The sequence below is a fragment of the Marmota monax genome, unplaced genomic scaffold (genome assembly GCF_021218885.2).
Source record: "Marmota monax isolate L192 unplaced genomic scaffold, Marmota_monax_Labrador192_F-V1.1 WCK01_AAM20220418_F8-fsc00078, whole genome shotgun sequence".
Lineage (NCBI taxonomy): Eukaryota > Metazoa > Chordata > Mammalia > Rodentia > Sciuridae > Marmota > Marmota monax.
Genome location: NW_026694865.1, coordinates 2492270 through 2777589, shown reverse-complemented (window position 1 = coordinate 2777589; position 285320 = coordinate 2492270). Strand labels below are relative to the sequence as shown.

At 41.3% G+C, this 285320-nt stretch overlaps 3 protein-coding genes and 1 pseudogene across 8 annotated transcripts; all 4 read left to right on the top strand.

The window, feature by feature from the left end:
* Positions 1-15506: 15506 nt before the first annotated feature.
* Positions 15507-70210, top strand: Nox5 (NADPH oxidase 5). The gene is given in 18 exon segments (XM_046426672.2): positions 15507-15690; positions 18806-18926; positions 20187-20337; positions 24925-25135; positions 26044-26097; positions 26099-26252; positions 27469-27622; positions 27859-28037; positions 29183-29365; positions 30954-31086; positions 41904-42046; positions 44200-44394; positions 46207-46251; positions 46796-46920; positions 47205-47289; positions 47919-48018; positions 65343-65509; positions 66710-70210. Coding segments are annotated over 18 exon segments (2382 nt in total). The 5' UTR covers positions 15507-15640; the 3' UTR covers positions 66842-70210.
* Positions 61693-62324, top strand: LOC124080570 (histone H1.0-like; annotated as a pseudogene).
* A 73589-nt stretch (positions 70211-143799) lies between the features above and the next one.
* Positions 143800-156418, top strand: LOC124080575 (uncharacterized). The gene is made up of 5 exons (XM_058573302.1): positions 143800-143899; positions 144871-145051; positions 153813-154018; positions 154308-154381; positions 154687-156418. The coding sequence occupies exons 3-5, from the start codon at positions 153849-153851 to the stop codon at positions 154767-154769; spliced, it is 327 nt and encodes a 108-aa protein (XP_058429285.1). The 5' UTR covers positions 143800-143899; positions 144871-145051; positions 153813-153848; the 3' UTR covers positions 154770-156418.
* A 4594-nt stretch (positions 156419-161012) lies between these two features.
* Glce (glucuronic acid epimerase) lies at positions 161013-284759 on the top strand. 6 transcript variants are annotated; one of them, XM_046426607.2, is made up of 6 exons: positions 172387-172587; positions 210469-210561; positions 229420-229508; positions 269130-269728; positions 273640-273885; positions 280730-284759. In XM_046426607.2, exons 4-6 carry the CDS (start codon positions 269143-269145, stop codon positions 281752-281754), a joined length of 1857 nt encoding a protein of 618 aa, XP_046282563.1. In that variant the 5' UTR covers positions 172387-172587; positions 210469-210561; positions 229420-229508; positions 269130-269142; the 3' UTR covers positions 281755-284759. The 6 variants fall into 6 exon arrangements, with proteins under 6 accessions (XP_058429341.1, XP_046282563.1, XP_046282562.1 ...); XM_058573358.1 differs by lacking the exons at positions 172387-172587; positions 210469-210561 and adding an exon at positions 161013-161222; XM_046426606.2 differs by lacking the exon at positions 210469-210561.
* Positions 284760-285320: the final 561 nt, after the last annotated feature.

Here is a 285320-nt window from a genome sequence, read left to right as displayed (position 1 = left end):
CCCCCGTTAGCCCTCCTTTCTAAATAATCTAGCTTACCTGCCCCCACAGTTTCTCAAGGGCCCCCAGCCCACTCAACTTCCTTGGAAATTGTGCTTTAGTGAGGTACTGGGAAAAGAACACCGTGCTGGGAGTCCAGTTCGAGCCCAGCCACAAACCTCTGTGTACCTCAGTTCCCCATCTGTGCTACCAACATTCTTTTGGTGAGCATTAAGGCCACTCGAGGACTTAAGGACTTGTGACCCTTTCATGTGTGGGGCTCCCAATGGGTCCTAGGAGCAGGCCCAGTGGAATTCCTTTCTGGGTTTGCCATTCAGAATCCACCTCACACAGAAGTCTCTGCGGTCTTTCTTGCTTTTCTTTTTTTTTATATATTTATTTTTTAGTTGTAGATGGACACAATACCTTTATTTATTTATTTTTATGTGGTGCTGGGGATCCAACCCAGGGCCTCGCCCATGCTAGGCGAGCGCGCTCTACCGTTGAGCCACAACCTCAGCCCTTTTTCTTGCTTTTCTATGTAAAAAAGTCCCTGCTGGACTTTGCCCAGATCAAAGAGACAGGCTAGAACTTGCTGGCCAGAGACTGTCACTATTAGGTCTTGTCCGCTGGGTTCAGGGAGGTTATACCTGCTGCTGTGGGGATATAAAGAATAAGCAAGGATTAGAAGCTCTGTGAGGGCAGGAAGCCCGTTCCTCATGATTGTTGATGTAGCTCTGGGATGGCATGAAGTAATTCTTCAATGAATGCTCAAGTGAAGTAGTGAATGAGTGGAGGTGGACCTTCCTCCCTGGAGCTGACAGGCTAGTTGAGAAGACAAGAGATATACACAAAGTTAAGTGACAGCCCATGGCCCAATTACCTTAAAAAGCAACAGTACGAGATACTGCAAGACGGCACGTCAGGCCAAATTTGTGAGCCAGTTAGTAAAGGCTGCAGGAACACAGGGTAACTCTGGGGCGGAGGCAATGCCAAAGATGTCCAGGAGGCGGACTTTGAGGGTTGACAGCTCCCAGAAGCATCCCAGTAGAAGAAGCAGCCCCTGCGAGGGTTCAGTGTGGGAAATGAGTGGGCACCTTATACAGAGGAGGTGTCTCTGCGGCAGACAGAGGGGAGGGGCTGGGTGCTGAGCATTCTGGCTCAGGCTCTGAGCTAACTCACACACAGCATCTCTGCCCCGCAGCTTGTCTGACAACCTTCCTGACCTGCAGAAGTCCATCCCCTGCAGGTCTGGTTGGGATTTCATGAGATGACGTTTGCACAAGGATTTTGCAACTGAGAGACATCCCACACTTGCCTGTGCTCACCATGAGCCCAAGGCTGCTTGTGGGACAGGTCTACTAAGTTTGCCTTTAAGTTGAAGGACAGCACCCCTGGCCCAGGAAACCAACAAGCGTCAAAGCAACAACTCCTGGTGGAGCTGCCACTGCTGGCCACACCCTCGAGGGATGCGAGAGGAGGAAGATGCGTCCAGGCCTGCTAGGGCTCAAGTAGAAAGTAAGAAAAAAATGGGTGGATGTGGGAGACCATCCTCGCTCGTGACTGAGTTTCCTCCCCGGTTGGGTGATGAGGCGTCCAGTCGCAGAGATGTGGCAGGACTTTCCTCACCCTTCTTGGGTTCGAGAACATGTCTGTGTGGATGTGTGTCTCACCACTATCCTAAAGATCCAGTCACCTCACCTGACCTTGCAACACTGCCCCCTTGACCTTCATTGGACAGGATTTTCCCCAGAATGCTTAGTTCCCCAATAAAAGCCCTCTCCCTTGCTTGCTCTCTCTTGCTAGCCTCTTCTGTAAAACCTCGCTGCCCCCTGGGGAGCTTGAGGCAGAGAGCATGAGGAGCCGTCCAGGAGCTTGGTTTAAAGGTAAAACTGTGTGTCTGTGTCTTTATTTCAAACTCCCTGAGAATTTTCCTGCGTGACTGAACCGTTTACTGTCTGCGCTAGCTGCAGACTAAAAGGTGGAAATGCAGTATTCTCTGAAAGTTTTTTGTATCAGTTCAAAATAATAATAAAACTCACCTAGAATGATGTTGGAGGAACTTACCTGCCCTATTTTCCATAAGAAGTTCATTTCAACCCCAGCGGGGTGGGGTTGGGGAGGGGATAGGCCACATTTCATCTCATTAGAATAAACCTTACTTATATCTGCAGAAAACCAGAAAATAGAACCTCTGCATTTTTTTTTAACCCCAGGAGGGCCAAACTGAATGTCAGAAGCCCATGGGGTGGGGGTGGGGTGTATCTTCAGAGCTCACGAGTACACAGCTCCTACTGCACCTCTGTCTCAGACATGGATTGCATAATGTGCAGGAAAACAACCCTTTGGGCTTTACACACACACACACACACACCCCGTGTCTGTTCTCACACTGTGTCCTTAGGCAGAGAGCACAGGAAAGCTATCTCCATGGAGCAAATGGGCCCTGTAGAGGGGAGGGGGCGACTGGCCTAAGTCTCACAGCAAGGCTGCAGGCCAGGAGCAGAACTGACCTCTGCTGATTTGTGCCTGTCCTTCAGGCAGCTGGCCTGGGGTGTGGGGCCATTGACTGGAGACAAGAGATGCCCCGTAGGACACTGCTGCAGCCAGCTCACTTGGTTCACATAATATTGTGTGACTCCAACAACTGTCCAGCAACTGTTCTTGTCTCTCCAGATTCATTTGAGAATAAAACAGATTCAGGACCATATCTTCATGGAGCTTCATAGAATGAACTAGTGGTGGGAGGCAGGCAAACCCAATATACCCACTAAATAAGCACCTTCTAGAGCATGTTAGAAGATGATATGTGCTGTGGGAAAAACAGTGGAGCAGGGGGACAGGGACAGTAGTTTGGGGTGAGTGAGATCTAATTTTAAGCCAGGGTCTCAGGGTAGAATTCATTGAGAAGGTGTGATATAAACAAAGCTTGAAGGCAGTGAGGGAGTGAGCCTTGTGGATCTCTGGGATAAGACTGTTCTAAGCAAAGGAATAATCAGTGCAAAGGCCCTGGGGTAGAAATGTGACCTGTGTGTTGGAGAAATACTGACAGCACTATAGCTGGGACCATGTGACCAAGGGAATAAGCAAGAGATGAGAGCAGACAGGCTATGAGGCTATGTCATGGAGGGGCTTTGGGAGTTCTGGGGATAATTCTAAGTGAGAAGCTGCCTGAAGGTTTGAAGAAGGGAAGTGACCTCATCCGACTTAATATTTAAACAGGATCTCCACAGCAGTTGAAGAAAGAAGAGACTTTCAGCAGTGAGGTTGGAATGAGGAGGCAGGTTAGGAGGCTTAGAGTAGTCTGGGTGTGGGTGGTGGTAGCTTTGTCAGAAAGGGTGAGAAGTGGGGAATGCTGGATGCATTTCCAATGTAGAAGCAACAGTATTTGCCTGTGAGCAGGTGCCAGGTCCATAAGAAAGAGGGAAATACAAGTGTTCTAGACAAATCAGGAGGGTGTCATCTGCTGAGAACCCTGGGATGATTGAGAGTTAGGGACACCACAGGTCCAGTTCAAGACATGTGAAGATGCACATGGAGGGGGCTGGGGCTGGGGCTCAGTGCTGGAGCGCTTCCCAGCACGTGTGAGGCACTGGGTGCTCTCCTCAGCACCGCGTGTAAATAAATAAATAAAGGTATCATGTCCATCTACAACAACAAAATAATTTTTAAAAAGATGCATATTGACACCCAAATGGGAATGTTAGGTAAGCAGCGGGACCACGAGCCCAAGCTCTGGGCCAAGACTGGGGCTGGAGCTGGAATGGCAGGCCTTCTCCTGCGGATGATCTTGAAAACCACGAAGTTAGATGAGCTCTACAGGGAAGTCAGGTAACACGGAAAAGAGGTGCGAAGGCTGGGCCCAGCTTTTGAAGGTCAGGTGAGAACACAGCTTCCATCAGTAATGAGGACTCTGAGAAGGAGATGGGGGCTTGGGGAGGGGACCTGTAGAGGATGGGTCCCAGGAGTCAAGGGAAGGAGCTGGTTCAAGAAGGAAAGAACACACACCTCTGTGGAAGGCTGTGAGGGCCGAGAGCACCTCCGACTGGGTTTGGCCAGGAGAGGTTATGTTGAACCCGCGACACAGAGAAAAGACCTCCGACTCCAATTTTAAACCAAATTAAAGCAAGCTTATATGGTATACACAAGAGGGCTGACCAGCGGCCACCCCACCCAGAGGACAGCAGCTGACACAAAAAGTTACAAAGCGGGGTGTCTTGGGAACTTAGAGCTGACAGGGCTCAGGCAAGCGTAGTACAAGGGCAGATGGCAGGTTAATGATCTACGTGGCTCGACCTCTCCAGGTAGGGAGCAGACTCCGATTCCAACATCAGAGTTAATGAGGAGCAGCTGGGATTTCAGGGAGGGTGGTTTTCTGGTCAAGGAGAGCCGGGCATGGGTGAGTTCAGAGCTCGGGCAGGAATCCCAGGCAAGTTTTTAAAACATCAAAGTATGATCAGGCCAAATAGAAATATTAGTATTTTCCAGTAAAACAGAAATGAACTCTTCATGACTTTGTGACGAGATGGTTCCTAGTCTTAAGATGGAATTAGGCTGGGTTCAACAGTTACTGGTGATCTCATTAAGAGAGATTTCTTTGGGGGACAGAAGTCTTACTGGAGTGGATTCAAGACAACAGGAAAGAAAGAAAGAATAAGAAGTGGAGAATGAGTATAGGCAACTTTTCAAGAAGTTTTTCTCCTTCCTTCCTTCCTTTCCCAGTACTCGAGACTGAACCCAGGGCTCTGGGCTTGCTAAGCACTCTGAGCTATACTGAGCTCTCCAGCTCCAACCCTGAAGCCTTGCTATTAAGAAGAGAGAGAAATCTGGCAATGTCTAGAGAGAGAATGACCCAGCAGAGAAAGGAAAAGAGAGACGGAGGGCCAGGAGGGGTAACGGAGATCCTGGAGAGCTGAGGGTAGGCAGGCCCCAGGCGGGTCACTCCTGTGGCATCCTGGCAGATGGAAGTGGCCGAAGCTGTACCTCGCCCCCATACCAAGCAAGGAAACCCCTCAGGCTGCAGGCTCAGGACTGAAATTAGGCCTAAGATGACGATCTACTGTAGGGGTAGGGGGAAAACATAACTTTTGGGGAAAATGTAGGGGGAAAAAAAAGTACCTTATTACAGAAACCAAAACAAAGACCACAAACAAATTGTGAGCGTGGCAGGATTTTTAAGTCATTTTCCCTTACAGTGGAAGATGACTCACTTTACCTAAGAAATAAGGAAATGAGGACTTCGCTATTTTTCCTCCTACAAAGATGTTTTACTTCCTTAATACTGACTAAAAGCAATAAAGTAGTTTTTTGATTCGTTTATTTGTTGTCTAACAGGACAAATATTTTAAAAAGTCATCCCTAATATTACCAAGTATTGGCAAAACAGACTTGGGTGGGAATAAAAATTCGTTCAAGGTTTTTGGGAAGCTATTTTAGCTATATCAAGACTTTGGCCAGTTTAGCAATTCCCCTTTGGGAAATCCATTCTGGAGAAATCTTTGGGAACTCGGACAAAGAATTCATCTCAAGATTTCTCACAAACATGTTCATGGTTGTGGTGTGGCATAAGAAAATCAATGCACCAACGTAGAGTACTAGTGTATCACATTTTGACACATTCATATTTAATAGTATGGACAAATATTTAACATATGTTGGTGAGTGGAAAAAGTTACAAAATTATTCCTGGTAAATTCCTCAGTGCTGCCTCAGGAGTCCTACTTCCTCTCTTCCACTGTACTTCACCTAAAAATAAACTACTTACTAAATTCCTTTAAAATATTGAATGATGTTGGGCACACTGGCACATGCCTATAATTCCAGCAGCTCAGGAAGCTGAGGCAGGAGGATCATGAGTTCAAAGCCAGCCTCAGCAAAAGTGAGGTGCTAAGCAACTCAGTGAGACCCTGTCTCTAAATAAAATACAAAATAGGGCTGGGGATGTGGTTCAGTGGTCCAGTGCCCCTGAGTTCAATCCCCGGTACCAAATAAATAAATATATAAATATTGAATTATTATATTTATCAAAGTCTTTTTAAATTTTTTCCCCATATTTTTAGTTGTAAGAAGACACAATACCTTTATTTTATGTATTTATTTACTTTTGGTACCAGAAATTGAATCCAGGGGTGCTCAACCACTGAGCCACATCCTCAGCCCTTTTTTATATATTATGTTGAGACAGGGTCTCTCTGGGTTGCTTAGGGCCTCGCCTTTGCTGAGGCTGGCTTTGAACTCATGATCCTCCTCCTGCCTCAGCTCCTGAACTGCTGGGATCACAGGTACCCAGTGCGAAATTCTACTATTTTCATTTATTAAAATATAAATTCTTCTCCCTATGGTTGTTTTGATTGGCTATCTTTCTTAGCATTCTCCCCTCCCCCAACTTTGGTCTTTCTGGAATCCCAGTTTGCTGGGTGGTTTGGAATGGTAATGGGGTGTGTGTGTGTGTGTGCGCGCACGTGTGTATGTGTGCACATGCTCAGTCTTCATTTAGAGGTCCAGTGGTGGCTTCCACCCTGCTTCCTGAGCCCACAGTTATGTTGCCCTTTCCTTGGTGGCTTGAGGCTTCTGTCCAGGGAGATCCTGAGGGTATCATGGTCTCGTTCATCAGGCGAGGGCATCTCTCCTTTCTTCCTGAGTACAAAATAGAAACCATCATCCCAGGCAACGGCCAGTCCAGATTTTGTGAGCTCTTTGCCCTGATCCCTTCCCAGCGGTGGCTCCCAGCAGCCTTCACCTGCTCTGCCCCCAGAGCTGAGGAGGACCGAGGAAAGCTTCTGTCTCCCTTGTCATTGCCTCTTTCTTCCAATCTCGGGACAACAGAAACATTTATCTTATTTTGGAGAGCAGCTGGTCTTCTAAATTTTTGAAAACAGCTTTCTCTGCTGTGGCCTTGTGCAAAGCACCGCTGAGGAGGCCTCAGTGCGCTCAGTGCGTCTTGACCACGAGTCCCCAGTTGCTGCTCCTTACTTTTCTGACTCCAGCTTGAGGGTGTGAAGGAAGTGACATCAGCATTTGTGCCCACCTTTTACTGACTGTAGGATCCCGATCTCCCTCAGTTCACTCCCAATTTACCCTAGTTGTTTATGGGGTGGCCAACGGGGTGTCCTACGTGTGCTCAGAAGCCAGCCTGCTCACATCCTGCCCTCGTGTTCCTGGGCTATCTACTTCCTGGCAGCTGTTTGAGGTCATCTCTTTCTTCTTGTCCTGTAGCTGATCTCCTTTTGGAAAGCACCTCCCAGTGCAACGGTGACCTCCTGGGCCTTCAAAAGTCCAGACCCTTAAGGGTCCAAACAGAACCAGTGACCATCCTGAGTTCCCTGAGTATCAGGGAGAGCATCCCCTTCTTTCTTCAGAGAGCAGAGCTGGGGAACAGACCCATGCTCTCCTCCCCTCTTCCCAGGTGAACCCCAAGCCCTCCATGCCAGCTCTCCTCAAATGGCCCCTTTCCCATAAGACAGCCCAGCTCATGCAGATGAGCTCATCAGCCACAGCACCACCCTAAACTCCAGGCTGAGCTGCCTCTGCACGTGTCTGGGAAGAAACACTCAACTTCAGGAATGAGTTTATCTGGGTGAGTGGATTACAGTGCTTAAAACTCTCTCTCTCTCTCTCTCTCTCTCTCTTTGTACTTCTAGGTATTTTTCTGATTTTCTGTAATTACTATTTTTAACTTTTGTTATCATATAAAAAAAAGTTATGGGAAGGGTGTCTGCCCTTCCAATAGGATTTTTAGAAAGAAGATATTTGACCCAGCTATCCCACTCCTCAGCATATACCCAAAGGACTTAAAATCAGCTTTCTACAGTGACAGAGACACATCAATGTTTAAAGCAGCACAATTCACAGTAGCTAAACTGTGGAACCAAACTAGGTTCCCTTCAACAGATGAATGGGTAAAGAAAATGTGGTTTATATACACAGTAGAATATTACTCAACCTTAAAGAAGAATGAAATTATGGCATTTGCTGGCAAATGGATGGAACTGGAAAATATCATGCTAAGTGAAATAACCAATCCCCCAAACCAAAGGCCCAATGTTCTCTCTGATCTGTGGATGCTAACCCACAACAAGGGAGGGTAGGGAGGGGAAGAATAGAAGTTCATTTGATTAGACAAAGGGGAATGAAGGGAAGGGAATAGGAAGGACAGTAGAATTAATCGGGCACAACTGTCCTACACTCATTTATGAACACACGAACAGGGTAACTTCACATCACATACAACCATAAGACTAGGGTCCTAATTATAATTAGTTATGCTCCATGTATGTATAACATTCCAGAATACATTCTACTGCCGTGTATAACTAAAAAGAACAAATAAAAAAGGAAGATATGAGAAATACATTTGCCCAGTGTTCATTGTTTTCCTTTTAAAAGCTTTTACCCAGATGTAGGGTATGAATTGGACTTCTGTTAGAACTGTGGCAAGCATCTGCTTGACCTTTTTCCCTGGCTTCCTGGCTCTCAGGGCAGCCCTAACTTTTAGCTTTCCTCATAACAGAGCCTATCTGCTCTGACTCCTGTCCCTGCTCCAGCTCTGCTTTCAAACTTGTCCCTCGCCTTGTCATCGAGTAGCTACATGGGAGCTGTGTCTGGCTGTATGAACTCATCTTCCACCTTTGCTTATGATCTTCCTGCTGTCAGGACTGTTTCCTTTCCTACCTGGCAAACTTATTCATGCGCCTCCACCCACCTCAAATCGAGTCCCCCTGATGTTCCCTTCTTGATGCTCCCTGTTGACCCATTCCTATACCTGCATGTATACTGCGGGTTTATTTTACTCACCCCTGGATACCCAGATAGCGCCTGGCACATAGTATTTTGTTACTATTTGTTGAATGGAGTCATGTGTCTTCATTCCACAGAGGTGCACAATGACAGTGGGGACCCAGGCAGCTGTTTCTCACCTTTTCTCCTTCTTGATTCCTCCCCCTTAACTGATGATAGCTTCAAAACGTACTTCAGATTTACCGCTTGCCTTACTTCCTCAAAAGAATCATTTCCTACCCACTGTTTCTGAAATAATTTAATGGAATGATTTTCTACTTCTCTCTCCATCCCAGTATGAGAAAGACTATTTGAATAGTCCAAGTAGCCCCATAAACTGCTGTTTCCCAAGCAAGTGTGCATCCCATGACCAGAAGTGTATAAGTCACAGCTGGTGACCACCAGGTGCTCTGGGAACAGCCGAGAAGGGACTGAAGCTAGAGAAGGCTGGCTGAACTGGATGACCTTGAAGGTTTTTTCTACTCTGACTCTAAGAAAAATAAATCAAGCCTCAAAATCACAAAACTGGGACTTCTGAGATGCTGTCATCACAGCCCAAAGCCTGGAACAGTGCCCCGTTAAAGGGGGAATTTTCTGGAAACCCTGCTGATATTCTGTCTTAAACCATTTGGGCCCAGTGGATTTGCTCTCTGGCAAAGTCCAGAGAGCATTTCCAGAAGCATGTCCCTGATTTGCAGACCTTGTCTTGTACTGGGACTGATGCAAATGAAAACCTGCTGAGCCTGTGCACACAGAAATATGAGAGGCAAATAGGGGATTTGAGTGAGCACTCATGGCTCAGAGGTCCTGGTGTGGCAACTACCCCAGGAGCTCTTTAATATGGAGGTGTTAGAGTCTGTAAACAAGTCTGGATGGTGCCTGGCATTTTGCCAGAGGGAGTGGTTTGTGAAGTAAAGCCAGCGAGCCATTAAGTGTGGAGATTCCTTATTGGTTGACTGCTGTATCTAGTTTATGCTAATTAAGATAAGCTGTGTAAAATGTATAAATACCTCTGTTGTCCTACAATAAAGGGCTCCTACTCCTGCTGTATCAATCTACACAAGTTGTTCATCACCCCCGGTTATTTTGCTGCAGCCGGACTGTGGCAGATGGTAGCCCGTACGGGGAGCCCCAGGACACTCGGGGGTAAGTGACGAAAAAAAAAGCTGCCTGTCCATAGATAGGACGGGAGCAATCTGCTCGTCCCTAGGCAGATAGGGCGAGAGGAAAAATGGCCACTTCAAGAAAATGGAGAAGATTGATACAGTATGTTTGTGTCTTGTTTTGTCTTGAAATGTTGTATTGTCTTTGTGATGAAAATATGGAAGGGGTGAGAAGTAAATCACTAAGGGAAGAAGGCACCCCAGTGGAACCAAGAGCAGTTAGGGCATGTGTTGATGGAAGCCCAGGAACTCTAGTCAGAAAGAAAAAGAAAGTTCAGAGGAGGAAGGATTATCAGGAAAAAAGTTGCAGCAAAAGGCTATTACTGAATACTTTCCGTTACCAGAGGGTTCGTGAATTGGCATGGCGGCTGCCACGTGCTCGAGCCAGTTATGGCACAGCAAGGACTTTTCAAGTGGCGGCAACCGGCTCTTCCCTGCCCCCCACCCAGGGAGCAGGATGCCACTGCGAGAGCCCAAATCCAAATCTGTGCCCGGAAGCAGTTTGAGTCCGAACACTCCCCTGACTCTCCCCGGGGCCATCTGGGGCTGCCTGGGACGCTGCAGGCGGGCCAGCGTCCCTGAAGTTTGATCATTTCCAAGGCCAGTAACTACAATGGTTCTCCCACACCAGGAAGCTAATCAGTAATGAGCACTATATTAAGGCCTATTTCAAATGTAAAAAACCTTGAGATACACTCCAGTAAGATTGGCAGCCATTATGAAGTCAAACAACAACAAGTGCTGGCGAGGATGTGGGGAAAAGGGTACTCTTGTACATTGCTGGTGGGACTGCAAACTGGTGCGGCCAATTTGGAAAGCAGTATGGAGATTCCTGGGAAAGCTGGGAATGGAACCACCATTTGACCCAGCTATTGCCCTTCTCGGACTATTCCCTGAAGACCTTAAAAGAGCGTACTACAGGGATACTGCTACATCGATGTTCATAGCAGCACAACTCACAATCGCTAGACTGTGGAACCAACCCAGATGCCCTTCAATAGATGAATGGATAAAAAAAATGTGGCATTTATACACAAGGGAGTATTATACAGCACTAAAAAATGACAAAATCATGGAATTTGCAGGGAAATGGATGGCACTAGAGCAGATTATGCTTAGTGAAGCTAGCCAATCCCTAAAAAACAAATACCAAATGTCTTCTTTGATATAATGAGAGCAACTAAGAACAAAGCAGGGAGGAAGAGCAGGAAGAAAAGATTAACATTAAACAGATACATGAGGTGGGAGGGAAAGGGAGAGAAAAGGGAAATTGCATGGTAATGGAGGGAGATCCTCATTGTTATACAAAATTACATATAAGAGGTTGTGAGGGGAATGGAAAAATAAACAAGGAGAGAAATGAATTACAGTAGATGGGGTAGAGAGAGAAGATGGGAGGGGAGGGGAGGGGAGATAGTAGAGGATAAGAAAGGTAGCAGAATACAACAGTTACTAATAGGGCATTATGTAAAAATGTAGATGTGTAACCAACGTGATTCTGCAATCTGTATTTGGGGTAAAATTGGGAGTTCAAAACCCACATGAATCAAATGTATGAAATATGATATGTCAAGAGCTTTGTAATGTTTTGAACAACCAATTAAAAAAAAATAAAAACAGCATACTACAGAGACACAGCCACATCAATGTTTATAGCAACACAATTCACAATAGCTAAACTGTGGAACCAACCTAGATGCCCTTCAGTAGATGAGTGGATAAAAAAAATGTGGCATATATACACAATGGAATATTACTCAACAACAATAAAAGAGAATTAAATCATGGCATTTGTAGGTAAATGGATGGCATTGGGGAAGATAATGCTGAGTGAAGTTAGCCAATCCCAAAAAAACAAATGCCAAATGTTTTCTCTGATGTAGGAGACTAGTGGGGTAGGGAGAGGGAGCATGGGAGGAATAGACAAACTCTAGAGAGGAAAGAGGGGAGAGAGAGGAAGGGAGGGGGCAGAGAGTTAGCAATGATGGTGGAATGTCATGGACATCATTATCCAAAGCACATATATGAAGACATGAATTGGTGTAAACATACTTTATATACAAACAGATATGAAAAATTGTGTTCTATATGTATAATAAGAATTGTAATGCATTCTGCTGTCATGTATTTAAAAAATAAAATCAATTAAATTAAAAAAAAAACCTTGAGATAATGTACTAAATTTTCCAGAAGGTTGTTTTCTTAGTGCCTGCTGGAATACTACAGGATTTTCTTTAACATCATTGCTGGAGTTCCTACCTTCGTCCCAGTGCCAGTGAGGACGAGGGTGGAAGAATTTCCAGTGTTGCTGAGAACCGGACGAGACTTCGGATCAAGCTAGCTGCCTGCAGAACTTACCTGGACTGTGAACTTAAGCTAGCTGCCTGCAGAACTTACCTGGACTGTGATTTACCTGGACTGTGAGTTAATCTATTGAGACACTGCTTTACCTGGACTGAGACAAACTGTAATCTACAACAAATTGTAACTCGGTATCTTTGCTAACGGTGTCATTGCTGGTATAATTTTTCCAAGGGTATCTTGCATGGAGCCATCAATTGGCTTGGTATTGTGACATGTTGTATCCTCCCCTTCTGCTTGTAGCAGATTATTTATGGTGTTTGTGTAAAAACCACTATGGTCGTTATTTAAATTAAACAAAAGGGGGAAATGTTAGAGTCTGTAAACAAGTCTGGATGGCGCCTGGCATTTTGCCAGAGGGAGTGGTTTGTGAAGTAACACCAGCGAGCCATTAAGTGTGGAGATTCCTTATTGGTTGACTACTGTATCGAGTTTATGCTAATTAAGATAAGCTGTGTAAAATGTATAAATACCTCTGTTGTCCTACAATAAAGGGCTCCTACTCTTGCTGTATCAATCTACACAAGTTGTTCGTCACCCCCCGGTTATTTTGCTGCAGCCGGACTGTGGCATGGAGGAATTTGTGTTTACCACTCTTTAAAATGAAACAAAGCAGGGTACTGTGGTGCACACCTGTAAACCCAGTGGCTCCGGAGGCTGAAGCGGGAGAATCACGAGTTCAAAGCCAGCCTCAGCAAAAAAGCAAGGCACTAAACAACTCAGTGAGGCCCTGTCTCTAAATAAAATACAAAATAGGGCTGGGGATGTGGCTCAGTGGTTGAGCACCCCTGAGTTCAATCCCTGGCAACCTCCCAAAATAAGAAACAAAGAAAAGCAGTAATTATTCCCTAATTTTAGAAGTTAACCATTGAGTAGAAAAAGCAAACTTCAGCTTAGTTTCTCCTACGCTACACTCACAATTCAGATCACTTCTGCAATCCCAAAATGTGTGGCGACTTCTCCCCAGTAGTAATCAACAAGTAATTCTTCAGTGTCTTCTAATTTAATTCTGCTCTGACACCGTCTACCTGGAGACAGGATCAGATCTCACAGATCTAGGGCCCAGCTCCCAAGACTGGCTCCCAACTTCTGATGCCAGTCTCAAGTTCCAGGGTGTTTTGCCTGTGCTTCTGTCAGGCTGGCTGTAAATTAGGGTTCCCACAACACCCTCCTTGGGTTCAATTAATTTTCTAAAGTTGCTCACAGAACTCAGGGGGAACCCATTGTTAAGGTTTGGGTATGAGATGTCCCTCAAAAGCTCCCGCGTTAATGCAGGAGGTGGATTGATCAGATCATGAGAGCTTGTAACCGAATTCATGGATTAATTAATTTGATGGATCAGTAGTTGGAAAAGACTTCTGTATGGGAGATCAGCAGGTGGGCCATGGCTGGAGGAGCTGGGTCACTGGGGGTGTGCCTTTGGGGTTTATATTTACCTGGCACCTTGCTTGCTCTCTCTCTCTGATTCCTGGCTGCCATGATGCAAGAGCGCTCCTCCACCATGCCCCTCTGCCACGGTGCTCTGGCTCACTCAGGCAAAGAGTAACGGAGCTGGCTGATCATGGACTGAACCTCTGAAACCATGAGCCCCAAATAAACTTTCCCTCCTCTAAGTTGTTCTTGTTAGGTTATTTTGGTCATAGTGATGAAAAGGTGGCTGACACACACGTGTACTGGTTTATTATAAAGGACATTACAAAATTACAGATGAAGAGATGCACAGGGAAAGGCATAAGCAAAGGGCAGGATGGCTTCAAGTAACTACCACGTGTCCAGATAGCTGGAAGCTCTCTGAACACTGGCCTTCGGGGATTTCATGGAAGTTTTGTTGTGTAGGCACCATTGAAGCTTGAACAGTCATGTAAAAGTGTGCTGGGCATGATCTGGTTATGGTCTGGTTTGGGAGTATAGTTCAGTGGTTAGAGCATGTGTTTAGAATGTGTGAAGCTCTAGGTTCAACCCCCAGCACAGAAAAAGAGAAAGAAAGAGAGAGAGTGAGAGAGAGAGAGAGAGAGAGAGAGAGAGAGTAAGTTATGATTTACACGTACTAGACTGGGAAACCCTGTGAGGCCCGTCTGTCCAGATTCGACTCAGCCTCCCTATGTAGCACTCTTTCTTGCTGGGTATGGAGCAGGACTCCTTCTGAGATATGGGGGTCTGATGATCTGACAAAGTAGGTCAGAGAATTTCTTTATGATCTGCTCCATGACAGAAAGTTGAGGGAATAATAGTTTCTACAGCTTCCCTTGGGGAAGAGAAATTTTAGTTTCTCTGGTCCACTTTGAAAATAGAGTTATGAGCCAGGAATTGTGGGTGAAAATATGAAAATATGTATCATCATAATATCACAATCAGAGACATCTAAAATCTCCACTAGGTGGTCCTAATCTGCACCAGATGGTCAGAGTTATCATTTGGAGCTCATCTCTTGCAAGGCAAGAGGAAAAGTAAAAAGCACTTTGAATTCTAGTTGCACGGTGACCATATCTGGGGAAGTAGACAATTTCTCTGGCTGCTTTTTTTAAAAGAGCTTTTAGCACACAGGCTGCTATCTGGACAGCAGCCTTTCTGGGACCTGTGGTCTGGAAGACAGAGAAAGGATGAGGCTGTCTAGAGAACCAGCTGTGCCAGACCCTGAAGACTGCAGAGGGTGGGTGGCTCATTTTTCCAGCTTTCCATGACAGGGACAGGGGAAAGGTGGGGTTCTTTTCCTGTGGGAGATCTTTACTCCAGGCTCTTTGAGCTGGGAACCTCTGCACCTGATTATTCCAATATATCTTTATACATACGCTGGGGCAGAATTTAGCTCCATGCATAGGCATAGCAGTCTCCAGAATAAGCCCAGCACAGATTGAACTCATGCTGAGCCACCTGGACATGCTGCTTTGCCTCTCCGCGCTTCCCTTTAGAATGATGCTAGAGATGCCCTCCAAGCCAGGCTGTGTGATGTATTACAGTGATCAATACGTGGAAAGTTCTTAGCACAGTACACAGCTCAGACTAAGTGCCCAAACATTTTTGTTGAGAATTGATACTATGGTTACAAAGTGGCACTAAGTAGAGCCGGACATAGGGTGTTGGTAAGTTTTCCATGACCCCCGACCCCTTCACTGCACAGCAGTCTCTTTGAGGAAGGAAAAGTGAAAGACCCTGGATTGGATGGAAGACAGCCAACATCCTTCCCTATAAAACCCTTGCTCCACCCCTGCTCCAGGCCTTCTGGTTGAAATTTCTCTGGACCAAGCAAGGCATCAGCCAGCACGTGGCTTGCTGAGGGGCTGTGGCTGTGAGCAGGTCTTCAGGAAAGTCAGGGAGGAGGAGCTGGAGTGTGGCTGCAGCCTGTGGTCTGGAAGACAGGGAAAGAATGAGGCTGACTGAAGAACCAGCTGGGCCAGACCCTGAAGGCCGCAGAGGGTGAGTGGCTCATTTGTCCAGCTTTCCATGACAGGGGTAGGGAAAAGGTGGGGTTCTTTTCCTTGTGGGAAACCTAGAAAGGATGGCTGGTCTGCTTTGGGCAAAAGTTAGGAGATCTGAGTTCTGCTCTTACCTTGTCACTCCCTGTCCCAGTCTCCTCTCACCTCTTCCCAGAGTTATCTGTTCATTCACATTCTGCTGGCTGGACACACTGATCTCATCTCTGAGAAGTGAGAGGTGCAATCCAGTCCCTGCCTCCCTGGGCCAGCATTTACGCCCAGGCTGTGTTCCAGAGTTCTCGCAGCTCTGTGGAGTGACTCACTGAGGGGTCCTGAGAGGCGAAGTTCTGCTCGACTCTCAAGGCAGTACTTTTCCAATTATGGGCCTCGACTACCCTGAATTGGTCACAAGCATCCAGAGTGCTGGTTAAATGTGCAGGTGCCCAGTTCACACTGGAGTTGGTGCGTCACACTGTTTATTTTCACAAGCTCCCCTGCTTCCAGCAGGCAGGTTGTGCAATGTGGGAGCCACTGCTCTTCAGGAGGATGGTGTTTGGGGCTGTGGAGGGCTGTCTTGAAACTGCTGGAAGGTGACTGGATGTCAGAGGGAGATGTGATGGTCGTGGGACACATCACATGTGGGAAGTCATCACTTGTGAAACTCAAGGGCACAGGGGCACCTATGCTGACCTGGTGGCTACAGAAGTAGTGAGCTCCTATCAGGGAAAGTTTAGGCTGATTTTTTGCTCAGGAGGGGGAGCCGGTGGAGCTGGGGCTGACATAGTGGTTCTCTGCGGCTGGCGTGGAACTATCTAGGAAGCTCAGAGAAGCCAAATCTTAAAATAGACTTATGTTGAGGCCCTGGGAGATGAGAAGCTCTGATTGGAAGTTCCCTTCTATTTTTACAAATTTGTTTCTGTGATGGCCCAACAGATTTAATAATAACAATACCTACTGCATTTGGGTACCCCAAAGCTTAAAGGGACAACGGGCTAGGGACCGATATGTGGAGGAATGAAGTGCCTGGCAATCTGGAGACCTGTGTTCCTGCCTTGGAGGATGCAGAAGCTTCCCTGTCTTTGTGGGAGGCTGGTGTGGGCATTGACACAGCCCCTGCCACTTCTAGCTGCACTTTTCTGAAGTCCCCACCTCTCTTCCTGCTCCAGAGTGAGGTGGGCCCTAGGGGTTTTGAACTGGCCTTTGGAAGAGGCTGCCTGGAGAACCCTCTTCTTGGTGCACAGTCCCAGTGGCTCACTAGAACCATGTGTTTACAGATGAGGAGGCAGCAAGCACCTGGTTAGGTGGTCTGTACAGAGAACTTGAGGGGCCCAGAGCTTGGGACCTAGTCGCAGCTCCACCCTGAATCACTTCAGGGTCCCTGGGAGGAAATCTCTCTGTGTCCATTCTGGGAAATAGGAATCTATACTAGACTTGCTGATTTGGAAGGTGGAGTTAGGCATACATTATTTATATACACCCACATACATGCATACACACACACACAATAAAATATACATTTATTGTATATACACACAAATATACACATGCATATATAAACACACACATATATACACACACATAAACATACACAATAGACTAAAGCATATGTATGTGTGCACATATATATGCTTTAGTGTACTGTGTATGTATATGTGTGTATATACATGTGTTTATATATAAACATATACTCATATACATACCACACATATATAACATATAATGCATTGTTTCAAATTTTTTTTGGTTGTCAATGGACATTTATTTTATTTATTTATAAGTGGTGCTGAGAATCAAACCCATTGCCTTACACATTCTAGGCAAGTGCTCTAACACTGAGCCACAATCCCAGCCCTCCAACACATGTTTACAAAGAGATCAAATCGAGAGAAACAGAAAAGTCAGATAACTTGCACAGTTGCCGAGCAAGCAAGGGTAGCTCACAAGCCCTCTCTGAAGGTTTGGGAGTTCTCTCTGAGGGTTAAACCAGCAGCTCTGGTGTTATCATTGGAATGCACCCTTCTAAGCCCCAGCGCTCAGCACCTCTCAGGGTCTGCTGCTCAGGGGCTTGCCCTTCAGCTCCTGGGGGTTGGGCCTGACCTGGACACCTACTCTTGGAGGTGCCTGAGTGCTCAGGAGTAGGAATGTCAGGGAAAGAGTGGTAAACAGAAGATAGGGGCAGAGGAAGCCAAGAAGGAGTGAAGCCCCAGGATGCTGAGGGTCACACGGAATGGGTAGGCAGCAGGGCTCGAAGGCAGGCTGGGGACCCTGGCACCACTTGGCAGGCAGCAGAGGAAGCTGGTAAGGGTGGAGTGAGCTGGAGAGTGTCGCTCCATTGGGGATTACAATTATGCTGGGACACAAGCTAGGCAGAGGCTATTACTCTTCCCCTCCCCCTCCTAGCAATCCCCCCACCAGAACCCCACGGGACCTCTTGTATTGCCAAGAGCCCTGTGACTGTGTCACGGAAAGGGGTGCCCTAATTTCCTCACTAAACTCTGATCAGAGGGCATGAGGGGAGATGGTCAATGCTGTGTGGCTGCATAGACTGCACCCTGGGCCTGCAGTCCTGGCTGAGCCAGGCTCATTCTAGAAGTGTTGGAGCAGGACCAGAGGCTCTGGGGCATACCAGGATGAAAGAACAGACTTGAATTTGAGCTCTGTCTCTGTGTCTAACCTGCTGAATACATTTAACTAAGAAACTTAATTGCTCTGAGTCCATTTCCTCTCTGCAAAGTGCCATGGCCCACCAGAGATCCAATGAAGCAGGAGTGGTAGGAAGGATGGGAAAGCAGAGAAGAGCTGTGTGAAGGTGAGGTGGAAAAGCCATCATCATCTGGAGTGATCCCTATCATGGGGTCCGTCCCACGGGGGCCCTGTCTTTTCACAGCCTATAGAGATGCAAGCCTTGGCCAGCCCCCATAGTGGGGAGGCAGGGCTGGAGGCTTGGAGAGGAAAAGGCCTGGCTGCGGAGGTTCCGACCCGCAGTCAAAGCTGAACGTACTGCAGGTGAGGCCCAGAGCCTGAGTTAGAGCGCAGCAGAGGTCCTGGCACCACCATGAGGCCTCTGGAGCCCAGGGCCACCCCAAACCCATAAGTTTGTCTCCTTTGTCTCCCAGCACAAGTGCAGAGGAGGATGCCAAGTGGCTTCAGTGGGTGACACAGCAGTTCAAGAACATTGCCGGAAAAGACAGGGAGATCAACCTACAAGAATTCAAAAGAGCACTGAATGTGAAAGAGGCAAGTGACCACCCGAAGCAGGGGCCCTGCATTTATATTTTATAGAGGAAGAGCAGCTGGTTCTCAAGACAGAGGCCTTACAGGAGAGCCAGGGAGTTCCCCAGGGTTCCTTTGGACTTGAGGCCCCACAGCTAAGAAGGGCTGGCAAGGGGTTGCTGGTGCCCTCCCATCCCTCTGAGTAGCCATGGCCTTCTGGGGTTTTCCAACAACACAGGAGCTGGGTGCGGTGGTTCATGCCAATAATCTCAGTGACTCAGGACGCTGAGGCAGGAGGATCAGCAATTTAGTGAGACCCTGTCTCAAAATAAAAACAAAAAAGAATTGGGGATGTGCCCCAGGATTCAATCCCCAGTACAAAAAACAAAGAAATCAAAGGAGGAAGAAGAAAAGAAATCCCACAAAGTAGGAAGTCAGCAGAAATATTGAGAGATAGTACAGCCTCTCAGTTCCCTCTAGCCTTGAGGGTAAAGCTGATGCTCTGACTTTAGCCTCTTTCCAGGGAAAAGTTTTTGAACCGCAGCAGGCCTCCCTGCCAAGAAAACAGTGCACTTATCAGCGGAAAAGAGAGCCAACTATCCTCTGAGCTGACATGGGATGGTGGCCGTGTCCTTGGCAGGGGTTGGCCAGTGAGCATTTGAGTGCCCCGGGTGGATCAGAAAGCACTGCTTGGAAAACTAAAGTCGCAAGTCCTAACACAGAAAACACAGGGAAGGAACAATTGGCCCACTCAGTCTAATGATTCAGTTCCTTCAAAACAGGAGGCTGTGAACACCTCAAGGTAAAGGTCACTCGTGGTGGTAGAAAGATAAAGGCACTACCCTAGGAACCCAGGAGAAAAGGAAGGAAGCCCAGGCAGACAAGCTCCTCCCTCCCCCAGGGAGGCCTCTCAGGACTCCAAGCCCCACCCACCTTAATTCCTGTGTGTGTCTCCAGCATCTTCTGCCAGGCCTGGAAAGCAGGGGCTGCACAGTACGCGACTGTTGATAACTGAGTCAGCTCTTAAGAACAAGCCATAAGTGTAGGCTGCAGAGAGCCTTAAGAACCAGAAAAGCACAATGTCGATTGGGTCTACTGTATAAGTCCCTGTCATGTTCATTTACCCCTTGGACACCCAAAAGGGGAGGAGACAAATTCTGGAAGGAACCCGCCCTTTTCCCAGGTTGGGCAAGGGGCCACCCAGAGATCTAGACTGCAAGGCCGACAGGGGCTCTGGCATGCAGGTCTGCAGCCACACGGGTCTCCCACCCTTCCCCCCCACAGTCCTTCTTTGCAGAGCGGTTCTTTACCCTGTTTGACTCGGACGGAAATGGCACCATCACCCTGGAGGAGCTGCAGGAGGCGCTCACCCTGCTCACCCGCGGCAACCCCATGGACAAACTCAAATTCCTCTTCCAGGTGTACGACGTGGATGGTGAGGGCTCTTCCTGGGCACGGGCTGGGTGGGGAGGAGGGGGCCCTTGGAAGAAGCCAGCCGTCTCAATGCTAAGTTCCATGAGGCTCTACAGACCCAGCCTGGGCCCGAGCCTGGGTCCTCAGAAGAGGCTGGCTTCCTTGTCCCTCCTGAAGTCCCCCATCTCTGCCCCTCTGGGGCAGGAAACACATGCCTTTGATTCAACTTACCCAGAAGCTGGTGGTTTCCTTCTGTTCTTTTCTTTGGTTGAAAAAAGAAATCACTTTGTTGCTTTTTTCTTATCATCACAGTGATAGAAGCTCACCATGAACATATCTGATAACTCAAAATGGTGTAAAGAAAGCTCACACTTCCCATAACATTTTACCAAACTTCTTTCTATGATCACACACACCCCACACACCTTTTTAAAAAATGGGACCATGCTAGTTTATTTTTCATTAAACAATATCAATATTTTTCATGTAAGAATACATTGCTTTACAACATTATTTTTATCATAGTGAAATATACATAACATAAAATTTACCATTATAACCATTTTAAGGGTGAAGTTCACTGGCATTAAGTGCATTCAGAACTTTCCATCTTCCCAAATTGAAACTCTGTACTGTTAAACACTAATTCCCCATTCCCCTGCCCGCCTCCTTCTACTTTCTGTCTCTGAGAATTTGATCGATCTAGATATCTCATATAAGTGGGATTATACAATATTTGTCCTTTTGTGTCTTGCTTGTTTCATTTAATATGATGTCTTCAAGTTTCACCAATGTTGTATTATGTGACAGGATTTCATTCCTTTTTAAGTCTGAATAATATTACACACACATACACACACACTAACACACAAACACAGATGTATGTTTATTCATACATCTGTCAACAGACCCTTATATTGTTTCTGTCATTTGGTAACTGTGAATAATGCTGCTATGGACATTAATATACAAATACGTTTGTGTCCCTCTTTTCAATTCTTTTGGGTACATACTCAGAAGTGGAATTGATAGATCACATCATAATCCTGTGTCTAATTTTTCAAGGAACTGCCTTGTTTTCTACAAAGGGTGCAGAGTTTTATGTTCCTTCAGCAATGGACAATTATTCTCCAAGTTCTCTACTTCCTTTCCAATACTGTTACTTGTTACTTGTGGGAACTCACAGGGGTTCTTGCACTGTTTTTGAGTGCGGCTTCATGGTTCCCACATATGCTGTGTAGCCTAGCTTAGTGGTTAAGGGCTCAGACTCTGAAGCTGGGCTACCTAGGTTCCAATATCAGTTTCATCTCTGAATTTTAGCATGTTACTTATTGAGGTATTTTGTTTATCTCATTTTTTTAAACTATTAAATGGGGATAATGATAATGATAATAGTATATACCCAGGTTGAGAGGAGGAATAAATTAGTTAATTTATGTAAACTCAGAACAGTGTTTAAACACAGGATAATTAAAGGGATCAGCTATTAAACTGTTACTATCAGTTTAAGTTCTGTTTACTTAAACCCCTTTACCTAAATGGAGAATTACAGCCTACCGCCCTTCCTCTTTGGCATTATAAACAAAATTTCAACGAACATCCTGATTTGTACATCTTTGGCGATTTATTCGATTATTTCCTTAGTATAAATTCCTAGGAAGGCTTATATTACGTGTTCAGGCAGGAGATTTCAAAATTATTTTTAAATATTAAGAACAACGAAAGATAAATACAGCGACCTAGGAAGCCCAGCCCAGCCCTTCCTGGTAGGGGCATGGCCTCAGCTCACCCCGCCCAGGCTCGACTGCTAGGGAGGGAGACCAATCTTCTCAGCACAGGGGACAGCCAAAGCCCCTTCTTCGGTCGCTGGCACCCCTGTAAATAAATAAGCTCCCTGCTCTGCAACATGAACCTTCCCCAGCTTACACATCTAAACTTTCGGGGCCAGAGCCAGCCACTTGGAGTGCTAGCTTTTTCTGCAGAAGAGTGTGGACGCTGATTTATTCTGCTTTGATTTCTATGGCGGGTGGGCTGGGGGAGCAGTACTACCATTTGCTAATGTGAAGAATGAAAGGAGGAGCTGGAAGACAGGAGGGGCTCTGGTAGAGGCTGAGAGAAGAGTGTTCTATTAAGTGCCTCTTCCCATTTTTGCCTTTAATAAGTGCAAAGGCCATGGTTTGGAGTCTCAAGTCTCAGTTCAATGAGCAATGGGGAGCCATCAAAAAGTGTTGAGCAGGGGAATGACAGGACTGGATTTGCATTCCAAAAATTTAAATGTCAATTCCGACACACTCAGGAAGCAGGCATGGTCAACAGCCCATACAACTGGGGAGCAGGTTCCAGGAATGAGGTCTAGCTAGATGGGGTCAGGTGGGAATGGGACTAGAGAAACCCCCAGAGTTGCTGACCATGCCTACTTCCTGAGCATCTTCCCCAGCCCCCTTCCCAGTCTCCCAGGGCCCCTCATCACTAGCTGTTCCTAAATACCAAATTTTGCTCACACCTGGGGGGTCATCAATGACCTGATAAGGAGGGGTTGGTCTGTAACTGGAGGAAGAAGAAATGTATACCTTGCCTTGGGGGACTGTTTCAGGGACAAAGGAGGCAAGGCAACGAAGATAGCAGGAAACAGTTTTATTTGGCTGCAGCCAGGTTCAGAGGGCACAGCTTTTGCTGTAATCAATTAATCCCCTGAACCCCGAGTTCAGGGAGTTTCAGAGTTTTATACCCAGCATGTAAGAGGAGGGGCTCAGAAGTTCACAGTATACAGAAGTTCACATAAAAGCAGCTTTTTCTTTCACTGTTTTGGTCAAATTAACCCTTCAAGGACAAAACCTGAGAAGGGGAGAGCTTCTTCTCCCCTTTCTATTCTCTCCCTGCCAGCTGTTACCATGGAGCCCAGTTGGTAACTTCTCTTAAAAATGTAGACATCTCTGTGAATCCCAGATCAAGGCCCGAGCCTTGTTTGCACATTTCTTCAAAGTACTATACTGGATATGTTTGTGAAAAACTAGTAAGGGGGTATCCAGCACCTGGAGGGATGGTATCTTCTTGGCTAGTGGCCAAGAAAACAGGGTTATACAAAAATAGGAAGTTTATCTACATTGAACTCTTCTGCAGAAACTCTTTTGCTGACAGTCCTAAAATCAGTCTGGGTGAAAATTTCTTTTCAGTGGAGAAAGGGGGTGCCACTTCAGGACAAAGGTGGGAGAAAGAAAGCTGGTGGTTTTGTGGTCAGAAAGTGGTATGTTAGACTCTACATTGTAATGTGATTGTGGGCTTTGACTTGGGCCCAAATAATGATCACAATACCAATAAGAATTTCCATGTAAACTGAGCGACCAAGCATGGTGGCACACTCCTATAATCCCAGCAGATTGGGAGGCTGAGTTCAAAGCCGGTCTCAGCAAAAGTGAGGTGAGACCATGTCTCTAAATTACAAAATAGGGTTTGAAATGTGGCTCAGGGGTCAAATGCCCCTGGGTTCAATCCCCGGTAACCCCTCCCCTCTGCAAAAAAAAAAAAAATTCCCATGTATATGCAATTTCTTTCAGACACTGTATTAGATGTTTCACAATTGTCCATTATCCTTGAACCAACTCTGGAGGGAGAAATTATTATCCCCATTTGATAGATGGGCAAAGAGAGAGTCTATACTCTAAAGACTTAGAGCCACCATAACACAGCAAGGGGCAGAAGCAGGATGCTACCGTGGCTGTGTCTACATCTAAAGCAGTGCAAGCAAACATTCATCCCAGTCCTGTCCTGCTGCTTAGGAAGAATGAACATTTTTAAAAAATGGAACATAATTAGAGAAAAAATGTTCCAAATCTTATTTTAGGTGTTTTGACTTCTTTTACCCATTACTATTTATTTATTTAAAGTATTGGGGATTGAACCCAGGGCACTCTACCACTGAGCCATATCCCCAGCCCTTTTACTTTTTATTTGGAGACAGTATCTCACTAAATTGATCAGGCTTTGATCTTTCAAACTTCCTACCTCAGTTTCTAAAGTAACTGGAATTACAGGTGTGTGCCAGTGCACTGGGCTGTCCATCACACTTTTAGCCACCCATGTCTACATAAGGCCACATGGCTGGGCTGGAGTGCCCAGCTGTGGCCTCTCCACAACATGATAAACATTCTGCTGTAAGTTGGCGAGCAACAGGGCCCTTCTCCTCAACACCACCCCATATTCGGTTGGCCTCATGGATAATGAAGTCTGAGTGCACAGCTACTTATAGATTAAGCAAGTACTTTTTCTAGGCAGATCATCATGGAAGTTGAAGGATACTTAGCGAGGATACCACTGATTCTGGAGAAAGCCATCCACTGAGGTCAAAGATTCTCCAGACTTGAGGAGGCCCTCATTTCTGTTGAGCTAGGCAGTAGGGAGCCATGGAAGGTTTCTGAGCAGCACGGAGGTGACATTTGGTCCTTTGCTTTGTCTTTGCGCCTAAAGGGAAATGGTTGGCAGAAAACTGAAGGTGGGTGACGAGAAAACATCCCTTACCCAATACAATGTGAGTGCAGGGCATCTGCAGGGCTTCTGCAGGGCTGCCACAGCTCCGCCCTCTCCCCCCTCTCTCCGTCCTCACCCGGGACAGGCAGCGGCTCCATCGACCCCGACGAGCTGCGCACTGTGCTACGGTCGTGCCTGCGCGAGAGCGCCATCTCGCTGCCGGAGGAGAAGCTGGACCAGCTGACGCTGGCGCTCTTCCAATCGGCGGACAAGGACGGCAGCGGTGCCATCACCTTCGACGAACTCCGTGACGAGCTGCAGCAGTTCCCCGGCGTCATGGAGAACCTGACCATCAGGTACGCTGCGGGGCTCGGGCGCTGCCCGAGTCGGGGCTAGACCCAGGTCCCGAGCGGGGCGGGCGCCTTCCCAGCGTAGTCCCCATGTGTCCTTTTTCCAGGGAATAAAGATCTGGCCCGAGAGCAGCTATTGTTTTGTCTCCATTTTTTCTGCACGGTCTGTTCAGAATCAATTCACAGTATTAAGCACCTACTACGTGCAGGGGGCACTTTCACATGCAATAATGCATTTTATAACAATGCCTATTTTTTCAAAGGAATTGAAATTACTTCTGAATAACTTGCCTAGGATCACACAAATAATTAGCAACAAATATTGGCTGAACAGCCACCACACATCAAGCTCCATTCAAAATAAGGGCAGTGCTTGGCAGGGACTGAGTTCTCAACTCTGCTGGGAGACATTTTGGAGACATGCAATTCATATCAATATACAAACAAAGTAGAAAAGTACACAATTAGTAAATCCTGTGGAGAAAATAAGAGTGGAGTCTGACCGCAGACCCAAGTTTGTCTGAAAAGTGCCAATCTTGCAATCCATTCTTTTTGTGTCTTAACTTTCTTCTGGGTTACTTACCAAAGTGTATCTCAGATTCTTCTCTCCTTTTTGGTTGCCATTTTTTTAAATGGGAGAAGTAAATAGAGATAATAATAATAATAAAAAATAGCTGTGGTTGTGACATCCAACACACCAGAGTTCCATTCCATTTCCACCTAACTGTGTGACAGTGACCAAGTCTCGACCTCTCTGTTTCCTAGCGTGGAAGGAAGCTGGCTTACTTGCACAGCTCCAAAGAGTTGGTGGGCCACAGCAGGTGGGGGTCTCTAGGTGACCCTCACAGCCCACACAGATTCTTCCCCTCTCCTGCCCCACTGCATCCCTCTGAGCAGAGTCCCCTGTCTTGCAGTGCTGCCTGCTGGCTCACACCACCTGCCAACCGCCGTCCTCTGCACAGGCCACGCCCACCGCAACCAGCTGCTCTGCCTGGCCACCTACACTGGCCTCCAAGTGCTGCTCTTTGTGCTGGCGGCCAATGCACACCGGGCCCTTGGTGCCAGCATCATGGTGGCCAAAGGCTGTGGCCAGTGCCTCAACTTCAACTGCAGCTTCATTGCGGTAGGGCTACACTGGCATGTTGCAGGGAAGCAGGTCGGGGGAGAATGTGGGTTCTCACATACAGACACCTAGAAATAGCAGGGCAGGATGGCATCTTAGAAATCACCTGGGCCAGCACCCAGAGATGGAAGCTGAGGCCCAGAGAGGGACAGTGACTTGTCCACAGTTGCACAGCCAGTAAGGAATAACATAACTGGCAATTTAGTGCACTTCCTATGTATCAGGCATGGTGATGAATACATTTCATTTGGTCCTCACAACAACCCTGTGGTAAAGCCTCTGCTGGGCTCCATTCAGAGAGAAAAAAACTTCAGGTCACCTCTAATTTAAGTCCCAATGTGATCCTCTGCACCATGGAATTGGTCTCCAAGAATTTTGTATCTCACATGCCTGCAATTAAAACAAAACTAACAAAAACCCCTCATATGCTTTACTATATGCATGAACTAGTCTCTTAGCTAATACAGCTTTGGCACAATATCATTGTAAGGCCAGACTTTCCCTTCACCATCAGGGATGCACATCTCTATTCTAAACATACTTCCTGGAATTATCAGCTTCTTGCCAGAGTGGGCTTTGTTTCAACCCCATAACCAGTTGACAGACTTCATGCCAGGAATGTGCGGCACATGGCTCATTCTCTTGATCTCTCACTCTTGCTTTGTTAATGCTACTTCCACTCTGCAGCTTCCCAGCAGTGAATCCTCTTAAGCTGCCTGCCCTTGGTAGGGGGCGTAGTTAGCTTCATTTAGTTAAAGCAGACACTGTAGTCTGTGGGTCCACATATCTAGGCACACATAAATCCACCAATCGCAATGATCAAGTGAGGAGCCTGCGCCAACTGCCCTGCATTTTGGAAAGTGGGATCTTCCCCCAGGACACCTTGAGAACTGCACGTGCCAAGTGTCCATCTGACATCTGCACTAAAGAGGCACCTTGTCAATGCAGATGTTCAACGTTAATGAAAGTTTCTACGTTTCTCATTTTGTTTCGATAGAAAACAACACAGTCAGACACTCTAGCGTTTTCTTCTCACCCTAATTCTGAAGACTCTCCTTTAGAGACCCCAGCTGTGGACCTCAGAGAGCACCAAAGGCTGGGGAGCAGCGGGGGTCTGTTCAGGAAGTCCAGGCAGCTCAGGGGGACGTAGGCACACCCTGCTGAGGAAAGGACAAGTGGGAGCTGCTGGGCAGGGCTCTTGCCACTCTACCCGCAGGTGCTGATGCTCAGGCGCTGCCTCACGTGGCTACGGGCCACATGGCTGGCTCAGGTCCTGCCCCTGGACTACGTTATCCAGTTCCACCAGCTCATGGGTTACATGGTGGTGGGACTGTCCCTTGTGCACACTGTGGCCCACGTTGTAAACTTTGGTAAGTGGTCTAGGGGAGGGCTGGGGGGAACCTGGGCCTCACAAACCCCTGGATTACACAGCTCCAGCTCTGAACATGGGTGCAGCCCCTGGGTGTCCTGCCTGCCTGCAGAGGGGAAGCAGAGGGGCCCAGGGTGGGCCAGCACTCTGAGCCAAAGTCCCTGCCTGGGCCAGTATTTGATGCAGAGGGTCCCAGAGGCAAGGCAGGTGCAAGAGTGGTCTTGTGCTTGTCTGCAGCACTCCTGGCTCAGTCCGGGGCCAGCCCCTTCCAGTTCTGGGAACTGCTGCTCACCACGCGGCCTGGCATCGGCTGGGTGCATGGCTCAGCCTCCCCGACGGGCGTTGCACTGCTGCTGCTGCTGCTGCTCATGGTCATCTGCTCCAGCCCCTGCGTCCGCAGGAGCGGCCATTTCCAGGTGCCCCAGCCCTGACCCCTTTGCCTCTCCCCAAGCTGGGTTCCCACTTTCCTTTTATTTTTTAAATACACGACAGCGGAATGCATTACACTTCTTATTACACATATAGAGCACAATTTTTCATATCTTTGTATATAACCCACTTTCCTTTTTTGCTGTGTCCCCTCTGACTTGCTGCAGAGCTCAGGAAGCCCCAGGCTGGTCTGCGTGCTATTTGTGTGCCATCTGGGCTCTGCCGTCGGGCCCAGTTCACATGTGCCAGCTGAAGACGGCAGATTCTGCCTTTCTGTGACCTTACCCCTTTGCCCCAGTTGGTATAAGTCAGGCTCAGAGGGCACAGGGGGAAAGAAACTCAGGCTTGCCAGGGTCCAAATCCCCACTCCACCACTTTCTGCTCACTCAGCCTCTCTGAGCCTCAGTTTCCTCATCAATAAAATGAAGGTCTAATCCTTCACCTTTGACATTATTTTAGGAAGTTCGTGAGGTAGTATATGCGAAGCTTCTGGTCCTATACCTGGCACACAGTGCTCTGAAAATGTCCGTTCCTTCTTCACTTCCTGCCTCCAGTCTGCTCAGGATTTAGAAGGTCGTGGCCAGCTTGGTTTGGAGACCGTAACTGTGTCCTGGATTGAACTGGCCACATCAGGAACAGAAGCCATGGATCCCCACTGTGGCAGCAACAGGCTTTGAAGCAGGAGCCCACATCCTTATTTGACAGATGAGGACTCTGATTCTCAGAAAAGTCAGGAACTCTCCCAAGGTCCCCTAGCTGGTGGTAGAGCAGGCACTAAACTGTCTTCCTTCTTTTCCCCTCCCAGGAAACCACTGCTGTCTTTCCCCTCTCCCTGAGTAGGGGCCAGTGGACAGGGACATTGGTGTCCATGATCCCTTTGTGGGCACTCTGCTTTGCCCAGAACATTGCCAGGCACATTCAGATGTTTGCCTCTGTATCAGAATCTTCCCTTCCAGACTCCCTCCGTCAAGCCCCAGAACAAAGAACCAATGCGCCTCGGTTACCTCAGCCTCTTACCTATCCCTGTCCCGAGAGAAAGTCAAGGCTCTGGGCTTTGAAGATGGCCCTGAGCCCTGGCTCTGTGCTACCCTCAGGCTTCAAGCTTGGCAGTGACCACCTCATATCCCCACAGGTGTTCTACTGGACCCACCAGTCCTACCTGCCCCTGTGGATCCTTCTCATCCTGCATGGGCCTAACTTCTGGAAGTGGCTTCTGGTCCCCGGCATCTTGTTCCTCCTAGAGAAGGCCATGGGGCTGATCAAGTCCCGCATGGCACCCCTGAGTATTGTGGAAGTCAACCTCCTCCCCTCCAAGGTGCAAGGGGGGGCGCTTTCCTCTAACCCTGAGTGGCGGGTGATAGGGCAGAGCGCTGGGCACCTTGTTAGACCCCAAAGAAATACACATTGGTACAACTGCAGCCCGGGGTAATGGAGGAAACCCACACCATGCGAGACCCGGCCCAGCCTTTCAGGTATGACCCTTTAGGAAGAGGAGTGATGGGACAGACAGCAAAAGGCCAGGACAAGGGAGAAAATCCCAATTCAGCTCCGTAAGAATATATTAAGTGACTGCAAGGTTGCAGGCCTGTGATAAGTCACACAGGCACCGCCTGCTCTCTAAGAGTCAACCCTTGACATAGAGCAGAGCTGTATTGGAGAGAGAAGCAGAGTGTAAGAAAGTACTAAATCCCTGTCTTTGGGAGGTCAGAGAAGCCTTCAATCAATCAATCAATCAATAAAGGAGGTGATGCCACCTCAGTGTTTTGAGGGTTGGATAAGAATTTTCTAGCTATGAAAGTTGGGAAAGGGTATTGGTAAGAGAAAGAATAGCTCAGAAAAGGCCCCGGGGCAGTGAAGGGGCACTCTGTACTTGAGGGACCTCTAGGAATTTGACATGGCTGGAACCAAGGGAGAAGCTGGAGAGGTGGGCAGGGTGTGGCCATGAAAGACCTCTGAGGCTTGGATCCTGCCCTGCAGGCCGCTAGAACCCCTGCACTTGTAGGAGGAGATGGTGGTGAAGTGGGGCAAACATGGACAATTCATACTCTAGCTAGATTTCTTTATTTGCTCTGAGGAAAGTGTCTCGGAGAAGAGCCATTGGGAAGCGCTAGCAAATATGAAGCCCATAGCTTGTGAGGCCTTGACCCTGAGGCAGTAGCCATGGGATGGCGGGGCACCTACCACAGAAAACTCAAGAGGTAGCGCTGCATTTTGGGGTGAGTGAGGAAGGAGCCAAGGCCGCCTCCCAGGTGTCAGAGTGGCACCATTGACAGAGAAAAAAGAGGCAGTGCTGGGCGGGTCAGCTCTGGACAGCTGCAGTTTGAGGACTCAGGATGCGGAATGATGAAGCGCCCTGTGTGACCAGGCACTGGAGACAGACAGCCTCTGGTGGAGTTATATCCCACTGCCCCCTGCCTGGTGGCCTTGGGCAAGTTATTTAAACTCTCGGAGCCTCAGCTTCTTGTCCCTAAAGTGGGAAAGACCAGTATTTATATCAGAAGATTGCTGTGGGGCCTCGCACTCTTGCTCACTGTGCTCCTCACAGCTCTGGTACATAGTAAGTGCCCAATAAACTAGAGCTAGTGTCCAGGAGGATGCTGTCGCTCAAGGAGAGAAGCCCATTGCAGTGGGATGCCAGCCAGGTGCTAACAGGAAGTGCTATGGAAGTCTCAAGCCCAGGAGGGAGAAGTGGGGTTAAAAACCCTTTAGCGCAGCGCCACTGTCCTTCCCCTAAGTCTCACCCATCCCTAGGCTAGCAGGCTGGCTTCAAGGTGAGTCCCACTTAAAGGCAGAGACAGTGTCACCATTGGAGGAAGGGGTGGCCCAGGCTCTGCCCTCTCGCTCTGATGCCCCTGGCAGCTCCAGTATAGAGAGGATGACCTGGCCTCCTTCTTCTTTCTCAGGTCACTCATCTCATCATCCAGCGGCCCCCTCTCTTCCACTATAGGCCTGGGGACTACTTGTACTTGAACATCCCCACCATCGCTCGCTATGAGTGGCACCCCTTCACCATCAGCAGTGCTCCTGAGCAGAAAGGTACGGCAGCGCCCACCACTCACCACACATGCCCAGTGCCTGCCGTGGGCCTGCTGCAGCCTGGGGGCTCGGAACATGGTGCTGACCCACGTTGAGACAGAAAGTTGTCCTGAAAATTGTCCTCAGCTCCCTCGGAAATGGGGAAGACATGAAAACTGCCCGAGTGGGGTGGCAAGGGCTATAGCAGCTGCCCCAGAAGGTTCTGCAGGGGCCAGCTTGGTGGGATAAGTGGGGAGGCTTCTCAGACTTAAAAGATTAATAGGAGTTTAGTAGATAGGAGAGGAGGTGTGGGAAGAGGCAGAGGGGCCAGCACAAGCAAAAAGAGAAAGACCAGGGAACATGGGCCCTGTGATGGGCAGGGAGTAGGGAGGTGATAACCCGGTTATCGGTGAGTCCTGCTCCCCACACGTTGAAGTTTGAACATTAGAGAAGCACACCAAGGCAAGACATAAAGCAGGGCTTATTTTTAAAGGGGTAACATAGACTTCTCCCGGGAGGGAGAAGGGGGCCATGGCTGGTATCCTGGTATCCCAAGAAGTGAGGTGTTCTGCCCTGTTTCTGTCCCAGGCTTCCTTTGCTCTCCTGCCCTCTTCCCCTTATCTTTCTCCTTCCTGCCTACTGTGGCCAGGCCCTGGAATGCTGGTGGGTTGGCCAAAAGGTGGGAAACAGGTGGGCTGAGCGGGGAAGGCAGGACGGAGCAGCCCAGGACACATTAATTAACCACCTTAAGCTCCCTGTAGGAGGGGCAATTCCTGGGACAGGTTACCCTGGCAACAGGCTGGAGCAGGGGCAGGTTTTGATAAGGGTGGAGGAAGGGCTCTGAAGGAATTAACATTTCAATCCCTCAGGAGACAGTCTCCAACTTGCCAGACTCACTCAAAATTGGCCTCCTTGATCAGACCTGACTCGATTTATCTATCTATACTGACTGCCTGTTTAATTCTGGCTTCAGAAGGAGGGATGGGTGGGGAGAGAAAGAGAGGCAATGTGGCCCGCAAAGCAAATTAGAGCCAAGATGGGACCAAGGAAAACGTTGAATGCAGAGTTGGAATTGGGATAGATGATTCAGGCAGTTGAGAGCCGTAGATGGTTCTTAAGCATGGGAATAGCTGGCTCAGAGGAGAACGAGGCATTTTCAAGGGGGGTGGGTTTCCACACTCCCGCCTGGACATGAGCATTGTAGAGACCTAAGGCAGCTGAAGCCCTTGCATTCTTCTTCCCTAACCCTGAACTTCCATTTCTTTCTGGGTCCCCAGCACCCATAGGACTGCTCAGTTGTCCTCCTTTTACCCAGCTGTCCTCTGTCTCGCACCCATGCACATGCTTCCTTCAGGTCCTAGGCTGTTCTTGGGGCCAGCCCCTGACCCCTTCTCTCCTGGCCAGCCAGCAATTAGCCTTCCCACCACAGGTGGTTCCTCCAGCAGGCAAGGGTAGCTTGCACGGCTCCTCCTGCCAGGGAAGATCTTGGGTGACTCGTCACAGCAGAGCCTTGCTTGGCTAAATGAGGGGTAAAGGGCACCAGGGCTTCTCTCACTCACACCACTAGAAGCTTGAGCTCCTAATGCCTCCCAGGATGCCTCCCACCCCCGCCAGCAGAGCCTCTGGCCCAGTTGCTACAGCTCAGGTGCAGACCCAAGGCCAGGGTTCCCCACGTAGAGCTGCACAGTCTCCACCCTGGAATCACCTGGGTTGTGACCACAGAACAAAGGCAGGCTCGGGGTTGGAGAGGACATGCCATTTCTTCCCATATTTCTCTTTTTCTGCTTTGTTAAAAATAAATGTGTATACTCTCAGAAAATTCAGACAATAGAGAAACATGTAGAGAGGAAAATTAAAATCCCTCAACTAATTTTTTCCAAAGAAAAATTAGTGCCAGTCCTTTGGTGAACAGACTTCCAGATCTCTCTATTCCAACACAGATAATCAGATTCAAGACTGTTTTGCGTACCTAGGGTCACACACCCATGGCTTTGCAGCCCATTTTCACTCAGTGGGCAGGATGTCCTGAAGGTCTTTGCATGTTGGGGAATGTAGAGCTTTTCCCTCTTGTGGCCACATGGTATTCTGGGGTTGGATACCAAGATGTTTATCTTATGAACATGTCAAGTATTTGACCAGTTCTTTTTTAAAAATTTTTTAGGTGTTAATGAACCTTTATTTTATTCATTTATTTATATGTTTTGCTGAGAATTGAACCCAGTGCCTCACACATACCAGGCAAGTGCTCTACCACCGAGCCACAACCCAGTCCTTTGACCAGTTTTTTTTTATTGCTTTTTTAAAAAAAAAAATACATGACAGCAGAATGCATCACAATTCTTATTACACATATAGAACACAATTTTTCATATCTCTGTATATAAGGTATGTTCACACCAATTCGTGTCTTCATACATGTACTTTGGATAATGATGTCCATCACATTCCACCATCATTGCTAACCTCCTCCCACTTCCCTTCCCCTCCCACCCCTCTGCCCTATCTAGAGTTTGTCTATTCCTCTCATGCTCCCTCTCCCTACCCCACTATGAGTCAGTCACCTTATATCAGAGAAAACATTCACCATTTTTTTTAATTGGCTAACTTCACTTAGCATTATCTTCTCCAACTGCATTCAAATGCCATGATTTTATTCTCTTTTATTGCTGAATAATATTCCATTGTGTACTTATGCCACATTTTTAATCCATTTTTTAAAGAGAGAGAGAGAGAATTTTTTAATATTTATTTTTTACTTTTTGGTGGACACAACATCTTTATTTTATTTTTTATGTGGTGCTGAGGATCGAACCCAGCGTGCGCGCATGTCAGGTGAGCGCGCTACTGCTTGAGCCACATCCCCAGCCCCAAATCCATTTTTTAAATCCCACATGATGAGGATTAGAGCTTACTTTTTCTTCTATTAGACAGAGTCTCTGATTTAATTCCTAGATCCTTGATCCTCTTTGAGTTGAGTTTTATGCATGCTGAGAGATAGGGGTTTAATTTCATCTACTGAAGGGCATCTAGGTTGGTTCCACAGTTTAGCTATTGTGAATTGTGCTGCTATAAACATTGATGTGGCCGTGTCCCTGTAGTATGCTGTTTTTAAATCCTTTGGGTATAGACTGAGGAGAGGATAGCTGGGTCAAATGGTGGTTCTATTCCAAGTTTTCCAAGGAATCTCCATACGGCTTTCCATATTGGCTGCACCAATTTGCAGTCCTGCCAGCAATGTATGAGTGTGCCTTTTTCCCCACATCCTTGTCAACACTTATGGTTGTTTGTCTTCATAATAGCTGCTGTTCTGACTGGAGTGAGATGGTATCTTAGAGTAGTTTTGATTTGCATTTCTCTAATTGCTAGAGATGATGAACATTTTTTTTCTTATATTTGTTGATTGATTGAATATCCTCTTCTGAGAAGTGTCTGTTCAGGTCCTTGGCCCATTTACTGATTGGGTTATTTGGTTTTTTTGGTGTTTAGCTTTTTGAGCTCTTTATATACCCTAGAGATTAGAGCTCTATCTGATGTGTGAGGGGTAAAGATTTACTCCCAAGATGTAGGCTCTCTATTCATCTCATAGATTGTTTCTTTTGCTGAGAAGAAACTTTTTAGTTTGAGTCCATCCCATTCATTGATTCTTGGTTTTAATTCTTGTGCTATAGGAGTCTTATCAAGGAGGTTGGAGCCTAATCCCACATGATGAAGATTAGAACCTACTTTTTCTTCTATTAGACGCAGAGTCTCTGGTTTAATTCCTAGGTCCTTGATCCACTTTGAGTTGAGTTTTGTGCATGGTGAGAGATAGGGGTTTAATTTCATTTTGTTGCATATGGATTTCCAGTTTTCCCAGCACCATTTGTTGAAGAGGCTATCTTTTCTCCAATTCATGTTTTTGGTGCCTTTGTATGATATAAGATAATTGTGATTTTTTGGGTTAATCTCTGTTCTGTACTATTGGTCTACCAGTCTGTTTTGGTGCCAATACCATGCTGTTTTTGGTACTATTGCTCTGTAGTATAGTTTAAAGTCTGGTATAGTGATGCCACCTGCTTCACTCTTCGCTAAGGATTGTTTTAGCTATTCTGGTTCTCTTATTTTCCCAGATGAATATCATGACTGCTTTTTCTATTTATATGAGGAATGCCATTGGGATTTTGAATGGAATTGCATTAAATATGTTTAGTGCTTTTGGTAATATGGTCATTTTAATAATATTAATTCTGCATATCCAAGAGCAAGGTAGATCTTTCCATCTTCTAAGGTCTTCTTTGATTTCTTTCTTTAGGGTCCTGTAGTTTTCATTATATAGATCTGTCACCTCATTTATTAAGTTGATTCCCAACTATTTTTTTTGAGGCTATTGTAAATGGTGTAGTTTTCCTCATTTTCCTCTCAGAGGATTTGTCACTGATATTCAGAAATGCCTTTGATTTATGGGTGTTGATTTTATAACCTACTACTTTGCTGAATTCATTTACTAGTTCTAGAAGTTTTCTGGTGGAGCTTTTTGGGTCTTCTAGTTTTAGAATCATATCATCAGCAAATAATGCTAATTTAAGTTCTTTTCCTATACATATCCCTTTAATTTCTTTCGTCTAATTACTCTGGCCAGTGTTTCAAGAACTATGTTAAATAGAAGTGGTGAAAGAGGGCATCCCTGTCTTGTTCCAGTTTTTAGAGGGAATGTCTTCAATTTTTCTCCATTTAGAATGATGTTGGCCCCGGGGCTTAGTGTAGATAGCCTTTACGATGTTGAGCTATGTTTCTGTTATCCTTAGTTTTTCTAGTGTTTTGAACATGAAGGGGTGCTGTATTTTGTCAAATGCTTTTTCTGCATTTATTAAGATGATAATATTATTCTTATCTTTGAGTCTATTGATGTGATGAATTATGTTTATTGATTTCCTTATGTTGAACAAACCTTGCGTCCCTGGGATGAATCTCACTTAATCATGGCGCACAATCTTTTTTATATGTTTTTGTATTCAATTTGCCAGAATTTTATTGATAATTTTTGCATCTATGTTCATTACAGATATTGGTCTAAAGTTTTCTTTCTTTGATGTCTTTGCCTGGTTTTGGAATCAGGGTAATATTGTCCTCATAGAATGAGTTTGGAAGTGCTGCCTCTTTTTTCTATTTCCTGAAATAAATTGAAGAGTATTGGTATTAGTTCTTCTTTAAAGGTCTTATAGAACTCAGCTGTGTATCCATCTGGTCCTGGGTTTTTCTTGGTTGGTAGGCTTCTGATGGCGTCTTCTATTTCATCACTTGATATTGGTCTGTTTAAATTGTATATCTCTTCCTGATTCATCTGGGCAAGTTGTATGACTTAAGAAATTTGTTGATGCCTTCAATATCTTCTATTTTATTGGAGTATAAGTTTTCATAATAATATCTAATTATCCTCTGTATTTGTGTAGTGTCTGCTGTGATATTACCTTTTTCATCACATATGCTGGTAATTTGATTTTCTCTCTCTCCTTCTCTTCATTAGTGTAGCTAAGGGTCTGTCAATTTTATTTATTTTTTCAAAGAACCAACTTTTTGTTTTGTCAATTTTTTCAGTTGTTTCTTTTGTTTTGATTTCATTGATTTCAGCTCTAATTTTAATTATTTCTTGCCTTCTACTGCTTTTGCTGTTGATTTGTTCTTCTTTTTCTAGGGCTTTGAGATGTAAAGTGAGGTCATTTATTTATTGACTTTTTCTTCTTTTAAGGAATGAACACCATGCAATGAACTTTCCTCTTAGAACTGCTTTTGTAGTGTCCCAGAGATTTTTGATATGTTGTGTCTATGTTCTCATTTCCTCTAAGAATTTTTTAATCTCCTCTTTGATGTCTTTTGTAACCCATTGTTCATTCAGTAGCATATTGTTTAGTCTCCAGGAGTTGGAGTAATTTTAATTTTTTTTGTCGTTATTTCCAATTTCATTCCATTATGATCTGATAAAATACATGGTGGTATCTCTACTTTTTTTGTATTTGCTAAGAGTTGCTTTGTGGAATAGTGTATGGTCTATTTTAGAGAAGGATCCATGTGCTGCTGAGAAGAAAGTGTATCTGCTTGATGCAGGTTGAAATATTCTATATATGTCAGTTAAGTCTAAGTTATTGATTGTATCATTGAGTTTTATAGTTTCTTTATTCAACTTTTGTTTCAAAGATTTATCCAGTGGTGAGAGAGGTGTGTTAAAGTCACCCAAGATTATTGTGTTGTGATCAATTTGACTCTTGAACTTGAGAAGAATTTGTTTGATGAACATAGTTGAACCATTGTTTGGGGCATATATATTTATGATTGTTATGTCTTATTGGTGTATAGTTCCCTTGAGCAGTATGTAATGTCTGTCTTTATCCCTTTTGATTAACTTTGTCTTGAAGTCTACTTTATTTGATACAAGGATAGAAACCCCTGCTTGCTTCTGCAGTCCATGTGGGTGGTATGATTTTTCCCAATCTTTCACCTTCAGTCTGTGTATGTCTTTTCTTATCAGATGAATCTCCTGGATGCAAAATATTGTTGGGTCTTTTTTTTTTTTTTTAATTCAATCTGCTAACCTATGTCTTTTGATTGGTGAGTTTAAGCCATTAACATTCAGGGTTACTATTGAGACATGGTTTGTATTCCCAGCCATATTTGTTTATTTTTGTTATTTAACTTGACTTGATTTTCTTCTTTGATTAGTTTTTCCTTTAGGGTACTACCTTCCTCTGCTGATTTTCATTGTTGTTTTTTGTTTCCTCTTCATGGAATATTTTTTCCAAGGATGTTTTGTAGTGTCAATTTTCTAGCTATAAATTCTTCTAACTTTTGTTTATCATGGAAGGTTTTTATTTCATCTTCAAATCTAAAGCTTAATTTTGCTGGATACAAGATTTCTTTCAGAACTTGATTTATGTTGTTCCAGGGTCTTCTAGCTTTCAGGGTCTGTGATGAAAAATCTGCCATTATCCTAATTGGTTTTCCCCTATATGTAATCTTATTCCTTTCTCTAGTGGCTTTTAAAATTTTCTCCTTATTCTGTATGTTGGGCATTTTCATTATAATGTGCCTTGGTGTGGATCTGTTGTGATTTTGTACATTTGGCATACAATAGGCTTCTTGAATTTGGATTTCCAATTCATTCTTCATGTTTGGAAAGTTTTCTGATATTATGTCCTTGAATAGATTGTTCATTCCTTTGGTTTGGACCTCTATGCCTTCCTCTATCCCAATAACTCTTAAATTTGGTCTTTTTATGCTCTCCAATATTTCTTGAATGTTCTGTTCATGTGGTCTATGTTCTTTTCCAGATTATATATTTTGTCTTCATTGTCTGATGTCCTGTCTTCCAAGTGGTCTACTCTGTTGGTGATGTTTTCATTTGAGCTTTTAATTTGGTTTATTATTTCTTTCACTTCAAGAATTTCTGTTTTTTTAAAATACATATTTAGTTGTAGTTAGACACAATACCTTTATTTTAGTTATTTATTTTCTTTATGTGGTGCTGAGGATTGAACCCAGTGCCTTGCACATGCTAGGCAAGTGCTCTACCACTGAGCCACAACCCCAACCCTCTGTTTTTTTTGTTTTGTTTTGTTTTTTGTTGTTGTTGTTGTTGTTGTTGTTTTAAGAACCTCTATCTCCCTGTTGAGGTGATCTTTTGCTTCTTGAATTTATTTATGTAGCTCCTTGTTGAAATGATTCTTTCACTGCTTGTATTTGCTCTCTTATATCTTCCTTGAGTTTACAGAACATTTTAACCATGTACATCCTAAACTCCTTCTCTGTCCTTTCTCCTGCTGTGGCTACCAATGATTCTAATGATGTGGTGTCTTCATTTGTTTGAGGGTACTTTCTTCCCTTGTCTTTTCATGTTGCTCATTGTCTTCCTTTCCAGCTCTGTGGGTCTTGATTGTTATTGTGTTTTACCCTATAGGTTTGAAGTGCTCTTGTAGGGTTCCAAGACCTCACTTTTATGGGGAAGGACAATGTTAACAGATCCCAATATCAACAATATACCACCTTTGAACAATTTGTTGTTATTAAGACATTTACAGTTTAGTCTCAATGTACAGAAATGTTGGATTCAATTATTATCTAAAATACAATCAGTAGTTTTGTAAAAAGGTTTACAGTTTCTTACAGTGGACAATAAACTGGGGGTGGGGCGTAGGACGTTATGCTGAGGAGGTAGGATGTGAGGATTTAGAGTTAATATATCTTAGGAAGTGTGAAGGAGAAATCTAGTGAAGAGGGTTAGTAGCAAGAGAATAGACAGGAAGTAATTTAGGGTAGGAAAGTACGTGGGATGACAGTAGAGTACATAAAACAAACACACATGTATTTAGAAATACAGATGTCAAAACAGTAAAATTTGGAGGGGGAAAGAAAAATGAAAGAATAAAAAGGAAAAGAAAAAAAGGGCATATACAACAGCTGTATATTATATTATTCAAATGACTCAGACCTCAAAGACCTAGTTCATGCAAACTTCTTGGTTTCACATATGTTAAGGATGTAAGGGCCAGAGGATGGAGGGATAGAAGAGAAAAAACAAACAAACAAACAAAAAACTCAAAGGAAGAAACCAGGGTTGTAGCTAGCTTTAGAGATCCGTATCTTTCCCTGCTTCTCTCCCCATTCAATAGGTGGGGTCCTCTGTTGTAAGCTGGTGTCTCTGCCATCCAGATGGTGGAGGTAACCAGGGTGGGAAAACTGGTCCTGGCGCAGGGTACCTGGATGTGGGGAGTGGCATCCGCCAGTCCCTGCAGGGAGACTGCACCTCACGGGTCTCTTTTTGGGACCACTCATATGACTTGAGCCCCGGTACTATCTCCTTCTCTTGCCTGGAGATTTCCCAGTTCCTGGTCTGTTAGGCTCCAGACTTTAGCCCTCTCTCCCTCTCCCCTAGCCATTCCCAATTGAGGAAACTCTCACCCCGGGGATCCCATGGGCAGCTCCCTGGTTGCACCGCACACCTGTGTTGGGCAGCTACTGTGTTAGGTTACCGCCGCTAGAGACCGGGAATGTTGGAAACCTGGTACCTGGCCCCTGGAGATCCGATCTGGAAACTGCCCCCAGCTAATATGGCTGGAATGTTGAGCCAAGGTGGCGGAGGTCTGTTTTCAGTGCCTGGGTGTTGGGAGTCCGGCGATGGTGTTGTGCTGTGGTAGGCAGCAGCTGAGTGACCTGTGTGGGAGCCGAGCGAAGTCTTGGCGATCTGCAGATGTGTTGATAGGTGATTCTGCTAAGGTGCTCGAGGAGCCTTGTGTGGGCTAGAACTTCCAACTTTGGGTCCTGCTCCAACCAGGCGTCCTACTGGAACTCTGAGGCCCAGAGCCCTGCAGGGTCACAGCGCTGGTGATTTCTGCGGAGAGCAGCTGGATAGGGGTCCTCTAACACTCTCAGAGACGGAGTATTCCGACTAGGTGAGATCTGCAGGTGCAGAGGCGAGGGGCACAGGGCGGCTCACTCCCTTCCCTCCGCCATGTTCCTACCGACCCTGTCCCTTGACCAGTTCTTGCAAGGTTTTTATCAGGGGCTCAGCCTGGAATCTGCCCATCTCTTGAGTCCTGAGATGGGACTTCCTGTCTATTCTCATCCTCCTGCCAGGAGCCCAGTGAGTCTGCTGGAACTGGTACACAGGGCAGCTTTGATGCAGAGCTGGCTGACCTGCCTCAGGGGTGGGACAGTCAGGGAGGAAACGGCAGAGAGGCAAGGGAGCAGGGCTACAGGACCTGGGCTGCAGGCCCAAAGTTCAGGGACTCCTCACCTCTCTCCGCTTCTATAAAATACAGTCAAACCAGGTTATATTGCTATTCATGAACTCGGACTGGGAACAAAGGAGATGTTTTTATTTTCACTAACCTTGAACTGAAATGGAGCATCTTCTGCAATTACATATGCAGTCACACTAACAATACTTGTATTTTATTTTTTCAAGATAAAAGCCAGATTTTTTTTTCTATCATATACAGTTGCTGCTACCTCAGGATGTCATTTATCTCCTCATTACTTCAGTGATCAGTAGTTCCTGGTGGATTACCTGTCATGTTTGATCTAAGAGAACATACATTCTTAAATCACAATTGTTTTAATTTTGATGTCTCGTTATAATTGTTTTCATCTGTAATTTCTTTTTTTTTATTTCAAAGTTATCACAAGTGGTACACTTATTTTAAAATTTTTTATTTATGTATTTAAAAGCCTTATTCTGAGAGGGAGGCTATCCATTACCTTCACAGGACTGTTAAAAGAGTCTATAGTTTAAAAAAGTAAAAAATAAAAAGCAACAGGGCAAGATCAGAGTAGATCTCTCAGATGGCCGTTGCTCTGAAATGGTAGGTTCATTTTGGCACCCCCAGCAGAGGGTTATGCCACCCTATAACACCTTAGCACCAGTCATTCATAGTCATTCACTAAACAGAGTAGCTTAATAAGCACCTGCTACCCCTCAGGCCTGGTTGCAGTGAAAGCAGTTGCTCCTACTGTGAACTGAGCACCTACCTGTACAGTAACGGTGTGGGGAGATCCCCATATTGGCGAGACCCTGACCGGATGAATGAGGCGGAAGCCCTACCCTTAGGGGGTTGCTGGGGGCACCCTCACCCCTCCCCTGTTAGAGGAGACAGAGCCCCAATTGAGCTTGGTTAATTGCATCAAGAAGGATCAAAGGCTGCACTAGAGAGGTCAAAGATCCAAGTCCAGTGCTGTGGCTGCTAGTTTGGTCCTGAGGAAGGACATTCAAACCGGGACTCAGACCACTGAGGCCCAGTGGCAATGCTTCCAGTGAGACAAGCCCTGCTCCCTTCTGGAGGCCAGCACAGACACCTCCCTCTCTCCCTCAGACACCATCGAGCTCCACATCCGGTCCCAAGGCCAGTGGACAAACAGACTGTATGAGTCTTTCAAGGTGTCAGACCCCGTGGGCTGTGATTCCAAGAGGCTGTCAAGGAGCTTGAGGATGAGAAGGAGTCAGAGGAAACCCCAGGTAGGTGGCTGCAAGGGCCCTCTATGGAGGCAGACCCTGGGGACCAAGTCACTTTCTTCCTGGTCAGCGGGAGCAGCTGTTGTGCACACAGTCTGGACGGCAGCATTAGTGGGCTAGGCAATGGCTGACTGTGTGGTCCAAGAGCCTCTTCGAAGCCTGACCACCTCAGATCCTTCCATCCTGATTTCCTGCATTAGAAAAGGTGGGGAGCAGTGGAAGGAGTGGGGTAACTGAGACCAGAAACATTCTGACCTCCAAGTCTCTTGGACAGTACTCTCTAACTGCATGGTCTTTGTCTTGTCTGTCAACCTAACTGAGCCTGTTATTTTTCTTTGAAATGGAGATAGTTTTCCTCCATGGCTCACCCTTCTCATCTTATCCCATTAAGCACTGACCCAAAGAATGCAGATGGAGTATTGAGGGAAATGGCAGCATGGTCCAGGTGGGCCCCTGGGTCATCATTACCATCAGCAGTAACAGCACTGTTACCTCTGGAGCCTTGATGAAGCCCATAAAGCTGCCAGGTGGCTAGTGCCAGGGAGGGTTTGGAGAAACAGAGCCTGTGCACAGTGGCCCACATGCCTGTCATCCCAGGGACTTGGGAGCCTGAGGCGGGAGGATGGCAAGTTCAAGGCCAGCCTGGGCAACATAGTCAGACCCTGTCTCAAAATAAAAAATGAAATGACCTGGGGGATGTTGCTCAACAATTGAGTCTCCTGGATTCAATCCCTAGTACTGGGGGTGGGGGGAGAGAGGAATGGGGACGGATCAGAGCAGCTCCCCAAGAAATAAGGTTAGACCAGGAAGCTGAGGGTAGCTGAACACGAGACTCCGCCTCTTGGTCTGGAGACTAGTTAATATGTGAGAACCCTGCTGAAGGTCAAAGGAGGAGGACTCACTGACCCCCGCAGGTCCCAGCGCTGCCTTCAACATGGGTGCTGGGGGAGTGGGGGCACCAGGTAGAATCCTATCTGGCCAGAGGAGAGGATCATTCCAGAATGGTGCCAAAAGCAAAACTGTGGGATGTGGAGGAAAATGTAGGAAAAAGAAAAGTTTTCTTCCAGTAATCAGAGGAAACTTCCTGAAGGAAGAAGCTGACTTGCAAACCGGATGAGCCATGGCACACTGGGAACCAGCAGGAAGACACACTGCGGGTTGTTTCCGTGGGACCTCAGACCCTGCTGCCACAGAATAAATTGGCACAGTCTTTCTGGCAGGCAGTCTGGCCATATGTGTCAGCATTTTAAATATGCACACCCACTGGCCCAGCAATTCCATTTTTAGAGATTTATGCTAAAAAGCTAATTGGACAGGTGCACAAAAAGCCCTATTCATTTCTTTAGCAAATATTTACTGAGCGCAGCACCTACTGTTCTCCAGGTTCTGTTCTAGATGCTAGAGATATGTCGGTAGGCAAAAGAGACAGCACTGCTGAACTTCTGGTGCAGAGGCATTCGTTGAACAGATGAAATGCACATGTAACACGTCAGGCGACAACAAATGCTATGCAGAGAAGTAAACTAGGGTCTAGGGATAATGACAGGAAATGTGCTATTCCACATCGCATGGTCGCTCATGATAATGAGAAAATGAAGACAGTCAGAAGGCCCAGCAACAGAAGGCAGCCAGAGAAATTACTGATCACCCTCATAATGGAATAGTAAGTTGTCTAAGAAAGATTATGGAAATTTCAACTTGTTAGTATGGAAAGCTAGAAGTGGGAAAAACAGATTGCAAAGCAGGATGCTCCATTGGTATAAAATAAGTGTGTGTGTGCGTGTGTGTGCAGGTGTGTGTCTGTGTGTGTGTGGATATGTGTGCCCATACACATGTGTATGTTAGAAAAAAGTGTCCAGGGGCTAGGGTTGTGGCTCAGCGATAGAGCACTTGCCTAGCACATGCAAGGTCCTGGGTTCGATCCTCAGCACCACATAAAAATAATAAATAAAATAAAGGTATTGTGTCCAACTACAACTAAAAAATATTTTTTTTTAAGAAAAGAGTGTCTAAAGAGCAGAGAAAATGTTTATGGTAGCTGTCATCCTGTACTTTTTCATTTTATTGTTTAATTATTTCTATAATATGTGATGTTTTTACAACTAACAGGAATTGACTCTGAATATTAAAGCAATTTCTGTTTTGAAACAAAACAGGATTTGCAACCACAGCCCAGCCACTCCTGTACCTCAGCACAGGATGCTGAGTCCTCCAGCAAGAATGTTGCTATGGAACTGATGTCCTACAGGACCGAGGAACCACAGTGCCAGGGGGACAAAGACCAGGACCCCATAAAGGCTGAGGAAGGGACCCCAGCATGGTGGGGAGCCTCTTCTCAGGGCGGGGACCTGGTAAGGCCGGGGAAGTGGAGGATGACATGTCTGCCCAGGGGTGCTGGGTCTTGGCCTGGCATCCTTGGCTTCAGGGCAAGCCCACTCTCAGGCAGGACCCACATGGAGTGGGGTTTCTGCAGCCAACCATCTGCCTCCACCCTTGTAACTGTTGCCATATTCACAGCTCATTAGCAATATTTTCTACTTAATATTCTCTTACATCACCACAGTACTCTAAACTGTATTTAAAAAGACTCCTTAGATTGCTATCTTTAATGGAAAATCAGTATTGTGTGCCAGAAACATGCTAACTCTAAAGTAAAAACAATGAAAACATGGTATTAAATTCCTCTAGATGTTTCTGCCTGTTGAGGCTCCGCCCACAGGCCTACTCCCTGCAGGTACACACTCCCTTTCTCACTTTCACTCTCCCTCTCCCCTTCTCACTTTGTTAAAAGAAAACAGAGAGGGGTCGGGGAGAGGTCTATCAGCACTCTCTAAGAAGTTAGTCTTAAGGAGCTGTTAAAGATGTGTTAGCCAGAATTGAAGTCTTTCTCTTTGCTATCAGAAGGATTAGAGAAAATTGAAAGGGGAGCAGCCCTCTCCCAGGTACCTCCTAAACCCCCACAAGCAGTTTATGTTCAACACTAAGCAGTCCCCACCCCAAGATGAAGAAGCAGCATGGTGTAATGTGACATAGGATGGGTCACAGGAGACCCAGTCTCTATGTGGAACTCTGGGGAACTGGGCAGTCCTTTCCACACCCTCAGCCTCAACTCCTCTGAGGGAGGTATCACAGGCTCCTGCAGCCTGTTCTGCATTCTGCTTCCTCCCCTTCTAGAAGCAAGGGTGTTGACCTGCATGTGTGTCTGGCCGTCTACCTGTGCTCAGGTCTGGAGTAGTCAGGCACTGCAGGCAGAGCCGGACCCCGCCCCCCCCCCCAGAGGGCCGGCACCAGCCCCAGGGCAGAGCCCCAGGCCCTCGGTACCTTTCTTTCTTGAAGCACCTGGGCAAAGCCTCAAAGAGGAAATGTGACTTCAAATGAGCTGGACATGGACCAAGGCACAGGGATTTGACAGCCGGGGAAGAGCAAAGGGGCTCTAGGCAGAGGGAAAAGAACATTCCATCCCAGACATGAGAACATGCAGCTAAAGGTGTGATTGAGTCTTCCCCAGCCTTGCTCTGGAGCTGACTCACACTGAATCCTACAAGTTGATTGTTAAATTTCCCATTTCGTGAGCTAGTTATTAAACACGGTCATATGTTGGGAGCTATGATGGCAGTGCAGTTGTCCCTCAGTGTCCAAGGGGGATTGGTTCCAGGACCCTCCTGGGTACTAAAATCTGCTGAAGCCCATAAATAAAATCATGTGGACTTTGCAACCTATGTATATCTTCCCATACACTTTAAATGGACATTTACATATGTTAATAGTTGTTATACTATATTGTTTAGGGAATAATAACAAGAAAAAATTCTATACATGCTTACTACAGGCACAATTTCCCCCTAAATATTATCAATCTACACTGGGCTGAATCTGTGTCTGTAGAACCTGTGGATACGGAGGGCCAGTGGTATTTAGGCCACAGAAATGGACATATGCTAATCTCTTGGTGATTGAGACCCCCCTGCCCCCCACCAGGAGCCAGTTTACCAGCACACTGCTGATATTCCTCCTTAAAAAGGATCCAGGATCCTGAAATGGTTTGGACAGTAAAAGCAATTCCCTTTCAATACAGTTGCTCAGACTGGCAAGGGCTTGCAAGCTTCTAAGAAATGCCCAGCGCTGTCCTTCCCAGACTCAGCTTTCTGCTCTATTCCCTGCAGGCTTCTGAGATGTCCTCTGAGAACCATCGATTCTGCAACATCAAGGTAAGAGGCTCCAGGAAATGGCTGTGGTGGAGACCTCCTTCCCCCTCTGAGGAAATGCCTCTTTGCCTTTGTGAGGAGGTTACTTTGGCTCTTGATCCTTCTATTCCTCTATTCCCCGGGGCTGACTTCCAGGTATCCAGACTATTTAACCAAACCCTCCTCCTGTCCTTAAACCCATGGGTGCCCTGCCTTGCCTGTTTCTTCTCCAGGATCAGGGATGGTGTGTGGGGGGGAGGGCTCTGTGCTCTCTCTCCCTGCCTCCCTGGCACCCACAACACACACCCTGGAAGTGATGGAGGCTCAGCAGGGATGCTGGTTGGTCACCAGCTCTGCATCCTAACATTCTAGGGCTTTCTCCAGAAGTGTGCTGAGAGCTCAGCCTGTGGAAAGAGGGCTGGAGTAGGAGCCGCTTAGACCTGGCCTCGAGCCTAGGAGATGATTGACTGCCTGTGTATAAAAGGGTGCTGAGGCCCTGGGGACCTTCCTCCACTCGGGGGAGTGCAGCTCTCCCCACAGTCCTCATTCCTCTCACCCCCTGTGACAGTGCTACATCGATGGCCCTTATGGAACCTCCACCCGCAGGATCTTTGCCTCGGAGCACGCCGTGCTCATTGGGGCAGGTATCGGCATCACCCCCTTTGCCTCCATCCTGCAGAGCATCATGCACAGGTGAGTGCACAGAGCATGGCCCCACCCACATCCTGGGCCTGTCCTGACAGCGGCCCCCCTCGATGCTCCCACTTTCTAACCCCTCCTTTCACCTCTCCCCCTCCCCTCTTCTCTTCCCTCTCCTCCTTGTCCTCCGCCTTATTTTGTGTCTCATCTCCTCTTCCTCATAGGGTGGGCTCTGCCACCCCATCCTTACTTCCTACCTTCTACACTATTCTCTGGGGTCCTGAAAAGTCTCAATTACCCCCCAAATTAAAAAAAACCCTCCTCCTGCTTCCCCTCAGGCACCAAAAGAGAAAGCACGTTTGCCCCAGCTGCCAGCACTCCTGGATGGAGGGCCTCCAGGACCACGACATGAAGCTGCACAAGGTGGGTGCCGCCTCCCGCAGGCAGACATCCGGACCTTCTCCCCAACACCTCCCGGAGCAGGAGCCAGTGCTCCCGTGCAGAGGCAGGAAGGGATACCCTACCTCTCCTCTGCTGGGACCCCCTTGTTCCTTCCAAGTTGTTCTTTCTCTTTCTTTTCCTCCAAAATGCCAGCTCTCCTGGTCCCTCCTAAATGTCCAGGCCTCTGCTATCAACATTCCCGTCACTTCTGAGAGCCCGCTGGGCCCTGAAAAGAAGCACCTTCAGGGACCCAGCTCCAAGCCTCATGCTTACCATCCATGACCCAATGGTGGTTTCAGAGATGAAAACATGTTTGCCTTTTGGAAAGTCATTATTGTGCACAGGGAACTAAACAGTAATTTTGCATAGCTGTCTTTCCCAAGCTGATATCTCAGAACACTGCTTACAAAGACAAATTCTAGCTTTGGAGTCAGGAACCTGGGTCCTGGTCATGCTGTTCTGGAAACTGGGCGAGTCTTTTTACTTCTGTGTGTCTGTCTTCCCCTCTGACCATGTGTAGACACTGGGGGTCCTCAGGGCCCAGGGACCACAAATGTGAGCACGCTGTGAATGAGGGAGACCCTCCTCTGAGCTGAAGCCCCTCTCTCTAGGTGGATTTCATCTGGATCAACCGAGACCAGAGGTCTTTTGAGTGGTTTGTGAGCCTGCTGACCAAACTGGAGATGGACCAGGCCCAGGAGGCACAAGACGGTAGGAGAGGGACAGGTCCTGCAGCCTGTGGGGAGGGACTGGGGAGTCAAGGTCTCTTTTTAAAAAATGATTTATTGAGGTGAAGTTCACATACCATAAAATGAACCGTTTTAATATGAACTCAGTGTCTTTTAAAAAAGTGTTTGTTCCATTTCTATGAAAGATGGGGAAGGTCCACTATAATTTAATATTTTGTAAAGTTTTTTTTTAAAGCAAAAAAAAAAAAAAGGAAAATGAGCCAGTCACAGTGGTGCACACCTGTAATCCCAATGGCTCAGGAGGCTGAAGCAGGAGAATCACAAGTTCAAAGCCAGCCTCAGCGACTTAGCTAAGCCCTAAACAACTCAGTGAGACCCTGTCTCTAAATAAAATACAAAAAAGGGCTAGGGATGTGGCCCAGTGGTTAAGCACCCCTGAGTTCAATCCCTGAACCAAAAAAAAAAAAAAAAAAAGGGAGGGGAATCACTCATAATTCCATCCATGGTCCAGATTACTCTAAACATATTAAAGAATTTTTTCCAAGTTTTTCTTTTCTTTTTCACATTTTATAAAAATGTATATTCTTTATTTTCATAACTGCTCTTTTTTATGATATCTTTTAGATCTCCAGGCCCCACCTTGACCTTCTAGTTCAGCTCTCCTGAAGGCAGAGCTCAGGGATACACATTCCATCATGCTTCTAAGCAGAAGCATGGTGGAATTGTTTTTGGATTGTTTTTTGAGGCATCATTTACATACAATAAAATTAGAAAAATCTTTTGTACAATAAATACAATGACATTTTAACATATGCATACAGTGTGTTACCACCACTACAACCAAATTATGGAACATTTTCATTACCCAAAAGGTTTCCCCATCTCCATACCATGTTGGCAGTCAACATCTTCCCCTGACCGTTAGCCCTGGCAATAACCGATTTGCTTTCTATCACGACAATCTGGCCTTTTTTAGATTTCATATGCATGGAATCATATGAATGTCCACTTCTTCTACTTATCATAGCACCTTGGGAATTGTCCTCATTGTTGCAGGTATCCATAAACAGTTGAATTCATTTTTATTGCTGAGTAGTATTCCATTTTACAAATATGCTACAATTTGTCTTTCCTTTCACTAGTTGATGGACAGTAGAGTTATTTCCATTTTTTGATTATTTTGACACAAGTTTTTGTATGGACGTTTATTCATATGTCTGTCAGATAAATATTTAGGAGCGGGTTTGTTGAGTATTGTGGTAAGTATTAAGTTCAATAGTGTAAATATCGCTGAACTACTTTTCCAAAGCAATTATTCCATTCTACATTTTCGTCAGAAGTGAACGAGAGTTCCTGGTGCTCCATACCTTCATCAGCCTTTTTTGTTTCAGCCATTCTAGTGGATGTGAGTGATCTCCTAATGTGCTCTGAACTGCATTTTCCTAGTGACTAGTGATGCTGAATATCTTCTTGTGGGCTTGTTATTACATGTTCTTTGTGTTGTTTTTTATTGGTGTGTAATAATTGCACATAAAAGAGGGATTCTTTGTGACATATTTGTACACATACAGAAGTTTTGGCTTATTTCATTTCCCAGTACTCTCCTTTTTCTTTCCCTTCTTCCTCCCCTCAATTCCCTTCTATTTGACTGGTCTCCTTTCTATTTTTGTGAAATCCCTTTTTTTTTTAATCCCTCTTTTTTCTCTAGCTGTTACATGTTCTTTGCGAGGTGTCTGTTCAAGTATTTTGCCCAGTTTTAAATCCAGATGTTTGTCTTCTTTTTACTTAGTTGTCAGCACTCTTTATATATTCTGGAAACAAATCCATTATTAGCTGGATATTTTACAAAACATTGTCTTTTCATTGTCTTAAACTGTCTTTTGAAGAACAAAGGTTTTACTTTTTTTTAATATCTTTATTTTATTTATTTATTTTTAATGTGGTGCTGAGGATCGAACCCAGGGCCTCACACATGCTAGGCGAGCTCTCTACCTCTGAACCACAACCCCAGCCCCTTGTTTTACTTTTTAATGATGTCCAATTTATCAGTCTTTTCTTTTATTTCTCTTCTTTTTGTGTTATATTTAAAATCTTTATGTCACTCAAAGTCATGAGAATTTTCTCCAGTGTTTTCTGCTATATATTTTGTAGTTCAGCTCTTCATTTAAATTAGAATTTCTTAGTTTTGTCACTATTGACATTTTGGGCCAAATCATTTCTTATTATATGCATAATTCCTATACATCTTAGGATTTTAGCTACTTTTCAACCTCTGTTCACTAGAAAATAGTAGTACCCTATCCCTGTCATGAAAATATAAAATACCTCCAGATATTGTCAAATGTCTGTGGGAACAAAATTGCCTTCTTTTTAGAAGCACTTATTTAAATAACTATCCATTCAAAATCAATTTTGTATAGATGAGAGTTAAAGGTAGAAGTTAATTTTTACATATGAATACCCAGTTAATTTTTTTCCAAGGATTTCTAGTCTCACTCCAAGAACCAGAGACAGAGGCCAAAGTCTTCATTGCACAACAGAGGTGGATACATATTAAGGATCTTTATGACTTCTTGATGAATCGACCACCTTCTCATTATATAATATCCTTCATCTCTGATAATATACCTTGTTCTGAAGTCTGTTTTTTTTCTGAAATCAATGGAGCCATTCTAGTTTTTTTTTTAAAAAAATTAGTTATGCTATAATATTTCTTTTTCCATTCTTTTTACCAGTCTCATTGTTACATTAAAAGTGAGTTCCTTCTATACAACCTATAACTCTTTCTTTTTAAAAATGCAATTTGATAATATTTGCCTTTTAATTGGAGTTTCTATCCCATTTATATTTTACATAATTATTGATATAATTGTGTTCAAATCTACTATCCTGGTTTTGTTTTCTGTTTGTCCCTCTCTTTTTTTTCCTTTCCCCCTCTTTTTCTGTGTAGTTTAGGATTAATTGTATGTTTTTATAATATCATTTATCTCTGTTATTTAATTACTAACCATATTGCTTGATTTTATTATTCCTGTGGTTGCTATTGGGCTTAAAATATACATCTTTAACATTACAGTCTATCTTTAAATACTATTACACTACTTATTGCACAGCATTATCCTTACCATAATTTCTCCTTTATTGTCATTTTACTACTACATGTTATAAGTCCTACAGTACCTTGTTATTTATTTTGCTTTAAATAGTCAATTATCTTTCAAAAAGAAATTTAAGGGGCTGGGGTTGTGGCTCAGTGGTAGAGCACTCACCTAGCATGTGCAAGGTGCTGGGTTCGATCCTCAGCACCACATAAAAATAAATAAATAAAATAAAGGTATTATCTAAGGTCATCTTTAAAAAATTTTTTTTAAATTAAAATAAACCTCTTTTACATTTATACACATACTTACCATTTCTGGTTCATTTCATTTTTGTGCGTATTTCCAGATTTCCATCTGGGATAATTTTCCTTCTGCTTGAAAAACTCCCTATATCATTTCCTGTATTGCGTATCTAAAATAATGCAGATGATAATTCCTTTAGCTTTTGATTTTCCACCAGAAGTCTTTTTCCCACCTTAGCTTTTTTTTAGTTGTTGTTTGTTTGGGTACTGGAGGATTGCACCCAGGGGTGCTTTACCACTGAGCCACATTCCTAGCCCTTTTTATGTTTTATTTTGTGATAGAGTCTCACTATGCTGCTGAGGGTCTTGCTAAATTTCTGAGGGTGGCTTCGAACTCTGGATATTCTTGCCTCAGCCTCCCAAGCTGCTGGGATAACAGGTATACACCACTATACTCGACCTCACCTTGATTTTTTAACAATATTGTTATCAGTTAATTTTTTTCCTTTGCTTCTTTAAAGATTCCCTCCATTGTCTTCTGGCTTGCATAGTTTCTGACAAGATAACTCTTGTACTTATCTTTATTCCTCTTTAGTAATTTTTCCTCTTTTTACCACTTAAGATTTCCCCCCCTTATTATGATGACTCTTTGTGTGTTTTTGTTTATATTTCTTGTTCTCAGAGGTCATTGAACTTGTAGAGCCTAGAGTTTTTATCAAATTTGGAAGTTTGTCAGCCATTTTTTCTTTACATTTTTTTTCTTTTTTCCATTCTTGTCATTTTGATTACTCATATGTTAGACCATTTGATATTATCCTACAGGTCACTGAGAGAGTGTATTTCTTTCCCTGACCCCCACCCCACTTTCTTTTCATTTTGGATAGTTTTTATTGCTATGTCTTTATTTGCTAAGCCTCTAAGTTCATAGGTCTTTTCTTCTTTAGAGACTTTTCTGTTATTTCCATCCTAATCAAAATTTGAGCAGGTTTTAAAAAATTAGATGTTGACAAGCTGCTTCTAAAATTTATGTGGTAAATCAGAGGATTTAGAATAGCTGTTAATTCTATTCAATGTATTTTTCATTTCTGTTCTTGTATTTTTCTTCAGTAGAAGTTCCATTTTATGTCTCCCATTTCTCTCCTTGTCGTATTTGTTTTGTTTATTTTGCTTTGATGTTATTAAGCACATTTATAATATGGTTTCAACATCTTTGTGTACTAATTCCATCATCTCTGTTATCTCTGGATGTTTCTAATTATTAATTTTCTCCCAGATAAATCTTTTTTTTCCTTCTTCTTCTTTGTATGTATGATTATTTTTTTTGTTGGATACCAAGCAATTTGAATTTTAAATTGTTTTGGTTTTTAGATTTTGTGACATTTTATTTTAATAGTACTGTACTTTGTTCTGGTGCACAGCTGAGTAATGTAGGACTCTGTGGATCCTTTTAAGACTCTCTTTTAGCTTTTGCTAGAGGGTGTCCAGAGCACAATTTCACATATTTAGCCCTAGAACTAAGATGACACACTTCTGAGGAGTCTGCCTAGTGTCCTGTATATCCCACCATCTCTCCACTCTTTCTTGGTAGGAATACAAATTCCCAGCTCTGCTGGAACGCTAGGTATTATTCTTCTTAGTGTTTTCTGGTAATTTTCTTTCACATGTGTACAGACTATCACTCAGCCAAAGACTCAGAGGAAACTTTATGCAGAATTTCCCGAGCTAGTGAGTGTGCTGCTTCCTGCCTTCCTTTCTTCCAGAGTCCCTTCTCCTTTCCTTGTCTCCTCCTCCCCCATCTCATCCTCCCTTCCAAAGTCTCTCCTTTCTTCCCTTCCCCTCTTCCTCTCTACCGTTCCCTTTTGCAATATGGTCTCTAGCAAATTCTAGCTGACTTGGCCTCCCTGCACTCCAGCTGTCTCCTCGCTTCCGTGAGACTGGTGCCAGGCAATGTAGGGCCTGTTTCATTTGTTTCCTTGGCAGTGACAGACCTCTGTCACCTGCTGGGAACCATTGCCTCATATATTTGTACACATCTCCAGCCATTTAAGTTTATAGGGTAAATACGGATCTTTTTACTCCAACACAAATTTTCATTATACATGATTCATTAGTTGAGGTCAACTTTAAAGAAACATGTATGTTTCTCGGGGATGAGGGCTTAGCATCTTTCCTGGTGAGGTGGCAGTCAGAGTGTAGAGAGTGTCTAAGGAAATGGTTGCACCCTTTATCACACAGGGAATCTCTAACAGTTTGGTCCCTTCTTTTATATTTTTATCAGAAATGAATGTTGGAATGTCCTCCCCTGTCCTAACCTTCCCCAGCCCCCAAGTGTTGTAGCCTACATTTTTTTTTTACCTAGTGTTTACTATCATCATTTCTAGCTATGAAAAAATGTTTCTCTGGGTCACATCCCTGTCTCCATGGTGTTTCTTTGAGAAACACTGAGGTTTTGCACTGCATTCTAAAATGAATCTTTTAAGATTCATTATTTGCTGTTTTGTTTTACTTGTGCAATAACATACAAAGAGGAATGTCTTTAGATATGTTTCTAACTTCAAGAGAATTGGTATAGGCTTTTAGACTGTTTGAGTTCCTGGGAACTAGATCTTATGTGGCTTTTTAATTATCACAAGTTGTCATGAGTGAATGCATATTCCTTTGATAAACACAATTTAAAAGTTCATGTAAACAAACACAGTTTTCTACAAGGAACAGTCAAACAGATGTAGTTTATTATGACAAACAGTCAAACCCTTGATGTTCACGTCAGCAGTCTCTGGGAGATAACTGTTAAACCGTGGAATATTTCAGGAAAGCTCTTTGCCCTTTTTGTAAATAACAATTATAGCAAATATTTATAGAGCATTGACTTCATCCTCAATGTTTTTACATACATTAATTCATTAGAAACTCAATTTTGTGATGACAAGCTAGAAGAAAGGTTTGGATTTAATATAAATCTTCTAGTTACTGGTACATAAATATTTTGCTATTTCCTTCTTCCTGATCTGTGTAAACAAAGGATAACAGCTAAACTGGAGTTTTGCATCCTCAGAACCACTTGAGTCAGTGATTTTATTACATCAAATTTCTTTCAAGATTTCTCATTAATTGCAGCTGAAACTTATGGCTTCTAATTTTTAGTTATATGTCAAAGTTTAAATGAATGAAATCATAGTTTATAATTTTGAACTTCTATAGCTTAAGCTTTATTCACTCAGTTTGAATGTTTTTCCTTAATGGTTTTAGAACCTTGGGTATATACCTAACTGCTTTGCCTCAGTTTCCTCATCTGGAAATTAAGGATACTACTAGTACCCAACTCATAGGATTGTTATGAGGATCAAATGACATGTTCCATATAGAGTCCTTAGAACAGTAACTGGAGCTTAACAGATACTCAGTAAATTTAGTAATAGTAGAAGCATTAATAATGTCTCTGAACAGGGATCTGAGGAGGTCTCTCCAAGGTAGCAGTGGGATCCCAGCTTGGCCTGAGTAGGTTCTTGACTTAAAATATTGAAAAGAATTTCAGAATACATCCAAAGCAAGGGACAGCAATGATTTATTAAAAGACACACAAATAAGCAAAGTATGCGTATCCCAGAGGCAGAGGGTGAACACCTCTCGCCTCTCAGAAAAGACAGCGCTGCACCCAGGGCCGAGTTTCTCTCTATAGGACTTTCCCATAGCACAGCAGAAAAGAGCAGATTCACAGGCAAGCTTCTGTGAAAATCAAACCCCATGCTCATCATTTGCTATTGTGGTTCAGGATGTTTCTTCTTGGCTCAGCAGTCTGGCCATCGATCATTATAGGTCTTTGAATCTGATGGAATTTAAATTGATTATGTTTTCATTCTAGTTGATCGGGTCTAAGCATATGCTTGAGGTTTTCTTCATCTAGCTAAAAAGACAAGCATGGCTGGTTATGCTCATTGATCCGGGGCTCCTTCTAGTAAGGGTTTCTTTCTTCCCCTGAGAATTTTTCTATCATATTCCCCATCTCCAACTTGGATCCCTTGATCCCTTGGGTCCCTTCCAGAAGGGGGAAGATCCATCTTCTATAGCTTCTATAAGCTGGAGGAGGCCTTTGTTTTCTACCTAATCGGGGATCAAAGGTCTCTGCCTGTCTGATGTAGTGGGGACAAGGAGAGAGACCATAGTTTAGCAGAGGAGACAGACTGGAATCCACCAGAGTGTGCATCGTCTTTAAGTGAAGTTGAGCCATCCTATAAGAAGTGAAATTTACAAGTAGGTTAAAAACACAAGGACCAAATAGAATATAATACGATGCCTTTCACTAACAAGAGAGCTGTGAGGCTAGGAAGCTAGACATGTTATATACAAGAGACTTATCTTGAGCAGCTCTTTTTCCACTTGAATAAGATTCAGAGATCTTCTAGTGGCTCACAAGTTAAGGAGACATCTTCTGAACGGGTCTGAAGGGCTATTTTCAGATAAAGGCAAATCCTGTGGAGTCTCAAGAGGACCGGGTTTAATTCTGAAAAGTAAATCCATTAAGTGTGTCCTTGTAATTTAACTGCTATAAGGGTGCTTAAAAGAACCCAAAAAGGGTCCTTTCATTTAGGAAGGAGATGATCCAGTGAGGAATCTGTTTTAGAATCAGAAAATCTTGAATGAAAATTAAGCTTTTAAATTTTTAAGTTAAGCATTTTGTAAAATCATTTGACCTTTGGGGTTTCATCAACATCAGCCACAACACAAGTTTGATGAGAAAGAAGTCCAGAAGGTTTGAGAAAAGCAGATAATTGAGCCCTTATATCCAAAAGGGAGTTAAAATCTTTATCTGCCACATCAAGAGTCATCCAAGGCTCTTCTGAAATGATTACCAGCTAATCAAAGGCGGCTTTGAGAGACCTGAGGCATCCTCAGTCCCCCACAGCAGCCATAATGGGAGCAGATGGCCTCCCCTCCCTTCAGTGGTGAGGGCAATTTCCCTCTTTATAGAGGGGACATAACTCAGGTATGGTGGGCCTCACTTGGGGAAGTTCTGGCTAAAACGCCTAGGCTCTTTTGCAGCTGCTAGGTCTTGAGCTATTTCTCTTTCTTTTACATGGAGTTTTTGGGCATGTAGGGGGCAGCCTGTTGCCCAGTGCTAAGGCCAGTAATTGGGTTTGTTCTCTTTCCTGTCCCTTTCAAGACTTCATGGTCTCTTTTATTCTTTCCCCTGTTATTGAAAACCCCAAAGGCCAAATTTAGAAGTTGGTTGATAGGGTTCTGAGGGTCCTTAGTGTGCATTTGAAAATTTTTCCCATCATCTGGAGCAGATTGACTAATAAAGTAAGTCCTCAGGAGAACCTGTTCCTTGTGAGAATTTGGGTCAATATTGGTGTACTTCTTGAAAGTCTTAGCAAGCCTATTTAAGAGCAAGGCAGGATTCTTACCCTTTTCCAGGGTAACTTCCTGGATTTTATCATAATTTATTGGTTTACTCATAAGCTTTCTCGTGCCTTCTATTAAACAAGGGATCATATGGTGGTGTCTTTTAAGATCTGTGCTTTGGATCTGATAATGTTGATTATTAATATGTAACCCAAAGGTAAATTTACAGGGACAGATGTTGAATTGCCCATATCTTAACAAGATGGAGTATTTTTTTAATACTTAAAATCTGCTGGTATAAATATAAAGGAAAAGAGAAACAAATAAAGAAAAGGCTCCAGTATACTTAAAACACTTTGGAGTCCCTGCCCCGAGATTAGGCCATGTTAGTGTGTCTGCTGTTGCCACCTGCTTGGGTAGAGGGCACCCTGCTCCTGGAGGGAATCCTAAAGATCCATGAGCACACAGGAAATGCTGTTTCCTTATCAAGAGCACACAGGGAGAGCTGCCTTGCTTTATAATAACTGTGAAAGGCAAAGGCAAAGATAGATAACACAGCAATTGAGTCTTTAGAGTTTTAATAAAGGTAACTAATTTCCCTAAAAATAGAAATGAGTGGGCTGGGGATGTGGCTCTGTGGTGGAGCACTTGCCTAGCATGAGTGGAGCTCTGGGTTCAACCCCCGCCCCCAACAGTACCACCAAAAAAAAAAAAAGGAATAGGAATGAAACAAAATCCTTGTAAATAATTTTTTCAGAGAATGTGGGTGTGATGAACAAAACAAAATATATCTTAGAAGAGCCATTGCTGATTTAAGAGGAAGAACAGTGACTCAGTCAATTAAATGATGCTACTAAGAATACTTTTTCCCAGAAATAATCCGACACTAGGTCAAGGGGCCTTTCCCCTTTAGGGCTTTATCTGTAAGGACTGGAAGTCTTCACAGCTTCATATCCCAGGTGCTGTTCTAAGAGAAAAGTGCAGAGACGGATCTGGGTGTGTGAGGAAAGTGAAAAGCTGAGGAGGAGTCTCTGTGAAGAAAGTAAGATTCATTGCAGAGACGTAGAAGGAGGGGTCAATATGAGTTCACCCTGCAAACAGAAGGAAGGGGAGGAAGGAAAAGGCAACAGGTCAGAAACAACTCTTCCATGTTACAGGGGAAAGAATGTCAAAGAAAATGAGCCGGAGGAGAAGCCATTGTGTGCTTGGAATGCAAAATGTGCAGCTTTATAGAGTCAGCTTTTCTGGCAAGTTGGGCCAGAATCTGCTCTGACAGGGCCTCGGGGATATTATTCTGTCTATGGAGACAAGGAAAATGGCTTAGAACAAGGCTTAGGCCTTGTATTGCTGTCCTTCCTGTCCCCCACAGCTTCCTTAGTCCCCTCTGACCCCGGGGATGGGACATGTTGTCCTGAATAGTTCCCTGTATGGCTGATGCATACCCTTGGGGCATTCCCCTGACACCTTTGTCCAATTTGGTTTTGTCCCATGTTTTTATTGGTGCATCACAGCTGTTCTTAATGGTGGGAATCCTTGCTACACACTCCTGTGTGCACACAATATAACAATATGATTTGGCCAACATCACTCCCCAGTATTTCCCTGAGGCCTCCCCTCCTCCTCCTCTTGGTCCCTTTCCTCTACTGATCTCCCTTTGATTTTCATGCAATTCTACCCCATCTCTGTTTCCCTTTTTCTTCTTAGATCCCTTGTGAGAGGAAACATACAACCCTTGACTTTCTAAATTTGGCTTATTTTGCTTAACTAAATGTTTTCGAATTTCATTCATTTTTCTGTAAGTAACATAACTTGATTCTTTATTTCTGAATAAAACTCCATTGTGTATATATCTCACACTTTCTTTATCCATTTATCCATTGATGGACACCTAGACTGCTTCCACAGTTTGGCTATTGTAAATTGTGCTGCTATAAACATGAATTGCAGATGTCATTATAGTATATTGACTTCAAAGTTGTAGAATAATTACCAAGGAGTGATAGAGCTGAGTCATATGGTGGTTCTAGGCCTAATCTTTTGAGGAATCTCTGTATTGAATTTCATAGTGGGGTTGCACTAATTTAAAATCCAACATCAGTGTATAGGTGTTCCTTTCTCCCCATATCCTCTCCAGCATTTATTATTGTTTTTATTCTCCATTGCTGCCATTCTGGAGTGAGATGAAATCTCAGTGTAGTTGTGATTTGCATTTCCCTAATTACTAAAGATGTTGATTTTTCTTCACATATTTGTTAGCTGTTTGTGTTTCTTCTTTTGAGAAGTGTCTTGTTTGTTCATTTGTACATTATTAACTGGGGCATTTCTCTTTTTCTGGGTTATAAGTTTTTTGAGTTCTTTATATATGCTGGATATTGATCCTGTGTCAGAAGAGTGGCTAGAAAAGATTTTCTCCAGTATTCAGGTTCTCTCTTCATATTCTTGTTTCTTTTACTGTGCAGAAGTTTTTAATTTGATACCATCTCATATATTAACTCTTGGCATATTTACTGAACTGCAAAGGGCCTTTTGAGACAATCACTTTCTGAATCTATATGGTGGAATATTAACCTTATATTTTCTTCTAAGAGTTGAATAGTTTCTGGTCTAATTCTAGGTCTTCTTTGATCCGTGTTGCGTTTACTTTGTGCAGGGTGAGATATAAGGATCTAGTCTTATTCTTCTGCATATGGATAACCAATTTTCTCAGCACCATTTGTCAAAAAACTGTAGAATAAATTTATATGTTTCTGGAAACATATGCTCTGCAAAAACTGAATCAAGAGACATAGAAAATCTAAACAGACCAATAACTATCCCTGAGATAAAATCAGTAATAAAAAGCCTTCCAACAAAGAAAAGCCTAAGACCAGACAGATTCTCAGCTGAATTCTACCAGACCTTTAAATAAGAACTAATGCCAATGCTCCTCAGATTATTCCATGAAATAGAAAGGAACACTTCCACATTCGTTTTATGAAGCTATATCACCCTCATACCAAAACCAGGCTAGAGCAAGGAAAATAACTACAGACCAATATCCCTGATGAACTTTGATTTAAAAATCCTTAATACACATTAGAAAATCATGTTCAACCACATAGTAGAAGATCCAGTGTGTTTTTTGGCACCTTTGTCAAATAAGGCCATTTTAACAATATTAATTCTGCCTATCCTTGAACATGGGAAAATTTTTTTCCATCATCTTGTGCCTTCTTCAATTTCTTTTTTAAATGTTCTATTGTTTTCATTGTAGAGGATTTTCACCTCCTTGATTAGATTTATTCCTAGGGTTTTTTGTTTTGTTTTGTTTTAAGGCTACAGTGAATGGAATTTGTTTTCCTGATTTCTTTCTCAATAGATTTGTTGTTGATACATAGGAAGGCTATTGATTTTTATATATTGATTCTGTAACCTGCTACTTTGCTGAATTTGCTTATTAGCTCCATCAGTCCTTTGGTGGAATTTTTTGTGTCTTTTAAGTATGAAATTATATCATTTGCAAATGTTGATAATTTGATTTTTTTCCTATTTTTATCCTTTTTATTTCCTTCTCTTGACTAATGGATCTGGTTAGAAATTCTAGTACTACATTGAATAGGAGGGGTGAATTTTAAAGGTAATGTTTTCAGTTTTTCTCCATTCACTGTAGTGTTGGCTCTGGGTCTGTTTTATATAGCTTTTATTATGTTGAAGTAGGTTCCTTCTATTTCTAGTTTCTTTAGTACTTTTATAATGAATTTGTGCTGAATTTTGTCAAAGACCTTCTCTACATCTATTGAGATGACTATGTGATTTTTATCCTTAATTATATTTATGTGATGAATTTAATTTATTGATTTGTATATGATAAACCATCCTTGCACCCCTGAGATAAAACCAATTTGGCTATGATGTGTGATCTACTATATGGTTGAGGTTTTCAGAGAATGCCATGCAATCAAAAGGCAAAAGCTAAAAGGAAAGGAAAGCCAGTCTCTTCATGTCACTAAAGGAATGACACCAGACAGGGATCCAAAGAAGTCCCTTCTAGGGAGCAGTGGAATCTCAGCTTGGGCTGAGTGGGTTATTGACCTCCACCATTGTCAAAAACAAGGCACAAGCAAATATTTATTAAAAGACAGCGAAACAAAGGTATACATGCCCCCAAGATAGGTTGCAGATACCCCTTGCTTCTCAGAAAAGAGAAGACAGTGATGCGTTTTCTTCCTTTATATAGGACTTTCCCTATATAAAGGAAGAAAAGTGCAGGTTCACAGGCAAACTTTTGTTGTGAAAGTCAAATCCCATGTTCATCATTTGATATTTGCGGTTCAGAATGTTTCTTCCTGGTTAAGTAGAGTAGCCATAAATCAGTATCAGTCTTTGAAGCTGGTCACATTTAAATCGATGATGTTGTCTTTCTGATTGATCTGGTACAAGCATATGCTGGAGGCTTTCTTCATCTAAAGAGACAAGCAGGGCTGATCATGCTCATAGATTGGGTCTTCTTCTACTAAGGACCACTTTCTCTCTCTCCCTGTGAGTCCACCTATCTTAGTAATTATAAATGCTCAATAATAGTAGTGGAATTAGCCAACCATGGTGGCATGCATTTGTAATCCCAGCAACTTGGACTGAGGCAAGAGGAATGCAAATTTGAGGCCGGCTTCAGCAACCTACAAGACCCTGTCTCAAAATAAAGAATAAAAGAAGGGCTGGGGAGATACAGAGCTGGGAAAAAGAAGGCAGAAAAGAGTGTGAGCAGAGCCAGAGCTAGAGCCAGAGCCAGGCGAAAAGGCTGAGCACAGAGCCACCGGGATGGGCCATGCAGGGTGGGCCCAGCAAGCCCTCTCATGACCCATGCCAGTGGGGACAGGCAGTGAGTAACTCCTCCCCTGTAGCCCTGGCAAACTCTAATCTGGCCTGCTAGTCAGGGGCCTGAGAGCAGATCCCAAATCAGGCTTTGCTCAGCCTCTGACAAGGACTGGACCTTTGGAAGGTGCCTTCAACAGCAGGACCAGGTGGGCCATAATGCCTGAAAACTCCACAACCATCCTGCAGCCAAACCCAAGTGGGCCAAGGCCTCCGAGAAGTGCACAGACCACCCCAAGTGTTCAGATATAACTGTGGCTGCTGTTCAGGCCAAGAAGACCCACTCTGGCTCCTGGCACCAATCTACTCATACAGAGGTATATCAAGAGCCACTACCAGGTGGGTGAGAATGCCAACTCCCAGATCAAGTTGTGCATCAAGCACCTGGTGCCTCCAGTGTCCTTAAGCAAACCAAAGGGATGGGTGCCTCAAGGTCCTTCCATCTGGCCAAGAGCAAAGACCCTGGGATGTCAATAGCCTTCAGAAAGACCAAGAAAGTGGCCACATCAAAGAAGGCATTCAGGCCCAAGAAAGCTGTGTCCTAAACTCCAAGGAAGAAGCCCAAAGCCACCTCAGACATGAAGGCCAAGAGGAAGCAGCTGCCACACCAAGAAACTCAAAACCCCAAGATTGTCAAAGCCATGCCAGTCAGGGCATCCAAGCCCAAGAAGGCCAAACCAATGAAGCCCAAAGCCAAGTCTGGTGCCACAAGGGCCAGCCAAGACAAGAGTGCCAAGAGGAGGCAATGTGGCCTTTTATTGTGGACACCCCTTCCTCCTCATTTTCTATAAACACTTTGCTCCTTTCTTTTCTCTCCATCCACCTGCGGCCCTTTGCCCCATTCTATCCTAACGTTTCATGAGACAGAATTTGGACTCCTCAGGGATTGTGGAATAATTCCTTTTTCCTTAACCAGCTGTGCAAGGACAGCAACAACAAATCTCATCTGTGTGATAATGAGGATGTGATTATATTTCGTTTTGTTGATTTACTGGTAATCTTCCCACGGGGCTAGGGATTTGGGGGCTTTGTGTGTGTTGTTGGGTGATTTGTTTGCTATGACCGTAGACACGGGGGAGGAGAGAACAGGCGAGGCAGTTTGTTCTGGCTAGAGGAGAGGCAGCCCAGGAACTATAAGGGTTGTAGGAGTGTCCTTAAGTCAGGGGCCCCTTTTAGAGTTTCAGGACCTTTGCTGGTGGGGAAGGGGAGGCAGCTGCTAGCAGCAAAAGAAGGAGGTAGGAAAACCCTTCCTGGGCTGACCTCCCAAAGGGAGTAGTGGTGGCAGCCAGCAGGTGAAGGCCCAGTTTCCTTCTCACTTCCGTCAGTCTTCCCTGTGGCCTCTGTATTGTCTTACGGAAGGCGAGGAGGGCTTCCACATGACAGCCGGATGGGAGAAATTAAGGCTTCTCCTAGTTAGCTAGGAACTAGCTGTTGGGGTGTCTTTGTGACAGAGTCTCCTGTTACATGCAGGAAGGATGAGGAGTTGGTCAGCCAGGTGCCTCGGTGTGCCCTGTGGAAACTTGAGTTTTTCTACATTAATTGTATCCTATAAGGACTTTTTTTTTTAATATTTATTTATTTTTTTTTAGTTTTCGGCGGACACAACATCTTTGTTTGTATGTGGTGCTGAGGACCTTCGCTCTGTACAAGATGTGGCTTTGCTTGGTCTGTGGGGCTCTATCCCCACCACGAGCCACATAAAACCCCCTGACCTCTCTTTACTTCTTTTTATGAGTAGTGGTAGATGGGGAGGGGGAAGGGCAGGGAGAAGACAGTAAGACATACTGCAGCAAATTTTGAATTTGCTAAGTAGTTGGGAGCGCTAGGTCTGTGTGCTTCTCTGTATACAGACATATGCCTGTCTAGGGCCAGTGCTTAATGTTTCACACTGAGAGCTGGGAGAAAAACACAGTACAGATTTTCTCTTATTTTTAATGAAATAGGAACATCACACATTTGCACATCCCTCTGCTTTTTAAAAAACAAGCATTATTTGTGCCAGGAAAATATTCACTGTTGTTATAATTTTAAAACTTTAAAATAAAATTGGAGAAGGGGGCAGGGGAGGCTGGGGATGCAGCTCCGTGGTAAATGCCCTAAGTTTAATCACTACCTCAAAAAAATTGGAAGTCTTTCATGGTTACATAATGAAAGACAGAGTGAGTGGTGCCATAAATAATGGGACCAAGCTCCTGCTACTGAACATTTTATTTATTCCTAATTCTCCCCTATCTCAGATATATCTAAAATTAATATATTAGTGTACATGTTTTTTTTTCTTCCTTCTTTTAGATGATTTCTTAGGAAATGGGAAGCCAGTCTTAAACATAGCTGCTTGGAGGGGGTAAGGCACACTCCCCCCCCCGCACTAGGGACGCTCCCTTATGCTTCCCCCCACAGAAGCTCTCTTTTCCCTTATGCCACCATGTCTCCTCTCTCCTCTCCCCCTCTGACTCTGAGGCGGGCGTAAGAAGGGTCAGGGTCCTCTCAGCAGGCCACCCCTGAGAATGCATCTCCCCCCTTGCAGGCCGCCTAGCACTACTAAGAGTTAAGTGACATGTGAAACAAATGTGCTGTGCCTCCTAGGCCCGTTTCCATCTGGACAGTGGCAGAGACCTTAAGCAGATGGAAACCAGGCTAATGGTGGCACAGGAAACAACAGAGAGCAAGCTGGGATGGCACGAATTCTTTCATGGAGGCATGGGGTGGGTGAGGGGAAGGACAGGGTGACTATCAGCTCATGAATGCTTCTTCCAGTATCCTCTTAGGGCCCTGTCATCTCTGGCTTGAATGAGCCCTAGAGCTGTGCTCACCATCTTTTTCTCACGGTGGCACACACAGAAAACGGTAACATTTGTGTCACAACCCAGGAAAAAGGAAGCAGCTTGAACACAGGTGCCCACCTGGGAGCTCCAATTGCCCTGAGGCCTGAATGAACAATATCTCAGTGCCCTGGACTCTTTCAGCTCCAAAGTGTGGCTTTGCTGGTCTAATGGGTCTCCCCGATGCTGGTCAACTTCCCGTCCATTCAGCCGTCTGATACCACTTCCCAAAGAGCTGTTTTCACCATTTGGCACTCCGCCCAGATACCCTTGACCTTCCCACGTTTCCCAGCTGAACATTCAAGACCTTCAGATTCTGGCATCTGCGTTTCTAGTCCCATCTCCTCTGCTCCATCCAGCCACTCACATGTGTCCCCCAGTTTCACGTTCGCTCCAGCCCCTTGTCCTTGCTCATGCTGTTCCCCCTTTTGAATATGCCTTCCTTTGACCTTCCTTCTGAACCTTGCCCCTCTCCCAAGACCTGACCCAGTCTGTGCCCCTTCCTGGAAGCAGCTCTCTCAGCCACAGTCCTTCCCTGTACATCAATAGTACTTTCCATGTGAGCCATCACTCAAGCCAAGTCACCTTTTCATGTGTGCGTGACTTGTGTCCCCAGGCAGACTGAGGGTAGACAGTGAGAAATGCACTGGAGCTCTGGAGCCCAAAGACTGTTCTGGGATTTATTTCCCCTTCTGTCAAAGTAGGGTCTAGTTCCTGGAGTGGTTGTGAGGCTCACATGAGGCCAAGGGTGTACATTAACTTGTGTTCACCATGCACATGGAGGCCCAGCTCAAGCCATGGGCCATTTTTTCTCTCTACAGCATCAATCACGAGGTAGGTCCTGGGCAAACATGGTTGACTGAAGGTGTGAGTTCCTATACCTCTTGGTGTCCCGCCAAGCCCCAGGGTGCAGTAGTGCCCAGCATCCTGCCCTGTCCCCAACACAGGTGCTAGCCATTTGGTACCACTCTCTTCTGTCATCTGCAGACCACTTCCTGGAGCTGCACATGTACATGACTTCTGCACTAGGCAAGAATGACATGAAGGCCATTGGCCTGCAGATGGCCCTCGACCTCCTGGCCAAGAAGGAGAAGAAGGACTCTATTACAGGTCTCCAGACACGTACCCAGCCTGGGCGGCCCGACTGGAGCAAGGTAAAGGCTAGCTGGAACCCCACAGTGGGCAGGGGCCAATGAGGCTGAGAGTCTGAGGCAGCAGCAGGGAGATCAGGGTCAAGCAGCCAGGGGTGAAGTATGAAGTTCACATCCAAAGTTCAGAGGAGGTGTCCAGGCAGGAGTAGTAGTCAGGGAACCCTGTTCTGCTCAGTCACTCGCTCACTTTGTGCCTCCCTGTTTCCCCATCTGGTTAAGAGGAAGTTGGTCTACCTGCCCTCAATGGCCTCTCCAGCCTTGAGTCCCTATGAACCAAAGCCAGAAAGCCCAGGTGGTCAGGGTCCTGGGGAAACATTAAGTCTTATTTTATCTCCTATTGCAAATGGGGAAACTGAGGCCCATGGGCAAGAAGTAGTTTGTGATCTTTCCATTTTACTTCTCAGATTGGTTTTATTATTATTACTATTATGTTATGTATTATTATGTTTATTAATTATTATTATTTTCTTCTCTGAAAAATTGGGACACAGTCTTTGTAGATGCTCTGAGCCAGGGTCATGAGGGCTAAGGGACAGTACGTGGGAGTGGTACATGGATGTCAAAGGGACCCTTCTTCAAAAGGCAATTTATAAACACAATTTGGGGTAAAAAAAAAAGGGCCCTTACCAGGGGGAAAATAAAAGATGGTGGAATGAGAGGGACATCATCACCCTAGGTACATGTATGACTGCTCATAGGGTGTGACACTACATCGTGTACAACCAGAGAAATGAAGAATTCTACTGCAATTGTGTACAATCAACTAAAATGCATTCTGCTGTCATATATACCTAATTAAAATAAATAAATTAGCTCATTAATAATAATAATAAAGAAAGAGACATCTAGATCATAGTACATGGCCCAGGGGCTCCCGAGCAGCTGCACACAGCCTCTTGTTGCCAAAGCTGCATCAATTTGAGTGTGTTTTTCCCACAGAAGGGGGTTCTCAAGTGGAAGGCCTTGGTTTTACTTATTTCTAGCCCTAACTCCCTTCTGGGCCATGTTACAAGTTGAGCAAGTGGCTCCTGATTGAGTGGCCGGGTGGTGGACTCCACTGTGAGCCCAGCAGCAGTGCCACCCATGTTCCTCAAGCTCCTGGGTCAAATGGGGCTGCTCCTTGATGCCTCCAGGTGGTGGCAGCAGTGGCCTCTGATCCCAGCCCCACCTCTCCTTCTGCTCTCTCCAACCCTCTGACTCCAGGTGTTCCAGAAAGTGGCTGCTGCAAAGAAGGGCAAGGTGCAGGTCTTCTTCTGTGGCTCCCCAGCTCTGGCCAAGGTGCTGAAGGGCCACTGTGAGCAGTTTGGCTTCAGGTTCTTCCAAGAGAACTTCTAGTTCCCGCTTTTTGTGCTGTGCCCCAAATCCACTCCATCACTGGCTTTGTCATAGGGGTATAAGTGCCCCTGTGTGGACCAGCCTCAGACCACCCACCCAGCAGGACAAAGCCCTGGGACCACTGAATCCCAATTAACACAAAACAAGGGGGGCCCAAGGGGCAGACCCCAGAACCCATCTGCTGTGCATTCTAGGATTGCATGAGGCTGAGGAGATGAGGCTGGAGGCTGGGGCCATGGGGAGGCAGGAGGAGACTTCAGGACAGCTGCTCCTCCAAAAGTCCTCTGAGGGAGACTTCTGCCTCCCATAGTGATCCCCAGCCTACCTACTCAGCCACAACATCTCGTTATGCAATTTTCAAACATACAGAAAGTTGAAAGGATTGTGCAGTGCACTGTGCGACCCACCTTCTGACTCCTTGGTTACCATTTTGCTGTGTTTGCTTTATCAAGTATGACCTGTCAGTCCCTCCCTCTACCCATCCACCAATTTATCTCCTTCTTTTGATGTATTTCACAGTAAGGTACAGATATTGACACACTTTGCCACTCAGAGAAACTTAAAATGCAGATTCCTTGGTCCCACACCCAGAAGTTCTAATCTCAAAGGTCTGGGAATGAAACCTGGAACATGTATCTTCCTAGAATCCAGTCCCATGGGGAGAGTGGGACGGCATATTTCCCTACCTCTCTGAATCTTTGCCTTCCCCCCTCAATCCCTCCCCCTTCCTCTCTCTCCTGGCATGTGGCTCAGTGTCCCTCCTTGCTGCACACTCTGGCCCCTCTCTTCTCTCTGACCACTGACCATTAGAGAGGGAAGATGGAGATACCCTCCTGTGTGCCTCTGTGGGATCATGAAGCAGATGGGGACACAGAGCGCTCAGCTCAGCCACCCCAGCTGGGTGGCCCTGGCAACCTCTCCATGTCTGTTTCTTCCTCCATGAAATAAGCTGATGACATGGGCAGGTCACAGCTGTGACGGTGAAGGTGGGCTGGGAGTGAGCCTGGCTGGAGACCTTTTCTGGGGCCTTTCCATCAGGTCATGCTGAGTTACCTGCAAGCCTGGGCGGGCACCTGACTGATGGATCAATCTCAGATCTCGGCTTTGCCATCCTGAGGCCACACACGGTTTGAACCCATTTCCTTCTGTGAAGTCTGCTCCAGCCCTCTGCATCAGGCCTGGGAAGGCTGGAAGGAAACTCTGTCACTATCTGGGACTCAGAAGTATTTGAAAGAGAGTGGCCCAACTTGAGACTGGAGAGTGTAGAGGATGTACCAAAGTCATTTGAAGTCTTGGCAGCAACACTTTAACACAGAATCACACACACACACACACACACACACACGCACACTCACACACCTCTGTTTTATATTTTGTCCTGTCTCAGAACACACTTGAGCTGCAGAACTCAGTCATTTTCTCTCTTAGAGCAGATTTCCACTTGGCACAAACACACATATGCACACAGCCAGCTGTTTGAGTACCTTTTTTTTTTGGCAGTGGTGGGAGCAGGTGGAAGAACCTTAAACAAGATTGTAAATTCCCTTGGCCGAGTGACGATGTGCCTGTGTTCTGTATTCTTTCCAGCCAGACTCCAGTTGCCCACGAGGGGGCGCTGCAGAATCAGAGATCTCAGGAGGGTCTGTTGAGCAGGAAAGGGAGACTGGTTCCTGTGAGGAAATCAAAGGAAAGAGCAGGAAGGACCCCACCCCACTGCAAAGCTCCCCTGTCAGGACAACGCCTCTAGGCTCAGTCTCAGGCAGCACCGTGAAGTCAGTAGAGAGAGTTCATTTTCAAGATCAGTTTCTGCCGCTGCTGGCACCTCACTCTGCCCCTGCCTCCCCCACCACCCCCACCACCCTGCTCCGCCTGCTCCTGCTGTTCAGTTCTGTGCTTTCCTCTTGTCTCCTCCCAACAAAGTGTCCACCTGCAAGGTTGAGTGGAGTTGAACAGGTCTGGCTTGGGGACAACTCATACATAGGTCCAGGCTCTGCCCTCGGTGAACATATGAACTTAGGTGGCAAGTTCAAATATACCAGTGGCCAGCATGCTGAGCGTGTCCACCTGGATGTTTCCCAGGTGACCAGATGGGTGCCATCCCGGTGTCAACCAGAAACAAATGCATCCTTAGAGCCGACTGACTTTTCTTCTTTCAGCCAGATGTCGGCAATGCTGAGACACATCTGGGCCCAAGATAGATAAGGCTGACACAAGAGAGGAGGGAGGGAGCACCAGCTAACTGCAGGTAAAGGGAGGCGTATGGAAGGGCACACCTGACCTCCTCCATCAGGCTGGGTGCTCCCGGAGGTCAGGCCTGTGGCCCCCAAATCAAGCACAAGGGAGAATGAATGGTCCTGAAGTGGGTGTCAGTTCCCACCAGGGCAAGGGAGGGCTGAGATGGAATTGTCTTCTGCATCTAATTGTCATTTGTAATTTGGGGAACAAAAGTGCACACACAAGCTGCCTGAATGTCTTTGCCAGCTGTTCTGCTGTGACCACACTCTGACAGCCACGAAGGTTTTAGAGAAACAAATGATTAGCTGGACCTGCCCCGCCCGCCCAGCACAAGTGCAGTCTATTAATACACTGAGAGCCTGGGGCATTTGTGGGAGGGGTGAGGGACATGGGCCATATTGCAAAGTGTCACCAGCTTTGTAGACAAGGTCCAGAGCAGGGAGATATTAGAGGCACCAGCTGAGGCTGGCTCTGGGCAAAACCTTACATGTGCGCAGTGGAAAAGCCACTGCTTTTGGGAAGTCGGAGCATGGCTTCTACTTTTGCTAGTGCCGCAGGCTGCTGCGCAACCTTGGATATATCATTTGGCCTCTCTGAGCTCTCGCTTTTTTGTCTATGAAGTAAACACATTAAGGACACATGTGTTTAAATGCTTGTACATGCATAGGCATCTCTAAAAGAACACAAATATACTTCTCTTTGCTCTGTGGGGTGGGAGTGGATAGACAGGAAGGAAAGGATTTTGACTTTTGATTTTTGTTTTGTTTTACTTTTTACCCTTCTATGAAGTTTGACGTTTTTATGATAAGGGTATGTTGTTTTAATTTTGAAAAGAAACCCCAAATAGAATGTCATGTAAAAGCAAAACAAAGTACCAAGAATTTGATCTGATCCTATACATATAATGAAAAATAAATAATGTATATGTATCATGTGGGAATAAAAGAAATGCATGGAAAGAGGGGTGGAAGGATGGAGTAGTCACTGTGGGAACTTTGGGGGAGTTTGTGAAGTCCCCCTTACCTTGCTCATGTACTGGTGTATTACCTGTATAATGTTCCCAATGTATAAATTTTACACCAGGCACTTCATGTACCACTCATGTGTTATTATACTTTTTTACTTATGTACTTATGAATGGGTTATGTCATTTTTTAGAAGAATCAAACAAAAGGCAGAGCTTGCCTGCAATGTCATCTATGACCCTTAGCATTAAATCTCAAGTGGAAGCATTTCAGGTATTTGCCAAGGGGAGGCCCCTCTGGTGGAGGGTCAGTCCCTTGTACACAGTGCCCCTATTCAATATGCAAAGCTGCCTGCTTTAAATGGTCTAAATATTAAAACAAAAGACCCCATGAAGGCCTGAGGCTGCTTCAGAAGGACAGAAGAGGCCAGGGGCATTGAGGGGTAACTGTGCCAACCAGCCTCCCCGGGTCCAGACTCCTGGCGCTCTTGCCTGCACTAAACAAGTACCAACGCCGAACAGCGTCCCTGACCCATGGATTCTGCTTTTTATGATCTGTCTTCACAATATGATGACTCTCTCCTTTTAAAAATAAGATTGATTCAGACAATACACTTATTTTATGAGGAAATCCATCCAAGGGGGACAAATACTTGAGATGAAGAGCAGAGATGACAGGAAGGAAACGTGATCTCAGGAAGTTCCCAGCCTCCCAACCTCCAGCCAGCAGGGACCCATCTGGGCTGCCCCATCCTACCCAGGGACAAAGAGCACCATCCTTGAACATCCTAGTTGGTGAGCATAGCCTGCTAGCCAAAGGAGAAGGAAGGAAGAAAGGAAGGAAAGAAGGAGGGAAGGAATGAAGGAAGAAATGATAAATATACCAGGGATAAATGGTACACTTCTGGGGGGAAAAAATCTCAGAATCACCCAACTGTGGCTGGATAATACAGATTAAACTTGTCTGTAAATATAACCCTGAAGAACATTCAAGAGAAGTGAATGGCTTGTCTTTGTCCCAGTGATTGGAACTGCAGCACCATCCACCAGGTGGTGGGTGTCATGAATATCTCCACTGGGAGGATCCCCTGTTCAGATGGTGGCCCCAGGTGGTGCCCTTGACTCCTGTCTTCTCCTGTATCCTCCTTCTCCATCCAGTCATCAAGCCCCGTCAACATGACATGCTAAGTGCTTCTCAGACCTAGTCACTTCCCCATTGGTCCTACCTTGGCTTGCTCCTACCGTGGTTTGGTCCTTAACTGGTTTTGGCTTGGAATGTGGCTACAGCCTACTAGCTGGGCCCCCTGTCTCCAGCCCCTTGCAACTCTAATCTGTCCTACACTGTTGTGGGTCTGATCATACATCTTCCTGTTGGTGGCTCACCTCCTGTAATTATCCAATTCCTGTGTCTGCCACACAAACCCTCTCCACTAAGCATTTGATTAATATCTACTATTTTAATAACCTGTGTTATTACCTGGCCTTTGCCTGCCTCTCATGTCTTGCCAAAGCCCATCTTGCTCTTCCTGTTCTAAGAACCATCCCCAAGGGTCTCCCTCATTTCACACCTTCAAGCCTCTGTCTCTGCAGAACCTGACATCTGGAGCATCCTTACCCACAACCAGATGGAGATTTCACAACATCATTATCTGTAATGACTTGCTTGCAGCCAGGTGCAGTGACTCACGCCTGTAATCCCAACAGCCCAGGTTGGGGTGTGGTACTGAGACAGGAGGATCACTAGTTCAAAGTCAGCCTCAGCAACGGTGAGGTGCAAAGAATTTAGTGAGACCCTGTCTCTAAATAAAATACAAAATAGGGCTGTGGATGTAGCTCAGTGGCCGAGTTCCCCTGAGTTCAATCCCAATACCCTCCCTCAAAAAAAAAAAAAAAGACTGCTTGCCATCTCTCCCATTGTCCAATAACCCACCTGCTCCCACAGTCCTGTGGTGGGAGTGGTACCATGCTGACCTCTTAACTCCCTGGGGCAGGCGTCTTATTCATCTTTGTCTCCCCAGTGCCTGGTGATCAACAAAAGTGTTGATGAGCTGATGTGATTGCCTTGAACCTCCATCCCTTTCTGCCCCCACCTTCTCTGTGGCTCCACTTTTAGGGTGAGAGAGATTCCACCATCCCTGCGCCAGGCAGGTCCAGTGTTACAGGGTAGAGGAGGCAGCTGCCTTACCTACCCCCCACCTCCCCGATGGCCCACACTTGCTTTCTTTACCCGAGATGAGGTTTCATTTGCAAATCTGACTAGCACTCCACCTTAAAGTCCCCAGACAAGGAAGGCTGGTGATAGCTCTCTCCAGCTCCCACCCTGAAAAACAAGGGAGTGAGGCTGACCAGCTCCCACCCTGAAAAACAAGGGAGTGAGGCTGATGGTCCCCCACTTCCTCTGTGTCACCTCCTCCTCCTCTTCCTTGTTCTGCTTTTTCTTCTTCTAACTCAAAGGAGCCGGATGACTTAGAAAGAGCAAATGAATAGGGAATAGGGAAAGCAAAAAGAGAGAGAAAAAAGACAGAGAGAGTAATTGTGCCAAGTTATTATTCAAAGGAGCTCTCTGGGACCAGGAGCAAGAGCAGTCCCATCAATCACCCAGCAGAGCTCTGAGGCAGGTGAGGGCTGTGGCGTGTGGGATCTGTGGATAGCCATGCATGTGAGCAACCTGTCCAGGAGCCTGGGGCCCTCTGCCAACCACCACAGAGGAGGGAGGCCAGAGAGACTCCATAAGAGGACAAGTAGCCCAAAGGCTGGAGATAAGGCTCACTGACCTGCCTTTTTCACCAGCTGGAGCCAAATGTAAGAAAGAGAGAGATGTGGTCTGAAGGGACTCGACCTAGGGTTTGTTTGTCCCAAGGCTTTGTTGCCTGGACTACCTCATCTGACCAGATGGTGGCCCAAGATGCACTCAGGCCTGCATCCCAGAAAGTGCTTTTTAAACAATGAATGACAAAATTATTACAGCACATTGCTTTCTTTCTGTTTTTGTTTTTATTATGTACTTTAAACCTTAGTTTATTGTAATTTTATGTGTAGACATGTCCCTGCTCATTAAATTGTAATTACAATCATCTTGGGGTGAGAACTAGATCTAATTTCTTTTGACTCACAAGTCCTTTGCAGAAGAGGCCCTTGCAAAATAAGCATGGAGCCAAGCAGGCCAGACAGAGGGGCAGAGTTTCTTCAGTGGCTTTGAGTGCCACATTTCATTTCCCCATGTGGGGGACTGTGAACTGGGGTGTGTGTTCCTCTGTGTGAGTGCCAGTGTTTGGGGTACAGGTGGGGACCTGGATGAGTGCAAACTACCTAGAATTGGGCACAGGGAAGGGTCAATAAATCCTGATCATCCTCTTGGCACTGGGATGGGGGTAGGGGAGGTGGGGTCAAAGCCATGCCTATCACAATCCTTGATCAATATTAATTCAAGGATAATGGTGATTAAAGAATTTCCCAGGTGTTAGGACTTTTCTACCTCACCCCTTTTCAGCAGGGAGCTCACAGTGGATCCCCCACATTGCATGCCTGCCTCCACAGCCCCATGGTGACCAAAGCATATTTTGGGGTTTCATCAATTGCCCTCCCCTCCAGGAGGACCACCTCACTCTGCAAAGGCAGCCTCCAGGAGCAGGGAGGGCCCCAGGGCACAGCGACAGCCCCCTCCCCGTGTCTAAGCACTGCTGATCCTGGCTGCCAGAGGCAGGAGGGGATCAGAGCAGCCCTCCAGCTGGTCAGCGTGGCACTGTGAATTGGGGGGATAATGTGTATTCTTCTCTCCTGACTGCTGCTGAAACCTCCTGCCTGTTTATCAAATCTGAGCCATGTTTCCAGGCCCTCTGCTCACTGGCTCTCCTCCTCTTCTTCAGAAGAGAACAAGGAAAAGTACCTGAGGGATTTCAGCTCTGCTGATGAGGACAAGATAGTGATATGAGCAGGAAATGACTTGGCTTTCGGGGCAGAAAGGAGAAGGCCTCAAAATCACCGGCTCCCCAGAGCCCACTGAGGCTGTAGAGGAAAACCCCCTCTCCATGCTGCCCTCCCCTTCCCCCCACAAACCTCTCTCAAATCAGGTGGGTTCGCCATGAGAGAGCCACTCACTCAGGCTCCCCACAAACATTGGTGATGGGCCAAGCAGCAAGGATGCCCCACGAGGCATAGAGCAAGAGAGAAACACAGGGGCCTGTTATGGTTTAGATGTGAGCGTCCTTCAAAAGCTCACCTGTGAGACAATGCAAAGTTTGGAGGAACAATGATTGGGTCACCCTAATCAGTTAATTAATCCCTGGTGGGATTAATTGAGTGGTGAGTGGGGCATGTGGGGTGTGGCTGGAGGAAGTGGCTCATTGGGGCCATGGCTCTGGGATATATATTTTGTCTGGAAAGTGGAGTGTCTCTCTCTCTCTAGGCATTCTGATCACCATGTGAATGGCTTCCTTCCACCACACTCCCCCATGATGTTCTGCCTCACCTTGAGCCCCAAGGAATGGAGCTGGCCTTCTATGGACTAAGACCCTGAAGCTGTGAGCCCCTGAATAAACTGTTCCTCCTCTACAGTTGTTCTGGTCGGGTCTTTCAATCACAGCATGGGAGAAGCTGACTAAAACAGGCCCATGGTGCCAATACCTGATGCAGATGCCAGCACAGTGCCTCATGGGAAGGAAGCAGGAGTCAAGGGCGGGGCGGGGTCAGAGAATTGGGACTTTCCAACAGGGAAGCAGAGTGGGGGAGGCCAGGTTGTGCACACAGGCCCTGGCTTGTTCAAGGCACTGAGGCACATTGGGGCAGGGGCTGAAGCCAGGGGAGGAGACAGCTGGGAAGGGAATATGGCGTGGGCAGTTCTGACTCTAACCTGAAGCAATGGAGAAGCCACTTAGACCTTTTCAAACATGGGCATGTCTGGTCCCATCAGCTGTGGCAGGGAGGGAGATGCGCCTGGAGCTGGCCCCCACAGGGCTGTGCAAGTTCCCCAGGAGGCCTGTGGGCAGGAAAGGCAGGGAATGTGCCTGTTAGCACTGTCTGGATGGTGCCTTTATTTGATACCTGTTCCCGCCAAATCCCTCTCCGCAGTCTCCTGGGCACAGATTGTCTCAGGTCTACATGTCGCCTCTTGTCAGTCTTCATTCACTTCCAGATATCTATCCCCTGAGGCTGGATCCTGTCTATGTCCTTCACAGGTCCTTACAGAGCACTGGAAGAGACCTTAGCAAACAGGAGGCACTTGCTAGAGAATTGTTTTTGATACTGGGGCATCTTACCACTGAGCCACATCCCCAGCCATTTTCTTCTCATTTTTTTTTAACTTATTATTTTGAGACCGGGTGTAAGTTGCTTAGTGCCTCACTAAGTTGCCAGGGCTGGCTTTCCACTTGAGATCTTCCTGCCTCAGCCTCCTGAGTCACTGGGATCACAGGCGTGCGTCACTGTACCCTGCTTCACTAAGCACTTTTTGTCTCATCTGGGACTGTATCTAATGCTTTTTTTTTTTTAACAATTGATTTAATATTCCCAATGGAATATTTTCCATGGAACATTTCCTCTTGCCAGTGTCTCACCCCATAATCAGAGGCAGCCAGTCCACCTGACCACCTGCCCAATCTCCACCCCCTTCTCCCTTGCAAACTGACCTCTGATTGGTCTGGGTAGCCCCAGGTGATAATAGTGACCAGACAAACTAATCACAAACATGCTAATACAGCCATGTGCCCAGTTCTCCCTAGCAATGACAAATAAGGGAGTATGTGCTGGGGATGTGGGAAGGCTTTGACTTTCTTTGGAACAGGTGAGGCTGGGGGCCGCCTCCTTCTGCTTCCTGCCTTGATGAGACCTCTAGCCATCCTGAGACATCTTATCACCAGGACACAGAAGCCCTGGGCATTCAGGGACCTGCCCTAACCGGTGCAGTCTTCTTGCTCTCTGAGGGCAGGAAGTTTGCTTTTCTCCCTGTTGTGTCCATAGCTCCTAAAATAGTCCCTAGCATGAGGTCACTGTTGGGAAAACATATAACGGCAGCAGCACCCCAGAGAAAAACCCCAGCATGGCGTCTAACGACCCTCTTTCTCCTCTTTGTTTCTTTCACTGGCACCAATGTTCAAACCCTGCTGGTGGGAAGCCTTAGCCCCAATTAGAATTAACTTCTTGCTCTCCAGAACTGACATATGGAAGAGCTTGCGACCTGTTTTCTACCTCAGCCCTGCGACCTCTCCTTAGACCTATATAAACACACAGCCTTTTGTAATAAAGCGGAAACCTCTTTGGCGATCTGTGTCGTGTGGTGCGGCGTCTTCCAGTCTTCCAGTCACCACCCAATAGTTCTTTAGGGACTAAGGGAATGTCAATCTACATTGCTTAGGTCCCTGTTACAATAAAACATGTTCCTAACTCACCAACTCTAAAAAACTCAACAGTGTTTGCTGAGATGATAGATGCAATGAGCTGAGTGGAACCATGAATTAAGGCACTGCTCTAAAATGTGACAGCCATGCTGTCTTGAGCCACCTGGCTCTCTGCTTAGACTTTCTCTGCCTAGAGCTGGGACCCTTGTCCCATGCCCTTTACCCTGCTCCTCAGGGGATGCCCAGCTGCTCCTTTTCTTCCAAGTTCATGTTCCTTAGTTCTGGCCTCACCTTCTGGCCTTGCCTTGACTCCTAGGGTCAAGGAGCTCAGCAGAACCCAGGTCTTCTCAGACAGCAGAGCTTCAAAGCCCCACCAAACACCAGGAGGGGAGAGAAGCACAGAGGAGGAAACTTGAAAGTCACTCCCTGCCATATGGCTGCCATATCCCTGATGTGAGCCATTAACCTGCTAATTGCCAACCAATTAGCTCTGATTTCAGCTGCTGCTTCCACAGCCTTTTATGTCTCTGCTCCTCATCAGCCACAAGGAGGGGCCCTGACACCCTCCTCATCCCCCAGCTGTCCTTGGAGGAGGCAAACAAGGGCGTTCTATAAACAGGTTGTGTACATCTTCCTGAGCTCACCAGTGGGTGCCAAAGAGGAGTCCTCAAAGACTCTACAATCCTGGGCATCTAGAACTGGGCTGTGAAGGGACTGTCTGCCATTAGCAAGTTATATTTCCACCAGATGGGATCATGAACTAACTGACTTTCCTAAAGTCCCCACTGCAGACCTTGAACCTAGCATGGCAAGCTCCCCTTTGAGCCCCACTATTTTTATATCCAACTAATATCCCACTTGAAATGTCTCATCTCCTCTCCACATGCTCCTCATTTTCTTGCTATGATGCTATAATACTTCCCCATTCTCTGAAATGTCACGTGCCCTTTGCTTCAAAATCTTCCCTCCCTCCTTCCTCCCTCCCTCCCTCCCTCCCTTCCTTCCTTCCTTCCTTCCTTCCCTTCTTTCTACCAGGGATTAAACCCAAGGGTACTTAACCACTGAGCCACATCCCTAGCCCTTTTTATATGTTCTTTAGAGACAGGGTCTCACTGATTTGCTTAGGGTCTCACTAAGTGGCTGAAGCCGGCTTTGAACTCGTGATCCTCTCTGCCTCAGCTTCTGGAGTTATGGGATTATAGGCATGCACCACCATACCAGCCTCGGTGTCCCTCTTAATGAGAGTCCATGATCTGATGCATAATGAAAGCTCAAACAGATGCTATCCAATGATCTACTGCTATGTGATACACAACTCCAAATGAGAATGGCTTTAGGCAACCTTTCTTTTTGGTACCAGGGATGGAACTCAGGAGCACTCAACCACTGAGCCACATCCCCAGCCCTATTTTGTATTTTATTTAGAGACAGGGTCTCACTGAGTTGTTTAGGCTTGCCTTTGCTGAGGCTGGCTTTGAACTCATGATCTTTCTGTCTCAGCCTCCCAAGCAGCTGGGATTACAGGCATGTGCCACCATACCTGGCTCTAGGCAACCTTTTTGTTTTGTTTTGTTTGGAGATGGGGTCTCCCTCTGTTGCCCAGACTGGCCTCCAACTCAGGAGATTCAAGTCATCCTCTGGCCTCAGCCTCCCAGGTAGCTGGGATTCTAGGCACACACCATGACTCTGGGCTGACACAATCATTGCATCATCTCACACAAGTGCATAGATTGATTGGGATCTGCTGGAAAGTTCTTCTGTTACAGGAGTGTTAGGCTGGGACTGAGGTCACCTGGGGGCAGGAGTGGGCAAGAGCATCCAGGATGGTGCCTCACCTGGCTGGTGCCTTAGAGGGGGGCTGAAAGGCTGTCTGTCAGGAGGCTGGGAGCGTCCCTCTCCCTCTTTCTGTATGATCTCAAGGTCTTTCTTTCCACAGGTCCTTTCTATATGGTCTGTCCAGCACAGAGAGACTGAGCTTCTCACATATTGGCCCAAACACACAAGGCTTCTTAAGGCTTAAGCTCAGAACTGTCCCTTTGTCACTCCACCACATTTTACTGGTTAAAGCAGAGTTCTGGTTTACCACCGGACATCTTGGGACCTTTGTAACCTCTTGACTGAATCCTAGGAGAAGTGTGCGGAGGTTGGAGTCTGGTTTTTTATAATGCTAAGATGTCTCCAAAGTCTAAACTGTCTCTCCCTCAGACTATTTTCATCAAGAACAGGAAGAAAATAGACACACACACACACACACACACACACACACACACATCCCTCCTAGAACAGTGATACCACACCTGAAAAAATTTAAAAAAACCTAAGAGGATGGAGGTGTTTGTATATTATGAAAGAGGCTTAAACACCATCCTATCTAACTGCCATATTATTAATAGTGATATTATTATTATTATTAATTTATTTTTTAAATTTTTTTGCAGTCTAAGTTGCCCAGACTGGCCTTGAATTTGGATTCTCCCTCCTTAGCCTCCCAAGTGGCTGGGATTAAAGGTGTACACCTCCATGACCAGATCTTGGCTGCCTATTTTAAAAAGGTCTCTTAAATATATAATCTCATTTGATCTTGATTTCTACCCCCATTTTAAGGATAAAGAAACTGAGGCTCAGCAATGTTAAGTAATTGGCCTAAAGTAGTAAAGCTAGATTTTTCTAACTCCAAGACTTTTCTTTCATACCCAAAGAATGATTAGGAACTGATTTAATGTTATTTAGTCTAAACAAACTGAGGTCCTGAAAGATGATATTGCCCAGAGTTTCTCAGCTAGGATCCCAAGTTCTCCTTAGAAGAAAGATGCAAAAGGAAGCACAGGGCCCAGCATGTAGTAAGTGTTAACTGAACCCAAGTCCCGGCTCCCCTCCAAACCAGCTTCCTCTCAGCTCACCGTCCTTGGTCCAAAGCATGCAGCCAGGACTCTGCTACTGGCATGGTTGTGTGCATGACTGGCTCCCTCCTTGAGTGCATAAGCCTGCAGGGTGGGCTTGGAAGGGTTTCCCTCCATCTCACTCCTCTCCTTGCTCGCATTTCACCCAACAGTCTTTTGGGTTTTGAGCAATCTGTTCCTGGAAAGCAGAGGGAAGTAACAGATTGATGTATCGACTGTGTGCGGCCAAGTGATTTATTTTTAATGTGACTAAACAAGACACACACCTGCCCATGGTAACATAATCAAATTGAATCATCAGGGACTCAGATGGCCGTTTGGGCAAGGAAAAGACAGAGGAAAGAGAGGAGAGGGGAGAGGAGAGGGAAAGGGGAACAAAGAGAGAAGAGCAAATGGAAGGGGGAGAAGTGAAGGAGACTCGGGCAGCTCCCTCAAAATTATGACTTCAATAGCATCCGTGAAGCACCCCCAACTGGCCTGCATGCTTTCCATTTGGCTTTGCTGATGCCTGGAATTTCAAAATTAGATTTTTGTTCCTCTCGTTTAATCCAACACAGCGCGGCCCCACTCAGGTACCAGTGCACCAGGAAAACGAGGGCATCCAACTGCCCTCCCACCTCAGTAAGAAGGAGTTTATACGATCTTTTACCAAAGCAGGATGCTTTCTGGACGTGGGGTGGGCATTAAAACAAGTTTGTGAGAGTTACCAATGAGGGGACAGAGGGCCCAGGAAGGAAGTGGGGTTGGGAGATGGTCTCCTGTCTACAGCTTTCTTGAATAAGACAGCTGCCTTTACAGAGGATCAGGTGACCCAGGCACCAGGCACCAGGCAGGCTTGACTTCCTCTGTCCTCACAATGGCCTGCACTCCTGCCCCTGGAGTCACTCTCCAGGTGAGGGGACCGAAGCCAGCATCGTCATGTACCATACAGTTCTTCAGGATCCCAGCCCCACAGACAGTGCCTGGGCTCACACAGGACATTCCGTGCAAAAGTCAACACAGAAGGTGGCAGGAAGGGGATCAATGGAGCAATCCCATTCTCAGCCATTTGCCATCCCTTCTGGATATTTCCATCCCTTCTCCCTGCTTCTCACCAGAGCAGCTTAAGGAATCTGTGAACCCCTGACTTTGAGAGGCTAACTGTCCCCCCCATCCTACTCCCTCCTCCAGGTCCCTGAGTCAGCACCACCCACTGGGCAGCCAGACCACTTCACCTGAGTGGCTGTGTCCTTCCACATCCTGGGCAGGCTGGGAGGCCTTTGCACGCAAGCCCGCATCTCTGTGGAGCCTTTCAGCGGTGCTGTGCACCATCTTAGCTAGAGGAGTCTCTTTCCCCAAAGCAACAGTCTAAATAGACTGCTGTGCTTTCTACTAACACAGATTATGGTTGGTTTCTTTTTAAAAAATTTCATCAGACTGTCCTTCAGCCTGCCCCTAGCATTGGGTAGAACAGCACATGAAGGAGATTATAAAGTCATAAGTGGCCAGGTACAGTGGCACAGGCCTGTAATCCCAGTGGCTCAGGAGGCTGGGGCAGGAGGGTCACAAGTTCCAAGCCAGCCTCAGCAACTTAGCAAGACCCAGTCTCACAATAAGAAAGAAAAAAAGTGCATGTTTGTTGGGGGAGACTGGAGATGTGGCTTAGTGGTTAAGTGCCCCTGGATTCAATCTTGGTCTCCCACCCCCACCGAAAAAAATCATAAGTGAAGAGGGAGCCCAGCAGATTAGTAAATTTATAAAAACTGGTGAGATACAGCTTGGGCAAGGAGGGAAAATGGATACTCATACATTGTTGGTAAGGCCTTTCTAGAGGGAAAGTCATCTGTAAATAACACTGGCTTAAACAAAATAGATTGGGGAGGTGTTTGTTTTTAACACTAAATTCTAAGCCTGTAGAAAGTTCTGGGAAGAAGGATGGTTCTGTCCCACAAGGTTATCCAGGAATAAAAGTATTTTTGTAAGTGCTGCAACACTATCATCAAGGGTGTTTCTAGCACCCCCTGGAATTAGCTGGCTCCCACCACCACATCTGTTCACAACTGCTTACCCCATGGGGACAGGGGAAGGATAGCAAAAGCTTCAGGGCTGCTTCACACTAGCTAGGCAAGCACCTGCAGAGGACTGTTCTGGATCTTGAAGATCCAAATCAGAGGATACCAGGGATGTTATATACTCCCTCATATAAAATGGTATAATATTTGCATATAATCTATATCCTTTGAATCTTCTCTAGATTGTCTATAACACCTAATACAATATAAATGCTAAGTAAATGGTTGTAATGCTGTATTGTTTAGGAAATAATGTCAAGGAATACAATCCACACTTTACTCAGAACAGATACAGTTTTCCCCCTGAATATTTTCTGTCTGCTCTTGGTTGAGTTCATGGATGCAGGACTCCAGGGGTACTGAGCACCCATTGTACTTCCCATTGGCCAGAACTTAGTTTCATTCCCCCACCTAGCAGCTAGAGAGGCTGGAAAACACATTTTTTACCTTGCCCAGCTAAAACTCAGGAGATTCATTATTTTAAAAAAAGAGTGAATGGATAGGGGATAGGAGGAATGAATAATTTCTGACATAGACACTTTTAATTTTCATAATTTTTGTCTATGTCACCTAACTCAGCAATTCCACTTCTAGAAACCTATCCTGAGGAAATAGTCACACAAGCACACAAAGATTCTGTAGAAGGATTAAACTGGACATGTTCAAAAATTCTTTGACCTTCTTCCCTCAAAAGGACTGGACTTAGTGACTCGTTTCTAATGATTAGAGGAGTTGGAGGTGACAAGGTAGAGTTCTGTGGCTGGGTCAGAGAGACACTACCATTTCTACTTTGCTCTCTCTTGAATGGCCCTGAGGGAAGCCAGCCACCATGTTGTGGAGATACTCCATCAGCTTTATGGAAAGACCCGGGGGTGGGGGGATGAGGCCTCCCACCAACAGCAAACACCCAACACCCACTGGCCAGCCCTGTGAGGAAGTGGATCCTCTGCCCTAGGCAAACTCAGTGACTGCAGACCCACCTGCATCAGCTGCAACCTCATAAAAATGCTGAGCCACAACCCACCCAGCCAAGCAGATCTCAAATTCCTGGCTGGCAAAATTTGTGATCCAGGACTGGGGATGTGGCTCACCGGCAGAGTGCTTGCCTAGCATGCATAGGCCCCGGGTTCAATCCCCACTACTGAAAAAAATAATCGCGAGCAATAATGAATATTTATTATAGTGTCAAACCTCTAAGTTTGAGGGTAATGAGTTGGGCAACAAGATATAACTACAATAGTCACCACTTCCTTGTAATAGCAAAAAAAAAAATTAGAAACACCAAAAATGTCAATAACAGGACATTATAAACCACAATAAATCCACAGTTATGGATGTGCTATAGTGCAAAGAACATTTATGTTGTGTTATAGGCAGTACATGTTAGTACATGAAAATAGAGACACTTGTGGTACCATCCCAACTAAATAAAAACACAAACAAGTTATATGTACTTGTGCATATATACATATATGTGGTACGCCCATATTGTATATCCCCAGATGTATATATTCATATGAGTGCGAATGTGAGGAACATGTATACCAAACTGCTAGGTGGTTTTGCCCCTGAGGAGGGAAGTGGAATTGTGAGTGAGGAGTGGCAATATGATTTTCAGTTTGCTTTGCAATCTCATGTATTGTTTCAGTGTCTTACAATGAAAAGGGATTTGTGCATTCTCTGTGATAAACCAGGGAAAATCATAAAAAGAGAAAGAGGGGCAGGCAGGCCAACGAGGTGGAAGGAAGAAGGATGGTAGACAGGATTGTACAACTTACCGAGTCATGGTGACTGCAGGCACCTTACTTTAAGGAGAAGGAGAAGGAGCCATCTCTTTGGGGCATAGGTGCCAGGGGTGGTCTATTGAGGAGGATGGGAAAAGACTGATTTGACATGGGGGTGTGAGAGCCAGCAGGGGTGGGGGAGTGTCTACAACCTAAGAGCTGGGGTGCTGTGCAGAGCGGTGGTGGGCTGGGGGTCACCAGGCAAGTGAAGGGAAAATAATGGTGAGCCTGGAGTAGGGTGGGTGTCACGGCACAGGCAATGCCCGCTCAGCCAGGACAGCAGCACCCCACCAGGAATCTCCAGGCTCCGTAGGGCCAGGCAGGTTTTACATAAAAAGCCTACGGAAGAATCAAGCCCTGGGCACAGATGAGACTGGAGGGGACAGCACCAAGAGGATCAGGCTAGCTTGCACCCCTAAAACGTCCTAGCAGTGGGGAAGTGGCTGCCAGCAGTGGGGAAGAGGGACCCCTACCCTGAGATCCAGCTTCAGGGCCACAACCCTGCCTGAACCTCCCTGGAGAAGGAGAGTGGGGTGAGGGGAGAAGCCTGGACTCAGGCCAGACATGACAGACCCTAGATCTCTGGCTCTCAGGCACAAGCTCCCAGACAGAACCAAGTACCCAACTCTTTCCCGGTCCTCCCAGGAGACTGGTGGAAAAGTGGAAAGAGGTCGAACCACAGGTCCATCTCCGCAGCCATCGGCATTAGCGAACCAGCTTCCCCTTGAACCAGATGAGACAGAGACAGCGAAAGCCATGCTGGATATTTTGTTTGTTTTATTTGTTTGCCACCTACTTGCTTCAGTAGCTCTGGTTGCTTTTAAGGAGCTACTGGTGGAGACTGATGGAGAACTTCACCAGCCCTGAACACATAGACCCATCATCTCTGTGGGTGTAGTTTAAAATTAAAGCCATACTCTTTACTAAAGAGCTGATTTTCTCACTAAGTATTTTAAAAGCAATAGCAGAACATTTTTGCTTGTGCCTTGGGGTGCACTAGCCTGCCTGTCTACCACCAGGCAAGGCTGGCAAAGCTGGTGGGGGTCTCTCCCCTCTCTCTTGCCCCCCACCTTTCCCAGCACCAGCTCTACTAGCCTGTTTCCAGTTCCTTTGAGGGCTGGCAGCTCTCCCATCCTCCTTCCTGCTAACTTCTAGAGCAACCTGCCTTCCCACTGCCGACGCATCTTCCTGCTTCTCAGTTCCAGTGGCCCGCCAGGCTGGTGAGGCCTTCAGGGCTTTCATTGTCATGGGACTTGTCACACTATATCCCTGTTTCCACCCTGTCCCCCTCTCTGCACTGAGGTCTCAGAAGGCTTCTGAGAACAGACCTTGTCTGTTTTGCTTAGTTATGTCCCCAGAACTAGCATGGGACCTGACATACCACTGTGCTCAAATAAAGACACTGATATTTGAAATTAACCAATTAGCCACAGCAAACAATTAGTATGGAAGAACAATGCAGTCCACTCTGGCCTATGCAGTAAATTCATTCTTTCACAGTATTCAGTTTGTCAGCACTTATTGAGCACCTCCTATGTACAAGTGACAGGTAACGCTCAATACACGTTTGTTTCCTCCATGCTCAAAGGGATTTGGTGTCCACCTGATTTTGCTGGAACCCTAAAGGAAACCAATTATCCTGCCCTTTCCCTGAGGGTCTGATTGAACTGGTGTGTCCATTAAAGCCATAGAAATATCACTAACAGGCGATGCCAGCAGGATTAGATCTGCAGTGTTTAAAGTTTAGCTAGAAAGCTTTCTGCAAATGTCAACACCACTACTCTGTTTCCTGCAAACCAGCATTCTAATCAGCAGGGCTGCCTTTTCTAGCTCATTGAGCAATGACATTAAAAAAAAATCCAGTATAAGCATTTCTCTGGAAGAGAAATACCAAAAGGCAGAGGGGAGGTAATAGCAATCATAGGCACCTACTACGTGCACCGTGCCCTACTTATTGCTTTAGTTAGATCACCTCCAGTCCTCACCCCAATACTGACAGAGAGACAAAGGCTCACAGAAGTCACACAGTTCCAACTGGGGTGTGGAGCTTGGATACTTTCCACGGCACTCCATGACCTTGGGAAGAAGCTCCTATTGTGTCCCGTTAAGGTACGATGTCTCAGAGTACCAGGGACTTCAGGGACTGGTCATAGGAAAAAAATGATGGCACTGTTCATGCCAGGTGTTCTACAGCTCCAGTCTTCTCATCTCCTTCAATGTTCCTCAGAGACCAAGTGAAGTGATTTTAGAAAAATTTGAGCTGGAGGAGGAGGAAAACACTTGCTTTCTTTAAGGTGTGTGCATACAGAGGCGTGCATATAGCACCTGGTAGGCTTGATGGAATTTCAAAATGAAGTCACTAATGGAAATGATACCCTGGGGACTTTAAAAGTATTTGGTAATGGAGAATGGCTTGTGGTAGGTGATGGGAAGTATTGCTCCAGGTTGTCACAGCTGCACATAGGCAGTTTTGAGACCAGATCTAGCTGGAATGTTACAGTGGGGGTTGCCTCTCAGACTTGATTCTGCACTGGAAGCCCATCCTAGGAGGAGCCAAGGTGAATGCATAAACCAGATGCAGAAGGCACCATAACTAGGTGAGTTACTGGATTTGAAGACATTTCATCTTGAACATGAGTAGGCAGCTGTACATAGGAGCCTGATGCCTGATTCCTGGATATAAGAGGCAGCAAGTTCCAAATTCTGATCTCCAACCATCCCAGAGATTGTGGGGCCCTGGGTTCTCAGCCTGACTGCCCACTACCATTATCCAGTGAACTTTAAATGAAGACAAATGCTTAGGACGCATGTGGATGTATGCAATCAGAATTTATAGGGGAGGAGGCTGGGTAATAAATGTTTTCAAAACTCTCTATGTGGTTCTACCATGCAGCCAAAATTCCAAACCTCTGCTATAGCCTAGGCATCCAAGATCATGGGAATCAACTAGAGCACTCCTTAAAATAACTTTTACCTAGGCCTCTCCCCTAAAGCAGATATACATACATATATAAAATACTTGTATTTTATTTCCCTGTATACATCTAAAGTCCTAGTGTTAGAAACCTAAATATTCATTCTATATGGAACTTGATTTCTTTCAGTCATCAAGTTTGGACATTTGGAGATCTGAAGGCCCTTAGAAAACTAGACCTGCTTAGGAGAAAACAATGTTCAGAAATATCCAGGAGAAGTTCCCCTACCCCTAGATGACATTTTTTACCCCTAACATTTTATGCTTCATTTAAGTCTTGTAGAGTTAGTTAAGCTCTAGGACTTTGAAAGAAAACTGCAATGTTTTCAGTGAAGTTAGTAAAGCTATATGCTTTATTTATACACATTCAGAAAACATTCATTGTGTAACTACTGGTTTCCAGCAAGTGCCACTGGGAATTTTGTAAAAAAAAAAAAATAACACAGTCTTGTCCTTGGAGATACCCCAGCAGGTGAAAAGTCATGGAACTGGCTTTAGGGTACAGTGTGATAACACAGGTCATTGAATCTGCCTTCTGTTGGACGATGTCCCATTCATTTATGAATCATTAAGACAACTGCTGCTGATTGAATGGTGACACACCATGGAGCGTAAGACCTATTCCAATATCAGAGTTGTAAAAAAATACAGGGGGAGGTGCATTTTAGAGTTCATGAACTATGTAAACATTGGGAGAGAAATTGGGACCCAAAGGATATGAAGAATAAGCCAAAGTTTAGGTGTCAGAGGGACTTGGGGGCAGAAGAGTGCTGTCCTGAAGAAGCAGCTTGGGGGGAGAGTCTGGAAGGATCAGGGCAGCTGCCTGGAGTCAGGATGGCTAGGTGGGAACTGAGGGCTGGAAGGTGGGGTGAGGCTGGTGAGAGAAGCCAGGGCCAAATCACAGTGGGCCTTATCATAGGTCACCTTAGTCCTGGTTTCCTTCTGTAGCTCCTTCTTTCAACCTCAGGTGTCCTGTTGGGCAATAAATTCTATGATCACCCTACTGATGAGCCATTTTGAGATATGCACTGTCTATCCAAAGAGCAATGAGAGCAATGAAAGTGTTTTGAACAAAGTGCAATGGAGGGGAGTGGGAGTGCTTCATTTGATTTTTTTTTTTTTTTGATGAGCTAATATATTCATACAGGTCACAATTGAAAAAAAAAAAGTGGAAGTGAAACATTTTCCTTCCACCCCTGCCCTCCTCCCACCCTTCCACCCTACCCTGAAAGCAATTTTCCTCCCAAGAACAGCCAACATTCCCAATTTCTTGTGTGCCCTTTCAGAGACACTTAATGCTCACACAAACAAATCTTTTTGCCTTTCATACACACCTGTCACTTTCTCTAATCTGTCCTTCATTTCATTTAATGTGCTTGCTTTCCTTATTGCTCTTGCTAGCTCTCTCTGTGGTTTTGACAGTGTTTATTCTCCATTTTACTCTTTTCGAGATGGTAGGCTTCATTGTCAAAATGCAAGTGGGATGGTTTTCTTTTTCTTCCACCACTTCCCCGACCTCTGCCAGCTCAGGATTCACTTCCTCCTGTTGCTTTATTACCTCTTCTCAGATCTCTAAAGTGTGTGTTTTCTTTGGGGGTGGGGATTATTTTGCTAAATTCTCTTAATTTTCTGGTTAGAAATTTCTTCTCCAGGAAATATGTGTTACTGGATCTTTTTCTACCTGCAGTTTTGTTTTTTTTCTTATTTTGCCACCCCACCCCACCCCCTTTATTTTCCTTGCCAAAATCTTCATATAAATTACTCATCACTGAAGCAAGGGATTTTTATTTTTTATTTTTGGTACTGGGGATTAAACCCAGGGGTACTCAACCACTGAGCCACATCCACAAACCTTTATATATATATATATATATCTCGAGACAGGGTCTTGCTAAGTTGCTGAGGCTGGCTATGAACTCACAGTCCTCCTGCCTCAGCCTTCCCAGCCACAGGGATTACAGTGCGCCAAGGTGCCCCTCACAAGGGATTTTTTAAAATTTTATTTTCCCCATGGACCTCATGTGTGAGAGAGGCCAACGTTGTCTTCTAGAATGACTCTTGTTTTCTTTTGACCCAGGGTTGATGAAAGTTCACTTATCTCTGAATTCTCTCCTGCCAGTGGTAAGGCTTTGCCCAATGCCACAGCTCAGCTCTCCTCCCGTTGCCATGGAGACGACTACTTCCTGCAAAAACAGCTTGTCTGGGTGATGCCCTCTTTAGTCCCAATCCAGCAGAGCTCATGCCATCAGTAACTGACCCCCTCCAAATGAGGAGGTCTGCGTTCCACGTCCATGCATGCCCCTCCCTTTCCGGGTGAGTGTTTTGCAGCCACCAGACACTTGACCACAGGCGTCCATGCTCCACTTCCTCCTGGGATATCTCTGCTGAGGCTCTGTTGATTTGGGCGACTCTTTCACCCCTTTTGTGCTTTGGGTATCTGATATTTTCACTAAAAATGGAACTTGTGATTTTATTTCTCAACTGCTTTTTACTTTTGGATTATTTCCAGAAAAGGAAGGAGGTGTTGCTATCTTTATACCATCTCCATATCAGTTCCCAGATTAGACAGATTGGGTTGGCCATGGTGTGGAAATGAGGAGGCAGAAAGACCAGGGGCTGGTAAACCGGTGAAGAGGTTGCTCTTGCACTGAAGAGTTGGTGCTGGGGAGGGACAGGACAAAGGTAGAGGTGGTACCTATGTACCTTGGGTCTAGGGCTGATCAGAGGTATGCTGGGGTGGGGATACATCACGAGGAAGACATATCTTTCCAGGCTGGCTGAGGCTGCTGCTTGTGCTGTCACAAGGGAGTTGTTTCATTCTTTCTTTCTGCCAATTTCCAAGTCACATCTGTTTGGCTGCACCCTCTAGGAGAGTCATAGGGAGTCCTAGTGAGGCAATAAGCTGCTTACCCCTCCTTTGAAGGTCCCCTGCAGATAACTGACAACTTTTAAGAAGATCTGTGACAGGCAGAAATTGAGTTCCTTGTCCTTTCAAAATTTCTGTCCTATTAACCAACTCCCCTTGATGAAACCTGAAGATAAGATTTGTTCAACAAAACAAAATGAAACAAAACCAAAGAAACTGGTGATATAAAATGCTCTGTAGAATTGTCAATATGCCAGTGTTTCCTGCAAAGTCCTGACCAAGGAACATAGATTCCTAACTTCCGGGGGCAGGGGCTGGGGAACCTAAGACAGTCCACCTCCTGCCTCCAGAAAGGTTTTTTGGGGGTCCCTAAGCTACAGAAGTTGAGTAGAGGGCTTTTTCTCTCTGAGGCTATCCTGAGTGAAGAAAAACAGAAAAAGTAAAATCTTATTCTTTAATCAGTTGCAATAAATCTTTGCCATTTGCTTTTTTTTCCCTTTTTTTAATGTGTAGTCAGGGCTATACAACTACACAATCTCACTGACTGTCAAGAGTTCAACATTAGAAATCTGCTACTTCAATCCTGGCTGCTTATGTCTAGTAAAACAGCTGCCTGTGAGTGTCCCAGATAAAATGTCTCCGGTTCCACTCCATTGAGTAGTCTGACAGCTGCAGGCACAATAACCCAGATACTGTAACCTTTCCCTCTGCTGGTACTGGAGATCACACCCAGGGCCTCACACTAAGCAAATACTATGCCACTGAGCTATATCCCCCAGCCAGATAGATGCTGTATCTTTTGTATCTGGCTTTAGACTTTACCTTAACTCCTTCTACGATGTCATTTGACTCTATGTGGTTACAGGCAGGGCTGGCCTCAATGCCTTCTTTTTTTTTAAAATTTTTTTATTCTTGGTTGTTCAAAACATTACATAGTTCTTGATATATCATATTTCACACTTTGATTCAAGTGGGTTATGAACTCCCATTTTTACCCCATATACAAATTGCAGAATCACATCAGTTACACATCCATTGATTTACATATTGCCATACTAGTGTCTGTTGTATTCTGCTGCCTTTCCTATCCTCTACTATCCCCCCTCCCCTCCCCTCCCCTCTTCTCTCTCTACCCCCTCTACTGTCATTCATTTCTCCCCCTTGTATTATTTTCCCCTTTCCCCTCACTTCCTCTTGTATGAAATTTTGTATAACCCTGAGGGTCTCCTTCCATTTCCATGCAATTTCCCTTCTCTCTCCCTTTCCCTCCCACCTCTCATCCCAGTTTAATGTTAATCTTATTCTCATGCTCTTCGTCCCTACTCTGTTCTTAGTTACTCTCCTTATATCAAAGAAGACATTTGGCATTTGTTTTTTAGGGACTGGCTAGCTTCACTTAGCATAATCTGCTCTAATGCCATCCATTTCCCTGCAAATTCTATGATTTTGTCATTTTTTAATGCAGAGTAATACTCCATTGTGTATAAATGCCACATTTTTTTTATCCATTCGTCTATTGAAGGGCATCTAGGTTGGTTCCACAGTCTTGCTATTGTGAATTGTGCTGCTATGAACATCCATGTAGCAGTGTCCCTGTAGCATGCTCTTTTTAGGTCTTTAGGGAATAGACCTAGAAGGGGAATAGCTGGGTCAAATGGTGGCTCCATTCCCAGCTTTCCAAGAAATCTCCATACTGCTTTCCAAATTGGCTGCACCAATTTGCAGTCCCACCAGCAATGTACAAGTGTACCCTTTTCCCCACATCCTCGCCAGCACTTGTTGTTGTTTGACTTCATAATGGCTGCCAATCTTACTGGAGTGAGATGGTATCTTAGGGTGGTTTTGATTTGCATTTCTCTGACTGCTAGAGATGGTGAGCATTTTTTCATGTACTTGTTGATTGATTGTATGTCCTCCTCTGAGAAGTGTCTGTTTAGGTCCTTGGCCCATTTGTTGATTGGGTTATTTGTTATCTTATTGTCTAATTTTTTGAGTTCTTTTTATACTCTAGATATTAGGGCTCTATCTGAAGTGTGAGGAGTAAAGATCTGTTCCCAGGATGTAGGCTCCCTATTTACCTCTCTTATTGTTTCTTTTGCTGAGAAAAAAAATTTGAGTTTGAGTAAGTCCCATTTGTTGATTCTAGTTATTAACTTTTGTGCTATGGGTGTCCTATTGAGGAATTTGGAGCCCGACCCCACAGTATGTAGATCGTAGCCAACTTTTTCTTCTATCAGACGCTGTGTCTCTGATTTGATATCAAGCTCCTTGATCCATTTTGAATTAACATTTGTGCATGGCGAGAGAAAGGGATTCAGTTTCATTTTGTTGCATATGGATTTCCAGTTTTCCCAGCACCATTTGTTGAAGATGCTATCCTTCCTCCATTGCATGCTTTTAGCCCCTTTATCAAATATAAGATAGTTGTAGTTTTGTGGATTGGTTTCTGTGTCCTCTATTCTGTACCATTGGTCCACCCGCCTGTTTTGGTACCAGTACCATGCTGTTTTTGTTACTATTGCTCTGTAGTATAGTTTGAAGTCTGGTATTGCTATACCTCCTGATTCACACTTCCTGCTTAGCATTGTTTTTGCTATTCTGGGTCTTTTATTTTTCCATATGAATTTCATGATTGCTTTCTCTATTTCTACAAGAAATGCCATTGGGATTTTGATTGGGATTGCATTAAACCTATAGAGAACTTTTGGTAATATCACCATTTTGATGATGTTAGTTCTGCCTATCCATGAACAGGGTATATTTTTCCATCTTCTAAGATCTTCTTCTATTTCTCTCTTTAGGGTTCTGTAGTTTTCATTGTATAAGTCTTTCACCTCTTTTGTTAGGTTGATTCCCAAGTGTTTTATTTTTTTTGAGGATATTGTGAATGGAGTGGTTGTCCTCATTTCCATTTCAGAGGATTTGTTGCTGATATACAGGAATGCCTTTGATTTATGCGTGTTGATTTTATAGCCTGCCACTTTGCTGAATTCATTTATTAGCTCTAATAGTTTCTTTGTAGACCGTTTTGGGTCTGCTAGGTATAGAATCATGTCATCAGCAAATAGTGATAATTTAATTTCTTCTTTTCCTGTTTTTGTGCCTTTAATTTCTTTCGTCTGTCTAATTGCTCTGGCCAGTGTTTCGAGAACTATGTTGAACAGAAGTGGTGAGAGAGGGCATCCCTGTCTTGTTCCAGATTTTAGAGGGAATGCCTTCAGTTTTTCTCCATTCAGAATGATGCTAACCTGAGGCTTAGCATAGATTGCTTTTACAATATTGAGGTATGTTCCTGTTATCCCTAGTTTTTCTAGAGTTTTGAACATAAAGGGATGCTGTACTTTGTCGAATGCTTTTTCCACATCTATCGAGATGATCATATGGTTCTTATTTTTAAGTCTATTGATGTGGTGAATAACATTTATTGATTTCTGTATATTGAACCAGCCTTGCATCCCAGGGATGACTCCTACTTGATCATGGTGCACAATTTTTTTGATATGTTTTTGTATCCGATTCGCCAGAATTTTATTGAGAATTTTTGCATCTAGGTTCATTAGAGATATTGGTCTGTAGTTTTCTTTCTTTGAAGTGTCTTTGTCTGGTTTAGGAATCAGGGTGATGTTGGCCTCGTAGAATGAATTTGGAAGTTCTCCCTCTTTTTCTATTTCCTGAAGTAGCTTGAAAAGTATTGGTATTAGTTCCTCTTTAAAGGTTTTGTAAAACTCTGCTGTATACCCATCCGGTCCTGGGCTTTTCTTAGTTGGTAGTCTTTTGATGGTTTCTTCTATTTCCTCAATTGATATTGGTCTGTTTAGGTTGTCTATATCCTCCTGACTCAATCTGGGCAGATCATATGACTTAAGAAATTTATCGATGCCTTCACTATCTTCTAATTTATTGGAGTATAAGGATTCAAAATAATTTCTAATTATCTTCTGTATTTCTGAAGTGTCTGTTGTGATATTGCCTTTTTCATCCTGTATGCTAGTAATTTGAGTTCTCTCTCTTCTTCTCTTCATTAGCATGGCTAAGGGTCTGTCGATTTTATTTATTTTTTCAAAGAACCAACTTTTAGTTTTGTCAATTTTTTCAATTGTTTCTTTTGTTTTGATTTCATTAATTTCAGCTCTGATTTTAATTATTTCTTGCCTTCTACTTCTTTTGCTGTTGTTTTGCTCTTCTTTTTCTAGGATTTTGAGATGAAGTATGAGATCATTTATTTGTTGGTTTTTTTCTTTTTTAAGGAATGAACTCCAAGCAATGAATTTTCTTCTTAGAACTGCTTTCAATGTGTCCCATAGATTCCGATATGTTGTGTCTGTGTTTTCATTTATCTCTAAGAATTTTTTAATTTCCTCCTTGATGTCTTCTATAACCCATTGATCATTCAGTAACCTATTGTTCATTCTCCAAGTGATGCATGATTTTTCCTTCCTTCTTTTATCATTGATTTTCAGTTTCATTCCATTATGATCAGATAAGATGCATGGTATTATCTCTACTCCTTTATATTGTCTAAGAGTTGCCCTGAGACATAATATATGATCTATTTTTGAGAAGGATCCATGTGCTGCTGAGAAAAAAGTCTAACTGCTTGATGTTGGGTGGTATATTCTATATATGTCAATTAAGTCTAGGTTATTCGTTGTGTTATTGAGTTCTATAGTTTTCTTATTCAACTTTTGTTTGGAAGATCTGTCCAGTGGCGAGAGAGGTGTGTTGAAGTCTCCCATGATTATTGTATGGTGGTCTATTAGACTCTTGAACTTGAGAAGAGTTTGTTTGATGAACATAGCTGCACCATTGTTTGGGGCATATATATTTATGATTGTTATGTCTTGTTGGTGTTTGGTTCCCTTGAGCAGTATGTAGTGTCCCTCTTTATCCCTTTTGATTAACTTTGGCTTGAAATCTATTTTATTTGATATGAGTATGGACACTCCTGCTTGTTTCCGAAGTCCATATGAGTGATATGATTTTTCCCAACCTTTCACCTTCAGCCTATGTATGTCTTTTCCTATCAAATGCGTCTCCTGTAGGCAGCATATTGTTGGGTCTTGTTTTGTGATCCATTCTACTAGCCTGTGTCTCTTAATTGGTGAGTTTAAGCCGTTAACATTTAGGGTTATTATTGAGATATGGGTTGTTCTTCCAGCCATATTTGTTTATTTATGTTACTAAACATGGTTTGTTTTCCTCTTTGATTATTTCCCCCCCCTTTACTGTCCTACGTCCCACTGTTGGTTTTCATTGTTATTTTCCATTTCCTCTTCCTGTAATGTTTTGGCGAGGATGTTTTGAAGGGATGGTTTTCTAGCTGCAAATTCTTTAAACTTTTGTTTATCTTGGAAGGTTTTAATTTCATCTTCCATCCTGAAGCTTAATTTCGCTGGATACACAATTCTTGGTTGGAACCCACTTTCTTTCAGTGTTTGAAATATGTTATTCCAGAATCTTCTAGCTTTCAGAGTCTGTGTTGAAAGATCAGCTGTTATCCTGATTGGCTTACCCCTAAATGTAATCTGCTTCCTTTCTCTTGTAGCTTTTAAAATTCTCTCCTTATTCTGTATGTTGGGCATCTTCATTATAATGTGTCTAGGTGTGGATCTCTTATGATTTTGCACATTCGGCATCCTGTAGGCTTCTAGGATTTGGGATTCTGTCTCATTCTTCAAGTCTGGGAAGTTTTCTCATATTATTTCATTGAATAGATTGCTCATTCCTTTGGTTTGAACCTCTATCCCTTCCTGTATCCCAATGACTCTTAAGTTTGGTCTCTTTATGTTATCCCATATTTCTTGGATGTTCTGCTCATGGTTTCTTAACAGTCTTACTGAGCTGTCTATGTTCTTTTCAAGTTGAAATACATTGTCTGATGTTCTATCTTCTAAGTGTTCTACTCTGCTGGTAGTATTCTCCATTGAGTTTTTAAGTTGGTTTATTGCTTCCTGCATTTCTAGGATTTCTGTTTGTTTGTTTTTTATAACCTCTATCTCCCTGTATAGTTGATCTTTTGCTTCTTGGATTTGTTTATGTAATTCATTGTTGAAGTGATCTTTCATTGTCTGATTTTGCTGTCTGATGTCTTCCTTGAGACTCCAGGTCATCTGAAGCATGTATATCCTGAATTCTTTATCTGACATTCCATCTGCTGCAGATATTACCTCTTCTAACGTTGAGTTGACCTGCATTGCTTGTGGTCCTTTCTTTCCTTGTCTCGTCATACTGTTCGCGTTTCTTTCTGCTTGGTGAAACTGTTGTGCTATTGAATTTTCCCCCTATATATTTATATTGCTCTTGCATAGTTGCAAAGTCTCCCTCGCAGGCGCGGGCGGCGGCTCTGCCCCTCCTCCAATTGGGGCAATGTGCCTACCATGCCGGCAGGCCGCTGGGCCTGTTCTCCCGGTCGGTAGCAGGTCCGCCTACCTTGCAGGCGCGGGGGGGGGGGGGGCTGGCTCTACCCTTCTGCAGGCCGCTGGGCATGTTCTGTCTGTCGGTTACAGGTCTGGCCTGTTCTGTTAGTGGTCGCAGGTCCACCTACCTTGCAGGTGTGGGGGCGGCTCTGCCCCTCCGCAGGCCGCTGGGCCTGTTCTGTCGGTGGTCACAGTTCCGCCTACCTTGCAGGCACTGGGGGAGGGGGCGGCTCTGCCCCTCAGCAGGCCGCTGGGCCTGTTCTGCCGGGGGGGGGGGTGAGGGGTCGGAGGTCCGCCTACCTTGCAGGCGTGGTTGGCAGCTCTGCCCCTCCATGGGCCACTGGGCCTGTTCTGTCGGTGGTCACAGTTCCGCCTACCTTGCAGGCGCGGGGGGAGGGGGCCTCAATGCCTTCTGCACACAGCTTTGACAATCTACAGTGATATTTCCAATCATCTGACGTAAGTGGTTTCCTATTAGCGATTTATTTGGAAAGTCCCCAGCCCTTACTAAGTTGGCTCTTGGGGCTCTTCAGGTTTTTGCTTTGCAGAAATATATTGGATCTTCCGGCCTTTAGGACTGTCTCTTCCTAAAAATGACTGTAGAACCATGGCTGTGCTTTCCAGTGGAATGTTTTACATTCATTTAAAATAGTGCTTATATAAGACAGGGTGTGGAGTCTTCAAAAACTTCAGGAAATGCTGATGATATTATGGAAAAAAAACAGGATACAAAATTGTGAAATTTCAAGCATGTTAAAAATAAGTGTGATTGAGTGAAATGAGACTTCTCACCCTGCCCTCTCTGCTATCCCTCACCCGCTCCTATTTCGATTAAAAGGTTTGGCAACTTGAGTGCAATATGCTTTTTTGTCAAGTTAATGAAGGATGTCTTGTCATCCAGCCTTGGACAGAGAGAGGAAGTAAATGTTCTCTTGGGCTAATAAGGTCAGAGTATTTGCTCATAGGAAATAGAATTATGCATATAGTTAATAGGAGGAATATTAATGTCTTATGTGGGTCACACAGTTTTGTTTTTTTCCTGGGAGACATTAGTCTTTGGATAGTGAGCTATATCTTATTTTAGATGCACTCTTTAGAGTTTAAGGGGAAGACTTTCCAGCCCTGCTCCCAAGAACCCCCTCTTCCCCTTGCCCCTCTTCTGTAGCAACTGGCAGTGATGGAGGAAAGATGAGACCATTGAAACCCGTAGACTAGTAGATGTGGGAGACCCACGGGGGATTCAAGAGTCTCTCCATAGTTTCAGGAACAGAGGTGGTTCCCAGAAGGGGGAAGGCTGGACATCTGGGGAAGAAAAAGGTAAAAATCCAGAGGTGGCACAGGAAGAGGGAAGAGAAGGCAAAGAGACCAATACAGGAGACCTGTGAAGATCCACGACACCTTAGGAGCCACCTCCTCTGCCTGCCGCCCACCAGATGGGACTCCAATTCTAAAACACCTGGAGAATGTCTGACACCTTCCTTCAGGTCCAAGTAACTGCAGGCTGTCCCTGGTTGCAGGGAGAGGCGGTACTGAAGCAGCCCCTCTCACAAAGAGCCACTCTCGGAGGGTGGGAAGCAGTCATGCCCCAGGGGACAAAGCACCTGGAGGTAGTGGGAGAGCCCAGGAAGAACCCTGTCCCAGAATTTACAAATACATGCATAGAAAAAAGACTAGAAGAGCCAACCAGATGGCAAACAGCTAAAACCCTAGCTGTTCAGAAGGCCAAGACAGGTAGATGGCAAGCTAGAAGCCAGCTGGGCAGCTTAGCAAGAGCCTATCTTAAAATTAAAAATAAATAAAAATAAATAAAAAGGGCTAGGGCTGTATCTCAGTAATAAGTACTTGCCTAGCAAGGCCCTGGTTCTAGCCCCAGTACTGCAAGATAAATAAACAAATAGATAAATAAAATGACTAGAAGGAAATAGGCTAATATATTAACCATGGTTCTCTCTAGGCATCTGGATCGTGGGCTTTAAATACATATATGTATTTTGGTACCAGGGATTAAACCCAGGGGTACTTAATCATTGAGCCACATCCAGAGTCCTTTTTATTTTTTATTTAGAGACAAGGTCTCACTAAGTTGCTTAGGGCCTTGCTAAATTGCTGAGGCTGGCCTTGACTATAATCCTCCTACCTCAGTTTCCTGAGCCAATGGAATTACAGGTGTGTGCTGCCACACCGCTGGGTATCATATCTTCCTGCTGATTTATGCTTTTCTGAATGTTTTTGTTTGTTTGTTTGTTTGTTTGTTTAGTAATAAGAAGTATGTGCTGTTTTTATAATCAAAATCCATGGCCAACTACTCTGGGAGGCTTTAAGGCTGAAGGATTCAAAGAAACTGGAGATTTACAAGGTTGGGGACAGCGTGGTAATGAACAGAGATGGTAGGGATCTTGAGAGTCATCCAGGCCATCCCCCTGCCTTCTGAATAAGACCCAGTAGCTGAGCCCCTCACCACTCTATATGAGCTGCCCTCACCTCCCTCACTTTCCCCTCCCAGCAGAATTCCAAGAGGCTGGACTTTACCCCTCTCCTGGTTCCAGGTTCTACTAAATAGAAAATAGGGCACTGGTGGCTCAGTGGCAACCAGGGCATGATTGTCCCACAGACTTTGCTTGAACACCTGCCTGTGGGCAGTGTCTCATCACCCAGGGGAAGGAGGTCACCTGAGCTGGGGGAGGGGCAGGGCTGGGGCCTGAGGGGGAAGGGGGATCTCCTACAGGCCTGTGCCAGGGCTGGGGCTGGGGGAGCAGCGCCTCCCTCCTCTTTGCCTCCTCCCTTTTCTCTCTTATAAAATGCTGTGCCAGGCATGTTGTGTGATGTAACAACCACAACCACAACCAAGCTTGGCCACTGGCTTGCAGGAGCTCTATCCTAGCCAGCGGGTGAGACCCAGCTGGGAGTGGGAATCTCTTGGCACAGGTCCTGGATTCCCATAAATTGCCCCAAGCTGTGGGGGTGGGGGGAGGTGAATAAGAACTGAATCTGGTGGTGAGATAGCCCTGGCAGAGCAAGGATGTCAGGTTTAGGAAGATTAGGTCACACTGAGTATAGAAAGTTCCAGAACTACAGAGGTGAGGGGGCAGCTCCACTTGGGAGCAAATTATTGCCCTCCCCTGGCCCTCCTCCTCTTCTTCCCTGAATCATGGCTTCCCAAAGATGTCCCTGTCCTAATCCATGGAATCGGTGACTGTGTTACTTTACAGAAGGGTCTTTGCTGCTGTGATTAAATTAAGGATGATGGGATGGGGAGATGGTCCTGGGTTACCTGAGTGGGCCAGTGTCATCACAGGTCCTCGCAAGAGGAGGTCAGGAGCCTCAGACAACGCGTAAGAACAGACATTGAGGTCAGAGACATATTGAAGATGGTTGGCATTAGAGGCTGAGAAAGGGTTCTCCAGAGCCCGGAGAAGGCTCTCAGCCCTGACCCATTTGAGATTTCAGACCTCCTGAGTTGTAAGACAATCAATCTGAGCTGTTTAAAGCTCTGAGGTTTGTGGTGATTGATACGGCAGCAGTAGGAAGCTAATACAGCCCCCTTTCCCTTCTCTGTGGTCCTTGTGAGGTCACCTGCTGTGGTTTGAGGGAGTCCCCAAAGGTGAGCTGGAAGCTTGGCCTCAGTGTGACAGTGTTGAGGTGGTGGGACTTTGAAAGGTAGGACCCGGATGAAGGTGGTTAGGACAAGGGGCACCACCTCAGCAGGGACTGATGCTGTCTTGTAGGAGTTCTAATTTTCTTGAGACTAGATTAGAACCACAAGAACAGGGTGTTATAAAGCAAGGCCACCCCATGTGTTTGCCCCTTTCTGCATGGTCATTGCCCTTCCTGCTTATACGCCATACTGTGGTACATTAAGGGAAGCCCTTGCTATAGGCTAAGCAGATCGATCCACCCAGTCCTGGTCTTTTAGCCTCCAAAATTGTAAGCTAAATAAACCTCTTTTCTTGATAAAGTATCATGCATCAGGTATTCTGTTATAGTAACATAAAACAGACTAATATACTAGAAAGAAGAAATGCTGTCACTTGAAGTTATGGAAGTGAAAAACAAGGTAAATAGATTTACAACACACAAAGTTGAAGAAAAAACTGATTGATTTATAAAGAGTTTAATAAGAAAAAGACCCCAGGGCACATTTTTCTTTTTTTAATGAGCAAAAAATTTGAACACATAGCAATTAGGAAAAGAAAGGTGGGTTTCTCTCTAGTGTGTCTGAGTGAAGAAGAATAAGCTGCAGAACACCGAAGGGGCTATGACTGCATTTGTGTGAAAAATAAAAGAGAGTCATACATACAGGATCATACCTGTTCCTTTTTACTGAAAGGAATTGTAAGAAAATATTAGCAAAGAAGCCTTTGAGAGAAATGGTATTTAATTTTTAAAACTTCTCTGTTTTTTGAATTTTTAATTATGCTTTTAGATTTTTAATTGTTGACACGTTTATCTGACCAGTGATATTATGGTTCACTTTTGGTTTTCTTCTTGGTAACTTTCTTTAAAAAAAAAAATAGTTCCATTGGGCATAACGTAAAGCGGAGCACGTAGAGAGACATCTGACAAAGTTTACCATGATATATGCAGTTCAAATTCCTGCCATTTGGAAGACAGAGGGGTTCTGTGAGGTTTACTACTCAGGCTTCTCCTTGGGAACCAGAGTCAAAAGTAGTGTGATAGGCTCCAGGCCCCTGGGCACTGAGATCTCTCCCAAGAGTTGCTAAGGTCTTGGATGTGACCATGATTGTGTCCTCAGTCTTGTGTCCTCCAGGGATTTGGGAAACAGATTTGCATTCAGGTCCCAATTTTGCCACTCACCAACCATTCAACCTCAGGCAAAGTCAGGGGACTTCTCTGAGCTTTTGTCTTTTCATCTGTAAAAATGGGGGTGGTAAGAATGCTTGTTGTCAGGGTTTCCATGAGACTTAAATAAGACAATGCTTATGAGGTGTCCTGCACAAGTGAGCCAAGCAGGAACACCACAAAACCAAGTTCTCATCTTCCTTCTCCTTATTTCTAAGCCTATCAAAGACTGAAGGAGGCTCTTATTTAACAGGAGAGTGGCAAGACCGAGCCAACAAAACTACAAAAACCTCTTGGAGGAAACCAGAGCACACAACCATATTCCTATATTTGCCACCAATTTGCTGTCTCCACCAAATTGTAGAAGGTGGATGAAGCTTGTGAGCTTTTAAGACTCCTTTCACAGGGGCACATTTTCCTCTCCCTGATGCACATTTTAGCATCTTTGCTGCAGATAAAATCCTAGGTGCCATTAACCCACATGCCTACCGCCCGTGACGGGGTGGGCAAGAACAAGCACACTCTGTTCCCAGAGCCCCTGTGGCAATGTACTAGTTGACAAAAAGTGGAGCGATTCAACATTTAGCTGCTCTTGTGGAAGGTGGGCCGCATGCTCGGGCTTAAAGGAAAGCGGATCGCAGGGAACCCAGGATCCAGGGCTTCATGGGGTGGGAGAATTCTTTCCTCTCCCTGCGGTCTCACACCAGCAGCCTCCCTACACCCCTGCCAGGGAGTTTGAATGAGGCAGGGGACACTCCCGGAGGCCAGCACGGGTTGCCAGAGGCCCCTCTGGTCTCCCCAGGCTCTCAGAGATGATCAGTTCCCAGCAAGAATTCATTCCTTCGTTTGTTATGCTCCAGGTTTCTGAGGAAGCCCTGAAGCACCCTGGTCCTGGGCTCTCCTCAGCGCTGCAGTGATGAGAATATGAAGTCTGCCCACAGGGCAAGGCCACTGTGGCAGCCAGAGGGGCAGCGAGATGGCTCTGCAGAGCATGGAATAGGGCCACAGAAAAATGGAAACCACCCACACTTGCTGAGGACCTTATAGGGGCTGGATAGTGAGGAAAGGAAGAAGTGGATGGGAATGAGACTCATGGCCTAGGGATTGATTAGATTTGGGGACAAGGGGGAGAGGAAGGAGTCAAGGGTGGCCAGGTCCCTAATCAGTGGTAATGCTGACACTGCATAAAGAGAAGCAGCTGTGGAGCTGGGTGGTTGCTGGGCGTGAGAATGAACCGAGGTTTAGAGTGTTGGGTTTCACACCCCAGTGGGACCTCTGAGTGGAAGGTCCCGCAGGCGTTGGATCTGACTTTGTGGCCCAGGAGCACCACTGGACTGAGACGTGGATTCAGGAGTCACCAATAAATGGGTGGTCAAGGAAGATGGGAGAGGGCGAGATAGGAGAGAAAAGCCCAGGATGGCACAGAGAGGAGCCTGCACACAGAGGAGCCCCACAGGATGGGGGTGAGGGAGATATGAAGTCTAAGGGGAGGGAAAGGAATGCAAGGAGAAGGGGATGCTGGGGTTACCCCAGAGCACATCCCACACTGCAGGGCTCCTGGTCATCCAGGTGGCTGAGACAGGGTGACAGGGCTAAGACAGGCTAAGCCATGCCTGGTCACATAGAGATGGCTATGTGACCCTCAGAGCTAATGGGAAATGAAAAGATGTGGGTGGGAGTGAGGGGAGAAAAGGGGGGGGGGCTGTTCTGGGAAAAAGGGAATCCTCCACCAGAAGAGAAACCCCCCCTTATCTTAGAAAGAGGAAAGTCAAGATGTGAAGTCAGGCCCCCATGCAGCCTCTGTCATTTTGAGAATAGCCTGGAGTTGCCAGAGGTTCTTTCCACAAAGGGAGGCCTAAGGATGAAGCCTGAATTGTATACAACAGGGCAGAGAGAAAAGAGCCCAAGGTGACATGGAGTCACCAGATCAAACTTCGCCTGAAACCAGCCCTAACTCTAGGCTTTTCAGTTTTGCAAATTAATCATTTTCCATCTCTGTTTAAGCTGGCTGGAGCTGAGGTTTTATTTGTTTCTTTTGCTACTTGCAGCATGAAGAGCCCTAATTAATGCACAAGCTGAAGAAGGAGCCTCCAGGGGTCAATGGGAGAAGATGTGTCAGGATCTCAGAAAATAAGACACTTTGTTTCCTGTGCTGGAATCACTCCCACCTACAGAGCTCCATTGGTAGATTTTCTACTGTGCAATCTCTTTGCAGTTTTTTTTTTTTCTCCCTGACAGTAGAATTAATGTGTGTTAAAGTTGTTTACTCACTAAAAATAGTGAAAATAGGGTTAGGAAATAGGAAAATAGGTTAGACTCCCCTTCTCCTTTATTTGTTTTTTTAATATATTTTATTTATTAGAAGATGGGGGTCTCACTCTGTTGCCCAGTCTGGGCTCAAGTGCTCCTCCTGCCTCAGTCTCCTGAGTTGTTGGGACTATGGGCATCTGCCACTGAGCCCAGCTCCCCTGCTCCATAACTTGCCTGCCCAGATGCTGAAGTGCCATCTGCATAATCCAGGGACAGACCTGGCCCCGTGGACAGTTCCTCTCCCTGCTTCAGATCTGTCTTGTACACAGTGGCCACAGAGCCTTTCAAAAATGCACATTCCTGCCTAGAGACAGCGCAGCTTCCCGCGGCCTACGCGGGGATCTCAGGCCCCTCAGCCTGGCGGGTGTGGTCACATACATGTCCTAGATTCCAGGTCACTTTTTTGTTCAGGGACCCGCCCAGGAGCCCACTGCTGCACCTGTCTGTGGTCAAGCCATGAATGTGCCATGTCCCTCCACACCTGCTGCCCTGTGCTAGGGAAAGAAGTCAGCCCAGGGCTAATGATGGTCAGCCCCTTTCCAGTGCCAGGCACTGCACTCAACGGTGGACATGGATGACCTCATTTCACCTCACAGCCTCCAGGTGAAGGAGTCCTTTTATCATCCCCCCACAGCCTCCGTCTAAAGGACTCATGGTTGGGTGTGTGGGCTGGAAAAGCAGATATGGATTCTGGGTTGAGGCCTACCCCAGGGTCAGGGAGTGGAGGATCAAACAGGAAACTTAGAGAGAAATATGACAGTTCAGAGACGGAAAGTTTCAGTGGTGAAAGGATAAATAAAGATGGTAATTTGCACAATGGAAATGTGTACAGCAATGAATGAAATGACAGCCTCAGCTGAGGCCTGGAGGTCCAGGAGCTGGATCAGCCCCAGAGCTGCCCTGACTTGGGCTGCAATGGTTACGCTTTGATACTCCGCATCGATCTGTCCTTGGACGTGTGCTATGCCAGGAAGGGTCTTTCAGCCTAGAGAGATTTCCTTCAGCCTCTCAGTCCAGCACCCTTCGTCTGGTGCCCATTACCCCGTGAGCTGCCTGGATCACAACCTGTGGGCAGACTTCCCACACAGGACCCGAGGCCAGGCTCACCTGGTGAGATCTAGCTGTCCTTAAGACTCGAGAGTCACCTCTTCCAGAAAGCTCTTCCTGATCCCCCTGCCCTCTGTCTTCCAGGAAGGCTGGGCCTCTGCTCTTATGAGCCCCCCAAAGTACCCTAGCACTTTCCTTTTTTTATACAAATTTTACTGTATTCTTTGTTTACTTTGGGGGGAAGCAAATTGAGATTGACAGCTGCTTTATGATCACCATACAATAATAATGGCAATTCTAATGGTGCCAGAGTTTGCATCTTGAGTGTCCCCTACAGGCCCATAATTGAAGGCTTGGTCCCACCTTGTGGCACAACTGAGAGGCAGTGGAACCTTTAGGGGGTGGGGCCTAGTGGAAGGAAGTTAAATCATTGGGGGTGTCCCCTGGAAGGGGATATTGGGATCAGGGCCTTCCTCTCTCTCTCTCTTTGTTGCCTAGCCACCATGGGGTGAACAGGCCTCCTGCCTCATTTGCTCCACTGGTGATGTCCTATGTCACCATAAGCCCAAAGCACTAGGGCCAAATGACTATGGACTGAAACCCCCAAAACTGTGAGCCAAAATAAACCTTTCCTCTTCATAAGTTGATTATCTCGGTTATTTTGTCACAGTGGTATAAAGCTAGCTACCATCAGCTGGGCTCCTCCAGCATATCTGGTGCTGTGATGGGCACTTGTATACCTGGATTTTCTTAATCCCGACAAACAACCCTGTGAAATGCGAGTAGCTATATTTTAAAACAGGCACCCTTACCCCAGATCACAGACCCCCTGAATGTCAGAGTTAGCGCACAGAGGTGAGTCAGTTTAAAGCCCTGGGTGTCCTCTAGAAATGGTGGTTAGAGGAGGAGGAAAGGAGAAAAGAAGAGGGAAGAGAAGAAAGTTGAAGGGAAGGGGAGGAGGAACAAAGGGAAGGCACTGAAGGGAAGGGAAGGAAAAGAGGGAGGGATGGAGGAAAGGAAGAAGGGAAGGGAGGGCTCCTCTGTCCTTGCTGCTGAGGGCAGGACATCCATCGGCAGCCTGTTCCACAGTGGAAAGGGGACTCCCAGTCTGTGGGAACCTGCTGGGTGGCAGACAGCAGCTCCTAGAAACCCCTTAGCCCCGGGTTCCTGGCCCGAGGAAAATGCAGTTGTCAAATCAAAGCCTGCGTGCGTGTTGCGGGGAGGTCCCCGGCCAGGAGCAGGGTTCCTTCACAGTTTAATCCTGATGTTTACTTTCTTTCTTTCCACCCCCAGTAGCTCCCTTTGAAGAACTGCCTCGGGGTTCCTGTGGCAGCATCACACAGGGATGGAAGATGCATCCTGCTTTAGCATCAGGAGTCTCTAAAGCAGCAGCTTAAGTCCCTGGGGGTGCCTGGCACACAGAATCCTACAATGAGCCGGAGCACAACAGGAGGGGCTGAGGCTCGCTGCTGCACTGGGAGCAGCAGGTGGACACCCAGGCCATAGGCACAGACTTGCAAATGCAGACATGCTGAGAGCACAGACTCCCATACACAGAGGTACCTAGAGGACCACCAGAGTGTGTCCAGAGAGCGGCCCCAGGTGCGTGCATGCTCTCCTGCATGCACTCATGTGACATGCGGGTAGACAGACACATCCCTATGCCCACAAGCACCGCAGAGAGCCACTCTGTTTCTGAAAGGAGCAGTTTCATCCTCAGTTTCCTGCCAACAAGAGTCTACTAATTCCACACCTGAAGTGTCCCTCCTAATCATCCCTCTTTCTCTCTGCCACAGCCTTAGTCCCTTTAGCCCCTGCCTAGACTACAGGACAGCCGTCTCCAGAGAGGATTCCTGCCCCACTTCTGGCTCACATTTCAGTCCATCCTAACACACCAGGGCAGAAGGCATCTGGATATCAGCAAATCTGAACAAATTACTACGGTGCTTACAACTCTTCAGAGGTCTTCCTTTTTCCTACAGAATGCAATTCAGATACTTAGCATTCCATATACAGCTAGGCTTCAGCTCATGAACAGTCTCCCCTGCACAGCTGGGGGGCCCCCAGGATAAAGATGCCCTGCAGGAAGCTTAACACCCTTGCTGGGCTCCCTGTGGAATTCTCTCCACCCCTCCCACCTTCTCCTTTGCTGACCTGCCACTCATCCAGCCTGGAAGTCCCAGTGCTGCCAGTATCTCCCCATTCCACCCTGACATTCAAGGATTTGCCATTGGTTTGTCCCATCTCTCTCACATCCCTTCCTGGCCCTTTGCCAGTATCCCACCCAAATCCAAGCGTGGCGTGTACAGAGCCCAAAATATGCAGCGTGCTCAACACGTTTCTGATAGAAGTGAATAGATGAACTAGACTAAAGATAGGATTACTCAAGCAATCTTTCCTGGCTAGGTCACACTTAGGCCTGCCCAGCAACTTCTCTGAGCTCTTTGTCCACATGGGTAAAAAGGGCACACAGACACCTCCCAGCAGAGTGCATGGCGTGGGGTGTAGAGGTGAATATAAATAAAGAACTTTGGGATGGGGTGGTGGCTCAGTGGTAGAGCACTTCCTAGCATGTGTGAGGCACTGGGTTCAATTCTCAGCACCACATGTAAATAAAATAAAGGTCCATTGACAACTAAATATATATATATATATATATATATATATATATATATATATATATATATATATATATAAAGAAAGAAGGAAGAACTTAACAGCCTGGTGAACACAGGGTGGGTACCCCACAAATAATAGCTGTGGTTGCCATTTTTAATTTCTATTTTTGTCTTCACTGAAATCCTTCCATTAATGTTTCCTGGTTCTCTGCTTCCCTCACTGCCTCCAGTTCAGTGCTGGGCTCCCAGAACTGAATCATTGAAGGTCTGTTGTTGGATTGATTGGCTAAATGGCTTCCTCAGGCTTGTCTCTAGTCTGAGGATTCTGAGCCCAGTAATGCTCTTCCTCAGTCCCAGCCTCCCCTGAGATTGGAAGCGGAGAGCGCGCAGAGTAGTTCTTCCTCCGGTTTCTGAAGCTGAACAGCTGCTCTGTTTGGAGTTCTGTGAACCGAGCTGAGTAGGGGACCTGGGAGCACTGGAACAGCTGAGGCTTTCTGCTCCAAAAGGCAGAGTCATTGCAGCCGGCCCCCAGCAGCTGCCTAGCCCCTCCCGGCACCCCAGGGATGCCGCACATGTGGCTGGGTTCCCATAGCAACCTCTGTGGGACCTGCTGTCCCTGCTGTACCACATCTCCTCCCGCACTTGCACTTGCGTGAGAGGCTGGAAAGAGGAGGGGATGAGGGGACTGCCAGGCAGTTGTAAATGCACACTTCAAGTCTTTAAATCCTCATGATAATTATGAGGAACGTGACAGCATTGTCTTCGTTTTACTGACAAAGAAATTGAGGCCCCAAAACATATAATCAATTTCACCCAACTAGGCCAAGTTTACTAGCTAGCAAACAAGAGGATGGGTTTGTCCCCATCAGTCTCTTCCAAGGCAGTCAGGATCTCTGGTTGCAAGCAACAGAAACCAGCTCCCATGATCAGAAACAAGAAGGATTTATTGGAAAGCTCACTGCAACAGGAACAACAACAACAACAAAATGGATGCATTGAAGAATGGCTGTGCAGCTTCCGAAGGAAAAGAAAAGTTGGAAACACATGATGGGAAAGGCCAGGAAGCAGGACGGCTTGGAGGGCGTAGGTGCCAGCAATGGATGATTATTTCATCAGAATGAATTAGCTTCCAGTTTGAAATCTTTATGTCTCTCCATTTTGGATTCAGTTTTTGAGAGGAGCTTGGGCCTGGCAGCCTACTGACTGGCAGTCCTACCAAATGTACATCCACTGGGGGGTAGGAATTGGTCCCCAAAGATAAATTGGAAGGCAATTTTCAGAAGAAAGGGGAGTGAATGCTGGACAGGCCAAACTCCAAGCTCAGCTGACTGCACCAGCCTTCCATGGTCAGAAGCTGGGAATGAGGAAAATGTGAGGAGCATGAAGAGTGGGTGTCACCGAGAAGAGCTAGATCCACTCAGAAGGTGGCAGTGGTTGGAAAAGGGACTCCAGAAGAAGGAAGCTAGAAGCCAACAGTCTTCATTTTCATGGGAACAAAACATACCATGCCTCAGTGTTAATCGACCTTGATAACTGACCTCCCACATCCCAATATCCTCTCTCTCTCCTTTTCTTGGTACCTGGATCTAATTTCCCTGATCACAGCCAGCCTTGGTTGGTAGAAAGAGCTTTATTACCTTCTAACATTCTATGTGACTGACTTCTTATGCTAATGGTCTATTCCTATCTTTCCTGTCCCCTCTAGGGCATGAGATCCAGGAATGTGGGACTTCTTTTTTTTTCCCTTTTGTCCATCACTGGTGCCTAAAAGAGTGTCTGACACACAGTATACCAATAAATATTTGCTGGATTAATAAGAAAGTGTCAAGCACTCCAATAGGCATTTGAGATACAGTGATGAACCAAGAGAAGGATCCTGACCTCAGGGAGCTTATAGTCTAGTAAAATAGAAACAGCAAAAGAACAAAACTTAAATAAGAAAGAAAAAAAAAACTGTCTTTTTTTTTTGTGTGTGTGTGTGTGTGTGGTGCTGGGATGGAACTCCCAAGGTCGATTAACACTGAGGCCTTGTGCATGCTAGGCGAGTGCTCTACCACTGAGCTACCTCCTCAGCCCTGTGACATCTACTTTGAAGGAAACAAACAAGGATTTTTGTTGTTGTTGTTCTTGTGTTTTTAAATAAGAAGGGGGAAAACTACTTTTTTTTTTTTTAAATTTTTTTTTATTGGTTGTTCAAAACATTATAAAGCTCTTCACATATCATATTTCATACATTAGATTCAAGTTGGTTATGAACTCCCAATTTTACCCCAAATACAGATTGCAGAATCACATCGGTTACACATCCACATTTTTACATAATGCCCTATTAGTAACTGTTGTATTCTGCTACCTTTCCTATCCTCTACCATCCCCCCTCCCTCCCCTCCCATCTTCTCTCTCTACCCCATCCACTGTAATTCATATCTCTCCTTGTTTATTTTCCCATTCCCCTCACAACCTCTTATATGTAATTTTGTATAACAATGAGGGTCTCCCTCCATTACCATGCAATTTCCCTTTTCTCTCCCTTTCCATCCCACCTCATGTATCTGTTTAATGTTAATCTTTTCTTCCTGCTCTTCCTCCCTGCTCTGTTCTTAGTTGCTCTCCTTATATCAAAGAAGACATTTGGTATTTGTTTTTTAGGGATTGGCTAGCTTCACTAAGCATAATCTGCTCTAGTGCCATCCATTTCCCTGCAAATTCTATGATTTTGTCATTTTTTAGTGCTGCGTAATACTCCATGGTGTATAAATGCCACATTTTTTTTATCCATTCATCTATTGAAGGGCATCTGGGTTGGTTCCACAGTCTAGCAATTGTGAATTGTGCTGCTATGAACATCGATGTAGCAGTATCCCTGTAGTACGCTCTTTTAAGGTCTTCAGGGAAGAGTCCAAGAAGGGCAATAGCTGGGTCAAATGGTGGTTCCATTCCCAGCTTTCCCAGGAGTCTCCATACTGTTTTCCAGATTGGCCGCACCAGTTTGCAGTCCCACCAGCAATGTACAAGAGTACCCTTTTCCCCACATCCTCTCCAGCACTTGTTGTTGTTTGACTTCATAATGGCTGCCAATCTTACTGGAGTGAGATGGTATCTTAGGGTGGTTTTGATTTGCATTTCTCTGACTGCTAGAGATGGTGAGCATTTTTTCATGTACTTGTTGATTGATTGTATGTCCTCCTCTGAGAAGTGTCTGTTCAGGTCCTTGGCCCATTTGTTGATTGGGTTATTTGTTTTCTTATTGTTTAATTTTTTGAGTTCTTTGTATACTCTGGATATTAGGGCTCTATCTGAAGTGTGAGGAGTAAAAATTTGTTCCCATGATGTAGGCTCCCTATTTACCTCTTTTATTGTTTCTCTTGCTGAGAGAAAACTTTTCAGTTTAAGTAAGTCCCATTTGTTGATTTTTGTTATCAACTTTTGTGCTATGGGTGTCCTATTAAGGAATTTGGAGCCCGACCCTACAATATGTAGATCGGAGCCAACTTTTTCTTCTATCAGACGCAGAGTCTCTGATTTGATATCTAGCTCCTTGATCCACTTTGAGTTAACTTTTGTGCATGGCGAGAGGAGGGGATTCAGTTTCATTTTGTTGCATATGGATTTCCAGTTTTCCCAGCACCATTTGTTGAAGATGCTATCCTCCCTCCATTGCATGCTTTTAGCTCCTTTATCAAATATAAGATAGTTGTAGCTTTGTGGGTTAGTCTCTGTGTCCTCTATTCTGTACCATTGGTCCACCCTCCTGTTTTGGTACCAGTACCATGCTGTTTTTGTTACTATTGCTCTGTAATATAGTTTTAAGTCTGGTATCGCTATACCGCCTGATTCACACTTCCTGCTTAGAATTGCTTTTGCTATTCTGGGTCTTTTATTTTTCCATATGAATTTCATGATTGCTTTATCCATTTCTACAAGAAATGCCGTTGGGATTTTGATTGGCATTGCATTAAACCTATAGAGAACTTTTGGTAATATCGCCATTTTGATGATGTTAGTTCTGCCTATCCATGAACAGGGTATATTTTTCCATCTTCTAAGATCTTCTTCTACTTCTCTTTTTAGGGTTTTGTAGTTTTCATTATATAAATCTTTCACCTCTCTTGTTAGGTTGATTCCCAAGTATTTTATTTTTTTTGAGGATATTGTGAATGGAGTGTTTTTCCTCATTTCCGTTTCAGAAGTTTTGTCGCTGATATACAGAAATGCCTTTGATTTATGCGTGTTGATTTTATATCCTGCCACTTTGCTGAATTCATTTATTAGTTCTAGTAGTTTTTTTGTAGACCCTTTTGGGTCTTCTAGGTATAGAATCATGTCATCTGCAAATAGTGATAATTTAAGTTCTTCCTTTCCTATTTTTATGCCTTTAATTTCTTTCGTCTGTCTAATTGCTCTGGCCAGTGTTTCGAGAACTATATTGAATAGAAGTGGTGATAGAGGGCATCCCTGTCTTGTTCCAGATTTTAGGGGGAATGCCTTCAATTTTTCTCCATTGAGAATGATGCTAGCCTGAGGCTTAGCATAGATAGCTTTTACAATGTCGAGGTAAGTTCCTGTTATCCCTAGTTTTTCTAATGTTTTGAACATAAAGGGATGCTGTACTTTGTCGAATGCTTTTTCTGCGTCTATTGAGATGATCATATGGTTCTTATTTTTAAGTCTATTGATGTGGTGAATAACATTTATTGATTTCCGTATATTGAACCATCCTTGCATCCCAGGGATGAATCCAACTTGATCGTGGTGCACAATTTTTTTGATGTGCCTTTGTATCCGGTTCGCCAGAATTTTATTGAGGATTTTTGCATCTATGTTCATCAGAGATATTGGTCTGTAGTTTTCTTTCTTTGAGGTGTCTTTGTCTGGTTTCGGAATCAGGGTGATGTTGGCCTCATAGAATGAATTTGGCAGAGCTCCTTCTTTTTCTATTTCCTGAAATAACTTGAAAAGTATTGGTATTAATTCTTCCTTAAAGGTTTTGTAAAACTCCGCTGTATACCCATCCGGTCCTGGGCTTTTCTTGGTTGGAAGTCTTTTGATTGCTTCTTCTATTTCATCTATTGTTATTGGTCTGTTTAAGTTGTGAGTATCCTCCTGACTCAGTCTGGGCAAATCATATGACTTAAGGAATTTATCAATGTCTTCACTATCTTCTATTTTATTGGAATATAGGTTTTCAAAATAATTTCTAATTGTCTTCTGTATTTCTGTAGTGTCTGTTGTGATATTGCCTTTTTCATCCCGTATGTTAGTGATTTGAGTTCTCTCTCTTCTTCTCTTCGTTAGCATGGCTAAGGGTCTGTCGATCTTATTTATTTTTTCAAAGAACCAACTTTTAGTTTTGTTAATTTTTTCAATAGTTTCTTTTGTTTCAATTTCATTGATTTCCGCTCTGATTTTAATTATTTCTTGCCTTCTGCTACATTTGCTGTTGTTTTGCTCTTCCTTTTCTAGGGCTTTGAGATGAAGTGTGAGCTCATTTATTTGTTGGTTTTTCCTTTTTTTGAGGAATGACCTCCAAGCGATGAATTTCCCTCTTAAAACTGCTTTCATTGTGTCCCATAGATTCCGATATGTTGTGTCTGTATTTTCATTTATCTCTAAGAATTTTTTGATTTCTTCCTTTATGTCTTCTGTAACCCATTGATCATTCAGTAACATATTGTTCATTTTCCATGTGATGTAGGATTTTTCCTTCCGTCTTTTATCATTGATTTCCAGTTTCATTCCATTATGATCAGATAAAATGCATGGTATTATCTCCACCCCTGTATATTTACTGAGGGTTGCCCTATGGCATAATATATGGTCTATTTTTGAGGAGGATCCATGTGCTGCTGAGGAAAAAGTATATCCACTTGATGATGGTTGATATATTCTATATATGTCAGTTAAGGGGAAAACTACTTAAAGCAAGGCAGTCACAGAAGGACAGCAGGCCTCTCAAGCAATGGGTGATGGAAGAAGAGGCCAATTATGAGAAGGATGAAGACCACCTCTTCCAAGCATAAGAAAGAGCAGGACAAACGCCCTGAGGCTGGAAGAGCTTGGTATGACTGGAAGGGTGGAATTAGGAGAGCAATGTAGAAGTTAGTGAGCAAGGGCTAGAGGGAGACAGGCTGAGGATGGAGAGGTATCAGGCCACCAGTGCCTTACAAGCAATGGCATGGAACTTGAATTGCATTCTGAATAAACTGGGAAATTATTGGCGGGTTTCTAACATTAGTGCTCATCCCATTTGTATTTCTAGCTGATCACTTTGGCTGCCTAGTAGAGAACACACTGAATTCGGAAGCAGGGGACCAGTCAGGAGCTAATTGCCATGACCCAGAACGGGGCTGAGCATAGGTGCCTAAGGCTAAGAAGGACAGTGAAACCCCTTCAGGCCACCTCTTGGTTAAGTCAGGTGCTACAGTCAGGCTGGATGATATCATCCTCTGGGGGCCATGAAGGCACCTCTCCTCCCCCAGCCCACTCCCAGCCTGTGGGTGATGGATAGACCTACTGATGATCTGGCTGGGCCCCATGCCTAAGTGACAGGTGATGGATGAGTTTGGAACTGAATGCTCTGAGCCATGTGGCCAATGCACTGCTCCAAGGAGGACTTTGGAGCCAGGAGTTAATTTAAAAAAAAGGAGCGATGGAGCTCAATATCGCTTCCTCCATTGCTCAATTAGTGGAGAGGGCTGCAGGGAGCTAGAGTTTTAAAGATCCCCTTAATCATCTTTGTCTGCCTGGCAGTGTGCAGGAGTGTGGCAGCAATAATTGCACCTACCCATTAACAAATGCAATTAAGGCACTGGGGCCTCCAGCACCCCCCGTCTCCAATTAGAGAGCAGATGAGGGGCTCATGGAGGTGGACTTTGAGATGAATCACTTGAAGCTGAAAACTTGGGAGGCTAGAAGTCTGGACTGAGAGGCAATTAGAGTGGATAAAATCATCATGGGGAAGGGGAGACTCTTACCCAATCCCAGCCTGCTCCAACTTGAGGCCTGACCTGCAGTTGGATGGATATTCTTTGAGACAAATTAGAAGAGTCAATATTTGGAACCCTTGGACCACTACCGTCAGCCAAGTGCTTCCTCTTTGCCAAGGACACAATCATAGAGTGTTTAGACACAGGTAAATTCCTGGATCATTAATTTTGATGAGAATGAGGCTGTCTGAGTGTGTTGGCAGGAAGCATCTGAAAGGGCATGTTCTTGTCCTAAGAAGAGGAAAGCAAGGGAGGAAGAAATTTCCATTCTGGGGCATCACCAATATGCTAGGCCATGTGCTGGCTCCCTTCCCAGATGCTATCTCTTTTCACTTAATCCAAATCCCACCAGCTTCACACAACAGCCACCATTCTTTGTTATAGATGAGGTAAGAGCAGCATGGGAAGTCCTAGTGTCTTGACTGAGATCATTGAAGTGGTCAGTGGCAGAGCCAGGATTGGAACTCTGGCCTAAGTGACTGCCAATAGGCCACTTTGCAATGCTGGAGGCCTCTCTGAAGTCACTACTGCTGAGATCTTGCTCCTAGTGCCCCTCAGTGCCCCATGGGGGCAGACTAAGAGGGACATTACAGATGTTATTCTAACCCTCCTCCTCCTACCCCCTGGCTGAATCTCTGAACCTCTGAAATAAGGCCTCCCTGTGGTTCCTGAGGTGACCTAGAGGGAGGACCTTCCAGGCTGGGAGTTCCCAGGTTGCTTGGCCAACACAGTCATCTCAAGCTGAGAAAAGAAACTGTTCCCTCCTTCATCACCTCTCCCTGTTCTCTTTGTCTCACCAATTACAGACAGTTGGAATCATCGGCATCGCCATGCCTGTGCTGGTCCTCACTGTCATTTAGCATCTCCATCGGAGCTGAAGCTGAAGCCTAGTGGCAAAGCTCCATGATCTGAGTGCAAAGAGGAGACAGCTGCACTTCAGGTCTCTCTTGCAGAGGCCCCGACAGTAGCCAGGAAGATGACAGCCTGCATCTGCCCAGGGACCCAGCAGCACCACAGGAGTGCCAAAGTCTCTCTGCTTCTGCCCAAGGGACGCAGCGGGTGTGTAATATGTTTCCGAATCCCCAATTCCCCCATCTTATTTCCTGGGAACTCTGCTTTGTTTTTCCTCTGTGGCTTCAGTAAAGGACTGGTTTCAGTCAATGGGTTAAAATTGTGTTAACAAGAAAGCCGCCTGCCAGACATCCCTTCCTCTGAGGACTTTCTACCCCCAGGACACCTGCTGCTTTCTGTGGCCCACATTTTTTCTGACTTTATGACTCCCCCAGGTCTGTCTCATTCATGCCTGTCTGCATAAAAGCTCCTATAAGATGGGAAGAGAAAGGTCAGGGATGACCAGCTGTGACTTGGCCCAAATGTGAATCAGTGGACTGTCTTTCATAGCAACCAGGCAGGCGCTTAGCTGCCAGGGGTCTTCTCCAACCCCTGGAGTCTCCAGGACATTGCTGAGCATTTAGACATAGAAGGGGTTCTCTCTCTCCTCTTCTTTTCCCCTTCTCAAGCATTTACCGAATGATTTCTCTGAGTCTGGCAAATTTCCAGGGGCTGTGGACCAGGCGATAAATAAGCCTGCTCCCTATCTTGTAGGAGAGACACTCAGGTAAGGAACACATAACAATAAATACAGCATGAGAGGTTCTTCTGTAGGAGCAGGAGCGCGGAGGAGGGGTGGCTTATTGGGCTGGGGGAGAGTCTGTCAGGAAGGTTGCATAGGGCAGAGTAGGCATGGGCATTCCAGGAACAGGAAAACCTAAGACAAATCGAGAAAGGCACAAAAGACATGGCATGCTTGATGCCACCTGTCCCCTGCTGCTTCCAAGACCCTTGGTCACCAGAGTTTCATGAAGCCAGTCTCAAAGTGGGAGAACACACAGGCCTCTTGAGTTGGGTGGGAACAAGAAAGGGTCCCAACACATGACACTCCTCCTCTGGATGAGTTGAAGTGTGGGCAGAGAAGCAGCAGAACATTTGTACTGTGAAGGGGACACCAGTTCATCCAGTATAGGTGTCCTGCAGCCAGGGCTCCAGATTCAGGGAAACCTCACGCCACACACTCTGTGGGTGACTACCTTCCTCATCATGGTCTGGACAAGACTTCTCTCAGAGCGCACTTATGCAGGTATGTTCACACACACACACACACACACACACACACACACACGCTGCAGGCCTGGGTTCCCCTAGATCCTCTCACTACCCACCCCTCCTCCCTTTCAATGAGCAGCTTCTCCTTCACACCAAGCTGAACACCACCAATCGCCTGATGCCAAACAGATGGTGGGAAAGAGTCTTTGCTCCAAGGCGGGTGGCAGTGGCAAGGTCACTGCTGATGTGTGAGGGCTGGGCTGCACGGCAGTGAAAAATTAACAAATGGCTTCCCCTCATCTCTTTCCAGCCCTGCCACCCAGGCAGCAGAGAGGCACTTCCATTTGGAGCTTTAAAGCAGAATCCATGAGGTTTGCCCTCCACTTTTTCCTTCTCTACCCTCTTCTTGCTTTATTTTAAATCTTTACCCTTCCATTGTCCCCTCTGGGGAGTGTCAGTATGGATGGTAACAAAGAAAAAAACAGCTGCTGACCTTCAGAAGCTGGAGGGACCTTCCTGGCAAAGCCAGGCTATCCTCCTATGACATGAACAAGTTCACAGAACATCAGCCTCAGACAATTTCAAATGTTACGCAGAAAGGCCACTTCATGAATTTATCTGAACACAGACACGGTTGCTATGCCACCCACAAAACACTAAATCCCCCCCTACATTACTTCTTTATCAATTTCAATCTTCATACTGGTCTCTCCCACCAACAGATGAGATTTACTGAGATAATTGTAGAAATGTCCCTGCTTTCTGACAGCATCCAGTCTAGAGCAACCCTGCTTCCTTCGACCCTCCCTCCCCCAAGGCATCCCACCAGAGCCCTGTTCCATAATCAGTTCCCTGCTAACACCTTCTCCTGGAGAGAACACATCCCAAAACTCCCCATGTGCTTTCTCCCCCTCTGCAGTGAGTAATGACCCTAATTGGTGAATGACAGATGTGATCCTGGTGGTTTTCGGTTAGAGGGCATTGATGAAATTGGAGGTAACCACTGAGCTTCAGCTGAGAGCCTCATAGCTTTGACCAGGACCCTGATTCAACTCAGTACACACATCGCCTGAGGGGTGGGCCCCGGGCACTTGCGTTGTTAAAGCTCTGTAGGTAATCTTCATGGGCAGCTTGGGTGGGAGCCCCTGGGTGACAAGTCACCTCAGGAGGCTGTATTAAGGGTTGGAGGGCAAAGCCTGTAGACCACTGACCTTGGGGCCTGCCTATGGTGCCCCATCAGGATTAGCTGTCCTTGTGGTTGACTTCTGTGCCTTATTCATTTTGCTGTCCCTCTTCTCGACATTGGTTGAATAAGCACCGATGCTGATACAGGCTGTGGAGTACATCAAATGCAACACCTCACAAACCATGCCTCCGTCCTCTCCCCAAGCCTTCTCTCCCTCTGACATCTCCTTTGGGTCCTGTCCCCCTTCTCCATGCAGGATCTCATGGCCTATTTCTTTCTGGTCCCACTGGCCACATGGTAGCTTGGTGTTTCTGAGTCTCCTCTGATCTTCTCTATTGAGCTCATCACAATCAAGGGCAGATCCTTCTAAAGCTTGGCCTGACCATGCCATGCCCCTGGCTCCTATATCCTCTTTGGATCCTCATCACCTCCTAGTAGTGTCCAAACCCTTCTCCTGACATTCAGGCCTCCCATAATCCAGCCCCACCTCACACATGGATTCCACTTGAGTGTGGTCCTCTTAGCCCCACAGACCTCTTTCATGCCTCCAAGTCATTAAGCCTCTCACCGGGATCCTGCTGCCTAGAATGCCCTCCCACCCTCACATCTGGATCAATCCTACTTATTATGCAAATGCCAGCTCAAATGTTACTTCCTCCATCCCTAATCTCCTCTGCCACTTTATGATCTCCTAAAACTATTCTCTTAAATTAAAAAAAAAAAATCACTTGTGGTCCTTTATCATATATCGTCCTTGTCCTTAATTGTGGCTCTCTTTAACTACCTCTCCTCAATGTGTGATGGGAGTCATTGTGAACCAGTAGTTAAGAACCTAGGCTTTGGGGCTAGGGATATAGCTCAATTGGTAGAGTGCCTGCCTCACATGCATAAGGCCCTGGGTTTAATCGCCAGCACCACACACACACACACACACACACACACACACAGAGAGAGAGAGAAAAGAATCTAGGTTGCTGAGGCTGGCTTTGGACTTGCAATCCTCTTGCCTCAGTCTCCAAAGCCACTGGAATAAAGTTTCTTAAATCTCTGAACCTCAAGTTTTTCTGGTCCACAATAGGGGTAAACCATGGGATTATGGTGAGGATTAAATAAGATGTTGAATACCATCGTATTCAACATGTGTTGACTATCTTGTTCAGAATCTGACAGAAATAATAATTCTACCAACAACAGTGATCATTACTAAATTGCTATTTTCCAGAGCAGGTCACCTTAACTTCAGTGTGCACACAAATCACCTGGTGATTTTGTTAAAAATCCAGTGTGATTAAGTAGGTATAAGGTGGACCTGAGATTCTTTATTTCTAACCCACTCCCAGAGGACACTCATAATCCAAGGACCAAACCTAGAATAGCAAAGTATTAAAGGGCAGGATTTGCGTTCCCTATAGCAATCTCTCTGCTGGAATCTGGTTTCCTGGCCAGGGCTGGGGCATCATCATTTTTTAATGGATTCATCCTTATGGTGATGGTAGGAATGAATTTCACATAGCCTTCCTGGCTCAGGAGATCTCTCTGTTTCTCTCTCTCTCTCTCCCTCACAAACACACACACACACATACACACACATACACTATATACACACCAGCTAATCTAACCTTGCACAGGCCTGAGATTTCCCATGGGCCCAACTGCTGTGTTTCAGAAATCAGTGCTCTGAGATGGAACCGGCTGTGCGCTAACCTTATAGCCCTGATTAATTCCCTCCCTTTGTTTGCCTCATTATCGTGATTAGGTTTTGCCCGTAGCATAGCAACGGCTAATTGTAGGCTGGTTGCAGAGTGCATAATTCCCGCTATTAAAATTTTATCGAGGCTTAATTGTGTTCCTCTTTGCAGCAGTGAAGCTTCAAAGTTTCAGAAAAGAGGGGATGTGGTTAGTGGGAGCTGATGATTTTTTAATCTTAGCAAGCCCTGTAAAGCCCTGCTCTGCAATATCATTGACCTTGAGGTGGTTTCCCGTGGCCAGAAAGAAGCCCATCATTTATTTATCAACCCTCCTGAATGTCTGCAAACAATCCCCTGTGGCCAGGAGAAAAGCATATTATGGGTCAAGTGCCATTACAGAAAGCCCCAAAGGGCGGGCACACCAAATAGCTTGGCTTGGCCATGTGGGCATTTAGGTAGGGGAAGCTGGGGAAGGGAGGTGTTGCACTCCGTCTTTGGAAGTGGGGCAGTATGTAAAGAGGTGTGTCACTCCATACGTGTCCCTTGCCTGTCTGTGGCCCTCCAAAACCAGTGGCAGAATCAGGAGGCTTTCAAGGCAGTTGACTAGGAACATATGCGTCAATTACACACCTGTACTTAATAGGAGGCAGGAAGAAGCCCATAGCAGGTACTTTCAACAAATGGTTCTGAACCTGTCTGATCACTGGCATCATCTGGGAATGCATTAGAGCTGCACGGTTCCAGACTCCACCCAGACCAGAGAAAGGGAGGCTGGGAGTCAGGCCTCAGGTGCTGCTGGTGTGAAACCACTTTGGGAATCATTAACTTGCAGAATCATTAACTGAAGAGACAACAGAACCAGCTGCCCCTTGGGAAGCGTCCACCTAACTCTGCTTAGCTTGAGTTGGAACCACAGGGTTCCTGGTGTGGGCCAGCTCTGTGCCAGTGGTTCTCGATCGGAAGTGAGCATCTGAGTGCCCAGGAGAGCCAGTAAAAGCACAGGCTGCTGGGCCCACTCCCCAGAGTTCCTGATCCTTAGTTCAGGAGTGGGGCCTACCACTTTGTCTTTTGAACAAGTGTCTGCAGGACATGTTGCCCTAAGGGCCACACTTTGAGAACCACTGTCATGAATACTGTCCAAATTTAGACCAGCGGTCCTCACATGCCACAACATTGCTTTACGTGGAGACTCTGTCCTTGTGTCTTGAGCTGCTTCCTGTAATCCAGCTTTGAGCTGAGGCATTAGAAAGGAGCAAAGTCCAGGTCCTGGATGGAAACCTAGAGAAATGCGGAAGAATCGGTTACCACTTTACCATTAGTAGGTCAAGCCAGGGTTTTAAAAGAGGTGGGATTTTTAGGTACTTTTTAAACAAAGAGCAGGACATTATTTGATGAGTTGGCCTCAAGCCAGGGAAGGCTTTAGATAAGCTACGATGACAGAATCATGATCAGTGGAAAATAAGCATGTTCTATGGAGAGGAGATAAATGGTAAATGAAAGGAAATGGTGAAAGGGAGAAAATTCAGATAAAATATAAAGATGGAGTTGCAACCCACAAATCTTGAGAGACTAGCAGATAACAGAAATGAGTGAGGCAGAGAAGTTGGCTCACCATCAGAACCTGTGATTCCTATTAGAACTAGGCAGTATGGGGGGTGGTGACCAGGGAACTGGACAGCCCAGGGCCCTCTGAAAGGGAGGGCTTTCCTCCTCTCTTGCCAGTTGTAGCAATGGAAAATTGTAGACCCAGGGTTGCTTGCTCTTCAAAAGAAGCTTAGAATGTGGATTCTAAAATGGAATTTCTTAAAAAAACACCACACTGCTCCAATCATAACATGCCTATAGGCTATCCATTTATAATATTAGTGTCCAAGGTTCAGATTCTAACTCCTAGATCCCAAGTCATTGAGATACTTTCGGAGGAACTTGACACAGACCAGTGTGTTTTGCCCTTTTTCAGAAGGGGGTGGTATTCCAAGAAAAATAAATAAGACAGAGGAGGATGAAATCATGAAAAATACGTTTTTCTCTACTTTTTTTTTTTAACCCATTCCACTATTTATAAGGGACTCGGGGACGTACATAGTTCTGCCCTGTACATAAAGAATATGTCACTCTATAGCATCCCTGGTGTGGTAGACCATTAGCTTAGGCCTTTGTGGAGTCTCCTCCCACAGTGACGGACTTGGCCAGAAGTCGTGGTCATTAGCTGACTGCATGCAAGCCAAGACTTGAGAAGTACACCCACACTGGAACATGTTCTCATGGAAATCTCTCTCTCTCTCTCTCTCTCTCTCTCGGGATCCAGTACCATGTAAAAAGGTGAGAGAAGGTCAGGAGGGAAAGAGAGGCCCAGCCTTTCAGTTGTCCCTACCAAGGTGCCAGGTGTGTGAGTGAAGTCATCTGGGACTTTTTAACCGCAACCACGTGAGACCCCAAGAAAGACCAGCAGAAGAATGATCTAGATGAGCTTCATTCAGTCAACCCATAGGCTCAGAGAAATAATAAAATTCCTTTTTTCAGCTACTAAGTTTTTGTTTTGTTTTGTTTTGGTTTTCTGGGGGTGGGGGTGGGTACTGGGGGACACTTAACTGAGGGACACTTAACCACTGACTCACATCCCCAGCCCTATTTTGTGTTTTGAGACAGGGTCTCACTGAATTGCTTAGGACCTTGCTGCTGCTAAGGCTGGCTTTGAATCTGTGACCTACCTATCTCAGCTTCTTGAGCCGCTGGGATTACAAGCATGTGTCACCATACCCGGCAGCTACTAAGTATTTTTTTTTTTAAGAGAGAGAGAGAGAGAATTTTTTAATATTTATTTTTTAGTTTTCGGCGGACACAACATCTTTATTTGTATGTGGTGCTGAGGATCGAACCTAGCGCCGCACACATGCCAGGCGAGCGCGTTACCACTTAAGCCACATCCCCAGCCCCATACTAAGTTTTATAGTAGTTTGTTAGGTAGTGACAATAAACAGAAACACCTAGTAACTATGAATCCAATAGGATTCTGTTTGACTAGAAGTAATAGAACATCTGGTAATCAAAGGCTTAAGCAAGGTAACGGTGTATCATTCTCATGTAGCAAGAAGCCTGCCTTTGTTTCATTGTCTAGAACCAGCTACACCAGGGGGGTACTAAGAAAGTGCATTAGCTGTGCAGCTGGGCAGTTGGGCACATCTGTATCCTGAACAACAAGAAAATTATTTGACTAGAAAGGAAAAGTAGGAATATATTTTGCAGTATCCACCATATCCAGATTCTGCTAGAAAAAGGACAAACTTGTGTTCCTCTCATGGTTTTTCCCTTATCAGATTTAGCCATAAAGCCATAAGCCCAGAACCCATACAGCCAGAAAGATCCATGCCATCTTTGAAGGAAGAGGTCTCTTCTCCATTTAATGACTCAGCATTTTGTAGTTGTCCACTTCCTCCATTTCAAAAGGAGCTGATTGATCTTGAACTAGATTCAGCCCATTAATGTAATCACTTCTGATAAAATGTCTCAGGGCAATCAATTTAAATCTGAGGAATGAAGGTAAGCAAACATTTGCAAATGAGCATATTGAAACTTGAGTTCCTTCGCTTCTGCTGGCAGGTAGGGTTTGTGTAAAAACTGCAGGCCTCTGTAGCCGAGAAAGCCTGTTGCAGTGTTAACAGCCAATCAAGGCAGGGGATGCCTGCTGCCATCGGCTCTGAGGGTTCCACTACCACTGAGTGACATGTTGCCCCTCTTAATGGCAGGCTATGCCCGTCAGTGTGGCAGCAGTGCCTGGAAGTTCACCACCAATTTCTTCTTTCTGGGTTCTTGTCTCACAAATTCAAAGAACGAAATCTGCAGATGAGAAAGAGTGAGTGCCAAAGAGTAGGATTTATTCAAGTGGGAAGAAAAGAAACAGTTCTCACAGGATGAGAGGGGACCCAATGGGGGTTGCTGCTTGAGTGTGCAAGTCTATATAGCTCTTGGGTCAATGCTATTGGTCCAGATTTATGCTAATCAGGGTTTGGAAAAGTACCAGTTCTATTGTTTAGCTCTGTGATCCCATTTAGGTCTACCCCACTCTTTCCACCCTGCTTAGGAAGTAAGAGTTTGAGTTGGGTGGATGGTAGATGCTGGGGGTACCGGGCAGCAGCACTGAATGAAGCCAGCATCTGTAGGAGCCGTGCCCTGGCTCTCAGAGCCTCAGGTCTTTGCTGGCTTGGCAGATTCTGCATAGCTACCACCTATGCTCGCCACTGTGCTCCAGTCCACCCAGCTGCCACTCTGCCATTCTGGGATGAGGGCATAGCTTCAATGTCTTCTGCAAATCTTAGTGGACTTCCGTGATGTTTGGTACAAGAAGATATAGAAAAAGCTAAAAAGTCTGTAGCCAGGAATGGCTCAGGGTGCACACCTACAATCCCAGCAATTCAAGAGGCTGAGGCAGGAGGATCTTAAGTTCAAGACCAGCATCAGCAACTTAGCAAGGCCCTAAACAATGTAGTGAGACCCTGTCTCAAAATAAAAAAGGCTGGGGATATAGCTCAGTGGTAAAGTGCCTCTGGGTTTAATCCCCAGTGTCAAATAAATAAAATTAAGTCTGTAAATTTGCATAGTTAGCCAGTGGCTCTTTCATAAATTAGAAATGTCTTGGTGGGAGTAGAAGAAAAGCAATAAAATAAAATGAAACTGACATTCATTCATGTTCTTTCTTTTTAGTAACTTCTTGTAGAGAGGAAGTAGAGATGAATAAGATTCAAAATCACAGAACATAGATTTAGCAGTGCCCTTGGAGATAAATTATCCAACCTTTCACCCAATTGCAAATAGCAATAGTTAAGGTTTGTTGAATGTTTACCATATGCCAAAGCTTATGCAAAATAACTTGCTTGCACTCTTTAATTTTACCCTCACCACATCTCCAAAAGGCAGCATGATTTTAATGTCCACTTTATGACATCAAGTTAAGTAACTTGTTCAAGATCACAATGAATAAATGGGGGCACCAGAATTTCTGGCAAAGTGTATTCTTCTTTCTTAGTTCTTGTAACTCCATCCTTGAATAACCTCTGCCTCACCAGCTGTAGCTCTCTGTTCCTCTGGACGACTTGTTCCCATTTGGAAAGCTTGATTGCTTAAAAACTCATTCATATCTTATGCTGAAATCTACTTTTCTGGACTCATCATCTGGTCTGCCCACCAAAGTAACACATATGCCAATCTTTGTGCCCTAGGATGGCCTTTCCCATCAGCTTCCTGCATAGTTGATTCAGCCCTTCCCCATTATTCTTTCCTGTGCAATCCGCTTCTTCTTTTATGTGTATCATTCTCAGGAACTGCCAATTCAAACTTTTACAGAATCAGGCTAGTAATGCAAGTAAAGAGCAGGCCAGGTACAGTAAAACCACCTGATCTCACTCCATTTTCCCACTTTTTCCTAGAGACATGGATACAGAGAGGGTTTTTCTCTGCAGATCCAATGATAAAAAGTAGCACTAAGCCTTGCTGTGGCTGGACACCGGAAGTGGGTGTGACAACCTGTCCTGCAACTGCTTGATCTAAAGAGGCAGATGCATTCAGATCCTGCCAGGTGTTGTTACAAAAGGACTGTGTTAGAAACTTCTGAACTTTCAAAAGCTGCTGGACATCAGATTTTTTAAAAACTTTTAATTTTCATCAGATTTTTTTTCTTTTTCAATTTTTGAATTTCTACAGTATTTTGTGGGCCAAATAAAATGAGTCTGCAGGGAGCTATTGACAACTGTTATTGCCAATCGTCATTTGGACCTGACACCCTGATGAAGCTAGGGCACTGGAACCCTCACCTCACTAGGCTTCTGCATCATGCTGCTAGGAATGAGACAAAATTTGTAATAACTTTTCCAGCAGCTGTATCATATTATGTTTTCAGTTGACATGAAACTTATGGCCAAGTGAGAAATTCCAAGTGTTCATGTGAAGTGTGATCCAGCCTGACCTCCCAAGTCATCTTGTGCAATGATATTTGGAACCTAACAGCATGACTTTGCATTCAACTCTGTTAGTCCCCATTCTGTCTTGGAGAGGTTTTAGGCTATTTCTCTCCAACCTGCTTTTATGCACAGCTTTGAACATCACCCCTTCCATGAAATCACCAGCTGGACTCAAAATCCCAATGAAGTCTGACAGTCCTAGAGGCATTTATAAAAATGTTGGTTTAGAAATGTGGAGCTCTAAGGCATCCTGAATGTCACCAGTGCGCTAACAACACTCCAAACCTTAAGAATAAAAAGAAACTAGCTTGTGTTCAGCATTTTCAGGGGTGCAAGCCTGCCCAGCCCCTTCATTCTCACTTCCCACCTTCCATAGTGACCCTTCCTTCAGCTCAGCCCCAGTGACCAAGAAGGAACCCCCAGTCTTCACCTAAGGGAAATATGAATATCTCTGTCTGACATGGAATTCTTGCACTGAATCCTGGTTGAAATGTATACACTTGGCTCTGTATCTCAGTTTCACCTCTGGGGGTAGGCCTAGACCCTGCAGCCCAAGGATCAGTATGGCTTCTGTCACAGGAAGCTGGCCTGTGGCCTGAGACTAAATTCCTACTTGTCCAGAAGGACACACACTGTTCCAGGTGCTGTTGCTGGCCCTGAAACCTGCATTACCCCCACTTAATAATGAATCTGCTTCCACTACCATCTGACCCACACTCTTTTAAAAGAGCCATTCTTATTGTCAAATAATTTGTATTATTTACCGGGTATGGTGGCACATGCCTATAATCCTAGCTCCCTCAGGAGGCTGAGGCAGGAAAGCTAGAAATATAGCTCAGTGGTAAAGCGACCCTGGGTTCAATCTCCAGTATGCCCCCCCCAAAAAAAAACAGTTTTTATTATTTATGCCCATTTTGCCTTTGATTATCATAATTGAGATTAAGGCACCAAGCTCTCCAGCAACTTGCACAAATCCAACAGTACTTGCTTCCTCAGCTTCCCTTACTGTTTGTGAATTCTTTGTGCCTCTGTATTTTCATCAATAAAAGGGGTTGTTGTGAGGGGTCTATTAACAAATAGTGTTTATGACAAAGCCGGGGACATAGTGGGCACTCTCAAATGTTAGCTTGAAGCAGTTTCAGCTGTAGAGCTTGCTATGATCATTTTTTGGTCCCCATTGGCCAAAGAAGGGAATACTACTTTTGTAAAAAAGTGTCAATAATTCCTACCATCAACCAGCTCGGTGGTGATATTGGAGCTATTTTTCTGACAAAGGGAAAAGTTTAGTTCAAGCCATCCACATGGCCCAGTGGGTGCTTCTGCAAGACCCAGGCCTGCCAGTTCCCTGCTGTCTGTCTGCATTTGAGACAATAATTTAGCTGCTCTGAGCCCAAGTCCTCCATCTCTAAAATGGGGGTACCAATATGTAGTTTACAGAATTATGGTGGAGGTCAAATGAGTTGATAGTAAAATACCTGGCACATGGTGGCAATGCTGTACACTATCAGTGAGCTTCCCAGGGATTAAGAGCAGCCTTTCTTTTTTCCTGTCCTCTCTGCAAAAATTAAATTACAAACTTATTGAATAGTTGTTTTTAAAATGCAAACAAATAACAAAGGGATTCATGAAATAAAAATAAGTCCTCCACATCCTGTCCTATTCTTCAGAGAAAGCAACTGGCCTCTGCCCTTGTTAAAGTCTTTCTACACACACACACACACACACACACACACACACACTATTAAGCAACAATAGGATTTATGCATATTTTTTGCAACCTGTTTATTTCTCTTAGCACAGTGTGATGACAATTTTCCCCAGAGTTTAGAGAATTGGCCTAGTGTTCTGGGCTGAATTGTGTCCTTCCAAAATTCATGTTGAAACCCTAACTCCCAGGACTTCAGAATGTGACTGTATCTGGAGACACCCTTAAAGAGGTAATTAAGTTAAATGGGATTTTTAGGATGGACCCTAATCCAAAATGACTGGCATTCTTATAAGAATGGAAGATTAGGTCACAGAAGAGACATCAGCTATGCATGCACAGACAGACAACCATGGGAACACAAGGCAAGAGGACAGTAGTCTGCACTGCACATTTTAGATAACGTGTGACTTAGTTGTACTAACAGAAACTCCAATAGTGTAGTTAAATTTCCCTGTACCCCCAAAAGTCTAATCCCAAGGACTTATATTCTGTGGCTATGCACCCATAATCAACACTCCTGAACTTGCTTCATTTGTTCTGAGCGCTCCTGCCTGTGTTGGCACCTAGGCCCCATCAGCCACCTGCAAAAGCCTCTGAGCTTCCTGAATGGAGGAGGATTCACCAGTTTCCTTGGTATGAGAGCAAACTCGATAAGAACAAATGGCCTTGCTACAAATAGAAGCATTGATTTTAATTTTTGTAAGAGTAGAACTAGATTTGACTCACACACAGAATATTGGATGTGGGGAGAAAATATTTCTTGACAACCTGCCAATATGTTTGTTTTCTCATCTTTCAACAAATAGAAATGGAAATTGAAGGCTGCTGAAATGGATGGAAATCAGCAATGCCACTCAGCTGGGCAGAGTTATTCTCATAAGTACATGTTTCTGACCCACCTTTCATTTGGAAAGAAAAGTCAGAAATGGGAACCCTGTGCCAGGTGGTGATGAACTTGGGAGGTGCCATAGCCCAGGTGCTTCCTGGAGAGTGTGAAGAATTTTTCTAAATTTCAAAGGGCTTTGCCTTCTGTCTTCTTGCTCTTCGTCTCTGCATGCATGCAAGTCCCAAAGAACCAGCTGTTGAAGAACACCTATAAAAACAGAAGCCTTGACCTGTCAGCCAGTTGGAGGATGTGTGGAGGAAGAACAATCATCCCCTGCAGTGGACTGGGCGTTGGTTTGGGGAGAAGGGTAGCTTTCAGTTGGGATACTTATGAGCATTGATCTATGCACCAGTCTCTCTCCTACCCTAGATTATGGGTCACTTGGAAGCAGCGGCATTATATTCATCTCTGCATACAGCCCAGTACACATCCCAGGCAGAGATCCTCTTCTCTTCTCCTGACACACTCACTGCCCAGACAAGTTCATCCAGCTTTATGGCTTTAAATGCCATCTATATGCTGCAGAGTCCCAGGTGCATGCTATAGCCCAGCAGTTTCCTCTTGACTCCAGCATTTCTATCCATCTGCCTACCTGACATCTACAATTGGATGCCCACTACTCATCTCAAACATAGGATGTTCAGAACCAAACATAGGATGTTCCTCCCTGCATGCAATCTGATCCATCTACAACCTTCCTCATCACGATGGGTGGCAACCCCATTCTTAGAGGTGCTCAGCCAAAAACTTTAAGTCATTGTTGACTCCTCTCCTTACTCCTTGAATCCTGCTGCCTCTACCTTCAAAATATATCAAGTATCTAAGTCTTTTTCAATATCTCCACCACTATTATCCTGGTACTTGTCCCCAGTAGAAGGTTGAATTGTATCCCCCACGCGAAGGATATGCCTAAATCCTAACTCCAGGATTCTGACCTTATTTGGAAACGCATCTTCAAAGGTACAATTATGGACTTCAGGATGAGATCATCCTGGATTCAAGGTGGGTCCTAAATCCTGTAACAGGTCCTTGTAAGAGAAAGATAGAGGAGACACAGGCGCACAGGGAGGAAGCCATGTAGAGATGGAGACCGAGATTGAAGATGTTCAGTTCCAGGTCCAGGGATACCTGGAACCACCAGAATCTGGAGAGGTAAGTAAGTGGTTTCCCCTAGAGCCTTGGTGGGGAGCACAGACCTGGTGCCTCCCTGATTTAGGACTTATGGCCTCCAGAATGGGAGAGAATACATTTCCACTGTGTGGAGCCACCAGTTTGTGGTGATTTGTTATGGCAACCCTAGGGAATGAATACAGCCCTCTAATCCCTCCTGGGTTGTTATAACAGCCTCCTAACTGATGTGTTCCCATTCCTGCTGTGGGTGTCCTTTCTCAGAACACAAACTAGAGCAAGCCTTTAAGACACTAGCAAGCCCGGTCCTTGTGCCATGCTGGAAAACTTCCAGTGGCTCCCAATTTAACTCAAAGTAAAAACTAAATTCTTAACTGTGACCTGAAAAGCCCTACCTGGCCCGCCCTCTCCCTTCCTTCTCTCTCTTTTTCTCATCTCCTTTCCTCCTTTCCACCCAGCCTGCCCCAGCCTAGCCACACTGGCCTCCCCTATGTCAACTATGGCCCCCTTGGAACCTTGCACTAGTTTTTTCTTAGACTGGCAGGAAGATCCTTGCCCCAGACATCTGCAGGGATCACTCCTTGAATTTCCTCATCACAGAGAAGTATGCCCTGACCCTACTTTTAGAATGCCAGCCCCCCACAAGTCAGGTGTGGTGGTGCATGCCTGTAATCCCAGCTCAGGAGGCTGAGGCAGAAGGATTGCAAGTTCAAAGCCAGCCTCAGAAACTTGGCAAGACCCTGAGCAACTCAGTGAGAGCCTGTTTCTAAATAAAGTACCAAAAAGGACTGGGGATTGGGGATGTGGCTTAGTGGTTGAGCATCTCTGGTCCCTGAGTTCAATCCCCAGTACCCAAACAAAAGAACACCACCCCCCTGCATTCCCTACTCTGCTCACCCTACTTACTCCCACCCCATAGCATCTGTCAGAAGGCTGCACACTGCATTTATTATGCTTTTTGTTTCCCTCCCACCAGCACGCAAACCCACCAGGGCAGATTCTGGCCTGTTTTGTTAGTTGGGTCCTCAGCAATTAGAAGAGGGCCTACCATGTAGCAGCAGCCTCCAAAATATTTGTTGTATAAACGAACAAGTAACTGTTAACACACTTTTTCTATTTCATTTAATTATTTCTTTTCTGGTTTTTAAGCATGTTCATCATTTAAAATTCAAAGGGTATGAAAAAAATGTCATGCAAAAATCTTCCTCCCGTCCCATCTGTCCAACCCCACTTCAATTCCTGACCCAATGGCAGCTGATAATGTGTTTCTTTTCTATCCTTACTTTTTACATTTGTCTATTGATCTGTCAATCTATTGATCTCTCTCTCTCCCTTTTGTTATTATTAACACTGAAACTTGAGGAAATATCGCATCTGCACAGGAGGACTTCCTCTTCCTTTTTATGGTAGTTCAGCATTTAATGGTATGTATAAACCTTAAAATGACTTAACCAGCCCTTGATGAATGGACACTTGGGTTGTTTTCAATTTCTTTATATTTCAAACAGTGCAGGAAATATGTATGTAGATTAGTTTCACACTTGTGAATATGTCACTATAAAAAGTACATTTTTAGAATAAGTGAACTTTTAATATGAAAAATTTAATAAGCAAAACTTGGTCCTGACTATTTGTTTATGAGGTTCAAGTCTTCCATATGTCCCTAGCTGTGGCTGGCTGCCCGGTTCTCTATGCTCTCTGCTCCTCCTGGCCTCATTCTGGTGGCACTCATACAGTCAGCTAAGAGGAATAGCTGCAGTGTAGTTGATGTTTGCTGGGCACTTGGTGTTATGGAAAGTACTTTATCTAAGCCCACTCAATCCTTTATCAAGAATGGATTAATTTCCCCATTTGCATTTTAGAAACTGAGGCTCCAATGGGTTAAGAAACCTACTTGTTCAAGGTCACAGAGTTAGAAGCAAGAATGTTTCCCAAGTCTATTACCAAATTCTGGACTTCCAATCTCTACATATTTAACCTCTCCCTGCTTCAGTTTCCTCAGTCAGAACATGGGGATAATAGCTGTTATTTCATGCAGTGGTTTTGAGGGTGGGTGAGGAGGTAGCAGGGAGTGGAATGGATCAGAAACAGCTGGGGAAAGAATTTGAGGCGGGTCTCAGAGAACATTCAGGAATGGATGATGTTTCTCAAAGTGTTGATCGCCACTCACATTAGCACCACGTTAGGGACTTTTGGTTTGTTGTTGTGTTATGTTTGATTTGCATGTTAAGCACATGCTTTGTCATGGAGTTATACCCCCAGCTGGGGTGCCTGCTTGCTTGACATGCAGATTCCAGGGCCTCTTTCTAGATTTCCTAGGGGGTGAAGCATGGAAATCTACATTTTTAAATGGCATCCAGGTGGTTCCAATAAACAACGAAATTTGAGAGTGTTAGGATACACACACATTTACACACACACACACACACACACACACACACACTTTTTTCCTTTAAGTTACAGCTCTCCACAGACAGCAACACTCCTCTGTCTTCAGCCTTTTTGCTCTTGTTCCTCTCTTCTCATCAGCAAGTCATGTTTTTCTCAATACTAGACTAACCAACAATCTATACAAAAAGATTTAGAACCTTAAACCCAGATATATCAGAAGAGGGAAAGAATATTGTGTTTGTTTTCTTTTTGCTTGAAAAAAAATTACATAACAGATGACCCATAAATGATGTGCATATGTGTCCTGCTATCATAAAGACACAGAGATCCATTCAGCCCCCTCTGTGAAGGACCCCAACAGCCTTGGGTCCCCACAGTCATCCTGAGCCCCTGAATCTTGGGGCTTACTCTGTTGACCTAATGTCTCCCACAAACTAAATTGGCAGTGAAAATGTAAGTAAACAGTGTTCATTAACATTATGATCGTATGTGGCATTTTCTATTACTAAATGATCTTGGTACACAGATATTATTCACTTAAATAATCAATCACTGTCAACAAATTACAGGATGCAGAGAATGAAATTAGCAAAATGAACTATGGATGTAAAATTCATTTGAAATTCAATTTAGTGACAACATTAGCTTTCAATTAGTCTGCCCAACTGTTTGAACATCTTCTTTGCGCACTGATCTTTTTTAATAAAAAAATAAATGTAATTAACCTTTTTACTGTTCAATTGCTGTTGACAGCAACAGTATCATGGTGACATGGCTCCTGTTGTTTGGGAGTGAAATAATTAAATGACGAGTCAGATGAGGGCAGTAGGGCAGTTGTGGGGTTGTTCCTGGGCTTCTCATGACTGAAGGATGGGGCAATGAAGGGGGTCCAGGAGATGGGGATGGAGGTGTGTTTGAGCTGAGGCTTCCCCAGGGGGCAACTGGACTTGAGATCGTGGTCTCAGGATTGGAAGAGAAGCCTCAAGACCATCTCACTCCAGATTCCTTGCTCCCTGTTATCCACACAACGGTTTGCATTCTAAGTGTTTCAGCCCCTCCCCCATGATGTTATTTCCTTTCATGATCCCAAGATCTTCTGACCCCTTTTACCCCATTCTCTGTGGCTCTGCTGGAAGGCTAGAGTTCCCTCAGATTCTTCCCTCTCTCTCCCCATTCCTTGGGCTTATCACCTCTTGGAGACTTCTTCCAGTTGAATCCTGCCACTCTTCTGCCTGTTCTGGTTGGTTGCACAGGGATTTGGATCCTCTTTCCACTCATACCTTTGCACTGTGACAGCCTTCCCTCTCTCTGTAATCCACCCTGTACACTTCCGTTAACCTTTAACAAGCCACTCCCACACTCAAGACCCTGAGTCTTCTGTGGGACCATGGTCCCCCTACCTAAGCCTCACATGGCCTGCTGTCAGAGTCATAGCCACATCCGCCTCTGCTCCCTGCATGACCAGGCTGCCTGTTTCAAACTGGCTGCCACCTCCCTGCCTCCAACATGCCCTGCACTCTCCTGCCCTCATACCTTTGCTCATGCCAACCTCTCACTTGGAAAGAAAACCCGTTCCAATTCTCTCTTAGGAAAATGTTTCTTACCCAAAGCCCAACTCAAAGCTCACATCTGCCGCTAAGCCTTCCTCACTGCACCCCAGGCTCCAGTGATCCGTCAACTTCAAATGGTTCAAGAGCTTATTGTCTGGGACATTCCTTTTGATCCTTAATAACATGCTTTGTGATTTTCCTCTGTGTGCTCAGCTGACTAGCACATTCTTTGAAAGTAGGGACATGCCTTGTGGTCCCTGTTTCTTACAGACAGTCTTGCTTAAAGTGAGAAGCGATTTCTAAGCCTACTCCGAGAAAGGGAGACACCCATTTCTCTTGTCTCCTGTGTTCTGGGTGGTCTTGGGATGAACAGCTCAGATGTGATAAGAGCCAGGAAGCCAGAAGGAGTGGGTTGTGGAGGGCAGGCTGGTGTTCATCTCAGGAGATAGGTAGCTTGGCAGAGTCACTGCCACATGTAGACATGGTGCTTGCCCTATGAATCGTCTTTGGTTGACTGCAGCTTTAAAGCACATCCTTGGCTATTACAGACCCTTGTCCCCTCTTGTCTCTACCACCATTGTCAGGAGACACAGGGAGCAGGCAGATGGATTTCTTCTCCTCTTTCCATGGGGAGCCACAGGGGAGTCAGTCACATTCAGACATTAGGAAGCCTTGATCCTACAGCATCTTGGCAGCAGAATTCTCCATGAATCCAAGGAGAATCTCTATGAATTCTCAGGATTCTTTTCTAAGAGTCCTGCAGAGGTGGCCCAGATGGTGAGCCATCTCCCTTCTCAGGGCTGAGGATGGGAAGGAAAAACATCACTAGGGGGTGAGGAGGAGGGAAGAATACAAACTCACTGGATTAGACAAAGAGGAATGGGGAAGGAGAGGGGATGGAAATAGGAAAGACAAGAATGAATGGAGCAGTAATTGAAGGGGGAATTGGAGATATAACTTTCTTATCTATATTCATACATGAATACATCACCAGTAAACTCACATCATATAAACAAACAAGAACAGCAAGTTATATTCCACATATATACGATATGTCAAAATACACCCCATTGTCATTTTTATATATATATATATATATATATATATATATATATATATATATATATATATATATATATATATACATTTTTTTTGGTACCTGTGTTTGAACTCAGGGGTGCTTAACAACTGAGCCACATCCCCAGTCCTGTTGTATTTTATTTAGAGTCAGAAACTCGATAAGTTTCTGAGGCTTTGAACTCGTGCCTCAGCCTCCGAGCTGCTGGGATTACAGGAATGCGCCACTGCGCCCAGCTTGTCATGTATACCTAAGAAGAACAAATAAAAAAGAAAAGAAACAGTATCACTAGGGCTGGGGCTGTAGCTCACTCAGTAGCAGAGTGCTTGCCTAGCATGCAGGAGGCACTGGGTTCAATCCTCAGCACCACATAAAAATGAAAAAATAAAATAAAAGCATTCTGTACATCTACAACTAAAAAAAAAATTAAAAAGAAACAGCATCACTAGTCTGAGCTGTAGCTCCCCTCCCTGAAGTCAACCCATTTCTTCTCCTACTTAACAAGCTAGCCTTTGTTCATTTAGAGGCACCATTGATGTGACAGGAGCTGTACCAAGTGCTTCACTTATTTTATCTCATTTCACTCTCCCAGCAACCTGCAAAGGAAGGTTACTATAATTTTAGAGAGAAGAGGACTGAGGCTTGGGGAAGTTAGAAGACACAGCTGGTAAACGGAGCCAGGTTAGACAACAAGCTGAGCCCCAGTCTCCTCCTTCAACAACCATTCGGACATGGCTCGAGGTCAGTTAGCTCTGAAACTCCATCTCTTCAGGCAAGCCCCTGCCCTGGGTTGCTGGGATCATGGGATCGCCCCAGCTGCCCCTCCCTCAGTTCTGTCCAGCCTGGTAGGAAATGACAGCCTCAGGGGTTCCTCTTGACATGGATGGCTCTGCAATGTGGGGATTGTGTGACCACCATGGCATGGTCCTCTCCAACTGACCTAGCATTTGGACCAAAGCCAAGCTGCCTACCCTCCAAGGCTGGTTGATCAATCTGTCTTTAGTACATCAAGGCATAAAATGGGGGTGGGTTTCAAGTCACTGTAGACACTAAGCTGTCTTCTCATCCCACATGCACTGTGGAATGGAGCCAGCTGGGCAAGCCCCCCCAACTATCTCTTAGATTTGAGTCCTGGCTTAATGAATGCTGGGTGCCTTGATGAAGGACCTTACCTCTCTGTGCCTCTGTTTCCCCTGTGTGAAATAAAGACAGAATTCCCTACTAGATCACTCTAGGAGCAAATGAGATTAAGTATATTACTAGCTCACAGCTGGAGTATTGTGGGGGTTCTACAAATGATGGTTTCTTCTAGGGCCCATAAAGCAACCCAGAGCATAACTGTGAGCAGGACCTAGGCTGCCTCGCCTCCACCCTCAGCCTCGTTTCCCTAATGTCCTATTTTTGCCTGGCCACATGCAATCCCTTCTCTGCCCAGAAGAGACAGAGCCCTTCCTAGGGTGGCCAAGAGAGAAATGGGAGAAGAGGCAAGAGCACCCCACCCTCTGCCTTGCCACATTTAACGGCATAGGACCCTCCAAATCCAGGGTATGTCCCTCGCCAAGGTGAGATGTGGGCTCGCCTTATACACATCTTCTTGTACCAGTACAGACAGCTGTGGGGCTTCGAAGAGAAATGGAGCAGTAAGCAGTAATTGAAGGGGGAATTGGAGTCGAAGGAGAGCTTTTTAAAAGACCGGAAGGGCTAATTTACATGTTTACTGACAAAAATGATCAAATAAAAAATCAGTGGAAGAGAGATTTCCACTGAGTGTAGCTTGGTCCTTTCATCCCCTTGAATGTCAGCTCAAAATTTCCTTCCTCATTTCAGAGACTCCTTTGTACTGGATGGAGGCTCCATGCCCTGATGGGAAGAGCTTTGGAATCTGGGTTCAAATCCTGATTCTGCCCATAATTGGCTGGTAGGCCCCTCTGGGCCTTTATTTCCTCATCTTTAAAACTGGAATAATAATACCTTTTGAATTTGGCCTGAGGATTAAAGAAATTGTGTTTGGCCTGGCACACACTTAGTAAGAGCTCAAAAATAACTGTTACTGTTGCTATTCTTTTACCAAAAAAAAAAAAAAGGTTTTTCCAAGCCTTTCTGAGATGTGAGTTCTTATTGGGAACAAACCATAGCCACAGCCTGGAGCAACAGTAAATGTTCACTCTTCCTAGCTTGGGCCGCCTGTGTCCAGGCCATTCTGACACTGCGCTAATTACCCAGCTCCTCTCCTGCCTGCCTCGGGGCATGGATTTCCCGTTCTTTTCAGGAGCATATTCCTAGGTGAAATGGAAGTTGCTTCCCTGAGCCCTGCGTGTGCCAGAAAGGGTGGCAGCTTTCCCTTGAGTGCCCTGAGGTGAGCAGTCACTCTGCCCTTTAGCTCCCTGCTTTGTGTCTGCTACTGGGCAGGTGGGGGCAGCTGCCTCGGGGGCTGCATCTGCTGTGGCCTGTCAGCCGGGTGTCAGACTCGACCCCGAGGGCAAATAGGGCTCCAGCTAATGAAAAGCTCAGCGGAGACTTCTGGAGCAGCTCCGCAGCTGCTGCCTCGACCTTCCTCTTTTCCCACACTCCTGGCTTTGGCAGTCCTCAGCAGGCAGGACCAGGGCTCTGTGGTTCCCTCTCCCAAGATCAAATTACAGAACAGATTCCCTGGCTCACCTTGAAGAATACCAGAGACCTGAGCCAACACAGCTGCCCATGTGGTGTGATTTCATGGTCTCTGGAAAAATCCCTTGAGCCCCAAATGTGTTCCTGCTATAAACCTGAAACCCCGGCCCTTCCTTACACCCACGACTCTAACAAGCATCACCTGGCTTGTTAGAAATACAAATTCTTGGGCCCCACCAAGAATTTGTGGGACTGGCCCTGTGGATTGGGTGCTCAGCACCATCCTCCCACGTGGTGGGTGGATTCTTTGCTTACATTTTCCCTGTTTTACTCTAATCTCTTGGGCTCATGGGTACAGGTAAGGCTTCCTGTGGGTGACTGGTGAAAGTATTCAGATCCTTCTGGATCTGAATATAAGGGAAGGCATGTCTGTGATTTTGGCAGTTTACCCAGGAGGGGAAACCCATCAGTGTTACAGCTCTGACTTACTGGTCAGCTTCATGGCTGGGAGGAGATGCAGGATTGGGACACGGAGAGGAGAAAGAAAATCTTGTGGTACAGAGCAGATTTGGGCTAGACTTTCTAACTCCTCCTTCTTGCTGTGTGGTTCTTGGTGAATTACTTCATCAGTTTTTCCTTGCTTCATTGTAAAATGAAGAGGGTGCAACCAACACATGGGGCTGAAGATGATATAAGATATATTCAGTACTCAGCACATAACTGGTGCTTAACAAGTGAGCAGGTGCTGTCCCCAACCCACCAGCACCTCTGTCCTCACAGAGAAGAGGTCTAAGCTAATAGCCATGGTAGGAGGGCAGGTACCAGTGGTGGGGATTTATGTATCCCAAAGGTGTGGACCAAGAGAGAGGTGTAGAAGCAGATGAGATGCTGAGACCAGGAAAGGAGCAAAAGCAAGAATGAGGCATCGCCCTCGAGCCCTGGCTTCCTGTTTTTCGCAGGGACTGGCCCTGTGGATTGGGGGCTCAGCACCATCCTCTCATGTAGTGGGTAGATTCTTTGCTTACATTTTTCCCTGTTTTATTCTAATCTCTTTGGGGGCTGGTGGGTACAGGTAAGGCTTCCTGTGGGTGACTGGTGAAAATAAAGTAAGTTGTGCGCTTTCCCGAAACTCTGGATTCTTAGGGTTGAGAAGAAAGGCAGCAGTTGAGGCAGAGGCCACTCTAGAGACCCAATATTTGTGCCAGACACCATCAGGATCTTGCAGCCAACCAATAGGCTGGCAGCTGAGTGCATCCCTGGAGAGGAGAATGAGCTCCTGGAGAAACAGACGTGTGCCCTCCACAACAGCACCTTTCCTTTCCCTTAAAGCCTCACACAGCATTGTGAGCCTTTGATGGGAGAACAAGATCTCAGTCCCACTAGGCAGACTCATACCACGGGGTTGCAGAATAATGCTACCCTGATTCCCTAGCTTCCCTTTGCCAGGAATTTCAGTCAATGCTTCATCACTAATTTAAGGACTTAATCCCCACTAGAATTCACATCTCCACTGAGCTGTGCTCTGGTTTGGGGTTAGTCAGTCTGGATTCAAATCCCAGTTCTACCATTTGCTAGCTGTTATGTCCTGAGTTAAATATTTAAACTCTTTGAATTTCACGTTCTGCCTTTGTAAAATAGAGAAAGTGTTTTATGCCCACACTTGCTCATGCACACACACACACTTGTATATAGTCATTGTTATGTCAATGCGTGGTGCCTTTTGTATTTCTTATGATTATATTACTTTAAAGTTACAAAAAGAGTGGGGGGAGTAAAACCTGAAGTGAGTGGGTGAGATCAGGGAAGACTAATAGTTCTCAACTGCTAGCTTGTGTGGAATCCCATGTGCCACTTGGAACGCAGCACTGTGAGGGTCATGAAGAATTCAATGGCTGACTGCCAATGCAATCAGAAACTACAATTTTTAATATTTTGTTATGGCAGAAGGGGCCCATGAACACAAAAGGACTCCTTGGCAGACAGAGTGCCTGACAGAGTGAAAATGTCAGTTGCACTGTGGGCAGGGGACCTAGTCACATGTGCAACCCACATTTGCCTCAACTGCTCTAGTTGCTCCCTCCCTGAAGGGAAAAAGACAGCCCGTGACTCACGCAATTACCTGCAGTAGAATTTTAAAAGCCATTACCTGGGCTCTTCAAAGACTCACACAAAGAGTTATTTAGTCTCTTAATTGAATGCAGTCTCCCAGTATCATTTTGGAACATTGGAGCTATCCCCAGTCACATCGCAAGTCCTCTTGATCTTCAGGAGAAAAGTCTTTTATGTGTCCTCAAGAGGAAAGAGAAGAGGAGTCTCTATAGTGGCACCAGATATGTTTGTGAACCAGAAGGATCTTGAAGCTGGTTTCATCAGGGTGGGGTGGGAGCTGGAGACCAGGCGGGCATGAGACTTGGAGGAATGGGCACCCCAGGAGACCATGAACTCTAGTAACTTCCTGATGACTCCTAGATCAATGGTAGCTGTTGTGTTTCCCAGCTGGAAGGCTGTGCGACTTGCAGGTGTTTTTCATTATTAATCAGTGAGGTTTTTTTCTTCTTAATAATCTAGTCTCTCTCCACATCTATAGAGGCACTTTGAAAAGCAAGTGGTGGTGTATGTGTGTTTCATGTGGGCAGCTGGGCAAGGCCCCTTGACTTTTAATGCAGGCTCTTTGCCTGGGGCCCCTGGGACTTTGAGGGCCTGGGAAGATGTTTTAATTTTGGTATCATTTAAAATCAGAAGAAAAAAATATTAATGAATATAGACTAATAAATCTAACCCAGATTGTCTGTCTTTATACCAGGACAATCATAAAATAATATTTTAAATATTTTATTGTGGTGGTGAAGAGGCCCAAGAAGGCTAAAGTGCTTAGGGCCCAGAAAGGTCACAGTGTGGTCCTCAGCACAGGTTTGGAAGAAATTTGAACGGAATCTGAAGACAAACCCTGGTGACCCTGTAACCTCAATCACATCATTCATCTGGGGGTGCAGCTTTCTCTGTGGTCCAGTGTCCTACAAGTGCAAGAGAGGACTGAGAGTCCCCTTCCCCTCTTGCTCCTGGTTTCAGGCTCTAAAGAAATGATCACTATAAATTGTTTGAAAATGTGTAAATTTGCAACAGGAATGTTGGAGGTCAGAATTCTTATTACTTGGAGAGAAGACAGAGAGACCCATGCTCCAGGAATGGATAGCTCCAGAGGAGCCGTTAATGTTTCCATGACACCCTAACATCCACCAGGCAGACACCATCTGTTTGATTCCTAAGAAAACAGCAAGTTCAGGAGAGGCTGGTTAGTGAGCTGGGCCTTTGAGGGTTTGTGGGGCTCCAGGAAACAGAAATCTTAGGGAACAGCACTGCAGGTTTCCAGACCCACCAGGGAGGGTGGACTTGGCAAGAGGGCTTTCCAGATGTGAGAGGTGTGGCCACCCTGCAGATCAGGTGGTTTTCCTGCTCAGCAGATACCTTAGCTGAGATGAAGAACGGGATGATCTGGAAATTGCAAAATGGCTTAGTCTTATTATAAAGCTAACTGTGTTATTGTATAAACACTGTTCATTTATTTTATTCCGCTCTGTGGTAGGATGAATTTGGGGCTGGGAAACGGAGGCAATGCTTTTCCTTTAATTTGTGAGAACAGGTGTCCAGGTGGCCCTCCCCAGACAGCTGTAGAGAGGTCAGATGGATGGACCTTGCCCTGCCAACCCACCAGGCCAGCAGGTCAGGAGCTAGCAACACCAGCGTCTTCATCCACAGGGGCAAAGCAAGGCCTCGACATGGCCTGGAGAAGGAAATCCCTGACTTCTACTTTGCTCACTGTGAAGAGAAAGAAAGCAGGGGACAGCCGAGAAACAGGTGGGGAGTGTGGCATTCCCAAGAATGCAGGAGGTGGGGTGTTGGGCTGTCTGAAAGAACTGCTGGCAGAACCTTCTCTATTCTGATACTTCCCTGCCCAGGGCCTCAAAGCTGCTGTAATTAAGAATCAAAGAAATGTACATTCAAATAATCAAAGAGTATTTCTTAAACTTATCAGATGGGCAAAATAGTAAATGTTTTTGAAATTTGCCTGTTAAACAGGTGCTCTCAAATCCTAAGGGAAAGAGTCCTGTAAGCTTTCTGGAGACATAATTTGAAAATATGTAGCCCCAAATATATCCTCTGACCCAGAGATTCCACTTTTAGGAATTTATCCTAAGAAAATTATGCATGTCATAAAGAATCACCCACAAAAAAAGGTAACTGTAATATTTTTATAATGGTGAAAAAATTGAGACTTTGAGTAGTGGATAAATTGTGCTATTTTTATTCATTATAGTTCTGAGTGATTATAAATATAGATTAGTTTCTTTCTTTCTTTTTTTCTGAGATGGGGTTTTGCTATGCTGTCCAGGCTGGGCTGTCAAACTTGGAATCCTACAGTCTCAACTTGCCAAGGTATGGATTCATTAACATGGAAAATGTTCACAGTATACTGATGGAGTGAAAAAAGTTGATTTCTGAACAGTATTATGATCCCATCTTTTTAAAGAAAAATGTATTTATATTTATTACCTATGGCCAGCTAACAAATTAGCCTACAACTTTGTATCTTAAAATAGCAATTATTTGTTCACAGGTTCTGTGAGTCAGGAATTCAGGGTGGATTCAGCTCCTCACAAGGCTCCTGAAGCTTGACTGGGCCACAGGAGCTGCCTGCAGATGGCTCTCCCACTGGCAGCTGGCAGCAGGAGGTCCATACCCCACACATGGACCTTCTGCAGGAGCTCCCTCCTGACATGGAAGCTGCTTTCCCCCAGGGCAAGTGAGCCCAAGAGCAAGACAAAGATGGTCACACCTATCAGGACCCGGCCTCAGAAGTCACAATTTGTATCTTCTGTGATAGTCTATACTACTGATAACACAAATCCATCCTATTTGGTGTAGGAGGGGACGACATAGCAGCCTGAGAACTAGGAGGCAGGGGTCCTTGGGCCATCTTGGAGGCTGTCTATCTCAGTGTTTGTGCTTGTTCATTCCATAAACATCTTTTGAGTGCCTACCAAACATCACTCTGGGGACATGCCTTCTAAAAAGAGAGGCAAGCTTGCTGCTCTCCAGGAAATCACCTTCCAGGGAAGCGGAAGTAAGAAAAATCCTTATAAACAGTGATCAGTGAGTGAAGGGAAGAATGGGGGAGGTGATGTTGGGGTGGGGCAGGGGCAGATAAAGAACCTTGCAGGCCATATAGGGAATTTAGATTTCATTCTAAGTGTGATAGAAAGCCACTAGAGGGTCTCAAGCAGACACGTGACATGGCCTGAGTTATATTTTTTCAAGGATCCCTCTGGCCCAGGGTGGAAAATGAATTCAGAGGCAAACACAGAAGCAAAGAGATAGGTTAGAAGTTCTTAAAGTGATGGCTTGAAGAAAGACAGGAGCAATCCTAGTGAATGTGAGTAAGTGTGTGTGTGTGTGTGTGTGTGTGTGTGTCCTGTTTTTCTCTCCCCCCACCCCGCTACCCCACTTGGCCCTTGGCCCAGCACAGTGCTGGCACGGGAAAGGAGGCAATAGTCCAAGTGGATGACACTCCACTTGGACTGACCATCAAGAAATGGTGCTCACTGTGTGACATCCAGTCACTCCTGTTCTGTGCCTCAGTTTCCTCATAAGTAAGAAGAGAGATGCAAATGAAGTCAATGGTTTGCTGATTTTTTAGGCAGTGAAATCATATCCCCCCCTCAATCAGAAACAGCATTATGACATACAAACCAACTGAGAGAGAGTGCTGGCAGGAGTGGGGCTGGGCTGCAGCCTCCCCACCAACCCCAGCTGACCCTCACGCCCACTACCGCTCCACAGGCTGAGTGTTCCCTGAATGCTCATCGTCAGCCAGTTGGCTTGATTTCTGCCAGGCCCTTCCTGCTGCCACGTTGAAATGCTCTGTTCCACGTCCCTCCACCTGGCAGCGTCTGGACATTCCATTCCATTCCATTCGTACACAGGGCTGTGGGGCTGGGAACGCTGCACTGTCCCTACTGGGAAGGGAGGCCTCAATATCTGGGCAAGGAGGGCGAGTTTTCACTCATATTTACCATCAGACTCTCCAGGCTCTCCAGGGAGGAAGAAGCTGCTCTGAGATCCCCCTGGTAAGCTGTCCGATGAGTGGCTGCTTTTCTCTAAGCTCCTTGGATAAAAACTGTCAGGGAGATTTTCTGGTTGAAATCTTTTACTCCCTCCAAGGCTGCGGCCCTGACAGCTTTCTTTCCCAACCAAGTTTCTCACTTCAGGGAAATATCCTCTCCCCTCTGAGCCTCCAAGCCTCCTCTACAAAGTGGGATTATCAACATCCACTATCCAGCCAGTGCATCAGGGCAGACATCCTCATTGTGAGAATATTCAAATATGCAAATACTGGTTGCTGAAAAGCTGGCCCAGTACTGAAGCTCTCTTGATCCCAACATTCCAGCCACCCCACTCTGAGGACCCAGATGTCCACAAGTCAGCAGTCTAAGTTTAAGGGTCACACAGCAGGAGCCTGCAGATCGAGCTCCAGCACTATGGACAGGCTCAGTTCTGACAGGCCAGGACCTGAGCCTTAGAGGCTATTAATATCATAATATTACCCTTGGCTACAGTGGTGTGAGATCATGTACATGAGGCAATCAGCATGTAAGTTCCTGTGGAACAGAGGGATAATAATTCTTTTAATCTTCGTAATTCACAGAGTTGGACTTCCCAAGTTTTATTTTCCTTAATTTTTTTTTTTTTACTGGTAGATGGACACAATATCTTTATTTTATTTATTTATTTTTAGGTAGTGCTGAGGATCAAACCCAGTGCCTCGCGTGTGCTAAGCAAGCGCTCTACTACTGAGCTACAATGACAGTCAAGTTTGTTTTTCTCAAAGCCCAGACCATTCCCCTTCCCGTCTACAACACATGGTGTCCTCTATCCAGAGCTCAGACTTTGAGGTTGCCACTTTGTTTATGTGTTGCCTTTCAAATATTCTTGAGTCTCTGTGTGGTTATGCTTGTTTCCTTTGTGGGTTGATTCTAGATAGGATGAGGTAAAAAGGGGTGAACCCATCTTACAATCAGTGGTACAGGAAGAGCTGTTCTCAGCCTTTAGTCTCCGCTGGTACATGCATAGCCCTGGAGCTCATCTCAGTGTACATTCAGCAGTCAGAGCTGCTGGACCTGCCTCACAGAAACCCACCTATGGACCAAGAGAAGCAGCTGTCTGCAGCTGACTCACAGAGCACCTTGGCCACGCACACTGAAGCAATAGAGTGTATGCGTCTTGCTTCTTGAAGTTGGTTAAATGGTAATCTGCCCCCCCCAAGATATGTCTAGATCCGAACCCTAAGAATTTATAAATGTGACCTTATTTGAAAGAACAGTGTTTGTAGATGTTATTAATTTGGGATCTGAAGATAAGATTGTCCTGGATTATTCTGGTGGGCCCTAAATCCTAGAACCTAGAAACTATTGTCTTTCTCACTGCCTCCACCTTGTAGGAAAAGTTTCTCACCAGAATGTGTTCTACACTGTACTTTTTGTCTTTTCCCCTTCCTACCAGTAAAAAAAGTTGTGAATCATTCATTCAAGAACATGAACTTTTCAGACCTGGCTGAGCTGGAGGCACCACCGTGGGAGATGAAAGTTTCAGCACAAAGAACCCATGAACCAGAACATCTACCAAGACTGTAGGACAAGTTGTACAGGTTTCTGCCTAGAGGAACCAACTCCACCTTCAACCAAGTAGTACTGAAGAGGGGACAGGAACCCTGGTCAGGTGGAGGGGGCGGGGATAAAATTTCACATGTCTAAGGCAAAATTCAAAGAGAGAATATTCAAATGAGACCCTTCATATCACAGGTGAGAAACCTGAGATCTAGAAAGGGGAATGGACTTGCCCAACGACACCCACCAAGAGACAGACCTAACATACCCAATTCCAGGTCAAGTCCATCTCACTACTCCAACTTCTCCTGAAGGGTAGATCTAGGGAGAAGGTCAAAAGTTGTAGCCAGGGATTCTCATTGTGAGGACTTGCAGCTTCAGCATTATCTGTGAACTTGTAAGAAATGCAAATTGTAGGCCCCATCTCAGACCCGAAAGCCTGGCAGCAGTCCCTGTTTAACAGGCCTCCAGGTGATTCTGATGCTAAAGTTTGCTTTAGGCAAAGGAATGATCTCTAATCAGGGAATTTTCAGAATGCAGGGCAGTTTTGGAGATGTTTTTTTCTGGGACTTTTCAAATGACTTGTCCTGCATTGAGATATTATTCAGGGCCAGCAAACAGGGCTACTAAGAGGAGCAGAACTGAGGAAATGCATAGGAGCCTTCTACTGGTTGGGGTGGCTTCTGAGTAGCCAGGGAGGCCCAGGCCCAGGCTGTGAGCTGGAGATGACATAAACAAATATTCTGGCCAGGGACCAGCCAGCACCTGGTTTCATCTCAACAACCCACAGGCAGACCTTTTCTGGCTGCAACGGGGACCTTGGTTGCCCAAAGAGGTCAGTTTCCTTTTCTTCCAGTTTTGACAGATCAGCTCCTCTTCCCTTTTGCCTTAAAAAACCACATCTCTGTCCTTTACTATAGATGTTAGCAAACTTGAAATTGGAGATTAGGGGCTCTAAATCTGGGGTTCCTTACAGATTCCAATCTTCAGGATTTCTTCTTCCCTTCCAGTTAAAGACAGCCCTCAACAGACTTGATCCCAAATAGCTCTGATTCAGGATCTTAGAAATACATGCTGTCTCCACTGGCCTGATCTCTGATGCCAACCCATTTCATGACCCTGGCCCAGTTACCAAATCCCACAAACACTTTTTTTCCCCATCTGCTAAAGAAGGGAGTTGGATAGAGTGAAATGGCCTTGTTTTTCTTTACATTTTGACGATGGAAACCCCAGGTATTTGGATAGCAGGCCACAAATGCCTTGCCTCCCAATGATGGCATACCTAGATTACAGATAAATTCCCCAGGAAGAACACAGTAGTCTGACAAGCCAAACCCACAAATGATTGTGGAAACCCTGAGTTTAAAGATAATGGTATTGTTAAGAAGGTTTGGCTGGCATTTAATTTGTCCTTATCCTAATGACTTTAGGAAACCAGATGTAAAAGAGTCCATCTGAAAGATAGGCAAACTCAAGTGTCATGTGCTTAGTTTGTTAGGACCCCATCCATTCATACATTTTATATTGCATCTTCTGACAAAAATCGAGGCAAATGTAACTAGGCTAAAAGCTCTTGATTGCTACTACATGATATAGAATCAGTTTTACTGTGTTGAGAGAAACAGGGACCAGAGGAGAAAGAAAAGAGAAGGAAAGCTGGAATAACTGAAAAGTAGCTAAGAAGAAAATGAAGAGAGGAAGGAAAGAAGGAAGGAGGGGAGGGAGAGAGAAATATCGTCCCTATTCAGCAAATGTCTATTATTAAGCAAAAAACTTTCTGTTTTTCTCTGGCTCTGTGCTCAAAAGGCCTCTGCTGAGCAGCATCGATAGAAGAACTGGGCCATGGTCCCCCTGCCAGGCAGAATCCATCAAGGCAGTGACAGCTCTCCAGAGAGGGTTTTCTGGCCCTGACGGAGCAGTATCCCAGAAGCTTCCTTTCAGGAACCAGTGTGGACCCAAACATACCTCAAGGCCAGGGGCAACTAAAGTAAGATCAAAGAAACTGGGCGGCGGGCTTAGAGAAATTGAGATTTGCTTCCCACAATGCTACACCCCTGGCACCAGGCTCATTGCATTGAGAGCTGGCCCTGGAGTCCTGGAAGAGTTATTGATAAGATAGTCAATCAGTTGACTTCAAGCTCCGTCTTTCTTTCTTTCTTTCTTTCTTTCTTTCTTTCTTTGGTACTAGGGATTGAACCCAGGGCACTTAACCACTAAGGCACATCCCCAATCCTTTCTTATATATTACTTAGAGACAGGGTCTCACTGAGTTGCTAAGTACCTCACTAATCTGCTGAGGCTGGCTTTGAACTCTCAATCTTCCTGCCTCAGCCTCCAGAGTTGCTGGGATTACAAGTGTACACCACCACGTCCAGCTAAAAGGTTCATCTTTATTGAGCACTTCCTACAGTGTCCTGGGGAGGTGCTTGACCACTACCTTCACGGCATTTGCAAGGGAAAAAATGTCATTGTGCAATTTAAAAAGAGCCACTGTTGGTAGCTAATCATGTTGGTAGCTAATTTTTATACAAAAGGAAGGAAAGAGGAACAAGGGAGGAGTCTACAGCAGCGAGTGACCCAATTTTAGGAAGCTAAAATCAATTCAACTGGCCCAAGGTCACCTGGCAAGTATTTGATAGAAATGGAATGTAAGCCCAGCAGCCTGGATCACAGACTCTGAATCCTGAGCCACTTTGACACCTGATCTCCATCAGTATAGTCAGGACATGGAGCCAGGGTATAAAGAAGATGACACTTCCAGCTGGAACTTGTTGCTTTGAGCTAGAAGCATCTACCAGGCAATTGACGATGCTTCCTGGCACTCTGGAAGACAGGCCTGCTGCAGAGGGTGGGGGTGCTTGAAAGGCTTTCTGTGCTGTCTGCCTACTCTCTCCCTGCTTGGAGGAGAGAGCATTGGAATTGGCTGTTTTGTTTCTGAGCTCGTCTCTAGCAAGGTTATATGTATATATATAGTCAGCAGCATATCATCTATTCTCTCTTGGCTCTTACAAAGGCACAAAGTCTTTATGGTGAGCCGATCAATGACCATTCAGAGCATTCTTTTCATCCACACACAAAAAAATCAATTAGTCAGACTGAACCAAAAAGAGGAGCAGCAGGATGGTCTAACTGATGAATCCTGCTTCTGAGAAAGCTTATACTGTGTAGTTATTCATTTAATCTTCAAAACAACTCCACGAGGTAGGTACTGTGATTGTAGCCATTTTTACACATTGACACATTCCCTATGGATGAAAGTCTTTTAAGTAAGATATGTATTTGTTGATGGAAAGAGGCCTGGGCTTAGAATAAGGACACATGGCTGGCAGCTCAGAAGTGTGTGATGGGTCTAAGTCTTCTCATCTGTAAAGTGGGAGCAAGGGGTTAAGGAATTCCTAAAGTTCCTTCCTGCTAAGGCTTATGGATTTTGTCACTGTCCCCAGGGCCTTGTCTTTTCATTGGCTTCCTGGGCCCAAGCTTAGCTCCTGCTGCCCCATGTCTTAGCAGGCACAGGCTTGTGGCTTCCACTCAAAGCTGTGCCTTCCTAACCCATGCCAGGGCTTTCATTGAGCGTCTGTCATCACTTCCTGTTTTTGGCATTAACTTGGGGGGTTGGGAGATGGCACCCTGTGGTGCCTGGCCAAAAGGCTGGCCCTTCCCTGATCTGGTTGGGAAGATGGGAGGACTATGACAGATGGTGAACAGAGCTACCCCTACCCCTGGGCCCCTGGGTGGCTATCACCTGCCACCTCTCTCCGGCTATGGTCTTGCTCTGCTGGCAGTACCCTCTGTGGCCTAGCCAGTCAGCCAAATGGCCTCTACAGTGGAAGACCACTGAGACTTAGTTTTCTGCTTCTTGCTGCTTTGATTTTTAAGTCAGCATTTTCATTCTGTTGGATGAGGACGTTCAGATCCTCTTCTGCTTCAAATGCTCTCTGGCACAGAATCAGGGAAAAAAAGAGGCTCATTGGCCCTCTGTTCTCCCACTGGTTAGAAGGCCTGCAGGCAGGTGGAGGCCACGTCCAGAAGGAGGAGATACTCGCCAGGAAGTGAGTGTGGAGGGAGTCGAGGCCTGGACTTTGGGCCCAGTTTTGCCTTTTCCTGTTCCTCTCAGAGACATGATTGTGACCTAGAGGTAGGAGGGAGTAGGAAAGACCTCTGGGGGTCTACCTCTGGGGGTCTTTCCTGGTCTCAAACCATATCTCTACATCAGAGTTGGCACATCACAGCCCAGCTGGATGAATTTTTTTTCTTTTTTATAAATAAAGTTTTATTGGAAGCCCATTGATCATAGGTGCTTTTGTGTGCCAGAGTTGAATAGTTACAACAGAAGCCATATGTGGTCCACAAAGCCTAAAATATTTACTATCTGACCCTTTATAGAAAAGCCTGCCAACTTCTGCTAAACATAGCTCTTCTCCCAGTTGTAGGGTTCTAGAAATGACTGTTTCTCTCCTAAGCCGAAGCTGTGTAATAATACAGGCCTCTTGTAGCCAGGTGTGTTTTCAGTTTATGTGCACCACATGAATGGTCTATTATATATCACCCCTGGTGGGATCTGAGACAACAGGTCCTAATCAAACACACTAATTTTTCTGTAGTGAAATATATAACTATTCCTACTTTATGGGATAAATATAACCATAAATAGATTCCCATCATTTCAGGCCTGTCTCCACCCACTGAATGTGTTCACATGTGGCTGCCAAATGAGATACAAAAATCACTTTCAGTGTCACAGTCCTCTTTGGTAGATTAGGAGGCTGAGATTGAGAAAGGAGGTACAGTGCTGAGGTCGGCCACCTTGTGAAGATCAGGGCCCAGACTACACCAGATGTCTCTCCAAATTCCTATCCCAGCCTCATTGCAGTCTGGAGTTCATCCCTCTGACCCCTCCCTCCTTCACAAACCCTCCTCTGAAAGTGAAAGTCTATATTTACTTCTGACTTTTCCAATTTTTTAAAATCTTTTTTTTTTCTTGCCTTGAAATCCATCACTTAATTACCTGCCACATGGTGTCGTTATGCCTCAGTGGTCTTCTCATCTCTTTGAGGACAGGGTCTGTGAATTCCATTTGTTCTCGTCTTCCCTACAGGATTGAAGGGCCAGTATATCAGTGATGATCCATGATAATCCATTGTTGATTGAAGAAAGTATCTAACTGATCTGAGTGCTGAAACTCACTTCTCATACCCAGCAGGGTGTGCAATAGGGAAGGGGGAGTTCCCCGCACCTCTGAACTAGCATGTGGAACATACCCATTTGCCTCCAGTGAAAACCCTGACACTCCACAATCAGGATGGCTGGGAGCAGGGAGCTTGGAGATACAAACGTGGAAATGAAGCTGTGTGTGTGATTTGTTAGGCTGGTAAATGCTGCAGGCAATTCATAGGTAATGCATACAGATATCTCAATGATCAAGGACAACCAGCAGTCAAAGGTGACCTGTGCTCTGTGGTTGGTGTCAGCAAGGAGGACAAAGACAAAGTCTGCATTTAGGGAAAGCATTTAGGTGAATCTCTTAGCTGAGTGCTCCTGTGGGGCTTGGATAATGCTGATGAATATGTGCATTTTGAAGTGGTCAGGAGTTGATCTGATCATCTATCACATATAAAGATGCCTTTGGGAGCAACTAACCCTTTCTCTGCTGATGAGAAGTCCAACCCCTTATGAGGAGGTGCCTGGGCAGCATCACAACAGCATTCATCATCATTATCAGACGACATCACTGCTGGGTGGGTTACTAAAGAGCCTGCTTCTGGGGTGATTGGGTGAAGCTGTCACTGCCCTCACTGGTCTTCCGATCCAACCATTTGCAGAAAACACTAAGAGACCATGTGGGTGGCTGGTGGGTGAAGCATGGTGAACTACATGTGAATCTGACTCTGCCATGTAGTAGCGGCTAGCTGACCTTAAACAAATTCCTTACTTTTTCTGAGTTCAGATTTTTATCTGGGAAAGGGGTTATTAGTAACCCCTCTTTCTCAGATTTGTTGTAAGACATAATGAGATTGTCACTATTAAATATTCATAGAAGTAAACCATAAATCCCTCCCCTTCCTGCCCACTTTTTGGTCTCTGAAGGCAAATGGTAACCAGGGAGGGCATAGGTGTGGCACACATACTACCCTTCTCCCTCTCAAGGCATAGGCAGGCATTAATAATCAATCAGCACCCTAGACTCTGTTCTGCTAAGCTTAAATGAGTCCCCGATACCTTCAAAACAATGTTACAAGCTACCCGACCAATGAGGACCTCAGGCCAGTCCTAATACAATGCAATCAGCTCATCCCTAGATAGTGGGGAGTCTCAGAGCCTAAGTGAGTTAAGATTACAATAGGATCAAGAATATTTGATGGACCACTGGGACAGGAATTTGTTTAGATGAAAAACAAGGGAGCCTTCTGGAAAAGAATTTATCCTAAGAGAAGAGAGAAGAGAGCCATACAGCTTAAATTCAAGGATAATGACCCATGTTGTAGGAGTGGGAATGCAGATTTTGCTAGACTGGAGTCTGAGCTACTCTCCACTTGACTGAGCCTGGGCCCATTTTTGCAGGAAAATATAATTTTTTTTACAAGAAAATTATAAAAGAGCAGTTTCACAGTGATGGCCAAAGATGATGAAGCTCTAAGACAGCAACCATTGCCACTATGGAAGGGGAGTATACCTCCAGCCTCCATACCCTTGCCAAGTGTCGGCATGGGAGAGAAGAGACGTGGGCAGGAACTGGACATTGGCAGCTTCAGAATGAGCAGCAGCAGCAGGACCCTTGGTGGCATTCCAACACAACTGGCTTCAGCAGGCACCATATGTGGTTGTTGTCTGTGCCCTTGACTGAGACCAGCACAGCAAGGCAGAGCTGGTGAGCCAGCTGGTATCAGGGGCTCTAAGACTCCCAGAGTGAATCACCACTGGAAACCCCAGAACTACTGGGGGGAATTCAGTGTCCCTTAGAGTGAATAGGAGGCAGCCAGAGAAATGTTTTAAAATATTATTCCTTGAACTCCTCCCAATCTAGTCCCTGGTGGCCTCAGAAACTACTGAGTCAGTATATGATCTGGAGCCCTCATACATCTACTTTTTTTTTTTTTTTGTACCCGGGATTGAACTCAGAGGCACTCAACCACTGAGCCACATTCCCAGCCCTATTTTGCATTTTATTTAGAGACAGGATCTCACTGAGTTGCTTAGCACGTCACCATTGCTGAGCCTGGCTTTGAACTCCCAATTCTCCTGCCTCAGCCTCCCGAGATGCTGGGATTACAGGCATGTGATGCTGTGCTCAGCATCTTCTACTATTTTTTGAGGAGTATTCTTTTTGTAAGTTACCTCTGGAGTCATCATATTATGAAATAAATATTTGATATTCCACCCCACTTCCTGACTAGTAACTCCTAAAACCCTTGTAATCTGGTCAGAGTATCTTTTTTATGCTAATGAGATGACTAATAGCTGGCATATCCTAAAGGCTTCAAGATGTAGGCTGATCATAAGAAAGATCAACAGGTGATTAGAGGGTTGCAGAGAGGAGAAGGACTAGAGGTTGAGCTGATCACCAATGACCAATAGTTTAATTAATCACACTTATATAATGGTGTTTCCATAACCCCCCACTTCCCTCCCCCCTCCAATTCATGTGGCTACATGGAGCTTCCTGAGAGCTAAATGCATGAAGGTTCCTGAAGGGTAGCGTGCTCAGAGAGGGCAGGGAAGCTCTGGGCCTCTTCTCATGACTTGCTCTATGCATTTGGCTATTTATCTCTATTCTTTATAATAACTGTGTAGGTGTACGTAAAATGTTTCCCTGAGCTATGTGAGTTACTCTAGCAAATTCTTCCAACCCAAGGAAGAGGTCATGGAAAACTCCCATTATATCCCGTTGATTAGAAGCATAGGCCACAACCTGTGCTTGTGACCAACAACTAAAGGGTGGAGGGAGTTGGGAGTTCTGTGGGACTGAGCCCTAACCTGTGGGATCTGACACTCTCTTCAGGTAGGGAGGGGCATAATGAAATTAAAGAATGCCCGCATATCTGTGGGGGTCACAGAAACATTGAGTTTAGTGTCGTGGGAAGTGGAGAATAGGAAAAACCTAATTTGGGGGATGGGATTGTGGCTCAGTGGTAGAGTGCTTGCCTCCCATGCAGGAAGCACTGGGTTTGATCCTCAGCACCACATAAATGTAAAATAAATACATTGTGTTCACCTAAAACTAAGAAATAAATATTTTTTTAAAAAACCAACCTAATTTGGCTTTTCTTCTACATGTGAAAGGTACAGATCCAATGAGGTTGTGCCTCATCGTGTCCTCCACAGTTTCCAGAGCAACTGATATGATGGTAGTCTCTGAAAAATGGCTGGCCAAGGGAATGAAGAGAGGAGTGAATTAGTGGAAGGAAGGAAGGAAGGAAGGAAGGAAGGGTGGGTACACACACACAACAGTGTGTGCCCTAAAAGCCAGTGTTGCTGGTCTCTTACTGATCAGCATTTCAGTTTTCTCTCATTCCTCTCTCTTTCCTGTTTTTTTTTTTTTTTTTTTTTTGGTACCAGGGATTGAACTCAAGGGCACATAACCACTGAGCCACATCCTTTTTATTTTTTGAGACAGGGTCTCACTAGATAACTCATAGCCTCACTTATTTGCTGAAGGTGGCTTTGAACTCTTGATCCTCCTGCCTCAGTCTCCCGAGCCCCTGGGATTACAGGCGTGTGCCACTGCACCTAGTTTCTTTCCCTTCTTTCCACACATTTCTTGTTTCCTTTGTTTTCACCACCCTTGTCTTTTCTCCTTTGTGAGCTTCCTTTCTCATGGTTTCACTCTTCCGAGATCAGAATGAAAGTCTGGATCAATTTTCCATTAATTAATTCATTAATTAATTGAGTCAATAATTATTTATTGGTCTCCAGCTGTTCCTTTGTCCTTTCATGTAGTCACTTGACAAGATGTTTATTGAGCATCAGACCAGTAGTGTGTCTGATGTGGTGCCAGGAGTTAACTAATAGGGAGACAGTAAGTTCTCTGCTCTCTAGGGTCTGACAATCTGAAGCACAAAGCAGACAGGAAATGGCAATTGCTGAGCTCTGCTGACCCATGGCTCCCTTCCTGATCAGTTGCCCCAGTTCGGGTTGTGAAGGTCAACTCCTCGACCCCCCACCTCCATGTTGTTTTGCCTCTTGCCCTTTGTTAATTGGTCTAGCACACTGCCTGGGGTAGCCACATAATTAATATGGCATTTACAGAGCAGCAGGCCCTCTCCTCACTGCCTCCCTTCACCCTGCTCCTCATTTGTTCAGTGGCTCATGCTCCTTCAATCCTCCCTGCTCCTCCCTATCCTCAGCTCTGTGAATTAGAGAGATCTTGGAGTGTTTCTGGAACTCTGACACCCAGCACGGAAGCCCTGTCTATAGCCTCCCCAAACCTGGTCCCTCAGCTGGGGCCTACCTCCAACAGCAGTCAGCCCCTCTCCTTCATGAGCCTCCTGTCTTGGCTCCACAAAGACCGATCCACATGTTTAGCTCAAGTGGACACACTTTATCCAGACTGCAGCTTGGAGCTCAACACAATCCTGACACATCTTTTAGTTGCAGCCTATCAGATATTGAATTTATAGCTCTTATGTTCCTTTTCAGGATTCTCTTCTTTTTAATTTTATATTTTAAATATTCTTTTAGTTGTAGATGGCACAATACCTTCATTTTATTTATTTATTTATTTTTATGTGGTGCTAAGGATCAAACCCAGTGCCTCACATATACTAGGCAAGCAATTTACCACTGAGCTACAGCCCAGCCATAGGATTGTCTTCTTGAGGATAAATATTTCCAAGTTATCAATTTTTTCAAATGCAAATATGACCTCTCACAATACTGAAGAACTTTCTCTGGTCAGAATCTAGTTTTCCTCTAGACTTTCTTTCTTTCTTTCTTTCTTTCTTTCTTTCTTTCTTTCTTTCTTTCTTTCTACTGGGGATTGAACTCAGGGGCACTCAATTACTGAGCCAAATCCCTATTTTGTATTTTATTTAGAGATAGGGTCTCACTGAGTTGCTTAGTGCCTCGCCATTCCTGGGGCTGGCTTTGAACTCGTGATCCTTCTGTCTCAGCCTCCAGAGCTGCTGGGATTACAAACATGTGCTACCACACCTGGCTCCTCTAGATTCTTTAAAAAGAATCTTGTCCCCACAATGGACAACTACCCAGAGGGCTGCCAGGCAATTGAGGTCAGCTGGGTCATTGTCTGGTTTAAAGTGACCTTTATACCTATTTGTACGCCTGAAGTTTGCACTAATTACTATTTACATACTCTCGCTCTTATTGAACTGATAACCAACTAAAACCACCAAGTCTTCTTGTATGAATGAAATAAGAGAATTCTAGGTTGAAAGCAAGAGAAACCACAAGACTATCTAGTAGTCCAATTCACTAATTTTGCAGGACAGGAAACAGGTCCAGAGAGGGCCAGGTTCTATGCAGAGGCTTGCAACTTATGCAGAGTGGAGGTGGTATGGGTTCTCTTGACTCCTGTTCTGGTGCTCATTCTGCTACATCAGGCTGCCTCCTGATTGGCAGCCATTTCAGGGAAAAAGTGGAATGTGTCTTCTACTTTCAAGTCAGTTTTTCTCATTCAATATTTTGTGCTATTGGGTTTCTGAACCCCATGAATGACCCTGAGTTTAACCCTTTTAGGTTTCAGCTTACCTATTTCTTCAGGCTGTCAGGATCACTTCCTGCCTTGTTTTTGCCAGGCATTGCTGTGGCAGGTCCTCCCCGTCTTTGGTCTTATGTTAGGCTCATATATGGAACTTCCTCCAGCTCTAGAGGCTCTTCATTCTGTGCCAAGTGCCAGCTTGTCCCACTGCAAGCCTGGCAGGGAGGACATACTGCCTGGAGACAGACAATGGACACTGTGCTTCCTCTTCGGCTCCCCTGCTGCCTGGCTCTTGCCTTCCATGTGAGTCCTTCTCCTTCCACTTGCTTCCTGTCCTGCCTAGTCTATTGGGAGCCCCACAAATCCACTTCAGACTCCACTACCAGAATGTTGTAGTGGAAGCCTCTGAACTAGGCACATATAGATGCTGGGTCCTCTCACTTTCTGGATTCACATTATTTCTGTCTCTGTCATCTCTACTTTCTCATCTGTGTAGTGGGTGGAGATGGAACTCACAGCTAGTGAACATGTGCTCTGTACTCGTAGCTGCCAGTGGCTTCATATAATTGTCACCAATATCCCACTCCCTTAGTAGACAACATTCCTATTTCAAAGAAGAGAAGACTGATGTCAGAGAAGTTAATTTGCCAAGGATTTTGCAAGCTGGTAAGTGAAAGAGTTTCTTTACCCCCTGTCCTCTCTTGTTGAGTTATTATAAAAATCAAATAATTTAGTAATGAATGTGAAACTGATTTGAAAAGAATAAAGCATGTAAAACATAAGGGAGTATTATAAAAGACTGAGATTCCTTGCTTGTGCTCTCTGCTTCTCCTTTTCTGTCACCTCTCTTAAGTATAAACTGCTGCCTTTGGTCCAGACCTATCAAAGAAATGTCATAAAACCATTTTTCAAAATGTCAAATGCCCATGTACTTTAGCCCAAAGTAATTAAGCCCTTTTATTTTCTCTAAGTCACAATGCAGAACCCTGGGAGCTTCCAGAATGCGCCCTTTCTCCTCTATCCTGGACTAATGGAAATCAAGGCTGAAAGCTGAGCTTGCTGGGGAGTCCACGAGAGCCCTTCAGTGCCACAGAGGCCTGGCCTGACTTTGGCGGGTCTCCAGCAGTGACCACAGAGTGCTAAATAATAACAGGGTTGAATTATTTATCCAGGGGCCAATGACTTGTGATGGCATGGTTTACTTCTAGCAGAGTGCCAAGGTTCCTGGGTCTACGGTAAGTGGGTGGCAGAGGGAAGACAGCAGTCCTGGTCTCTAGACTGCCAGTCCTGCCTCTTCCTCCACTGCTCCCCAGAATCACCCCACCTTGTGTACAGCAATCCAAGCAAGGGCACCATGCCTGGGGGCAGCTGACATTTCAGTGACATTATTGGCTATTGACTCTGAGCTAGATATTTGTGAATACATTTTCCCAAGCATTTCTATAGCAACCTTTATTTTGCCTGTTTTCCCCAATGAAGAAATTGAGGCTTATGCTCCCAGTGACACAGTTGGCAAAGGGCAGAGCTAGAATGAAAGCCTGGGTCTGATATATCTAGGACACCACGTGTGCTCTTAGAATTCCTTCTTCCTGACAATTACTTTTATGAGCACAATCCAGGAAGTTTAGATGGTGCCAGCCATGATCTTGGGGAGCAGTGGATTCTTGGCCTGGTACTTACAGCCCTTCATGATCTGGTCCTGTTCTAGTTTTTTTTTTTTTTTTTTTAATCATTGCATTTTGTTCCTTCATAAGAATCACCTGGGAGCTTTAAAATACAGATTCTTGGATCTCATTCTTAGTTCACTATAATCCTAAAAACCAGTGCTAGGACCCAGGAATTAGCATTTTTAAACCCAAATGATTATGATGATCTGTTGATTTGGAAGCCATCAACTGATCATCACAATCAGGCCAGCTTTCTCATTAGTACATTTCCAAATTACCATCTATATGTCCATCTCAATGACCTTGCTCAATTCCATGCACTTCACTTAGATTGACTTTTCTTCTACCCATTATTCTGTTAAACCAGCTCATACTCCTTAAAAGGAACTTGACTACCACAGCTTGTAGAAATGTGTATGTTAGTTAGGATGTGTGTTTAGAAGCTGAGAGAGACCCAAGATAAGAGTTTTGCCTCATTTGACACCTAGAAATACATGTCTGTCTTCGCTAACAGTGCAGGAGTAATCAGTTCAGTTGTGGCTCCAGGGCATCAGGAACCCAGGCTCCCACAGTCTCGATTCTCATCCACCGTGTAATTAGTGCCTTTGGTTCCGTGACCCAAATCAGCTCATCACCACACCCACACTCCAGCCAGCAGGAAAAGGAGAGATGGAGGAAGGGGGACCAGGAATTGCCCAGAATGATTCTGATCACATCTCACTGTCCAGGATCTGATCACATGGCCATATTCAGCTGCAACCAAGGCTGAGAAATTTAATTTGTTTTTACTCAGTATAATTTCTATCAATCATGCTAGAGAAAGGGGGAAATGAATATTGGGGAACAACCTAGCAGGTTCAACTTTTACCTTGGTTTGTTATTCTCTGTTTGTATCTGTGTTCTCAGCTAAACTATGAAAGCTTTGTGAGAAATGGACCCCTGACTGTACCTGTTTGTGATCATTCTATGTGTCTAACATACGGAAAGCACAAGATGAATGTCGCTGATTGGCAGAATAGACTACAGTGATTACAAAGCTCTGGGATGTGTCAGATTTTTATTTTAGCCCATGTTCTCCACAATTCAACCTCTCCAGGCTTCCATTTCATAGAAATATAACATTTAATTGAAAGGTATCTTTGATGTCATCTAGTTCAATCCTCTCATTTTACAGATGAAGAAACTAAAAACCAGAAAGGTAATGACTTATCCAGGACACAAAGCTTCATAAAGAGAAGAACTAGAGCCTAGGCCTTCTGGAAACCAACCCAGGCACTATATGAAGTTCTCTTGCCATATCTGGAAAATGGGTTCTAGGGACAAGGTGTTCTTAAAGTCTCCTTCCAACAAAGAAACCCTAATGCACAAACAGAATATTTCTACTGGGATAATTTCTAAGCACTCAACCATTGCATTTGCTAGATGTTGCTATGTATTGTAGCAGCTTAGACAGGTGAGCAAGAGGTGGAAAAGTTCAGAGCTTTGGGCTCCAGGGTCAGTGAAGACACAAAACTAGGTGGAGAAGGCAAAGGAGAGAAATGTGGATGAGACCCTACTGCCTGGTCACAAGCAGCAATATCCCCTGTGAGCTGCTCTGAGATGACACTGTTGTTCTAGGTGCTGTGGAGCAGCTGCCCGTGGGGACTTGGGATCCAGGTCACACACAGTTAAATGGCAGTGGAAGAAGATGTATGTAACAATCAACAGAAGAAATGTCACAAGGCAAACTGGCCATCTTAGTAATAAGAGCTTCCATTTATTGCTAACTGCAATGTGTGCCCCTCAGTGTGATAGGTATTTATTTTATAGGCTTGATCTCATTAAATTCTCACGACAAGCTTCTGGGATTACTGAAGGTCATACAGCTGGTAAGTGGTGATTAATTGTCGGAGGAGTGGTGTGAAGAACATAAATTATGGAGCAGTTTGGAAAGAGCGAAGCCTGTGGATAGAGAGAGGTCTGGAAAGGCTCTGTGGGGGAGGAGAAAGTTAAATCGGGTCCTGAGCATAGAAGGGATTTGTGGGAGAGGGGAAGAGGAAAAGGGAGGGCCGATGGCAAAGGCAGCCTTGGTGAGGGGAAGCAGGGAGTGAGTGAGGTCCCAGGTAAAGTACGAGTCAGAGCCAAGGGCAAACACCCAAGCTGTGGAATTGTGAGGCTAGGGAGTGATGAAGGGGAACGACACACCAATAATCATTCTCAGGAAACGAAAAGGATAAAAAGTCAATGGACACTCCATGGCTCACCCGTGGCCTACTGCCAAAGAGAAGAGGAGAGAAAATGACTGGAAGACTCTGAAAGCAATTTGTGTCAAGAGCCTTACAAAGAAGTATATATCCTTTCATCCAGGAATCTCGCTTCTAGGATTTACCCAAAGAAAATTTCAGAGACAGAGTGAAACCTGGAACCAACTAAATGTCTAATAGTAGGGAAATCATTGAATACATTATGGTACATCTGCATGACTAAATGTTATGTAGTTTTTACAGAACATACATTTGAAGAATATGTAACGATAGCACATAATGTCAGGTAAAGAAGCAGAATGCAAAACTGCAGTGCAGAAGTTCTTAACTTTAAATTATATGTATTACATGAAATTGTATGTGTGTACACATAAACAAAGGAAAAGATCAAAAGAAAAGATAGTGTATTTAGTGTAGTTAGCATCACATGGTAGGAATATGGGTCATTTAGTTTCATTTTAAACTTCAATATTTACCAAGTTTCGTTCGGTGAATACCTACTTTTATAGTAATCAAATGCTCATTTTATTTTTTGGGGGGGAGGGTAACAGGGATTGAACTCGGGGCACTTGATCTTTGAGCCACATCCTCAGCCCTAGTTTGTATTTTATTTAGAGACGGTCTCACAGAGTTGCTTAGTGCCTTACTTTTGCTAAGGCTAGCCTTGAACTCACAATCCTCCTGCCTCAGTCTCCTGAGCTGCTGGGATTATAGGTATGCGCTACCGCTCCTGACTTGAAATGTTCATTTTTAATTTAAAATCTCTGAACACTAAACATATCTGCTTTGTCTTTAAAGACAATTCATTATCTATTCCCCCACGCCTCCAACACAAATAGTCCAACTAAATGATTGTTCCATGGTTGCTGCATCCACAGAGTCTGGAAGTTTGTGCAAACCTGGTTTGCCCGGGTTCCCACGTAAAGCTTCCTGTCTCCTGGCTTCCACTGCATTGCAAACACTGAAGTTTCCCATTAATGTTCTGTGTAGCCATTTAGATAAATTGTCTTCCTCAGTGTCATAACTCTTAAATGAACAACACTCTCATTTCAGAGGACAGGCACCAAAGCTTCTTTCAAACTTGAAGATGTATGTGTCTGTGGCTTTCAGAATGCCAGGGGTCCTTCATCAATATCTGCAGGGCCTTCCCAAGTGTAGGAATGTACCGTGTCTGGTGGAAAGACATCACTGTACTTGGATCGCTAGTTTTCACCTTTATCCTTCCTGTTGGGTATTTATTTTTCTTCCTTCCTCTGAAATAGTTGAAATATTAACAGAGTAAGAGAGGCAGTACATTAAATATAACTTGATCAGAACCCTCCTGTCTTCAGCCTCACTGCTAGAGGGGCAACAGAAAGGTTAATAACTAAGAGAGGCCCCCCACGCACTTAACCACAGTGCAGCACCCTATCACCAGGTGACAATTAGAAACCTTCCATGAATGCCAATGACGAGTGATCAAACAGAGCTTTGCCCAAACCAGGCGGACCACTACATTAGCTCAGCTCTCCATTCATCACGGAGCTGACAGCCTGCTGAGCTCAAGGTTGAGTACGCAGCTCTGCCTTTCTGTGTTACCCAGTGAAATGGTCCATGCTGCTAGGACTGAGTGGGAGAAGAGTTGGGGAGGGAATGAAGGAAATGAAACAGGCTTGTCTTGGGCGTGCTTGGGCAACAGCTCAAAGTGTCTGAGACTTGAAGAGAAATGTTGCATAATGATCTTGCTTGTTCCTGCTTGCAACTTTCTGGCTCTCATACAGGGATGGTCCTACCTCAAACAACTTTCACTTTTTGGAGGCAGCATGACAAATTGGAGCAAACACCTAGTCAGTTATAAGACTTTGGACAAGTCACTCAGGCCTGTTTTCTCATCATCCGTAGAGTAAATGGGCTGGATGAGAGTAGCAGTTTTCAAACTGGGCTCCTTGGGGTGCTAAGTTCCACAGAGCTGACTTAGACTCTGCCAGGTGTGCTTCCTGAGTGTGCATGGGGTGGGTAGACAGGTAAATACTAAACCCTATTGGTCCATGTGAGCTTATTGAATTATATTTGTAGACTACTTTAAAATGGGCAGATTGTGGTCTTACCTATGAATCTCATTTGATCCTCACAATTTTGTGAGGCAGTCAGGACTGTTGTGACCTTCTGCTCTATTTACTGAGTAACAAAACACTCCAAATTTGATGGCATAAGACAACCATTGTGTTATGGATTCTTTGAGACAAGAATTCAGATGGGCACAATAGTAAATGCTTTTCTCTGCTCCATGATGTCTGGGACATTTACTGGAAGACTCCAAGGCTGGGGGCAACTCAAGAGCCAGGGGCTAGACTCATCAGGATGTGTATTCATTCTCATGTCTGTCAGGGGGAACCTCAGGTGAAGTATTGATTGGAATACCAATACGTGGCCTCATTCTATGGTCTCATCACCCTGGCTGGTTTGGGCTTTCTCACAAAATGTAAACTGAATCCCCAAAGCTATTGTCCCATGAGTACTTCAGAATTGCTCTGCATTTTTATAATTGAACCTCAGAAGTCACATAATATTGCTTTTACCATGCCCTAGTGATTGAGGCAATCCCAAATCGCCCAGCATCAAGGAAGAGGACATGATAGGAGAAGAATCAGTGTCACGGTGCAAGAAGAACATGTGGAATGGGAGATAGCTTCGGAAAATACGATCTGCCAAGTTCTCTTCATTTGAAAGATGAGGAAACAGGAGGATTAATATACATCTCTTAAGAGTAGAACTGCTATTAGAACTGATTCCTTCAAATTTGAGCTCTTTCTTCACCATGCTGATTTGGGCTCTTCATTTTTTCTTTCTGAGTTAACTCGTTAATTTAGTAAATAGATTGATTCAAGTATGAATCCTTAATATGAAAGTACACAACCAGTTTCAGAGAACAATGTCTTCTAGTGAATGGAACATTTTGATCTGATCTGTTCACAGAAAATTGGGATGGAAAATGTATATAACTTCCATTAATATTAAGGTAAAGGCAAGGGTTATTTGTGTCTCTTTCTAGCCTCCAGCCCAATATCAGGAACATAATCAGCACTTAGTAAAGGTTTTTAGTTTCTGTTTATTTGTTTTTGTTTTATGAATTGACATTTAAAATATTTTCCAAAGTCAAAGCCATGTAAGCCACTCTTTAAGTTTGCCTTGGTGGTTTCTATGTGAAGTTTATTTTTATCTTTATCCATTCTCACAACACCTAAGTATGTATTTCCAATTTATCAACAAGAAAAATGAGAGCTAAGCAATCAAGAGAGAGCCAAGAACACAGGGTGGAGTCTGAAAACAAGAGTTTGACTCTGGGGAAGTTGTGAAGTGGAAAATTTTTCATTGATCCAGCAGCCATTTACTGGGACTTGGCAATGCCTGTTCCTATGTTCAACATAGAATCCAGAGGTGAGGCAAGTATGCTCTCTCTCATTGAAATCCTCACATTCTAACGAAAATGATAAACAGCACAATCAGTGCTGAAAGGGAGCCTGAACGAAGTGCTGATGGAACACAGCGGGAGCAGCAGTGGACACTGCCTGGGAGATAGATGGCTTCACAGAGGAGAACCTGTACCTGGAGGGAGAGGTAAGAGCTGCCCAGGCAGAGACAGTGGGGGTAGAAAAAAGTCCTGAGCTTAAGGAATGCACACAGGACACAGGGACATGAAAGGACATGATGTATCTTAAGAACGGTAGGCAGCTGGTCCATGTTGGAGGTTAGGTGTAATGGGTGAGCAGACAAGCAGGGGAGGAGACTGGGAAAGTAAGTCAGTCAGATTGTCAAGGAGTGTCAGTGGCATTCCTAGTTATTCTATTTCTCTGAATGTTCCCTTCTTCATAATCCCACTTATCCTCACTTCTGAGTCCCTGCTCCCTTGGTCTCTGGATGAAAATTTAATTATCTCAAGAGCTGCTAAACACTTCTTGCAATAAAGTACAGTACATCCCATAATGATCAACTTGCAGAACTACAATTCTTTGCATACAGCAAGCCAAACTCCCAGGCATGGGGCAGAATGTAAATGTTAACAACCTCCTAGGTCATTGCCAATAAAACTCCTTCACAGCTGCCTAAATAACAGGCATTGTCCAGTGCCTCCGACTAGAGTAATAACCCCAGCTTCTACTGGCTGAATGAGAGGAGCGTTGATTCTCTATGTGAGAACAAGCAGGTTGAAGTGATGTTCAGGGAACCCAGACCTTACCAACACACGAACACAGTGCCTGCACAATGCTGCAAGGGAGGGAGGAGGACCTTCCCATGGGGTGATTGGTTTCCTTTCCTTGTTGATTGGCATCGGGTGCTGCTTGACGTCTTGACTCCTCAGAGCTTGTTTTCATGTCCCACTTTTTGCTGTCCTCCAAGTCTAACTCACCTGGTACTAGAAGGCAGTTAGCTGATCACGGAGGTGCTAATATCTTGATGATATTTTTTTCCTCAGTTACCCCTCTAACCTCTTATTCCCACCATTTCTCACCACCTGACCACACTGATGGCCTCCCCACCCTTGACTCACCTCTTGAGCTCTGGTTTCCTGATCACACTTGCTGATTGGCTTTGCTCCAAGGATTGTGTCCTGTGACTGTGGTTGTCAAGGCCACTTTCTGCCCACTTATATGTCCAAATCTATCCAACTGCTTCTTGAGCATTACTTCCCCAGAGGATTGACATCGCATCACCATGCTGTTTCCTTTTGTTCCCCTGACATGATCCCTTGGCTAGGAAAGAGGTTCTTGTCTTACTCCCCTGCATCCAAGCCTCTGCCTATGCCTGGCCCGAGTTGCCAGACTATGTCTTATCCTTTGCTTAAAACTCTACCAAATTCCTTTCTAAATGTTCCTATTGTTTCCTTTGGAGCAGAGGCCTTCTCTGCCTTCACTGTGCAAACTGTGCACCCTGAGTTGGAATCCAGTGAAAGCTCCAGCCCTTGCATCTCAAGATTACTCATTGTCATGCTCAGCCAATGTCAGGCTATGGCTACTGATATCCCCTTAGAGACCCTGAATTCTGGGTTCTGAATTTTTACTTGTCTGTCTTATCTATGGTCACTGTACTTCATTTCCCTGCATGGACTCTCTGTTTCTATCTGTTGCTGGGTCTGCCATCCCACTGATTAATGCCGGGGTAGGCCCAACTGCTGTCAACCCCAAATCTCAGTAGCTTAACATAAGAATTTTTTTTGTTGTTGTTGTTCCTGGGATTGAACCCAGGGCCTTGTCTTGTGCATGTGAAGCAAGCACTCTACCAAATGAGCTATATCCCCAGCCCCAAGAATGGGTTTCTTTCTAATTTACACCAGTTTGTGTGTTCAATAGTGTACAATATGGTGATTCAGGGGCCTACTTCTTCCATCCAGTGACCTTCTCCATTTTCTAGGAACTTGAAATCCTTAACTGCTTCCTTTGTGTCTAGCTAGCCAGTAGATGAGGGATGCAATGAGTAGGTGAGGTAGCAGTCAGGAGTTTTTTTGGGACTGGTCGAGAAGTGACACTCATTGCTTCTGCCCTCATCGCTGGCTAGAACTAGTGAACTAGTAGCTGGCCTCACTTAAAAATGAAACCTTCCTGAGTGTCAAGAGGAAATAAAATGCTCTAGGACACAAGTAGCATTGGCTCTGCTACTTAGGAAAGCATCTGTTTTCTAAGGGCCATCTCCTCCCAATCCAGTCCACTCCTTCATTTTGTTCAGTCTAAAATGATCTGGACTCCTGAGAAGACCTCTAAGAAGTGGCAGAAGATGTGAAGTGGACATCTACCTTCTCACTACCTGAGCAGAAGGTGGATCCCATGGAAAGGCCCTCTAGGGAGAACCTCAAGCTGAACATAATATTGCAAATTGGGCTCTTTTTGACAAATGACAGCCTTTCATTTATTCCAGGAAATATTCTTTTTCTCCTCCTGGGGACTTGTTCAGAGAAGAGATACCCAAGTGAAACGTGCTTTGCAAATATCTAGATGGAGGAGAAAAAATGGCACAAGGAAAAATTTAGACAAAACAATGTGGATCACCATGGAAACAATCTTTAGAACACACTAGGGGGAAGGAATCATTGTTAACATGGTTCATATTTTGAAGAGATATCTAATCACCAAATTCAGTTTAAGACCCTTCAATCATGCTATCTTCAAAGTGCTGAGGTTGTTGTGACCACAGAGCACAAGCTGATTTTCAGGAAGCCCTTTTCTTACCCATCTAATCATCTTTAATGAAGATAATGCTTTAATGAAGGCAACTTACTGTTATCCCATTGGTTAATTTGAAATCAGTAAAAGGTCAAGTTACCATTAACACAGCAAATTTACTCAGTTATTCCAGGAGTATTTTTGTTCTGACAGCAGAGACTTATAAGAATATGGCAAAGATGCATATTTTGTTGAAATGTGCACAAGGAAAACAGAAGGTTTGTCTTTTATATGTCATTTGAAAGAAAAATGGAAACTTCTTCATTGCACAAAAGCAGTTTTTCTTAGACTTTTCTGCCCCAACATATGTGAAAATACCTACAGGTATGGATGATACTCTGGCAATAATACAAATTCATTATAGCTGTTTAACCAAAACCTCTGGAGGTTGTGAATAAGCAGTTTGTTCCAAGGACTTCTAAAGCTATGTCAGAAGAAGGGCAGTGGCTCTTGAAAACAAGGCTTCAGAAATGGAGAGTCACTACAGTCCATGTGTTGGCATGGGAATGTAGAGTCTGTCCACTATTACCTGCCCACTATTACCTGTCCACCTTCGCAGGCATGGGAATGTAGAGTCTGTCCACTATTATCTGCCCACTAGTCTCTGAGAGCTCCCACACTGTCTGCCTATTCCCCAGTTTCCCAGTCTTCTTGGGAAAAACTGAGTGTCTTCCTCATTTGCAGGCAAAGCCATAGTCTGATCTTGCAGTCCCAGGATCACAAAACATGAAATGTATACCCTGAAGTCTTCTGGAAAATATATTTGTGCTCTGTTTCCTACTTTCCTTGGCCCTAATTTTCCTAATATGGTCATCCCTTAGTATTTGGGGGGATTGCTTCCAGGAACCCCTACAGACACCAAAATCCACAGGTGCTCAAGTCCCTTATATAAAATGATTTAGCATTTGCATATAACATATGAACATTCTTCCTTATACTTTAAGGCATCTCTACATTATGTATAATATGCAATACAATGTAAATATGATGTCAATAGTTGCTATACTACATTATTTAGTAGTGTTCAGTTATTCAGATACATTTTTCCCATATATTTTCAATGAGGATGGTTAAACTCATTGGTGGGGAACCTGAGGATACAGAGGACTGATCATATATGATCCATGTGGGTTTGGGGATAAAAGAGCCTCCCTGTAATACAAGAAAAGTCTTGAACAAAGTATGAGATTTCTTTTCTCTTCCTTCTCTCCTTCTTTCCTTCCTTTCTTTCTTTCTTCTTTCATTTATTCCTGCAAATATTTGTCAAGCATGTGATATGTACTGGGTATTCTTGCAGGTGCCACTATTATTGCTTTTGCATGCCTCTTACCCCTCTTTGTGACTTTTCTTCTTCCAACTTTAGTTACCAGATTTCCTCCTGTCTTCCAACTCTTTGTGACCTCAAAATCTGTTCTCAGGAAAGTTCAGCTAACGGTCGTTTGTACTTTAGTGTAAATATAAAATTGCCGCATTCCTCTTCCTAAAATAATTAGCATTTGACATTTGATCTTCTTTGTATCAAATGATTCGCAGTTCAAAAAATTTGAGACATTAATTTGCAAGCAGGAGTGATATTTTTCGAAGCAGAAGACCTTCTCCAAAACCTTAGAGTCACACCATCTGTTGACCACCCACTTGAAATATGCATGAGGTTGGTCCCTTCCTTTGCTCCTTTTGGTGATCAAAACAGAGGATGGAATTGATCAACCTCAGGAAAAACATGCTAACATTGCTCTTAGGATAACAGCAGAGAAGCCTGCATAATCCTGCCTCCTACCTAACTCTTCAGACTCTTTCTACATCACTGGAGGAAAGCCACATTGGAATTTTATCAGATCTTTGATCAAAATATCATCTAATCTTAGTATGCCTCTGCATGGAGCATACTACTCATCAACCCCTTCAGCATGCTGATTCCTACCCCTGCCTCAGTACTCACTGCAGATGGTTCTTCTGGGAAGCCTTTTCTGACTCTCAGGGACCTAGGAAGACTAGGATAGGCCCCTTGATACATGAAGTCATAGCACCCAATACTTTTCATAGCACTTATGATTGTACTTCATTATTTGTTTCATGGAAGTATATACCCCATTGACTTAAATCTTCATAGTGGTCTTATCTATTGTTGTATATCAAATGTGCTGGGCACATAGTAAATAACTGGAATGTGTACATGACAAATCTGAAGTACTGTTCCCAAGTCAAAACATCACTGGGAGTTCCCTATTTGGTAATAAAACACTGATTAGTTTTGCCTTGTTGAGTGTTCACCTACTGCTGAGGTCACTCATCTTGGGATTTTGGGGTTTTTCCTTATTGTCTCATGCCTGGGATGTCCCCACTTCAGTTCAAATTGTGAGATCATCTGGGATTAATTTTTGCAAACACTGGTTTGAGCAGGCTACTTTTCTGCTTAAAAGCCTCTCATGGTTTGGAGCTGGCTACAGAATAAAGTTCACGTAGATTCTGCTTGGCCTTCAAGCCCTTCTGTGATCGGACCCTGACCTATAATTCTGTATTAACTTACTCTCTGTGGTGAGTTGCTTATTCCATCAGATGTTTTTTTTCTTCCACAAGAAGAAACGAGTTTTTGTTTACATTGTTTACTCCATCTAAAAACGCTCCCTGCTCTTCTGTTTATCAAGCTTCTACCCATTTTAAGAGTATAACTTGCTGGGCGTGGTGGCACACATTTGTAATCCCAGTGGCTGGGGAGTCTGGGACAGGAAGATTGTGAGTTCAAAGCCAGCCTCAGCAATGGTGAGGCACTAAGCAACTCAGTGAGACCCTGTCTCTAAATAAATTACAAAATAGAGCTGGGGATGTGGCTTAGTGGTCAAGTGCCCCTGAATTCAATCCCTGTTCCACCCCACCACCTCCAATAAAAAAAAAGTATACTTCATTTCCCACTTTCTTTGTATAAAGTCCCTGACCACTATCATTGGGACTCTTTCAGGTACAAGTACAGAGTCAATCTCAAATAGATTTAAGTAAAAACAACTTACTACATGCAAGGTATTGTATATTTCTGATTCTCATCTAGTCCAGTTGGATTTTTTTCAACCCCAAAGGAAAATTACCAGAAAGGTAACAAATATCTCAGGTTTCTTCTGAGAACCATGCAACTTCCTTCATGCAGTTCTGTGGGGCTGACCCCACCATCAGTTCTAGGGATGGAAGTTTTTCCTTTCTTGGGAAGGTCCTCTCTCCATCTGCTCTCTTCTTCCTTCTGTTCCTCATAGAAACTATGGCTCATAGCTTGCATTCTTCACAATGCTTTATACTTTGCAGCTACCCAATATTTGTTGATTATATTTGACAGCAAGGGGTTGAGGGTGGAGAACTAAGATTTTCTCTGGGTTCTTATGGTTCAGACTTAATATTTGCCCTCAATGCTAAAGAAAATGGAAGGTTTACAACACATTTGTGTTATGGTCATTTGAGCTATGAAGATGCAAATACAGGCTAGGATTGTGGCTCAGTGATGGAGCACTTGCCTAGCATGTGTGAGGCATTGGGTTTGATTCTCAGCACTGCATATAAATAAAATAAAGGTCCATTGACAACTAAAAAATATTTTTTTAAAAAAAATATTTTTAAAAGATGCAAATACATCTCAAATATATTTTCTTAGCTGTAGCTCATTTCCTGGTCAACTTGTAAAGTTATTTGATGCTTTTGTTGTATGTATGGCTAATCTATGTGGCTCTTATATATGTAAAATGAAGTTAGACGTGCAATATACCTAACTTGGATAATTGGTTTCCTTTTTATGTGGATTTCCTCACTTTTAATTTAATAAGAGAATTTGTCCTCTCACCGAATCTTAATTCACAGTGGTAAGTCTTCAGAAATATATATTATATTATAGAATTCAATCTCATGCTGTCAAATACACTTTATTCTCACATGGACACTTTATGTTGTCAGGATGTCAATTATTTTGACAGGGTCCTGAAAGATGGCGTTTTCACATTTTTATTCTTAGCTAATATGGATAGGTAAGAGAATGTTTTCCCCCCTCTGTTTTCATAGAAACATATACTTTTCCACAAGATTGGATGAAAGTGGTATGTTTGTAAAGCACTCTAAGCTTTGGGGAGGAAAAGGTTTCCCTGCTGCTCAAGACCTACTATTAACTGCCTCCAAATGGCTCCACAGTTGTTGTTATCTCCAATTGCTGTAATGCTCAGAAGGGTCTGAGTCTTAAGGCACTGGAAATGCCTTTGTTTTCACCAAAAATGACTTCTTCTACTTTCTTTTGGCATACTGCCACTTGCATTTTGTATGTAATAAGTTATGGCTACTGATCCATTGTCCTTTACTCTTTGGGTAATGTTAGTGCCTGATGATTAGTAGGCTGTGAGTTTGTCGGGTATTTTATTTCAGGAGTAGGAGCAGACTGAAACTATTCTCAACACTCTTGTGTTAGCCATCGATTATTGCATAACAAGTGAACTCAAAATAAAGTGTCTTTGAACTATAGACATTTATAAACTTATACAGTTTCTTTGAGGAATATGAAAGAGGCTGGGGGCATGTGTGTTCTGGCTCAGGGTCTCTCATGAGGTGATGTCAAGGTGTTGACCCCAGGTTATAGGCTTAACTTGGCTGTACTAGACTTTCCAAGATAGCTTACTCACACAGGTATTAGCTGGAGGCCTAAGTTTCTGGATTCTGCTTCAATGTCTTTATGCTTTGGTTACTCCAGAGTGTGTGACCAAAGAAATTAAGGAAGAAGCTTTAGTGCCTCTCATAACTATCTTATAAGTCACACACTATCATTTCTGCTGTATTCTATTCAGTAGAAGTGAGTCACTAGGTCTAGCCCAGGCACAGTGGGGGAGGGAATTAATTAAGCTTCACTTCTTGAGAAGAGTATCAAATAAATTTTGGGATATATTTTAAAACAGTTCTATTGATTTCCCCCTCTCTGTTGCTGGCTATCTGCAATACACAAACCAAAGTCAAGGGTTTAATCAAGGGTCAGCAAATGGAAAGATGAATACTGCTCCCTTAATCTTAGGATAATTCACACAGAATTTTAGCCTTCCAATCTAACCAAATAGGTATCCCCCAACTCTAAAAGGAAGAAAGAGAAGTTGAACTGGAGAGTCAGATTTCTTCTTCCAGTTTTTCAAACAATATTGTCTTATGAGGTCCTTGTGAATATGGAGTGGCCAGGAGGTAGCTATTTCCAAGGTACACTCGGTAAAGCTTCAGAACCAGAGACCTAGATGAATAGATCAGAACAAGGCAGCAGTGGCCATAACTTAGTAAGAAGCACACAGGTTCTGTTCTGCTGCTGGTTGGCAAAGACCAGTCACAGATGGTGACAGTGAGGCTATGAGTAGACAGACCCCAGTGCTCAGATCAAGCAAGTGCCAATGCCTCACACTAAAATCATCTGCAGCACCACTGAGAAGTATGCAGTATCCATGAGAATTCTAAGCTTGGATCTCTAAAACAGAGACCAAAGTGGCTCTGGCCCCTTGGTGGCTTTCAGCACAAAACACCAAGAAGGGAGTACTTGGTAACAGATGGAGAGGGTGCAGGAACAGAGCGTGACTGTCAGGCCACAGAATGACTCATCGTGCCATAAAGACAGATGGTGAGAGGGTGCCCCCGTGAGCAGTGGCTTGCTGCCTTTTCAGTACTCACACTGCCTGCGTACCCTTCACATTGGGGCCTCCTCAAGAGTTTCTACTCCCAAAGCATTTTTATTTAGAAGTCAAATGTAAGTGTGCCAAGCTTTAGTTCAGGCTGAGAACACTTCATACCTTTCTTGTTTTCTCACATTTGCTGTCACACAGATTTCTGATACACTAATTAATAAGGTAATCTTATGGGATGATATAATTTATGAGACTGAGTATTGGAGAAAAGATGCCCAAAAGATATAGAGTTTTCTTTCTAGTATATTCCTGCCATTAGGACAAGAGCCAAGAGGGTGGGAAGCATAGAATACACACAGATTTTTGTTTCAAGATACAGATAGAACTTACTTGTCATTATTAAAAAAAAATTCATTGGATCTGCTAGTACCAAACATAGAGGCAGACAGGAGGGGTCTGCCTTTAAAGGGCTCTACTCTGGTTCTTCTCTAGCTGCATTCCTACTTACGGAACAGGAGTTCATTAAGCCAAGGAATGTGCCCACCTGGAACTGACTGGAGTTGACTTGACACTTTGGACTTCACTCCAGGTGTTCAGCAGTCAGAATTCCCTGCCTAAAGACCCAGAGTACATTTTCAGAACCTCAGTGGGCTTCTCCCTAGATCCTGAGATATATATACCCTGAACTTGTGGAATGCCCATGAAATGACTATTTCGGAGGTAGAGAAGTGGAACTGGAGCTTGGACGTGTGGGCTGGAGTATCCACGTTGGTTTTACCTTGTAATTTGGGGCTGCACTGACTAAGGGAAATAATGGGAAAAGGCTGCTCTGGTGGGGACCATCTCTCCTTAACCTACCTTTTTTTTTTTCCCCCAGCAGGGTATTGTGAGAAGTCCCATACCAGAACTCTAAATCCCAACATGGTCTTTCAAGTTGTTATCAAAGTATATTTGTAAAAGGATATCATTTTTTTGTGGTGCTGGGGATTGAACCCAGGGTCTTGTGCGTGCAAGGCAAGCACTCTACCAACTGAGCTATATCCCCAGCCCAAAGATATAACTTTTTAAAGTCCACAGTTTATTATTTGTTTTATAACTTTGACATATTTAGACATTTGATATGTGGGCCTCCAAGAGTAACTTATTCCTGGGTTCTACAAATGCTAGGGTTGGTCCTGGTTCCCCATTTAATACAAAATCAAGCCAAATCAATGTGGCTTGGTATTTAATGCCTTTTCCTCTTTAATTCCTTTCTGATCTGATCTCCCACTACTTTTCTATATGAATCTATCTACCAAACTGGCCAACTCACAGGCTCAGCCCTCATGCTTTTCTCTGTGCTTAGGTTCACATCATTTCTCCCCTGAAGGCCTCCATTTCTACCCTATATTTGTATGGTCAACCCACTGTCTTTCCATTCAATTCAAGACTCACAGCCATGACTCCCCCCTCTGGACTCTTCTATCAGTTTTTGTCTGAGCCAATTATTGTCACTAAAGTGTGCAACTGTGTATTATGTACAAGGTGTGGTTATAAGATAGGTATACATCAATACCCAACAGTTTTCAAACCAAGAAAGGTGACTGGGGGAAAAAGATAAAAGAGTATCTAGAGGTTCAAAAGGTGAATAGCCAGATACTAAAGAAGCCAGTCAGCATTGTCAGTTGCGGAAAGGTTAAAGATGGCCCCAAGTAGACCACCAATAGGAAAGAGGTTTTTTGAAACCATTGACAGCAGCAGACTGTGTGGGCAAAAGCAACATTGTAGCAGAGAAAAATAAGAGATGAAAAAGTAGAGACAGTAAATATACTTTAATGTTTCTTAAAAAGAGTGATTCTCAGAAGAAAGGAGATAGGGCAGGTTGAGTGGGTAGAAGAGGTAAGGTGGTTTTGTTCTGTTCAAAGGTTGGGGGAGACTGAGTATATCTGTGGGAGAAAAGAGTCAGCAAATGAAATCGATAATCTGGAAAACTGATTAAACCAAGTCTGGGCATGGCTGCGATCCAGTGCACAGGTGCAGGGGTTAACCTTGATGAGGAGAAAGAGCACTTGCTGTGGTAAAACCGGAAAGGAGAGGAAGATGAATGAAGGCTACAGGATAGGCATAATAATGAAGAGTCTAGACTTAAGTGTAAAGGGATTGGCTCTCATTGTAGAGGAAAGGTTAAAAAAGCCCAAATTTCTGGGGCCGGTCCAGATTTCATATATTTAAATATCATAGTCTTCATTCATTCCTCTCATATGTATTCAGTGCTCTGCGTGTGCCAAACACTACTGGCCACTTGGGTCTACAAAGTTACTTTTCATATATTTTGGGAATTTGTTACGTTGGTGACTCAAGTGAGATTTTTTACTCTATAGGAAGGCTTTAAGTAGAAACAAATGCATGAATCACAGGAGTCCTTTGTCAAAGCAGATGTCCCGGGCTGGGGCTTGGAAAACATGGGCATCTTAACAATTGTCACCCTGTTTGTAGTAGAGAGGGAGAAGAGGCCGAAATGGGGGAAAGAGAGGAGTTTTAATCTGAATTAAATGGAAGTTACTAGGCGGGCAACCCAAGGCAGATACACATTCAACCTGGAAGATAAGAAATCCCCACGCTACTTCAGGTCTCGCTGTTATCAAAGGTGAGCCTCGTTTATCCCAGTGTAGGACCCGCCGACTAGTTCCCCAAACCATGTGTATCTACGGCGGCCGAGCAGGACCAAACGCTAGCAAGGCACGTCATCCATACCTCGCCCCCAAAGTCCATCTCCTCTGACTACTTCAGGTCTCTGCTACCTTTGCCCGTGGTTTATTGATGAAGGGTGGGGCGGATCACCTTTCCTCTCGTACAATAGGTCACAGTAGGTTTCGAGTCCCTCCTCCTGCGCTGCCGCCAACAGGCTGCCGGCGCTGTCACTCTAGGAGCGGCCGCGGCCGCCCCTCGCCGCGGCCCCGCCCCTCGCCGTGGCGGCGATCTCGCGGGAAGAGCGGCGGGCACGGCGGTGGCTTGGTCTCCCGGTTGCGCGCGGAGCTGGAGGTCTCTCCTCACACCAGCGCTTCCTTGCCGAGAGGCTGGAGCTGCGGCACCGCAGGCCTGGGCCACCGTTTACCTGCCGCCTCCTTTTCCTTCTCAGGGCTCCCAGTCTGCTTGCCACCCGACGCTGCTCAGGTGAGGAAGCCCAGCGCGCGTCTCCGAGGAGGAGCGGCGACTCGGAGCCGCCGGGGCAGGCGGGCTCCCGACGGGGGCGGCTCCTGGGGCTGCGCTGCGCTGCCTGGTGGGCGCGAGGCTTAGCGGGGCTCTGGAGTGCGGTGGGCGAGGAGGCGCTGCGGTGGGATCCGGGGGCGGGCGCCGAAGCGCGGTTTAGCGGGCGAGGGGGACTCTCGAGGTGAGGGGGAGGTTTGTTGGGGGTCCTGGGGCTCTTCTGGCTTTGAGTGGGGGTGGGTGGCGGCAAAGAGGGTCCCTGGTGTTCGGGGTCGGGAGAGATTTGTCAGGTCTTAAGATTCCTTGAGGAGGTGTAGCGGGGTTCCGGGTCAAGGGGACTGTTGATTGGGGTCTTGGGTCTCGCTGTTATCAAAGGTGAGGGGGGCAGTGGAAGCAGTTTAGCAAGGTCCCAGGTGTCCGGGGGCAGATCACTGGGGGGATGTCCTTTGAGCGGTGGGGGGCGTCTTCGCATTCCTGAGATAAAGAAGCAGAGTGTCAGGGTTCCGGGGAGAGGGGTGTGTTTATCGCTGTCTCGGGACCCAGAGGGCGGTGTACCTATCTGTTCCGCCAAGGGCGGCCGCCTCGGTCGGTGGCTGGGGCCGAAGGGTGTCCCGCCGGTACCAGAGAATATACTGGGGTTTCTACTTTGCCCAGAGGGTGGCGGTAACTGGGCTTGGTCCCCAGCCTTTTCTTTTTTGGCGGGGGGGGGGGGGGGGGGGGGGGCGATCGGGCTAGATAGTGGGTCCCCAGGCGATCTAGCAGCGTGGGCGCGGCTCCGCAGGCGCTGAGTCTCCTGGGGACCCAAGGGAGCTTTTCTGGCTTCCTTCTTGATCTGACCCAATTGACTGCCAGTGGCTGTTCAGCATCCTGAAACGGTTTCGATCTGGTCACTCTAGATGAGATTTACTCAATGTTTAGTTGGAGGACTGACCCGTATTGTTGCCTAGTTGTTGAAATAGTGGGTTTGTTCTGCAGTTCTCTTTTTCTCTGCTCTGGGATCCCTGTGGGGGCGCGCTGGACTCTCTGGAGCTGTGGGAGCTGGAGAGTGGCAGTACCTTTAACTGGGCATGTGGTGTAGGTTCTGTAGGAAGCACGTGTCCGTGGGTTCAGCGATAATACAGCTCCCAAGCAACTGGAAATTGCTAAGGGCGAGGAAGGCTATGTGATCTTGGCTTTCCTTCCTAGGTGGTCTGCTTTGATGATCCTACATTTTTAGATCTGTCCTGAAGTCTTGCCTGAGTGTAGGCAGAATTAAGTAGTGCTGGAAAAGTGTGTTCTGACTTCTGTGTTCTTTGAAAAACATTTGTGGAGAGAGACAAGTTTAGCTTCCAAAAACAAAACAAAACAAAAAACCCATATTAGAATTTGAAGCCCTAAAACTAGATCTTTGCAAAAGCATCTTTTGCAACCTGTTAAGGATGGCTAACAGAGCTCTTTTACAGAATCTTGCTTATCAGTTTTATTGTGAAGGTGTACTTAGTTTTGGATCTTAAAGAGTTCTTGGTGACTAGCCCAATTTAGGTGAGATTTAAATAAACTGACCTGTATGTATGTGTATGTGGTTTAAAAACAAAAGTATAAATCAAAAGTCTGGCATTTACCTGGCATTTCTTCTCCTTAGGGAGTCTATTGTGACAGACAGTGGGGCCTCTACCTATAATAGTAATGTAAATTTGTAATCTGGGATAAAAGACAAATTTGACTATGCAAAAGCAAAGTCTGCCTCAGACTTTTTCTTATTGACAGCTTTTTTAAAAGGACATTTTATTTCATCTTAGAATCAGAGAGTAGGGATAACATACTGAATTTTTGAATTTTGCAAACATTTTTTAAAAAAACAAGGGAATGATGTGCTGGAATATTTAACTCTTTGAGGGACTTAAAGTAGGTTTTTGTTGTTCAAACTAAAATATCTGCTTGGCTTTTACAGCCATCAAGACCCATCAGTTGAGCAGGTATTTAACACTGTGGCCCCCAGAACTCTTAAGTATATCCTCCTGCCCCCCCCCCAACCCCCCGATTTTTGAGAGAAAGACAAATGATAAATTAAGCAGATTTTAGAAACATGGCTTTCATGACTGCTAAGTAAGGATAGAATTATCAATCAAATATTTGATTATCTGCTTGGTGTCACAACATTGAAGGTACGGTGATTTTAGCAGTCACCTAACCAACATCAAAAGGGAGACAAATAAAATAAACAACTTGTAATGATGCTAAGAAAGAAGTATACAGAGAACTTGGGATTCAGCTATTTTTTAAAGTATGAGTGGTAATATAATTGATGTCTGTCACAATCACCAAAACCCAAGCAAGGTAGTGCTCTAGTTTCTGAATTATTAATGAGAGAGTAAATTATTATAAGAGTTTGGGTGTTATATATTAATTCCTTAAAGATACTTCTGTATGTAAGTATAAGAAAGTATGTAAGGATGCACATCAAACTTACATTTAAAGATTCTCTAGAAGGGATTTGCAGAGGCATGGTAGAGCTATTTAATTTTATACTTTTATCTTGAATTTATTTAAATGAGTACACATTAAGTGCAAATTAGAGAGTTCAAAATTTAAACATTTTGAACACTATGCAAATTTGTGAAATACGCAGTATTTATGAGGCTTGTGTTAACATTGCCACTTCCATCTGTTTGTACAAATGAAGAAAAAAGATATTTCAAGTGTCTAAAAATTATAGGGGCAGGGTGAGGTGGTGAGCACAACAAAAATAAGATGTAGACCTAAGTAAAATGTTAAAAGATCTTGGATATTTAATTATATAAAGATGAATTAATCTTAGCTCTTTTTTAAATTAAATTGTTTCCTGAGTTTGAGAAAGGAAGTTTGTAGGCTCCCTAGAGAAGAAGAGGGAGTTTTTTTGGGTGGAGGGAGGTGTTCTTAGTGTGGGACAAGCGTCAGGAAAGTTTTCTTTCTTTATTTATTTTTGTGGTCAGTCAAACATATACACATCTAATAGATGTTTTTATTGTGAGACATATGAACTCTGAAAAGCTTTATAGTATCATGATTACACTGCTGAAAGTGATAGTACCAAAGTGTCTTGAGTTATTCAAAACTCTAAAATCATAAATGTGATATATTAAAGCAATTTCTAGAAAAGAAATCATCAGACGTGAATGCCAGTCTTCATTGTACTACTAACAGCATGACCTTGGATAATTCCTTAGTCTTTTAGGGCCTTGGTTTCCATATTTACACACACACATACACACACACACACACACAAAGTAAGAGAAGTCTCTGTCAGTAGTCAATATAAGCTCCAGTTCTAAGAATTAAACTACATTGGTTTTTATGTTGCAGATCTGCAATATTATATATACAAGAAGGGACAGATACTGTAGAGTGGCTATGTAGAAGGCTAGTTCTCAGGATACAATTAGTTCTGTATAGTTTTTATATATTAGACTTAATTTTAGAAGCCTCTTCTTTTTAAAGATACATGCGAGTTGTTTAACCCTACAGTATACATTCATGAAGGTGAATATTTCCTTTGGGTCATTTAGTTTTGTCTATTAAAGGATGGTTGTTTTTAAATTTTTGATCCTTGGTTCTATCATTATTTATCATCCTTATTTAACTCTGTATGGAGAATGACATCTTTAGTGGTTGCTTCCAGACTTGACTCCCTTTAATCCATTCATATACTACTACCAAGGTAATTTTTCTAAAATGCAAATCTGTTCATCACTTGTTTATTAAAACCCATACTTCCTTTGTACCTACAGTATTTAGTCTTAACTCTTATCATTACAAGGCCTTTCATCATCTGGCTCATTTGTCTTTCCCCTACTGTAATCTCAAGTTCCAGTTTTACAAATAAGAGCAGTTTACTAAATGAACATTATTGCTTCCTGACTCACTTTTGTTCTCCCCACTGCCTAGTGTGCATTTCGTTCTCTTGTCTTGTAGTGAATTCTACTGTTTTTTCAAGATAAAACTTAATGCTGTGCTTTTTAGGACTCCTATACCCTCTGATTCGCCATCTTCCCATCTCACTGAGTTATTCACCCAATGTATTTTGTTTATTCATTCTGTTAAGTTCATTAGTGTGCTGTAATTATGTCTCTCTCTTCCTGGATTCAAAGGCAAGTTTATATTTCTTACTATTTTTTGAATTTCCATTGCTTGTTGACACATAATTGGCTCTTATTACATGTTACTCTCAAAACCAAGATTAATGTCTTTTTTATGTCCCAGATGAATTAAACTCAAATCTCAATGTTGTCCTATTTTCCTAGAACTGTGGAGTTTCTAAATTATCTTATTTTCTTGATTTATATTTAAGAACTGAGACTCCTGACGTAATAGGAGTTAAGCTTGCAGTAAAATCTTACAGAATTTTGAGACAACCATTAATTCCTCTCTCTAAATTGCTAAGTAAGAAATTAACTAATTTAGGAATTTCAGATTTTGGACATCAGTGATTTTACCTTAGCTACTTCTTATTTGAAAAATGGTAGTGCCAATGTTTATGAGTTTTTATATTGGCTCAATAATTGCTTTCATATATTCATTGCCTTTAATTTTCAAAACCAAATCCTGACTTAATAACTTGTCCATGATCATTATCTACTAAGACTCAGACAATGACTACATCTAAGTCTGAGTAATTCCACATTCTAGGCTTTTTCATAAATACTACCCTGTTTTCTGAATAAGGCTACTTATTCATTGTTAAATTAACTGATATTTTGCTCATTTTATAATTTGAAGAAGTAAATTGTAAGATTTTCCATTTAATTCTTCCAAAAAAAAAAAAAGCTTAAATGGATTTGAGATTGATTGGACTTTAGACACTATTTAATCCAACTCTTTCTTTTAGCAAGCATATAAGGATACTGACATGTAAGAATTGTCGAATGTCTTGCTCAAGATCACACAGCTAGTTGGTCTGTAAGATTTTCTTTGTTAAGCTGATTGTGAACACTGACATTGTTAAACTATTGTTTGAAAGGAACACTAGATGGCTGATTTCCCCCCTTGGGGAGGGGAAGCTTAGAGTTGCTTTTTAGAAAAGTGACATCAAGAATCTTAGAGTCTTAAGGTCATGGCTCAGAGAAAATCCTGACTTTGGATCATGACACACAGAGATACCTCATTGCCTTTACTTATGTGGGTTTCTAATCTTATTTTCTTTTCTTCCCTTTTTTTTTTTTTTGTTGTTGTTATAGGCCTATTCACAGCTTGCTGATCTTATGCCTGCTCAGTTATTAGCATCAACCTTACTGGTAGTTATTTAAGTGCCAACGATGGGCCAACTAATAAGAATATAAAACTGCATAAAATCTTGTCACTTCCTTGAAGAGGCTTAGGGTGTGTGTGTGTGTGTGTGTGTGTGTGTGTGTGTTTAAATGAAGTTAACTTCAATAAAGTTATTAGCCATGAAATTAATTCTTAGGACCAACTTTGGTGGGGGGAGGTAATGGAGATTGAACTCAGGAGCACTCGACCACTGAGTCACATCTCCAGCCTTATTTTGTATTTTTTTTTTTTTTTAATTTAGAGACAGGGTCTCATTGAGTTGCTTAACGCCTTGCTTTTGCTGAGGCTGGCTTTGAACTCTTGATCCTCCTGCCTCAGCCTCCCAAGCCACTGGCATTACAAGTGTGTGCTACTGTGCCAGGCTTCTTATGACTAACAATAAATTTTTATACATGCAAACATATACCACCAGCCAGATCAAGATATAGATCATTTCTAGGACCCTAGAAAACTCCGTTATGTTCTCTTCTAGTCAGTACTTTCCAAAGGTGACCACTTTTCTGATTTCCATCACTCTAGAGTAGTTGTGCTTATTCTTGAGCTTCATATAAATGGGATCTAGCCATTCTTTTATGTCTGGTTTCCTGCCGCAGTCTGGCTGGGCACAAAATCACGAGCCACTCAAGCAGGAACAAAGTTTATTTTTTTGAAACTGCCGCCAATGTCCGGTACCGCCCGGGAAGGTTTCTTCCACTCACGCGGCCTGCTCCCGGACCCGCAGAGAGAGAGCTCCTCCCCCGGAACTCCCTCCTACTGTACTTCCCCAACCAATGGGAACTCTCCAGGAGTCCGTAGCCGGCCTAGATGAACAGCAGGAGTCCAATATCCATATGAATGCAAATCTTAACATAATCATATCATCTCAATGGCTAGCTGGCGTCACCTTTCGACCAAAAATGCCATGCATCATATACTTGGCTCTTAGCAGTTTCCCTTGTTAATATGATGTCTGTGAGATTCATCCCTGTTTTTTTGAATTAACAGTAGCTTATTCTTTTTCATTGCTAAATGTTATTCCATTATGTGGGCATATATTCATCTATTCTACTATTGACAGACATATAGACATTTAGGCTGTTTCCAGTTTGTAGCTTTTAGAAATAAAGCTGCTATGAACAATTTTATACATGTGTTTGTTGGGCATAAGATTTCATTTCTTGGGTTGGGGATGTAGCTTAGTGGGTTCAATTCCCAACAGAACAGAAAAGGAGAAGGAGAAGGAATTCATTTCCATTCTTATAAAACTAGGAGTTAACTTCATTATTTTATTTATGTGTGTGTGTGTGTATACATATATGAATATATATATAAGGTATTTGGAGCAGGTCTACCCTAAGTGCCATCAATAGGGTTTTCCTTTCTATGTAGAAGGAGGCACCTCCTTTAGGCCTTTCCTGCTTCCATCTTAGTTCCTTGTCAGTGATGTACAGGTTAGGGACGGGGCCAGCTCCTCACTGGTATAAAATGTTATTTAGTATACGTTAAATCATCACTAGATTACTTATAATCTCTAATACATTGTAAAAGCTATGTAAATAGTTTTTATACTCTATTGTTTAGGGAATAATGATTAGAAAAAAAATGTTCAGTGAAGACTCAATTTTCTCTCCAAATATTTTCAACCCTCTATTGGTTGAATCCACAGATGTAGAACTAGTAGATACAGAGGGCAAACTATATACATGTATATGTATAAATGTGTGTGTGTGTATATATATGTGTGTGTGTGTGTGTTTGTGTGTACATATGTGTATGTAGAGAGAGTATATATGTGTGTGTGTGTGTGTATATATATATATATACCAAAACAGATGGATTATGTAAAACATTCATTAAAATACTGATTTAGATGGGTATCATGTATTCTATTCATATGCTAAAAATAAGAAAGGGTCTGAATGTCCTTAGAGTCTGGCTACTGGTCCAGAAGGAAGAAAAGAAAGGTCTGGTGGTATTTCACAGTAATTTTCTGTAAGACAGGTGGCCTTAGTTCTTTTTATTATTGGATCAATTATTTGACCTAGCACTACTGTTTGTAGTACTTAGTCTGTGGTACTTTTCAAAAAAGGAAACCAAATTTCTGAAAATTAGGCAGTTGATAACTTAAAAGAAATTCAAACACAAATCTATTTGAAGGTATTTAAGGAGAACATTTTGGAGAATGATATTATATTCTTAGGCATTTTAGTATTTCAGTGTGTCGGATAACAGTTTTAGCAGAATTCTCATGATTTTTTTGCTTAACATTGAAAATTAAGTTATTGCAAATAAAACTCATCATTTTACTAAACTCTTATTTGCCTACATTAAAAACTAATCAGTCTTGATATAAACATTTTAAAGTATATATTTTAAAGATTTTTATGCTAATGGTATAGTAGTAATTTGTATCATACATCAAAGATCTTGTAGAACTTGACTTGAATATGATTGCTAAATAAGTGGTTTGAGCAATAAAAGCAGAAATTTTAATTGGTTTCTATGGAGTTTTTATGGTTTGTGGAAAATATATTTGCTTATGGGATCAACTTCTTAAGGTTCCTATTTCCAAAAATAAAATTTGGAGATGACTGGCGTTTACTGAATACTAACTGTGACCCGGATAATAAGTAGGGGTATTGCAAGGGATCCTATTTACTGGAATTAAAGTATTCTGTTTAAGATAAATTATAAGGCTGTAGGTCTCCTCAAAGAAATTTACACCTAATAGGTTGGTAATATTTGCTGAGTTTTAAGAAAGAATTCTTCATATGGGAAGATATCATGTTGATTGTTTTAAAATGTTCAGTTTTAAAATAGTCACATACTTGAAGAAGAATTGCAAAATAGTATAGAGAATTCTCATGTACCATGTACCCTTCATTTAACTTCCTCTAATATTAATGTCTTATATAATCTTGGTGTCTTTATCAAAACTGACAAATTCATCCTAATTTTTGAAAAGGAAATTGAATAAACTTTATTAAAAAAACACTATTATGTATAAATAATGTTAGCTCCTGAATAAGTACAGTGTTGGAAATTGTAGGTAATAATAATAACAGACTGGTAAGCTTGGTGTCATTTCTTGAACAAATTGTCTAGCAGTTTATTGAATTCTTGTATTGATGGTACTTAAAAGAATACTGATCATGGGGATGGGAATGTGGCTCAAGTGGTAGCGTGCTGGCCTGGCATGCACAAGGCACGGTTCCATCTTCAGCACCACATAAAAATAAATAAAGATATTGTGTCCACCTAAAACAAACAAACAAACAAAAAAACGAAAAAAGAATACTGATCACTAGAAGAAGTCAGCATGACTTCTCAAAGAACATGTCTTGACATTTAGACTCCCTTCTTCTAGGGTAAGTAAACTGGAAGTTACATCAGGAAATACTCTTGCCATAGTAAATGTTTATTATTATAACTATATTTATTGAATTTTTAGTATGTGCTGGACACTGGTTTAAATGCTTTACATAGGTTGTCTCATTTAGTACTCATTATACAGATGAAGAAAGGGGCCCTCAAGGTTATAAATATAGCATTTGACAATCTCTTCTGATATATTTGTAGATCAGATAAAGAAATGTGGTCTGAGTAATTACATAGGTAGGTGGATTTGTAATTGATTAAAAGGTCATATTCAAAGCTTGATGATTAATGGACTGATTTTATTCTTAGGAGTGTGCCTCAAAATGCTATTTCCCCCCATGTACTATTTAATACTTTTATCAGTTCCATAAGGGAGTGCTAATGAATATACAGAATCAGGATCCTTACCTACCCTTATTCATCTGTTTGCTTATTTATTTATTAATTATTTTTGATATTAGGGTGTGCTCTACCACTGAGCCTGTATCTCCAGTCCTTTTTACTTTTTATTTTGAGGTAGGATCTTGCTAAATACCAAGACTGGCCTTGAATTGGTGATACTATTGCCTCTATTGCTGGGTGTGTGCTGCTATACCCAACTTTCTTTATTTTTAAGAATAAGGACAGGCTATATTTAAGAAAATACATGTTACACACATTTTGTATTTGATTGTATGGATATTTGATAGGGATGAGCAAAGCCCTATGATTAAAGATTTTTAAAAAGTCTGTATGGGTGCAGTGTAGAAGACCTGGAAGGCTAAGAGCAGTAGGTGTTTTTTGTTTAGTGTTCCTTCTTTTTAAAACAGTTGTGTTTTTGCTTGGGTATGGCTCCTTATTTATCTGAAGTTGTTTTGTCAGTGGTCCAAAAGCTAACACCTCCTTAAGCTACATTATTTTGAAGCATGTTATTTAAAACACAGTTAATTATCCTTTTCCACTCTGCATCTTTGTTTTTGATTTTCTTGGTCACATTTTAAAGAGGATATAGGTAAATAGTGTATTCAGAGAAGAATAATAAGAATGAAGTAGTGTCTTGAAAAAGATACTTGAAAAATAAATGAAATATTTTGTTTTTCAGCCTGAAAGAAAGAAGCTTTTAGCAGGTATATGGTAATGCTTTTCAGATTGTATACTTGGGTGATCTTCAGTGTGCTTACTGACTCAAGTTTGTGTTTCTGTGAAACCAAGAAGGAAAGGCACAGTAGAAGAAGGATTAAACATATCTTGCATTCCCAGATGATGGAACGAAGAACAATGAATGAAAGAGGAAGGGGAGAATATTTGTTCATAATGAAGAAGTCCTTTCTGACAGTTGAAATGAGAATGGGAGTGGACATTCTCTCCTTTGAGACATCAAAGCATATACTGAGTATGGGTTTAATCAGTGTATCCTCTAAGGACTTTAAACACCAATCTTTTTTTTTTTTACTTCTTCATTAGTTATAATTCCAATTTGCAAAACTTTCTTTTGGGCACTAATTCTTAACTACTTTACGGCTTCACATAGTATCAAAAGTTTGTAGGAAAGACTGTTTTCTTGATTATCAACTTCTGAAATTAGAATATGAAATAATTTACATGGAATTTTTAAAAAGTTTATTTGTACTTCCAAAGGAAATGAGATTTTAGTTTTCTTTTAGAAGTGCTATAAACTATTTGCAATTGCTTTTACATGTGATGGCATAAGTACCACTAAGTAGAAATTCTCAAATTTTGTCTCTTCTGCATTTCTGCAAAATAATGTAATGCCAAAACCTGAAACCAATGGTTAACTTCTAAATTATTTGTTTGTTTAAATTCATAATGAAACAATAAGCTCTTTTATGTATTGCCTCTTGAACAAACCAGGAGTTTCTTTTTTGGCGGGGAGTGCTTTGTGACCTTTTTTAAAAAAAATTTTTTTTAAGAGGAAGAAAAATTTATTTGGTACTCACAGTTTCAGAGGTCTCAGCCCATAGATGGCTCACTTCATAACTCTGGGCCTGGGCCTGAGGTAAGAGAACTTCAGACCAGAAGGGCATGGCAAAGGAAAGCAGGGAACAGAGGGCTCTGGCTCACAGGGATAAAATATATACTCCCAAAGACACCACCCTGTTAATTCCTATCAATGGATTAATGCACTGATTAGGTTAAAGCTCTTGTAACATCATTTCACCTCTAAATTTTCTTTCATTGTCTCCCACATGAACTTTTGGGGGGACACCTCATATCTGAACCATAACAACCTGCCCCGGGCCTCCAAAAGCTCATGTCCATCTCACAAGGCAAAATACAGTTAGTCCATTTCCAAAAGTCCCTATAGTCTCAACTAATCCAGGATTGCCCAAAGTCCAAGTCCAAAATCTCATCTGAGACTCAAGGCAAATTCTCAGTATAGCTCCTGTAAAAAGTTACTATATCCAATATATAAAGGCACAGAGTATACATTTCCATTCTACAGGGGAGAAAGAGTGGATGGGACCAAAGTAAGACCAAAATCAGCTGGACAAACAAGTCTTATAACTGTGCTCATTGCAGCCTGTGTGCCCTCTCTCTTGACTTGTTTCTGCTTCTTTGTGGCTGCTTTCATCAGCTGACCTTTCATGGTATTGGCCTTTCTTAATCTTAGGGTCTCCACTGTATCTTTGACTTTCTTTTCACATCTTCACACATCATCCTCTTAGGGGTTGCTTGTAGGGATTCTGATCCTGCGGCACTTTGCTTAGTCTCCCAGGACTTCCTTGGAAGTCTTGGTGGAAGCCTCCATGACCCCCTAATTCCAGCATCCTGCGGTCCTACAGAACTGTCATCAGGTGGTTGATGCCAAGGTCTGCTGCCATCTCCAGTAGTAGCCAAACCTGGCTGCGGCAGCATCTGAGTGCCTGGGCATCTGAGCATGGTGAAGCAACTTCTTAACCCACCTCCCCAAACACACTTGGTTTCTTCTCAAGGGAATTTTTATTTTTATATCCTTGAGCCTGAGCTGGGTGTGGTCTTGCCAATTCCTGAGATGCCCTCAAGCCATCTTTCCTATTGTCTCTGGGTCAAGTCTTTAGCATCTCTTTAGCGAATATGAAGTCTTTAACAACCTTGTCAGCCCTAGACATACTTGCACTTTTCCGGTCAAAACTTTCTGCTTTGTTTTCTGTCCCTGATTGTCACAATAAACTTGGCTAAAAACCACCACCAATATCATGCCACCACCTGAATGCTATACTATCTTGAAATTTCCTCCACTGGATTAATTAGTCCATCAACTTTAAATTCAGCCTCACAAAAAGTCTCAGGACACAGGCAAAATGTAGAAAACTTGTTAGAATGTAATGCGAGTTGTCTCTAGTCCAATTTCCAATAGAGTCTTCCTTTTCCTCAGAAACCTCTTGAGCCTGGTTTTCACTGTCCATTGTTCCTTCAGCATTCCAGTCTTTTGAGCTCTCACAAGAATTGGCCACTAAGCTCTGCTTATAACAATATAAAGCTTTTTCTAGCTTGCATTTCTAAACTTTGAAAATTCTTCTCCCCACAAACCAGTTCCAAAGGCTTTTGAACCTCATGTTCAGGTTAGTCACAACAGTGACCCCACTTCTTGGTACCAACTTCACTTTTGGTCAACTTTTTCATTGCTTTGACCAAAAAGACTTGACCAGACAAGCAGAACAACATAGAGGAGGAAAAGTTTATCTGGGAGTTTCATAGGTCTCAATCCATAGATGGCCAACTCCATTTCTCTGGGCACAAGGTGAGAGAACATCAGAGTGTGGAAGAAACAGCTCAGGATGACCATCAGAAAACAGAACATCTTCATATTTTTTATCCTAAGAGCTCTCCCTTTCTTAAAATGTAATCTTCAGGACTTTCCCCCCAGACCCATGTCTTAAAGTCATCTTGAGTTCCTCTATTCAACACATTTTTTTTCTTTTCAAATAGGTTAGTATCTTAGTGATAGTATATCATATACTATTGTGAATTGCTTAATAATTATAATATTAAGATTTTTTTTAAAGCAACATTATAAGCTTCTTGAGATCTTCTTCAATGGGGCTTGAAAACCATTTAATGAAATTAAAATGTATGGTCTGGGGATGTGGCTCAAGTGGTAGCACGCTAGCCTGGCATGTGTGCGGCCCGGGTTCGATCCTCAATACCATATACAAAAACAAAGATGTTGTGTCCGCCGAAAACTAAAAAATAAATATTAAAAAATTCTCTCTCTCTCTTTAAAAAAAATTAAAATGTATGGACTGGGATAACACTAGAAAAAACAAAAAACAAAAAAAAATAGTAGTTGAATATCAGTTAATGTCAAAACAGTAGCATAAGAAAAGCCTGTGCAGAACTTTAACACATTTAATTGCTGCTTTTATCTTCAGTGCATCTTTATTTTTGTCTTTATTCAGTAATTAAAGTTATAAATGATAGTATTATGTCCATTTAAACATTGAAAAATAAGAAAGTAGAAGTGATTTTTACTTATCCTGACATTCTTAATACTACCCTCCCCACATTTTGGAACTTCCCTTTAGTTGTTTTTCTATGAGTATGCCAATTTTGTTGTCATTAGCCCTCAAAAGCGGCAGATATATAAAAATGCTATTTCAAAATGAGTATCTCATAAAAAATAAAGCAAAACCGGGAGATACATTCCAGTAAATGTACTTTGCCAGTGGTGTACTTTTTATGTTGTCATATTAATACAAACACAAAAAGGCTTAGTGAAAGAAAAAACAATGTGTTTTAAAATGTTTGAAAAGTAAATGTCTATGAAAATGTCTAATTGATCATAGATGAAATTAGTTTACAGTCATCAGCTTTCTATTCTCCATACAGAGAATTTTTGTTCTATCCAGTGGGGTTCCAGATTTAGGTGTATTATCAAGCCAGCATTGTTATCTTGTGTTTTGATTGGCTTTCATTTGGGGAAGCATTGCCTGTTTCAGAGATCTTTTTGCCTTCTTCAGTGAAGCTGCTCTTAATAGGCTTTCCTTGCTTCTTCATTGCAGGGGTGGTGGAGGTGTGGGGGAGGGCCTTTTTTCCATGTAAATTGTCTTTTCCAGTTATTATTTTACTTAAATTTTTAAAAATATGCCAGACATGGTGGTGCATGCCTATAATTCCAGCGACTTGGGAGGCTGAGGCAGGAGGATGGTGAGTTCAAAGCCAGCCTCAGTAACTTAGTGAGGTACTTAGCAACTCTGGGAGACCCTGTTTCTAAATAAAATTCAAAAAAAGTGCTGGAGGTGCGCCCCAGCGGTTGAGTGTTCTTGAGTTCAATCCCCAAATTTTTTTAAATACAATTTTTGAAGATAGGAAATACATGAATTCACTGAACTTAACCATAGAACCTTTGAATAGAAAATATGACAAACTAGGAAAGCAAATATATTGGCTGGGAAGTCTTATATTATACTAAGTAATGTAATGCTGTGTTCATTTGCTCAAATTTAGAAACCAAATGTCCATTATGTGTTAATGCTATATCTCTTAAAAATTATACTATTAAAAACTGGATAATTGAGTTACTGGATAATTTAAAGTCACTCTGGCATGGGAAATGATTTCATTTGCATTATCACATATAGTATTACAGCTTAAAGGGAAGTAAATACAACATGGCTTAGTTTTCAGGGGAACTTTTTTTTTTTTTCCAAACTCCTATTTGGCATTGCAACATAAAATACAAATAAAAAATAATATTTTCATATAACTTTTTAAAATACATATTTATAGCTAATTTATTATAAAGTCAATCAGTTACATTGAGGGTAGACTCTTAAGTTGTCTTTATCTTCACAGAATTCTGATTGCTTACTGATTTTATTTCTAGCGCTTCACAGTACATGGAACAGAATAGATTCCAGATGTATCTTAGTGAAAAAGAAATGAATGAATGAATGAATGAATGAAGACATTTTAATGTACCCAAGAATTTAAAAATTGAATAATGGATGATGATTGTAGTTTTTCAGTCTGCATTAAATTAATTTATCTATTTTGTCTTGATTGTACAGTGTCTACCACAAATGGAATGTTGTTTTGGTTGGGTTCTGAGTCCCAATTTAGATCAGAATACTCCTTGTCAAATTTAATTATAACATTGAAAAAGAAATGGTAAATGTTTGTTTCAAAGCTAAATCAGAAAGAATTCACATTTGCTCGTGTTATTTATGGTAAATATAGTAAAGTCAAACTATTGGTATTTGGTAAAACAACACAATATTTGGAGTCCCCCTTTTTTAATAGCTTCATTGAAGTATTATTATATCCTTGACATACAATAAACTGCATGTAAACATTACTACATTTTGGGGCCGGGGCTGTGGCTCAGTGATAGAGCACTTGCCTAGTATGTGTGAGGCACTGGGTTTGATCCCTTTGCACCACGTACAATAAACAAATAAAAAAAAGATATTGTGTCTGTCTACAATTACAAAAATATTTTTTAAAAAACACATTACTACATTCAAGATGGTAAGCATATTTTTTATCTCCAGAAGTTTCTTCATGTCCTTTTATGATCTTTCCTTCATGCCCCTCCACATATCTATAACCCACCACTCCGAGTTACCGTTGAGCTACTTTCTGTCACTATGAATTGTTTTGCATTTTCTAAAGACTTGTATGAATGGAATCATATAGAGTATGTGATTTTTTGCTGGGAAAGGGTCTATCTTCTTTGATCCAGCATAATTAAGATTTTTCTCTGTTCTTGTATGTATCAATAATTTCTTTTAATTGGGAAGTAGTATTATTCCATTATAAGGACATACAGAAATTTGTTTATCATTCATGTGCTGGTGAACATTTGGGTTATTTACAATTTTATTTACAAATAAAGTTGCTATCAACATTGTTGGTAAGTCTTGGTATGAATGTTTTCATTTCTTTTTTCTTTTTCTTTTTTTAGTTGTAGATGGATATAATACCTTTATTTTGTTTATTTATTTTTATGTGATGCTGAGGATCAAACCCAGTGCCTCACACATTCCAAGCAAGTGCTCTATCACTGAGCCACAGCCCCAGCTCTGAACTTTTTAATTTCTTTTCAATAAATTCTTAGGAGTAGAAGGGCTGGATCACACAGTAAATGTGTCTTAACTTTTGGGTGTAACATATTTACAGGGCCAAATTTCCTAATACACAAAGAGATATTTAAAAAAAGAGATCTTAAAAATCACAGGATCAAAAATCCAACAGAAAAAATGGGCATAGAACAAACATGTGGCTCAAACCAAAATAGATTTTAAAATGGCCTTAAACATAAGATTCCTGGAAAGCTAAATACAAAACACATTATTTAAAAATCCAAACTTCTTGGGTTCATAGATTTTCTTACAGATAACAAGGTTCTTAAAATATCAATAAAATTGTAATAGTAATACCTATCTCAAAGGATTGTTGTGAGAATTAGATGAGTTATTGGAAAAATACAAAGAACACAATAAGTGTTCAATGAAAGTTTATTATTGTCAAAATGCAAATTTAAGTCAGAGAGCATTTCACCAGATTCACAGAGATGTGAATGACAAAGTGATGATAAAGGCAGGAATGTAAATATATGCACTTTCTTTGGAGGACAAGTTGACTTTATTTATTAAAATGATAAGTGCTCATATGTTAAAATGACTGTTTGACCCATTCTTTATAAGTTGACTTTGATCAATATATTATTAATTTTATTACAAAAAACCCTAAATGACTTTTAATATGGGTTGATTAAATAAATAATGGCATAGCCACACAATGAGATGTCACATAACCATAAAAAGAAAGAAAAAAGATCTTTTGATGTGAACTCATCTCTAAGACACCTTACTGAGTGAAAAAAAAAATGTTGTAAAAGTGTTTATGGTATTGCTAACATTACTGTAAAAAAATGTATGTGTGGGTATAAACACATAAATGCACACAGTTATAAACACATTTGTGCTTCAGTATGCATGGACCTGCCTGGAAAGATACACAAGAAAATGAAAAGTAGTTGTTTCTGGAGAGGAACTGAAAAGAGGGACTAGGGATTAGAAGTCTGAGATTTCAGACTGTGATTGTGTACATTTTTATATTGCTTCAGGTTTTTTTGTTTAATACATTTTAAAAAATTTGTCAGTAATTATGACTCTCAGGAAATTTCAAAATTAATACAGAACTGTCCCATCCTTCATCTAGTTCCTCCCAGTAGTAACATTTTACACAACTCTGTGACTATATCAAAACTATGAAATTGACATTGGTATAATCCACAGACCATATTCAGATTTTTCCAGTTTTATATGTACTCATTATATATTTATAATTCCTTGTAATTTTATCACATGGAGATTTGTGTAATTACCATCAAAATCAAGATACAGAACTCTTCTATCACCACAAAAATCTCTGTGCTATCCTTTTACAGTTATATCCATCACCCTAACCCCTAGCAACCTAACCCTTAGCCTTATAACGCTTTTAGTGTTTGAGGGGAGATAATAGAGATATATAATAACAATCCTGTGTGAAGATCAGAACGTGATGTGTTAGCCCGTTTTCTGTTGCTATAACAGAATATCTAAGGTTAGATCGTTGATAACGAATAGAGATTTCTTTCTTTTAGTTCTGGAGCCTGAGAAGTCCAAAGTTGAAGGGCCTACATCTGGCAAGGACCTTCTTGCTACACACAGGAGCAAGGGGAGGGAAAACTAATTCTTTTATTAGGAACCCACTCCAGTAATAAAGGCATTAATCCATGCATGAGGACAGTGCCCTATGACTTAATTACCACTTAAAGGTCCCACCTTATCACTGTTGCATTGAGGATTAACTTTCTAACATACGTCCAAACTGTAGCACTTGACGAGTGCCCTAATGGCAGACTATATTTATTGCTTTTAGAGTTCCTAGTGATAAAAGATTAAAAGAGCATGATCAGAAGGATATTCATGGAAGAACATTAATGTACTTATTAGGTCAACTGACTTTAGTGCCGATCCTGCATTAATCACCACTAACTAACCAGATGTGCAAAGTAAGAAAATAGAGTGTGTATTTTTAGTGGTCCCTTTCAATATAATCTTGATACTGTGGATAATTTCATATAATCTTTGAAGGATGGCTATGATTTTGTTCATTTATATAAATATTTGTATGACTCTTAATGCCTGAGCCAGTATTTAATGTCACTGCTCTGAGCCTGGAAATGCATCAGTGAACAAAACAGATCAAAATTCCTGTCCTCATAAAACTTACATTTTAGGTGGGACAATAAAGAGGTAAATATATAGCATGTTTGATTATAAGTAATAACAAGGAAAAATAAAAAAGGGAAAGCAGAGTATGGGAAGAGTTGTACTTTAGAGAACAGTAAGGAAAATTCACCGATAAGAGGACTTTTAAATAACATGAAGGAGCTGGGCACCGTGGCACATGCCTGCAGTCCCAGTGCTTGGGATGCCTAGACAGGAGTATCACAAGTTCAAGGCCAGTTTCAGCATCTTAGTGAGACTCTGTCTCAAAATAAAAAACAAAAAGGGCTGGGAACCTGGCTCAGTGGTAAAGTGCCCCTGGGTTCAATCCCCAGTATAAAAAAACAAGAAACAAAACAAAAACATGAAGGCAAGCAGTGAGTGAAGTATTCAAACAAATACAAAACATTGTAGACCCCAGGAATAGCAAATGCCAAGACCTGGGGCTGGAGCATGGCTGAGGTACCCATCACTAGATTAGGGTAAAGGATAGAATAATGGAGGATGAAGTCAGAAGTAGTGATGGTTAGTCAAGCAGGATCTTGTAAGGTTATTTTAAGGACCTGAGCTTTTAGTCTTTCAGGTATAGAAAGACATTGGGTGAGTGATTGAACTTTTAAAGAGAATCATTCTGGCAACTGTGTTGAGAACAAATTGAAGGAGATCAAGGGCAGAAGCAGTAAAACCACTTTGGAAGCTGTTGCAGTAATTCAGGTGAGAGGTAATAACTTGGACCAAGTAGTAGAGGTAGTAAATAATTGGTATTGTAAAGGTCAATGTGATTTGTTGACAGAGGGTGAGAAAGAAGGCAGAGAATAAGGGAAAGGAGGATTTCAGTTTTTGGCCTGAGCACCTATAAGGATAGAATTACCCATTTACTGAGATGGGTGAAACTGTTAGGGAAAAGGCTTGGAGGAGAGAAATTTTGGACAAAGGAAATTAGAGATAAATATTAGGCATTGAATGGAAAAGAACTTCTACATGTCTGACTCTATAGTTCAAAACAAAAGGAATGGATCAAAGATTTAAGTTTGGGAATTATGTATAGATGGTATTTAAAGAAATCAGATCACTTCAAGGGAATAATTGTAGAGAGGTGAGGTTCAAAACTGAGATTTGGGGCACTATGTTTGAGGTTTGGGAAGTGAGAAACCAGCAAAGGAAACCAAGAAACTGTTTAGGCAAGAGGAAAACCAGGAGTGTATATGATATCTTGGAAACCAAATGAAGAAACTGTTTCAAGAAGGAGGGAGTAATGAACCTCTGTCAGATGCCTCTTTAAGAACTCATTCGAGGCTCCTAGTCTTAATTTAAAGAGTGCCCAGCTGTCAGACTCTGTGTGTGCGCATGCACGTGCATGGGCGCACACAAACACAGGGTTGTAGGAGGGAGGTCTGTATCCCTCCAGCCACATCCAGCTGTATAGGCCAACATGGAATAGGCAGAAAATTGGGTTGGTACCAATTTTAGCCAAGCAAGATTGACAAAGTATGAAGGAAAGCAAGTAGTTAAGAGTTTGTGCAAGGAAGATAAGAAATGTGAAATTGAATATAGATTTAACTTGGGTAAGAAGGATTGAAGGGGACAGGGAAAGGTGAAAGAAAGTGAAAAGGTGGTAAGATTAGTAGACTGTCAATCTGTTGGGTTGGAGGATTTTTGGAGTTAGGGTATTAGAGGGAGTGAGCTTGTAGAGTGTGATGCTTGAAAGTGGTATTTTGGAGGGGTTGCATTTATTTTAAAATTAAGACGATCAAAATTTTGACCATGGGAATGAGTGTCTAGTATAAAGTGAGGGATAGCATCATTGGAACAATGTCATGGAACCAATAAGCAAGGATTTGGGAAGGGTTGTCTGTGAATGCCGAGATTTCCAAGCTTTATCGTTGTGTTAATGTTGGAGGTGGTATAATGAGCAAGCAGCTAAAATCTTCAAGAAATAAAGTGGAGAGTTTGATGACTGCAGTAGGGAAAGGAAGTGAGCTATTATAGTCTGATGACAATAGATTCCAAGTTGGATATTTTTAAGCAAGAGGGAGGAAGAATGGTTTCGAATGGGCAAGGAGGACACTGACCTCACCTTTAGGCTCTGTAGTGTGAGAAGGTGGGAAAGAAGACACATAACACATGAAAAAACTTCAGTGGACTTGATGGTAAGGGAGAACCAAGTTGTAGTTAGAACAAATACCTTAAACAGGAATAGAAGGTAATAGTTGGTGTCATAGAAAAGCAAAAACTGCAGTGCAGTTTTCTTATTCCTTTCTGTTCGATGTCTTTGCAGCTTTATTCCTTTTAGTATCACTTAGAATTTTTAAACAGTCTCTGTTTCAGCGTCTAGAAGTTTGTCCCAAAAATGAATGTCAGCCCCAAGACTTGAGATTAGTAGATGAGATTAGTAGGTGGTATAATATTTCCCAGGATGGAGCCTGAGCTATTAGTAATGATTTTTGTTATGTTTTCCCAACATCCACTTCCTCAATTCAGTTGTAGCTCTGGGCATGCAGTGCATAACACCTTTCCTCCCTTATGGCTTGCTTTCCCTCTAAATCTTTTAGGAATATCCAGATCAGAGCAAAACTTCAAAGATAAGAAACAAACATAGAGTTGCTTCATTTCTTTTCCAAAGTTCTACCTATGTTAGATTATTACATTTAAATTATTTACTAATAGAATTAAAGAATTTAAAAAAAAACCCAAGAGAGCTTTTTGGCTCATAGGCATCTTTTGTAGTCCATCAGCTAGCTAAATTACCTCATTAAATTCTGTTTTAGTTAGGGCTTTTCAGCTTCAGGTATCAGAAAGCCCAATTCAAACCTTTTATACAATAAGGACACTTATTAGCTTAATATAGTGGAGCGTTGAAAGGAAAAGTAAGCTTCCGGTTTAGTCAATTACTACCTTAATGAAGACACCAAAGATTCAGATTCTTTCATTGTTCCACTTTGTTTTGCCTAGTGCTGACTTTATACCATGACAGAATTCTCTTTGTATAGTGATGGTTGCCAGGAAGAAACCATATGTTCTGTAAAGATGAAGTCTGACTTCTTCCTAATAGAAAGGATAAACTTAACCAGAAGCTACCAACAACTCATATTTCACTGGCATGATTTCTCCTTATTTCTGAATCTCTGGAAGTGAGGGTAGGCCACCCTTCAGCTAAAGTTAATTCTTTAGGTTGCTGCCACTCATGGTTAGGGAATAGGTATTGGAGAAGAAAGTCACAATGTCTGTTATGGTGTTGTCCCTTGGTTGTTTTCTAGTGCTGTGAAGTTGTTTTTTTTTTTTTAAATCCATTATGTTTTTGTTATATTTTCATAATGAGTCAAGATATGGTTATTCATATGATCAGAGCTTTCTATCATATAAAGCAAAGCAGCAGCTCTTAAGCATTCCTTTTTGAAAAAAAGAGAAAATGTTAGAGTAGTGAAAAGATTGGAGATAGTGGGCAAATTTGAATTAGTACCTCCTTGTAATCAATAGTTCTTTAACCTCTTTTACCTGCAGTTAATTCACTTAACTACCATTTACATAAAGGCTTTAGTGATTTGAATTCTATCTCCTTTCTCTCTGTCAAAAGTTGCCTGAAGCATTGTGGTAAAGTAGAGAGTGAGCTGGGTTATGATTAAGGTTCTAATTAATTCTAGCTCCACTGCTTTCCAGTTATGTGTGATCATAGGCAAATCACTTCATTTCCTATAACTGCGTTTTTTTCCCTCTGTTAAGTTGGAAAGAGCTACCTCCTTTCTCACCAAGTTTTTTATTGGAATTAAATAAGCTGAATAAAAAAATTGAAAATGTAGCACACCATTTTAAATTGATTTAATTCTAACACTAATTAAACAATAGGCAGTTAAAGGAAATAATCTTGAATAACTTAACTTGATACTTATTGATTCTTAAAAATAATTCATCTTAGATTTTTGAGAATCTAAGGTAGTAAAGGGTAGGAGATAAGCAACTTGTTTGGAAATTAGATGCTTAATGAATAAAACAAAGAAATTTTATCATAGGACAGCTATTTGAATGCTTAATTCTAATTAGTAGATCCTGCCTAGTACCTACTTTTTAAGTATTCCCTAGAATATTTTTCTTTTTACTTTAGATTTTTTTGTCCAATTTTTTTTGTTTGTTTGTTTTGTAAAGCAGATTGTAAACTAGAATGCTTTATATGATTTATAGAGAATGTGATAGGTGTATTTATTTCAGTTATTGACTGTTTTTTCAAATGCACTCTGTTCTTTTTCTTTCTTGGAACATTATTTTAAAGAACCTTAAAGTTTGACACTGAGAGGTTGGTAGAGTTTGCTTGTTAATATCAAATAAGGCAATATTACTTCATTGCTGAGACTGAGTTGCAAACCTTTGTATTTGGAGTTGGATGAAATTAAGATGACCCTAAGGAATTTGACTTTTACAAAACTAATGTATTCATTCAAGTATTATATTAATATTCATGCTGAATCTGAATATGTTAATCAATTGTAGAGCACTGATTTCATTTCAGTGTTTTACTACTGTTAGTGAAAAGAGGTATGCCTGCTTCTTGAATTGATATCATTTGCCTTTTACTTATTTATTTATTTTAGCACCCCCAGTCACTGTTATGTTGGATTTTGGCCAATACTCTTTCCTAAATGAAAAGATCCATCTTACTGTATGTCCTTTTCTTTTATACAGGAGATGTACTTGGTCAGTATACTCTGTATCGGTGTTGAAGGAGAAGGAAACTAACATGTTGATTGATTGGGGAACTATTACAAGGCATACTAGGGATTTAACATTTATATCATTTAATTCTTCCTTATCTATGTACAAGGCATACTAGGATTTAACATTTATATCATTTAATTCTTCCTTATCTTGGTAAGAATAGTAGTGAACCCATTTGACCTAAGAAAACATTGAAATTTAAAGATTAATAAACTAAAAATTGCCCTCATGAAGTAATCTTAATTTCCCTCTCTTCCTCCTGCTTTCCCTCACTTCTATTCCCTGGGCTTTTTTCATACCTTCTTTCATTTAATTAATATAATTCCCCTTTAAGGAAGATGTTATTCTTATTTTGCAGGTTAAAAAAGTATGACTGTACAATTTAAAGAATTAAGAAAATGAAAACATGTACTAGATTAAAAAATAGAACCTCACAGGATATATATATATATATATATATATATTTGTATTTCACAATGCTTAATTCTCAAATATTAAACCATTCTTGGCTTTTCTTATGTAAACACACTTGATCATGATGAATGGTACTTTTGACAGATTGGTCAAATCTGTCCAGAGTATTGGATTTGATTTACAGAAATGTTAAGAATTTTTGCACTTACATTTATGGGAGATTTGATTCACAATTTTCTTATAATTTGGTTATAGTCAGGGTCATGATAGCCTAATTTTAAAATGAATTGAAATGTCTTCAATTTTCTGGATAAATACTTTAGAGTTGCTATTATTTGTGTCTTAAATGTTTGATAGAATTTACCAGTAAGCCAGTTGACTTAGACAGTTTTGTGGAAAGCCTTTTAATTATAATTTCATATAAATTAGAGTTTTTCAGGTTACCTGTTTCTTCTTGAGTGAGCTTTTAGCAGATTGGCTTTCAAGAAATTTGTTCATCCAAGTTATTAAGTCTTTTGACTTAAAATTATGTATAACATGCCCTTATCCTCTTTTTATAATTTTATCTGTCTTTTGCAGTATTGGTAATTTATGTCTCCTCTGCCTCCTGTCTCCTCCTTCTTTCTCCCCTACCTTCCCTTTACCTAATTAATATGAATAGTTATTTATCACCTTTACCCATCTCAAAGAACCAGTTTTTGCTTTCATTGACTGATTTTTTTAAAAAACATAGACTTTATATTAGAGTAATTTTAGGTTCAAAACAAAATTGACTGAAAAATCTAGTTCCTGTGTATCCCCCACCTCTCTCTACAATCTTCTTCATTAACAACATTCAGCATCAGTGGTACATTTGTTATCGATGAAACTACATTGATATATTGTTGTACCCAAAGTCCATAGCTTGCATTGAGGATGACTTGAGTTTGTACATTCTATGTTTTGACAAGTATATAACGACATGTATCTAGTATTATAATATCATACAGAATAGTTTTATAGCCCTAAAACTCCCAACCCCTGGCAATCACTGACTTTTGTTATTGTCTTCATAATTTTTTCTTTTCCAAAATGTCACATTGTTGGAATCATACAGAATGTAACCTTTTCAGTGTCACTCCTTTCACTTAATATACATTTAAGTTTCTTTTCTGTCATTTCATGTCATAAGCTCATTTCTCTTTAACACTGAATTATATTCTATTGCCTGTATGTACTATAGTTTATCTGTTTCCTACCAAAGGATGTAAATTTTCCACTCATTTGCGTCAATACCAAGAAACATGATTGCTAGACATATGATAAGGGTATTTTATATGTTTTGTGAGGACCTATCAGATTCTTCCAAAGTGACTTGACCATTTTGCTTTTTACCTGTCTCAAAAAGCCAGTTTTTTGTTTCATTGGTTTTTTTCCGTTTTTTCCTGTTCAGTTTTGTTTTTTTCAATTTCTATTCTTCTGTCTTGTCTTTCTTTTCCTCTTCTTCTGTTTCTTCCTTTATAGAAGGAAGAGTAGGGTAACTTTACTTTCTACTTAGGTTTAACTTTCTCTTCTCTTTCTAATTTCTTAAGGTAAAAGCTAGGGTAACCAATCTGAGGCCTTTCTTTTTTCCTAAGATTTAGATGTGTATCATTTAATTTGCAGATATTTGGGGTTTTTTTAAAATGTCTTTCTGACTTTAACTTATAATTCCATTGTGATTAGAGAATATACTTTGTATAATTTGAAATCCTTAATATTTATTGAAAATGGTTTTATCTATAAATAGTTAAATGGCATATTGGATAATGGTTTCATGTTTACTTGAAAAGTTGTACATTCTACTGTGATTGGGTGAGTAGTCTATAAATATTAATTAGATTAAGTTGGTTGCTAATATTATTCAGGTCTGATACGATATCCTTACTAATTTTCTGTCTACTTAGTTCATCAATTATTAAGAAAGAATTGTTGAAATAATTCTATCAGTTTCAAATTCTGTTACTAGTTTAGAATGTTGTATACTCTTAACGAATTGATCCCTTTATGATTACGAATGACTACCCTTGATAATATTATTTGCTTTAACTGGTATATTTTATCTGATATACTTTATCTGATATTAACATAGGTACTCTAGCTCTTGATTAATGTTGTTAGCATGTCTTTATAATTCTTTATGTTTTTAATTTTTATGTTTTTATATTTTAAAATGTAAAATTTTTAAAAATATTTTTGCTTGTTTTCATGGTACTGGGATTGAACCCAGGGTCTTGTGCACGCTAGGTAAACATTCTACCCACAAACTGCACCACCAACTCTTTTTATTTTAGTTTTTATTTACTAAGTTACCCAGGTTGGCCTTGAACTTGTAATCCTTCTGCCTCAACTTCCTGAGTGGCTGGCATGTGATACTGTGCCCAGTTTAAAGTAGATGTCTTGTAGATAGTATATAGTTGGTTCTTACTATACACACAAACACAATCCAATAATATCTCCATTTTAATCAGGCATTTATACTAATTACACTTAATTTATGATTACTGGTATGGTTGGAATTACGTTTGGCCTGTCTGGTCTTTGATTTTTTACTCTTTTCCTATATTCTTTTAGATTGAGCACCTTTTAATGTTCCATTTTTTTCTCTACTGTTGTATTATAAACTTTGTCTCTATTCTTTCTTTTCTCATAGTTGATCTATGGAAACATTCTTCATCTTTAATTTATCACAGTTTCCCTACACGTAATATTATGCCACTTCACATATAAAGGGTAAGATTAATCACAGTATAATTTCATTTCCCTCATCCCATCCATTGTCTAAATATTGTCATGCCTTTTACTTATGTTACAATATTGTTGTAACCCTTCAGTTTTCTTGTTGTTATATTTTCTTTAACCCATTAGTTTTCTTTTAAATGTTTTAAAAATAAAAAAGAAACTTTTTTATTTATGTACATATTTATTCATATCACTACTTTGTATTCCTTGTTTTTGTCTGGTATCATTTTTCTTCCACCAAAAAAAAAAAAAAAAAAAAAAAAAGGAAAACAAGAAACTTCCTCCACATTTTTATTTACTGATGACATTTTCTGAGCTTTTATTTGTCTGAAAAGGTATTTCATCAGCACTTTAGAAAGATATTTTTACTGGGTATTAAATTTTAGTGTGTCAGAAGTCTCTAGTACCATCTCCAGGTTTGGTGGTTGGCTAAGAGGACTCCCAGATCTGAGTATGTAGCTGAATTCATGGCTAGGATTTATTACAGTGAAAAAATACAGTGCCAGATTAGCAAAAGGGAATAGATTATGTGCAAAGTCGAAAGAAACAAGACACAAGCTTTCAAGAGTCTTCTCCCAAGGGAATACCATATACATTTAGTTATTCCAGCAATGGGAAGCTCTTGGAGACTCAGTCCCTGAGGTTCTTTTTTTGGATGCTGGTCTGGGTAGACTTCCTCTGTCTAGAAATTTCAAGGACCAGTTGCCAAAAAGGAAAGCAAATGTCCAGAATAACTACAGTCTTTGAATAAATATTTATATGCATAGTAAACCACCATTATTAGTTAGGGAATGTTAGAAACCTTTCTAAAATGCAAGCTCCCAGGCACCACCCAAGACCTAACCTGGTAGTCAGACCTTTTTAAGAATGGCAGGCAGGGGCTGGGGTTGTTGCTCAGTGGTAGAGCACTTACCTAGCATGTATGAGGCCCTAAGCAGATTCTCAGCACTGCATATAAACAAATAGAAGTCCATCAACAACTAACAAAGTATTGAAAAAAAAAAAAAGAAGAAGAATGGCAGGCATGCTAGATTACCTTGTTTTCTCCTTTTTTTCACTTCAAAGACTTTATTTTGTTTTCTTCTGATTTGCATAGGTTCCAAGGAGAAATTTGTGATGATTTTCTTTTTTCCACTATAGGCAATGTGCCCTTTTACCTCTGGATGTTTTAAAATTTTTTTCTTTATCACTATTTTCAGCAGTTTATGATGTACCTTCCTGTATGTGTGAATATGTGTTAATGTTTATCCTACTTGGTATCACATGAACTTCTTGAAACTGTGCTCACATAGTTTTCAACAAATTGAAATTAACTAAGCCATTATTTTTTTTTCAATATTGACCCATTTCTTTTGTTTTCAAGTGTCCATGACAGATAGACTGCCAACACTGTCCTACAGGTCACTGAGCCTTCATTTGGGGAGATATGTCTTTCTTCCTTTCTGTCTCCATTTTTGGATCATTATATTCCTATGTTTTCAGGTTTACTCACATTTTCATTTACAATGGCTAATCTGCTTATACATTGAGTGATATTTCTATTTTACTTATTGTGTTTATCATCTGAAGTTCTTTTTTCATATTTTTATTTCCTCATTATGTTCTATTATATTGCTGAGTGAACATATTATGCTAGCTGTTTTAATGTCCTTATTTTCTAATTTAATTGTATTTATCATATCTGATTCTATTTATACTGACTTTTTCTAGTTCATGAATCACATTTTATTGCTTCTTAATTGGTCTGATAGTTTTTGATTTGATGTTCATCATTGCAAATTTTATGCTTTTGATGTATTTTGTTGTATTAGTTTATAGAACGTTGGAATTTTTTCTGGTAAGGTACTAAGTTATTGCAGATAAATCATTTCTGCAAGACTTATTTTTGAGCAGTTTTAGGGCAAATCTAGAGTGGTCTTTACTTTCAGCTAATTTAATTTGACTTCTAAGTCATGGGCTTTCTGAAGTTACTGTTAGCTCTTCACTTTGGGTAGTAGAATTTTTTTTTTTTTTAAACAATTCCTGGCCCTTTGTGAACTTTGACAAGTATTTATCTTGGCTTCCTCTAATTTTCTTTCCCTGGAGGTTGATTTTTGTGCCCAGCCTCTGGGGTTTTCACCATCCACATATTTGAATTATATTCAGCCAAAGATCCTTAAGCTTTTTTTTTTTTTAATTCCTTTCTTTGTGTAGATTTTTCTACTCATTTATTCAACCCCTCACCCTACCCCACATAAGATCTAGCCATTTTTGCCTCCTCAGACTCTTGATATATATCTTTTCTATTTACAGTATTGCTTATGAGCTTACCTTCCCTTGTGCCATTGTCGAGAAATTACCTACAGGAGGAAAGTTAGAGTTCTTTCTCATTTATTGTCCTTTTAAGAAAGGTAGTCTTGAATCATCATCATGATCACCTTGTGCTGCCTTTGTTCAGCTTTAGAAAATAATTGTTTTCTATATTTCCTCCCGTTCCTAGTTGTTCAGGCAAAAGACGCTCTTTGTCCTTTGAAATCTCCCTATAAGCATTTCAAACTTTTCCATTTATGTGATTAACTTTTTCTTTTCTTTCTTTTTTTAAAAATATCTTTATTTTTATCCATTTATTTGTATGCAATGCTGAGGATCGAACTTAGGGCCTCACACCTGCAAGGCAAGTGCTCTACCACTGAGCTACAGCCCCAGCCCAACTTTTCCTTTTCTAGAGTAACTTTTATCATATATAATAGGTGTGAAAATATTAAATCTCCCCCTTTTTTTCTTACTATATTTGGAAGATAGCCTTGCGTGATGAATGTGACAGGATCTCAGACTTCAAATTCTGCTCAGGCACTTTCTTTAGCCACAAAATTTGCTAAGCCTGTGATGGGTGTCTATGTATTATTTGTGGATCTGGGCCCCTGCTGGCAAATAGATCACCTACAAAATTTAAGAAGATGCTCACTCTCAGCTGCCAATTCCATACTTGTCCTACCTGGAGAGGCAGTGCCTCTTTAAATTTAATGCCCCATGTGCCATGCTTGCTTCACTCTAGTCCAGGCTTTGCAGTGGATGTGTCAGACAAAGATCACTTTTGTTTTTTACCTATGGCATTAGTCCCAAGCCATTATTAACTAGATCACATATTTCCTTTAGAGTAAATATGAATCTTTTTCACCTTCATATTTAAATTATTTTAACTTATCTCCAAACATAATTTTCCTAAAAGAGCTGAAATTGTGTAATATGTCAGTACCTCAGGATTGATTTAGAAATGGAAGAAAGAAAAGAGTAGCTGAGGAAGCAAATATTATTCCACAAAGCCAAAGCTATGTGTACTGAAGCCTTACCTATTATTAGATTAGGGTGTCCTGGCCCTAGAAATGAATGACTATTCCCACTCAGACCAGATTCTATTAATTCCAGCTATTTGCCCAGTAGGCTTGCAGCCATATTTGCAGTTTCAGAGTTCTAAGTTAGCCTGAGTAGGTGAAATGAATCTAGATTTCTACTAAGAGGAATTTTTAAAATAAATTAAACATTTTAGCTTTTTTTTTTTAAAGATGGACACAACCTTGATTTTATGTATTTATTTTTATGTGGTGCTGAGGATTGGACCCAGTGTTTCATACATCTGAGGCAAGCACTCTACCGCTGAGCCTTAAGGGGAATTTTAACTTGGGTAAGGGGGAAACATTTGGACCCTGATGGTAGTGAGAACAAAGTTTAATCTCATCATTGAAGTATAATTTTTGAGGTCTTTTGGCTCTTGACCTACTTTTGGGTTGCTTTAGGGTATTCATGCAGTTGAAATGATAAATCTCTTTCTTACAATATTAAAGGTGGACCAGGAATATGTTCACATGAAATGAGTCAGGAGCCTTTTGTTAGGGAAGAAAGGCAAAAATAATTCTTTCTTACTATTTTAGTCAAGATTACCAGGATTATTCAGAATAGGGATCTAGATATGACTTCTATCTAAAAAGTGATTTTTACCTGGAATGACCTGTTAAATATATTTTTCTGGCACTTGCAGTAGTTCAAAAGGTCTGAAACATTGACCCTATGTGTAGAAAGTATTACTTGTGGATTAACCGTTAAATTCATGTTTCTATTGCTTTGAATACTTAGATTTTTATATTTTATTAATTCTTGGGTTTTTCTTCTTTTTCAAAGTAATATTAACACGTTGTACTGTCTAAAAGCATTTTTATAGTAAATTGAAATGTGAAAATCCCCAGTTCCAAAGGAAGATAACAATATAGTTAAGTGTTTACATATCTATATACATACTCTGTTCCTTCTTTTAGCCACTGGATGATGTAATATGTTGTGATAGAAAACAGTAGATTTGTATTTAAAATGTTTTAAATTATGGTTGCAGTTGAACTATGTTTAGCTTTGTGACCTTCAACAAATCATTAATATCTTTAAGATTCAAATTTTTCCATCTGTAAAATATGTGGGAGGTGTGGGAGGATGTGATAATATTTGCCTGCCTGTTGCACATCATTGTGAAGATCATAATAAAGATATGAAACCACTTTGGAAAATGTGTAAAGTGTAATACAAATGTAAAAACAATATTTATAGAAATATTTTGCCTCTGTTCAATCTAGTATTTAAAAAAAAAAATCTTTATTTTGTTTGTTTTTTTGAGGAGTACCAGGGATTGAACTCAGGGACACTCAACAACTGAGCCACATCCCACATCTCTATTTTGTATTTTAATTTAGAGACAGGGTCTCTCTGAGATGCTTATTACCACCTTGCTTTTCCTGATGCTGACTTTGAACTCGAAATCCTCCTGTCTCAGCCTCCCGAACTGCTGGGATTATAGGCGTGCACCACCATGCCCAGCTTAGTATTTTTTTTTATTTTTAACCATATAAAAATAGTTTCTCATCTAGATATATTTTTCTTTTATCACTGATAATTTTGAAGAAATAAAATGAAATATGTCTACATTGAAAAATGAATGGGAAACATCATCTTAGGTTGAAGATATGAAAAAATTTATGTAATCGCCTTATATTTTGTGTTAATAAAATTTGAAATTTGTAGTTATCATCTCTTCTATTCCTAGACTTTAACAATATTTCACAGGTAGATTCTGTGACATGTTGCATGTGACCCTTCCATCTTATATTTTCTATGAAAAAATATTTTTAAAAGCAGTTTTGGTTGCTACTTGTCTAAGATGTTTCTGGACTACTCTTTCTCTCCTAATTAGTATGTATTCAGGAGAATGCAAACTAGCTTAATATAACCCTAGTATAATTAGGAAGTTAAATTGATCAGAACATAAATTACAATGATTGAATAATTTCAAAGGCAACAAAATATTTCATACTATTCTCCTGCAATAAAATAGATCAGCAAGAGAATCCCTTTTGGTTGGTTCAGTCATTCACTAAACAGATATTAATACAATACCTATTATTGCCAGGTATATAACAGTAAACAAAACAGACAGAATTCCTGCTTCTGTGGAGCTTACATTCTTGTGAAGGAGACAGAAATACATAGTATGTCAGATAGCAGTAAGTACTAGAGAGAAAACATTAAGGAGGGAAAGGGGATGGGAGGTTTGAAAGGCATGGGGACATGAGGATTGAGGAGAGCAGGCCTGAGAAAATGGAATTTGACCTGAAGATCTAAAGGGATATCCCATAGCATGTCTATTCTAAGGTGTAACAAGTGTAGCAGCTTGTAGGACCTGATATACCAGGGATGTTCCATGGTCAAGGAATAAGGAGGAAGCCACTGTGACTGAAGAGTGTGGAGAGGAGAGTTGGAGAGGAGTTCAGAGAAGTAATGAAACTTCGTAGGGACTTTGCCTTTTAATCTGAGAGAAGATGCCACCATTGGAGAATTTGGAGCAAAGTGGCCACATGATCCTTGGTGAGAGAACTGAAGATTCAAGGCAGAAAGATTATTTAGGAGTCCCTTGGAATAATCCACATGAGCTGGTAGCAATGGAAAAGGTAAAATGGTAGATGCAGTTTTTAAAATAGAGGGGCAAAAAACAAGGCTAACCTGGGGTTTCTGGCCTGAGCAGCTCGAAACTTAGAATTGCCATTTACTAAGAGGGGAAAGGCTGTGAGAGAGGAGGAGGTTTGTGGGTGGTAGGGGTAATGAAGTCAATCAAGGGTTTAATTTTGAACATAAATGCATATTAAATGTCCAAGCAAAAGATGTTTAGCAAGTATAGTTGGCTATATTAGAAGGCCATTATGGAGGGAGGACGAGGCTATTTACCTATCTATAAATAATTTTTGGATTCATCAGTTTTTAGATGATATCTAAGCCTTTGATCTGGAGGAGACCACCGGAGAGTCAGACAGAAGAGAAAAGATCTATCCAAGTACTAAGCTCTAAGGCACTCACTCTTTAGAGGGTAGAGAATGAGGAACTAGCAAAGGAAAATGAAAAAAGATAAAAACCAAGAAATAAAACTAAAAATCAGTAAGTAGGATACTACAAAGCTTCTGCACAGCAAAGGAAATAATTAAGAACATGAAGAGAGAGCCTACATGATGGGAGAAGATCTTTGTCACCTGCTCCTCAGATGGGGTATTAATATCCAGAATATATAGAGAGAACTCAAAAAATCCAGCATATATATATATCTTAAAAAACTTAACCCAATAAAAACAAATAATCCAATTAATAAATGGGTAAAAGAACTAAACAGACACTTCTCAAAAGAGTAAATCCAAATGTTCAACATCTCTGGCATTTAGGGAAATCAAAATGAAAACCACATTGAATTTTCATCTCACTCTAGTCAGAATGACAATAATCAAGAATACAAATAATAACAAGTATTTGTGAGGATATGTGGGAAAAGGCACACTCATACGTTGTTGGTAGGACTGCAAATTAGTGCAACCACTCTGGAAAACAGTATGGAGATTCCTCAAAAAACTAAGACTGGGACCACTATATGACCCAGCTAACCCATTCCTCGGTATTTATCAAAAATATCTAAAATCAGTATACTATAGGGATGCACCCACATCAATTTTATAGCAGTACAGTTTAGAATAACCAAACTATGGAACAAACATAGTTGCCCTTCAACAGATGAATGAATAAAGAAAATGTGATATATATACTCAATAGATGATTACCCAGCCATAAATAAGAATTTAAGTATGTCATTTGCTATTAAATGGATGGAACTGGAGACTACAATGCTAAGTGAAACAAGCCAGACCAGAAAGTCAAAGATTGAATGTTTTGTCTGATATGTGGAAGCTAGTCTAAATTAAAGAGGGAGGGGGGACGAGAGAGGGGGGAGGGAGGAAGAGAGGGAGGGGAAAGAGAGAGAACAGGAAAGAAATGGGGGGGGGGGATTCTATTAAAATAAAAGATCAGAGGGAGGAGGGATAGGATAAGGGAAAAACAGTGGAATGAATCTGACCTAACTTTCCAATGTACATATATGAACTATAGTGAATCTCAACATTATGTATATTCACAAGACACTAACTAAAAAATAACAAATGTAAATAAATAGATCAGTAGAGTAGAGGAAAGGGAAGGGGTGGGGAAGGTAAGAATAAGTACTGGACTGAATTGGAGCAAATTATATTTCATGCTTTTATTTTTTATTCTAATCAGTTATACATGACAGCAGAAACCTCTTCATTGTACACAAATGGAGCACAAGTTTTTACTTCTCTGGTTGTACATGGAGTCACACTATTTGTGTAATCATACATGTACTTAGAGTAATGATGTCTGTCTCATTCCACCATCTTTCCTATTCCCACATGCCTCCTCCCCCGTCCCCTTTGCACCATCCAAATTTCCTCCACTCATCCCATGACTCCCCTCCCCATCAGTATGTATTAACATCCACTTTCAGAGAAAGCATTCGGCTCATGGTTTTTTGGGATTGGCTTACTTTGCTTGGCATGATATTATCCAACTCCATCCATTTACCTATAAATGCCATAACTTTTTTCTCTTTTAATGCTGAGTAATATTCCATTGTGTATATATACCAGTTTCTTTATGTATTCATCTGTTGAAGGGCATGTAGGTTGCTTCCACAGTTTAACTATTGTGAATTGTGCTGCTATAAACATTGATGTGGTGGCATCACTGTAGTATGCTGTTTTTAAGTTTTTTTGGGTATAGACTGAGAAGTGGGATAGCTGGGTTAAATGGTGGTTCTATTCAAAGTTTTCTAAGGAATCTCCATACTGCTTTCCAGATTGCTTGCACTAATATGCATTCCCACCAGCAGTGTATGAGTGTGCCTTTTCCCCCACATCTTCACCAACACTTATTGTTGTTTGTATTCTCGGTAACTGCCATTCTGACTGGAGTGAGATGAAATCTTACAGTAGTTTTGATTTGCATTTCTCTAATTACTAGAGATGATGACCATTTTTTTCATATATTTGTTGACTGATTGTACATCTTCATGAGAATTGTCTGTTTAGTTCCTTAACCCATTTATTGGTTGTTTTTTGGTGTTAAGTTTTTTAAGTTCTTAATATATATCCTGGAGATTGGTGCTCTATCTGTTGTGCATATGGTAAAAATTTGCCCCCCCAAATGTAGGCTCTCTATTCACTTCATTGATTATTTCTTTTGTTGGGAAATTTTTTAGTTTGAATCTATCCCATTTATTGATTCTTGATTTTATTTCTTGCACTTTAGGAGTCTTGTTAAGAAAGTTGGGGCCTAATCCGACATGATGAAGATTTGGGCTTACTTTTTCTTCTATTAGGTATAGATAGGGTCTCTGGTCTAATTCCTAGGTCCTTGATCCACTTTGAGTTGAGTTTTGTGCATGGTGAGAGAGAGGGGTTTATTTTCATTTTGCCGCACATGCATTTCTAGGTTTCCCAGCACCATTTGTTGAAGAGGCTATCTTTTCTCCAATGCAAGTTTTTGGTGCCTTTGTCAAGTATTAGATAACTGTATTTATGTGCATTGTCTCCGTGTCTTCTATTCTGTACCATTGGTCAACATCTATTTTGGTGCCATTACCATGCCATTTTTGTTACTGTAGCTTTGTAGTATAGTTTAAGGTCTGATATTGTGATGCCTCCTGTTTCAGTCTTCTTGCTAAGGGTGTCTTTGGCTATTCTGGGACATTTATAATTATGTCAAAATGAGTCCAAATATTAGATGTCACTAATATGAACCAATAGAAATAAAATAAAAAGGCTATTATCTTAAAAAAAATAAAGAAAACCAATAGATTTGATGTTGTGGGATCCATGAGTTTCAAGGAGAATGTATGTAACTGGGTCAACTGCTGTAAAAGAGGAAAACTGGTAATGGGTTATTTAGCAATGTAGAAGATTGGGCAAATTTGGCAGATGTAGTGGCAAAGCCTGGTTGATGTGTGTTTAAGAGAAGAAAATGGGAGATGTGGAGATGGTGCATACACACATTACCTTTGAGTTCTATTATTAAGGGGGAAATATGCACATGTGGTATGTAGAGTTAAAGGAGAGGGTCTTATTGTGTCTTAAAATGTTTTTGTTCCATATTTTATGGGATAAGAATGATACAGTACCAAGGGAATATTCGACAACACCATAGAGATAAATAATTACTGGAGCAATTTCCTTGAATAAGTAAGAAGGAATTGGGGTCTAGTACACAGGTAGAAGAGTTAGCCCTACTCAGGTCCTATCTTTGAACATGGACTGTTCATCCATAGTGAAATTATTTCATAATAAAATGGCTGATCTGTAATCTAGTGGAGGTTGAGAGTTTACTGCTATCCAATATGGCTACAGTCACATTATGTACATTAATGTAGACCTCTTAGACTACCTGAAATGCTTGTACACCTTTGAAGTCAAAAGATGAATAATCATCTTTTCCCTCCATACGTGAACCCTGCTGCCCCATGTACCTTTCAAATGTATACTACTATCCTGGCATCTAAAGCACATTATTACATGTCTATTACTAGATTGTTGATAACCTTAATCCAACTTGATACTCAACTATTATTTCCTTGAGTACAGTGTTTTTACTCATCACTATATGCCTGTTAATTAGTTAGTTATTGCTGTATAACAAGTTACTCCAAAATGTAACAGCTCAAAAAAAAAATACTTGTCTAAGAGGTTAGATTAGGAATCTAGGGGCAGCTTAAATGGGGCTCTTATAAGGCTCCCATCAATATGTTGAAATAGGCCTGCAGTGTCATCCAAAACCTTGCTGTAGAAAAACCCACTTTTTAGCCCACTCACGTGTCAATAGGTTCCATTTCCTCTCAGGCTGTTGGTCATAGACCTCCCTCTGGTTCTTGCCACATGGGCCTATGGAGTACCTTATAGCAGCGTAGCTGACTTCATCAGAACAAGCAAGAGTAAAAGAAAGAATGTCAGCATAGAGTGGCAGGAAAGACATCACAGCCTATAACCTAATCACAGAAGTGACATCCCATCACTTTTGCCATATTTTATTCTTCATAAGCAAGTTACTAGGTCTAGCCCACACTTAGAGGAAGATGGGATTACATAAGTGTGTGAATACTAGGTGGCAGGGATTATTAGGGGGCATCTTTGAAGTCTGCCATCCAGTCCTCAACCCTGGTACTATAAGATGCTTAACTTGTTGAATAAATTAACCATTTTGTTAAGCACCCTCATTACTGGTAGCATATGTCTGTAAGAGGGCTGGGCAAGGGTAAGAATTCAGTTTGAGACTGTCAAACAGTAATTTGCTACTCAGGGATTCTTTGAACTCATGTTCCTAGTTTTGTTAATAATTTCCTTTTATAAAATTGTTAATATTAATAAAAGTTTAAAATAGTTTTATATCTTTAAGAGCTAAACAAGACCAGGAGTGTTATTAAAATCATAATATATGTAGTATATTTTAACAGGACTTCAATAAATAGTTATATTTTTACATAAGTCAAGCTTCCAGTAGTTCCCAACATATATACCATTTTGACTTGAATGAAGATGGACGTAAAGATATATAAGAATATCTGTAATCAAGGTATAGCTGAATTTGATGCTTTACTATAAAATACTTTTCTTTGTAATAATAATAATAGGCAGGAATAACCATTACATCATGGATTTCAAGATTTTGTTTTGTTTGGTTCTTGTTTATTTTTTTTTCTTTGTATAGTTGAAGTAATTCAGTCTTAAGAACTAAAGAATCTATCCTAGACTCATAATTCATTAGATATTAGAAATAACTTGTCCAACGTACCACTTTCCAGATGAAGAAATAGCTACCCAGAGAGGTACCCAAACTTGCTGGTGGCAGAGTTAGTGCCAGATCCCAAGCCTCCTGATTTATTCAGTGCCCTATACGATACCAAATTGCCAGTAATAAACCGTACTAAAATTGCTTAGGGATCTTTAAAAATGCTTATGCTGTTTCATTCTGAAACATTCAGGTTTAATTGACTTTGGACACAGATTTTTAAGTGATCCTGAGGTGACTCTGGTGTACACCTTACCACCACAGGAAATTACTGTGCTTAAGGAATTGAAATCAATAGGACCGACTTATGTCCATTCTCATTCTTTAATCACATGTTTGGCTAGGTTTTTATCAGGGTACAAAGAAAAATCTTTACATTGAGAAACAACCCACAATTTTTGTGGCACAGAGGCTTTCTTAATAAAGCCCTTTTTTTTTTTTGCTGGTTTTGTGTTTTGTAAGTAAGATAGCCTGCAACAAATTTCTTCTTAATCATGAAATAGGAGAATAGTTTTTTGACACTGATCAGGCAGGGAGAATGTCTTCTGCCATCTGTGTTGTGGCATGATCTGCTGTTGTTTTAACTAGATAAAATTCTAATTACTGTTAAACAGATTGTTTATGGCGTTGTTTTTAATATTTTAGAACAAGTGTATAAATATAAAGAGGCAAAAGAAATGGTTCCAGATTTTAAAACAAAAGGCTATTTCTTTGAAAGTAAGTTAACCAGAATTTGATTCAGAACTTTTTTTTTAAAAAAAATTTTTTGGTTGTAGATGGACACAATACCTTTATTTATGTTTATGTGGTGCTGTGGATCGAACCCAGTGCCTCACATGTGCAAGGTGAGTGCTCTACCACTGAGCCACAACCCCAGCCGTCACACAGGACTTTCTAATAACATTTTTCTGTTTCCATCCTTGGTACTGCATGCCGCAAGGAATGTGAAATTTGCAATTTGATCGTAACCCTTCTGTGGTGCTGTCATATACTGTTTGGCAGAGTGCTGATAAGAAATACTAATTCATGATTGGTAAGTGACATTTTGTTCCTTTAAACACGATCTTTTCTACATAAGGTCAAATGTGGGAGTATGAAGTAGAAGAGTTAAGAAAAGGTGATTAATATCAGATTGAAACATCTCCGAATTTTACATCTTTTATTTAAGCAGTGTTGGGGTTATGACAAACTATATATTTGGATTGCTATAGTAGAGGTGGTAGAGGGTTATTAGTTTTGTGTTGCTGCCATCAAAAATCACTGCAAATTTAGTAGCTTAAACAACAGATTTTTTTTTTTTTTTTTTTTTAATTTTTAATAGTTCTGTAAGTCAGTAGAACAACACAGGTTTTACTGGGCTGAAATAAACATTTCAGCAGGGCTATGTTTTTTCTGGTAGCTATAGGGCAGGGTCATTTTCCTTGTTTATTCCAGTTTGGGGTAGAATTCAATTCCTTGAGGTTCCAGCACTGAGATCCCAGTTACTTTACTAGCTGTCAGATGAGGGCCTTCCCAGCTCCTAGAATCCAACCACATTCCTTAGCTTGTTGCCAGCCTTCTAGGGCTTCCATTTTCCTTTTCCCCTCTCTGTCCCACTTTCTGTCTTCTTCCCCATATGTTAAAATTGGACTCACCTGGATAATACAGGGTACACTTCCCCATCTCAAGGTTTTTGACTGAAAAGTCCCCTTTGCCATGTTAACTTAATCTAGGCTCCAGGGTATAAAGACAGAGACAGTATTGGAGGGCCGTTAATACACCTATCAAAGGTGTGAGGAGAGGAATTGGTCACTGGAGTCAGTTGTCAGTATTTACATAGCTATTGAAAGCCTTAATTTATTCAACATATGGTTTTTGAGTGCTTGCTGCATTGTAGTAGGCACTAGAGCTATCGTGGTAAACAAGGCAAGACATGATTCCTGAACTTCATCTTGCTTCTCTTAGTAAAGAGTCTAAAGTGCTAAACGCAACTCTGCAAATGCTATAATCTATAAGTTGGCAAAATTTTGCTTTTCCCCCTAGATTCAACAGCTAGAAAACAATTACCCTACTTAAAAAAAAAAAAAAAAATCAGCAGTTGCTTTTAACCAGTATTCACTATAGTGAAGAATTGCTACCTAAGAAACATTTTAATTATTAAACTTCTTAATTTAGCTTTTCTCTAGATCGAATTTTGAAATAATGGAAGAAATTTACTATCTTGCTTACTATTCTTAGAAGTTCTTCCTTCCTCATATACACTTCTGTGTGTGCTCCCACTGTGTGTTGAGCTATCTACTTTTTATGGAAAAACCTTAAGATTCTTGACGATTGTTCAAAGATTTCTAAAGACAGTCTTAGTTTTTTCAGTTATAGTCAAAGTTACAATTTTACATTATATATGATTTTCATTATCACTTCAGTAATGATGTATTGGAATATGCATAGATGTATAATACTTAAGAATAACCTACAAAGGCATTAATTTCAAACTTGGTCAGCACAGAACTTTTAATCAAAAACATTAGTAAGTGGCTAAAAATATTCCTAACCTAAGTTTGGACTACAAAGTATAATGTTATATGGGGCCTTTAGAATGTCTTCATAATTACAACAAATACCAAGCTTTCTATCTCAAGTCCCTTCTTGATTCTTTGCCACTTTAACATTAATTATAAATTCATATCATTCTAACTCTTTGTAACTATAAACAAATAGTTGAAACTTTATTTCTGAAAGAACCTTTAGAATAATAGATGAAAAGTTAATTTGATTTGCTTAAGTAGAGATGGCTTTTTTGTCATTGTTAGAATGATATTAACTTGAGTGAAGGAAGTGACAGCTACTTAAGTTTTGCAGAGGTAGGTGGTTTATGCACTGTAATCTTAAAATGTTACTATGCATTGCCGATTTCTGAGTTTTTTTGTTTTGTTTTGTGTTTTTCTTTTAGCTCTTGGGTTTCATTTTGGTTTGGGGGTTTGTTTTTTGTTTTTTGGGTTTTTTTTTTTTGGCATCTCAGTGTCTGGAAAGTGTAGCATTTAATTGGATTTAGTCCATAGGTAAAAATTCTCAAAAATGGAACATTTCAAGAGAACTGGAAGTATATTGGTGAATGGTGCAGTAATAATGACTGAGATGACAGAGTGCTCATGGCTTTTGGTTGTTTCTGTTTGTTTCCCCCTAATCCTGACTAAAAGTCTCATGCTGAGCTGAAAGTATTTACCCAGTAATCTCAATTCATTGTCCATCCTTTAGGCTTTTGGGATCAGCCTTTCATTTAATTGCCCTGTATTATCTTTGAAAGCTGCTAGGTTTGTCTTCCTCTTCCCTCGTTTTTTTTTTTTTGTCTCTGGACTAAGCATATTTAATTTATTTACCCATAGTAAGCACACGATAGCAGAAGATTTTGTCTTGTCTTATTGTTGTTATATCCCCGGCATATAAAACAGTGCCTAGCATGTTATATTATCTCAATAAACATTTGTTAATTAACACATATTTGAATACTTTTTGTGTGCCAGGTGTTATTGTAGGCATTAAAGGCAAAAAAAGAACCTTGTTTTGTAAGGGTCCGGCGAAGCATCGGAGGAAGAGACCACCAAGAGACTGACTCATGCAATTGCAGAAGGGGATTTATTTATTGGGGATCCATTCCAGCGCACTGGGGCTCTGTGCTCACTCAAGAAGGGAGAGCAGCCCAGAGCCCAGAGCCGGGGTTGAACAATGCTTAAGTACACTTCTTGGGGAGGGCGGGGACTTTACATATATCACAGTCTCCTTTAACAAATCATCATACACCGCGGGAAAATCAAACAACAATTCCTAAACATGATTAGTTCATTCATTGGCGGGAACAGGTCAGGCTGGAGTGATAGGTCATTCCTAAAGAGGGGTTACATTCAAACTGATTGGTTTAGGCCTGGGATGCCTACGTGCAAGATGGCACAGGGCCCTAGGCTATTAATCAACTAAATGGCCAGTAGGGCGTTGTCTTAACTGCCTCAGGAATTTCTGGGTGTAGCAGAGGAACTTAACAATACCTAGTCCTTCACTTTTTAACTCAGGCCTTGCAGCTTAGGAACTTTACAATGCCTGGTCTTTTACATTTTAACTCAGGCTTTGCAGTTTAGAAGCAGCTTAGAAACTTTACCCTTTCAGTTTCATGGAGCCTATGCCAAAAAACCAAAAGAAAGGAAGAAAAGAAAATAATTGAGGTATTCTTGATTCTTTTGAAAAGGAGGGAGAACCTTCCATGTTTATTAACATTAAAATATAGGAATTACTTAAATATATTCAGTGTCACAGAGAGACAGATGGAATTTACTATTTTACTAAAAAATGTGGACAGGTACATACATCATTGGAAGTCAGACTTGGGTTATTAAAGCAGCCTTTGTTTGATAAATTGAACTCTACTGAGAAAATTTTATGAAGCAATAAGCATATAGATTTGCAGTAGGTGTTCTTTTTAATGGATATTGAAACTAAACTGACCTTAGTGAACTATTATAGATAATACCACAAATAGCTTCAGTTAGAAATAATATGATACCAGATCTAAGTAATTTTTTCCCCAAAATCTGTTTCTGGGGAAAATAAACCTAAATTCTTGAAGCAGACCATTTCACTTCTAATTGAATGTAATATTAAAAGAACAAAAGGCCTTCAGGCAAAAATTGTTCCTTACAGAGGCTTTTTGTCTTCCATTTTAAATTAGAATACTTGTGAGCTGGCTTTTTAAAAAATGTTCAGGAGAGTTATTATCTTAGTACATACTTTTATTTAAATTAATTACTGTAATACATGGATTTTTTGTGACCACATGTATATATAGCATAATGGTACATTGGAAATTTATAGTATTACTATATTAGTTAAGGTAAGATAAATAAACTCTTTTAGAAGAATATTCCTTCTGAAGTATTATGTTTTCTGGCTTATATACTTGCTTCCTTGTTTCCTATTTACCCAAATAAGTAACTGTCTTTTTTCTAATAATAAAAATGGAGATAAATTTTCAGAATGCTGTCTATACATTGAATTAATCATATCCCTCACTGCATTCTATATGGACTGTAAGTAATTCTTTTTTTTAATATTTATTTTTTAGTTGTAGTTGGATACAATATCTTTAATTAATTTATTTATTTTTATGTGGTGCTGAGGATCAAACCCAAGGCCTCACCCATGTAGGCGAGCGCTCTGCTGCTGAGCCACAACCCCTGCCCCCAAATCATTATTCTTTAACAAAAATATTTAATGAAGGTTCTTTTATGATGTTATTAAGCAGATGTCAGGATTTACTCTTCGATTAGTGGAATTATGGTTGTTGGCTGATTAGAATCCTTTGCAGGGATACACTGCCTAGAAGAAATAACATTTCCTCTATTGATTCCTAATGATTTTATGTGTCAAGACTGAGCTAAGAAACTTTGTCAGTTGCTGTCTCTTAAAAGTAGGCAGAATAAACAAGAGGATTTTTAAAGACTGTAAAATCCAAACTAAATATCCTAGAAAAGCCTTGATGACTTAAAGAAAGGCTTTTTAATTATCAGGAAAAAAAATTTAAATGAACATGCAGTAAAACTGGCTTTACCTATGTATAGTTAATACATTTCATCAGGTATATAGAATTATTTAACTACCATCACAGTCCATATGCAGAACAGTACCATTAGTTCCAAAAACTCTTTCGAGCTCTCTCCCTATGTGGTCATACCCTCCCCTTGACTCCCAATTCCTGGCAGCCACTCTTCACTTTTGCCTTTTCAGAAATGGCCGTTAAATGGAATTATATAGTATGAGCCATTTGAAACTGTTATGTATGCATTTACTGAGCATAATGCTATTTAGGATTATTGTAAGTTATTTTGTATATTCATATTTCATTCCTTTTTTATTGATGAGTAGTGTTTAGTTGTATGGCACCACAGTTTATTTGTTCATTAATTAAAGAGTATTTGGGTTGTGTCCAGTTTTTAACTTTTCTGAATAGAGCTGCTATAAACATTTATGTACAGGATTTTGGCTAAATATGAATTTTCTTTTCTCTTGGATGAAAATACACAGGGATGGGTTTGCTGGGTCATGTGGTAAATGTATATATTTAACTTTGTAAAAGACTGCTACCCTGTTTTCTAAAATGACTATGCCAGCTGGATGTGACAATGCACACTTATAATCCCAGCTTTTCAGGAACCTGAGGCAGAAGGACTGGAAGTTTAAGGTCAACCTGGAAAACTTAGTGAGACCCTATTTAAAAATTTAAAAAGGGTTAGGAAGTTACTCTGTGGTAGAGTGTTTGAGTAGTATGTGCAAGGCCCTGGGTTCAGTTCCCAGTACTGCTAAATAAATAGATAACCATAGCATTTTGTATTACTATCATAAGTAAGTGTTCTTCTTGTTCTGCATTTTTGTCAGCACTTAGTATGGTCATTCTTTTTAATTTGAACTGTTCTAATTGATTTTATATTGCTATCTAATAATGTTTATAATTCACATTTTCCTAAATTCTTTTTTTCTTCCATACAAACTATATCCTTTTTGGTGAAGGGTCTGTTCAAGACTTTTGCCCATTTTTCAATAATAACAAATTTTTTATTTTGGAGCAATTTTAAATTGATAGAATAGTTATAAAGATAATACAAATATAAAGAGAATTGCATTACGTTCCTCATACATCATCCCCTAAAGTCAACATTTTTACAAAACCAAGGGCGTTTATCAAAAAGCAAGAAACCAACATTGGTACCTTAACATTTACCAAACTCCAAATTCCAAACTCAGATTTCACCAGATTTCCCATTACCCTCCTTTTGTTCTGGGATCCAAGCCAGGATTCCACACTGCATTTGTCTTATCTCCTTAGTTGCCAACAGTTTCTCAGTCTTTCCTTGTTTTTCATGACGTTGATAGTTTTGAGTATAAGTTAAGTATTTTGTAAAATGTTCTGCAATTTGCATTTGTTTTTCTTATATTTACACTCCAGTTATGGATTTTAAAGAATAATAGCAGAGAAGTAAAGTGTACTTCTCCTCCCATCTTTTTAGGGAATATGTGATGACAACATCACTTGGTAAGATAGTATTTGCCTGGTTTCTCCTCTGCAAATTTGTCTTTCTGTATTCTATTCTTTGGAAATGAGTTTCTAATTTCAGCCCACGTTTAAGAGGTAGGATATTAAGTTTTATATTATGGGTAGAATGTATCTATATACCTTATTAGGAATCCTATAAGGAAACTTTTGTTCCTTCTCTTCCATTTATTTATTTAATCACTTATGTCACTACATGTACTCATTACATTGGTTTATTTTATTCTAATACAGAGTATCCCATTTATGATGGTTTGACTTACAAATTTTTCAACTTTATTATGGTGCAGATGTATACCTATACAACTTTTCTGCTTTTCCATTTTCAGTATATGCATGCAACAAAATATATATGAGGTACTCAATACTTCATTATTAAATAGGTTTTTGGGGCTGTGGCTCAGTGGTAAGAGTGCTTGCCTCGCATGTGTAAGGCACTGGGTTTGATCCTCAGCACCACATTAAATAAATAAATAAATAAATAAATAAAATGTTGTGCCTATCTGCAGCTGAATACACACACATATTATACATATATATTTATTTTAAAAATAAAATAGGTTTTGTGTTAAAAGAAGTTGCCCAGTTGAATGCTAATCTAAGTGTTCTGAGCACATTTAAGGTAGGCTAAGATCAGCTTGAATGTTCAGTAAGTTACTTGTATTAAATGCATTTTAACCTAGGATATTTTTAACGTATGTTGATTTTGTGGGTATGTAACGCTCATCATAAGTCAATGAGTATGTTGCTTATTTTGTTAAAATTGTTCTAGTGTTAGTTTCTCTCTCACATTCAAATGTCAAATGTTCTTTTTTTCATACTTACTTGATTTCTGGCACTACAAAATAATACAGACTATTGTATATTTTCTTAATGCTAAAACTACTAGAATGACTATTTCCCCAAAGATATACAGATTCCTTGTATCGGAGAATTGTGTTAAGAAACCAGTTTCTGGATGCTGGGTAGGCTTATTGCTATTGAAATATCACTGTTTCTAGACCTTCTCAGGAGACACAGCTAGGAGATACAGGTGTGAAGTATGCTAGCCTATATATCTATACACATGTATAATTGTTTGTTTCCACCCAAATTCATGTGTGTGATTTGAAACCCAGTACCAAAGCATTCATTCTAGGCTTCTCCATCTTGATTATCTGTAACTTTCCTCTTGAAAAGTGAGAAACTCAGTTTCCATCATCCATTTACTTATTTGTTCCATTCTAGTAAAGCAAATCAGAATCTTTAACAACGTGAAATAAATGTGCCCTAACCTCTTCAGTGAGGTTTTAATTTATAATATAGTTAAAATTCATTTGTCACAGACTGCAGTTTGTTTTGAAACTCCACCAACATCTTAGTTGACTTTTTTTTTTTTTTTTTTGGTAAATTGATTTTTTAAAACATTTGCATTTATTAAAGTTCTGTCTTTTTGTTACATAGTTATGTGTTTTGACAAATGCATAGGGTCATACACAGACCATACAAATTTCATTACACTAAAATTTCCCCAGCATATCCTCTTTGTAGTCAGTTGCTCCTCTCTCTTCCAACCCCTGACAACCACTAATCTCATTTCTTTTCCTATAGAGTGTCATACGAATGTAATCATATCTTGGTTTTCCTTCACTTAGCAAAATACATTTAAGATTTATCCATGTTTCAGGAATCAAATAGTTCATTTCTTTTTATTCCTGTATGAGGTTCTGTTGTATCAGTATACCACAGTTTATTTATTCACACATTGAAGAACATTTGGACTGCTTCAGTTTTTGATGCTTATGAATAAAGCATCATTAAGAATTCATGTACATGGGCTGGGGATGTGGCTCAAGCGGCAGTGCACTCGACTGGCATGCATGTGTGCGGCCTGGGTTCGATCCTCAGCAGCACATACCAATAAGGATGTTGTGTCCACTGGTAACTAAAAAATAAATATTAAAAAAATTCTCTCTCTCTCTCTCTTAAAAAAAAAAGAATTCATGTACAGATTTTTTGGTGAATATAAGTTATTAGTTCTCTTGAGTAAATAGCTAGAAATTCAGTTGCTGGGTAATAGAGTAAGTGTGTACTTTAACTTTATAAGAAAGTGCCAAACTGTTTTTGAAAGGAGTTGTGCCATTTTTCATTCTCACTAGAAATGAATGATAGTTTCTATTGCTCTGCATCCTTGGTAGCCTTTGGTATTGCCAGGTTTTTGGTATTTTATTTAAAATGTAGTTATTCTAATCCATGAGCTTTTGCTCATACTTAAATTTTTTTCTTATTTTGGTATTCTGGCAAGTTCTTTATTTTACATGTGATTTACAAATATTACCCCTGTCTGCAGTTTATTTATCATAAAGATATCATGCCAAAGCAAAAGTTTTTAATTTTAGTAAAGTCAACTTATTACTTTTTATTATATGGATTGTGGTTTATGCCTAGTTCCAGATCACAAGGATTTTGTCATCTCTTTGTGTGTGTTTCATATTTTACATTTTGATTTATGATTCATTTTGAGTTAACTTTTGTATAATGTGAGAAGTTTAGGTCAAGTTTTCCTTTTCTCTTTGCATTTAGATACTCAGTTGTTCCAACACCATTTGTCAAAAGACTGTCCCTTGCACCTTTATCAAAATTCATTTGGGCCAGGCACAGTGTCACAGGCTTGTAATCCCAGCAGCTCAGGAGGCTGAGGTAGGAGGATTGCTAGTTCAAAGCCAGCCTCAGCAAAAGCGAGGCACTAAACAACTCAGTGAGACCTTGTCTCTAAATAAAATACAAAATAGAGCTGGGGATGTGGCCCAGTGGTCAAGTACCTCTGAGTTCAGTCTTCTGGTACCAAAACAAAACAAAGTCAGTTGGCCATGTTTATGGATATCTGTTTGTGGACATTCTACTCTATTTCATTGATTGGTATGTCTTTACCATTACCAATACCACATTGTCTTGGTAAGTGAGCTGAAGTCCTTAAAATTAAATAGTATAATTTCTTCAATTTTATTTTCTTTTAAATGGTTTTGGTTACTCTAGGTCTTTTGCTTTTTTATATTAACTTTAAAATCAGCTTCTAATATAACTACAAAAAAATCTGGAATTTAGATTGTAGTTGTATTACATCTGTAGACCAGTTTGGGGAAAATAAACTTCTTTTTACTGAATTGAGTTTTCCAGTCTAATGAACACAGTATTTCCTTCTATATATTTGGTATTCTTTGACTTATTTCATCAAGATTTTGTAGTTTTTAGCATGTAGATCATGTGTATGTATTATTATATTTATACATCTAAGTGTTCGTTTTTATAGAGCTATTTTGAATAGTATAATTTTGAAATTTGGGGTTCCAATTGCTAATGTGTAGAAATGTGGTTGATGTTGACCTTATATTCTTTGACCTTAATAAAGTTATTTATTAGTTCTAGTAGGTTGTGTGTATATTTGTATTCCTTGAAATTTTCTGTATAATATCATTTGCAAATAGTTGTCTTTCTTCCATACCAATCTTATCAGTCTAATGTTACTTCTTTTTAAAATATTTGGACAGTTAAATGAAACCACATGCACCTGGTTGTTTCCATTTTTTTTAAAAAAGGTTTTTACCTATAGAATCTATTTATTCAATAATTATGAAACTATGCAGATTCCATTTAGTCAATAGTTATGAAATTATGCAGCTTATATCCTGAATGAGTATTGGTACTTTGTGATTTCAGGGAATTGATTCATTTAATCTAAGTTGTTAAATTTGTGTGCATAGAATTGTTCATAGTATACCCTTATTATCATTTAAATGTTTGTGGGGTTTGCAATAAGATTTCCTCGTTTTGTTTTTGTCAGTCTTGCAAGGAAGACTGGTGTTGATTTTTTTTTTTTTTTTAATGAGCCAGATTTTGTTTTATTGATTTTTCTGTATTATTTTACACTTTTTGTTGCAGTCTGGCTGGGCACAATCAGGAGCCACTTGTCAAAAGAAACTAACTTTATTTTTAGAACCACACACGCCAAACAAAACAGCCTTTCAGGAAAAACCCTCAGAGCCTCAACTGCCACCGCCGGCTTTCCACAAGCCTCTCTCTCCCACACAAGCTTCTCTCCACCTCCCACAATCCTCCTGCTCTTGAGGCCGATTGGCTGGGTCACGTGGGCGGAGCCAAAAAAGTCCCCCAATGAGCAGCTCCGTGGTCTGAAAGGGCAGGGAAACAGCCCAATGAGCATCACCGCAGAGGAGCCAATCAGCTAGATGTTGCTGGGGCCGAGGAGCCAATCAGCTAGATGTTGCTGGGGCCACTGTGAGCCAATCATCAGCCGGCAGCTGGAAGTTTGCTGGCAGCTGGAAGTTTGCTGGGGCCCCTTCGGCTGTGGCTCTCAACATCTCCCCCTCTCTGTTTAAACAACAAGCATGTGGCTTAGGGACCGTGCCTGCCTTAGGTTGTCCAATAGTACATATGGTCCTTAGGTTGGTACCATTGCAATTGGATCTTACCCGTCACTGACTACCGGTCCAGTATACAGCCACACCTGTGGAGAGGTCTTTGTACCAGCGGGGGGGTGAGGTTCTTTGCCTCACCTCTGTTGGCCCCCAAATTTTAGCTGGACGATCATGACAAGCAGAAGGGAGGAAGATACACCAAGCCAATTGACGGCTCCTTTTGGAAAAATTGTACCACCAATGACATCATCAGCAAAAATACCCCAACACTACCACAAGTCGCTACACCAACAGATAGTTCACAATGCATACAGGTGAGCTCACAATGTGTCCAGGCAAGTTCTGCAAGCAGTTCAGTGATGGCTATTGCAGAAGCTGTAGATTGGTTTTATCTTTGACTTCACCAGCACTGGGATGAAGATAGGAATTCTGGCAATAATGGCTAAAGAAAAAATTATGTAACATTACAGAAGGCACTAAAAGAAAACAATTTTCTTAACAATTTACATTGTCTTCACCAGCACTGGGATGAAGATAGGAATTCTGGCAATAATGGCTAAAGAAAAAATTATGTAACATTACAGAAGGCACTAAAAGAAAACAATTTTCTTAACAATTTACATTATCTTTAAGAGAATTATTAAATATAATGAAGAGGAAAGGTGAAAGTAAACAAACAGATCTGTTAACCTTCTTTTTTGTTTACATATTAAAACAATCCTCAACAGTTGTTTACCCAATTTAAATTAAACCATATAAATCACGTGAAAAAAAATATTTGGATCCATTTTATCATGAGTGCTTATCATATATGATATGTGGACATACATACATTCAAACATATAACACAAAACACAAGTGTGCACACATAATATAATACATACAACACATAACATTATAGTAAAGGCCTTATAACTTTTTACAGGTGAAATCTCCATTGCAATGTTTAAAAACTCTATAGTCAAAAAATAGAACTGATCAGCAAAACATTAACCTAGGTCTGTATGAGCTCAAAAAACAAAATAGAACTTCATGATATGGCAAAGGGCAATAATAAAATAGATATTGAAAAAAGCATCCTGGTTCTGTTGCAGATGTAACAATAGCCAAACTGGAGTTTTGGATATCAGTTGTTATGGATTTGAGCCAAATCATCTTCTTTTTGGTCTGTAGAAATCGCTTTAGTTAATCTTTCTGGAATCCAAATCGGCTGCCATTCTCCCTGTGGAAACACATAAACAGACCCCCGACTCCAGACAATCACTGGGTCAGGACCTTGGTTAATCTCTCTGGAATCCAAATCGGCTGCCGTTCTCCCTGTGGAAACACACAAACAGACCCTCGACTCCAGACAATTACTGGGTCAGGACCTTTCCATTGTCCTGTTAGAATATCCTTCCAAAGTACCTTGGGCTTATGCACATTTTTTGGACACATATGCCTTTCCGCAGCACTAAGTCCTGATGAATCCAAATTTAAAAAGTTTAGAGTAAAAAGGGTTATTTTAAGTTTATCTTTGGGGAATATATACCCCTTCCCAATTCCTTCTTTTTGCTTTAATAAGTACATTTTAATAGTTTGATGAGCTCTTTCAACTATGCCTTGTCCCTGTGGATTGTATGGGATTCCTGTTATATGAGTAATGCCAAATGTTGAGCAAAATTGTTTAAAAGAGGTAGAAGTATAACCAGGGGCATTATCTGTTTTTAACTGTTTTGGAACACCCACAGTGGCAAAATTTTGTAAGCAGTGAGCTATAACATCTTTAGTTTTTTCTCCGGCATGAAGGGAGCCCATCAAAAATCCAGAAGAAGTATCAACTGTAACATGCAAATATTTTAATTTTCCAAATTCTGGCAAGTGTGTGACGTCCATCTGCCAAATATGGTTAGGTATCAATCCTCTAGGATTGACTCCAAGATTAACTTGTGGTAAAAAGGTCACACAATTTTGACATTGTTTTATTATTTGTCTAGCTTGTTCCTTAGTTATTTTAAAACGCTTTTGTAAAGTATTAGCATTGACATGGAACTTTTTATGAAAATTTATAGCTTCTTCTAGTGTAGAGAAAATATGTATGTCATGTGTAGTTTTATCTGCTAAATCATTGCCCAAACTAAGGGCTCCAGGCAATCCTGTATGTGCCCTGATATGTCCTATAAAGAATGGATCTTTTCTGTCCCAGATTAGACTTTGTATAGTGGAAAGCAAAGAGAAAACAGTAGAAGAAGGGGAAATCCTACCAGCATCTTCAAGGGATACTATAGCATTAACTATATACTGACTATCGGAAAATAAATACAGAATCTTTAAACATCATAAAAGCTTGTAATACTGCATTAAGCTCCAACTTTTGAGCTGATTTTTTGGGTACTAAAAATGTGAAGGTTTGATTAGGGGTAACTTCTGCTGCTGTACCATTATTTGGCCCATCAGTGAATATATTTGGAGCATTCATGATAGGTGTTTTTCTTGTCATTTTTGGAAAAACTACAGGATGCGAAGACCAAAAAGACAACAAAGGATTAGTTGGTAAGTGGTTATCAAATGAAACATTAGATTTACACATGATTATTGCCCAAGTATTTAACTCATTAGCTAACTCATCAATTTGAGCCATTGTATATGGAGTAATAATTTTATTGGGAGAAATTCCAAACACTCCCTTTGCTGCTTTTATTCCTTTGAGTATTAATTGTCCTACAGCCTCAGGATACCTAGTAAGAATAGTGTTAGGAGAATAAGATAAATGTACCATAATAATGGACCTTCTTGCCAAAATACTCCTGTAGGAATATTTTTTGTTGGTAGTACAATAAATAAAGGCAAACTTATATCAGTTCTATCCAAATGCATATTTTCCATATATGTTTCAATGATTTTTAATGCCTTTCTTGCTTCAGGCGTTAACATTCGGGGTGAATTTGGATCTGATGGACCTTTTAGGATATCAAATAAAGGTCCCAACTCTCTTGTTGGTATACCTAAATAAGGCCTTATCCAATTTATGTCTCCTAATAACTTTTGAAAGTCATTAAGCGATTTGAGTTGATCTACTCGTATTTGAAATTTTGGTGGACGGACCATGGTTGAGGATAATAGAACTCCTAAATAATTAATTGGAAAATTTAGTTGTACTTTATCTATTGCTATCTCTATATTATAATTTTTTAATAAGTTTGTAAGTGTGGCATAATATTCTAGCAATGTGTTTTTATCTTTGTGTGCTAATAATACATCATCCATATAGTGAAATATTTGTAGTTCAGGATTTTGATTTCTAAGTGGCTGGATTACTTTGTTAACATAAATTTGACACATAGTTGGGCTGTTAGCCATCCCTTGAGGGAGTACTTTCCATTCATATCTCTGATCAGGACCTTCATGATTCAGTGCAGGGATAGTAAATGCAAAACGTGGACTATCCTCAGGATGAATTGGAATTGAAAAAAAAACAATCTTTAATATCTATAACTAAAACATACCAGGTTTTTGGCAAAGCAGACAATTGAGGAATCCCTGATTGAGCAGGTCCCATAATAACCATCTCATTATTAATGGCTCTTAAATCTTGCAATAATCTCCATTTACCAGATTTCTTTTTGATGACAAAAATGGGAGTATTATGGGGAGATACAGAAGGTTGTATATGTCCTTCCGCTAATTGTTGTTTGACCAGGTCATGGGCTGCTTGTATCTTTTCTTTAGTCAGGGGCCACTGAGGAACCCATACTGGTCTTTCTGATTTCCAAGTAATTTTTATTGTCTCAGTGGCCCTTTCTGAAAATCCAACCCATGTCTGTCTGTTCCTTGATCTATTTGTATTGGTGCTGCTATACCTTGTTCTTGTTTTTCTAATCTTTTTCCTTTCCTAAAACCTTGTCTAGTCATAATAGTGGGTGCATTTTGGTTGATGTTATTTGTTAATGTCAAACCTAATTGATCTAGGACATCTTGTCCCCATAAATTTATAGGAAGATGATCCAATACATATGGCTGTATAGTTCCTTCACATCCTTCAGGATCCTTCCAATCTAATACCATTGCACTTCTATGGGGATCAGTTGCCACTCCTAGGCCTCGAAGAGTTTTAGTGGCTTGTTGTAATGGCCAATGTTTTGGCCATTCTTGACGAGAGATGATGCTAAGTTCTGCACCTGTATCCAGTAGCCCATTAAATTCATGTCCTTGAATATTTAGTTTTAGCATGGGGCGAGAATCTAAATTTAAAGAAAGCATAGCCCAATCTACACCTGTGGAGCCTAATCCCTTGGAGCCTCTTTCTACAGTACGACTGGAAAATTTATCATGTAGGCTGGGTATTATTAGTAAGTGTGCTGTTCTATCTCCTGGTGAAATTACTGATATACCCTTTGGAGAACTGGCTATAATTTTTATTTCACCTTCATAATCGGGATCAATTACCCCAGGACTTATCATAAGTCCTTTTAGAGTAGAAGAGCTGCGTCCCAATAATAAGCCTACTGTTCCTTTGGGAAGAGGTCCTTTCACCCCTGTGGGAATGATTTGAACTCCCATCTCTGGAGTTAGTACTGCTCTGGCGGAGGCGCAGATGTCCAACCCTGCGCTCCCTCTGGTTTGTCTGATGAGGGATCTGATGGACAATGTGTCCTGGGTACTACCCTGATGGGGTTGCTGGGTTCCTCCAGTGCTCCGTATATTTGTGGTTTGGGGCCCCGGAGCATTGGGCCCCCCTGTCCATTTTTTGGCAATGGAGCCCGATGACTTTCTCCACGATATCGTGGATAAACACCTGGTCCTTGTTCGTTTTTTGATAATGGAGTACCCTCTATGGTGGTTTGAGAACGGCATTCATTAGCCCAATGTCTCCCTCTACGGCATCGTGGGCAAATACCTGGTATTCTACTCCTTTGATACCCAGTTTTGTTAAACCCTCCTCCAATGGGGCAATTCCTTTTAAAATGTCCTGTTTGTTCACAATTGTAGCATGTTCTTGGCCTGGCATCTAAAGCCTGTTTTACTGCAGCTGCCACAATTTGCCCTTGTTCATTAATGTCTCTGGCATCTAAAGCCTGTTTTACTGCAGCTGCCACAACTTGCTCTTGTTCATTAATGTCTCTACATAATTTAATATATGTGTTTAAATCTTCATGTTTCCATGGTCTAATGATATCTCTGCACCAACGATTCGCTTGCTCATAAGCCAGGTGTTTTAGTAATGGCATTGCTTGTTCTGTATTCCCCAAAACTCTGTTAGCTGTTTGAATAAGCCTATCTACAAATTCAGCATAAGGTTCATTAGCTCCTTGTATTACCTTAGATAATTGACCTTGTAAACCTCCATGTCCTTGTAAAGTCTTCCATGCCTTAATTGCATCTACAGCAATTTGTGCATATACACCAGGATCATATGCAATTTGTTGCTGCTGATCCTCATAAGGTCCCTTTCCTAACAACATATCTAGATTTCTCTGAGGATAACCAGCTGCTGCATTTCGCCTAGCCGTCTCCTTGCAAAATTCCTCATTGGCAACCTTCCATAACAGGTATTGTCCTCCATTTAGCACAGCTTTACACATATTAGCCCAATCTCCTGGCGTCATGTTCAAGTTGTTAATGGATTCGACCATGCTTACAGTGAAGGGTGCTTGAGGACCATAGGTTGTTACAGCCTCTTTTAGCTGCTTCACTGTTTTGAAATTTAAAACTTGGTAAAATCGCTGCCCTCCTGCCTCAAATACAGAGCATGTTAATATTTGAGATCTTGTCTCAGGATCCCAACTATCAACTGCGGGGGTTGGGGACCTCCCAGCATATGGAGGTGGCCCTGTTAGTTGGACACTTACGTCCTCTGGTGATAGAAAGGTGTTAGTAGCAGTCTCCTGTAGAGGTGGTGCTGTTGGTTGGACACTTACACCCTCTGGTGATAGAAAGGTGTTAGTAGCAGTCTCCTGTTGTAACTTTCCCCCTGATGGCTTTTTCTGTTTTACACTTTCTTTCTCTGTCTGACTAGCTTGAGAGGCCTTCTCTTTTACTTGAATCTTTTCCTCTGTCTGACTAACTTGAGAGACCTTCTCTTTTACTTGAATCATTATGTCTTCTCCTTCCTCTACCATTGTCTGAACTGAAGGCTTTGGACTAAGCAAACAAGATATGAACGTCCACAATGGCAATGTGCCGACTGGCAGAGTCCCTGGGCTTTTCTTTTCTATTCTTTTTAAATCTTCACCATGATGGTTCCATTGTGATATATTTAACAACTCCTCCTTAAAAAGCCATGGGCTACATTTTTGTATTGTATCAACGTATGCCCTGACTGTTCTTGATTTTACTGAGATGCCTCCTTCCTCTAACAATTTACTTAACACTCTTTCAGTTTGTTTTTTGCTAATTTCTGATCCCGTATTTCTACTATAATACAACCCAACAAGATAACGCCTAACAAAACTGAAACTGAGTGAAACAAAATTGGAACAACACAAAATCATTATAATAGCCTCCTGAAATGTCCATCCGTCCTTTCTCCCTATCTGTTCCTCAGATGTGAGCGGTTTTTCTTCCGTCTCACTCATCTCCAGGGACAGGCAACTTAAAACAAAAGTGAAGCAAAATAAAAGAGGAATCTTAAAATGGCTACCCATCCTCTTGCCCTGCCCTCAGGGGCGAGCAGTTTCACTTACCCTCAGTCGCTCCCCGTGGGAGCCACCAAATGCCGCAGTCTGGCTGGGCACAATCAGGAGCCACTTGTCAAAAGAAACTAACTTTGTTTTTAGAACCACACACGCCAAACAAAACAGCCTCTCAGGAAAAACCCTCAGAGCCTCAACTGCCACCACCGGCTTTCCACAAGCCTCTCTCTCCCACACAAGCTTCTCTCCACCTCCCACAATCCTCCTGCTCTTGAGGCCGATTGCCTGGGTCACGTGGGCGGAGCCAAAAAAGTCCCCCAATGAGCAGCTCCGTGGTCTGAAAGGGCAGGGAAACAGCCCAATGAGCATCACCGCAGAGGAGCCAATCAGCTAGATGTTGCTGGGGCCACTGTGAGCCAATCATCAGCCGGCAGCTGGAAGTTTGCTGGCAGCTGGAAGTTTGCTGGGGCCCCTTTAGCTGTGGCTCTCAACACTTTTTAGTTTCTTTGATTTCTTCTATTTCATTCCTTCTGTTTGCTGGTGTTTAAGTTGGTCCTCTTTTTCTTGTTTTTAAAGTAGAAGTGTAGATTATTAATTTTGCCATTGGTTTTCTAATAAAAATATTTTTAATGCCATAAATTATCCACTAAATACTACTTTACTTACATTTTATCCACTGGTTGAATCTATCATGCAGAACCTATATATAGAGAGAGGGTAGACAGTATTACATACCTTATGATATACATGTTATATTCATTTTACATTGAATTTTTTATACATTTTCTTAAAAATGTTTTTACTTATATAAGCTTTCTTTTTCCTTGCTAGCATTTGAGTGTAACAAGTTCAAAAAAACTCTTCATTTTCCCCCCAAATCTCTTCTCTCTGTTGTTCAGGTTGGATAACTTCTATCAGTAGTAAATCCCCTGATTTTTTTTTTTCTTCTGTCATCTCCATTCTGTTGAGTTTATTTAATAAACTTTTTATTTTGGTTATTGATATTTTTCAATTTCCAAGATTTCCATTAGATTCTTTTTTATATTTTCTATTTCTTTGCTGAGCCTTCCTATCTTTCTACTTGTTTCAAGAATGTTCTTGCTTGTTGAAGCACTTTGTGATAATTACTTTAATATCTTCATCAACAATTCCAACATCTGTTCTTGGTGTTGGCATTTTTCCCCAGACAAGTTGAAATTTTCCTGTTGTTTTTTTTTTCCTAGTAATTTTGGATTATATCCTGAATATTTAACTACATAATATGAGATTTTGGATCTTGTTTTAAATCCAATGCAGAATGTTGATGTATTTGTTTTAGTAGGCAGTCCACCCAGTTAGGTTCTGACTGCAAGTTCTCCCTCAGAGTTTTAGGACTCCATTGCTACTGTTGCTGCAGGTGCCACACATGGCTGGGCTGAGAGAATGGAAAGAAAAGGGAAAGAAAAAAGATTTCCACATTTTCTTGTGAATGTTAGAAAACCATTTTCCCTCTCTTCTAGTCACAGCTAGAGGGCCTCCCCTGAAGCTTTCCATTTTGACTGCTCTAGTTCAGGCTGGATGATACCAGAGGGGATCAAAATGGTAACCTATCATTGCATCAGTGGTACTTTAAATTCTGATGCTCTTATACAATCTGCCTGCTACTGTTTACTTTTTAGAGTTCTTAAGTAGCTGTTCCAGGCATTCTATCCAGGTTTTGTAGCTATGTGCACTTGGAGAGGCAGGTTGGAGTGTGATTACTCCATTTTATCTGCAACTGGAACCTGACTTAAAAGTTTCCAATTTTGTTTCTCTAGGAATTTGACAAGAAACAAATTTTGATTCAACTATATTTTGAATTGAAGCCAGAAATATATTAGAGTTTAGATTCTTTCATTTGATTAAGGTAAGATTACTTAATAAAATATTATTGTACCCTTTATATTTTAATGTTTTATTAGCATTTTAATTTCCTAGTCTAACTGGAGATTCTGAGCTCAGAAAAAAATTTCATGGTCCCTTTATCATTTAAATACTTGTAACAACTATCAGATGGAAGTGAAACATGATTTTATGTTCACTGAAAGTGTTATGTATTGAAAATCAAATTTTTTTTGCCTATAGTAGAAATTAGCCCTGGCCACCTATTTTGTAAATAATGTTTTAATGGCTCATAGCCACACCCCTTTATTACATACCATCTATGGCTGCCTTAGCATTATTGTGGAAGAGTTCATTAGTTGCAATAGTGTCTGTAGACTTCACATGCCTAAAATCTGGCTCTTGAGGAAAGTTTGCTCTTGGCCTAGAATATTGAATCGTGATATCTTACTGTACTGTGTAATTATGTGTGAAATGATAGCTGATTTTAGTTTTCAGTAAGGGTTGTCATATAAAAACTAACTCAAAATTTGAATATGTATGTTAAGAAATGTATATATCTACACCAAACCTAGCATCTTTGAAGTGAAATATCTATATAATTTTTTAGAGGAGATATTAGTTTTCTGGAATAATTGGTTTTAAAAGTAAGACCTAATACTAGCAGTTACATGTCATGGGTTTATTTCTGACTATAACTCTTAATTTTGCTTATATTTTCAAAAAAACAAAAAAGTTTATATGATAAAGGTCAGGCTTGTTCCTGCTCTAAAAATGTATTCATATAAATTAATTATATTTTACCTTTTCTAGCAGATTTTGAAGCTGGTAATATTTTGGTATTAATGATTATATGCTTTTAATATCTGACCTAATATAAAATAATTGGTTTACAGGAGTTTTTAAAATGAAAAGAATTGCAATTATATTACCATTTATAACTACATTAGTGGGTAAAGTTGGAATTGCGTTACTCTGTGAGATTTAAATTGAATCATTTATATAGTTGGCCCTATATATCTATGAGTTCTGCTTTGGCAGATTCAACCAACCTTAAGTCAAAAACATTCTCAAAAAAATTTGTACAAACTTAATTTTCATGTGATTATTCCCTAAATAGTATAGTATAACAACTATTAACATAGCATTTACATTGTAGTCGATAATATAAGTAATCTTGAAATGATTTACAGTTATAGGTGGGTATGTGTAGGTTATGTCATATGCTGTGCCACTTTATGTAAGGCACTTCAGCATCCACATGTTTTGGTATCCTTTGGTGGGGGGTGGTACTGAACTCATCCCTGGTGGATATTGATAGTTGAGTTTACTTATTTGTGATTACTGAAATAATAAGTATTCAAAACTTGAAATAGAAGAAAATAAAATTTGAGCTTAGAAAGTATAAAATGTTTACCATGTTTCTTAGGAATCTCAGCTGAAGGGGGCAAAAATCATATTGTAAAAGTGTGCCATATTCAATGTAAAGGAATTTCTCTGTTTGGAGCATTAAAATCAGCAGGGGTGGGTATCTTAGTTTTGTTTGTTTTCGTTTTTGGTTTTTTTTGTGAGTTTCCAAGTAATTTTTTTTAAGTAAGTTTCTATAATCTTCATCTTGTAAAGTGTTATTCCATTTTTAAAACAGTCTCTTTTTGTTTTGTTTCTTTATTGAGACAAGGTCTTTCTGTGTTGTGTAAGCTGGCCTTGAACTCCCACGTTAGCCTCACAAGTACAGCTGAGACCACAGGTGTGCACTATCAGGCCCAGCTGGAAAAAAGCTTATTTTATATCATAATTTATATCATAAAAGCAGCTTATTTTATGCCTAAACTGATATATATTTGGTTTCTTAATAGACTAGTATAAGGTATCTTTGTTAGCTTGTAATCTTACAAGGCATTTTTAAAACTTTATAAAGTTTACTTTTTATAAGGTAAAATCTGGCGATTTTAAAAAAAACTGCATCTTTTATACTATCATGCATTTCACATTTAAATTAGTATGGACTTAGAATGCTCATACATTTGAATTATGAAAGATAATAAAATTAAGTTGTAGAAGAGATGAGAATCTTGATAGCTTTAGTATGTTAATGAGGCATGTTTTGTTTACCTTTGGTCTAACTTGAATTGAATTTGAAAAGTATCTATCTGATTTGTAGACTGAGACTGATGAATAAAATAATAAATTTATTATGAATAAATACATAAAATTTCCTTTTAAATGATATTAGAAAGTACTTCTAAAATTTTTGCCTGTATCAAAATTATAGCTTAAGACACATTTTTAAAACTTCTCTGATTTATGTTTCAGTTGTAATTAAAAATAAGATATAGGGAAATAAACCTATAGAGAACTTCACACTGATGTTTTTTCTTCCTTATAACCGTAGATTAGTCAGATTTTTCTAGGTCAGCATAAAATTTTTTATTTTAAAAATCAAATACTGACTTGTTTCCAGTTTGACAGTATCATTAAAATAAAATTTGTTTTAAAAATAGGGCAGAATTTTTCTTTGAATATGCTCCTTGTGTTTTAGAGTATGTATGACCAGTTTGAAAATAAACCAGGAGATAATTTAAAACACTTTGTTTTAATTGACTATGATGGGGTTTTCTTAAACTTTAAATAATGTTTTTGTTTTTCCAAATGTAGTGTTCATACAGTCATTTTCTATCCAATAGAATTGTTTTGGGAAAAATATAATATTCACTCAGTTTGCTATTAAGAAAGATATACATAGATTGGAAGAGAAGGATAAAGTCTATGACTTTTTTTTTCTTAATGTTAACATCTTATATAACCATGAAACGGTAATCAAAACTAAAGAAACAATATTGGCTTATTAAACTACAGACTATGAGAATTTCACCAGTTTTTCCATTAATGCCCTGTCCTAGATCTCTTGTTACTTAGTTGCTACATTCACATCCTCTTAGCCTCTTCCAGTCTCTGACAGTAGTTCCCCAGTCTTGTCTTTCATGACTGCATACTTTGTTTTCCATGTTATTTCATTTAATCCTTACATTTAATTTACAAAGTAGGTATAATTCATGTTTTACAAATAAGGAAAATATGTCCAAAGGTAAACACAGCCAAGAGTGATAGAGTCAGGATTTGAACCTTTATCTTCTGGGATCTATAGGTCCATGTTCTTCTTCATGACACTCTATTACTTCCCTTAACAAAAGTAATGAAATTTTCTCTAAGCTTTTAGCTTCTGGAGAGGAAACATGTAATTAGGTAAGATTAATAAGATTAACTTGTCCTTATGTAATGTTTTTCTCATCTTTAAGCGTTTCATTTTTTGAAAACCTGTTGTATATGATATCTGAGGAAATGACTGGCATAATACTTGAAGTGCTAATCAGGTGGCTAAATCTCCATTTGCTATCTCAGAAAGGATTCTGTAATGACATTGATCATTAATAGTTCTCTCAAAAACAAAAATCAATTATGAGTCAAAAATAATACACACCTGCTTTGCTGTTAGCAGTTAAAATATCTAAAAAATTCAACACATGTTCAGTAACTTCTTGATAGTCTAATTAAACTCTTAGAAATTATACTTAGTATAATATTTTCAAAGCACACTTGTATAACTGCAAATAATACTTTAAGCTGTTTTGTCAGTAAACTCATTTTATGATAGATCAATAAACTCCATTTGTACAGTGATTAAACCGTCTTTATCTTAATGATATTTTACCTTATAGTAATGTTATACTGTTAAGATTAATGACATTATAAGAGTTTTTCTTAATATTTTTATTATACTAGTGGCCTTTTTGTATACTTACTGTAAATTTAGCTATAGACCAGGCATTACTTAATATTTATTTTCAGCATGATAACATTCTCAAATCAATAAATATAGAAAATATTTCAAGTAGGATGAAACTGTATGAAAAACTTTCTCAGTTTATATATATAAGCAAGCTACAGACTTTTGTTTTAAAAGCAATAAATGTTACTTGACATTTGGTAAGGAAAAAGTCCAACAATTCAGTATTTCTTTTGTAACATTTTAGGGTAAAGTATATTGCAGTACTATGTGTGGCAATATAAAAGCATTACTTAAGTATATTTATGTATTTCTTTTGATGTTGCAGGTAGATCAATAGGGAAAGCATAGCCTTGGTATTCAGAAGAGTTGAGTTCACATGTTAGTCAACCAAAGCTAATTATGTGACTTTGAACAAGTCATTAAACTCTAAATATTAAGGTTTTTTTTGTTCATTAGCAAAGTAATTAGTAGTTAGGGTTTCTAAGATTATTTTCAACTTAACTATTTTTTGTGGTTCTTCTAATTTTGTATTTTGATAAAAAATACACATAACAAATTTTATTATCTTAACCATTTTTAAGTATTCAGTCCATTCATGATGCCATACATCTGTGAAACTTTGTAACGATTAAAAATAACTGCCCAGTAACTTCCTGCTTCACCTGGCAACCACCATTCTTCTGTCTCTTTCCATGGTTTTGTCTATTCTAAGTACTTCATATAAGTGGAATTATAAGTCATAGAGTATTTTTTTTGACATTGTTATTTCACTTATAAGAATCCTTAAATTATAAGAGTCCTTAAAATTCATCCATTTTGTAGCATATGCCAGAATATTCTTCCTTTTAAAGGTTGAATAATAATAGTCTATTATTGCCGCAGTCTGGCTGGGCACAAATAACCGAGCCACCATGAGGCACTTGTAGGTTCAAACAGGAACTACTTTATTGCCCGAACTCTCACCAGCACTCCACTCGAGTTCCCCGGGAACTCTCCCAGCCCTCAACCGGGCTCCACGAGAACTCAACTGGAACTCCGTGAGAACTCAAAGGGAGCTCTGCGAGAACTCAAAAGTAGCGGGAGCCCAAGGCAGCAAGAGCCGCCCTATTGCTGGACAGCAGGGGTCTATATACAACTGAATACACAGCCTGTTTCAATCCAGCATCATCCAGTCACAGAAATTATACACAGCTTAATTATCATCATCTTAATGGCTTGGTGGCATCACCTCTCAACCACTCCTTTTGGCAAAATCCCAGGCACCATCCCAACTCAGCTGTGGCTCTCAACAACTCCCCCTTCTGTTTAAACAACAAGCATGTGGCTTAGGGACCATGCCTGTCTTAGGTTGTCCAATACTACATATGGTCCTCACCCGACATCGGATGAGCTGACCTCAAGGCGTCAGCCTCCTGTCTTAGGTTGGTACCTTTGCAATTGGATCTTACCCGTCATTGACTACCGGCCCAGCATACAGCCATGCTTGTGGATAGGCCTTTGCACCAGTGGGGGGGTGAGGTTCTTTGCCTCACCTCTGTTGGCCCCCAAATATTAGCTGAACGACTATCACAAGCAGAAGGGAGGAGGATACAAAATGCCACAACACCAAGCCAATTGACGGCTCCTTTTGGAAAAATTGTACCACCGATGACACCATCAGCAAAGATACCCCAGCATTACCACAATTCGCTGCACCAACAGATAGTTCACAATGCATACATGTGATACATAGTCCAGGCAAGTTCTGCAAGCAGTTCAAAGCAGAGGAATCTATTAATATGTCCATTTCCTCCCAAAGTAAATCGACTTCTTGATTGAGCATCACTTGTTGAGTTACATTATTCATTGATATATCACTTTATACAGTTTGTTGTGATAGCTATCGCAGAAGCTGTAGTTTGGTTTTATCTTTGTCTTCACTGGCACTGAGATGAAGATAGGAATTCTGGCAATGATGGCTAAAAAAAAATTATGTAACATTCCAGCAGGCACTAAAAAAAAAAAAAAAGCAATTTTCTAAACAATTTAGTATCCTGAATAGAATTAGATATAATGAAAAGGAAAGGTGAAAGTAAACAAACAGATCTGTTAACCTTTTTTGTTCACATTTTAAAACAATCCTCAACAGCTGTTTACCCAGTTTAAATTAAACCATTTAAATCACGTGAATAAAAAAAAAAAAATTGGATCCATTTTTTCATGAGCGCTCTTCATATATGATATATGGACATACGCACATACAGACATACAACACAAAACACAAGTGTGCACACATAATACAATACATACAACACATATCAATAGTAAAGGCCTTGTAGCTTTTCACAGGTGAAATCCCCATTGCAATGCTCAAAAACTCCACAGTCAAAAAATAGAACTGATCAGAAAAACATTAACCTAGGTCTGTATGAGCTCAAAAAACAAAATAGAACTTCATGATGTGGGAAAGGACAATGATAAAATAGATATTGGAAAAGGCATCCTGGTTACCACCTGGGTTTGATTCTTCTTTTGATATCCCATCCTTCTTCCTGTAACTTGCATATAGGTTTGAAGGTATTCCCACAAGTAAGCCTCAAGGTTTTTTACATTTGAAATAGGCCTTAATGGTGTTCATTATTCATTAGCCTCCAGGTGTGGGAGAACCACTGTCGCAGATGTAAGGATAGCCGAACTGGAGTTCTGGATATCAGCTGTTATGGATTTGAGCCAAATCATCTTCTTTTTGGTCTGTAGAAATTGCTTTAGTTAATCTCTCTGGAATCAAAATTGGCGGCTGTTCTCCCTGTGGAAACACACAAACAGACCTCCAACTCCAGACAATCACTGGGTCAGGACCTTTCCATTGTCCTGTTAGAATATCCTTCCAAAGTACCTTGGGCTTATGTACATTTTTTGGACACATGTTCCTTTCTGCAGCACTAAGCCCTGATGAATCCAAATTTAAAATAGAGTAAAAAGGGTTATTTTAAGTTTATCTTTGGGGGATATATACCCCTTCCCAATTCCCTCTTTTTGCTTTAATAAGTACATTTTAATAGTTTGATGAGCTCTTTCAACTATGCCTTGTCCCTGTGGATTGTATGGGATTCCTGTTATATAAATAATGCCAAATGATGAGCAAAATTGTTTAAAAGAGGTAGAAGTATAGCCAGGCCCATTATCTGTTTTTAACTGTTTTGGAACGCCCACAGTGGCAACATTTTGTAAGCAATGAGCTATAATATCTTTAGTTTTTTCTCTGGCATGAAGGGAGCCCATCAAAAATCCAGAAGAAGTATCAACTGTAACATGCAAATATTTTAATTTTCCAAATTCTGGCAAGTGTGTGACGTCCATCTGCCAAATATGGTTAGGTATCAATCCTCTAGGATTGACTCCAAGATTAATTTGTGGTAAAAAGGTCACACAATTTTGACATTGTTTTATTATTTGTCTAGCTTGTTCCTTAGTTATTTTAAAATGCTTTTTAAAAGTATTTGCATTGACATGGAAGGATTTATGAAAATTTGTAGCTTCTTCTAGCGTAGAAAAAATATGTATGTCATGTGTAGTTTTATCTGCTAAATCATTACCCAAACTAAGGGCTCCAGGCAATCCTGTATGTGCCCTGATATGTCCTATAAAGAATGGATCTTTTCTGTCCCAGATTAGACTTTGTATAGTGGAAAACAAAGAGAAAACAGTGGATGAAGGGGAAATCCTACCAGCATCTTCAAGGGATACTATAGCATTAACTATATACTGACTATCGGAAAATAAATACAGAATCTTTAAACATCATAAAAGCTTGTAATACTGCATTAAGCTCCAACTTTTGAGCTGATTTTTTGGGTACTAAAAATGTGAAGGTTTGATTAGGGGTAACTTCTGCTGCTGTACCATTATTTGGCCCATCAGTGAATATATTTGGAGCATTCATGATAGGTGTTTTTCTTGTCATTTTTGGAAAAACTACAGGATGCGAAGACCAAAAAGACAACAAAGGATTAGTTGGTAAGTGGTTATCAAATGAAACATTAGATTTACACATGATTATTGCCCAAGTATTTAACTCATTAGCTAACTCATCAATTTGAGCCATTGTATATGGAGTAATAATTTTATTGGGAGAAATTCCAAACACTCCCTTTGCTGCTTTTATTCCTTTGAGTATTAATTGTCCTACAGCCTCAGGATACCTAGTAAGAATAGTGTTAGGAGAATAAGATAAATGTACCATAATAATGGACCTTCTTGCCAAAATACTCCTGTAGGAATATTTTTTGTTGGTAGTACAATAAATAATAAAGGCAAACTTATATCAGTTCTATCCAAATGCATATTTTCCATATATGTTTCAATGATTTTTAATGTCTTTCTTGCTTCAGGCATTAACATTCGGGGTGAATTTGGATCTGATGGACCTTTTAGGATATCAAATAAAGGTCCCAACTCTTCTGTTGGTATGCCTAGATAAGGCCTTATCCAATTTATGTCTCCTAATAACTTTTGAAAGTCGTTAAGTGATTTGAGTTGATCTACTCATATTTGAAATTTTGGTGGACGGACCATGGTTGAGGATAATAGAACTCCTAAATAATTAATTGGAAAATTTAATTGTACTTTATTGCTATCTCTAGATTATAATTTTTTAATAAATTTGTAAGTGTGGCATAACATTTTAGCAATGTGTTTTTATCTTTGTGTGCTAATAATACATCATCCATATAGTGAAATATTTGTAGTTCAGGATTTTGATTTCTAAGTGGCTGGATTGCTTTGTTAACATAAATTTGACACATAGTTGGGCTGTTAGCCATCCCTTGAGGGAGTACTTTCCATTCATATCTCTGATCGGGACCTTCATGATTCAGCGCAGGATAGTAAATGAATTGGAATTGGAAAAAAAAAAAACAATGTTTATTATCTATAACTAAAACATACCAGGTTTTTGGCAAAGCAGAAAATTGGGGAATCCCCGATTGAGCAGGTCCCATAATAACCATCTCATTATTAATGGCTCTTAAATCTTGCAATAATCTCCATTTACCAGATTTCTTTTTAATGACAAAAATGGGAGTATTATGGGGAGATACAGAAGGTGGTATATGTCACTCCGCTAATTGTTGTTTGACCAGGTCATGTGCTGCTTGTATCTTTTCTTTAGTCAGGAGCCACTGAGAAACCCATACTGGTCTTTCTGATTTCTAAGTAATTTGTATTGTCTCAGTGACCCCTCCTGAAAATCCAATCCATGTCTATCTATTTCTTGATCTATTTGTATTGGTGCCACTATACTTTGTCCTTTTTCTCCTAATCCTTTTTTTTCCCTAAAACCTTGTCTAGCCATATTAGTGGGCCCATTTGGATTGATGTTATTTGTTAATGTCAAACCTAATTGATCTAGGACATCTTGTCCCCATAAATTTATAGGAAGATGATCCAATACATATGGCTGTATAGTTCCTTCACATCCTTCAGGATCCTTCCAATCTAATACCATTGCACTTCTATGGGGATCAGTTGCCACTCCTAGGCCTCGAAGCGTTTTAGTGGCTTGTTGTAATGGCCAATGTTTTGGCCATTCTTGACGAGAGATGATGCTAAGTTCTGCACCTGTATCCAGTAGCCCATTAAATTCATGTCCTTGAATATTTAGTTTTAGCATTGGGCGAGAATCTAAATTTAAAGAAAGCATAGCCCAATCTACACCTGTGGAGCCTATCCCCTGGAACCTCTTTCTATAGTACTGCTAGAAAATTTATCATGTAGGCTGGGTATTATTAATAACTGTGCTATTCTATCTCCTGGTGAAATTACTGATATACCCCTTGGAGAACTGGCTATAATTTTTATTTCACCTTCATAATCAGGATCAATTACCCCAGGACTTCTCATAAGTCCTTTTAGAGTAGAAGAACTGCGTCCTAATAATAAGCCTACTGTTCCTCAGGGAAGAGGTTCTTTTACACCTGTGGGAATGATTTGAACTCCCATCTCTGGAGTTAGTACTGCTCTGGTGGAGGCACAGATGTCCAATCCTGCACTCCCTCTGGTTTGTCTAATGAGGGATCTAATGGATAATATGGATAATGTGTCCTGGGCACTATCCTGATGGGGTTGCTGGGTTCCTCCAGTGCCCCGTATATTTGTGGTCGTGGGCCCCGGAGCATTGGGCCCCCCTGTCCGTTTTCTGGCAATGGAGCCCGATGCTTTTCTTCACAATATCGTGGGTAAACACCTGGTCCTTGTCCGTTTTTTGATAATGGAGTACCCTCTGTGGTGGTTTGAGAACTGCATTCATTAGCCCAATGTCTCCCTCTATGGCATCGTGGGCAAATACCTGGTACTCTACCCCTTTGATCATATCCAGTTTTGTTAAACCCTCCTCCTATGGAGCAGCTCCTTCTAAAATGTCCTGTTTGTCCACAATTGTAGCATGTTTTTGGCCTGGCACCTAAAGCCTGTTGTACTGCAGCTGCGAAGACTTGCCCTTGTTCATTAATGTCTCTACATAATTTAATATATGTGTTTAAATCTCCATGTTTCCATGGTCTAATGGCCTCCCTGCACCATCTATTTGCTTGTTCATAGGCTAGCTGTTTAATTAATGGCATTGCTTGTTCTGTATCCCCAAAAACTCTGGTAGCTATTTGAATAAGCCTATCTACAAATTCAGCGTAAGGTTCATTAGCTCCTTGTATTACCTTAGATAATTGACCTTGTAAATCTCCAAGTCCTTGTAAAGTCTTCCATGCCCTAACCGCATCTGCAGCAATTTGTGAGTATATGGCAGGATCATATCCAATTTGTTGCTGCTGACCCTTTCCTAACAACATCTAGATTTCTCTGATGATAACCAGCTGCTGCATTTCGCCTAGCCGTCTCTGTGCAAAATTCCTGATTGGCAACCTTCCATAACAGATATTGTCCTCCATTTAGCACAGCTTTGCACATACTAGCCCAATCTGCTGGCGTCATGTCCAAGTTGGTAATGGATTCAACCATACTTACAGTGAAGGGTGCTTGAGGACCATAGGTTGTTACAGCCTCTTTCAGCTGCTTCACTGTTTTGAAATCTAGAGCATGGTGAATTCGCTGCCCTCCTGTCATCTCAAATACAGAGCATGCTAATCTTTGAGGTCCTGTCTCAGGATCCCATCTATCAACTATGGAGGTTGGGGGCCACCCAGCATATGTTGTCTCCATAGGTGGAGCTGTTGGTTGGACACTTATACCCTGTGGTGATAGAAAGGTGTTAGTAGCAGCCTCCTGTTGTAACTTCTCCCCTGATAGCCCTTCCTCCTTTAAATTTTCTTCCTCTGTCTTACTAAATCGAGAGACCTTCTCTTTTACTTGATCTAACATGTTTTCTACCATAGTCTGAACTGAAAGCTTTGGACTAGGCAAACAAAATCGTTTCATCATCCACAATGGCAGTGTGCCAACTGGCAGAGTTCCTGGGTTTTTCTTTTCCCTGTCCCTTAAATCTTCACCATGATGGTCCCATTGTGATATATTCAACAACTCCTCCTTTAAAAGCCATGGGCTACATTTTTGTATTGTATCAACGTATGCCCTAACTGTTCTTGGTTTTACTGGGGTGCCTCCTTCCTCTAACCATTTACTTAACACTCTTTCGGTTTGTTTTTTACTAATTTCTGATCCCATATTTCTACTATAAAGATAATGCAACCCAACAAGATAACACAAAACAAAACCGAAACAGAATGAAACAAAAAGGGAACAAAAATGCATTGTATCAATTTTCCTATTTTCTTGAAATGTATATTCGTGGTCTATCTTTATCTCTTCCTCAGGGCCGAACAACTTTTCTAGCATCCTGTTTATTTCTAGGGGCAGGCAGCTTGAAACAGAAACATAACAAATCAAAACAAGACACATTGTTTTTTGAAATGGTCACCCATTCTCTTGACCCCCCCCCCCCCAGGGGCGAGCAATTTCACTTATACCCAACCTGCAGGCGTTCCCCGTACGGGCCACCAAATGCCTCATTCTGCTGGGCACAAATAACCGAGCCGCCACAAGGCACTTGTAGGTTCAAACAGGAACTACTTTATTGCCTGAACTCTCACCGGCACTCCACTCGCACTCCCTGGGAACTCTCCCAGCCCTCAACTGGGGTTTGTGAGAACTCAACGGGAACTCCGTGTGAGAACTCAAAAGTAGCGGGCACCCAAGGCAGCAGTAGTCGCCCTATTGCCGGACAGCAGGGGTCTGTATACAACTGAATACACAGCCTGTTTCAATCCAGCATCATCCAGTCACAGCAATTATACACAGCTTAACTTAATTATCATCATCTTAATGGCTCGCTGGCATCACCTCTCAACCACTCCTTATGGCAAAATGCCAGGCGCCATCCCAACTCAGCTGTGGCTCTCAACATATTATATGTATTTATCACATTTTGCTTGTCCATTCAACTGTTGATGGATACCCATTTAGCTGTTGATGGATACATGAGTTGCTTCCGTGTTTTAGGTGTTGCAAATAATGCTGCTATGAACATGGGTGTATGGATATCTCTTTGATATCCTGTTTTCAATTCTTTTGGAAATATATCAAGAAATGGAATTGTTAGATTATAGGGTAACTCTGTTTCTAATTTTCTGAGTGACCACTATACAGTTTTCCACAGTGGTTGTATACCATTTTACATCCCAACCAATAGTGCATAACGGTCCAGTTTCTTGACATCCTCACCAAAACCTGTGATTTTCTGTTTGCTTGTTTGGGTTTGAATGGGCAATTATAATAGGGTGTGAGGTGGTATGTCACGGAAGTTTCGATTTGCATTTCCCTAATGATTAATGATGATGTGCACCTTTTCAAGTGTTTTTGAATATTTGTTTTATCTTTTTTGGAGAAATGTCTTTTTAAGTCCTTTGCCCATTTATGAATCAAGCTGTTTGCTTTATGTTGTGGTTCTTGTTGTTGAGTTCTCTTTATATTCTGAATATTAATCCCTTGTCAGATATATAATTTGCAAATATTGTCTCCTTTTCTGTGGACTGCTTTTTTTTTTTTTTACTCTGTAGATATTATCTTTTGATGTACAACATTTTAACATTTCATCAAGTTCAGTTTTTCTTTTCTTAGTGTGCTTTTGGTGTCATGTCCAAGAAATCTTTGCCAAATCCAATATTTTGAAGCCTTTCTCTGTTTCCTGATTATTTTTATAGTTTTGACCCTTACATTTAGGTCTTTGAGTTAATTTTTGTGTATGTTGTTCAGTAAGGTCCAGCTTCATTATTTTGCATATGGGTTTTCAGTTTTCCTGTCACCATTTGTTGAAAAGACTATTCTTTCCTCACTGGGTGGTCATGAAACCCTTATCAAAAATCATTTCACCATATATTCAAGAGCTTATTTCTGGGTTCTGTATTCCATTGGTCTCTGTCTACCTTTATGATAGTACAGTGCGTTTGTGATTACTATATGATTTGAAATCAGAAAGTGAGAGTTCTCCAACTTTTTTCTCTTCATCAAGATTGTTTTTACTATTTAAGATCCCTTGAGTCCATGTAGAGTTTATAGTAGGTTTTTATATTTCTGTGGGAAAAACATCATGGGGATTTTTGTAGAGACTGTATTGAATCTGTAGACTGCTTTGTGTAGTATTGACATTTTTATAATATTATGTCTTCCAGTCCATAAAATATTGTATACATTTCCATTTATGTCTTTTAAAATTTGTTCAACAATGTTTTGTAATTTGTATTTTACAAGTCGTTTACCTCCTTGGTTTAGTTAATTCCTGACTTTTTTTTTTTTTTCCTTTTGGTGCTGTAGACAATAGAATTTTTTTGGTTATTTTCTTTCTAGGTTGTTCACTGTCAGTATATAAAAATGTAACTGAGTTTTGTTTGATGACTATGTATCCTGCCCCTTTGCTGAAATCTTAGTTGATTTTTTTATAGTGAAATTTTAAATTCCTTTTTCATTTTCTTTTGTGTGTCTTCCATATCTGTTTTTGTTGTGGTTACCATGGATTATATTTAATATCCTATGTTGTAACACTCTAGTTTAAATTTATGCTAGTTTAACTTCAGTAACAAAAACTATGTTGTTGATGTCATAGATTAATACACATCATGTGCCCCAAAATTTAAACTTAGTTAAATGTGTTAGTCTCTCAAGTTGTATAGAAAACAAAAAAATGGCATTACAAACCTGCTGGGAGCCATTAGCCAAGTAGGTATGACAATTTCCTTGCCAGCGTACCCCATGTTGCTTAGTGGAAGGACTCGTGGAAATAGGACATTTTGCAGTGACATTGCATGTAGGTGACCTTGCTCAAGGACCAGGGCGGATTAGGGTGTTCCCAGTTTAGGATAATCGGGTTTAGGGCGTTCCAGGTTTAAGATTATTCCTGCTGGGAATAGGGCGTATCCTGCTGCCTGAGTTCCCCTTGAGTTCTCACGGGATTCAGACAGTATTTTTTGGGAGACAGAAGCCCAGTGGAGGTGGATTTGGGCAGAGAACGTGGATTTCCCCAGAACGTGATTGTAGACGGCTGGTGTGAGTTCAGGAATAAAGAGTTGCTGTTTGAATCTACAAGCTGTGCGGTGGCTCGTGATTGTGTGCCCAGCCAGACTGCGGCACAAACCATTGTTAAAATAATAATAAATTTTATAATTGCACATGTATTTACCTTTATTGTGATCTTTATTTCTTCTTACAACTTTAAGTTATTGTCTAGTGTCCTTTCATTTCACCTTGGCAAGACTCCTTAAGAATTTCTTGCAGTGCAGACTCATTCAGTTTTTGTTTATCTGGGAATGCCTTAAAGTCTTCTTCCTTTTTATAGGACCGTTTTGCTGAATATAGAATTCTTGGTTGACAGTTTTGTTTTTTTTTCTTCTATCACTTATCAGCCTACTGCCTGTAGCTCCCAGTTTCTGATGAGAAATCAGGTGATAATCTTAAGAATCTCTTGGGTAGAGTCACTTCTCTCAGTGCTTTCAAGATGTGCTCTTTCTTTTGTCTTTCAACAGTTTGATTATAATGAGTCTCTAAATTCATCCTACTTGGAGTTTATTGAGCTTCATAAACTTGGGAGGTTTTTTTTTTTAATATCTTCAAATTACCTCTCTGCCCCCTTTTCTGTCTTATCTCCTGAAACTTCCATATTCATATATTGATCCACTTGATGGTGTCCCATAGGTCCCTTAGGTTCTGGCTTTTTTTTTTTTTTTTTCTTCAGTACTGGGAATTGAATCAGGGGCTCTTTACACTAAGCTACACTCCCAGTCCATTTTTATGGGTCTTGGTAACTTGTTGAGACGGGCCTCAAATTTGTGATATTTCTGCTTCAGCCTCCCAAGTCATTGGGATTATAGGCATGTATCACTGTGCCCAGCCTCTGTTCACTTTTCATCAATCTTTTTTTCTTTTCTTTTCTTTTTTTGTTACTTAGACTTTGTAATTACTCTGACTCAAGAGGGCTCTGCCCTGAAGACAATCACCTCTTAAATGCTATCATATTCTGTTCTAAATTATATATATATATATATATATATATATATATATATATATATATATATACATATACATACACACACACACACACACACACACACATATACACACACGTACATGTGTATATGTATGTTAGGAGGTGTTTGAGTGTTGAGGGAAGAACCCTCTTGAATGGGATTAGTGACCTTCGAAAAGAGCTGGAGAGATGAAGCTAGAGCCTTTTGCCCTTCCACCCTCTTAGAACACAGTGTTCAAGGCTATTTAAAATGGCCAAACACATAGAAGTAGATTGGTGGCTGGCAAGGGCTGGTGGGAAGGAGAAATGGAAAGTTCTTGTTTGGTGGGTATGAAGTATCAGTTATATAATGATGATCTCTAAAGATCTCCCATGCTGCCGGGTATGGTGGCACATGCCTGTAATCCCAGCGGCTCTGGAGTCTGAGATAGGAGGATAATGAGTTCAAAGTCAGCCTCAGCTAAAAGTAAGGCACTAAGCAACTCAGTGTAGATCCTGCCTCTAAATAAAATACAAAAAATAGGGCTGGGGATGTAGCTCAGTGGTTGAGTGCCCCTGAGTTCAATCCCTGGTACCCCTTCCCCCACAAAAATAAAGATCTCCTGTGCTACATTGTGCTTATTATACCTGATAAATACTGTTACTCTTAAAACTTTTAGAAAAAATAATAAATTTCAAAAATCCATTTGTCTACTTATATTTGCTATAAATAATATTTTCTTTTTTTAAGGAATATGTGATACAGCCATTAGTAAAGATTAGGCATGCAAGATAAATATATTCATAACAAATCTGAAAAATTCAATACTCAATCATGTAAAATTCTTAGTATTGTGCATCCAATAAAAATTATATATGCAAAAATTAAGAAAATATAATCCTTAGCCAGGACAAAAATTAACCAATAAGAGGAGAAAAAAATGATACATGATGGGATTACCAGACAAGGACATTAAAGGAGATATTATAAATATACGCCATATGTTCAAGATAGTAGAGGAGAACATGAATATACAAAGAGAGAAGTAGAAATTATTTATAAAAAGAGATGCACCCAAGGGGCTGGGATTGTGGCTCAGGGGTAGAGCGCTCAACTAGCATGCATGAGGTACTGGGTTCGATTCTCAGCACCACATACAAATAAATAAATTAATTAAAGAAAAGAGATACACCCAAATAGAACTTCTAGAGATGAAAAATACATTATCGGAATTGAAAAATGTAGTTTTTACGTTGAAATTAACAGCAATTTAGATACTGTAGGAGTAGAAGATAAGTTAAAATCTGAAGACATAGCAATAGCATCTGTCCAAAATGAAACACCAAGAGAAAAAATACTTGAAAGAAAAAAAAAGAACATCACTGGGCTATGGGACAATCAATATCAAGCAGTTTAATAAAATTTTAGGAAATCACATTGTAGAAATTAGTGGCAAAGAAAAAAACTCAAAAACATCTAGAGGAAAAAAACAACACCTTATATAACAGATAACAAATACGTATAAGTTATTTCACCCTTCTTGTCAGAAACCATGCATGCCAAAAGACAGTGAACTCTGATTCAACCTAGAATTCTTGCATGGCAAAAAAGAAAAAAAAAATCTTTCCAAAATATAAAGACTTTTTGGATAAACAAAAACTAGGAGAATTTTGTAACCAATGGAACCACACTACAAAAAAAAAAGTTGTTAAAAAATGAAATGATATCAGGTGAAAATTTATTTGCATTTGCAGAAAGGAATAAAGAGCACTAGGAATAGTTAGTATGTGAATTATATAAAAACCTTTTCCCTTCATTCAAGAATCTGTTTAAAAGATATTTTTTAAAAAACAAAAATAACAATACATCATATGATGCATAACATAAATAGAAGTTTTAAAAGTATAGCTAATAAACTAGTAATGGAGATTAAATAAAACTAAAAATTGCTTGCCAAATAATGACAAAAAAGGAAAAGGAATGACACAAATAATGATCAAATAGCAAGATAATAGATTCAGATCCAAGTCTATCAATAATCATGTTAAATGTAAATGGTCTCAACATTCCAGTTAAAAGAAATTGTCTGATTAGATTTTTAAAAGAAAGACTTAACTGGCATGGTGACACTCACCTGTAATCCCAGCTACTTGGGAGACTAAGGCATATGGATCCAAAGCCAGCCTGGGCAACTTAGCAATACCCTGTCTCAAAATTTTAATAATAATAAAAAAGACTGGGGATGTAGCTCAGTGATAGAGGGCCCCTGGGATTTATCCCCAGTATCACTAATTATTTATTAAATCTTTTTTGCATTTCTGACAAATATCATTGTTTTCTCTTATACTCTAAATTTTACCAAGTTTTCTAAACAGTCACGAATTTTGTTTGGATTTTCTACATATTATTTATTGTCCAGACATTCCTTAAAAAATATGTATCAGGTTGAGTACAGTGGCACATGCCTGTAATCCCAGTGACTCAGAAGACTGAGGCAGGCAGATCACGTATTTGAGGCCAGCAATTTAGCAAGGCAGTATCTCAAAGTACCGAAAGGGTTTGGGGATGTAACTCAGTGGTAGTGCACCACTGGGTCCAGTCCATGGTTACCTCCCTCCGGAAAAAAAAAAAATTCACAAATCAGATAGATTAATATTATATATTCATTGCACACTTGCAGCTTCTCAGCAAATGACCCCATTTTATTGTTTGTGTTTTTTTTCCTCTACCTCTTAAAAGACTTTTTAATATTTTTGTGAGCTTTTCCCACTTGGGATATATATATGTTCTACCTGTTTAAAAAACTTTTGTATAGAGTAAAGTAGGTTATTGTCTGAGTGATAATAGTTTCCTTTTATTTGCAAGAAAATAACAGTGATTCTCTTTAGGGAAACTTTTAGTATGTTGATGGGTCAAGCTCATTGTTTCTGTCTGGTTTGTATAGTATGGTAGAATGGTCATTTAATGCTTTTCTTATAGCTAGTGGCTGATCCAGTGCTAATATTATGTTCTTAATATTCTTGCTGTCCAGTAATATTTCTGGACAGTAGTTTCTAAGATGAGATACATAATATTGTGTTATATTACAGAATGGTTTTCTAGGAAAAAAAAATATCTTTCTTTTTTTTTTTTTTAATTATTAGGGTTTGAATCCAGTAGCGCTCTACCAATGAGCTACATCCCCAGCTCTTTTTATATTTTATTTTGAGACAGGGTCTCTCTGAGTTGCTGAGGCTGGTCTTGAACTTGGAATCTTCCTGCCTCAGCCTTTGAGTAGCTGGGTTTACAGGAGTGCACCACCACACCTGACTGTGGAAAAAGGATCTTGATTTGTCTGTTTGTGCAATGAACTGGTATGACTGCATGGGGGTGGAAGACTTATATTCATGTGCCCATTTTTATTTGTCATGAAAATAGAAACCATTGACTTGTACTTTTATTCTGCCCATTGTCTTAAGGATTTCAAGTATATTTTTTAAAAACTGATGCTTTGCTTTCTAGTGTTCATTGTTGCAGAGATTAAGATCCTTTGTATTTGCTAAATTAGCTACTACTTTTTTTTTCCCCCTGTACTAGGAATTAAACTTGGGCTTGACCACTGAGCCACATCCCCAGCCCTAATTTGTATTTTATTTAGAGACAGGGTCTCACTGAGTTGCTTAGTGCCTCGCTTTTGCTGAGGCTGGCTTTGAACTCATGATCCTCCTGTCTCAGCCTCCAAAACCACTGGGGATTATAGGTGTGTGCCACCACGCCTGGCTACTACTTCTTTTTTTTTTTGGTTTTCAGAGTAGATTTATTGTAATATAAAACACATATACAAGTGTATTTATAAACACTTAGACACTTAGATATTTGAGTAAACATGAACCCACAAAATAGCCTAGTTATGTCTGCAATTGTATTTTCTATTTCTTTTTATATGGAAAAAATAGTGTAGTGTTCAGGATAGCAAAATAGAATTTGAGGGGGCAATTAATATTCATATAGTTTAATATTCATACATTTTTTCAAATATATGATAGGAATAATTAAACCACTATATAGAAAGAAGGCAAAACCAGCATTGCCCATTGCCCAAAGCACTTTGGGAGAGGGGGAAAAATATACTCACATGGTTTCTACCCTCTAAGAATTTATTTTCTGATATAAATGCAACAGCAAGGATAAAGAAGAAATTCATCCTTGAGAATTACAGGTTATCAGGTAGTCTAAAATCATAGACTAGATGAATGTTTTCCATTTGGGTGGAAGTTGTGTTCTTTGGGAGGAATAGCAGATAGGAACGTGGCAGAAAGTGCACATAACTGAGAAATGTTTCTACCAATGTAAGAAAGAAATTACTTCTTTGACCTCAATTATTAAAGATTATAGAATATCCATCTTGGAGTATTTGAGGCTGTTTCCTATTTCCCTAGAAAGGTTGTATTCCCTAGGAAGGTTTCCCTGGGGTTGTGGCTCAGCGGTAGAGTGCTTGCCTAGCACATGAGAAGCGCTGGGTTCAATCCTCAGCACCGCATAATAAATAAGTAAATAAAATGAAGATATTATGTCCAACTGCAACTAATTATATATATAGTATATATTTATATTATAATTAATATAATATATAATTAATATATATTATATATTGTTATTATGTTATATTATAATATATAATAATATTATATATACATATATATATATATTTTTTTTAAAGAATCTCAGTTGACAACCCAGATCTATTGGATTGTTGAGAGGCTGTAGCTGCTTTGTGGTTGGCTTGACAGAGAGGAAAGATTTTTAAAGCATCTTAATTTCTTGTTTGTTAATTATTGTTTGCCACATTTGAAACCTAAAATTTATGAAATATGGTAATTTATTATTTTATTTTATTTTTGTGGTGCTAGGGATAAAATGCAGGGCCTCATGCATGCTGATACCACTGAGCTCCATCATCAACCCAAATAATAATTTAAATTCTGTCTTGAAGGAGCAGTTTTTAAAAACATGAATGCAGTAAGCTATATGGTAGAGCCTGTTGCAGGAAGAAAACACATTCATATATATATTTTTTATATATATATATTTGATACACATATGTATAAGGGATAAAGAGGGGAAATCAAAGATACAATTTTCTTTTTTGCCAAATATTTGTAATTCAGGTTTTAACCTTTGTAAATAATTATACTGCTGAGATCTTAGATTTTTTTATATAAATGTCAGTGAAGCTTGATTTCAACCTTTAGATGATGTGTAGTTATGTATAGGAAATATATTTCTATACATTAAGATATATTCTTGAATAATATTCTTTTTCTACTTCAGCTATTTTATTAGCTTAGGTAAATAGAATTTCTGTATTGTAATTTGCATTCACTTCAAAATTTAAAACCAACAGAAAGTATACCTTTTACTCAGCATGTAGTAAGGTCTTAAGTAGGAGGTAAATGAAAGTTCCTATAGGGCTGAAGTTAATTTAATTTAGTAACCTTCCTATTTGTTTAGAAAATTGTACATCTGGGAAATCTTAGCTTAAATCTTATTTAATTTGTATTTATTGCTGATGAAATTTAGTTTCTGGCCAACATATTACTCTGTGGAAAGACAGATCTTATTTGTTTCTTGATTGCTATTCTTATCAACTTTTATGAGATAATAAAAATTATAGAAGCTTAGAGAAAGGTATTCTTTTCAGGGGAATTCTACTGTTTCTTTTTTTTCAGATGAGTTATTTGGGAAAATGTTGACATGCTGTATAATATATGTTTAGGAAATATTTTATTAAATGAACAAATATAGGTGAAGATTGCTTCTTTTTTTACTAGCTTAAAAAAAGAGACATAATTTCATCCATTAACATTTTTTCTTTGCCTATTGTGAACTCCTATTATGTGGCAGGCACTAAAGTAAGCGTTCATTTCATCTTGCAATACTTTATGAAATAAACTGTATTATATCATATTTACAAATCAGAACATTGAGTTTTGGAAAGATTATCTAGTTTATCCAAGATCCCAGATTCTAAATCTCAGAATTGACCTATTTAATTAGTTTCTCTGATATTGTCATAGCATTTATAACTCAAAAAATATGTATATGCATTTATTCTAGATTAATTTTTATCTATTGTTTTAAAAGTCATTTATTGGAGATAATTTACATAGAATAGATATAATCTCCATTTATAGTATATTGTTCCATGAGTTCTGACAGTACATAGTTGTTTAACTATTACTTGGATCAAAATCTAGAATATTTCCATTGCCCCCCAAAAGACTTCTTGCTCCTCTATTGTTACTTCCTTCCAGCCACCAGCAGTTAACTTTTGTCATTATGATTTCACTTTTTCCAGAATGTCACATAAATGAAATCATATAGTCAGAATACTTTTTATCTGACTTCTGAGAAAAATGTTTTTGAGGGTCATCCATGTTGTTGCAGATATTAATATTAGTTTATAACTAAATTGTTGTCTGTTACATGGGTAAACCACAGTTTATTTATCCAGTCGCCATTTTCTGTACACATGGGTTGTTCCCAGTTTAGGGATTATTATAAATAAATTGTTACAAACATTCATAACCTCATTAGTTTTAGATTTTCTGTGTTAGTATGGCATTCTCTTGAATGACTAGTTACAGTAATCTAAAATATGAAATACCTCATTGAAGACTCTGAGCTCTCAGTTAGAACTTGAGGATGAAGAATTTGTTGACCATTTTCAAAATCTGGAGAGTAATGTACACACAATTTAGCATGTTCTAGTAGTAGAAACACATGATAGAAAATAAAGTACAGTGAAAATGTAGTGTAACGAGTGACAAACACTAGATTAAGAGTTTAAAAATTGGGTTCCAGGCCTGCAATCTGGTTTTAGTTTCCAGCTGTGTCTCTTATTAGACTTTTGACAGATTGTGACCTTGAACAAGTTAATAACGTCTCTGAAAGAAAAATGGAACCCATGTTGCCACATTCTTTAGGTATATGTATTGTCTTATATAGTCTTCAGAACACCTCTGAAGCACCTAAGAGGTAGATAGTACTAGTCTGTGATTCTGTTTAGGCACTGCTTTCATACACATGTATATTCTTGTGCAAGACTAAGACTCTGTGTCTTATGACTTTTAAAATTATTGTAAACAAGATTCTTGATGAACATCGCCATTCTTGTTTTGCAGGATGGCACCAAACTTGATAAAAGATGTTTCATAAAAGCTTACTGCCGACAGCTATTCTATAGAATTTCTTAGGATAGCTGAACCAATTAGTACTGTAAAGTCCCCCTGTGCATAAGCCATGCAAAATCACAACATCATTAGGTCCTTTTTCTGGACTTTCTTAATGAGTGAAGAAATCTTACACAGCTGCAAAAGCCTGGGACTCCTTTCTGAATGAATTTATTTACATAGCATATGCTTAGTTTGACACATTGCTTAGAAGCAAGCAGGAGCTTTTTCATTAAGTACTATACAGCACTTCAAAGAACATTTTAGTTACACTGTAATTGTTAAGCTTTTCTGGATACAAAGCAGCTCTGTGCTCTTTAAAAAATTTTTTTTCCTGTCCTAGTTCTTTATATTATTGCTGCTGGAAGAAAATTAAGTTGAAAACATTTAGAAGTTCATTTCATAAGCAGAGTTTAGTTTCAAAAGCTAATGCATAATGTTAGTAGTTTGTTTCTGCACAAACCAAGGGCAAATCATTCTGTTCTTTTTTAATTGGTGAGAAAATATATAATTATTTGGAATAATATGATGTGGTCTGATGTAAAGAACTTAGACCTTGAAGCCAGATAGAAGAAGTAAGTTTAAATCCTATGAGCTCCCTAATAATTTTTCTTAAGCAAAATTTAAAAACTACTGTTTTCCTCAACTATCTGCTGGTAATAACAAGAGCTCCTTCTTAGGGTTTGATTTCAATGACTGAAAGTATATATAGCACTTAGCATACAGTAAAACTACTTATTAAATGTTTCCTTTTTCTGTAATCCCCTTCCCCAATAAGGAACAACTTCCTTTTCCATTCAGTCAGTTTTTTTTTTTTTTTTAACCTAAATATGTCTTTTGAAAGTTTGAGAATAGATGGGATAGCAAGATCAACCTCCCTGTGCAGGGTTGATGATGATTTCTAGCCCAAGCTTTGAATTATGGGAATATTGGGTTGCCTCGCAGATTACACAATACAATAAATTTGGAAATATTGCTACACACTATAATTAGACATGAGAAATAAGTCCTATTTCAACTTACTACTTATGGGATCCCTACAATGGATAAGATTGTGGTAGGTATTGATACATAAATATGCCCTGCACCTTTAAGGAGCTTAACCTAGAGAAGGACACTAATAGATTCATGATAATTTTAAACCATATTTTGAGAATTTGTGTAATTGAGATATGCATAAAGGGGCTACATAGAGAGAGAGTAATTAATTTGCACACTGAGAAGGACTTTCTGCTACTGGAGCTAGTTTCCTTTCAGCATCCATTTTCTCCTTTTTAATAATAGAACCCCAATTTTTTACTTGGTGCATTGCTTGCTGGAACAAAAGGTATTTCCCACTTTCCCTTTAAACTAGGAGTGGCCATATAACTTGAGATTTGGCTATGAAATATCTGGAGTGTTGTGTGAAGCTTCAGGAGTCTCATTAAAGTGAATTGATTGCAGTGAGACATGTTCTTTTGCCCTTGTGCCTTTCTGAGCTACAATACAGACAGACACAAAGGTGAGACTTCAGTAGATTTCTTGGGTTATAGATTGATATTAAAAAAAAAGTGCCCATGACCTTGATGAGCATGTAGCTACATCTAAAGCTACAGATTGCCTATTTTGGAGTTTTCTGAGTGAAAATAACAGTGACTAGAACATATAATAGTTTATATATATATATATATATATATATATATATATATATATATATATATATATATATATCTAGCAACAAAAACTAGCCCTCACAGATTCAGATAGCATTGTGGGTGGGCACAGGCATCTGACTCTCTCTCTCTCACCCTACCTTTAGTGCCATTGAAACAACTAAAAATGGCATGCTAGTAGTAGGAACATGGGAAAGGTGGTATTCATGTACCTGTAATATAGAAATATCAAGAAATCTCAAACAGACATAATCTAGAAGATTTTCTTTCCAAGGTTCACAGTAAAAGAAACTAGAACTCTGAAGAATGGCTGTTTCATCTTTGGCAGGAAGTGTATATAATGAACCTGGGATGTCTTGTAATACAAGATAGCAGGAAAGCCTTCAGAAAACAGTTGGATTTATCAGAGGACTTAGAGGACAACTTGAAGAGATTCACATTGGCTAAAGATAGGATAATTTGAACATTAAAAAGCAATAATAGCAGTAGATTAAAATATATCAAGTATATTAGAAATCTGTGAGTATATATGTTGCAGAATCTTTCTACTCCTGGAAGAGGATTAGGGAAATTACACTGTGGCTGCTATTTAACCTTTGGTCTACATGTCTATTTTGGTGCCAATACCATGCTAATTTTGTTTCTGTAGCTTTGTAGTATAGTTTAAGGTCCGGTATTGTGATGCCTCCTGCTTCACTCTTCTTGCTGAGGATTTCTTTGGCTATTCTGGGTCTCTTAGTTTTCCAAATGAATTTCATGATTTCTTTTTCTATTTCTATAAAGAATGATGCTGGGATTTTAATTGGAATTGCATTGAATCAGTATAGCGCTTTGGGGTTGTATGGCCATTTTGACTATTATTTAAAACAAAATCCCATAAAATCAACCTTAAACCTCACCTATTACAGACCCTATAGATTTATTTGCTTAAAACTAAGTAACTGGAGGCCTTCATTAAAGGTTTTTTGAATGATGGAACATTGTTAAATATGCATTTTTTTTTCTTTAAAAGCAGTCATCTGAACCTTTAATGAAGGCCTCCAGTGAGCAAGACACAATTCTAGGCACTAGAAATATAACAGTGACCGGGAGAAGCAAAATTCCAGCCCTTGTGGAACTTAAATTCTAGTGAATCAGAGATAGATAATAATCTAAGTATGTAATAAATCAAACTGAGTAAGGACCTAGAGAATGATGGAGCGAGATCTGCCATTTTAGATAGAGAGGTCACGGAAGGCATTTATGATAAATGGACATTTAAACAGTGACCTGAATGAAGTAAGGAAGCCAGCGAACTGGATATCAGGGGAAATAAAGTGCCAGGCAGAGGGAATGGCAGGAACAAATGTGTAGATTGGTAGTATACAGTGGCTGTCAGTTTTCTATGCAGTCTACTTTTGAAGCTTTCCCGAACACTTTCAAAAGGGAGAGTTTTGTGTTTCATAGCACATTCTACATAACTTTTTAATAGTTTTTATGGCATTATTATATTTATTTAGGTGCATAGATAGTGCCTTACATGCTACATAGAAAATGTTGAAAGATGCTGATTGAACCAATCTATTTGTTTATTTTCTGAACAATTATTTTTTTTTTTTTATTGGTTGTTCAAAACATTATAAAGCTCTTCACATATCATATTTCATACATTAGATTCAAGTTGGTTATGAACTCCCAATTTTACCCCAAATACAGATTGCAGAATCACATCGGTTACACATCCACATTTTTACATAATGCCCTATTAGTAACTGTTGTATTCTGCTACCTTTCCTATCCTCTACCATCCCCCCTCCCTCCCCTCCCATCTTCTCTCTCTACCCCATCCACTGTAATTCATATCTCTCCTTGTTTATTTTCCCATTCCCCTCACAACCTCTTATATGTAATTTTGTATAACAATGAGGGTCTCCCTCCATTACCATGCAATTTCCCTTTTCTCTCCCTTTCCATCCCACCTCATGTATCTGTTTAATGTTAATCTTTTCTTCCTGCTCTTCCTCCCTGCTCTGTTCTTAGTTGCTCTCCTTATATCAAAGAAGACATTTGGTATTTGTTTTTTAGGGATTGGCTAGCTTCACTAAGCATAATCTGCTCTAGTGCCATCCATTTCCCTGCAAATTCTATGATTTTGTCATTTTTTAGTGCTGCGTAATACTCCATGGTGTATAAATGCCACATTTTTTTTATCCATTCATCTATTGAAGGGCATCTGGGATGGTTCCACAGTCTAGCAATTGTGAATTGTGCTGCTATGAACATCGATGTAGCAGTATCCCTGTAGTACGCTCTTTTAAGGTCTTCAGGGAAAAGTCCAAGAAGGGCAATAGCTGGGTCAAATGGTGGTTCCATTCCCAGCTTTCCCAGGAGTCTCCATACTGTTTTCCAGATTGGCCGCACCAGTTTGCAGTCCCACCAGCAATGTACAAGAGTACCCTTTTCCCCACATCCTCTCCAGCACTTGTTGTTGTTTGACTTCATAATGGCTGCCAATCTTACTGGAGTGAGATGGTATCTTAGGGTGGTTTTGATTTGCATTTCTCTGACTGCTAGAGATGGTGAGCATTTTTTCATGTACTTGTTGATTGATTGTATGTCCTCCTCTGAGAAGTGTCTGTTCAGGTCTTTGGCCCATTTGTTGATTGGGTTATTTGTTTTCTTATTGTTTAATTTTTTGAGTTCTTTGTATACTCTGGATATTAGGGCTCTATCTGAAGTGTGAGGAGTAAAAATTTGTTCCCATGATGTAGGCTCCCTATTTACCTCTTTTATTGTTTCTCTTGCTGAGAGAAAACTTTTCAGTTTAAGTAAGTCCCATTTGTTGATTTTTGTTATCAACTTTTGTGCTATGGGTGTCCTATTAAGGAATTTGGAGCCCGACCCTACAATATGTAGATCGGAGCCAACTTTTTCTTCTATCAGACGCAGAGTCTCTGATTTGATATCTAGGTCCTTGATCCACTTTGAGTTAACTTTTGTGCATGGCGAGAGGAGGGGATTCTGTTTCATTTTGTTGCATATGGATTTCCAGTTTTCCCAGCACCATTTGTTGAAGATGCTATCCTCCCTCCATTGCATGCTTTTAGCTCCTTTATCAAATATAAGATAGTTGTAGCTTTGTGGATTAGTCTCTGTGTCCTCTATTCTGTACCATTGGTCCACCCTCCTGTTTTGGTACCAGTACCATGCTGTTTTTGTTACTATTGCTCTGTAATATAGTTTTAAGTCTGGTATCGCTATACCGCCTGATTCACACTTCCTGCTTAGAATTGCTTTTGCTATTCTGGGTCTTTTATTTTTCCATATGAATTTCATGATTGCTTTATCCATTTCTACAAGAAATGCCGTTGGGATTTTGATTGGCATTGCATTAAACCTATAGAGAACTTTTGGTAATATCGCCATTTTGATGATGTTAGTTCTGCCTATCCATGAACAGGGTATATTTTTCCATCTTCTAAGATCTTCTTCTACTTCTCTTTTTAGGGTTTTGTAGTTTTCATTATATAAATCTTTCACCTCTCTTGTTAGGTTGATTCCCAAGTATTTTATTTTTTTTGAGGATATTGTGAATGGAGTGTTTTTCCTCATTTCCGTTTCAGAAGTTTTGTCGCTGATATACAGAAATGCCTTTGATTTATGCGTGTTGATTTTATATCCTGCCACTTTGCTGAATTCATTTATTAGTTCTAGTAGTTTTTTTGTAGACCCTTTTGGGTCTTCTAGGTATAGAATCATGTCATCTGCAAATAGTGATAATTTAAGTTCTTCCTTTCCTATTTTTATGCCTTTAATTTCTTTCGTCTGTCTAATTGCTCTGGCCAGTGTTTCGAGAACTATATTGAATAGAAGTGGTGATAGAGGGCATCCCTGTCTTGTTCCAGATTTTAGGGGGAATGCCTTCAATTTTTCTCCATTGAGAATGATGCTAGCCTGAGGCTTAGCGTAGATAGCTTTTACAATGTCGAGGTAAGTTCCTGTTATCCCTAGTTTTTCTAATGTTTTGAACATAAAGGGATGCTGTACTTTGTCGAATGCTTTTTCTGCGTCTATTGAGATGATCATATGGTTCTTATTTTTAAGTCTATTGATGTGGTGAATAACATTTATTGATTTCCGTATATTGAACCAGCCTTGCATCCCAGGGATGAATCCAACTTGATCATGGTGCACAATTTTTTTGATGTGCCTTTGTATCCGGTTCGCCAGAATTTTATTGAGGATTTTTGCATCTATGTTCATCAGAGATATTGGTCTGTAGTTTTCTTTCTTTGAGGTGTCTTTGTCTGGTTTCGGAATCAGGGTGATGTTGGCCTCATAGAATGAATTTGGCAGAGCTCCTTCTTTTTCTATTTCCTGAAATAACTTGAAAAGTATTGGTATTAATTCTTCCTTAAAGGTTTTGTAAAACTCCGCTGTATACCCATCCGGTCCTGGGCTTTTCTTGGTTGGAAGTCTTTTGATTGCTTCTTCTATTTCATCTATTGTTATTGGTCTGTTTAAGTTGTGAGTATCCTCCTGACTCAGTCTGGGCAAATCATATGACTTAAGGAATTTATCAATGTCTTCACTATCTTCTATTTTATTGGAATATAGGTTTTCAAAATAATTTCTAATTGTCTTCTGTATTTCTGTAGTGTCTGTTGTGATATTGCCTTTTTCATCCCGTATGTTAGTGATTTGAGTTCTCTCTCTTCTTCTCTTCGTTAGCATGGCTAAGGGTCTGTCGATCTTATTTATTTTTTCAAAGAACCAACTTTTAGTTTTGTTAATTTTTTCAATAGTTTCTTTTGTTTCAATTTCATTGATTTCCGCTCTGATTTTAATTATTTCTTGCCTTCTGCTACGTTTGCTGTTGTTTTGCTCTTCCTTTTCTAGGGCTTTGAGATGAAGTGTGAGCTCATTTATTTGTTGGTTTTTCCTTTTTTTGAGGAATGACCTCCAAGCGATGAATTTCCCTCTTAAAACTGCTTTCATTGTGTCCCATAGATTCCGATATGTTGTGTCTGTATTTTCATTTATCTCTAAGAATTTTTTGATTTCTTCCTTTATGTCTTCTGTAACCCATTGATCATTCAGTAACATATTGTTCATTTTCCATGTGATGTAGGATTTTTCCTTCCGTCTTTTATCATTGATTTCCAGTTTCATTCCATTATGATCAGATAAAATGCATGGTATTATCTCCACCCCTGTATATTTACTGAGGGTTGCCCTATGGCATAATATATGGTCTATTTTTGAGGAGGATCCATGTGCTGCTGAGAAAAAAGTATATCCACTTGATGATGGTTGATATATTCTATATATGTCAGTTAAGTCTAGGTTGTTGATTGTGATATTGAGTTCTATAGTTTCTTTATTCAGCTTTTGTTTGGAGGATCTGTCCAATTGTGAGAGAGGTGTGTTGAAGTCACCCATAATTATTGTGTTGTGGTCTATTTGATTCTTGAACTTGAGGAGAATTTGTTTTATGAACGTCGCAGCACCATTATTTGGTGCATAAATATTGATAATTGTTATGTCTTGTTGGTAAATGGTTCCTTTTAACAGTATATAATGTCCTTCCTTATCCCTTTTGATTAATTTAGTCTTGAAGTCAATTTTATTCGATATGAGGATGGCCACCCCTGCTTGCTTACGAGGACCGTGTGCATGGTATATTTTTTCCCAACCTTTCACCTTCAGCCTGTGTATGTCTTTTCCAATCAGATGTGTCTCCTGGAGGCAGCATATTGTTGGATTTGTTTTTTTAATCCATGTTACCAGCCTATGTCGCTTTATTGGAGAGTTTAAGCCATTAATGTTTAGAGTTACTATTGATATATGGTTTGTACTTCCAGCCATGTTTGATTATTTATCTTCTTTTTTTTTTTTTTTTAATTTAGTTTGTTTCTCCATGGTTAGCTTTCCCCCCGCCCTCTGTCTTTATAGAGGCACTTCCCACTGATGGTTTTGGTTATTGTTTTTCATTTCTTCCTCGTGTAGTGTTTTGCTCAAGATGCTTTGCAATGCTGGTTTTCTGGCTGCAAATTCTTTTAGCTTTTGTTTATCATGAAAGATTTTTATTTCGTTATCGTACCTGAAGCTTAATTTTGCTGGATACAGAATTCTTGGTTGGCATCCGTTGTCTTTCAGTGTTTGAAATACGTTGTTCCAGGATCTTCTCGCTTTCAGCGTCTGTGATGAAAAATCCGTTGTTAACCTTATTGGTTTACCCCTGAATGTAATCTGCCTCCTTTCTCTTGTAGCTTTTAGTATTTTCTCTTTGTTCTGTATATTGGATATCTTCATAACAATGTGTCTTGGCGTTGGTCTACTGTGATTTTGTGTGCTCGGTGTCCTGTATGCATCTACAATTTGTATATCCGTTTCCTTTTTTATTTCTGGAAAGTTTTCTGTAATTATTTCTTTCAGCAGGTTACTCATTCCCTTGGTTTGAATCTCTGTACCTTCTTCTATCCCGATGACTCGTAGGTTTGGTTTCTTTATGTTATCCCATATCTCTTGGATGTTTTTCTCGTGGTTTTTAACCAGCCTTTCTGAGTTGGCTAGGCTCTTTTCAAGATGATATATTTTGTCTTCATTATCTGATGTTCTGGCTTCTACTTGCTCCACTCTGTTAGTGATACTCTCAATTGAGTTTTTAATTTGGTTTATCGTTTCCTTCATTTCTAGAATTATTGTTTGGTTTTTTTTTATAATCTCAATCTCCTGATAAAGATGCTTAACTTCTTCTTTTATCTGTCTATGTAATTCATTTTCAAAGTGTTCTTTCACTGTTTGGATTTGCTGTCTCGTATCTTCTTTAAGGTTCCATTCCATCTGTCTAAGGTGTTCCTTGAGTTCTTTATATGACCATTTTTCTGCTGACTCTAGGTCCTCCTGAATATTTAGGCTGTCCTTCATTGTTTGTACTCCTTTTCTTCCTTGCTTTTTTATGCTGCTCATGTTACTTCTTGTTCTGTTTGACTGCTGAGTTACTGTTTACTCTTATAGATTTATTTGATGCTTGAGAGGAAAGATATTAGAAGGGAAGGGAAGAAGTCACTAAAGAGAATGAGAGTAGGGAGGTAGAATTCAAGGAAGGGGGAATAAGAAGATTGAAAAGAAATGAAAAGACAAAAGAAACAAGAATAACAAAGATTAGATAATAAAGAAAGAAAGAAAAGACGGAAAAAAAATTTTAACAAAAATAATAGTGATAATAAAAAATGAAAATTAAAATTAAAAAAAAAATAATAATAAAATTAAAAGAATTAAAAAAAATAGAAACATTGAAAAAAAATTAAAGAACAACAACAAATAAAAATTGAAAATGAAAGAAAAAGAAGAAAGAAAAAAAAAAAAGAAAAAGAAAAGAAAAAAAAATGATAATAATAATAATAATAAATGCAGTCCTAGAGTTCTATTAACTTCTCTTCCAGTAGGTGGAGCTGTGCCCACTGGGCCAAGCTTCTCCTGTCAATAGGTGGGAACCATTCACTGTGCAGCAGCTCTTTCTCCTAGACTGGGCGGGTCTCCAATCCTGAGTGTCTAGGGCCTTGTCTTGTGTTTCCTCAAGCCAGGCCGTGCTCACCTGTGGCGCTCACCACAATACTGTCTACACGCCAGGTCTGCTGCTCCTGGGAGCCCTGTTTTCATGAACACCTGGGCTCACTCTCCCTGTTTGCCTCCCTCAGACCCTAAGTTTGTAGAGCTTGGGGCTGAGATCCCCCAGCGAATTTGCTTGCCCTCCTGTAGCCACGCCCCCGGTAGCTGGTGCAAGAGACCTCAGTTGTCAGCACTGGTGGGAGCGGTAGCCGGGAGTTCCGCGCCGCGAGTCCTGCGCCACTCCTGGTTCCCTCGGTCTGGTTATTGCGTTCACAGGAGAGCTGGGAGTGGCCCTTAAGGTTTCCCCCGCTGTGTGGAGAGAGATGGCTAGGGGATTACACACCTGTCGCGCTGGTTTCACTGCAGTTATCTCCTCCGCCCATGACGCCATTTCTCTGCCATGGTGATATCCCATGCAAATGGTGACCGTTTGTTCCCTTTGCCGGATGACCAATGCAACGGGTGGGTCCTGACTGTCTCTCCCAATCCCCGTTTCAGTCCTGTGGCCACTGCCTATGAAGGCTCGGTTGGCTTTTACCTCTGTAAGTTCCTAAGGGCCGGCCAATTATTTCAGCGGGATCGTTAGTGCTGAGTCACATGAAGCAGGCGAACCGGAGCTTAATTGCCTCCGATTCGGGCTCTGTGTGTGTGTTCTGAGGGGCCCAGCCTGTACACCCCAGATCCACGTCAGCTCAGCATTGCCTAGTGATCCTGAGCAAACAGCATTTAGACAGTTTACGGCTCCCTATGCCCTCACAGTTGAAGATGTCAGAGACTTGATCTCTCTGCGCCTGCCACCATGTTACATCTCCTCAGTAATATTCATGTTGCCCTTACAGCTTCCTGATATAAGCAAGTTCTTGGGATTATACAAACTGCTGCTTCTGTTTCCAGTCCAGATTTCTAGAAATGAAACTCTGGGCCGCGCTGACAAGCGTCCGCGCTTGTCTGCGACCGTAGCAGAGCCGCCCTGGCAAGCGTCCGCGCTTGTCTGCGCCCGTAGCAGAGCCGCCCTGGCCTCCGCAGCTCTTCAGCCCGGTGCCAGGCCCCAGGGGCCCAAGCGGCTGCCGCCGCGGCTCTCCGTCCCCCTCCTCCGGAGCACGGGTCCCCTGGCAGGGGGGTGCAGAACGACCCCAGAGCAGGCTCTGCCCGAAGGTGCAGCGGCGAACAGGCCACAGAGACGCTCGAGGCTGCAGTCCAGCCTTCGGAGGACAGGGCTCGGCACGCAGCCCAGCTGCCTGCAACCTCTAGGTGCGGCTGCCGGACAGTGTATACGGAGCCATCAAGACAGCAAGCAGAAAGCAAATGGCGGCTCCCGCGGAGTGGATTTTCGGCACAGAAACCACAGCCCCGCCAGCAATCCCAATCCACAAACTCTCCCTGTATAAAAAATATTCAAAAAAAAAAAAAAAAAAAAAAGGGCGGGGCGCACTGAGCTTTCTTTGCCTCGGGTACTTACAATCCACTGCTGATTGCACATTCAGCTTCTCCGCCCGGAGCGAAGAGAAAGAGGAAGCAGATGGGAGCAAAGCGCCCGCGGCTCTGAGCAGCCAAGCGTCTCTTTTTCGATTTCTTTGTTCTTCCTGCTCCTTGGCAAAGTGGTCCACTACAGATTAACGGTGAAAGGAGCTTTAACAGACTGTGCGAAATCTCTATTAAAGCCGCTGCTTTGAGCACCACGCTCAGCACTTCAGCAACCCCCGTACGCAGCGGCCATCTTCCCCCCCGAATATCCCTGAACAATTATTATTGCCTTCTATTTTCTCAATATCAAGGAGTTTTAAAATATATCAATATTTAGATATGTAAATAAGATAGAATAATGAGCAAGCAAGCCTTGATCTCTTTTATTCAGAAAAACCAATGACAGATTTCTTTAAATACATTCTTTTAAAAAATTATTAAAATATTATTCTTTACTGAAATACAGCCTTCATATTTTGAAAACTCATGATGATATCCATAGTTCCTGATGTTTACTAATTTAATTCTTCCTTGAAATATTCAGTTAGAAAAATGAATCTGAAAAGGTATCACAGAAAATTTCTTTGAATTGCAAATTATATCAATTTGCTCTCCCAAAAAAACCTAAAAGTTGTATTTTACTCTCCCTAATTTTTGCTATGTCCACAAAGAAATTGTTCCAGTTATTTTATGATGCTTACCAAATACTCTTTTCTGTTTTAGATCTCCAAAGTTACTAAATCCAATTTTTACTTAGTTTTAAGCAAATAAATCTATAGGGTCTGTAATAGGTGAGGTTTAAGGTTGATTTTATGGGATTTTGTTTTATTTAAATGATTAATCTAGTTCATAGATACGGCAAAAGCTTTAAAATAAGTAGGAATCTTGGCACCACTCATCAGAAAACTCTGATTACTAACTTTAAAAGTTACTATCATTTATCTCTAGCAGAATGTCCATGCAATCTACCTTTTGAAATTTGAAAGTATCTGTAGTCCGTTTTCTATAATTTGGCAACATTATAATAAAATTGTTGAATTTACGTTTATTTAGGTAACTCTGTTTGGTAGTGAACTGCATGTCAACAGTCAGTGGGTCTCCATCCTCCATTCATCTCCCTATCATTCTCCCTCCATGAAAATGTCTGTTTTGACAAGTAAATATTTCTAGACATTTTAAACTTAAGGTTTACATTTCTTTCAATATTTTAGCAAAATTGAATTTGCCCTTGGTAATTTTGCATATTTTTATTAAAAACTCAACAAATGTGACATAAATTTAGAAAATAAAGACTTATCTATGCATTGCTTATTAAAGTGAGATCATACTAAATGTGTTATTTGGTAAACTCTTTGTTTTTTTGTTTGTTTGTTTGTTTATCTTAGTATCTTCAAAATTCCGAGGCTAGGACCATGTTTGACACCTGATGGATATATACTTAAGTGTCTTTAAAAAAAAAAATCTAACCCAGTCTCCTTTTACATACCCTTAATTTACTCAAGGAGGCAAACCTATTATACCACAGGATGTCTCACCTTCCAGATGTTTTTGGTTATTTCTTCATTTAGTTCCTCTGTTCACTGTATTTTCTGTTAACTAGAAATTAAATCTTAAGATCTGAGAGAACCAAGTTAAATAAGAGCCACGGTGTCTGTATAAGTCACCATTAATTAAACCAAAATTGACCACTGAATTGGTTTAATGTGCTGATCCCTTTATTGTAGAGTTTCATCTTTTTCTCCATTCAACAGAAAATATGTTTGGTGTTACTTGCACACTGTAAATCTTTAAGTCATAGCAAGCATATACCTGAATACAACACTTGCTTAAATCAGTAATTTCATGAAGGACTGCATAAGTTAATTTTCTGATTTTTTTCCTTCTACATTTTTGTCTTTCCATAAAATAGATTAGTATATTGACTGGGCTATTAGTTTGTTCTGAAATATAGTTGCTCCTACAGAAGCAAAACAAATAAATAAATTCTATTACTTAATTACCAATATTCACTAGCTAAGATTACCTAAGTTTTTGTCTGGTCTTGTCAAATATTTTTGTAGACTCATAGATTATTATTGACTGAGTGTAGTTCATCCAATTTCAGGCATCATTCTCATAGTTTTAACAAATAGGGATGGGAGCCTCCCAGGATGAGTTTTTTTTTTTTTTGTTATGCCTCTATATTTATAAATTATGGAGATGCTTAAACGTAAAGTATAAACTGTGTACAATGGCGCATGCCTGTTATCCAGTGACTCGAGAGTCATAAGACAGGAGGATAACAAGTTTGAGGTCAGCCTCTGCAACTTAGTCAGACCCTGACTCAAAAAACAAAAGGGTCTGGGAGTGGAGCTCAGTGGTAGAAGGCCTCTGGATAAATTCCAGGTATATACGCACAAACACACACACACACACACAGCACATAAAGTATATGAAATAATATAGTGAACCTTAGTATATCTGTTAGTCAGATTTAGCAGTTATTAACATTTTTTCCAACTTTATTCTATCCCTTACTGCTTTTTTGATCCCTGGATTATGACTCTGTTGGCATTTGAAAGCTTTTTTGTTCTGGCCTGGCAAGGTATCCCAACCCAACACCTAGAATTATCCATTTCTCATAAGTCTCAATTGCTTTTAGTAAGGAATGGTGTCAGATACAAATAGCAGCTTAAGGGTTGCTAAAAGTTTTTTTAAGTCTTAATTTTTCTTTATAAAGATAACCTTGTTTGGGCTGGGGATGTGGCTCAAGTGGTAGCGCGCTTGCCTGGCATGCGCAGGGTGCTGGGCTGGATCCTCAGCACCGCATAAAAAAATAAAATAAAATAAAAATGCTGTGTCTGCCGAGAACTAAAAAATAAATTTAAAAAAAAGATAACCTTGCTCTATAATCAGAGTTACTCTCATTTGAGTAGTGGCAAAAAGATACTTCTCAAAGATGGAACAAAAAACTATATTTCTATTTTAATTGGTCAAAATGTTAGTAGGCATAGTTGATACATTATTCAAATATTGACATGTTAGTGGTTTTGGTAAGGGATTTTTAAAAAGTAAATACCATTTAGCATTATCAGTTTGCCTTCTACTACAGTATCCTCAGTTTGTAAATACATGACCTTTGAAGGTTTGCTTGTACTACATTATGGTTTTTGAGCATTTAACACATTTTCTCATCTAATAATACAAGTAATAAAATACATTACAGATTGGATATCCTTAATCTAAACATTTGAAATCCTGGGACAAGGGATGTAGCTCAGTGGTAGAGTGCTGGCCTAGCAAGCATGAGGCTTTGAATTCAACCCCCAGCACTGGGAAGAAAAATTTAAAAAGAAAAAAACAGAAGTCCTAAATGCTTCAAAATGTAAAATGTTGATCACTGATATGATGCCTCAAGTGGAAATTCCATACCGTGAAACTGCTTCATGCACAAAATTATTTAAAATATCATATAAAATTACCTTCAGGCTTTGTGTATAAGATTAATATTAAACATAAATGAATTCTGTGATTATATTTGGGTCCCACGCTCAAGATAATGTCATTATGTTTATGCAGATATCCCAAAACCTGTAGAAATCCTAAACACTTCTTGGCCCAACCATTTTGGATACTCAACCTGGATTGAATTTTCAACTTTTAAAATCTGTTTATGATTTTCAATACAAACCAAATCTTTGCTTCCTTTCCCTCCTAATTTCGCACTGAAATAAAATCTATGGAAATAATTAATAAACCAAGAATAGTAAATAGGAAGACTACCAAAGGATGATAGATGGGCAGATTTCTGGACCTTTGTTGGGCACCAGAAGGCCCAACTGTACCTTCTCTTTGCCTCCCCATACTTCTTCCATCCCTGCATTTGGACTAGAGATTGCTGGCATGAATCCAGGTAAAACACCAGGGAGATTTTCTTTAGAGAAATTGGGAAAGACTATGGGCTTCTAAAGTTCATGTACGTTCCCAGAACAAAAGAAAAAAAGCCATCTTTGGTCTGGCATTTAGGTCTGCTGTCTTCCCACCCACTCCTCCTAGAGGAACACTGCTGCTGTCAGCTTGTGCCCAGCCCACACAGAGTTCTCTCTCCTTTTATCCCTTTCAGGAGAACAATCTGGAAAAAACAACAACAACAAAAACAGACCATCTTCACAATAAGAAATGAAACTTATGTTGGCTAATGTCATTTTGTCTTAAATATGATTGAGTAACCAAAGATTACCAGGCAAGTGAGGAAAGCTAATGGCATGAAAAAGACGAAATAACCAGAAAAATTGCCATTTTGAAAAATTACCAGTGGAGAAAAATAGAAGTAATCATAGAGAACTTTATTTTTTAAAAAGAACTTGTAATATACTCAGAGATGCAAGGAGATACCACATCCAATAAACAAGAATAGAAGGGCACAAGTTTTCAAATTGAAAGGGCTGGGGCTGGGGATGTGGCTCAAGCGGTAGCGCGCTCGCCTGGCATGCGTGCAGCCCGGGTTCGATCCTCAGCACCACATACAAAGATGTTGTGTCCGCCGAAAACTAAAATAAATAAATAAATAAATATTTTAAAAAAAAAAAAAAAATTGAAAGGGCTCGGGAAGTGCAGAAGTAGAGAATCAAACATAACCATGGCACAGCCTCTTAAAGCTGCAGAATTCCTAGGATAAACTGATTCAGAAGGAAGTTATGTACGTAGTGACAGTTAAGACTAAAATCAAACCTCTCATCAGTAAGCGTTAATGCTTTAAAACAGTTGAGTATTGCCTACAGCATTTTGAAAGAAAATAATATGCAACCAAGGAATTTGTATCCTGCCAAAATATTGAAAGTAAAGTTGTTTTTAGACAGTTGTGGCTCAAGGTTCACCTTCTCTTGGAATTAAAAGAAATGAGTGAGGTACATATTCACTGTCAGCTTTCTTAAGAAACCAAAAGTCAGCATTTGATTTTTCATTAAATACTTCCATTTAAAATATATATATATATATATATATATATATATATATATATATCATTGCTGCTAAAAAGGTTTATTGTGGGAAAAATTCAAAGAAGGTTATAGAATAAAATAAATAGTTGTGGATTCACACTACACAATAAATTATAGAGTGACTATGACAAATATCAATCAACCTCCTGGCTCCCCTCTCAGCAGGCTGAGGTGTTCCTTACATTACACACATAACTAACACAATTTCTCATATTTCCCAGTGACATCTGCATTGTGATCCTGACTAGCTGGTACAGCATATGGCCAGCAAGACCAACAGCATCAAATTCTCCTCCCATCAGAATTGCAATGACATCATCTTGCTTAAATTTAAAAGCATCATTCTGACTGCTAAGTTGAGAATAGACTCGGGGTGGAGTAGTATGGCAGGGGTAGAAGCAGAGACCAGTTTTGAATATCACTGAAGTATTTATTCTAGGTGAAAAATGACAGTGGCTCTGACAAAGTGGTAATAGTGGAATTGGTGAAATGAAGTCAGATTTCGGATATAGTTTGAAAGTAGAGTCAACAGGATTTCCTGACTGACTGGATATGGAGTGAACAAAAGAGTCAAAGTTGTTAGTTTAAGCTGTAGAAAAAGAGGAGCAAATTGAGGGAAAAGATTAGGAGTTAAGTTTTGTGAGCTACATTTCAGAATTCTATTTGACCTCAGTAAAGATACCAATTACTTAAATATATGAACCTGCAGTTCCAATGAAAGGTCTGACCTAAATATAGAACTTGGGGATAGTCAGCATAGAAATTGTATTTAAAAGCATGAGGTTGGGTAAGATCACCTAGGGGCTAATAGAGAGAAAGAAGTCTGAGGGCTGGAACCCTAAGGCTTTCTAACATTTACAGCATCAGGGAGGTAAGAAGGAAGCCTCCAGCAAGACCAAGGAAAAGCAAACCTCTGTGGGATACAAGGAGAACCAAGAAAGAATGGTACCTTAGAAACCATGGGAAGAAAGTGTTTCAGGAAGGAAAAATTATTGACTTTTCTGCTACTGAGAGGTCAAAGTAGGTTGAGCACTAAAAATTCATTGTTAGGTTTGGCAACACGGATGTCACTGTTTTCCTTGTAAAGGTCTGTTGTTTTTCAGGCAGCTAAGATATTAGGGCATAAGTACTAAAATTGTTTGGTTTTGACTACTTAAAAAATGGAACTATAAGATGTTTCTTTTGGCTTAGGAGGCATTTTGAAAAATTACCAAGACACCAAGGGAACACAAACTAAGAAAATTTGGATATCTCTTCTTTAGAGGATTATGTTAACTTAGTATTTTACCATAGAGGGAGTACCTCTTAACTCTTGTTTGTTCCTGCTGAATGTTTGAGTTAGTAATTTTAAATCTCATCAGATTGCTTGCACTTAATAATCCTAATGTTGTTGAACATTTTAAAAATGAAGAAAATGTTATCTTATGAAATATCAATATTTACATCTTTGCATACATTTTTCTTCTTGCCTCCATAGGTATGGTCTGAATATGCGTTGCTTGGCAGCTCGGGTCAACTATAAGACTTTGATTATCATCTGTGCACTCTTCACTTTGGTCACAGTACTTTTGTGGAATAAGTGTTCCAGTGACAAAGCGATCCAGTTTCCACGGCACTTGAGTAGTGGCTTCAGAGTGGATGGATTAGAGAAAAGAGCAGCAGCATCTGAGAGTAACCACTATGTGAACCACATGGCCAAACAGCAATCTGAGGAGGCATTCCCTCAGGAGCAGCAGAAAGCACCCCCTGTTGTTGGGGGCTTCAATAATAATGGGGGAAACAAGGTGTTAGGACTCAAATATGAAGAAATTGACTGTCTCATAAATGATGAACACACAATTAAAGGGAGACGAGAGGGGAATGAAGTCTTTCTTCCATTCACTTGGGTAGAAAAATACTTTGATGTTTATGGAAAGGTGGTTCAGTATGATGGCTATGATCGGTTTGAATTCTCTCATAGCTATTCCAAAGTCTATGCACAGAGAGCCCCTTATCACCCTGACGGTGTATTTATGTCCTTTGAAGGCTACAATGTGGAAGTCCGAGACAGAGTCAAATGCATAAGTGGGGTTGAAGGTTGGTATCTATTTGCTCCACTTGTATTTTCTAGACTGATTTTGTTGAGATACCATCATACCTGAATATAGGACTATTCCATTAACCTTCCTCAGAATCTTAAGATTCTCACAAGTAAGGTCAAAGCATAGCAGAAATTTTGCTTTAAAATATACCATTATTATACTGTGAGAGGAGATAAGAAAGGGAGAGAGCATCCCTTGGATCCCTCAATTTCCCAGTGTTGTCCTGTTACCTTATTAGACAGGTCTCTGGAAGGACGTTTCAAGTCCTCAGGATAAGACAGTACACAGACACTGAACTTATACCAAACTCCTGTAGTCTGTGTGTGCTGTCTTTCATTGTCTTTAGAAACCTGAAGCAGTTGTTGTTCCTGAGGGGTTATTAGTACATTTTGGAATTTGCTTTCAAACCTAGGAATTAACAAGAAGGAAATTAAATTGGACGTTGACGTATATCATTTGAACAGGGGAAACAATGTATTTTGAAATTGGTTCAGGTTTTATTTCACTTTCCTTATTTGGTTATACAGTGATTTTAATATAATTTCAATTTTAATATTAAACTTTAATATGAATTTATTAAAATCATGTTGAAACAGCTTTTAACTTTATATTTTTGCTTTGAAAAGAAGTTTGTGGGGCTGGGGTTGTGGGTCAGTGTAGAGTGCTTGCCTTCCGTGCTTGGGGCACTGGGTTCAATCCTTGGCACTACATAAATCAATAAAATAAAGGTATTGTATCCATCTACAACATTAAAAAAAAGAAGAAGAAGAAGAAGTTTGTGCTTACCAGATAACTCTGCAGATATCTTTAGACTCCCTCAGGTCAAAAGTGTATATAGCCATTGTCTCTGAAGGTAGTGGTGTACATCAAACTGGAAATTGGAGTCTACATATTCTGCATATTCTGATGCAGGTGTTTTCCTATTTATATGATATCTTTTTTTGTACTGTGTATTAAACCCAGGGATGCCTAACCACTGAGTCCTTTTTATTTTGAGACAGGTAAGTTCTGAGGCTGGTTTTAAACTTAAGATCCTCCTGCCTCAGCTTCTTGAGTCGCTAAGATTACAGATGTGTACCACTGCATCTATCTAATTTTTTTAGATAATATATTTACCAAAGATTAGAAGAGGGAAGGGAACAAATTTACCTATACTATATTCTTACTACCCCAAAATAATCATTATCATTTTTGTCAATTTACTGGAGATCTTTATATTTTCTCATAAACTTTAACATAGTTTTAATGATACTTACTATCTAATAATTCAGGAAAGTAATAATTTCTTATAGATTTCAAAGATATCCATGGCCAAATCAGTGGATGCTTAGATTCTAAAGAAAAAGTAAAAAACACCCAGAGCCAATGTAACCATTATTAATATTTTGATGTGTTTTTTTCTGATCTGTTGTTGTGAATATACATTTTTAAACAAATTGGGATCATACTGCATAGTCAATTTTTTATATTGCTGTTTCAATTTATTATAATTATAGTATTTCTCCTTATAATTAAATATTTATTGGACATTTCAATGTCTAACATTCCATAGTAAGGACATTTCATGATATATGTAATATATGAGGTCCTTCTCTTTTGTTGGATACTTAGGTCATTTCTGAATTTTCTGCTATTGTAAATAATGTTACAGACCTTATTGTTAATTTTTATTGCTATTTGAATTATATTCTCAGAGTTGTATATTCCTTCTAGAGAATATAATTAACCACATGTCAGATTAAACTTTTGATATGTTTTGTCAGACAGTTTTCCAAAAAGGTAGTAGCCCTCCTCATGTTTCCAGTAGCATAATAAGAGGGTGCTCTTGTCTCAAATTCCATCATGGAACATTGTTTTTAATCTTTTATTTACAAAAAGACCTTATAGTTTTCTTCCTTTAACAACTGTGAGGTCAAGTATCATTCCTGTGCTACTAACCATGTTTTCATGTTCTTTCCCCCGTTTTTTCTAATGCAATTAGTAGGGTTTTTAAAACAGGTATTTACAAGAACTTTGTATTTATTATATACTAAGAGTAGCAATACTTTGTTGCATTTGTTATAGATACTTTCTTCAATTCACTTATCTTTTAATTATGATTTATTAGTTTTAGAAGATTTTAGTTCTGTTTATTAAACATAAATTTCTTTGAACTTTGTGACTTCTTCATTTTATGCTTAGAAAGGCATTTGCTATATCAGGATTTTATTTTTATTTTCTTTAATAATTTTATAGTTTCGTTATTTTTCTTTTTTAGTTTGTTGTTGTTGTTTTTGTTTTGCAGTTCTAGGGACCAAACCCAGGCCTCAAACATGATGGGCAGGTGCTCTATACTACTAAGCTATACCACCCTCAGCCTCTCATTTAACTTTTTTAGTCTAGCTAAATTGATTTTTATTTTGAAAAATGGTATAAGTCAGGTACTAATTTTAGATTTTCCCCCCAACATGTTTCAAATGATCTTTTCTCCTGATTTATGAATTCAGGCTTTATCATTATACTAAATTCTTATGAATACTCTGGAGGATGTTACTTCCATTGGGAAATCTCAGTTTTATGCCAGTTATACATTAGTATAGACTAATATATATGAGCTTATATAAACCTACCTTTTATTAAGTGATAGTTCTGCTTTAATTGGGGGGGGGGGGGTCCTATCTCTTGAAAAGAGTATATAGATGTTAAACAATTTATTTATGTCCTATATAGTCCCTGTATTAGTCCATCTTTTGTTGCTATGACAAAATACCTGAGGCTGAGTACTTTCTAAAGAAAAGAGATTTATTTAGCTCTTAGTTTTGGAGGCTAAAACTCAAAACAGCCTTTGTTGATTTTGGCCAGGGCCTCCTTGGCCCTGTCACATCATGGATGGCATCAGAGAGCTATGACAGTAAGAGGACCAAGTGGAAGCCAGAGCATACGAGGAGCCAGGCTTACTCTTTAACGAGAACCCTCTCATGAAAACTAACCAAAGTCCCAAAAGCAGTACATTAATTCTGAGAGTACCACCTTCAGTGTCCTAATTATTTCCCACTAGGTCCTACTTCTTAAAGATTCTGTCACCTCTCACATTCATAAAACTGGGGATCAAGTTTCCAACACATGAAACATTGGGGGACACGCTTATGCCATATTGAAACCATAGCAATCATTAGTTTCTTAAACATTATTTTGAAACTGCATTAAAACACATGCAGTAATGTAGATTCCCAGTCTCTGCTGTGCCCATCAGATGTTTGTCATTCATTTTAGAACTACAGTAGTCTATGCAGTGTATTCTTGTAGTTCCCATATAGGAAATTACTAAATTAAAGACTAATTCCAAACATCTAAAAAATTTTGTAAGAAATTTATTAATAAATTATCTCAAGAATCAATGGTCAAATATAGAACTTTAACTCAATTTTTGAAAACACTCCTTAGAAATTAATTTTTAGCAAGAAGGATATTAAAAAATTGAAGCACTTGTTTTGTATCTTATGTTGCCTAGTCATAACTATCTTTTTAAGCAAATACTTTAACCATCAGATGACATGCTTAGTTCTCAGACCCCACTTTAACATTGGAGAGAGAGATGAGGAAATAGAAAGCAAGCGTTAAAGTTTCAGGCTTAGTATTTAGAATAAAATCTTGGTGACATCTTCATACTTCTAAATTATACAAAATTTGAATGTACGAAAGACAATTATGAAACACGGTATCTGTGGCAAAAGTAAGACACTTGAAAGAGTCCTTAAAAGGTAATTGATAATGTTAAATTGCTCTCTCAACAAATAATGAGTGAATTAATACTTTTATCTGGTTAATTTACTAATTATGAAAGCAGTATAAAAAGCTCAAAAGTTGCTCATAACCCTAAAACATTCCCCAGAAGTAAAATCCTATTCATTTTGTTTCTCTTTATAGGGGTGCCATTATCTACACAATGGGGACCTCAAGGCTATTTCTACCCAATCCAGATTGCACAGTATGGGTTAAGTCATTACAGCAAGAATCTAACTGAGAAACCCCCTCACATAGAGGTGTATGAAACAGCAGAAGACAGGGACAGAAACATCAAACCTAATGACTGGACTGTGCCAAAGGGCTGCTTTATGGCCAGTGTGACTGATAAATCTAGATTCACCAATGTTAAACAGTTTATTGCTCCAGGTAAGTTATGTACTATATATGTCGGCTAATTTTATGTTAATCCATAGCACCTGGTATTCCTTTAAAATTTTAATATGGGTTTTAAAAACATATATCAGACCTTTAATATTACATAAGTAAATAAACAAATGCTGTCACCTAAGTGAAATCTCTAAAGAATGAACAGCTAGGAAAAAAAAAAAAAGTTATTGCTGGATGCGGAAATACACACCTGTAATTCCAGAAACTTGGATGGCTGAGGCAGGAGGATCACAATTTAGCAAGACCTTGTCTCAAAGTAAAAATAAAAAGGGTAATGGATGTAACTCAGTGGTAGAGCACTACTAGGTTCAATCCACAGTACTGGGAGGGGAAAAAAAGGAGTTATAAAAAGGAATATTTACTATGTGAAAAGCTAAGCCATAGACTGAAAACATCCAGATTATGGGCCTGGGGATATAGTTCAGTGGTAGAGCTTTTGCTTAGCATGTCCCAAGTCATGGGTTCAGTCCCCACCATCATACACACACACAAGCGAGATCACTACAGTGTGTACCTCCAAGGTCTATAGCCTGTAGGATTGAAGCTCCATGGTTTTGGTTTGGTTTGGTTTGGTTTGGTTTTTGCATTGCTGGGGATTGAACCAGGGCTTTGCACATGATAGGTAAGCACTGTACATTGAGCTTCACCCCCAGGATCCCTTGGTTTATTTTAATATTTCAGTATAGTTTGTATAGTTTATTTGTAGTTTATATTAGTTTGCAGTTTATTATGCACCAAGGCAGAAACTGTTTTATGGAAAGACCCATCCTTTCCTTTGTATATTTTTTACCATTAGCATTTCATTTTTTCAAGAAAATGTAGCATTACCAAATAGACATGCTCCCTTATTGAATTCTGTTAATGTACTAAATTATCTCAAACTTCATATAAAACCATTTTCATTAATAAAATCACTTATAAAATCAAATTAACTTTATGCAACATTTCCCCTTTTACTAAGACAGTCTCATTAATTAGGATGTAATGTATTTTTCTGCACTAATCAATATCCATGAGAATTAATGACTCCATTACTTAAAAAGACAATGAAATAATCTCAGCACCTCTGGCTTAATTCTCGATGGGGAAATGTTGTCAAGATCAGAACTTCCCCACTCCCGCTAACCTTGCAGTCAGTAAATAAAAAGAAAAGTTTTAAGACCTCTTCTATATTCTCTCCTTGTCTTTTATTGATGACTGTGTAATTCATAGACCTTGAAAGCCACAATATAAATCTACTCATTCTAGATGGCCTTAAGTAATGGATTTATGAGTGCTTAATGCAGTGCAAATAATGGATGACCTTTAGTTTTTATTCTGTGACTAGAACTTCTTTTCTCCCAGGGTACTCTGTGATATTCCAGTACATGGAGCATCTTTGCTTATTATTAAACAACAGGCTTGGCTGGATGAGAAGTTGCAAGAAAATGTTTTAACAGTGTTTAGCTTGGGTTATTGCAGTGGGGAATTGTTACACTAAGCAAAAGAACATTAGCTTCAGGCGCACCCAAGGAGCTTAGTTTTATGTTCCTTAATAATGTGGTTTAGATTAGGGTAGAAAATCACAACCCTTGTCTTGATCTCCTCAAATGTCTAGGAGTTTTTCTTAAAACAATCTTCTGAACTCATTCTATTTAGAGCAGCAGATTTCATTGTACACTTTTAGGTGCCCTGGGAAATACAGAAGATAGGTTCTCACATCCTACTTGGGGGAATCTTCATTTTAGCTCTTTATTCTATGGCCAGTAGCTTAAGATAAACCACTTCCTAACATAGCTATAAGCATAGAGAGGAAGGATCTCCGTGACAGCTACTCTGCCAGTGGAACACACCTACTCAGAGTTGGCACTTCCTGGTGATTAAGTGTGCTAGTTGAGAGTGGCATGCAGGTTTTGATATCCTGGGTGTACTATAGTTACATACTACAAGTCTGAGAGGGAATGAAGTTGAGTTACTACTCAGCAGAGCAGGATAAGGGAATCAAAGAGGTGTGAGAGATGAGGCTTTTTAGAAGACAGAGAGTTCATGGGAGATGAATTCAGAGAGTCACTGTTGAGAAGAACTTTGGACTGGTATCTTAAAGCATATGCCTAAGTGAAGTAAGATTTTGGAAGACCAGGAGCTGAATGGTGTCAGCCTTTTATTTTTACTTTCTTTTCCTTGAAATTTTTTGCCTGAAATGGAACAAAGTCATCTAGAGTAAACAACCATTATATAGGTCTACAACATATTTTTTATCGATTTATTTGATGAATAATGTTTTTTCTTCCCAACTTTAAAATTGAACAAATTTAAGCTTTGTGCCCGTTCTATTCTATTAAATTAGTTTTTCCTTACCCAAAACACTCTATGTTTCATTTCTAGGAACCCACTTTCCCCTCCTATCTCTATAGTCATTCTTTTTTAGGCTACTTGTGAGCTTCTCTTCTGCCTTGATCCTCATCTCAGTGTTCTTCAAGGTTCTAAGTAAGGCCTAATTCTCAATCCACATAGTAAGCCTATTGATTAAATGAATGAATATTAAGTTTGCATTCTGTATAAAAACATTGATTTTTTTTTTCAGCTTTATGAGGCATAATTGAAAAATAAAATTGATTATATTTAAGGCATACAGTGTGGTGCTTTGATATACATTTATAAATATCTTTATAAATTTATAATACATTTATAAATTATCTTGTGAATTTATTGCCACAATCAAGTGAGTTAACACACCCATCACCTCACATAGTTATCTTTTTTGTGCACATGTGGTAGTGAGAACATCAAAGATCTCTCCCAACACATTTTAAGTATTTGATATGGTATCATTATCTATAGTCATCATACTGTACATTAGATGCCAAGAACTTATCCATTTTATAACTGAAAGCTGATATCCTTTGACCAGTATATCTCCACTTCCTCCACCTCCCAGCCCACAATAACCACCATTGTACCATCTGAGTTCAACTTTCTTAGATCCAGATATAGTATATGTCTTTCTCTGACTTACTTCACTAGCATTATTCCCTCAAAGTTCATCTATGTTGTTGCAAATGGCAGAATTTCTTTCTTTTTATGACTGAATGATATTCTACCAGACATACACATTATCCACTCATCCATCACTGCACACTTAGGTTTTTCCCATTTCTTGGCTGTTATGAATAATCCTGAAGTGAACATGGGAATTCAGATATCTCTGAGATACGGATTTAATTTCCTTTGGGTATGTACCCAGAAGTGGAATTGCTGACTCGCATAGTAGTTCTATTTTTAATTTTTTGAGGAACCTCGATGACTGCCAATTTATATTCCCATTTAGAGTGTGCAAGAGTTCCCTTTTTCTCCATATCCTCACCAATACTTTGTTAATTTTGTTTTTTTGATGATAGCCTTTCCAACAAGTATGAAATGATATTTCATTATGGTTTTGATTTACATTTCCCTGATGATTAGGGATGTTGATCACCTTTTTGTGTATCTTTTGGCCATCAGTATATCTTCTTTAGAAAGATATTTATTCAGATCCCTTGCCTGTTTTTTAATTATTTAATTTTTTTTATTGAGTTACAAAAGTTTCTTATATACTTTAGCATATTAACCCCTTATCAGATATATGTTTTACAAATATTTTTTCCTATTCTGTAGGCCATCTTTTCATTTTGTTGATTGATCCCTATTCTGTGGGAAAATGTAGTTTGACATAGTCCCACATGTTTATTTTTGCTGCTGTTTGTGCCTTTAGTATCAACCCCCCCAAAAAAAAAATCATTTACAAGATTAGCACCTACCTCCGTAGCACCTACCCACTCCCTCCCTCCCCTCCTTCCTTTGTTTTCTTAAGTATGTACATGTACCCCATATACCAGATAAAGCTACAGTAACTCGTAGGAATGACTGCTCAGAAAAACTAGGGTCATAGGTTTCAAACAATAGAAAAATCAGAACTTTCTTTTAGTAGATTTGAAGCAGGAGTCTTCAGATAGTTTCCAGGAGCTTTCAGAACCTTACCATCCCACTTGCTACCATTCAAATCCTCCTGATGATGTTGGCAGGTTATTTAACCTCCTAGGTAGCGCTATAAAATGAAAATTAAAGACCTGTTTAATAGAATTACTGTGAAGAATGCAGAGTTGTTGGTTGCTTTAATTTGTGGATTTTCTCCATCACTTCTCCTATGTATGACTCAGTAACTCCCTCTGCTGGTGGTAATATTTTAGGAAAATTAATAATGAATTTTTTCAAAGGTCATACCATGACATTCATTCATTCCTGAATTCTTTGGACTGATCTGGTATATGAAGACATAATAAGGTGATTTATTTAACCATGTCATTTCATTACATTTTTATATATAAATTGAGAATTAGAACAGAATTCTGGGAGGAAATGGATTCTTCAGTTTCCTCTCATTTATACTTTCAAAGATGGGTCATTCAGTTTGTTATCCAGTTTGGCTAGAATAGATGTCAGAGTTAAAAATATTGTCTGATGAATGAGACATTACCCTAAGAATGAAAAAATAAGGAGCACTCAGGATAGTCTGCTCTGCAGAATATAATTTAATCCTGAGTGATTCATAAGTCAGTTCAGAACCCAGCAGTGTTTCAGGGATATTGTGCTGAGCTTCAGATTCTGTTTCACTCTGGAAGCAGGAAAATGCTAGTTAGGGAAGAAAGTATATGTTGATATTTTGCCAGATAAAATAGATTTTTACTTCATTAAAGGTTACTTGTAAAATCAATTTCTAAAATGCCATTCAAAGCCTTATTTGATACATAAGTCTATCGTGATGTTTTATTTTGTATGCCTTTTTCCATATTTTTAATTGGTGCATTGTACTCGTGCATAATGGTGGGATTTGTTGTTACCTATTTGTATGTGCACACAATCCAATAATATAATTTGGCCAGTATCACTCCCTAGCACCTACCCACTCCCTCCCTCCCCTCCTTCCTCCCCTTGGACAGTGTCCTCATTCTTGATACAGCTTCCATAATTGTTCCATTAAAATGAAATGATTAAGAACCTTGGCCACCTGTGTCCATACTGATAGAATCCAGTGTTGCAAATTAAATGATAAACTCAACATGCTGGCGCTCTCCAAGCTGTCCACACCATATACGCTGTCATAAGTTCATATTTCTAATCTTTACTTCCAGTGACGTGCTAATGATTTCCTCAAAGACTTTCCAAAGCAGAGATGTGATTTTATGATTGTGTCTAAGAGAAATAACCCTTCCATTGATATTTTCCTGAGGATGCCATTTCCAACAGCATTTGCCTTATAGTTTTTGAACTTTGGTCCAAGAAACCTGGATTCTAGTCCCTGCTCTAACCACTAATTAGCTTTTGGCCTTGAGCGAACCCTTATTTAACCTTACAAAACCTGCATATCTTTATCTCTAAAATGGAAATAATTCCAGCTTTAACAGCCTCAGAAGATAATTTTAAGGATCAAATGAGGTAATACATGTGGAAAGCTGTATAAAGATCATTTTTTCCTTAATGTTTTAAAATTTGTACTACCTGTATTTTTCATTGTTTTTACTGCTGCTGGGTTTTTTAAAAATATTTTTTAGTTGCAGTTGGACACAATACCTTTATTTTATTTATTTATTTTTATGTGGTGTCAAGGATTAAACCCATTGCCTCACACATGCTAGGCAAGCCTCTACCACTGAGCACTACTGGGTGTTTTTTTTTTGTTGTTTGTTTGTTTGTTTGTTTTAATATGCTCAGTTTCTTTTCTTGGGAGATACAGCTGCAGAATATATATGAATAGAGCAGTATTCAGAAAGTAATTTTTCTGAGAACTTACCATCATTTTACTATAACTTTATAAGAGAAATTTTTGTTTAATAATTTATCAGATGAAACAACTTTTACTATTTTATTATCATGATAATTAGTGATAGTAATCACTATCGCTCTTACTTTATTACAAGCTATTGTCTCTTTTTAAATTCTCTCAGTTACTCTGTAAAGTAAAGTAATAACTTTTGAACAATGGAGAAATCAAGGCTGAAAGAGGTATATTTTTGCTTTCTCAAAGCTAGTGGTAGAGGAGAAATTCATGCTGCCCTCACACATACAACATGACTTTTTCCCCAATACATGAGCCCATTGCTCAACTTTCAGTAGTTCTATTCTTAACTCCAGAGAACATCAAAAACAAACTTACCCTTTTCATCATTAAGGACATATATTGTGAAGCCAGATTATATAACAACGTTTTGTACCTTGGGTACATTACGTAACTCTTGTGTGTGTGAGTTCTTCAACCATGAAGTTGGAGCAGTACTCTAGCATCTCTTGTAATTAAGAGAAATAAATGACTTAATATATATAAAATGCTTAGAACATAGTAAGCACATATTAAATATTAAATAGATTAGAAATTGAAAACTTGTATATGCTATTCTTTCTAGAACTTCTAACCTCTCTTTTAAAATGTGTGCTGAGCTAGCTTTTGGCTATTTTTTCCTTTTTGCAGAATGGGTATACTAGAATAGTCATTGATTACTGATACCTGGCATTGGATCTGGAAAAGACAATTTGAAAATACCCTTGTCACTTGCTCTGAATCCTTTAAATCAGACATGGCCAAAGTTCTGAGCTTTGGTCCAGTTCTCAGAAGCTACCAGGAACTCACCCATTCTGTCATGTGTTTATAGTTAATTTAATAAAAAATGTACATAAATAATGATATGATACCCAAAATGCCCAGGTCTTAATTTTGTATCGTCAGTGGTTATAAAAGATAAATTGCAATTACATTTCAAATACAAAAGTGCTTTTATACTAACAGTCTTTGTTGATATTTTTCCCTCTACAGAGACCAGTGAAGGTGTGTCCTTGCAACTGGGAAACACAAAAGATTTTATTATTTCATTTGACCTCAAGTTCTTGACAAATGGGAGTATATCCGTGGTTCTAGAGACTACAGAAAAGAATCAGCTCTTCACTGTACATTATGTCTCAAATACCCAACTGATTGCTTTTAAAGAAAGAGACGTATACTATGGCATTGGGCCCAGAACTTCATGGAGCACAGTTACCAGAGACCTGGTCACTGACCTCAGGAAAGGAGTGGGTCTTTCCAATACAAAAGCTGTCAAGCCAACCAAAATTATGCCCAAAAAGGTAGTTAGGTTGATTGCAAAAGGGAAGGGATTCCTTGACAACATTACCATCTCTACCACAGCCCACATGGCTGCATTCTTTGCTGCTAGCGATTGGCTGGTCAGGAATCAGGATGAGAAAGGTGGCTGGCCAATTATGGTAACCCGTAAGCTAGGGGAAGGGTTTAAGTCTTTAGAACCAGGGTGGTACTCTGCCATGGCCCAAGGGCAAGCCATTTCTACATTAGTCAGGGCCTATCTGTTAACAAAAGACCACATATTCCTCAATTCAGCTTTAAGGGCAACAGCCCCTTACAAGTTTCTGTCGGAGCAGCATGGAGTTAAAGCTGTGTTCATGAATAAACATGACTGGTATGAAGAATATCCAACCACACCTAGCTCTTTTGTTTTAAATGGCTTTATGTATTCTTTAATTGGGCTGTATGATTTAAAAGAAACTGCAGGAGAAAAACTTGGGAAAGAAGCAAGGTCCTTGTATGACCGTGGCATGGAATCCCTTAAAGCCATGCTGCCCTTGTATGATACTGGCTCAGGAACCATCTATGACCTCCGTCACTTCATGCTCGGCATCGCTCCCAACCTTGCCCGCTGGGACTATCATACCACCCACATCAATCAGCTGCAGTTACTCAGTACCATTGATGAGTCCCCGATCTTCAAAGAATTTGTGAAGAGGTGGAAAAGCTACCTTAAAGGCAGCAGGGCAAAGCACAACTAGAGCTCAACCAAAATCACATTTCAGCCTCTTCTGAACCCAGAAACTACGGCTCTGACTCAGCAGAGCACAGGCACACTTTTAAAGGTTGTGTATACTAGGTTTTTGTGGATTAAAGCAAAGTGATAAGTGATCCTTAAAATCTGTCTTCTGAAATAATTGCATTCCATGGGTTGAGTGTTTAGAAATGTAGGAGGCATTTAGAGCAGAGTTTAGTCAGCCAAACAAAGATGTTTGTCTTAGCCTTGCTCGACACCTCATGGAGCCACACAGATAGTCCAGTCCTGCTCAGCATGGAAAAAATCATGGTAAGTAGCTATTACCGGCCAGCTGTCTAGCACTTACCTAGAGACTGGTATGGAGCTCTTTTAAAACGTGATTATTTATATTTATATTGAAAGCAGACTTTTCAAAAAATTATGTGCTGTAATACAGTAAAAAATGTACTTGTAGCCTGGATAGTGGACTGTGTTCAACTTTTTAAAAAGCTGGTTTTTTTCTACAGATTCATTTCTTGGGGGTAAATGAACATTTGTCTCATTTGTTCAATTTGTTATATATGGAGAATATTTTGAATTATGGTTTTCTTGAAATATGTAAATTAAATACACAACCAGTGTTCAGGCTTCACAGTTATATAATGTAAGCACAACTAAAATGAAACTTGTTGACTGCACAAGAAATTACAAAAATGTTATCTGTTTTGTGAAACTTGATCTACAATCAGTAAAAGTTTGATAATCAGTCTATCCCTCCCTCAGCCCCCAACTTAATGGTTTCTTTTTTGTCACTGTCTGGAATCATGTATTTCTTTTCAGCCTACACTTTGGGAGTTTTGTTCATGGGGTGGGGGATATTTGGGGAATCATTATATGGAATATTTATTACAAATCTAAATTTGGAAAGGGACTAGTAATTTTAAGTCTACCATCACTTCCTGTTAGGATTTCCCATCCCCTTTAAGGAAAGTACTAGGTTAAATATACATGAATCATAATAAAGTTTTTCTCCTGCCTAGATCATTTTTTATTATCATTTTCCAAATCATTGATTCTGTCATTGTTTTTTCCTTTGAAATTTAATTTTAAATTTTTCCAGCTGTTAAATAAAAGAAATGCTACTGTGTTTGCTGCCCATATAATCAGAGCTTTATTTAGGTTATGTATCATACCAAACCTCATAAATAGGTTCCATAGTCCTTGGACCATGGGCAATGTCTGCTATAGGGCTTCAGATATTAGGTTAAATCAAAGGGGTTGATTTTGCTCTGGTTTTTGTTTTAGGGTATGATAATACACCAAATCAATACTATAACCTACAGTTTGGAAATATGAGACCCGACACTTTCAAGGGACTGAAACACAACGCAGTTTATCTGTGACCTCTACCAGGTACACATTTAAGAGCCAGATGGATTACCTGCCTACATACTATATCTTAATTAATTCACCCTACCAACCACTTCTTAGAAGCTGGGAAGCATATGTGAGATATATATATATCATAACATCACCTAAGGGAGCAAGAGTCAAGAAGGTTGAGCTCTACACTGAAGACAATATCAAACTGGCCATAGAAAAATAAGCTTAAACTCCCAATTTTTATGACCACAACTTTTAGTTTTGCCCATAGCAATCGTTGTGGGTTATTAGGCTTTTCCCCTTTGTAGTTCTTATGCATTAGATGGCTCAGCAATGTTTAAACATATAAAATGTTATATTGTCTTGGCAGTAAAAATGAAGACTCCCTCTTTTTTTGTTTGTTAGTTTTCAATGCCAATACTCAAAGTAAACTTTATTCCATCTGAGAACCTTATACTTCATCATATTTGTTATTATTTAGAATGGTCCAGACTTCTGCTTTGTGTTTGCACATTGGTCTTCAGATTAGGGGAATCGGTGAAAACAGTATGGTACTGCTTCTGTGACAAATATCAGTGCCTTAACAATATGGCCGTTCTTTTCCACTGAAGAAGGAAAGATTTTTTGATCTAAAAATGGCATTGCTAGTTCACTGCTGTTGGTTTTACACTGCCTGCCTTCCACATCACAACAGCAACTTGATTTGTCCTGTGAGCCCAGAATTATCTAAGAGGATGAGTTGAACCCACAGCAGCAGCATTGTCTGTACAGACCCATAAATGCTTATCAGACTTCAGGATGCCTCAGGATCACGTGGGAGCTTATTGAAATGTAGATCCCAGATATTCTAACTCTGCCTGTAGCATGATAATCTGCATGTTTCACAAGCATCCAGGCAATTGTGATGCAGGGGAGCTGGGGCATACCTGGAGGGATGCTGCCTGGGATCCTCCACTGCATTTTCTCTACAAACAACTATGGTGTTTGGGGGTTTTCAATCATGTAAAATGTTTTCTTAGTTTAGAGAGAATAGGGAGGGTATTTTAAAGTTTTAATTTGTTTCTTTACATTTATCTTTAGATTATAGGTTTACTTTTGTTTTCTGTTTTCCACTTACCTTAAGTTAGCATTGATGTGAAACCTATTGCCACTTCAGTTGTAAAACAAGCCAAAAGTTTCTGGATGGAGGTCAAGTTTGACCCGTTAGGAGTTATTGTATATAAACACTTCACCCAAGAACCATCCAGTGAACATGAGCAAATGCAAAAATGACACCCAAGCACAAGTCTCCAGATGTGGCGGTCCTTTTCCTTTGTTGGTATGCAAACTTTCACTGAAAGCTGCTATTTTCATCCTCCTTGTAATTGTTTTCTTGTTTATTCTCCATTGTACATGTGGGTTATATACCATGTGTTAAATATGCAATAAAGTGTTTACTGGATGCCCTTCTGAAGGGTAGTCCTTTGTAAAGCTGTACAGACTTTGCAGTTTAAGCACAATGTGCACATGTTAGTTTTATATACAGCAAAACTTGATTTTTTGCAGATGGAAAGGTATTTTGTTTCTCTACAAAGTAAATGGATTGTTTGTGCTTAATGTAAAGCTGCTTTATAAAATTGTAAAATAAAGTTTGTATCTTAAAAGGAATATACCTGGACATGTCTCTTTCTTCTTGGATTATCCTAAAACTCTTTGAGCCAAGCAAGCTGATTTCTGACTATTCCTTTTCAACCCATGGTGTCTAGTCAAGCTGAGATAGGATAGAAGATAAGGATAGGTAGAAAGGAGACATGCAGGAATACAAGGGGGACCATAATTTAAAGTCCACTTCAGTGGATTAAAAATTCGTGTTTAAAAGTCATTTTCACTTAACCTTGATCACAAACAGAACTATTAAGTGAATTATTAGACTTATCTACAGGTATGCTGATGTAAATATTGTGTTCAGAAAGCAGAATATGTCAAAGACAGAAAAAAGAAGATAACTCCTCCATCCCAGTAATGGTCAACATGTCCTCTTACCAACACAAAGGAGAACTAAAAACACCCTCTTAGAGCATACCCCTGTACCACTGGTCTTTCATGTATAAACATACCTAGCTAAGATGGAGCTAGCATGCTCCTCTCCAATCCTTGCACGCTGCCCTGTCCCTCGGAGTATGTGCTACTTCCTTTCTCTGAGTAAAATCAACCTGTGCCTCACTTTGA

Excerpts from the sequence above, each read along its gene's own strand:
- Glce (XM_058573358.1), top strand. The coding sequence starts at position 269,143 with ATGCGTTGCTTGGCAGCTCGGGTCAACTATAAGACTTTGATTATCATC. Across the intron at positions 269,729-273,639 it reads ATGCATAAGTGGGGTTGAAG|GGGTGCCATTATCTACACAA; the intron begins GTTGGTATCTAT and ends TTCTCTTTATAG. Across the intron at positions 273,886-280,729 it reads TAAACAGTTTATTGCTCCAG|AGACCAGTGAAGGTGTGTCC; the intron begins GTAAGTTATGTA and ends TTCCCTCTACAG.
- LOC124080575 (XM_058573302.1), top strand. The coding sequence starts at position 153,849 with ATGTTAGGCTCATATATGGAACTTCCTCCAGCTCTAGAGGCTCTTCAT. Across the intron at positions 154,019-154,307 it reads GCCTGGCTCTTGCCTTCCAT|TAGACAACATTCCTATTTCA; the intron begins GTGAGTCCTTCT and ends CCACTCCCTTAG. Across the intron at positions 154,382-154,686 it reads GCCAAGGATTTTGCAAGCTG|TCACAATGCAGAACCCTGGG; the intron begins GTAAGTGAAAGA and ends ATTTTCTCTAAG.